Consider the following 252,827-nt stretch of genomic DNA (forward strand, 5'->3'; position numbering starts at 1 on the left):
ATTCTCGAGCTGTAATGCATTGAAGTTGAATACTCATCCAATCTTTGGGGATTCAGATCTCCTGCGGGCACAAAGAAACAGTTGCAGGCTGTTGCTGTCCAATCCGCGCTCTCTGGCTGTGTGCCAGGCTGTGCTGTGCGGCTTGCGACGGTGCGCTGCTGATGCTCACTGACCAGCTAGTTAGTGTTGGCTTTAACTAGCAAAGTTTGTGCACAGGAGAAAAGATGACTGTGGGTCCCAGCAAGTCAGGAAGAGGACCGGTTCGTTCCTGATGAAGAGCTAGTTCTGAATAGTAATTCAGCTGTCCACAGTTCCGACCTGTTCACGAGGCCTGCTGCTGGTTACTCTCTGGCAACCTCCTCTCTAGACTCTTAGAACAAAGGAAAGTTCTGGCACTCGGACACACTGGCCGTTCCGTGGTTGTCCGGGCTGAGTCTCAGGATGGTCAGGAGGTGCGCTGCGAGAATGTCCTGCCCTTGGGATTCTCCTTTGAATTCCCTTTAGAACAGTCCACAGAATCCTCTCCAGAATCTTACTGAATCTTGTTGAATCTGAATCTCAAACTCGTTGAATCTTACAGGCTCTCTGTGTTGCCTGTTTTTACCTGGAGGAACTTCAGCTCATTGATTGGCTGAAAGTTCCATGGGCATCAGAGTCCCACATAGGTTACTCGGCCCTACCAGTCCCTGATTGGTTGATCAAGGTGAGATATGAGTCATTTACTCCTGACACTTAGTAATGCAGTCCAGATGTCCAACTGGCACTCCCTAGACAGATAGGCGCCAATGGATGACCATTGATCATGATAGCCAGGCTTAGCTAAGTGCATCCCCCTTTGGGAGCTGTCCTTATCAAAAGAAAACATCTTGCATGAATGGTTTCTCTGTGGCTGCACCACAGAGATGAACAGAGAAATGGGGCCTAATTTGGGAAAGCTCAGAAACACTTAATTCTGCCTTATTATTAAGCCTCGCCGCTACAGTACAAATTCGGATCATCCTCCTGGTAAGCTACGAGCGGTGGGGTGATCAACTTCACATGCATGTCCCACCTCCAGAAGCCAACGTTCGATATAGACTTGAGTTTATAGATATCCTTGCTGCTCACGATGGGAAGGTTCAACAGGAAACCTATTTCCTTGGCTTCGGGGTTGACATGTATGGGAATGGCACTGCCTAGACTATGCAAGATGTACTTGCAATGGCTGCACCATCTCGGAAGTAGTTGTCCTCAGTACTTCTTCTACTAAGGACAGTGGAACCAAGTAGGTTGGAATCTGTCCCATGGCTAGGCTAGTTACCGTGGCACTAAGCTCCCTAAGCAGATCCTGCATCAGCATTCTGACCTGTTGCACATAAGCATAGTCCCACTGTAACACTTCGACAATCCTGCCCACGGTGTGGAGGGTGTTATTTAACACTGCTGCATGAAGGTTTACTGCTAAAATTGTGCCCTGTAAGGTTTTCCCTAGGCTTTCCAGCCGCTGCTGCTGTTTATACAGCCGGTCATAAATTTCTGGCATTTCCTTACGTAACCCAGACACCTGCCTTCTCAGGGTGGTCAGGGTGACAGTGTTAGCAGCAAACAGACCAGCTGAAAATAGCGAACCCACGGCAGAGGCCGCAGCAATCAGACCCCCCAAGAACCTTTTGGGGTGGCTGAGGCCTGTCATCTCCTCCTGGGTGACTGTTGCCTTCCTTAGCTGGCAGAGCATGTGTATAGTGTCTGGCTGGGCATGCCATATAGTATCCCCAGCCCACTGCCTATCATGATAGGACACCCTAATGTTCATGTTGATGTGCTTCCGAAACACATCATGTGGGTCCAGCGGTACATACACTCGCTGAGTATATGTTCTGCAATTTGTTAACAACAGTACGGAAGCGTCCTGCAGGACTATGCCGGTAGGAGGACCGGGCTCCACAACTACAAGGGGCTGTGTCGAGGCGATCCACAGTACTGTCAGGACCAGCCGTGGCAGTTTTAGGATTCCCATTCTGGAACACAGATGAGGCACATGGTACAGTTCCACTATAATTTTGAATATATTTTCCTAGCAGGACCTACACCACAGTACCTAACTACCTGCAGCTACAAAGGGGCACCCCCTTCTTTGATCGGGTTTGGACTTTTAACCCTATTCTGTGTCCTCCGGCGTCATTTGAGGTGGGCGATACAACCGGAGGTGGTTGCGATGCACCCACTTGTAGACCAGAGATTGCCTTCCCTTTTCAATCCGAATTCGATAAGCTACTGGTGATACCTTATCGACAATCTCGTGGGGTCCTGTCCAACTAGGTAAGAACTTCCGGGCCACCCCCGTGGGTTTGGCAAACTGGAAGTACAGATGCAGTCATTCAAAGTGCGCGGTACAGACACGTACCGCAGGTAATTGGCTGCGGTATCGCGTATCATGATGCAAGATGACACGGTACGTGATTGGTTGACCGACAGGGGCACTCATGGTCCGTTGGTCTGTCGTAGAAAGACTTACTGAAAACGTCTTTACTGTGCCCGTTGTAGATATTGAATTTTACCACTGAAGGGAAATCTTAGTGGCTGAGCATAAAAAGAATAGGAGCATACTGTAACGCGTGTGAAGGCCATAAACGATATTAATTTTGGAACATAAACATACAGTATATAGATGGTCTTGGTACTTTAAAGAAAAAAATACACACCAGTATTCCATTTCTCCCTAAACATTTTAAGCTTCGAAGTCTTTAACTAATGTGATACCGGAGTCAACAAGCATACTTTTAGAATTTGATTAAAAGGGAATATAATACGGAATCGGGTATCTAAAGAATTTAATAACGGTATGATTATATTCGTGTACTGCGACAGGGCTGTGTAAGGCTGTGTCACCTCCCTGTGAATGCGAGTTGTCTTGTAGCCTACTGGTCTAGGTGCGTGACTAACAACGCACAGGTTGTGTGTTCGAATCCAGCTGTTGCTGGACTTTTCTTTTAACAAACATTTCTTCGAAAAAATAGAATAGCGATATTATGGACAATCAATTGACTTTTATATTTCGAAATATCGCAACATGATCGATATTTGCGATATTTTGAACATATCTTCCCTTCTGACAGCGGTTCCTGCTTCTATTGTGTGTGTGTGTGCAACAGAGTAAATTTTTATAGAGAAATGGAGCCTGGACAGTATGCGTTAAAATATAAACATTTATATTGATTTAAATCGTGTTCTGATTTAAATCGCAAACGCGTGTTTAATTATGTGTTTTTTAATCATAATCAGGCTAATGCATTTCTACATTTTCTGTATGAACCAGCTCAGAGGTTCATACAGAAAGACAGCTTGTGTTTAAATTGAGTGTAAGGTAATTTATGCTTCTAAAGTCATGGTCAGCATTTCTTATTGTACTGTGCTGTAAACGTTTTCTGTGCCTAGTCACATTATTTTATAGTGTTTTTATTGTGTTATTAAATCCGGTGGCGCTGTGTGTTAGTTTCCTGACTCCAATGTCACATGGTCTGTGATTGAATCCCATGGAACTATGACTTTATTTTTTAACAAACATTTCTTTGAAAAAATGAAACGTTTCCCTTGGTCAGAGATTAAATAAAATCTCACTCACACCAAACAAATTTATATTTCTAAATATCACGACATGATCGAATTTAAGTCTTTTTAATAACAATGAATAGTCACCTATGCGTTACAAAATATACATTTATATTGATTTGAATCGCGTTTTGATTTAAATCGTAAACGCGTGTTTAAATATATGTGTTTAAAGGCGATATACTGTATAAAAGCGCTGATTTCTATGGAGTGTGTTCCGCCGGGGATTCAAAAAAAATATTTTAAATAGGCTGATAAAGCTTAGACTACTGTAACTGTATTCTAGCCTGTATTACAACAGAACATTGGACAATGCAACGTAAATTGCAAAAATGCACTTGGCAGAATACACCCTGGACATAGCGCCAGTCCATCACAGGACAGACAGACACAAACACTCACACACCAGGGCCAGTTTAAATCTAACCTCAGAACCTTTCTTTCGTACACGAATATAATCATACCGTTATTAAATTCTTTAGATACGCAATTCCATATTATATTCCCTTTTAATCAAATTCTAAAAGTATGCTTGTTGACTCCGGTATCACGTTAGTTAAAGACTTCGAAGCTTAAAATGTTTAGGGAGAAATGGAAAACTGGTGTGTATTTTTTTCTTTAAAGTACCAAGACCAGCTATATACTGTATGTTTATGTTCCAAAATTAATATCGTTTATGGCCTTCACACGCATTACAGTATGCTCCCATTCTTTTTATGCTCAGCTACGAAGATTTCCTTTCAGTGGTAAAATTAGATATGAATATTCAATACTTAAACAGGCACAGTTAAGACATTAAATATACATATACATACTGTATACAGTACAGTTTGCATACGGTAATATGTTTATGTTCCTAAATCAATCTCTTTTATGAGCATGTGAAAGGCATGGTGAATCACTGTACTTTGCATGATTGGAAACAAATGCGTGATTGTGAAATGCTGTGGTGTTACTTTTACAAAGACGGTCAATGAAAAAAAGAATGTTGACCAGGGCAATACTTTGAGTTTACACTTACAGCTTGTCCAAGGTCATTCATTATTAATACTATTAGTAATATCTTCGTTAAAGACTGATGGCCACAGCTCAAACATGAGAGGTTGAGCTTTATTAGCTCCACCTTGCGGAAATTCCAGATACTATTATTTTGCTTGTCGTATTATAGGAGAATTTACGGTAACTAGCGGTATTTACCGGTAACTCGCGGTATTTACCGGTAGCTTGCGGTAGACTGCGTACAGCATACCGGAAAATAATGCGGTATTGCCCGCCCATTTTGATTGGCTGCATCTGTACAGGACCTTGTCCCCTACTTGGAGTTCCTGGTTAACTGCCTTTCGGTCATAGTATGCTTTCCTGCCCTCTGCACTCCTTCCCAGATTGTTCTGGGCAAAAGCAAAGGTTGCCTGCAGATGTGCTTGCAGGTCTGACACATACTGATGGGCCGTAGCAGCCCCCGTTGTGCTCAAGTCCTCCACCCCATAAAGACAGTGTAGGGGAAGAGTCATCTTCCGACCTGTCATCATCTCAAAAGGTGGGACCCCCATAGAGCAATGGGGCGTGGCTCGGATGGCCATCAGAACCAGGGGCAGCTTAATGTCCCAGTCCCTACTGCTGGTGGAGACAAACTTTTTGAGCATACTAACCACCGTTCGGTTTGCCCTTTCTGCCTGGCCCGAGGATTGAGGGTGGTAGGAGATATGCAACTGGGCCTTGACCCCAAGCATATTCCACAGGGTTGCCATTACCGTAGCTGTGAAATGGGTTCCCCGATCCGAGTCCACAGTCAGGGGGAGTCCCCATCGACTGAACACATGGTTCACCAACAGCACTGCAGTTGTCTCTGCCGTGTCGTTGGGTGCTGGGAGGCACTCAATCCATTTTGTGAATGCACACGTAACAGTGAGGAAATATTTGTTCCCTCTGGATGACCTCACCAGCGGCCCCACCCAATCCATTTGTAGATTGGACCAGGGGAATGTCATGCCCTTTTTCTGGAGTGATGCACGGTGCAAGGGCAATGATGGTTGGAATTGGCTACATGTCAGACACCCCTCACATACGCGGCGATGTCTCGACCCATGTGAGGCCAGAATGCCATCTGCTGGATAGTGTCGTACGTGGCCTTGATTCCCCGGTGACCCCCACAGGGTTCGTCATGAGCATGTTGGATCATGACCCCCCGATGACAGCGGGGAACTACCCACTTTGGGACACCTTGTGCAACTGGTACACAAACCAACAACCCCTTTATAATTTTTAGGTTGTCTTTCACCTCTGCCAGCTCCTTCAGCTCAGGAGACTGGCTCAGCACCTGCTCCAAAAGAGGTTGACGCACTGGGTTAGCGATATGCTGATACATTTGCCCAATTTCTGGGTCTTGTTTCTGCATTTCTGCAAGATCAGTGTTAAAACCCTGTGACCCAAGCACTACAGATTGAGGGTCAGCTCCGACATCCTGTCTAGCCCTGTGTCGGGTGACCGCCTTGACCTCAGCCACGGTTCCTGGGGGTAGCCATTCCTGCTGGAACTGCCAGGGTTCACCCTCTAAGGCGCCAGATTTGGCTAGCCGGTCGGCCTCATCATTCGTGGTAGAATTCTGAGTACGTACGGGATCCTCGCCCTCGCGCTTAGAACAAAGTCCAAGTCCCTTAGCAGACAACAGCAATTGTCACGTGATTGTCTCTGAGGATGCGCGAAAATGGCCAAGGAGAGCCCCGATCTGAGATTCTGCTCCCTTTTTGACCAAGACACAGATGTGTGCTGATTGGTTGAGAGTTTGGCGGGCATTGGAGACCCACGTGGTATTACCATGCCCTGCCAGTCCCTGATTGGTTGGTCAAGGTGATATATAAGTCACTTACTGTTGACACTTAAGAATGCAGTCCAGATGTCCATTCGGTACTCCCTAGACTGATAGGCACCAATGGATGACCATTGATCATGAAAGCCAGGCTTAGCTAAGTGCATCCCCGTCTGGAAGCTTGTTCCTTATCAAAAGAAAACATCTTAAATCAGCCTGCATGAATACTTTCTCTGTGGCTGCACCACAGAGATGGAGGGTGAGATGGGGCCTCCTTTAGGAAAGCATACCAACGCTTAATTCTGTCTTATTAACAAGCATTGCCGCTACACATGGATGGTGTTCTACCTTTGAATTTTGATTTCTTACTATAAAGGTAGTTTCTTTAGGCAGCACCATGGGCACAGTTGTGACTTGTTTTGATTGCTTGTAGTTCTCCTTGTTTCTCTATTGATACAACAATCAGTTGGTATAAAAAAATGTTTGCCCCTCACTAATGTAATCCATCAACATTTGTGTTTGATGTACTTACCTTGGAAAAACGTTGTCTAGCCTTGAGCTCTCTATTCCCACTCATGATTACACCAGTTGTGTAGTGGTTCATTAGGAAAACCTTCTTCCCCAAGTCCATGGATTCTTTCACTACTTGAAAGTAACACTCAATGGTCTTATGGAAAAAGCAAACACAATTGAAGAAGATGTGATTTCACACACTCACACACATTTGATTGCACAAAAGCTCAGAAACCTTAACAAATGCATGCAATCAAACACTTTCATCTTACCTCACCTATGAGCCACTCATCTGGTTTCAGAGGCACAAACACCGAGTGTCTGAGAATATATGTGTCTGCACTGTGCATGGATGGCAAAACTGCAGCCACTAATTCACTCAGATTGATTATCCAAAGGGCATGAACCTAAAAAAGATTTACCAAGCCAAAAGCATACAAAAGAGATCACTGGAGCTAACATAATGAAAATTGAGATTACACACCACTGTCAACAAGTTAGAGAGAAATGACAAAGCACCTACAGTACAGTAGTAGAAAAGTTCTCCATACTTGTTATGATAGCTTTATTGAAACATTTGAAGATGGCATTCATAAGCTCTGAAAAAGAAGTAAATGTCCACACAGAGAAATAGAAAATCCTTTCTGAAATCTGTTTTCTCTCTCATAAATTTTGAAATAGGGCGTGCATCGCAGTGTGGTGTGATCACTTCAGCCATGCCCACGGCAGCTTGCTTGGGTGACACTTTCCCTTCTTCTTTATGCTGCCATTCTTTACATTCTGTGGTTCCTGCTTTCCCCTGCTGTACTTGCATGCCGTTGCTGTCATCTGGCGATTTTTCACTTGTTTCAATATTTCTATTGCTGACCTTTTTTTACTGTTCTCTCATTTTTGGGGGGATTGGAATTTTCTGTGGTGCACTGTAGAATGTATTTTTTGTTTCTTTGCCTACATCTGGTGCTCTCTATGCCCATTGTTCCTGTGCATGTTCATGACGTGTCTCAGTGGTGATCAATGGTGCCGTCAAAACCTTGTTGGGGAGAGCATTTTGGATTATATGTTCTCTGTACCAGCCTTGGAGGGATTTTCTCATTATAATAAACTCTGCTGGCCTCCTGTGCCGAAGTATTGAATGCTTGACAATACCAAACCAGGTCTCAACATCACAATTAGTGTCTCTTGTTTGTACTTTTTTGTTGTCTGAAGCATATCTTGCCAGGTCACCCAACAAAATTCCACTCCACAGAGGAAATAATGCCATGTATCTTTGCAACAGAAATCCAATTGTCATCACAGAAACAGGGGTTCACATTGTGTTTTGTTCCATAGTCATTATGTCCTTGAGCTGATATGTTGTCTTCATAAATACCTTTAAACTCCATAGCAAAAGGAGAGTGGCCCAGGCTGCCTCTCATTTTTGGGTACAGTACCTCATCTTTAACTTTGACTTTTGCTTCCTTTTCCATCTGTTCTGGTATCGTTGTTTGAGAAATGTAAACATTAACGAGGCAGACACTAGCTTGGACTTCAGTTGTGGACCTCTTGGTTGAGAGCACAATGCGCATGTTTGAAAACATTTTTGGCGACACTTAAAGTTGTGCTGTTTTGCAAGATGGCAAAGGAAAATGTTTCAAAGTCTTGCAGGCCTTTGTCTGTTGTTTTTTTTCCTAATTGCTTGAGAGACAGCCTTTTTGACATGGGCAGAGCAAAGGTGCAGAACAGTGAATATCTGAAGTTTTGTGTACTTAAGTTTGCCTTGGCAGACTTTCATTGCACGATTTAAGTATGCATGGATGGTGTTCCCATTGAAGGCAGAAAGAACACTGTGAATCAGGGTGCAGCTGTAGTCAGTTTTGACATGTTGCACTTTCTTGGTAGCACATGTTGAGATGTCAAATATGAATTTCCAGAGCCAACCTTCTATATTGACTGTGGTGTGATCATTTGTCAACATTTCAGACACTGGTTATGGAAGCTTTTTTTTCCACCTCCAGGTAACGTAAGACTGTAGTACAGATTTCGTTTGTTGTCCAATGCAATTTTTGTGACTACCCCTCCTGTCGCATCCAGGTAAAGGCTCACTTTCTCCTTCATTTTTAGTTGGACAATAAGAATTCGCATACTCTGTTCTGTGTAAAGATAAGCAGCAAATGTGTCTATCTGCAAAATCTGTACATATTCTGGAAAATGGACAGTGTCGAAGTCGCATTCTTTCATTAATTTTTGCGTCATATGTAATTCAATCACCGTATCATAGTGAAGGTGTTTACTGCTCCTGAACTCTGATGAGATTACTTTCAGGACATCCCATGTTAGTGGCTTAGATAAATTGCCTGCTGCAATTTCGGCAAACGGAGTTCTGCTCAACTGCCTGTAGTGCACATTCCTTATTCCTTTTGTGAGGGTATGGGCAATCTTTCAACGATAAGGCTGACGTGCTTGTCAAACTTTTGTTTCCCTTTCACTGTGCTGTATTTGCCCTACTCACACAACATCAATTGTGATGTCATCATTTCTCATTGGTTTGTGTCTTGTTGTCATTATGTATTTTGCATTACAGGCACTGAAGGTTTTTTCTGCTGTTGTCTTTCCTGATGTTTTGGTATTTGAAGGCTATTGGGCAGCAAAGATTTATCTTCCTGAACTTGCTATATAAGATCTGGGTCCATGGTCGTCTTAGTTCAGATGTATCTTTTTGAGGTGCTATTTTTCTCCATTGTTCAGCCTTTTAGACATACTTGGAAAGTTTTAGGCACAGACATAATCTTTCTTAATCCCCTTTTATCTTGAGGTGACATCCCAGACAAGCTTTCCACCTGTGAATATTCACTGTGCTCTTCAGGCTTTTTTTCTGATTCTACACAATTTTTTTCTCCTTCAAATATGTCACCACTGTCTGTGCTGCCCATGCATCTTCTGTATCCTCCGATTAACTTTTGAGCTCTGTGTTACCTTCCAAACTATGTTCTTCACTTTGACTTGAAATATTGACTATAAATTGTGTACTGTCATCTGGTTTGGAATCCTTACCAATACTCTTCTCCTTCTGCCCCCTAAGCGCTTGGGTTCTTACTTTTTTCCTATCTTTATGCCAAATCACTGATAACCATTTTCTGTTGCTGGGGTAATCCTCTCCAAGAACTCTGTTTGACAGTGTTGACCAAATATTGTCATGCCACCTCATTTTCTTTTCTAGCTTAGAAAACTTCAGAACTTCTTTGATCACATTCCCTACTCCACCAGCCCTTGACCACAGGTCTGGCCTCCCACTCCTCTGTCCTCCTTTAACATGTGGCATTGCCAACAATCTGAAAAATTGAGAACACATTTGAATGAAGTGGAAACATAATTGAAATTCAATGCCCAATGAATGTTGATAGTGTAAGAGTGCAACAGATGTACAAGTCCATTAAATGTTTTTATTTCTGTGTTTAATTTTTGAGGGACCTTATATTTTGATATAGCATCAATCACAAAACAGCATTCTGTCACCACATAAAAAAACTAGAAAAGAAGTATGTGTTTCTTTAAAAAAATACCCCCACATTTTTTTAAATGTCAACATATCGAGGTTGTCTTTGCAAGATTTCTAAAAATTGCACAGTTTGTGTGTGTATGATTTAAAAAAAATAAAATCATAACTGAAGAAGGCTCCATGGCCAAAACATTGTGTTTTCTTTCTACTCTTTTCAGCATGGAATAAACCTATTACTTGTTCCTTGGAGATTACCATGTGCCAATAAGATAAGATATGATCATTGTATTGACCATATACAATTTTTTGCATTAGGAATTCATGTTTTGCATACCCCAGCTTGCTCTCCATGAGACACACACACAGGGAGAGGAGCTTGGGGTCAGAACACAGGTTCAGCCATTTATACGGCACCCCTGGAGCAGCTGGGGTTAAGGGTCTTGCTCAGGAGCCCAACAGAGTAGATTCCTCTGCTGACCATGGGATTTGAGCCAGCAACCTTCCAGCCACAGAGCCACCGCTCCGCCTGATGTGCTAAGTCTTTAAAATTAGTCCAAAAAGATGCATTTTTAAAAACAATAGCTGTTGTAACAAACATCAATGGCTATTGAAAAGTATATACAAAAACAGAGACGAGTTAATGAACTTGGAATGACTACTTACAGCTCTGGAAAGAAAGGTTGCACCCAATGGGATCAAGCAACTTAAAACATATGTTCAGGGGACAGGAAAGTTGTTATAGAGATGAATGGTATTCATGAAACAAATAATTTTGCAAAAAACTTTGCCAAAAAGTCAAAACCAGTTTAACATTTGTCAGACAGGTTGAATCAGTTGGATATCTATTAGGTTTGAAATGCACTCCAACGACTGTATGATGTAAGCTCAAGAGTCAAAAGAACAGTAGTGAACTACAGTTCTTACAATAATAACAAACAGCCGTGTGCTCTTGTGAATGATCTGTCATACACCCTTGAAATGATGTTACAGATTTGGAAGTTTTCACAGCTTGTAGTCTTTCTAATCCAAAGTTGGTTAAGTGTGAAATAGATGGAATGGTTTAAATAACCAGACAAAACAAACAGTAACAAACATGCCTTACCTTGGTCTCACATGGCGCAGTTTGTTTATTTCAGGCTTTACTTTTTACTTTTAAATCCTTTCTAAACACAACATGTCCCATAACTCCCTATGTACTGTGTGAGGCCTATTTATCATTCAATTTAATTTTTAAGTTGTTAATTCCTTACAGGAGCAAGCTGCTTGGAGCGTGTGCTCTCAGCACTTTACCTACCACACAGGTACAGTTGTACATTACAGCTACATGAGTTAAGCTTTTGAAGGCTGATTTGTAGAGAGGTAAAAATAGATGGAACTGGTTCATGACACATTGAAAGTTCAAGAGAAAAAAATTGTATTAAACTGTGTCTCAGATATCATAATATGCCAGGTTGACTGCTGTTTTTACAAAAAAAATAAAAAAATAACAATACCTCTTGGTTGTATTATATTGCGAAATCCAAGTGTAACTAATATTTAACAGGTGAAGTAAAAGTAAAGATGGGGGTTAAATTAAGTCCTCTCTGCTTGAAGATTAAACTTCTAAGCAACAGGAGTTTATGGCAGGAAAAGGAGGACTGATAAGGATCCCAGATGCGAGCTAGGAGAGCTAGGGAACCCCCTGGGGACTTAATCCCTGACCATTTGGCCAAAAAGTTTTAAGCTGGCCAAACACGTGACCTCCCCCCTTTTACCATAATAACGAGTGACGTCAGAAGCAGAAAGGAAAGGATATATAAACCTAAGGTTTGTACCAGCACTTTTAACAATATTTTGGTTTGTTGTTTCTTGCGGGAAACAAAACTTTGGCTTTATTGTTCCTTGCATGCAATAAATTCATCTGTTTAACTTCATCTCGAGATCCAGAACCTTATTCTTTCTGTTACAACACAGGTAATAGGTTTATTCCATGCTGAAAAGAGAAAAAGAAAACACAACGTTTCTGACGTGGAGCCTTCTTCAGGTATGACACTTGAAGAAGGCTCCACAGCCAAAATGTTGTGTTTTCTTTCTTCTCTATTCAGCATGGAATAAACCTATTACTACGCTGGGCAAACGTTCCAAGGTCAAATTCTTCCAGCACGGGGGTACCTTAAAAGCGGAGACGACGGCACCGTTTTTGGCGCGCCTTCTCTTTAAAGCCCTGGCCAAATATGAAGACAGTGCATACAGCTATAATTCAAATGGAATTTAAAAAATCAGTCACATGACTTTGGGGCAGAGTTTCGAAAGCTTAACCTATCAGCAACAAAGCGAAATTTACACGATAGGCTACCTCAAACTGTCAGTTACATGACTGTGTATGTCGCTTAAGCCACTCCTATTTGGCATTTTAGTTATGGAGGCGAGAAGTCGCCCCCCCCCCCCCTCTGGTTGCCTGATTTGCCGCCATGTTCAACCGTCTGTGTCCGAATCACAGTAGCTACGCGTACGAAATAAAGTTCATCCCAGCTACAAAACATATATATTTTTGTGGTAAGAGGGCGCAAAATATCAGTATTTACTGCTATTAATTACTGTACGATTTATAGTTAAAATCTGAGCCTAAATATAAAGTTAAAATCTCGACAAAGCAATGTAGGAAATACAGAGAAAATAAATCCTTTCTGACATCTAAAATCAGTTTCGATCAAGGTCTCTAAAACGAACACGAAAAAGAGGATTTTCGGAGGGCAATTACGCTGTGTTTATATAGAATAAGTGATTTATGAGCAATCTAATTTCTTGTTCGTTTAAAACAGTGAAATGTCAGCTGCAAAAGATCGCACCAGAAACAGCACTCTCTCTGCCTGACATAGACGTTCAGGAAAGGCTGAATGAAGTCATGTCAAGTACAATAATTCGGTGATCAATAATAACAGTTGTAGGACAAGAAACAAAAGATAGTGAAAACTTAAGATTTGTAAGGCTAAAACTCAAATTCATTCTACAAATTAAGGCAAATGAAAATTCAGGACGTTAAAGTGCTAGAGGTGTAAAAAAAATACAAAAATGCACATGACCAAAAAGTTTTAGAAATGGAGCAAAAAGAAAAAAAGCCATGCCTATAGTGCAGAAGAGGAATGCAGGAACACTTGCGTAGATATACAAAAAAAAACACAAAAAGGTGTATGTTACAAAAGAACATGCAAACATGTTCATCATATACATGAACATGTACATCAATTTCCCTTCATGATCAATAAAGTCTTATCTATAAACATGAAACAGAGTGAGGAATCAGAAATTAGCATGCATACAAAACAGCAATTCTGTCAGTGAGCCCTAAATGAATTAATAGCAACTATGGTTTCATGGAGGGCTTCTCAGATAGTTGGGCATTCAGGTAAACTGCCAGGTGAAAGGATATGTAAACATATTTTGTTAAAGCAAGTCAGTTTTTTCCGCAACACATAAAATACATTTTTCCAAGAAAGTTTAGCCTTTGTCACTAATGAAACCACAAAGACATAAATATAGAAATCTTAAGATTTTTTTTATTTAATGTTGGTAGCAGGATGAACTGTCAGGTTGAGCTAAGTGTATATTTTGTTGCAGAGTTGCTGCAAGATGTTAACAGTGAAAAAGGTATTTAGAAATGAGTTATTTCAAGAAGAAAATTTTCAGAATAATTGCAAATCTAGCAGGATAGAGAAAGCACAGAAAACTGGCAGTTAGATTGATCAGATTAGTATGAAAAGTCATTTAGCAAAGGGAATGAGAAGAGTGACAAACTAGTATACTTTAGATCTTTTTTTCTGAACCAGTGAAAATCTGATCATGTTTCTCTATAACAATAATAAAAAACTTTATTTTATATATCACTTTTAAAAGTGGCATCTCAAAGCAATACAGTAGATGTAAAAACAGATAAAAGGACCACAGATTACAAAGTAAATACATATAAGAAAGACAAGCAGTAGAGATGCTACCAAAATTAGAAAATGAAGCTGATACAGACACTAAGTCTTCTGAAAAGAGAGGTTATGAGGTTAGATTTAAATGCACTCAGGGTACGTGACTGATATCACTGGGAATACAAATTGAGAGCTCTGGGGTGCAGCTAGAGAAGACCCTGTCACCCACAGAATGTAGATGTTCTTGAGGACAGCTAGAAGACCAGAGTCAGATGGACAGAGGTGGGGGAGTAGACAGATAATAAGCTATATACTGTAGGTACTGAATGAGGATGAGGAATTTGAAGTTGACTCAAAACCTGATAGGTAACCAGTGCAAGAACTTGAAAACAGGTGTAATGCATCCCTGATAGGATTCTCGCTGTCATATTCTGAACATATTGAAGATTGCTCAGTGTGGATTTAATTTCCCCAGTGAACAGGATGTGCATTTATTAATTCTAGAAAAAAAAGCCTTTCTTGATTTCTCTAGTTCTTAGTTTCTCTAGTTCCCTTTAAAATAAACTATTATTCCATAATGCAGAGTATTAAATGGCCAGTATTTACACATGATATTTGTGATTTAAAGAAATTAACACAAGCAGCTTTTGGGGATTTAAGTGTTGGCTGAGTTATTGCAGGATAAAAGACTAGAGATGTTGGTAGTGTAGCGGCGAGGCTTATTAATAAGGCAGAATTAAGTGTTTCTGAGCTTTCCCAAATTAGGCCCCATTTCTCTGTTCATCTCTGTGGTGCAGCCACAGAGAAACCATTCATGCAAGATGTTTTCTTTTGATAAGGACAGCTCCCAAGGGGGGATGCACTTAGCTAAGCCTGGCTATCATGATCAATGGTCATCCATTGGCGCCTATCTGTCTAGGGAGTGCCAGTTGGACATCTGGACTGCATTACTAAGTGTCAGGAGTAAGTGACTCATATCTCACCTTGATCAACCATACAGGGACTGGTAGGGCCGAGTAACCCACGTGGGACTCTGATGCCCATGGAACTTTCAGCCAATCAATGAGCTGAAGTTCCTCCAGGTAAAAACAGGCAACACAGAGAGCCTGTGAGATTCAGATTCAACAAGATTCAGTAAGATTCTAAAGGGAAATCAAAGGAGAATTCCAGGGCAGGACAGCCCAGGAGCAGAAGGTTCCCAAGGGCAGGACATTCTCGCAGCGCGCCTCCTGACCATCCTGAGACTCAGCCCGGACAACCATGGAACGGCCAGTGTGTCCGAGTGCCAGAACTTTCCTTTGTTCTAAGAGTCTAGAGTGGAGGTTGCCAGAGAGTAACCAGCAGCAGGCCTCGTGAACAGGTCGGAACTGTGGAAAGCTGAATCACTATTCAGAACTAGCTCTTCATCAGGAATGAACCGGTCCTCTTCCTGACTTGCTGGGACCCACAGTCATCTTTTCTCCTGTGCACAAACTTTGCTAGTTAAAGCCAACAGTGAATAACAGCAGCGCACCGTCGCAAGCCGCACAGCACAGCCTGGCACGGAGCCAGAGAGCGCGGATTGGACAGCAATAGCCTGCAACTGTTTCTTTGTGCCCGCAGGAGATCTGAATCCCCAAAGATTGGATGAGTATTCAACTTCAATGCATTACAGCTCGAGAATTCAATTGTTATCCCAACCAGTTGATATCAATTTAATTCCTAAGAGTTATGTACTTGTTTGAGTATCTAATGTAGAAGTTGTAACCAAGTTCACTTTACGAAACGGTCTTAATGAATGATATACTGAACGTATGTCCTCTTGATATGTGTAACACTTTGTAACTGACGGAATATATATCTTTTGTATTCTGATAACCCTCTCGATAAGATCTGTTAGTTTTATATGCATATTCTATGTATTAATAAATGTATCCTCGTGTATTAGTACCTGTGTGTGCGCGTTGTTTGAGTTATGTCGCATGGTGGATTCTAAGGCCATCAAAAGAATCAACTTTGTGATTTACTGCTACAATTAATAATTGTCTCAGTAAATGCCCATACCCTACAGAACTGGTGCCTTCAGAGAGCCACTATGATTACATATTTGGCGTCCCTGAGCCGGTTTTCCCTACAGTAGGAAGAAGATAATTTTGGGATAGCTGAGGAATACACTGATAACAAGAACACTTCCTAATGGGGTTAGGCATACTTTTGATGAAGATGATGAAGTTAACAGACTGTATGTTTACATAGATACTGAAATGAGGATTGTATTTTAGATTTTGTGCAGTTACTAGCATTGAACTGTGTGTTGGATGCACATGATTTGAAGGAATGGGCAAACATAGCTGATGCGGATCCACAGAGCCAGCATATTAAGATGTTTAGAATTAGAGGCAAGTTGTTTAATTAACTAGGTATGGATACTGATGTGCAAGAGAGGCGGAAAGGCTGTTTCCTTAAGCCAGCACTATAAAATATTTTATTCTCAGTGAGATGCTGCCATTTCATAGTGGGTTTCTAACACTGTGTATAGTTCCATCCACACAGTGCCTTTACTTCCATCCATTTCTAATCTCTTTATCCAGTACAGAGGATTTGGAGCCTATCCCAGTAAGCAACGGACACAAGGCAGAATACACCCTGGACATAGCGCCAGTCCATCACAGGACAGACAGACACAAACACACACACACCAGGGCCAGTTTTCCCATAAACCAATTAACTTACCAGTATGTTTTGGAGTGCGAGAGGGAGTCATATCACACATATGGAGAAAAACCATGTAACCCAGAGAGAACATGCAAACCCCACACACACAGGATGGCAGGAATTGAACCTAGGACCCCAGTGCTCCAAGATAGCAATGCTAACCACTTTCCCACCATTATAAATGGATGGATATCTTAGTTATCTTTCTAGTTCACAGGTTTGCATGTATAATTTAATTTGAAAGCCACTGAGACATCAGGTACTACTGTTGTATTTATGAAAAAGAAACAAAACAAAAAGCATACTAACAACTGTGCCATCCTGCTCCTTAGTTAATACATTTTATTATTCATAAACAGTTAACATTGTTAGCAAAATATTTTGAATTATATTTAACCATATTTTTTCTTTGGTTTTGTATTTAACTTATTATATGATAGTCAGATTTAATGTATATTTGAACAATGAAAATATATTTTTACAAGATGCGGGGGAAAGTGCAACAACTTATTACAGTGCTAAATTTAATATTGATTGCTAATAGTTTATGCTAACACCTAACTTTCTTAATTAGGTGTAATTAAAACAGTGAACTAAGTGTAACATACCATTCAGAAATACAATCGAGAATAGTTTTGTGGTGTTTGTATGGATGAAACGTTTCTAAAATGTATAACGTAACAAAATTAAAGACGATTAAAATCTGTAATCTTTCCACTTGTAATGTCATTAGACAGAACAAGAAGTTTCTGCTTTGTCTAAGGATGGTATCAAAAAGTAGTCTAAGTGGTGAAAAAGCTGTGCTTAATGACAATTAAGTGACTTAAAAGTAAAAAGAGATGCTTCATATTAATTTTAAAAACTAAGTTATAAATGCAGACGCGATTGCTGCCATAAGCGCTCCAGGCAGCAGAACGTTCGTTCTGTACTGCTGAGCTCCGCGCCTCCTCCCTCTCTCGGTGCCGCACCCCTCTCTGACGGAGTGCAGTGGGCGGTACACTATTTTCAGAGCCTCTGATTGGGAAAAAAGGAACTGCTGATGAGTTTCACACAACAGGAAGAGAAAAGAATGGGATTTTTTCTCTTCGAAACGTGTGTTGTCTTTATGAAATTCGCCTATTTTAAATGTTTAATTAAGAAGTAAAAACCTTAAAGCATACACAAAGATTCTGAGCTGATCACGATCACAATACAACGTAAGCAGATATTCTGCTACAGGTTATTGTCTGTATGGCGTTCTAGTTTGTGTTGTGTTTGTGTACTCCTGTGGTTTTAGTGATTTTCATTGTTTTTTTTTTGATGTGGTAGATTTAGAATTGTGTTCTTTTTGTTGTGCTGTACTTCCTCCTCTGTATCAATTGCATTCCACCTCAAGTACAGGCAGCAAAGCTATTATCAAACTTTGGTTTTGATCATAATGTCATCAGAGGGGTTACTGATTTCCTAACAGAGTTAGAGTGTTAGAGTCAACAATGTGTTATCCAACAACAAGTATTGTTCTTCTGGGTCCCCCAGGGATGCATATTGTCTCCATTACTCCTTGTCCTATACACAAACACCTTCAAGAGCTTTCACCACTCCAGACACTTAATAAAATTTGCACTGTCATTGTCTGTCTGCTGCAAGTAAATGAGTCTAGCTATGGACATGTCAGATGAGTATGATAGGAGGTGTAAAGAAAACTTTCTGAAGACAAACGTGCCCAACATCACAGAAATGATAACATATTTCTGGAAAAAACCCATACCACCACCCTAAATGGGGGGAGATTCAGCTGAGGTGGTAGAAAAAAAAATAGTAGGAAATTTCAAAACAACTTCAAAAAACAGGTCCAATGTGGACACGATCCTCACAAAAGGACAAAATTGTCTTTATTATAAAGGCAACTTAAGCATTGTAATGTTAATGATTCATTGTTGATCTTCTCCTATCGGTCCTTCCTTATTATTATTATTATTATCATCAATGTGTTTTAATTTTCACTCTGATATGCTGGTTTGGCAAGGGCAAGACAACTTGGGCAGTCTTGTGAAATTCTGTCCATCTATTTCCCCTGTTTTGTGTACAGCAAAATCCATCTGTAAGTATCCAAGTGCAACCCCCCAACTCCAAAACCAATAGATTAAAAATCTGATTCATAGCTGCAGCCATTTCCATCCTTAATACTTGATTTCTAGGCTATTTTTTATATACATGTTATTAGTATTTTATGTATGTTATCGTTATCGTAGACAGTAGTTAGTACACCACATTCAAAGACTTTAATAATTATAATTATTAATTGCTTACACCTACATAGCGCTTTTCTGGACACTCCACTCAAATCGCTTTACAGGTAATGGGGACTCCCCTCCACCACCACCAATGTGCAGCATCCACCTGGATGATGCGACGGCAGCCATAGTGCGCCAGAATGCTCACCACACATCAGCTATCAGTGGGGAGGAGAGCAGAGTAATGTAGCCAATTCATAGAGGAGGATTATTAGGAGACCATGATTGGTAAGGACACATGGGAAATTTGGCCAGGACGCCGGGGTTACACCCCTACTCTTTTCGAGAAATGCCCTGGGATTTTTAATGACCACAGAGAGTCGACCTCGGTTTTACGTCTCATCCGAAGGATGGCACCTGTTTACGGTGTAGTGTCCCCATCACTGCTCAATTAGGACCCACATGGACCACAGGGAAAGCGCCCCCTGCTGGCCCCACTAACACCTCTTCCAGCAGCAACCTTAGTTTTTCCCAGGAGGTCTCCCATCCAGGTACTAACCAGGCTCACACCCACTTAGCTTCAGTGGGTTGCCAGTTGTGCGTTGCAGGGTGATATGGCTGCTGGCTAAAAAGCAACCATTTTTTAATGTTGTTTTTAAAAAACAACCTTAGACTTTTTAGGCTTGAATATGTAGAACTCTAAAATATTCAAATTATTTCAAAGACAGTATCAGGAGTGCAAGTGGCAGGACAGAGAAGAGCACAACATGTATTCTTATATTATTTAGTATGTTGTTTAAGAATAAAATAGGGAAGACTGCAATAACAGCAATAGTACATTAAAAGAGGAGAATAAAGTAAAAATGGAAAAAATAACAGGATTGCTAAAATAAAAAAAGGAACTTAAAATGCAATCCAACATCAGAAAATACTAATACCAGAGATGAAAGTGCAAGAGACTCAACAGCTGAGGAGAAGGGCAAAATATCACATTGAGATAAATAAAGAAAAATGGGTGAAAGGAAAAAATGAAATCAAAGAGAAAAAGGGAAAAACAAAGAAAACAAAACAACTGAACAAAGGAACAAGACATGGAAGAAAAAAAAGCCCATACATTCATGAACCTACACAAAAGAAAAGAAGAAAAGAAGAGAAAAATAGCTTATCTCCACAAAGATGTTAAAACCCATCGTAACCATAAATACTGTAGGAAAAAAAAGTCCCTAGAAAGAATGTGTCCTGTTTTCTCTGGCTATCTCACCTATTATAAAGGGTGATTGTATTCAAAACATTAATGCTAGAACCTGTTCATATACTGTATCTACCTTTCTGCCTGGGCAGACTTCTGTCAGTTCTGCCCTTGTAATCCAGTACAATGAAGAACTCAAATTACCCCAGGTCTGGAAACAATGCAAAAGGAGACATACTGTATGGAGAGAGGACCCAGACTCCCCCATAAAGTAAACTTTTACTGAGTAAGGGGACAAAACAAATAGAAAACCAAACTATTCTTTTTTTCCTAAAAAACCCTAGTAATGCACACAGGTGAGCTCAATTTCTAACAACACATAAGCAAAAGAGACAGACTGTGCTGTGCGGCTTGCGACAGTGCGCTGCAGATGCTCACTGACCGGCTAGTTAGTGTTGGCATTAACTAGCAAAGTTTGTGCACAGGAGAAAAGATGACTGTGGGTCCCAGCAACCCAGTAGATTGCAAAAGATCACAAAACAATCAAGCACTGCTTAAAGAGCAAGGGGAACTTTTTTCCTTTCGGCTTTCAGCACACACTGTATGTATACATACACTTCGTGTATGAAACCTGCAGCGTTTTATATGAATTATTCCGCTTGGTTGACTCATTTCAGTCTTGCCACGCCCGTCCAGGGACGCCAAAATGTAATGTAGTGTGCTCTCTGAAGGCACCAGTTCTGTAGGGTTTGGGCATTTACTGGGACAATTATTAATTGTAGCAGTAAATCACAAAATTGATTCTTTTGATGGCTTTAGAATCCAACCATGTGACATAACTCAAACAACGCACACACACAGGTACTAATACACGAGGATACATTTATTAATACATAGAATATGCATATAAACATAACAGATCTTATCGAGAGGGTCATCAGAATACAAAAGTATATATTCAGTCAGTTACAAAGTGTTATACATATCAAGAGGACATACTTTCAGTATATCATTCATTTAGACCGTTTCGTAAATGAACTTGGTTATAACTTCTACATTAGATACTTAAAACAAGTACATAACTCTTAGGAATTAAATTGATATCAACTGGTTGGGATAACAATTGAATTCTTGAGCAGTAATGCAGTGAAGTTGAATACTCATCCAATCTCTGGGGATTCAGATCTCCTGCGGGCACAAAGAAACAGTTGCAGGCTGTTGCTGTCCAATCCGCGCTCTCTGGCTCGGTGCCAGGCTGTGCTGTGCGGCTTGCGACGGTGCGTTGCAGATGCTCACTGACCGGCTAGTTGGTGTTGGCTTTAACTAGCAAAGTTTGCGTACAGGAGAAAAGATGACTGTGGGTCCCAGCAAGTCAGTCATCGTTCCTGATGAAGCTTGTTCTGAATAGTGATTCAGCTGTCCACAGTTTTGACCTGTTCACGAGGCCTGCTGCTGGTGCTAACCTCAGGTGGATCCTCTGGTTACTCTCTGGCAACCTCCGCTCTCGACTCTTAGAACAAAGGAAAGTTCTGGCACTCGGACACACTGGTCGTTCCGTGGTTGTCCGGGCTGAGTCTCAGGATGGTCAGGAGGCGTGATGCGAGAATGTCCTGCCTTTGGGAGCCTTCTGTTCCTGGGCCGTCCTGCCCTGGAATTCTCCTTTGAATTCCCTTTAGAATAGTCTCAGAAGTCTCCACTGAATCCTCCTGAATCTCTCAGGCTCTCTGTGTTGCCTGTTTTTACCTGGAGGAACTTCAGCTCGTTCATTGGCTGAAAGTTTCCGGGGCATCAGAGTCCCACGTGGGTTACTCAGCCCTACCAGTCCCTGATTGGTTGATCAAGGTGAGATATGAGTCACTTACTCCTGACACCTAGGAATGCAGTCTAGATGTCCATCTGGCACTCCCTAAACAGATAGGCGCCAATGGATGAGCATTGATCATGATAGCCAGGCTTCAGTGCATCCCCATTTGGGAGCTGTCCCTTATCAAAGGAAAACATCTTTAAATCAGCCTGCATGAATAGTTTCTCTGTGGCTGCACCACAAAGATGAACAGAGAGATGGGGCCTTATTTGGGAAAGCACAGCAACACTTAATTCTGTCTTATTAACAAGCATTGCCGCTACACTAGTGTTCACAACACTTGACTACAGTAAAAAAATTATAATTCGTTTTTTTATAACCCAAACCCAAAGCAAGATTTTATAAGGTGAGGGAGGATGCCTGGTGTGTCAGACATTTGGTTGCAGCATTGTGAATGTTGTGCTTAAAAACCTATTGAGTCATGAAGAAGACCCCCATATCCCAGTGTATTATCTGTAGTGTTATCTTCAAAAAATCATTAAAAAATAAGGAGACAGTTTCACAACCCAAAGCAAGGTTGTATGAGGTGAGGGGGGCTGCCTGGTGTGTAAAACACTTGGTTGCAGCATAGTGAATGTTGTGCTTAAAAAGCTATAGAATCATATAGAAGACCCCCCTATCCCAGTGTATTACCTGTCTAATGATGCCATATTGAAAAATAATAAAAAAAAGGTTTCACAGCCCAAAGCAAGGTTGTATGAGGTGAGGGGGGCTGTCTGGTGTGTAAAACACTTGGTTGTAGCATTGTGAATGCTGTGCTTAAAAAGCTATTGAGTCATGAAGAAGACCCCCCAATCCCAGTAAATTACCTGTCTAATGATGCCATATTGAAAAAATCATAAAAAATAAAAGAGCTTTCACAAGCCAAAGCAAGGCTTGGAAAGGTCAGAAGACCTGCTTAGTGTTTAAAACACTTACTTGCAGCATTGTGGGTGCTGTGGTTTAAATGCTATTGGCTCTTGAACAACATACCCCTATCCCAGTGCATTATGCAACATTAAATAAAAGCACGAGAAAAAGACAGTCACAACACAAAGCTGTGTCAGTTTTCTGAGTAAAAAATCAGTTTGAACATCATGGGAGCTGTTTTTAATAAGTTGCTGAGTAAAGAATATGTATTTTCCTGCTGTCAGCAGTATTGTGTATATAGTTGACCCTTACCTGAATGAAAACAGGACATAAAGAAAGGGTTTCGGAAATCTAACAAAGCTTTATTCCCCTGCTTACAGTCTGGGTAATTGCAGACTGCTCTGTTATGCATCCTATGGTGATATATGGGTTTTTCGCACTAAGCTGTATTGAGCAGTATTTCTAGTGTTGTGAACCTGTGTACACGGCGGTGCCTCTCAGTTCCAGTTAGTGTGTAATTACGCATCAATGAAAAATTGGAGGTCTACAAAAAGAGAATTAGTTCACTGATAGTTTGATGTAGAAGCTGTGAAAATACAAAGAAGCTAATACACAGAAGCAAACTGCATACAAAATGTACAAGCAAGAATAGCGATTACAAACATAAAAAACATTCTTTCTTTATTCTGTTATACTATACAGTGTATTAAAACACTCTATGGTCACTACACTGTGAATAATCCTGCCCACTAAAACTCTTTCCCACAATTTCATGGGGGTGAGGTCACGTAGCTGATTTACAGCTGAATACAATTTTATCTTGCCTCATGAAAGCAAAAATTCAGATATTTGTCAACATATTTACTAAAACTATCCATCTCAGTTAACACACTATGTTTGTCTCACTGTATAACCCAGTGCTCACTCAATGTTCACACCCCAGTAAAATAAAAAAAATGTTTTTTTGATTATCACCTTGCACAAGGGGGGAAGGAAAAGTGCCCGTGGTCATTTTTTTCTCTTAAAAGTGGATTAAAACTCATTCAAAAGAGTGTGGTGTGTTAACACAAACTTTGCTTAACAGAGCTGCTTGTAAAAGCAACGTGACTTTCTGTTCATTGAAATAAAGCTACAGTATAGTATTTTAAATTCTTCAAGCAAAATTAGCTCTTTGTCAAAATCTGCTACTTTGCAAGCAGTACACAACTTTTCAAAAGGTACCTTTTATCTCTCGTGCAAACTCAACAAAGGTTTATTTTTTATACTTCCGAAATTTGAACGGTATGCCTCATGGACTGATAATATTGTAGCGAATACGGTTCTTGCAGGAAAATCAAAATACCACCCCCCCCCCTCCCAGCCAGGTCTCACCTCCCCCTGTTCCAAAGCTGTTTGGTTTCAAAGTATGTGTGAAATATCCTTTCTTATAATAATAATAATAATTGCTTACACTTATATAGTGCTTTCCTGGACACTCCACTCAAAGCGCTTTACAGGTAATGGGGACTCCCCTCCACCACCACCAATGTGCAGCATCCACCTGGATGATACGACGGCAGCCATAGTGCGCCAGAACGCTCACCACACATCAGATATCAGTGGGGAGGAGAGCAGAGTAATGAAGCCAATTCATAGATGGGGATTATTAGAAGGCCATGATTGGTAAAGGCTAATGGGTAATTTGGCCAGGACGCCAGGGTTACACCCCTACTCTTTTCGAGAAACACCTTGGGATTTTTAATGACCTCACAGAGTCAGGACCTCGGTTTTACGTCTCATCTGAAGGACGGTGCCTGTTTACAGTTTAGTGTCCCCATCAATATACTGGGACATTATGACCCACATGGACCACAGGGTGAGCACCCCCTGCTGGCCCCACTTCCAGCAGCAACCTTAGTTTTTCCCAGGAGGTCTCCCATCCAGGTACTGACCAGGCTCACACCTGCTTAATTTCAGTGGGCTGCCAGATGTGAGTTGCAGGGTGATATGGCTGCTGGTTATACCAGTTATACCAGTTATTAATCCAATCTATTTTTACTCATCCGGCTATGTAAAAAATATAGCCAAAAGGATCAATGTAAAGGCTAAATTCCAAGCTGAAAAGACAAAACTCAACATGTCTAACTCTTCAATTGTCCCCTTGTGATATTTTAGCTGTTTAGTTAAACGACTCAATATTAATATTATTATCAAGAGGTATTAAATCAGTACACCTTTTATGAAATTCAAGTATTTTAAACATTTAATTAAAAAGTAAATATCTTACAGCATACACGTAGATTCTAAGCTGATCATGAGGAAAATCACCTGTTTGTCGCACATTAAAAGTGTTAGTGTTAGATAGTTTTTAACTATCTAAACCATTTTTTTACGGTTTTTAAAGTCACACAATGTTTGAGTTAGGCAGGAACATGTCATTGTATCTTATTTTTTAATTTCAGTTTTAAAAATAAAAAAAATATTTTGCCCATCGTGTTGATAAGCTGTTCCCTGATTACTAGCAATTTGAAAAAACAGTCCTTCTCCCCTCCCTTGTTTAATTTAAAGATTTCTGTGAAGAAATCCTGAAACACAAAACCATCACATCGAATAATTCATCCAGTTGGTTCCCTGTTGAATGATGCTGATAGACCAGGTTCAATTCCAGGCAGTGTATTATATAGTACAGTTTAAACATTAAAAAAAAAAATCCAAGTCCAATCGTTGGCTGATTACTGGCTGCTGACATTTGGATTTAGACAAAATATAGTTTTTCTGAACTCGGGTGTAAACCTGAAAGAGAAACATGATGTTCACAATAAACTATAATAGTAGACTATCTTTATGCATTCGACTCTATGAGAAGCAAACCAAAAGTAATGCACTGATTGCGCTTTCAACCGCCTGTCTGCAGCTCACTACATTACAGTGCTCATTAACACTACAAGAACAATAAAAGTTATTTTTAGAAACATTTTATAAACAAATGTCAAAATCTTTCCAAAATGTCCAAATGTGATACTTTAGCTGCTTAGCAACATGATTCAATATTAATATAACTATCAAGCGATATTAAATCACTTCAACATATATCTTTTTACAATAATAATAATAATTAATAATTGCTAACACTTATATAGCGCTTTACAGGTAATGGGGACTCCCCTCCACCACCACCAATGTGCAGCATCCACCTGGAATAACAGCAAGTGGTGTTCTTACAACATATTCTTAGAAAATAAGAAAATGTTGTAACTTTTTAATGAAGTATATGAGCTTAATAATGTTAGAACAAGCATGTTAAAACCAGAACCCATGTAAGTTACCAAGTTAAAGACTTTGATGCATAAAATATTTATGCATAATTAAAATATTTATGATGAAGCTAGAAGGTTGTGTATTTTTGTCCAACTGAGCAATCTTGCTTTTATAAAATATACCGACTTTTTAATGTTTAATGATTAACACGCTGTAATACACAGTTTAAAATTATTAAAAGTCTAAAGAGTAAACAACTTTAATTCTTGATTGGAAAAAGATTGTCCCTCAGCAGTGACCGGGATTCAAAGACCAGGTAATTTCTGGCGGCAGCTCAAATGCTGACATGATACGTTAAGCTTTATTAGCTCCACCTGGTGGTTTAACAAGGTGCTTCCAGATACTATTATCCTATTTCAATATAAATGCATTAGGATGGTGGTCTATTGCGCCACGCCCACCGCATTTTAATGCAGCGTACCTCGTGATTTTTTTTTAATGGCTGGATCTGTAGATGTTTAGATTTCTGAAATGTTCATGTTTTGCCTATTCATTTGATGCCAAACAAGTACAGCCCACTTCTTCCTGAAATAATTATGGTGCCTTAAATTGTATTTTAAATAAATAAATTGAGTTTACCCTTTTGTAAGAGAAGGAAGTATGGCATCACAACCAGTACTTTTACTAATGCAGTCTTTTACCAAAAAAGAATAAGAGACACTACTTTATTGGATCAAAATTTGAATTTGCTATACATGCAATGGGAGGCGGTTGTACCTCATTTTGCCACTAGAGGGTTACTCAGTTTTCCAAACCTGAGCCCTTAACCAAGGATAAATAATAATCCGTTTTCTAAATCCTTTCAATATTCTTTGTTGCAATCAGAATTCTGACTGTTTCATTTGTTTTATTTTAAATTGCTCTTTAATTTAAGACAAAACAAGTGGTATCCCTTGTTTCTTGAGGTTTAACGCAGCTAGATATGTTTCTTTTGAGTACATAATCCAAATAATCCAAATATGAGTGAGGCAAAGTCCAAGAAAGGTCTACTGAAACAAAAAGCAGAAGAATTTCCTGAAGTGAAAACAGATGAAGATGACCACAGCCCCCAGAGAGAGAACATGATGTCATCAAAAACATGAGTGAAACCTTACGGTTGATTTATGCTTTTGGGAAAGAAATAAATTATCTAAAGACAGAGATGAAAAAGGAACTAAGGGAGTTCAAAGACCAATTCAAAACAGACATTAAAGCAGAGCTTAACAATCTAAAAGACTAATTAAACCAGAAGCTACAAAATGCCATTAGTGATATATGGCACCTACAGTAGGTACTAGGATATCAGAGACATAGAAACGTATTCAGGATCTCGAAGCAGTGAATGTTGACCTGAGTGATGTCCTGCTCTATGCCCTGAGCCAACAGAAAACAACACAGGCCAAACTGACAGACCAAGGGGGAAGATCTCAACGAAAATACATTTGCATCTACGGTACCAAGGAAGACTCAGAGGGAACCTCAGAAGGTACAGTTTTATAGAAAACTTTCTGAAGACTGAGCTCTCGTTGCAAGAGGGCATTGATTTACTGATTCAAAGAGCACCAAAACCTCAGGGCGGTGAAACGCTGAGGTCCATTGTGGTTAATTTTCAATGATACAGCATGAAAAAAACTCATCCTGAAGACGGCATGGGCTAAAGAAATTACCTACAAGAACAAGGTGGTTTCTTTAGCACAAAACTATCAAACAGAGGCAATTGTGAAGCTCAAGGAGTACAAGAAGATCAAAAAGATTCTTAAAGCTAACAAAATCCACTACCAAACACCATATGCGAATCCACTGGAAGATGGGATTTATGAAGAAAAGAGGATATAACATGGAAGAACTCCAGGGTGTGAGTGTCCCCTCTTGGGAGGAGAAGCTCACTCAAGCTCCACACTCGCAGACGGTCAGAGGGGATAAAAATGAATGGGTGTAGGCAAAGCTCAGAGAATTTAAATGGTAGCGAATATAAAGAGCTATTTTTAAATCGCTGAATACGTGAGTTGTTTTATAATAAAAAGCAAAATGCATTTTTCTTTTTTTAGTAATGGAAAAGGACCTACCGTTAGTGTAAAACAAATGTTATATATTTAAGATAAATAATTAGCAAATTATAAAAGGATGTTCATTTCATTTTTGTTTGAATAACAGTCATGTTTTTAAAAATAGATAATACATTTAATATGATTACAAACAATGTTTTTGCTCAGTTAAAACATGATATATAAAGACCTGCTGTAAGACAGTGACTTTGCAAACTGACTGGGAAGGTGGAATTTGATTTTTCGCAGAGCTAGATAGAATGGGGGAGATAATTCACCTGCTTGTGTTAGGGAGGGGCCCCAGCAGGATGTGGGAAGCAACTGGGTCATCGTTGGACCCCATCAATGGAGGTCATTTATTTTGAAATTGTTCTTTGTTTTCTGTTCATGTTGTTCAGATTTATATGTTCAAGTTGCCAGCATCTACATCTTTATGTGCCGGTTATGTATGGAAATTTTAAAGTAGCGACTTTAAATATTAATGGACTTAATAACCTGGTTAAGAGGAGTAAGGTAATAGCCAAAATTAAATGTAAGAAAGTACATATTATATTCTTACAAGCAACGCACCTATCAAGTGCTGAACACGAGAAGCTGGAAAAGAATGGATATAGACATACAGATGCAGCCATTCAAAGTGCGTGGTACAGACACGTACCGGGGGTAATTGGCTACGGCGTCACGCATTGTGACACAAGATGACGCTGGGTACCGCGGTACGTGATTGGTTGACCGACAGGGGCACTCGTGGTCTGTTGGTCTGTCGTAGAAAGATTTACAGTAAACGTCTTTACTGTGCCCGTTGTGGTATTTAATATTTATATGGAATTTTACCACTGAAGGGAAATCTTAGTGCCTGAGCATAAAAAGAATAGGAGCATACTGCAACGCATATGAAGGCCATAAACGATATTAATTTTGGAACTTAAACATACAGTATATGGCTGGTCTTGGTACTTTAAAGTAAAAAATACACACCAGTATTCCATTTCTCCCTAAACATTTTAAGCATCGAAGTCTTTAACTAAAGTGATACCGGAGTCAACAAGCATACTTTTAGAATTTGATTAATAGGGAATATAATATGGAATCGCGGATCTAAAGAATTTAATAACGATATGATTATATTCGTGTACAGCGACAGGGCTGTGTAGGGCTGTTTCGCCTCTCTCTTCATGCGACTGTACCAGGAAGAGGATTTCTTTCTATTCCAAACGTGTATTTAAAAGTTAAAGAGGTAAAAACCTTACAGCGTACACAGATTTCTAAACTGATCAGGATCGTTATCTTTGTCTTATGCATAATAATGTTCACCGCTCTGTCCAGCAAATTAATAATAAACTTTATTTTATATAGCGTTTTAAACGAATAAGTAATTAGATTGCTCATGAACCTAATCACTTGCTTTTTCTTTTTATTTAGGCTCAGATTTCAACTATAGATCGTATTATTAATAACCATAATAACAACCAACCAACAAACACAACCATATAAACATAAAACCAACCAGAAACATACATAACGACCACTATACAAAATCAAATATATCAAAATTCCTCCAATTATCATAATCCCGCCCCTTATGCAAAACCAAACCCTCCTCCCATCCCAGTTTATCCTCTTTATCATAAACAAAATCCACCTCAATTTTCAACACAAAGCATTACACAAAATCAATTCCTCAACACTCCATACTCAACAACGATAATTCACAAACAGCCAGAACATGTAGTGGTTTCATTAGTGACACAGGCTAGTGACCTTTGTTTCATTAGTGACAAAGGCTAAAAGGGCTTTTATGTAAACCATGTTTGCTATTAATTCATTCAGGGCTAAAGTATGTTCTTTGTCTTCAAATGAAAGAAGGGTTCCTTTCGCCGTGGTCGGGTTGAAATTAGAAGCTTGCCACGCCCGGACTGTTACACCAACGTATTGGCATGTTAAAGCGATTGCATGGAGGAGCCTCGCCTTTCTTAACTAGTACTGTACTTGCTGGGTTTTTGAGGGGGGGGGGGGGGGGTGTCTTTCGCTGGAAATCTCGCCTGCTTCTACTTTACGAGTACAACCCCCTCTCTGCCGGAGTGCTGGCTGTGACGAATTAAACCGGTTCACAGGTATTTTTGCTTTAACATGCTAATGCGTTGGTGTAACAGTCCGGGAGTGGCAAGCTTCCAATGTCAACTTGACTCAATTGGAAGACAATTAATGTATTTTAGCCCTAAATGAATTAATAGCAAACATGGTTTACATAAAAGACATTTTTCCAAGAAAGTTTATAATAATACGATCTATAGTTGAAATCTGAGCCTAAATATAAAGGAAAAGCATTTTCAGAGAGCAATCACGCTGTGTTTATGTAGAAAAAGCGATTAGGTTTATGAACAATCTAATTACCTATTCGCTTAAAACGCTATATAAAATAAAGTTGATTTAGAGATGAATGATCAGTGTCACAGTTTAAATAATTTTCGTAGGAGGGCTTGGACAGATTCCAATTGCATTTTTGCAATTTAGGTTGCATTGTCCAATGTGCTGTTGTAATACAGTTTAGAATACAGTTAGTCTAAGCTTTATCAGCTTTATTTATGGGTTGCAATTTAGAAAAAGTAAAAAAAACGCACTCAAAATGCAATTTAGAGCTCTCTGGCAAGAGAAGACACCCAAATTATAATGTAACATGCCACTGTTTGTGCATGAACAAAGTTATACTGCAATTTTCCTTAGATACTCAATTAAAAAAAATAAATTTTTGGAATCCCCGGCGGAACACACTCCATAAGAATCAGCGCCTTTATACAGTATATCGCCTTTAAACACATATATTTAAACACTCGTTTACGATTTAAATCAAAACACGATTCAAATAAATATAAATGTTTATTTTGTAACGCATAGGTGACTATGCATTGTTATTAAAAAGTCTTAAATTCGATCATGTTGTGATATTTAGAAATATAAATTTGTTTGGTGCGAGTGAGGTTTTATTTAATCTCTGACCAAGGGAAACGTTTCATTTTTTCAAAGAAATGTTTGTTAAAAAATAAAGTCATAGTTCCATGGGATTCAATCACAGACCATGTGACATGGGAGTCAGGAAACTAACACACAGCGCCACCAGATTTGACAACGTTATAAAAACGCTATAAAATAATGTGACTAGGCACAGAACAAGTTTACAGCACAGCACAATAATAAATGCTGACCATGACTTTAGAAGCATAAATTACCTTACACTCAATTTAAACACAAGCTGTCTTTAACCCTCTAAGCTGGTTCATACAGAAATGTAGAGATCCAGGCTCCGAACACACAGCTTCATTAGCGAATACATATGCATGACAACTAGAGAAGACGTTTTACAGAGGATGGATTTTTAGAAACATCCCATCAGTGACATCACTGAAATCAACTCCTAGGTACTGTAACTGTCGTGTGGAAAGTTTCACACGAATCAGACAAAGGTTTAAGCATCGCTTGTTCTAGATAAAACTGCAAAAAAAAAAAACAACAACCCATAATGTACTTCTTTGCGGCTCGGTTTGCCCAAATCATATATTCACAAATGGAAATTTAGAAAATAATATTACGTAACCAAAATCCGCAATATGGAAACAGAACCTGTGTAATTGGTGATAGATGATGTACTTGTAACATTTTTACAAGACGAACGACAACATTGAAAAAAGGACTTGTATGTACTTGATATCTCTAATCAATCCACAGCGACGTTGTTAAAGCAGAGTCCCAGCGCAAAACGAAACTAAAATGCCCTGGGCATACCGTTTCGCGCTTCTTATTAGTTGCTCAAAAGTAATTTGACCATATGAAATGCATAATATAAACCTAGAAACATATACGTGTTAAGACATACCTCTCAAATACTCTAAATCAAGTTAAAAATATCTCAAGACCGATTCTGGTCAAAATGAAACCATGTTTCGTGAATGTTTTCTTTACAGAAACCGAGACCAGCCATATACTGTATGTTTATGTTCCAAAATTAATATTGTTTATGGCCTTCACACGCGTTGCAGTATGCACCTATTCTTTTTATGCTCAGCTACTAAGATTTCCCTTCAGTGGTAAAATTCCATATGAATATTCAATACTTAAACGGGCACAGTTAAGAAATTAAATATACATATACATACTGTAGCGGCAATGCTTGTTAATAAGACAGAATTAAGTGTTGTGGGCTTTCCCAAATGAGGCCCCGTTTCTCTGTTCATCTCTGTGGTGCAGCCACAGAGAAACTATTCATGCAGGCTGATTTAAGGTTTCCTTTGAGGTTTCCTAGGACAGCTCCCAAAGGGGGATGCACTTAGCTAAGCCTGGCTATCATGATCAATGGTCATCCATTTGCGCCTATCTGTCTAGGGAGTGCCAGATGGACATCTGGACTGCATTCCTAAGTGTCAGGAGTAAGTGACTCATATCTCACCTTGATCAACCAATCAGGGACTGGTAGGGCTGAGTAACCCACGTGGGACTCTTATGCCCATGGAACTTTCAGCCAATCAACAAGCTGAAGTTCCTCCAGGTAAAAACAGGCAACACAGAGAGCCTGAGAGATTTAGGAGGATTCAGTGGAGACTTCTGAGACTATTCTAAAGGGAATTCAAAGGAAAATTCCAGGGCAGGACGGCCAAGGAGCAGAAGGCTCCCAAGGGCAGGACATTCTCGCAGCGCGCCTCCTGACCATCCTGAGACTCAGCCCGGACAACCACAGAACGGCCAGTGTGTCCGAGTGCCAGAACTTTCCTTTGTTCTAAGAGTCTAGAGCGGAGGTTGCCAGAGAGTAACCAGAGGATCCCCCCGAGGTTAGCACCAGCAGCAGGCCTCGTGAACAGGTCAGAACTGTGGACAGCTGAATCACTATTCAGAACTAGCTTCATCAGGAACGATGACTGACTTGCTGGGACCCACAGTCATATTTTCTCCTGTGCGCAAACTTTGCTAGTTAAAGCCAACACTAACTTGCCGGTCAGTGAGCATCTGCAGCGCACCATCGCAAACCGCACAGCACAGCCTGGCACCTAGCCAGAGAGCGCGGATTGAACAGCAACAAGCCTGCAACCGTTTCTTTGTGCCCGCAGGAGATCTGAATCCCCAGAGATTGCAGAGTATTCATCTTCAATGCATTACAGCTCGAGAATTCAATTGTTATCCCAACCAGTTGATATCAATTTAATTCCTAAGAGTTATGTACTTGTTTTGAGTATCTAATCTAGAGGTTATAACCAAGTTCATTTATGAAACGGTCTAAATGAATGATATACTGAACATATGTCCTCTTGATATGTGTAACACTTTGTAACTGACTGAATATATACCTTTTACATTCTGATAACCCTCTCCATAAGATCTGTTAGGTTTATATGCATTTTCTATGTATTAATAAATTTATCCTCGTGTATTAGTACCTGTGTGTGTGCGTTGTTTAGTTATGTCGCATGGTTGGATTCTAAAGCCATCAAAAGAATCAATTTTATGATTTTCTGCTACAATAAATAATTGTCCCAGTAAATGCCCAAACCCTACAGAACTGGTGCCTTCAGAGAGCACACTACATTACATTTTGGTGTCCCTGGACGGGCGTGGCAAGACTGAAATGAGTCAACCAAGCGGAACAATTCATATAAAAGGCCGCGGGTTTCATACACGATAATACAGTGTGTGCTGAAAGCCGAAAGGAAAAAAGTTCCCCTTGCTCTTTAAGCAGTGCTTGATTGTTTTGTGATCTTTTGCAATCGACTGGGTTGATTGCATACTTGATCTTGTGGTTTTCTGTGGTAAAACTGTGATTTCGTACTTAAAATTAATACTCTTTAAGTTTAATGATGGTTGCTAAAAGGTCTGAATTCGAGTGACTATTAAGCACTCTCTCTAGCAGCGACAGGTCTGACCACGATCTCCGCCATATCTCCGTCAGCGGAGAAGCTAGAAGAATAAATCTCCATTCTCTGAGAGAGCTAGCGAAGGACATAGAGAGATTTAACCCTGCAGAGTCAGAGAATAATATCGAGAGTTACATTCAAGACCTCAGGTATACCCTGCAGTACCTGCCAAACGCCACAGAACAGGAGAAAGTGTTTCTGGTCAGGAAAACTACCAGCAGAACTGTACATGAGTGGATGGCTAGGCAGATGAAAGAAGTCTGTAATGATTTTGAGGAGCGGTGTCAAGCACTTATCGAGGAATACAGTGCGTTTATTGACCAGATTGCCGCGATAGCCGCCGCCCTTTACATTAAGCACAAGAGAGCAGAGTCCCCTCGCAAATATTACGAGAGACTTAGACGAACTTATTTTGCAGGGCGAAATGATGAGGGTTGCGAAGAGAACACACATTTCAAGGGTTTATTCATTGCGAATCTCCACCCATCAGTCAGAAAGATGATCTTAATGCATACAGATACACAGACCATGAAAATGACTGATATTAAGAGATTCGTGCAGAAAGCCTAGGAGTATGATGTCCAAAGTCGCTCTGAGCAAAAAGCTGCTAAAGCCGTCAGAGCCAGCAGGGTTAATTCCCCCCTGCTCGAAGGAGCCCAGGCTCCTGAGCTGGCTAAGCCCCGTTCCAAAGCAGGTACACAGGACCACACCCAGCGTCCTAAGTGCCATGAGAACACGGGGGAGGGAAAGAGCTAGAAAAGGCTGAACAAAAGGATTCAGTAGCCGCCCGCCTGGCCAGGCTTGAACAAGCTTTATTAGGACAGGGACAACCGCTCCCCAAGGCTGCCGGAAGCGTGAATGAGCTGATACTCACCACTGGAGGAGGCGGAGACCTGCCCCCTCTCCCTCCCTCAGTCTATCTGATTGAGCGGAAGAATTCCTGCCTGGATGAGGTCAGCCACTCCCAAGTGAGTACTGACCCCCCCCTGAAGTCACAGAGCAGGCAGTAAAACACAGAGGAAAAGCAGGAAGCTTTTACCTCAAGGCTGCCATGGGAGGTGTCTTACACAGTGAGACACTGATTGACACTGAGGTTGAAAGGTGTTTGATGTCACACGGCAAGCTCAATCGGGTAGAAAAAGAAAAGGGCATGCGACTCAGAGAGGAACCTTTGGTGGATCACCAGAAAGGCAAAGTGTGGAAACAGGTCAAGGCTCCTAAGCCTTCTGTACAGAAGGAAAGGGGGGGCAAGAGGCAGACTGTGCTCACACAGTGCCCACCGAACACAGAAGCCTATGTGGAGATTCCTTCTGTTCCCTCTGGACAAGAAATAAAAATATTTTCTTGTTCCCCGGATATACAGGGAAGTCGTGTCCCGGCTGAGGTCACAACAGCCTCCATGCCACAGGAGCGGTGCTCCAAGCCGCCTGATCCACCAGGTAAAGCACACACCTTTTACATCCCTAAAGAGGAGCAGATCTCCCCACCTGGCGATGAAAAGGAGCTTTCCCTGTGCACCCTGGCACCCAAGTGGGGGCAGGAACACCACCCTGCAGTGGTGGAAGGGATCCAGATGGCAGGAGAGCAGGTTGGTGATGTAGCCCTCACCCTTAGCCCTGAGAGGTCCTCTATCAGTGAGGATCTGCTTGAGCAGCTGTCACAGGGCCACCTCCAGGTGCCCCTGGTGCAACATTCACAGGTTAGACAGGAGGTCCAGCTGGATGCTGAGACTACTGCGCTGTGGACACACCTGATCCCAGATGCCGATTCCCTCTGCTGTGACACCAGGGAACCTGCAGTCAGGTAACATTATTTCTCACAACTACCAGGTAGTGAGTGAGACTGTCCTGATTGTTCCTGCCTCAACGGCAGGGTTGCCAACACACCCAGTCCTCAGGAAGGGACAGGGAATGAAAGCCGAGCCGGTTTTCTCACCGCCACCAGCTCAGTCTGTCAGTCTGAGTCTGACCAACAGTGGTTCACCCAGACTGGAGCTGGATGGTCAAGTCACCCGCCTGCCAGTGCAGGACATCGCAAAGAGGGGTGTCAGAATCCCCGCCTGCACTGACATGGGCCTGATGAGTGATAGTAAGTTCAAAGACAATGAACTAGCTATCCCACTGCTGGGGCAGCTCCCTGAACCCCTAGCGAGGGAAGTTCTGACCTGTTCACGAGGCCTGCTGCTGGTGCTAACCTCGGGGGGATCCTCTGGTTACTCTCTGGCAACCTCCGCTCTAGACTCTTAGAACAAAGGAAAGTTCTGGCACTCGGACACACTGGCCGTTCTGTGGTTGTCCGGGCTGAGTCTCAGGATGGTCAGGAGGTGCGCTGCGAGAATGTCCTGCCCTTGGGAGCCTTCTGCTCCTTGGCCGTCCTGCCCTGGAATTTTCCTTTGAATTCCCTTTAGAATAGTCTCAGAAGTCTCCACTGAATCCTCCTAAATCTCTCAGGCTCTCTGTGTTGCCTGTTTTTACCTGGAGGAACTTCAGCTCGTTGATTGGCTGAAAGTTCCATGGGCATCAGAGTCCCACGTGGGTTACTCGGCCCTACCAGTCCCTGTTTGGTTGATCAAGGTGAGATATGAGTCACTTACTCCTGACACTTAGGAATGCAGTCCAGATGTCCATCTGGCACTCCCTAGACAGATAGGCGCCAATGGATGACCATTGATCATGATAGCCAGGCTTAGCTAAGTGCATCCCCCTTTGGGAGCTGTCCTAGGAAACCTTATCGAAGGAAACCTTAAATCAGCCTGCATGAATAGTTTCTCTGTGGCTGCACCACAGAGATGACCAGAGAGATGAGGCCTAATTTGGGAAAGCTCAGAAACACTTAATTCTGCCTTATTAATAAGTCTCGCCGCTACAATGGCGACAGCTCAAACATGAGAGGTTCAGCTTTATTAGCTCCACCTTGCGGAAATTCCGGATACTATTATTTTGCTTGTCGTATTATAGGAGAATTTACAGTAACAAGCGGTATTTACCGGTAACTCACAGTATTTAACGGTAACTTGCAGTAGACTGCGTACAGCGTACCGGAAAATAATGCGGTATCGCCCGTGCATTTTGAATGGCTGCATCTGTACATTCTATAGCTCATTTCAAAATGGTCATAAAAGAGGTGTATCTGTTTTAACACCTAACTATGAACTTTGAACCCTTAAGAAATGATGGAGTTCTGGGGAGATTGGAGCATAATGTAGTAACCTTATTTAAATCAGGTGGGTAGGTGTCTCAGCATGCATAGGCTGCAAAGGAACAAATAATAGCTTTATTCCATGTGGAAAAGAGTTACGAGTATTAGGATATTATTTTTTCATCTTGGCTAGAGATCAATGTACAAGAAAGTTACTCCACAGCTAAAATGTTGTGTTTCTTTTCTTCTCTTTTTAGCATGGAATAAACCTTTACTTGCTCTTTTAAAATGTGAAAGTTGGTCAATCACGCTATGTGTGCTGCATTGAAATTTTCAGCTTAGTAATGGTGTTCTGTCAGAAGTGTAACTTTTGTTAATATTTTCCGAATGTTAAAGTGAGTCTGTAAAATGCTTTTTGTGTACTGTATATTTCACAACATTTAATAGCAATCAGAATAAAACGTTTTTTAATTACATGCAGTATGATTATGTGCTTGGGTGTTGAGCTGAGAAAATATTATCAGTGCCAACTGACAGCACCAACATCTTATAGCGCACGCAGACATTATTTATTAATGTTTTTTTATTATTTTTATATCAGTAGAATGTGTGTGGAGTAAAAGCACTGTGACATACCTGAAGTACAGGGCTGTCACTTTGTCAACATGATACTAACAATAGTTTTATTCCACGCTGAAAAGAGAAAAAAGAAAACAACGTTTTGGCTGTGAAGCCTTCTTCATGATACTTACATGACACTATTAGCTCTTAGACTATTCTTACACTATGGTAGTCTTTCAACTTGCGTAAAAAAGGGCTAGTTATTAATAATACACCAGTATATAGTGCCTTCAGTTTTTAGTTTTCATTATTTTTCTCCCCCTGTTGGCCATTTGTATGTAATTAACGATGGACAAAAATCAAAACTCTATGGAATTTTGGTAACTTTGATACCAGGAAACAATAGATATGTTATTACTGAAACACATTGTTAGCAATCAGCTGCCAGTGTATCAATCTGCTACAATCTACTTTATTCCTGCTGGCGAAAACATTGTCTTTTACTCCTTATGCAAAGTTACATACTTGATGTTTGTTTCAATAAAATACTGAAGCTTGGATTCCTGACTCTGACATAATTTATGAATGGAATTTGGCTGGCTGTCAAATTGGGGCATTAAACATGCAATGACGTGTATATTATTTGTCCTTTCCGATGGTTATATTGTTAAGTAACTCAAGAACCTCATTTTTGCAATTACTATTTGGCAAGCCAACAATATATATATATACATACAATATATAATTAAATGGCTCCATCCTAACCAACAAGACAATCTTTGGACAGAAATAGAACAGTTAGAACAGTTAGAATGCAAGGAACTTTCACTCTCCAACTTGCCATTTCTTAATATCACTATTAAACATCACTGTTGTTTTAAGAACAATATAATTTCAACAACCCTGACAGCTTGGTGGAAAATCAACAAAATTGTCAGTCTACTGGAACATGAAAGGACTGGGTCCAGAAGTACAAAATTGGGAGAGAACAATATCTTCAATACCACCAGCTGAAATCAGTGATTAAATTAAAAAATGAATATAACACATAACAATTTACAGCTGTCTTTGTTAAAAGAGGAAATTAATAAAATATCACCTCTTTAAAAAGATCTCCTTTAATTTTTACAAACTATTATGTTGTGTTGACTCAACAATATCCCTATCAATTGTAAAGTGGGAATAAGACCTATCATTCAGTCCAATTACTGACTTCACACATATCTGTAAGAACACCTTTTCAATGACTAACAATTCTAATATACAGCTTATTCAATATAAAGTGAATCAGTAAACCTCACACAGCATAAGATGTATAAGATGTATAAGGGTTTAATCAATTCAGATACATGCTGACACTGTACACTAGGCACTCCAGATAACTACTTCCATGCTATTTGGCTCTGTCCTACACACAACGTTTTTGGAAGGCAGTCATTCCAAAAATTATAGAATGCCCCTTCTTCTGAGCAACAACATGTCTCTGTCTGCATCTCTTTGTTTACTGGAGATCTCTCAGTAATTAATCCACCCATTCAGTATCCTCAAACAATACTCATTGCCTTAACTATTGCCAAGTGTCACGATCGCTACTCCGCCTCTTAAGGGCGCTCCAGCCCTTCCTCGTTTTCCCCTATTGCTTTCACCTGTTCTTATTCCGGCCCCTCTTTGGTTCCACCTTTAAAGCCAGACGCAGACGTTTGCCCGAGGCTTCTCATTGAATCCCGTTTCGTGAGAGCCTGGGGTCCTGCCACGTCTGGCTCTGTCATGGTTTTAGTTTCCTGTTCCTGATTCCCTGCCCCGCCGGTTCCGACCCGGTTTGTGTTTTTGGTTCCTTTGGATGGTTCCCCTGGTCTTGGACTCTGCGTCCCATATTGGATTTCCCCTTTGGATATACGCTTGGATTGTTCGCCCTGGACTCACTTCCCCTGGGCACGTGCTCACCTTGGACACTTCCACTATTTCCAAAGTAACACATTTGTGACCTAACAGATTTAAATCAAAACACATTAAATGAGAATTTATTCTAATTACTTTATTTACAGATTGTAATACACAACCTCCAAGTGAAAAAAAATGCTCAAATACTCTGCAAAGTAAATGAAATGAAAACCTAAAAAATGGGCTGGGTAATTGTGCACAGACCCTGTAAAAGTATTATAAAGTGTATCAGTGTACACAATGCCCAGTGAGGCAGTTATATATTAAGGAGTAAATGACAGAGAATAAAAAGAAAAAATGAGAATTGGGTGCAACAAACAGAAAGTGAGTTTCATATGTAATACCAATTCAGTAAGTCAGTTAAGTAAAGTGAGATGGAGTAGAACCATACAAAAAGATGGAGCTTCAGAAGCCTGTGAAGAGGTGAGATTTTATTTTCAGATAGAGATCCTTGTCTGAACAAGTATCTTGTCTGAACCACATTCGTCAGAGTACAATGGGGCATGACCTGAAGTCATGCCCCGACTAACCAACTAATCAGATGGAAGAAGATGGTTAGAAGTCTTTATGATTCATGATCATTTATGACTATCATGTTGACTTAAATAATTAAACTTTTTAAAGCGCATCATGGCAGCTGTTGAGTGGTTGAGGTTGTTTTAAAGCATCTTGCACCTGCCCTGTGGGTCCCTCATTAGTGAATCTGCCTTTGATGTGTGCCTTTGAATAGTGACTACTGAAAGTTTATCTTGGGGACATACAGAGTAAAAACTCAATAGAGTCCATTAGCACTATATACTGTAAATCCATTGTGCACACTTGCATATACTCTATACAGATGAAGTGACATATACACAAACAATGCATGTAGACTTTCAAAGTATGCAACGTGTATCACCATCATATGGCACATTTTCCTCTTTTTTTCTTAAGTGGCTGTTATCATACCTATCATCCCATAATATCCCAAGGGGCTTTGAGAGTCAGCATAGGCCCCAGGGAAGACAACCTTTCTGGGTCCCCTGCATTGTTGAAAATTGATTTTAAAATTGGTTGTACCAGAGTAATAAATGTCAAAATGAAGTAAATGACCATGTCAATCGTGTTATTGTGAATACAATGACGGCACACAATCTAAACATCACAGTTAACGCCATCAAAAATTTATAAAGTAGGCCTGTGACAGTAAAAAAGCCATAATATTATAGTAAATAACACTCAGTATAGTATATGCAATTGAAAAAAGAAAAAAAAAACTATAATGTAATTTGTAAACTACATGAATATGTCATGTTTGCATTGTGCATATAAAAATAAAAATAATAATAATTGCTTACACTTACATAGCGCTTTTCTGGACACTCCACTCAAAGCGCTTTACAGTTAATGGGGACTTCCCTCCACCACCACCAATGTGCAGCATCCACCTGGATAATGCGACGGCAGCCATAGTGCGCCAGAACGCTCACCACACATCAGCTATTATTGAAGGGAGCAGAGTAATGAAGCGAATTTATAGATGGGGATTTTTAGGAGACCATGATTGGTAAGGGTCAATGGGAAATTTGGCCAAGACACTGGGGTTACACCCCTACTCTTTTCAAGAAAAATCCTGGGATTTTTAATGACCACAGAGAGCCAGTACCTCGTTAAAATTACTACGCAAACAATCATTAAACTTAAAGCACAGCACTGCAGTACAGTATCATTCATACATACAATAGTGGGGCTTTGGGTGCTTTATGATTTAGTACCTTTCCACTGTTCTGCCTGACTCTTAATGCTCTGCATCAGGAGCTGGTTCACCATGGAGTCACACAGCAGACTTTTCTCCGACTGACACCACTGAACGTAATGATTTTTATGGCTGATGCTGTTTTTGTGTTCAGGGTTTTTATAATGCAACTTCTTCCACTTCTGATGACTGCTGTAACCTTGCATTGAAGCCAAAGATGAACAACTTGCTGTAGGGAGTTTGCTAAACAGTTGGCATGGAAAGTAAAACAGTACTCACTTACTTTTGCTCCAAACAAGCCAGTCGCGTGATACAGTTTCACCGTTTTTCAATTTGGCTTGAAGTAAGGAAATAATAAAAATAACTGCAATTATTATAATTATTAAGCAATTATTATATAGTGTAAGCTTATAATATATAAGCTTACACTTATATAGTTCTTTTCTGGACACTCCACTCAAAGTGCTTTACAGCCACCACCACCAATGTGCAGTATCCACATGGATGATGCGACGGCAGCCATAGTGCACCAGAACCCTCACCACACATCAGCTATCAGTGGGGAGGAGAGCAGAGTTATGTAGCCAATTCATAGAGGAGCATTATTAGGAGGCCACAATTGGTAAGGGCCAATGGGAAATTTGGCCAGGACACCAGGGTTACACCCCTACTCTTTTTGAGAAATGCCCTGGGATTTTAAATGACCACAGAGAGTCAGGACCTAGGTTTTTTTTTTTCATCTGAAAGACGGCGCCTGTTTACAGTATAGTGTCCCCGTCACTATCCTGGGGCATTAGGACCCACATGGATCGCAGAGTGAGCGCCCCCTGCTGGGCCCACTAACACCTCTTCCAGCAGCAACCTTAGTTTTTCCCAGGAGATCTCCCATCCAGGTACTGACCAGGCTCACACCTGCTTAATTTCAGTGGGTTACCAGTTGTGAGTTGCAGGGTTATATGGCTGCTGGCATAGGAAATGAGCTCACTGAAAAGTCATCAGGAAAACATGTAGGTAAGTTTTCAGGACCTCACCGAACAATCTTTTGCACTTCAACGAATGAAGAATTTCTGTTTCTAAAAGTCATGAAGGGTACATTTCTTTTCTGTTATGACTTCCACGTCTGCCAACGGCTGTTCTTTATTGCTCCAGCAATGCAACAGGGTAACTCAATGCTTCATCATGTTCAATGGGCACAAGTTGAGAGGTGTTGTCTCATTTTATATGTTGAAATTTAGCAGCATTCGTTATTGATTTGTCTATTTCCTGGCTTTTACTGTTGGCTTGAATACGAACTGCTTGGGCTATAAAGCCTAGACTTTTCAGAGTTTTCTGTTTCCTGACTAAGTTTTGTTCCCTTGCAGCCATTTCTTTCCTTTTTTTGTGCCCCAGATTTATGATGATGCATTGCGATTTTAAAGGGTCACACTCACTCACACACCAGCTGAAATTAGCAAATAAACTGCATTTTATGGACTATCATGACTTGAGCCACATTATTAATATTACTGTAATAATTAACCCGACAAAAACTGAATCAACTAGACATATGAATGCAGATGAACCTGTCCCTCCTACAGTATGCTTACTGCCAAGATCAACTCAAGGGTGTGATTCACAATGATTGTACAGTAAACATTTTCATGGACTGAAACATGAAAACACTGCTGATATACAGTATCTAGAAGGAGACTGCAATTCATTGTCAAACTTCCAAATACAACAATTATTAACTATATAAGGACTTGACTCATTGTATATGTTTACTCCTACGGAATAATAGCACCCCCACTCTCATCTGACCTGATTATCCCTCCTTTACGTGTGATAAGTAAGTTGTACTAAATGTAACCATAAAGTCCCCATTTATAATTTGTCCTGTCCCGTCCTGTCATTTTGAATGTGTTTTATCCTATTTGTCTGTCAAGTATTTTTTCTTGTTGAATTTGCATAAGTTTTACAATAAGTTTTATTAAGATTTCTTAACCACTTCACCTTTGGGTCAATGACTGCCCACAGATGGGATAGCAAAGCTATCCTATTTTTTAAAAACTATTTCTCAAACAAAGAAACTTTGCTGAGGAGTTTGTATCTTATCTGGCAATATCCCCATCTGTAGAATTCTACATAAATTAGTTCATGGGTGAGGACGTTGAGGGTGGATATGAGGAGGAGAAAAGGAACCTGACTGGAGAGTCTGTCTAGGGCATATAAATATCTGAATCAGAGGGGAGGTATGATGTTAGTGCTGGACTGGACTTGAAGACAATGTCTGCCCAATTATTATCTTTTCCTTCTGTGACTGGCCACAAGAATGAAGGGAGAAATGTGTATGCAGTTAATCCACAGAGTGCCGGAAATGCCCTACTGAATGGCTTTGGGATCCAGGACTACAGGATTTTCAAACACAGAAGGTACCCTGTGATCCAGAGAAGCTCTCTCCTGCCCAGTGTCTGTCCAAGGACGATGGTGTAGGCCCTGATATGTCCTCCTTCTATTATTCCTTGGAGGAGTGCACTGCAGATAAGCACTCGCCTTCATTGTATACCAGACCTCATCTGTATCTCCTACAGATGCAGCCATTGAAAATGGATGGGGTATTTCGAATTATAACTGTACGTACTGTCTTCGTATTTGGCCAGGGCTTTAAAGAGAGGGCGCGCGAAAATTTTTCGGTGCCGTCGTCTGCGCTTTAAAGGTACCCCTGTCGCAGAAGAATTTGACCTCGGAACGTTCACCCAGCGTAATTATTGTTTCATTGCAATTTGACAGATTGTCTTTAAATCAATTGTTGTCAGAATATCCCCACCTCCAAACAAGAGCAAAATTGCAACGATTTTATTAATTGGCTGTTTCAGTAACCTAAAGTATATATTTAAAGTAATAATTTAACAATATATGTAAATATTTTAATATATGTTTATGTTGTGAATGTCTTTAGATTGTATCTTATTTTTAGTTTTTGTTTTGTTTCACGTTAATTTTATAAGGGAATCTTGATTAAAATACTTTTATTTTTTCACAATCTGGTAATGCCAGACAGAATTCACATTCGCTGCAGCCAAATGGCCTTGCAGATCAGATACTGTATCAAGGAACAAAACAATTATCGTGGCCGGCTGCTCAATGGAATCGCTTTAACATGCTAATGCTGTAATGGTCTAACACTCTGTGTCTACAGTACATTGTGAACAAACCAGTTTCACAGGTATTTTCAACCCCCAACCATGTTGTTTCATCGGTTGTTATCCTGTAAAGCGCTTTGAGGAACCACCTTTACAAGTCCTCCCAGGACTTGTAAAACTGTTGTTGTTATTGTTGTTATCCTGTAAAGCATACTGTCCAGCATATTGTATTTCATTGCACTCTGACAGATCGTCTTATAATCACTTGTTACAATATCCCCAAAGAGGATATTCCCCCCAAGAGGATATAGAGGATATCCCCCAAGAGGTATCCAGGTAACAGTGAAACGGCCGTACAGCCTGGGGAGATCGCCCTTTTTCCATGTAAATAGTGCCCTGGTTCTGCACCCCTTGGTGTTTGTCTCTCTCTGTCTCTCTCTCTCTCCCGGGCCCGCGCTCTTGGCGGGCTTATCTTGTGTTTCTCTCTCGTCTGAGTGCTGCTGGAGGGTGGTGACAGAGAAGAAATAAAGCGCAGTTTTTAACTCCACAGGTTTGAGTCTTTGTGTTCATCCTCAATGAACCCAAATTCATTACATTGGTGTCAGAAGCGGGAGGATGGACAGTAAACGGCCGATGATGTCAGACTCAGAGAAGCGCTGGTTCCCCCAGCAGCCGAGTGACCCCCTAAAGCGAGTGACCCCCTTTTGGGGGCGAGCAGCAGCCGCCAGGGGCCGGGACGACCCCTCAGCACCGCCAGTGGCCACAGCCCTTATCAGGGCTACCCCACGGTGACCTACTCAGTGGAAGGGATGCCCTTTCCTGGGTCGCCTCAGCCCATGTGGCAGGAAGGAGACGCCAGACCAGTGGGGTCCAGCCCGCAACCCCTGCTCCGGCCTGCGCTGGTGAGACCGAGCTGTTATAATGGGGAGATTCCATGGCAGATATTTTGGGTCCAGTTCCAGATGGCATCGTGGGCAAACGGCTGGTCTCAGGTGGAGATGGTGGTCACCTCGCCGCCGTCCTGGAGGGGAAGGCCTGCCAGGCGTTGCTGGATGTACCCGGAGACCAGCGGTACAACTACACGGCGTTGGCATAGGCCCTCCAGAGCGCCAGGACTGCTGTGGGCAAGGTTGGCCCAGCGCTGCTGCCTAGTGGGAGAGCCACTGGGTCCAATCGCCGCAGACGTGGCCTACTTAGCCCCTACTAGATAGCACTCCAGGCGTTCCACTGGGCCCTGGTGCCGACTGAGGTGCAGCACCACGTGATGCAATCTACAGACATTCACAACATAAACATATATTAAAACATTTACATATATTGTTAAATTATTACTTTAAATATATACTTTAGGTTACTGAAACAGCAAGTTAATAAAATCGTTGCAATTTTGTTCTTGTTTGGAGGTGGGGATATTCTGACAACAATTGATTTAAAGACAATCCGTCAAAGTGCAATGAAACAATAATTACGCTAGGTGAACGTTCCGAGGTCAAATTCTTCCGTGACGGGGTACCTTTAAAGCACAGACGACAGCACCGAAAAATTTTGGCGCGCCCTCTCTTTAAAGCCCTGGCCAAATACGAAGACAGTACGTACAGTTATAATTCAAACTGAATTAAAAACTACTCCTATTTGGCATTTTAGTTATGGAGGCGGAAAGACGCCCCCCCCTCTCTGGGTGCCTGAGTTGTTGCCATCTTTAACCATTCCGTGTCTGAGTCGCAGCAGGTAGAGACATGTTCGACAAAAAGTTCATCCAAGCTACGATACATTATTTTTAATATTTTTGTGGCAAGAGGGAGCAAAACATCAGTATTTACTGCTAGTAATTAGTGTACGATCTATAGTTGAAATCTGAGCCTAAATAAAAAGAAAAAGCATTTTCAGAGAGCAATTATGCTGTGTTTATGTAGAATAAGTGATGAGGTTTATGAGCAATTTAATAACTTAATTGTTTAAAACGAATTATTATTAAGTATTAAAACGCTATATAAAATAAAGTTTATTATTAATTTGCTGGACCGAGTGGTGAACATTATTATGCAGTAGACAAAGATAACGATTTACGTTAAAAGACATTTAATTAAGCACGGGTTTGTGATTTAAATGGGAATGTGGGTGACAGGAACTCTAAATAAATCTAAATAAAAATAAAAGAAATAAAACAGGTTTCGATAGTTAATAACCACTTTTTATGCACAAAACATGGGTGATTTTTCTTCCTCCTGATCAGTTTAGAAATCTGTGTACGCTGTAAGGTTTTTACTTCCTAATTAAACTTTTAAAATACACGTTTCGAACAGAAAGAAATCCCCTTCCTGATCAGCACATCTTTTTTTCCAAAATCAGAGGCCCTACTGTAATCTCTGGTATAGGGAGACCCCAGAATTCTGTCCCATAGTTTAGATAGATGATACATACTTTTATTGATCCCGTGAGGGAAATAAAGTAAATCATTTTCATTTTAGGAAATTATTAAACGCTCGGTTAAAAGCAAAGGAGATTGTCTGTTATAGTGGACATAAAAACAAGAGTTTGCTGCAGCATTATTGGAAACTATATCCTAGAAGACACAGACTGGCGCCAGACCGGGAGAATGCCTGCAGCGTAAAAGAAAATGCCTGATGAACTAGGGATTGGACAGTTTCCAAGTGCTTGTACAATCGATGGAAATGTTCAAATGTTCAAATAAATGTGCAAAAGAAATAAACAAAATAATCATTTATTTCTTCATCATATTGGCTAGCTTATGTCCTCTGTTTTCTAGTTAGTGGCTGTGTTTCTGCGTTGGGTAGCAACGGGTGACTATGTTCTCAGGCAGAAGATGTAATCAGCTTAATGTTCGTGTTAAATAATTTTTTTAAATTAAAATTCATTCTATACAGCAATCGCACATTTGGGTACCCTTTCATAAAACTTTCATGCTTAAAATGTTTAGAGAGAAATGGTGTGTATTTTTTCTTTAAACTACCAAGACCAGCCATACACAGTACAGTTACATACAGTAATGTTTATGTTCCTAAATTAATACCATTTATGACCTTCAGATGCATTATGCACCTCTTCTTTTTATGCTCAGCTACTAAAACTTCCCTTTAGTTGTAAAATTTCATATAAATATTCAATACTAACCCAGACAGCCTTAGGTTTCTGGGAACAACCTTGCACCCCAGTTATCTGTATCTCAGGTTTGGGCCACCTTCAAGTCTCCCATGACTGGAGGTGAGACCCATGTCATTGTGGTGGGGGAGAACAAGAGCAGGTATAAAACAGGCCTCGTGATCTAGAGATAATCACCACACCAACCCTTATATGACCATATCCTCTGAAAAAACGGTGATACTATGATTAACACATTATAACACAATGCTTAACAACCTGAATTCAAGATAGAGGTGAGATTGATCTGTGTGAATTCAAATCAGGACTGCTTCGGTTTATTAAATCAGATTAGTTTATGAGAAATTAACATTAATACAAGCAAAGGCTTATGGAAAGAGATGAGGAAAAAGATTAAAATAAATAGAAAAGTTAGAAAAAGAAAAAGTTGCTAAGATATAAAAGAATGTTAATGAACAAATTCTATTCAAGGTAAAAGGCATGAAGGTACATTAAGTTCTCATTAAGATAACTATTTTACACTATCAAGCACTGAACCCAAGCACAAGGTGAATGCCATCTATTCCTTTAAGAGGTTTATGAATGAGAGAGCTTGATATGTTCCTATTGCTTATATTCTGAATAGGAAGGAAGTAGGCATCACCTGATCAAGGGAGATTTGGTAGGCGAGGACTTCTGTGACCGAGCTCAGGAGACAATTCATCGTTGATGTGGAGTGCAAGTAGATTGCTGCCGGGTGGAGAGGATGGAACAACATATCAGACTTTGCTTCCCTGGTCCCTTTGAGCACTTTGCTATTTTTCTTCATGTGCTGGCTTTCTTGGGTCTTGACGACCCGTCCTCACCTAACTTCCCGGACCTCTAACTTCCAAGGTGTGGTTCTTGGCTTGCCCTATTAATTATCCTCAGACAAAGGCATTCCAATCTCTTGTCTGCCAGGGTCTCCTGACGCCTATCAAATAAATGAGCACTGGGGGGAGAAAAAACTAATTTAACTGAAAGGAAACCTCCAGGAGTCCACAGCTTAGAGTTGCCCCCTCCTCCAGGGTAGAAACCTTTATTGAGTAGAGGAAGGGGGGGGCGGGGTAGAGCTCCGGAGACTTAAAACAAAAAATCACTCGTACACAAGCACAAACAACAAAAATAAACCTGGGAGACACCAGGGTAACAAACCACACAAAACAGATAGGAACCAAGAATTCCGAAACACAGGGGTAAGGCGGACCAGAGAGAAGTGGAAACCAGGAAGTGAAAAACCAACACACCAAGCAAATAAATAACACAAAAACCCATCACTGATATCAGAGTGAACAACCCAAGGAAAGCCAGGCACTAGACCTGCTCACAGGTGCGGATGTTTGGAGTGATATTGAGCAATAAGAAAAGAAGAACGCCAAAAAGGCTCACCAAACTATCGTTGATATCAGCAGAAGACAACCCGAGGAAAGCCAGGCACTAGACCCACTCATTGGCACAGATGTCAGGAAGAGGTATCCAGCAATGAGAATGGGAGAGCAAAAAAGCTCAACACCCTATCGTGATATCGGAGTGGACAACCCCAGGAAAGCCACGCACAAAGCTCGGTCACAGGCACGGATGACCGGAGTGATATACAGCAATGAGGATAGAAGAACACCAAAAAGGCTCACCAAACTATCGCTGATATCGGCAGAAGACAACCTGAGGAAAGCCAGGCACTAGACCCACTCACAGGCACAGATGTCAGGAAGAAATATCCAGCAATAAGAATGGGAGAGCAAAAAAGCTCAACACCCTATCATGATATCGGCGTGGACAACCCCAGGAAATCCGCGCACAATGCCTGCTCACAGGCACGGATGACCAGAGTGATATCCAGCAATGAGGATAGAAGAACGCCAAAAAGGCTCACCAATCTATCGCTGATATCGGCAGAAGACAACCTGAGGAAAGCCAGGCACTAGACCCACTCATAGGCACAGATGTCAGGAAGAGGTATCCAGCAATGAGAATGGGAGAGCAAAAAAGCTCAACACCCTATCGTGATATTGGAGTGGACAACCCCAGGAAAGCCAGGAACAAAGCCTGCTCACTGGCACGGATGACCAGAGTGATATCCAGCAATGAGGATAGGAGAGCCACCTCAACATTCAGTCACGGATGCCTGAATGACAACCTGAGGAAAGCCAGGCACTAGACCCACTCACAGGCATGGATGTCGGGAGAAGCATCCCGCGATTAGAATTGGAGAACTGAAAAAGAGAAGCTCAGAGAAAAAAAAAAGCGGGTCAGTAGGTGGTTCAGCATTCCGTTATGGATGTCGGAAGGGACAAACCGTGGAATAGCAAGAGAGTGGTAAAAGACCCTATGCATAGCGGCGGGATGGGGGTTAGCCCGGGCTCAGCAGTTCAGGAGTTGTATAGAAACCTATGCCCTCAGGCAGAGGACGTTGGGCGACCTGGAACTTGGTGGGTCTCAGGACATCCGAACGTCAATGCTGAGTGAAGAGGAATGAGTGACCTGGAAATATATAGCCCTAGACAGAGAGACACCGGAAGGACAGCAAAGCACAGGAAACTAGGGAAAGGACAGAGTAGGAGCACCCTCTGGCTGCAGAGAGCGTGACAGTATCTCTCCTTGAGAGAGTGGCTCACAGTTCTTGTAGACTTGATGGAGCCACAGGGAACAACAAATCTTCCATTATTCAAAGATGCAGGCATGCTGACTTATTGGTTAGCATACCTCAGTACAAACATACCCTTACATCTAATAGGATGACTTACACCATCTACAGGGGAAAGAGGATACATCACTGATACATTACTCGTTTGTCTATGAATTTCTTTTTCTATCTTTTTTTAGACTATTAGACTCTTCTTCTTTTTCACATTATTTTAGCCAATTAGCGAAGGATTGGGTGAGATTTCTATATACAGTAAATGCAAATCCTCTCCACAAAGGTTATAATTTTTTATTTGTGCAGTTTTCAAAATCTTGCTCAACTTCCATACATTTTCTAAAACTCTGTTGTGTATACAAAACTATAAGATGCCCTAGTTCTCCACATTTCCCACACACCTTTGGCTACATAATGAGTCCTTTACTACCTCCTTTGTGAAGGAAGATGTTCGTTATATCTCAAGATCTCTATTTAATTTAACCAGAACTCGCCAGGGTCCATATCTCTTTCATCACCCATTATTTTAACGGGAACCATTTATATAGCACAATATCCCCTTAACCAATCAATAATGTCTAATGAAACAGTGGTACAAAAGGACATTTTAACTACAGCTTTTCGAATTGTACAATCCAGCATTAATCCGGCAAAGATTGCGCCACAAATGTAATTAAAATCTAATTTTGCATTTATTCCTGGATATTTTTCAAACTATACTCTGTCAGGTATTCCAATCTGAATTTTACATTTGACTCTTACCCATTATGAAATAGCACGATTAAACCGCTTACATTTGCTACTTTAATTCCAATTCCTTTTGCAATATTTTCTTTGAAAATATCCAATCTATGCAATCTCACCTCCTGGGCTTCATTACCCTTTATTGTGGAGTGTACTCACTTTTGCCTTATAACTCCCACTATGGATGAATTGCTGAATTTTAAACAACCTTAATTCACAATGAAAAAGAAACCACTACCCCACAGGGCACTACTAAGAAAAAAAGCACCCCTTCCTTTCACTCTATTTCTATATACCCAACTCAAGAAACAGAACAAAAATCTTTCCTCTTTAAAACTCCCTATGCCACACTGTTTATTTTTTCCTACAATCCTAAAGTATGAGCTCAAACAAATTATTGTTCTAAATCATTACAAGTTTCCAACCAGACTGGTGTCTAGACAGAATTTCTACAGGCTGTTCATACAGTATATACCTTCCCATTAGTCCAGGGGAGTGACCAGTTCCACTCAAAGCATATTCATTTTGCCCCTTCCCTGATGTGCCACCTCTCACTCCTTCACAGAGACATAATACATAGGAAACAAAATCAAGGACTGAAGACTTGAATAAGTAAAAAGGGAGAGAATGTAAGTGGTAGATAAATTAACATTGTTAATACTATTCAGAAACTATTTTATTTTCGGCTACCAAAATTTCTTACATTAATATTAATATGGAACCATGTAACTAAAGGGAAGTTTTGAAAAAAAGATGAAAGCTCAATTAAATAAGTTTCTGAATGTTGAACGTTAAATAAATGTATTCATTTAGCTGGTTGTGATAGAGTATTCAGTTTTCTTCATAAACAACTGCTAATCTAACTAACTTGGTCACCTGCGGTTATTTTGGAAACAATTTGATGTGCTTATTTTAACTACATTTCCTGTGGTGATTGTTGCAATGGAAAAAGAAAAGCTTGCTCAAAAATATAATTCGGCCTGAGTGACAGTTTGGTTCAGTGGTAGTATTATTGCCTATGAGCTAGAAAGTGTTGCATTTGCTTCCTGACCAACGTGCTAGTTCTACTTTTAAGAAATAAATACTTTCTTTAATATTTAAATCAAATAATATACATATCGTATTTGGATACGTTTATTATATTATATTAATGCCATGACGTTTCAGCGCAAACAACATTAAAAACACAAACAACAAACACTTAAGATTAGTGGTATTATGAAACCAATTTAAAAATGTGTTTGCATCTCCCATAACTAAAGAGGTGAGTTCCACCCCTCCTCTTTTCAGGTGTCTAGCAGCATCCTTTAAACAAACTGCTGACAAGTTACAGATCAATTACATAATCAAGCGATTTGCCAGCCAGTCAACACACATGTCCCACACAATCCTACAAAACAAAAATACCCACAACCCAAAAAAGCCTGCTTATTCTAATTAACAAACATAATGGAAAGTAACAATCTCACCCTTTGTAAAAAACGGTGTTTGTTAAAATGAAGAAGGCAGTTTTACCAGAAAAAAATCCACTATATAGATGCAGCCATTCAAAATGGGTGAGGTATTTCGCGGCATACCGCGACACGCCCACCGGGGTATCACGCGGTTCACGTGTGTCACGTGACTAACTATCTGGCGTCGCCTTGTAAAACCGCCAGGGGGAGCTTAACCTCTCATGTACAGCGTTTGAGCCTTTAATTTTGAACTGTGTATTACAGCATGTTAATCATCAGTCATTAAAATGTTGGTATATTTTATGAAACCAAGATTGCTCAGTTGGACAAAAGTACACAACCTACCTTTATCAGAAATATTTATGCATCAAAGCCTTTACTGAAGATATTACTAATAGTATTAATAATGGATGACTTTGGACAAGCTGTATACTCAAAGTATAATTTCTTTAGCACATTTGTACAAGCACTTGGAATCTGTCCAAGCCATACTTTATCAGGCATTTTGTTTTACTTCAACGGGCATAAAAACTTCCTTGTTTTTAACAGGGCGTTTCATAATTTCTAACTACCAAAATGATTTAAAATGCGACACCTATCATTCAACTAGAGCTTAAAATATCACAAGGATCCTCAAGAGCACAGCAAAGAGTGTATTAAAAGACACTTGTATTTATCAACGCTTTCTTTTCTTATGGAACCACTTCAGGGGGTGTTCCAGGAATCGGCACTTTAAAGAAAAAAATACACACCAGTATTCCATTTCTCCCTAAACATTGTAAGCTCAACAAGCATACTTTTAGAAATTGATTAAAAGGGAATATAATATGGAATCGCGTATCTCAAGAATTTAATAACGGTATGATTATATCCGTGTACTGCGGCAGGGCTGTGTAGGGCTGTTTCGCCTGCCTGTTCATGCTAGCTGTCTTGTAGCCTACTGGTCTAGGTGTGTGACTACCAACTGGCAGGTTGTGTGCTCGAATCCAGCAGGTGCTGGACTCTTCATTTTTATTTATTTATTTTTTAATCGCGAAACATAAACATATTACCGTATGCAAACTGTACTGTATACAGTATGTATATGTATATTTAATGTCTTAACTGTGCCCGTGATATTGAATATTCATATCTAATTTTACCACTGAAGGGAAATCTTAGTAGCTGAGCATAAAAAAATAGGAGCATACTGTAACGCGTGTGAAGGCCATAAACGATATTAATTTTGAAACATAAACATACAGTATATGGCTGGTCTCGGTACTTTAAAGAAAACATACACGAAACATGGTTTCATTATGACCAGAATCGGTCTTGAGATATTTTTAACTTGATTTAGAGTATTTGAGAGGTATGTCTTAACACCGATACTACAGTGCTTAAGTACTGCTCACATATATGTTTCTAGGTTTATATTATGCATTTCATACGGTCAAATTACTTTTGAGCAACTAATAAAAAGCGCAAAACGGTATGCGTTTTAGTTTCGTTTTGTGCTGGGACCCGTGGATTGATTAGAGATATCAAGTACATACAAGTCATTTTTTAAATGTTGTAGTTCGTCTTGAAAAAATGTTACGAGTACATCATCTATCAACAATTACACAGGTTCTGTTTCCATATTGCGGATTTTGGTTACGTAATATTATTTTCTAGATTTCACGTTGTGAATATGATGGGATGTCTGATGGGATGTTTCTAAAAATCCATCCTCTGTAAAACGTCTTCTCTAGTTGTCCTGCATATGTATTCGCTAATGAAGCTGTGTGTTCTGAGCCTGGATCTCTACATTTCTGTATGAACCAGCTTAGAGGGCTAAAGACAGCTTGTGTTTAAATTGAGGGTAAGGCAATTTATGCTTCTAAAGTCATGGTCAGCATTTATTTTTGTACTGTGCTGTAAACTTGTTCTGTGCCAAGTCACATTATTTTATAGCGTTTTTATAGCGTTATCAAATACGGTGTTACTGTAGTTTACTGAGTCCCATGTCACATGGTCTGTGATTGAAACCTGTAAAACCGGTTTAATTCGTCACAGCCAGCACTCTTCAGGTGTGAGGGTCTTCTGCTCAGAATGAAACGCTAAAATGTTTGTGTATATTCTAATGGTAGTGGGGGCAGGGTGTGTGGGAACAGGTTTGGTTGAAATTGCATTGGAGATCTATGTTCTTCACACCTGAAACATTTTCTCTGAAAGCATTTTCTTCGCAGTTTAACCGATCTTGTTACAGCATGTTACAGTTTACTATTATTAACCATATTAATTTTAAGTGCTTAATGTAAAATCTTGTAAAAATATATTTTCATTGTTCAAATATACATTAAGTCTGACTATCATATAATAAGTTAAATACAAAACTAAAGAAAAAATAGGGTTAAATATAATTCAAAATATTTTGCTAACAATGTTAACTGTTTATGAATAATAAAATGTATTAACTAAGGAGTAGGATGGCACAGTTGTTAGTATGTTTTTTGTTTTGTTTCTTTTTCATAAATACAACAGTAGTACCTGATGTCTCAGTGGCTTTCAAAATTAAATTATGCATGCAAACCTGTGAACTAGAAAGATAACTAAGATATCCATCTATTATATTCCATAATATCCATGAAATATATGGCGCTGAAATATGTGTGACGCAGTGGTGGCCTGACACGGTGAGGTGCCCTGGCAGCTGTATGATGCAGTGGTGGCCTGGCACGGTGAGGTGCGCTTGCAGCTATGTGACGCAGTGGTGGCCTGACACGGTGAGGTGCGCTGGCAGCTGTGTGATGCAGTGGTGGTCGGGTATGTAGAGGTGCACTGGCAGCTGTGTGTTGTGACGCAGTGGTGGCCTGGCACGGTGAGGTGCGCTGGCAGCTGTGTGATGCAGTGGTGGCCTGGCACGGTGAGGTGCGCTGGCAGCTGTGTGGTGTGACGCAGTGGTGGCCTGGTACAGTGAGGTGCGCTGGCAGCTGTGTGATGCAGTGGTGGCCGGGCACTGTGAGTTGCGCTAGCAGCTGTGTGGTTTGACGCAGCTGGTGGCATGGCACGGTGAGGTGCGCTGGCATCTGTGTGATGCAGTGGTGGCCTGGCACGGTGAGGTGCGCTGGCAGCTGTGTGATGCAGTGGTGGTCGGGTATGGTGAGGTGCGCTGGCAGCTGTGTGGTATGACGCAGTGGTGGAAATGTTCACCATGTTTCACCATGCTGAAAATGTTTGTACCAGACATTTTTGAGGCCTGTTTAATTGTCTGATGTTGTAAATTTTATTGTTAAAAAGATCCATGAAAATGTCACTACTAAAGTTAGCTGGTACTGTTGGCATTGTAAGTGGCAAGTAGAGCTCATATTTTAGATTTTGTGTAGTTGCTAGAGTTGAACTGTGTGTTGGATGCACATGAATATATTCATTATATGCCAGCGCACCTCACCGTGCCAGGCCACCACTGTGTCACAACACACAGCTGCCAGTGCACCTCTACATACCCGACCACCACTGCATCACACAGCTGCCAGCGCACCTCACCGTGCCAGGCCACGACTGCGTCACACCACACAGCTGCCAGCGCACCTCACCGTGCCAGGCCACCACTGCATCACACAGCTGCCAGCGCACCTCACCGTGCCAGGCCACCACTGCGTCACAACATACAGCTGCCAGTGCACCTCTACATACCCGACCACCACTGCATCACACAGCTGCCAGCACACCTCACCGTGCCAGGCCACCACTGCGTCACATAGCTGCAAGCGCACCTCACCGTGCCAGGCCACCACTGCATCATACAGCTGCCAGGGCACCTCACCATGCCAGGCCATCACTGAGTCAGAGATTAAATAAAACCTCACTCGCACCAAACAAATTTATATTTCTAAATATCACAACATGATCGAATTTAAGTCATTTTAATAACAATGAATAGTCACCTAGGCGTTACAATATAAACATTTATATTGATTTAAATAACGTTTTGATTTAAATCGCAAATGCGGGTTTAAATATATGTGTTTTTTGATTCACAATCAGACAAATGCAACATAAATTTATATCTTTGTCTTCTAAGTATATTAATAAACTTTCAGCATAGCTTTCTCCCCGTTTAGATTTATTTTGGGATCAAACGTGGAAAGATTAGATTGTAATCGTTTTTATTTTTTAAATACATTTTAGAAAAGTGTAATCTATACTAAAAAGCTGTACACCACCTGCTAAAAAGATACATATTGTAATACTTTCGGGTTTGGATAGGACAGACACAAGAACTCAGACTTGCGGAGTTAAAGCAAGTTAAAGCCTTGATTTTATATATCACCTTTAAAAGTGGCATCTCAAAGCAAAGTAAATACCCAACACTGATTGTACCCATCTGTCATGCTAATAAAGCAGCTTGAATTGAATTGAGATGGGGGGGGGGTATATTTGCTTTGTGTATAAAGTACATTGTGAATGTTTTCACAGCCTTCACTTTGTCGTTTTTATGCCATTTTTTGACCACGCACGAATATTCCTATGTCAGTATCTTTGCAAGGGAATCAGTGTGAATTTTAATACTAATTAAATGACCGCAGGCACTTTCCACCCCTCTACATTCTCAGAGTATAACAGACTAACCTTCTAATGAAAGACGGTCCACCCCCCACGGACAGGAAAAGTGCCCACAGGCACTTAAACTTAATATGGTCAGTAACAGTAACATGGTCAGAAGGAGCACATACAAACGTTTCCGAAATGTAAGACTCTGATGCTTAAAATGTTTAGGGAGAAAGTGGAATACTGGTGTGTATTTTTTCTTTAAACTACCAATACCAGCCATATACAGTCTGTAACGTAGGGATTTCTATATGTCTTTATTTAGTGGTTACATTAGTGACAAAGGCTAAACTTTTAGCTTCAGTAACGTGTACATATCTCCCCTTTTTATAAAACAACTTGATTGAAAACAACTTGTTCCAGAGCCACTGTTGTTTCATCAGTGAAAAGTACATCATGAAATGCCTCTCCCTGTTCAATCCACTGGAAAAAAGAAAAGGAGTATAAAGCTTCTGATGGTCATAAACGATATTCATTTAGGAGCAGCATCAGAGGTATGTTTTTAACTGCACTGCATTGGAGAGAATACCATAGTGTGTTTTTTTTTTTTTTTACTCCCTGGCGGAAACTGGCTTCCAGAAGAATCAGTATGGCTCAGAGATTAAATAAAACTTCACAGACATTAACGAAGAGCATAACACGTGTACTGTATACACTGCAAGTACAACCCCCCTCTCTGCAGGAGTACTGGCTGTGACGAATTGAACCAGTTTCACAGGTATTTTCAAAGTAGGAGGCGAGATTTCCAGCGAAAGACACTTCCCCCCCCTCAAAAACCCAGTAAATACAGTACTTACTAGTTAAAGGCTAGGCTCCCGACTACGGCGAAAGGAACCCTTCTTTCATTAGAAGACAATGAACATATTTTAGCCCTGAATGAATTAATAGCAAACAAGGTTTACATAAAAGACATTTTTCCAAGAAAGTTTAGCCTTTGTCACTAATGAAACCACCAAATAAAGACATAAATATAAAATCTTAAGATTTTTAAAATACATGACTTTGCTAAAATTTATTTGAAAATAAAAACAATTACAACCGCCAGGGGAGAGAGAGAGCAGGGGAGGGATGTTGGTTTTGCATAAGGGGCTGGGCTATGGAAATTAGGTCTGTTTGGGAATGTGTAGTTACATGTTCTGGGTGTTTGTGAATTATCATTGTTGAGTATGGAGTGTTGAGGCATTGATTTTATGTAATGCTTTATGTTGAAAATTGAGGTGGATTTTGTTTATGATAAACAGGATAAACTGGGATGGGAGGAAGGTTTGGTTTTGCATAAGGGGCGGGATTATGATAATTGGAGGACTTTGCGAGAGTAAAATGGTTTGATTATTTGATTTTGTATTGTGGTTGTTATCTATGTTTTTGGTTGGTATTATGTTTATATGGTTGTTTTTGTTGGTTGGTTGTTATTATGGTTATTAATAATAGGATCTATAGTTGAAATCTGAGCCTAAATAAAAAGAAAAAGCAAGTGATTAGGTTTATGAGCAATCTAATTACTTATTCGTTTAAAACGCTATATAAAATAAAGTTTATTATTAATTTGCTGGACAGAGCGGTGAACATTATTATGCATAAGACAAAGATAATGATCCTGATCAGTTTAGAAATCTGTGTACGCTGTAAGGTTTTTACTTCTTAAACTTTTAAAATACATGTTTTGAATAGAAAGAAATCCTCTTCCTGGTACAGTATGTATAGCAAACCAGCACGTCTTTTTTCTCCAATCAGAGTGGTGTCAGATGGTGTCAGCCAATCACCATTCTGAAGCCCTACCATAATCTCTGGTATGGGGAGACCACAGAATTCTGTCCCATAGTTTAGACAGATGATAGATACTTTTATTGATCCCGTGAGGGAAATAAAGTAAATCATTTTCATTTTAGGAAATTATTAAACGCTCGGTTAAAAGCAAAGGAGATTGTCTGTTATAGTGGACATAAAAACAAGAGTTCGCTGGCATTATATCCTGGAAGACACAGACCGGCGCCAGACCGGTAAAATGCCAGATGAACTAGGGATTGGACAGTTTCCAAGTGCTTGTACAATCGATGGAAATGTTCAAATAAATGTGCAAAAGAAATAAACAAAATAATCATTTATTTCTTTATCATATTGGGTAGCTAATGTCCTCTCTTTGCTAGTTAGTGGCTGTGTTTCTGCGTTGGGTAGCAACGGGTGACTGTTCTCAGGCGGAAGATGTAAACAGCTTAATGTTCGTGTTAAATAATTTTTTTAAATTAAAATTCATTCTATACAGCAATCGCATATTTGGGTACCGTTTCATAAAACTTTCATGCTTAAAATGTTTAGGGAGAAATGGAAGACTGGTGTGTATTTTTTCTTTAAACTACCAAGACCAGCCATACACAGTACAGTTTACATACATACAGTAATGTTTATGTTCCTAAATTAATATCGTTTATGACCTTCAGATGCGTTATGCTCCTCTTCTTTTTATGCTCAGCTACTAAAATTTTCCTTTAATGGTAAAATCCATATAAATATTCAAAACTAAGCGGATTAAAATGTGCACAGTAAAGACATTAAATGATTAAATCTTTGCACTACCAACCAATGCACCACGAGTGCCCCTGTCGGTCATTTTGGCCAGCCAATCACTTGCCCTGCAGTGCCCTCCGGTGCCCCGCGGTGGCTTGTGTGTAGGTTACTGTACCGCGGGTTTTAACCGCGCATTTTGAATGGCTGCATCTGTAACTCTACAGTTCATGGAAAAAATTCCCAAAAGCTAAACATATGATCAGCTACAACATTCTCCGTGCCCTTCTAATTTCCAGGGAGTAACTCTGTAACATACATAATCAGCAAATTAGTTCTTGATTATGATAATACATACTATAAAGAAAAGTCTATAGGAAGGTTATCAGTAAAACAACCAACGGCAGAAGACTTGAGCTTAAATGAACTTCAAAATGCTCTTTCTGCTCCTTCAGATAAGTTACAAAACAGTCTCGCAGACTGTTTTTAAATTCTTCAAACAATATAATAATTTCATAGCATTTGTAATCAACTTCTAATCACTTGGCTTCACATACTGTACAGTAAGCTTTCTCACTTAGCACCTATGTCCTTGCAGTGGGGGGAGGGAAACCTGGTGTAAGCTACACTCTTAATTAAACAACATTTGAAGAGAATGCCTCCCATGTTGAATGGGAAAGTTTTACAAATGTCCACCCACAGCTTTAAGCACAGCAACCACCAACATTAAGGAAACATTTTATGTTAAAAGAATCAGGTAAAAAATAAAGTGTTAATAAAAGTGGTTTCGTTTTCAAGTTCCTTAATCAAAGTGAAAATATTGCCAAACCTGACAATGCTACTTCAGAAGTAGAATTAGTACTGTAACTTTCCATACATTATTGATGTAAGAAAAGTCTCAAATTTCATACTCCATGTGACTTTGGAGACTGAGATGTCATTTTTTACCAAAATGCATTAACAAGACTTACTGTAAATAACTCATTTTCTATTCATACAGATTTTATGACACTTAACACCAAACATTGGAACAAATAGGCTGAAGTTTCAAATCTCAATGCAGCATCTTATTTTAGATTAGTGAGGTGTTTTCTCTTTGACTGATATATGTTACTGAGTGCATTTCACAAATCCATGACTTAAACAATCTATAGTTTCTAGTTTCGTTTTTTTTTGCTTTTTTTTACAAAATAAACTTCATGTACAGTAGGTGAAAAACCTTAAAATGCTTTGATCAATTTTGTAGAATGTGGGAGCAGCATGTCAACCCCTTTACTGCTGGCTCCTGTACATAGTAAGTTGTTATGAGCATGTGGGTGTGTGGATCACAATGCTACTGTAATTCTGTATTGAATAAACAATTAGAAAATGGATCACATGGTACACCTTCTCTGAGTTCTTTCCTGCAGTGCAATATTCAGCGAGAGCAGTAATCCCCCACCCAGGTACTGGGCAGGTTTATATTTACTTAGCTTCAGTGGGGTGTCAAAAGGGTAATACAGTAGCTGGCTTAATCCCTAGCGGTCAAATGACTATCGCATCTAGTTTTCTTTAAATCCCCTAAGGCAGTTTTAACACGGTTGAAAACATTGAACCTGATAGATTTCACACTCTCTGTTTTGAGCACAATATGCTGTAAACCACAACAATGGGAAAATTGTAATTGACCCATCTAGGGCCCTTTCCCTTAATTACCATTAAGCCAATACAGAAGCCAATGGAATAACTGAAAGATGATCTCGACCTTTTTCCAGTAATCTGTCATAAATCCACATGTGGATTGGGTTAGTTGTTGTTACTAGATAGATAGATAATTGCACAGATTTATCAGCAGGTTTTTTGTATTGAATTTACAGATGCAGCCATTCAAATGCACGGTACATACAGCGTGAAATTATCTACAGTTCACCTCATTGTATCGGAGTACGTGATTGGCTGGCCCTAATGACCAACAGTGGCACTCGTGGTGCATTGGTTGTTAGTGAAACAATGGAATCAATTAATCTCTTTACTGTGTATGTTTTAATCCGCGTAATATTGAATATTTATATGGAATTTTACAACTAAAGAGAAATTTTAGTAGCTGAGCATAAAAAGAAGAGGAGCATAATGCGTTTGAAGGTCATAAACAATATTAATTTAGGAACATAAACATATCATTTAAACTGTATATGGCTGGCATTGGTAGTTTAAATAAAAAATAAACACCAGTATTCCACCTTCTTCCTAAACAAAGCATACTTTTAGAATTTGATTAAGAGAATATAATATGGTATCACGGATCAAAAGAAATTAATAACGATATAATTATAATCATGTACTGTAGCTCAAATTATCACAGTAGTACACTTTCTTTGGATATGTCTGCTTCAGTTTCACTCCTGCCCACGTGATTATGTCTGTGGTGTAATGGGTTAGGTGTGTACTTTCCTAGCTATAGGTTGGATGTTCAAGCCCAGCTTTCACCATGCATTTTCTTTCAACAAAATATTATTTGAAAAACTAAGTAGCAAATATTATGGACACTATATTGACATTTTTTTTTAATTTGATTAATACGGAATTTAATATGGAATAGAGTATCTAAAGAAATTAATAACAATATAATTATATTCATATACTGTAGCTCAAATCCTGCTAAACTAAAAATTAGACACATGAAGAGTATTATTGGACAATGTTGTGAGGCTCTGGTGGAATTCCTCTGTAAACTGAAGTTATAGAGGAGACGCATTGTGTATCGCCTCTTTTAACACTTGTAAAAAAGAAAATTCCAATGTTAATGAGACACGGAAGATATTATTACTAATGTAGCACTTCTGGGCACACGTGGGTATGCGCCCTACCAGCTGGGGAATGGAAGCCGGGCCTCCGGCATCACTCAACAGGGAAGCAGCCACTCGAGCTACAGTGAGTACAATTACAACTACATATGAAAGGCAATGACGTCACCACCAGATTGCAAAACACTCTATGGCAGTAGAAGACTGCTCAAAAACGAATGTGTTCTCAAAAGCATGTACTCCACAATTATCATAACATTTGCAAACATTCCCGATACATAACCACGTTACGTACTCTGCACTACATACTTGTTCTATTTTATACCGTGACAGGGGAATACACACTGTTTAAATTATTGTTGCCGCTGGGCTTCGAGCTTTGAGTCGCCTACTTGCTTCTTCGACAAGCTTGCAGAGAAAGTCATTGCCCTGCTTTTTGTCTATCATTTAATAAAAAGGTCAATGTAGAACATGTTATTTATTACTGTGAATTGGGATTTATAATATAATAGAGAGTCCCCATTACCCCCAGTTTGATTAAAATCTCAAATTATTTAACGTTTATTTATTTAACGTTTTAATTAAATGCTTTTATTTATTCACAATCTGACAATGCAAGACAGAACAAAAGCATCTATGAAATTACATTCCTGAATGTCCCCCATTGTCCCCCACTCCCCCAGTGAATCTGTCTCCAAATAATGCTCAATAAGTTTACAGTATATGTAAATATTTTATGATATGTCTTTGTTGTAAAAGACTGTAATATTGTTGATTTTTTTTATTTTTTGTTTTGTGTCATGTTAATTTTATTATTTTTATTTGCTTAGGCAACACTAATTGTACCCATCGGTCATGCTAATAAAGCACCTTGAATCGATTTGAATTGAGAGAGAGAGAGAATGAGTGAGTGCCAGAGAGAGCAAGAGAGAGAGCACAAATCCTGTCACTTGGCAATCTATATGAACATAAAGCAAGTGGTCTCCTAACTCTAGGAAGTCTTGTGAAAACGCTACAGATGTGCCAAAATCGTTTTCGAACTTCAAACTAACTTTACCACAGTTGAAAAATAAAAAAAATGACTCTGAAAAAGTTACAAGAAGCTTGAAATTATTATTATTAAATTAATATTGTTAATAATGACTAGACACATTATTATTGTTTCAGTGGTATTTTTAATACCAATTTGTTATTCCCGAGTCTAATTACAATATATATAATTTAATTTTAAGACTTGAGGCATCTGTTAAATTGCCCCACTGAATAAAGTGTTTTGAATTAAACAGCTGTTGAACAGCTGTCAAGCATGCTGTCGTTTTTGTGAACACAACACAACTTTGTCAGTTAAAAAAATGACCGTTGGCACTTTTCCTCCCCCCCTACATTCTCAGAGTAGAATAGGCGAACCTTCCAGTGAAAGACAGTCCCCCTTCCCCCCACAGACAGACTGATAAATGTTTTCACAGCCTTCACTTTGTCGGTATTTTTGTGTATTTTTAGCAGCAGACTGATTAGGCCAAAACAAGCTGTTAACAGGCTGTTCCGTGTTCTTCCTAAGATTGTTGAGCGCAGTGGGGGACATTCGGGAATGTGATTTCACAGGTGCTTTTGTTCTGTCTTGCATTGTCAGATTGTAAATAAATAAAAGCATTTTTTTAAATAAATATAAGGTAACCAGCAATCAAATGTCCTGTTTTTTTTAACAATCGTTTTTTACATGCTGTAGTTTGAGTCTTTGTGTAAGATGTAAGTTATTTTACTTCTTAATTAAACATTTGAAACACTTTAATTTTATAAATGCAACACACATTCCGTACAGAAATAAAATAATGTTTTCTACAGGTGTTAAGCAGATTAGCAGGTTGCTGACTAAATAGGACACCGTCAACCACTGCCCAGTATAACTTTAAACGAACAGGAAAAAGAGCATTTTCAGAGAGCAATTACATTGTGTTTATGTAGAATAAGTAATTAGATTTATGAGCAATCTAATTTCTTAGTCTTTTAAACAGTGACACTTTAGCTGCATACCCATGAAATGAATAATATTATTTCAGATCTTAAATCTAATAAAGCACCAGAGAAAGATGGTTCCAAGTGAATTTTATATGACATTCAAAAACAGTTGGCTACCCCGCTCCTGTCCACTTGCAACTGGAAAAGAGGTGGAGGAGATTTACCACCCTCTTGGAATGAAGCTATCATTTCTGTTATCCCAAAAGAAGGAAAAGATCAAACTAAATGTGGGTCTTTTCGCCCAATCGCCATACTTAATGTAGATTACAAGAGTTATGTTTCAATAATGGCCAAAAGATTAAAGAAAATATTACGTCAGATAATAAACCGGTTTTATTCAGAACAGACAAACTCAAGACAATATTAGATGCACCCTTCATATTATGAAGCATACTGATGATCAAAGAAAGGAGGCGATGCAGAAAATGTCAGTCTAGATGCAGAAAAAGCCTTTGACCAGGTCAAAAGGGAATTTTTTATAATGGACATTAGAGAGATTTGGATTTTCTGATGATCTTATCAATATAATAAAAACAATTTACCTAAATCCTACAGCACGAATAGTAGATTTTAATAGATTTTATTTGAAAATAGGTACAAGACAGGGGTGTCTCATCACCTCTTCTGTTTTCTCTGTATATAGAACAGTTAGCAGAATGGATTAGACAAGACTAAAAATTAAAGGAATAGAAATTAAAGGACAGGAACATACAGATGCAGCCATTCAAAACGCGTGAGGTACACCGTGGTACCATGCAGTGGGCGTGTCGCATCCTAAAGCGCCATGACGGAGTATCACGTGTCATATGACGTCATATCGGAAAGTATCTGGAATCACCTTGTAAAACCGTCAGGAGGAGCCAATGAAGCTTAACTTCTCATGTACAGCATTTGAGCTTATAAATTTAAACTGTGTATTACAGCATGTTAATCATCAATCATTAAGAAGTTGGTATATTTTATGAAAGCAAGATTGCTCAGTTGGGCAAAAGTAAACAAACTACCTTTATCATAAATATTTTAATTATGCAGAAATATTTTATGCATCAAAGCCTTTACCGAAGATATTACTAATAGTATTAATAATGAATGACCTTGGACAAACATTATGCTTTTCCACATTATGTGTAACCGTCATTTTAAATGAAAAGACTATGTAACACCACGACAAAAAGTAACACCACAGCATTTCATTGATCTAACTAACAAGGACAGGACATTAGCTAGCTAATAGGACAAAGGAATAAATTACTTTTTTTGTTTATTTCTTTAGCACATTTATTTGAACATTTTCATTGATTGTACAAGCACTGAAAAACTGTCCAATCCCTAGTTCGTCGGGCATTTTCTTTTAGTATAACAGACATAAAAACTCCCTTGCTTTTAACAGAGCGTTTGATAATTTCTAACAACGAAAATTATTTAAACTGCAACACTTATCATTCAACCAGAGCTCAAAACATCACAATGATCCTCAAGAGATCAACAAGACTGTATTAAAAGATACTTGTATCAGATACATTAGAATCCAAACTTTTTTATCTACGCTTTCTTATCTACGCTAAAAAATAATCTTTAAAATTTATCACACAGTAAAAAGTCAAATTTCTGGGGCATCCGTATACCGTATCTAAAGAAATTAATAATAATATTAATTTAAGGACCTAAATATCTATATATATGTATCACATTTTAATCAGCTAAGTATTGAATATTTATATGGAATTTAACCTCTAAAGAGAAATTTTAGCAGTTAAACATAAAACGCAGAGGAGCATAACGAAGGTCATAAAGGTCATAAACTATATTAACTTAGGAACATAAACATAGTATGTAAACTGTATGTTGCTGTTATTGGTATTTTAAAGAACAAATACACACCAATACTCAATTTCTCCTACAGTATATTGACATTTTTTAGATTTCAAAATAACACGTTCGTGCAGGTTGAACTGTAGGGCGCAAATCCACCCGAACCCAAAAGCCCAACATATTAATGTGCATTCGCCTGGCGCTGTGTGGTTTTCATCACTCTCTGCGGGAGTACTGGCTGTGTTGAATTAAACCATTATTTAACCATTAAATAACCATTAATTGACGAATTTCACAGGTGTTTTCAAAGTAGAAGGAGGCGAGTCTTCCAGCGAAAGACACCCCCCCCCTCCAAAACCCCCTTTTTTTTTGCTTACAGTAGTAGTTCTTAAGTACAGTACAGTATGTGTACAAGTATGTGTGAAATATCCTTTCTTATAATAATAATAATAATAATAATTGCTTACACTTATGTAGAGCTTTTCTGGACACTCCACTCAAAGCGCTTTACAGGTAATGGGGACTCCCCTCCACCACCAATGTGCAGCATCCACCTGGATGTTGTGACGGCAGCTATAGTGCGCCAGAACCCTCACCAACGAAGGAGGAGAGCAGAGTAATGAAGCCAATTCATAGATGGGGATTATTAGGAGGCCATGATTTGTAAGGGCCAATGGGGTTACACCCCTACTCTTTTCGAGAAACGCCCTAGGATTTTTTATGACCACAGAGAGTCAGTATCTCGGTTTTATGTCTCATCCAAAGGACGGCGCTTATTTACAGTATAGCGTCCCCATCACTATATTGGGGCATTAGGACCCACATGGACCACGGGGTGAGCACCCCCTGCTGGCCCCACTAACACCACTTCCAGCACCAACCTTAGTTTTTTCCAGGTGATCTCCCATCCAGGTACTGAATAGGCTCACACCTGCTTAGCTTCAGTGGGTTGCCAGTTGTGAGTTGCAGGGTGATATGGCTGCTGGCTTACTGTACTTACTGTACAATACTTACTTATGGTAGTACTTCTCGCGTTAAGAAAGCTACGTGTTAGCATAAACTATTAGTAATCAATAATATTAAATTTAGCGCTGTAATAAATTGTGCTAATAATAAATTCTATTCTACTCTGAGAATGTAGGGTGGAGGAAGAATGCCCGTGGTCTTTTCACTGATAAACTTGTGTCAAGCTGTCAACAAAAACCAACTGTCAAAAAAATTGACTTTTTTTAAAGTAAATTGTGTGTCCCATTAAGTCAATTTTTTTAAGTCAATTGTGTGTGGCTCTATTTTGGATATTGCTAATTGCTATTGCTACTGAGTCTCTGTGTAATGTAAATACATTTTGTCTCCAAATCCACCACCACTTGTATGAATCATAGCCCTGCCAAACGATGCAAATTCTGCTGCAATGGTTGTGTGCAGGAATTATTCAGTATGGCATGTCCATGTTCAAGTAAACACTGCTCTGTGTGCAAATGCAAATGCATTTTAAAAAAGCTTTTTTTTAAAAAAACACCTTTAAAGGCATTATATAAAATAAAGTTTATCATTATTAATATTTATGTTATTCTTCCTCCCAGAACTTGTAAAATTGTTGTTGTTATTGTTATTATCCCGTAAAGCACTTTGAGAAGCATACTGTCCTGCATATTGTATTTCATTGCACTTTGACAGATCGTCTTATAATGTCCTGCCTCAGTCCCCGGCAGGACACCAGGCTGCAGCAGGGTGATGGTCGAACCAGTGTCGACGAGGGCCTGGCAGGGTCTACCCTCGATGAGGCAGGGAAGAAATAAGCCATGGCTGTGGCCAACCCTTCCCACAGCAGGCAGGGTAAAGCGCTCTTTCAGGCTTTCCTGGAGCGGGGGTAGCGTTGCTCAACGGCGGCCTTCCCCCCTTTAGGGTGCCCCCTCTCCCCACAACAGTGGCAGATGACCCGCCGTCGTCTCCCCCCCCCGTGTCGCCGCACTGGCCATCTCCTCCTCCCCATCTGATTCCCTGTGCACCCCACCGTTGGTGCCCACCAGTCTCCTCGAATACAGCATCAGCCTGCTCAGCCAGAGCCAGGGCCTGCTCCGGGAGAGTAGGGTAACCCTGTCGGGCTAAGTAGGCCAAGTCTACGGCGACTGGACCCAGTGGCTCTACCGCTAGGCAGCAGCGTTGGGCCATCCTTGCCCACAGCAGTCCCAGCACCTCCCCTCCCTGCCAAAACGCCTCCGGATGGCCAACGCCGCGTAGTTGTACCAATGGTCCCCAGGTACATCCAGCAATGCCTGGCAGGCCTTCCCCTCCAGGACGGCGGCGAGGTGGCCCACCATCTCCACCTGAGACCAGCCGTTTGGCCAGTCTGCCATCTGGAACTGGGCCTCAAACATCTGCCATGGGATCTCCCCATTATAACGACTCGGTCTCACCGGTGCAGGCTGGAGCAGGGGTGGCGGGCTAGACCCAGCTGGTATGGCTTCTCCTTCCTGCCACACGGCCTGAGGCGACCCGGGAAAAGGCCCCCCTTCCATTGAGTAGGTCACCGTGGGGTAGCCTTGATAAGGGCTGTGGCCACTGGTGGTGCTGAGGGGTCGTCCCGGCCCCTGGTGGCTGCTGCTCACCCCCAAAAGGCGCTTTAGGGGGTCACTCGGCTGCTGGGGGAACCAGCGCTTCTCTGAGTCTGACATCATCGTCCGTTCACTGTCCATCCTCCCGCTTCGGATACCAATGTAATGAATTTGGGTTCATTGAGGACGAACACAGAGACTCAAACTTTTGGAGTTAAAAACTGTGCTTTATTTCTTCTCCGTCACCACCCAGCAGCAGCACTTCCGTACCCAGACGAGAGAGAGACACAAGACAAGCCCGCCAAAAGCGCGGGCCAGAGAGAGATAGAGAGAGAGAGAGAGAGAGAGAGAGACACCAAGGGGTGCGGAACCAGGGAACTATTTACAGATGCAGCCATTCAAAATGCGCAGGCGATACCGCATTATTTTCCGGTACGCTGTACGCAGTCTACCGCAAGCTATCGGTAAATACCGCGAGTTACCGGTAAATACCGCTAGTTACCGTAAATTCTCCTATAATATGACAAGCAAAATAATAGTATCCGGAATTTCCGCAAGGTGGAGCTAATAAAGCTCAACCTCTCATGTTTGAGCTGTGGCCATCAGTCTTTAACGAAGATATTACTAATAGTATTAATAATGAATGACCTTGGACAAGCTGTAAGTGTAAACTCAAAGTATTGCCCTGGTCAACATTCTTTTTTTCATTGACCGTCTTTGTAAAAGTAACACCACAGCATTTCGCAATCACGCATTTGTTTCCAATCATGCAAAGTACAGTGATTCACCATGCCTTTCACATGCTCATAAAAGAGATTGATTCAGGAACATAAACATATTACCGTATGCAAACTGTACTGTATACAGTATGTAATTGTATATTTAATGTCTTAACTGTGCCCGTTTAAGTATTGAATATTCATATCTAATTTTACCACTGAAGGGAAATCTTAGTAGCTGAGCATAAAAAGAATAGGAGCATACTGCAACGCGTGTGAAGGCCATAAACGATATTAATTTTGGAACATAAACATACAGTATATAGATGGTCTTGGTACTTTAAAGAAAAAAATACACACCAGTATTCCATTTCTCCCTAAACATTTTAAGCTTCAAAGTCTTTAACTAACATGATATCGGAGTCAACAAGCATACTTTTAGAATTTGATTAATAGGGAATATAATATGGAATCGCGTATCTAAAGAATTTAATAACGGTATGATTATATTCGTGTACTGCGACAGGGCTGTGTAGGGCTGTTTCGCTCCCTCTTCATGCGACTTCCCTTGTAGCCTACTGGTCAACATGCCCGACTACCAACTCACGGGTTGTGTGTTCAAATCCAGCTGGTGCTGAACTTTTCTTTTAACAAACATTTCTTCGAAAAAATAGAATAGCGATATTATGGACAATCAATTGACAATTATATTTCAAAATATCGCAACATGATCGATATTTGCGATATTTTTAACAAATCTTCCCTTCTGACAGCGGTTCCTGCTTCTATTGTGTGTGTGTGTGCAACAGAGTAAATTTTTATAGAGAAATGGAGGCTGGACAGTATGCGTTACAATGTAAACATTTATATTGATTTAAATCGTGTTCTGATTTAAATCGCAAACGCGTGTTTAATTATGTGTTTTTTAATCATAATCAGGCTAATGCATTTCTACATTTTCTGTATGAACCAGCTTAGAGGTTCATACAGAAAGACAGCTTGTGTTTAAATTGAGTGTAAGGTCATTTATGCTTCTAAAGTCATGGTTAGCATTTACTATTGTACTGTGCTGTAAACTTTTTCTGTGCCTAGTCACATTATTTTATAGCGTTTTTATAGCGTTATTAAATCCGGTGGCGCTGTGTGTTAGTTTCCTGACTCCCATGTCACATGGTCTGTGATTGAATCCCATGGAACTATAACTTTATTTTTTAACAAACATTTCTTTGAAAAACTGAAACATTTCCCTTGGTCAGAGATTAAATAAAACCTCACTCGCACCAAACAAATTTATATTTCTAAATATCACGACATGATCGAATTTAAGTCTTTTTAATAACAATGAATAGTCACCTATGCGTTACAAAATATACATTTATATTGATTTGAATCGCGTTTTGATTTAAATCTGCTGTTTACAACAGAACATTGGACAATGCAACATAAATTGCAAAAATGCACTTTGAATCTGTCCAAGCCCTCCTACAAAAATTATTTAAACTGCGACACTGATCATTCATCTCTAAAATAAACTTTATTTTATATAGCGTTTTAAGCGAATAGGTAATTAGATTGCTCATAAACCTAATCACTTTTTCTACATAAACACAGCGTGATTGCTCTCTGAAAATGCTTTTCCTTTATATTTACAGTAGGCTCAGATTTCAACTATAGATCGTATTATTATAAACTTTCTTGGAAAAATGTATTTTATGTAAACCATGTTTGCTATTAATTCATTTAGGGCTAAAATACATTCATTGTCTTCCAATCGAGTCGAGTTGACATTGGAAGCTTGCCACACCCGGACTGTTAAACCAATGCATTAGCACATCAAAGCCCATTGAGGGTATTGAGCCAGTATTGGCTTTAGTATTCCCCACCTCTCGCCTCAATTCAATTCAATTCAAGGTGTTTTATTTGCATGACAGATGGGTACAAGCAGTGTTGGGTATGTATATTGTAACGCTTACGGCAGACAGGCACTGTGTAAGAGCCGGCGTACCAGAGCACCGCACCGAGGGAGCGTCTGCATTTATAACTTCGTATTTAAAATTAGTCAAGCAATATGAAGCATCTCCTTTTACTTTTAAGTCCCTTAAATACATTGAGCACAGCTTTCTCACCACTTAAGATTGCTTTTGATACCATCCTTACACAAAGCAGAAGGGAAATCTTAGTGCCTGAGCATAAAAAGAATAGGAGCATACTGCAACGCGTGTGAAGTCCATTAACCATATTAATTTTGGAACTGAAACATACAGTATATGGCTGGTCTCGGTACTTTAAAGAAAACATACACACCAGTATTCCATTTCTCCCTAAACATTTTAAGCTTCGAAGTCTTTAACTTACGTGATACCGGAGTCAACAAGCATACTTTTAGAATTTGATTAAAAGGGAATATAATATGGAATCGCGTATCTAAAGAATTTAATAACGGTATGATTATATTTGTGTAAGAAAGAAAGGTTCTGAGGTTAGATTTAAACTGGCCCTGATGTGTGTGTGTTTGTGTCTCTCTGTCCTGTGATGGACTGGCGCTATGTCCAGGGTGTATTCTGCCTCGTGTCCGTTGCGTACTGGGATAGGCTCTAAATCCTCTGTACTGGATAAAGAGATCAGAAATGGATGGAAGTAAAGGCACTGTGTGGATGGAACTATACACAGTGTTAGAAACCCACTATGAAATGGCAGCATCTCACTGAGAATAAAATATTTTATAGTGCTGTCTTAAGGAAACAGCCTTTCCACCTCTCTTGCACATCAGTATCCATACCTAGTTATTTAAACAAATTGCCTCTAATTATAAACATCTTAATATGCTGGCTCTGTGGATCCGCATCAGCTATGTTTGCCCATTCCTTCAATTCATGTGCATCCAACACACAGTTCAACGCTAGCAACTACACAAAATCTAAAATACAATCCTCATTTCAGTATCTATGTAAACATACAGTCTGTTAACTTCATCATCTTCATCAAAAGTATGCCTAACCCCATTAGGAAGTGTTCTTGTTATCAGTGTATTCCTCAGCTTTCCCAAAATTATCTTCTTCTTACCAACATCTCTAGTCTTTTATCCTGCAATAATTCAGCTAACACTTAAATCTCCAAAAGCTGCTTGTGTTAATTTCTTGAAATCACAAATATCATGTGTAAATACTGGCCATGTAATACTCTGCATTGTGGAATAATAGTTTATTTTAAAGGGAACTAGAGAAACTAAGAACTAGAGAAATCAAGAAAGGCTTTTGTTTTCTAGAATTAATAAATGCACATCCTGTTCACTGGGGAAATTAAATCCACACTGAGCAATCTTCAACATGTTCAGAATATGACAGCGAGAATCCTATCAGGGATGCATTACACCTGTTTTCAAGTCCTTGCATTGGTTACCTATCAAGTTTCGAGTCAACTTCAAAATCCTCATCCTCATTCAGTACCTACAGTATATGGCTTATTATCTGTCTACTCCCCACCTTTGTCCGTCTGACTCTGGTCTTCTAGCTGTTCTCAAGAACATCTACATTCTGTGGGTGACAGGGTCTTCTCTAGCTGCACCCTAGAGCTCTCAATTTGTATTCCCAGTGATATCAGTCACGTACCCTGAGTGCATTTAAATCTAACCTCAGAACCTTTCTTTTCAGAAGACTTAGTGTCTGTATCTGCTTCATTTTCTAATTTTGGTAGCACCTCTAACTGCTTGTCTTTCTTATATGTATTTACTTTGTAATCTGTGGTCCTTTTATCAGTTTTTTTTATCTACTGTATTGCTTTGAGATGCCACTTTTAAAGGTGATATATAAAATAACGTTTTTTATTATTGTTATAGAGAAACATGATCAGTTTTCCCTGGTCCAGATAAAAAGATCTAAAGCATACTAGTTTGTCACTCTTCTCATTCCCTTTGCTAAATAACTTTTCATACTAATCTGATCAATCTAACTGCCTGTTTTCTGTGCTTTCTCTATCATGCTAGATTTGCAATTATTCTGAAAATGTTCATCTTGAAATAACTCATTTCTAAATACCTTTTTTCACTGTAAACATCTTGCAGCATCTCTGCGACAAAATATTCACTTAGCACAGTTCATCCTGCTACCAACATTGAATAAAAAAAATCTTATGATTTCTATATTTATGTCTTTATTTAGTGGTTTCATTAGTGACAAAGGCTAAACTTTCTTGGAAAAATGTATTTTATGTGTTGCGGAAAAAACTGACTTGCTTTAACAAAGTATGTTTACAAATCCTTTCACCTGGCAGTTTACCTGAATGCCCAACTATCTGAGAAGCCCTCCATGAAACCATAATTGCTATTAATTCATTTAGGGCTCACTGACAGAATTGCTGTTTTGTATGCATGCTAATTTCTTATTCCTCACTCTGTTTCATGTTTATAGATAAGACTATTGATCGCGAAGGGAAATTGATGTACATGTTTGCATGTTCTTTTGTAACATACACCTTTTTGTGATTATTTTGTATATCTAAGCAAGTGTTCCTGCATCCCTCTTCTGTACTATAGGAATGGCTTTTTTTCTGTTTGCTCAATTTCTAAAACTTTTTGCTCATGTGCATTTTTGTATTTTTTACACCTCTAGCACTTTAACGTCCTGAATTTTCATTTGCCTTAATTTGTAGAATGAATTTGAGTTTTAGCCTTAAAAATCTTAAGTATTCACTATCTTTTATTTCTTGTCCTACAACTGTTATTATTGATCACCGAATTATTGTACTTGACATGACTTCATTCAGCCTTTCCTGAACGTCTATGACAGGCAGAGAGAGTGCTGTTTCTGGTGCGATCTTTTGCAGCTGACATTTCACTGTTTTAAACAAACAAGAAATTAGATTGCTCATAAATCACTTATTCTATATAAATACAGCATAATTGCCCTCCGAAAATCCTCTTTTTCTTGTTCGTTTTAGAGACCTTGATCGAAACTGATTATATAATTATACGAATTACACAAATATAATTATATCTTATTAATTTCTTGAGAGACGCGATTCTTTTAATACAGTCATTGCTGTGCTCTAGAGGATCCTTGTGATATTTCGAGCTCTGGTTGAATGATAGTTAAAGACTTCGAAGCTTAAAATGTTTAGGGAGAAATGGAATACTGGTGTGTATGTTTTCTTTAAAGTACCGAGACCAGCCATATACTGTATGTTTCAGTTCCAAAATTAATATAGTTTATGGACTTCACACGCGTTGCAGTATGCTCCTATTCTTTTTATGCTCAGGCACTAGGATTTCCCTTCTCCTTTCTGTAAGGATGGTATCAAAAGCAATCTTAAGTGGTGAGAAAGCTGTGCTCAATGTATTTAAGGGACTTAAAAGTAAAAGGAGATGCTTCATATTGCTTGACTAATTTTAAAAACGAAGTTATAAATGCAGACGCTCCCTCGGTGCGCTGCTCTGGTACGCCGGCTCTTACACAGTGCCTGTCTGCCGTAAAGGTTACAATATACATACCCAACACTGCTTGTACCCATCTGTCTTGCAAATAAAACACCTTGAATTGAATTGAATTGAGGGGAGAGGTGGGGAATACTAAAGCCAATACTGGCTCAATACCCTCAATGGGCTTTGACGTGCTAATGCGTTGGTTTAACAGTCCGGGTGTGGCAAGCTTCCAATGTCAACTCGACTCGATTGGAAGACAATGAATGTATTTTAGCCCTAAATGAATTAATAGCAAACATGGTTTACATAAAATACATTTTTCCAAGAAAGTTTATAATAATACGATCTATAGTTGAAATCTGAGCCTACTGTAAATATAAAGGAAACGCATTTTCAGAGAGCAATCACGCTGTGTTTATGAAGAAAAAGCGATTAGGTTTATGAGCAATCTAATTACCTATTTGCTTAAAACGCTATATAAAATAAAGTTTATTTAGAAATGAATGATCAGTGTCGCAGTTTAAATAATTTTTGTAGGAGGGCTTGGACAGAAAAAAAAAAGTGCATTTTTGCAATTTACGTTGCATTGTCCAATGTTCTGTTGTAATACAGGCTAGAATACAGTTACAGTAGTCTAAGCTTTATCAGCCTATTTAAAATAATTTTTTTGAATCCCCGGCGGAACACACTCCATAGGAATCAGAGCTTTTATACAGTATATCGCCTTTAAACACATATATTTAAACACGCATTTACGATTTAAATCAAAACGCGATTCAAATCAATATAAATGTATATTTTGTAACGCATAGGTGACTATTCATTGTTATTAAAAAGACTTGAATTCGATCATGTCGTGATATTTAGAAATATAAATTTGTTTGGTGCGAGTGAGGTTTTATTTAATCTCTGACCAAGGGAAATGTTTCATTTTTTCAAAGAACTGTTTGTTAAAAAATAAAGTCATAGTTCCATGGGATTTAATCACAGACCATGTGACATGGGAGTCAGGAAACTAACACACAGTGCCACCGGATTTAATAACGCAATAAAAACACTATAAAATAATGTGACTAGGCACAGAAAAAGTTTACAGCACAGTACAATAATAAATGCTGACCATGACTTTAGAAACATAAATTACCTTACACTCAATTTAAACACAAGCTGTCTTTCTGTATGAACCTCTAAGCTGGTTCATACTGAAAATGTAGAAATGCATTAGCCTGATTATGATTAAAAAACACATAATTAAACACACGTTTGTGATTTAAATCAGAACACGATTTAAATCAATATAAATGTTTATATTGTAACGCATACTGTCCAGCCTCCATTTCTCTATAAAAATTTACTCTGTTGCACACACACACACAATAGAAGCAAGAACCACTGTCAGAAGGGAAGATATGTTCAAAATATCACAAATATCGATCATGTTGCGATATTTTGAAATATAAAAGTCAATTGATTGTCCATAATATCGCTATTCTATTTTTCGAAGAAATGTTTGTTAAAAGAAAAGTTCAGCACCAGCTGGATTTGAACACACAACCCGTGAGTTGGTAGTCTGGCACATTGACCAGTAGGCTACAAGGGAAGTCGCATGAAGAGGGAGGCGAAACAGCCCTACAAAGCCCTGTCACAGTACACGAATATAATCATATCGTTATTAAATTCTTTAGATCCGCGATTCCATACTACATTCCCTATTAATCAAATTCTAAAAGTATGCTTGTTGACTCCGGTATCTCTTTAGTTAAAGACTTTGAAGCTTAAAATGTTTAGGGAGAAATGGAATACTGGTGTGTATTTTTTACTTTAAAGTACCAAGACCAGCCAAATACTGTATGTTTAAGTTCCAAAATTAATATCGTTTATGGCCTTCATATGCGTTGCAGTATGCTCCTATTCTTTTTATGCTCAGGCACTAAGTTTTCCCTTCAGTGGTAAAATTCCATTTAAATATTAAATACCACAACGGGCACAGTTAAGACGTTTACTGTAAATCTTTCTATGACAGACCAACGGACCACAAGTACCCCTGTCGGTCAACCAATCACGTACCGCGTCATCTTGCGTCATGATACGCGATACCGCAGCCCATTACCTGTGAATTTGTCTGAAAAAATAAAAGTATTTTAATCAAGATTCCCTTATAAAATTAACGTGAAACAAAATAAAAACTAAAATTAAGATACAATCTACAGACATTCACAACATAAACATATCTTAAAACATTTACATATATTGTCAAATTATTACTTTAAATATATACTTTAAGCTACTGAAACAGCCAGTTAATAAAATTGTTGCAATTTTGTTCCTGTTTGGAGGTGGGAATATTCTGACAACAATTGATTTAAAGACAATCTGTCAAAGTGCAATGAAGTACAATATTACAGGGGTACCTTTAAACTGGAGACGACGAAAATAAAGTTTATTATTAATTTGCTGGACAGAGAGGTGAACATTATTATGCAGAGACAAAGATAACGATTTACATTGCATTGCCAGATAGTGAATCAATAAAAATATTAAATTAAACACGGGTTTGCGATTTAAATGGAAATGGGGGTGACGGGAACTCTTAATCTAAATAAAAATAAAATAAATAAAACAGGTTTCGATAGTTAATTACCCCTTTTTATGTGCGAAACATGGGTGATTTTTCTTCCTCCTGATCAGTTTAGAAATCTGTGTACGCTGTAATGTTTTTACTTCCTAATTAAACTTTTAAAATACACGTTTCGAATAGAAAGAAATCCTCTTCCCATCTTTTTTCCCCAATCAGATGGTGTCAGATGGTGTCAGCCAATCACCATTCTGAAGCCCTACCGTAATCTCTGGTATAGGGAGAACCCAGAATTCTGTCCCATAGTTTAGATAGATGATAGATACTTTTATTGACCCCATGAAGGAAATAAAGTAAATCATTTTCATTTTAGGAAATTATTAAACGCTTGGTTAAAAGCAAAGGAGATTGTCTGTTATAGTGGACATAGAAACAAGAGTTTTCTGCGGCGTTATTGCAAACCCGAATTTAACAAGAAATCGTTGGCATTATATTCTAGAAGACACAGACTGGCGCCAGACCGGGAGAATGCCCGCAGCGTAAAAGAAAATGCCTGATGAACTGGGGATTGGACAGTTTCCAAGTGCTTGTACAATCGATGGAAATGTTCGAATAAATGTGCAAAAGAAATAAAAAAATAATGTATTCCTTTATCATATTCGCTAGCTAATGTCCTCCCTTTGCTAGTTACCTGTGGCTGTGTTTCTGCGTTGCGTAGCAACGAATGACTATATTCTCAGGCGGAGGAACGTAAACATCTTAATTTTCGTGTTATATAAGTTTTGTAATTTGAAATTCAATCTATACAGCAATCAAATATTTGGGGACTGTTTCATAAAACTTTGATGCTCAATATGTTAAGGGAGAAATGGAAGACTGGTGTGTATTTTTTCTTTAAACTACCAAGACCAGCCATATACAATACAGTTTACATACAGTAATATGTTTATGTTCCTAAATTAATATCGTTTATGACCTTCAGATGCGTTATGCTCCTCCTCTTTTTATGCTCGGCTACTAAAATTTCCCTTTTGTGGTAAAATTCCATATAAATATTCAATACTAAGCGGATTAAAACGTGCACAGTAAAGAGATTAAATGATTTAATCTTTTCACTACCGACCAATGCACCATGGGTGCCCCTGTCGGTCATTTTGGCCAGCCAATCACGTACTGTGGTACAACGCGGTGGCTTTTGGGTAGTTGTGTCCGGTATTGGTTTGTACCGTGAATTTTGAATGGCTGCATCTTTAAGATTATTGTATGCAGTAATGGATCTTTTGGAACAATTTGGTCAGGTATCAGAGTACAAATTCTATATAGAAAAAAACAATTGTTTTATGCTATTATTATAGTTCCACAAATGAAGTAAAAAAAAAATAGTTAAATTGGATATCATCATCTATTAGATATTTGTGAGTATGTTTAGCAAAAGATTTATCAAAATTATTTAAATTTCAGGCTTTTAATATGTAAAATAAAATATGACCTGCCTGGCAGGAGTTTACTGCCACTTTCACATAATTTAGGATTTGGGCTATGAACGGTATTACAGCAATGTGTACTATGATGAAACAGAATCATTTGAAAAACTTTGAAGATCTATCACAACAATACAATCTGGGAAAAAATATTTTTACAGAGATGTTCAAATTAAACAGTATATAAACATCTGGAGAAAGCAACTATATACTTTTATAAGGATTTTGACACAATTGAACATTTATTCAATTATTTTTGAAACTCAATTTTTTTGGCTTTGGTGAGTATTTTCAAAAGGTAGTTAGAACCTTGTACAATCAATGTAATAGCTCTGTTAAATTGGCTCATGGAACCTCATAGATTTAGAATTGGTAGGGGAATTCGACAAGGATGTCCCATAAGCCCATTCTTATTCCTGCTGGTCACACAAGTTATGGCTATTCATATAAAAAAGATGTGTTTCAGGGTATTCAAATACAGGATAGAGAGATTAAGTGTTCCCAATTAGCTGATGACACAACACTATTTTTAAGAAACCATGCAGAGATTGATAAGGCAATTAAGTGTATAAATGTTTTTTCCTCTGTTTTTGGTCTTTCTCTTAATTTAAAAAAATGTGAACTGATGGCTCTTGGGAACTGTGATGTTTCATCCATATGTAATATTCCTGTAAAAGATGTAGTTAAATATCTAAGTATTAAGATTTCCAAAAATCCAAAAATTAAAAATGATCTAAACTTTTCTCCAATTATGCATTCATTTGAAAAAAAAACTTGACAACTTGGTTGTTAAGAGACCTTTCTTTAAATGGTTGAATACTTTTGTCTAAATCTGAGGGTTTATTAGTTTATGCTTCACTGGTTCTGGATGTACCACCTGCAACTATTAGGAAAATTGACTGCAAACTTTTCAAATTTATCTGGAGGAATAAACCCCATTATCTTAAAAGATAAATTATTTGTTGTCCACAGGCAGAAGGGCGCTTAAATGCTTTAGACTTTAGGACATCTAATACTATTTTTAAGATTAAATGGATACAAAACTATTTAAAAAAATAAGCAAAGTATGTGGCATATAATCCCCAATTTGATATTTCAAGAAGTAGGGGATCTAGAGTTTTTACTAAAGTGTAACTTTGACATTGGAAAAATCCCCTTGAAACTTGCCAGTTTTCATAAACAAGTACTTCTGATGTGGTCACTTATGTATAAACATAACTTTTCCCAACATAGATTTACTATCTGGAACAACAAATATATAAAAATTAGAAATAAAACCTTATTTTTTAAAAACTGGGTCAAGAATGGTATAATTTGGATTAAACAATCAATCAAGACAGATGGTGAAATATACTGTATAGTTACATCGAGTTTGTTAATAGATACAATATTTCTATAACTTTGTATCAGTAATTTACTGTTGTTACGTCCCAGTGTGTGTTCTGTATGTGTTTTTTCTGTCCACACTGCTGACACTTGATTGTTCTGCCTTCCCCATTGGCCAACCATCACACCACTGTTTCAATATGATGTCATCATCAATCAGCCTCAGCCAATCAGAACTCATTTTATTCACTGTATAACATGGAGGCTTTCAGGAAGAAGAGTCCTTTCGTTTGACTTCGGTCCCGTTCGGTTTTGGTTTTCGCTTCGCTTCTGGTTATTGCTTCGGCTTTGTAGCGGCAAGGCTTAATAATAATGCAGAATTAAGTGTTTCTGAGCTTCCCAAATGAGGCCCCATTTCTCTGTTCATCTCTGTGGTGCAGCCACAGAGAAACCATTCATGCAAGATGTTTTCTTTTGATAAGGACAGCTCCCAAAGGGGGATGCACTTAGCTAAGCCTGGCTATCATGATCAATGGTCATCCATTGGCGCCTATCTGTCTAGGGAGTGCGAGTTGGACATCTGGATTGCATTCCTAAGTGTCAGGACTAAGTGACTCATATCTCACCTTGATCAACCAATCAGGGACTGGTAGGGCCGAGTAACCCACGTGGGACTCTGATGCCCATGGAACTTTCAGCCAATCAATGAGCTGAAGTTCCTCCAGGTAAAAACAGGCAACACAGAGAGCCTGAGAGATTCAGATTCAGATTCAGATTCAGATTCAGATTCAACAATTCTAAAGGGAATTCAAAGGAGAATTCCAGGGCAGGACGGCCCAGGAGCAGAAGGCTCCCAAGGGCAGGACATTCTCGCAGCGCGCCTCCTGACCATCCTGAGACTCAGCCCGGACAACCACGGAATGGCCAGTGTGTCCGAATGCCAGAACTTTCCTTTGTTCTTAGAGTCTAGAGTGGAGGTTGCCAGAGAGTAACCAGCAGCAGGCCTCGTGGACAGGTCGGAACTGTGGACAGCTGAATTACTATTCAGAACTAGCTCTTCATCAGGAACGAACCGGTCCTCTTCCTGACTTGCTGGGACCCACAGTCATCTTTTCTCCTGTGCACAAACTTTGCTAGTTAATGCCAACAATGAGCATCAGCAGCGCACCGTCGCAAGCCGCACAGCACAGCCTGGCACGGAGCCAGAGAGCGCGGATTGGACAGCAACAGCCTGCAACTGTTTCTTTGTGCCCGCAGGAGATCTGAATCCCCAAAGATTGGATGAGTATTCAACTTCAATGCATTACAGCTCGAGAATTCAATTGTTATCCCAACCAGTTGATATCAATTTAATTCCTAAGAGTTATGTACTTGTTTGAGTATCTAATGTAGAAGTTGTAACCAAGTTCACTTTACGAAACGGTCTTAATGAATGATATACTGAACGTATGTCCTCTTGATATGTGTAACTCTTTGTAACTGATTGAATATATATCTTTTGTATTCTGATAACCCTCTCGATAAGATCTGTTAGGTTTATATGCATATTCTATGTATTAATAAATGTATCCTCGTGTATTAGTACCTGTGTGTGCGCGTTGTTTGAGTTATGTCGCATGGTTGGATTCTAAAGCCATCAAAAGAATCAACTTTGTGATTTACTGCTACAATTAATAATTGTCTCAGTAAATGCCCAAACCCTACAGAACTGGTGCCTTCAGAGAGCCACTATGATTACATATTTGGCGTCCCTGAACCGGTTTTCTCTACATTATTTGGCGTCCCTGGGCCGGCTTAATCTACATTATTTGGCGTCCCTGGGTCAGTTTAATCTACAGCTTCGTTTGTTGGTTTGTTTTGCTTTTTGTGTGTGTTTTCGTATAGCTTCGGCTTTGTTGTTTTGTTGGTTTTACGTTAGTTTCTTTGTACTTTCATTTGTTTGTGTGTTCTTCCTTGTTTTGTCATTAACTTGCCCCAGTGTTACATGTTCAACTTATGCATTCTTTTGTACCCTGCTCCTGTTGATTACTCTTGTTTTCCCTTATTTGTATTCCTGGTTCACTTGTGTTTTTGTGTGAACTTTTGTATATAAGGTTAGTTTAGGTTGTTGGGTACACTTACACACTTAGTTGATTTTGTATTAGTACACTAGTTTAGTACGGGTGAGCGCCGTTTGTCTTGTATGGTTTTGGGTAGTCAGTGCAGGTTAGCTAGGGTGTTGAAGACGCCGAAGACCGTGTGTTTCGGGTTTTCTTTTGTAGTCAGATTAGCTTTCCCTCACTGTCCTAGCCAGCTCCATTTTGTTTGTTATTTTCTTTTCTTTGGCACCACTCTAGTTCCTTACCCTTATCACGCTTCCTAGTCCCTCACCAAAACCCCCCCTGCTTCCAAAAGAATTATCCTAAATGTTACACCCCTTTTCCCCCTAGACGCTTGGGGTCGTAACACTGTAATTAATGCAATTTCTGGGGAAATATTAACTCTTTTAAGGTGTTGTAATAGTAGTCCTTTAGAAACATTGGAAGAATTTACAGCTCATATTAGACTACAAGGAAAGGATATTGTGAGTTCTGGATGTAATAACCTATTTTTGAGATCCCTGTTAAAAAATGATAACTTACTTGCGACTACAATACCCAACAATTTAAAATTAATATAGATGACAAATGTGTTTTTTTGTGACAATAGCCCTGAAAGTATTCAGCATTTGTTTTGGTTATGTCCCAGGGTAAAAACGTTCTGGACTAAGTTGCAGAATTATATTAAAAAAGAGACCAATATTAATATTTGTTTTGTTGAAAAAGATATGTTACGTTTCAGCCCCAGTGAAAACAATAAAAAAAAATTGTAATAAATTTAATTATTATACTGGCACGTTATCACATACATAAAATGAAGTGGTTTGGGAGGTACCCTGTGTTTGAGTATTTTAAAATGGAAGAAAAGGGGTATTTGCAGACTAATTTGAAGTGCAAAAATATGAAAGCGGTGTGGACATTATTTTTATTTAATTTGTATAATCTTTTTTCATAACTTGAATTTTATGTAGTAGTATGTACCCCTGACAATATTTTTGTTTTGAATTGTTATATGTACTCTTGTTTGTATTGTAATTTTTGTTCTTTTGTTAAGCATAAATAAAAAAGAAAAAAAAAGAAAGCAACTACATATAAACGAAGGCAATAAACTGCTTGATAATTTTATAGTTGCTTATCAACAGGGTAACTTAAGAAAAATAATATCAAAGCTGTATAATAGTATCAAATATATGAAAAAAGACTCAACAGAATACAGTGCCTTGCGAAAGTATTCGGCCCCCTTGAACTTTTCAACCTTTTGCCACATTTCAGGCTTCAAACATAAAGATATAAATTTTTTATTTTATGTGAAGAATCACCAACAAGTGGGACACAATTGTGAAGTGGAACGAAATCTATTGGATTTTTTAAACTTTTTTAACTAATAAAAAAATGAAAAGTGGGGCGTGCAAAATTATTCGGCCCCTTTACTTTCAGTGCAGCAAACTCACTCCAGAAGTTCAGCGAGGATCTCTGAATGATCCAATGTTGTCCTAAATGACTGATGGTGATAAATAGAATCCACCTGTGTGTAATCAAGTCTCTGTATAAATGCACCTGCTCCGTGATAGTCTCAAGGTTCTGTTGAAAGCGCAGAGAGCATCATGAAGACCAAGGAACACACCAGGCAGGTCCGTAATACTGTTGTGGAGAAGTTTAAAGCCGGATTTGGATACAAAAAGATTTCCCAAGCTTCAAACATCCCAAGGAGCACTGTGCAAGCGATCATCTTGAAATGGAAGGAGTATCAGACCACTGCAAATCTACCAAGACCTGGCCGTCCCTCTAAACTTTCAGCTCAGACAAGGAGAAGACTGATCAGAGATGCAGCCAAGAGGCCCATGATCACTCTGGATGAACTGCAGAGAACTACAGCTGAGGTGGGAGAGTCTGTCCATAGGACAACAATCAGTCTTACACTGCACAAATCTGGCCTTTATGGAAGAGTGGCAAGAAGAAAGCCATTTCTCAAAGATATCCATTAAAAGTCTCGTCTAAAGTTTGCCACAAGCCACTTGGGAGACACCCCAAACATGTGGAAGAAGGTGCTCTGGTCAGATGAAACCAAAATCGAACTTTTTGGCCACAATGCAAAACGATATGTTTGGCGTAAAAGCAACACAGCTCATCACCCTCAACACACCATCCCCACTGTCAAACATGGTGGTGGCAGCATCATGGTTTGGGCCTGCTTTTCTTCAGCAGGGACAGGGAAGATGGTTAAAATTGAGGGGAAGATGGATGCAGCCAAATACAGGACCATTCTGGATGAAAACCTGTTGGAGTCTGCAAAAGACCTGAAACTGGGACGGAGATTTATCTTCCAACAAGACAATGATCCCAAACATACAGCAAAATCTACAAAGGAATGGTTCACAAATAAACGTATCCAGGTGTTTGAATGGCCAAGTCAAAGTCCAGACCTGAATCCAATCGAGAATCTGTGGAAAGAGCTGAAAACTGCTGTTCACAAACGCTCTCCATCCAACCTCACTGAGCTCGAGCTGTTTTGCAAGGAAGAATGGGCAAGAATTTCAGTCTCTTGATGTGCAAAACTGATAGAGACATACCCCAAGCGACTTGCAGCTGTAATCGCAGCAAAAGGTGGCTCTACAAAGTATTAACGCAAGGGGGCCGAATAATTTTGCACGCCCCACTTTTCATTTTTTTATTAGTTAAAAAAGTTTCAAAAATCCAATAGATTTTGTTTCACTTCACAATTGTGTCCCACTTGTTGGTGATTCTTCACATAAAATAAAAAAATTATATCTTTATGTTTGAAGCCTGAAATGTGGCAAAAGGTTGAAAAGTTCAAGGGGGCCGAATACTTTCGCAAGGCACTGTATATTAAAATAATAAATAAATAAAATACAATACTTTTCTGTAGATCAGTGGAATTACATATGTAGATTTCAACAAGGCTCTACAAGTTCACAGACTTGGAGAGACTTCTGTTGGAAAAATCTGACCTGTTTTTTTATCAGCCCCAAAATTCAAGCCAAACAAAAAGGCAGCAGTTCACAGTGTTGGAGGTTTTGTGGAGAGCAAGTTGTGGCTCACACACACATATTATGCTCATGCCCAAAAATACAACGATAATGGACATCTATACATACAACCCTTAACAATATAGTAAATGTGAACATACCATTTGAATTTTCTGTTATGTATTTGGGTAATTTTGATAATATTGAAGTAAAGGGTAGATGCATATTGGGGATTCTTCTAGCAGCTAGTAAAAAAGCAATCACAAGAAAATGACTTATAAAAGAATCCCCAACACATGAACAATGGTTTCATATTGTGACTGAAATCTTCATAATGGAAAAAATAACTTTTTCTCTCAGGTGACAGGCAGAGAGGTTTAAGAAATACTGGGAAACATGGATTCATTCCCCACTGAGAACTGATTTCAGTTTATGAGAGAATATACAGTTCTCTGTAAAATCAATACTCAGAATAAGATCAGTGACTTGTTCCAGATTTCACTGCAATGGTCCAAATAATATCAACCAGGCATCAAGAAGCAAAAAGCAGCAGCGGTAAATATGTTACTATGCTGTTTTAATTATTATTCATTATTAATCGCAATAGTAATCAATCACCTGTCTAAGAGACAACATAAATAAAAAATAACTAGGTGTTCCTGAGACTGTTACCGGCTTGAGTTTGAGAGCAAGGTGGTAGGCTACTGTATGTAGAGTTCGGGTTAAAAGCAGAGTGAGTCTGCCTAGATCTGAACTTGAACCCTGAAGTTGCATCTAGGCGAAGCCCAAGCTTCCATTGTTCTCTGGCTAGGCGTGGCACTGTGTCAGCCTATGTGTATGGCTGCTTGGCGCTCTTGAAGAGAGAGATTACTCCTGTCCTGCTCTGACAGGTAGGCTGGGTAGATATGCACAGGTGGATGTGGTGATAGTAAATAATTCCTAAATGCTCTCATTTACCTACACTTTTAAAATGAAACTTATTATGAAAAAATACAAATAATGAAAATATGTTAATATTTAAATATATTCTCAACAACATTGTCACTCCACAATGTAATCTCTTCTTTTAGAAACAGTAAATTGCTAAAGAATAGGAGCTTTTTATTTTAAGACTTGACAAAATAATCTGTTCATTCACATTGCAGGCACTGTTTTATTTGTTCACAGTGTATTCAGTTACATAGCACATAACCACACAGATATACTGTAAACATTTTTGAGGAGAAAGACAGTTAAACACAGAAATATTCACAGACAGTACTATGACATGAATATTCAGGACTGCCAAATAGGTTACCTTCTTAATATAAAGGTAACTACAGTATGTCAATCATCAAAGTCCTTCCTTTCAGGTCAAAGATTATATATTCATTGAATATCAGTTATTGCAAATTCATTTTAAAAAGTAAATCATTTTCATCTAATATACTGTAATTAACATTAAAAGACATGCATTAGAACAAATGTTTTTTAATTATTCAGGTAATAGACATCATTGTGTCAAACAACAAATCACCAAAAAGCATGGTTTCCAGCACAAATGGTCATTTACATTCATTTACAAATGAATCAAATGAATGCACACAATTCAGACTTTACATACTATTTCTCATAAACATTAGTATTCAAAATGTTTGTAAATTGCACAGAAAATGTGACATACTGGTATTTTATTCTGAATTTAACTAATCTGGTATAGTTTACCCACAAAAAACACAGCTGGTACATACAGGAATTAAAGATGTCTTTAGTATTTGGTGTTTAGACATGATAAAATAAGCAACTCTTCTGTTTGCCAAATTTCACATTCTGACAGGTTTGCTAAATATGTGAAAGTAGAATTAAATAAATCATCAAGCCTGTGGATTGAGTTTAATTGTAATTTTAAAATTCACAGTATGCTTTAGTAAGAATTTATTAAAAGTGAATGTGGATACAGAATTAATACATTTATATAACTTAATCATAGCTCTGTCTGAAACTGGCTTTATGCATAAATGTGCACCTAAAATTGTATTTACATCAAAGCATTTTAAATATTTCATTAGTAGATTCTCTGAAACCACTAACAAAGTGTTTTTCTTTTCAATTTAGTGGTACATAATTTCAAACTATATATACTGAAGCAGCCTTCGGCTAGTCTTATAAATGGTACATTTCAAGGCAATCATAGGTTTTATGTTCACATTACTTTGGATAAAAGGCATAAAAGGCAGCTGGTATGGCTACATTGATGACCACAGTTGCAAAACTGTACTTAATCAGATGTTATCTATTGCACAGCCATGGCCAATATAATGGAAGAAGGTGCATCGAACTTTGATCAAACACTCCCTTCTCTCAATCCTTTTTAGCAGCAGTAATACAATGTATTTAAAACAGAGATTTATATAGCTGTATGGCAAGCTAGGTTTTTACATAAAAGAGAAAAATAGGCAGAATTATGTTTTTTTGGGGAAAAAATTAAATACGTTGGAATTTCAAACAAATGAATTGAGATTAATTTACAAACATTCTAATTAGGCTACTCCTAATTAGGAGTAATTCTAAATGAAATTCAATTATTTAATTAAACATTTTAATTGTTGTACTGTTAAAGTTTTTTGTACATAAATGATTGAAGAAGTTAGTCCTCCCCTATACACTGTGTATAAATACCTATAAATAGAAATATAAATTCACTACTTACACTTTTAACAAAGTCTGGACTTCCTATCAGAGATTCAATAGAATAATCAAAGCCTGAGGTTTCCAAGTAAAACCAATTACTTTAAATATGCTTAATAATTTAATCTGATCTAAAATATGGACAAGCGTTTTAATGTTCCAGTGATAATGAAAACATATTTTGGCTTTTTGGCACATTTTCTTATACTGATTCAAGAATAAAGAACCAAATAAATATTTCAAATCAATAACAGTATATGAAAAGAGTGATATAGCAAAATTGAATGAAAGAGTGGTACAGTTGTTTAAGGCAGTAAATGTATTACATTTCTCAAATAAACCTTGTGTTTATGCAAATGCCAGATAATGGTATGATATTTTTCAGAGTTGTATACCTTCTCTTTGGTTTAAGGTGATTTACAGTATCTTAACTTGATGAAAAATGTGATGTAAAAGTATTTAAAAACAGTCCTTTTGTTTGGTTATGGATTACTGTAACTGTCAATAACAAAAGACTAAGACTACGTTCTGAAATCAAAAAGAGACACATTAAAAAAAGTCCAAAGGGACATCAGTTAATTGCCAATATGTGGTGGCATGCAAAATATAAACATTTTTTTAAAGTACACCCCCACACCATTACCCAAATGTAATCTCTATCAGAACGCCAGAGTTTGTTTAGTTGGTTAGTTGCAATCTGTGTTTTTCATAAAATAAACACTTGTGCTTGAAAAGTGAAAAGCAGAGTGAGTAAAAATATTGTGTGTATTCACTACATATAATTAAGATGTGATTTAAAATTATAGTTAAGATGTGAAACAAATATAAAAAAAGAAAAAACTAATTTGTATTTTTTAACTTTAATATCTACAAATGTACTTAATAATTTTTAGAGATTTAGAGTATTCTATGTAGGGGAGGGGTATAACACATCAACCAATCATAAAACTAGTAAATAATAATTATTAAGGCATCATATAATATATAATAATTAATTAGATATTATTAAATAAATTAACGTGACATGCACACACAGTACCACTCCCTAGAAAATGGCAATATCTGCTATGCAAAAAGACTGAGTTGTGGGAAAATTCTACACTGTCAAGTATTGAAGGTGTTGAAATCATGTACTGTACATGTTTTATTATGGTTTTAACATGCCCTGTACTTTACTATAACAAGGCTAAGAATAAACCATTGATTAGTTTAGTTGCATTCTCTTAAGAAACATGTTTTCTGCTTTGTAGTACAGCAGAGAACATTACTACTACTATTACTATTAGAAAAGGTAATAACATGATGAAAGTGTTAAAATACATGATAAATAAATTCATGAGTTTGTATAATAAATTAAGGACAAGTTCACACAATATCATTCCTTTAGGATCATAATGACTTAACTGTTAAAATAACACTTTGTAAAGGTACATAAAAAACTGTAGGACTGCAACTCTCCAGAACCAGACCAGTTTTAGTTATATAAATTCATTCAATCTGAAGTACCTCATTTTAATTATAGCTTTACTGTTATTGTTCTTTTAATTATGTTAACCCTGGTATCAATGTGAAACTTCAAATGTCCTGCAAGTAATGTTATTCACCTAATATGTAATATTCACCTAATAATGTTGTAGCCATCAATCGTAGTCTACAGCTGATGATAAGACCAACTGTGTTATTGCTGTAGCTGTATAGGTCCTCAGAAAACAATAGATTTCTATTTTAACAGATTCTAACTTTTTATTAGGCGTATATATTTATTGGATTTTTGTGCACTAACCATTGCACATTGATTTTCCACTTTCCTAAATGTTTTAATTTTTACTCATTCTCTAAATGATTTAAATGTGTTTTAAATGAATAAAACAATTTAAGATAAATAATTATATTTTAAAAATGTAAGAATATTTATAATCCTCTAGAATGTGCTTCTCCCATCCCTTCCTGAACTTCTAACAAATTACACAGGAGTGGCCCGAGGGCATAGGATTCATCACGGTGACCTACTGAGTCTGGGGCTCGGAGTGCCTTGTCCCGTCAAGGTTTTAACTATCCATATTCCTAGTTCCCTGTTCCCTGTGTTCGTCATGGATGGATCTCCCGGCACCTTGACCTTGGACTGCGCCCTGATTTCCCCTATTGGAGTTCCTTTTGGACTCGTTCACCAAGCTCCCACCATGCACCAGATCACTGCCGTCACTGCCCCCTGTGTTTCTACCTGACCTGATCCTGCTGAGTCTTCCCTGATGTCCTACTCCAGTCACTTCCGGATTATACCATCTCGCATAGGGTCTTTAACTATGCATTTCATGGGAGTCAGAACCGGCCACTATAACACATACCTTGCAGAGACTGAACAAAGGTTTCATAATAGTAAATGTGAGCTTCTATGTGATTTAAACACCTTAAAATTTAATTTGTGCTAAATCATCAGGTCTTGACCTTAAGATAAACTGTGAGATATAAAGACTTATTTTCAAAGTCTTTGCCTTCCTTTATACCTTATATGTTTATTCCCAATGTATTTTAATGGATTATGCATAAAAGGATTATACTGTCCTTGTCAAAAGTTCCCTAACATAGTTTTCTCTCTCTAAACAAAATGCAGGAATCAATCTAGTTTCAACATTACTAACCATATGTATCTTAATAGCTTTTTAATGAACCAGCTGACAATTTAATTAGACTCTTAGAACATATCAGTGAATTCATGACAATAAAATCCCTCCTCCTATCTCATAAGTGAATGACATGCATCGTCACATGCATAGCTGCTTTTCCATTATTTTTACAATATGCCTCAATCAGCTACCTGGGTTTTGATATATAGAGTTTAATATACATCTTTTGCTTGTAATTCTTAATTTTTTTACTTTATGTATATAGTATTTTACTATCTATATCTTGCTTACAAAAGGATTTGGATTATGTGTTTCATACTTACAAAGTATCAAATGAACGTTCTTTCTGTTCAATGTGAACGCAGTGCCTAGAGATCCATACTTTATATTGCTCCAGTTTTAAAATATAATCAAAATACATAGCAGAGTTTATGGTTGTCATGCAAATAACACATAAGTAATACTAAGTAATAGGTAGCTCTTGTACTCTTCTTTATCATGACATATTATGTCAATCGAGATATGTATAAAATGAAAATTCAGAATAGATTCTATAATGCCTAATGATATATTTTAATTCTACTAAGAGCTGATCAACCAGATACACAGAGAAGCACAATGCTGTTAGAAAATTGAATGAGTTATTTTTAATACACTGTAAAATGATCTTGCCTTCATGATATTCCTAGTACTGATCTTGCATGTTTCTCACTATACATTGCATTATTCTTATTATTATATGAAAGGTGCCAAGAAGTCAAAATCATAAAATATTAAATAACTCAGACTTTAGATATGCTAAGGGTTGTAACTAGGCTCACTGTGAATTAGCTTCATTCATCATGTAGCTTCATTTAAGGCAAATTCTTTTCACATTTACACCTAAAAGTTCTATATATGTCAGCAGGTTACTGATCTATTTTTGCATTACTAGCAAAGCACATCAATATCTATTAAAATGGCTTTGTGCATTCTTGCTTTAGAATTGCACAGCGGACCTTTGCTCTTTTCCAAAGTTTCTGTAGTAAAAATGTTCCTTTGGCAGCAATGTTGCCTAAGCTGCATTTAATGGGAATACGAGGAGTAATTTAGTACGGTTAAAAAACTCCAGAGACAAATTCCCAACAAATTCCAAAGATTTGGCTGAATCTCCATACTTAATTTTGGGTGGCCATATTTATTTTAGGAAATGTAAAAAAAAAAACAGATAGAATAATTAATATGGGAAGAAATGGTTTTACAAATGAATGAATTGTAGTTTTTGTTCTCTGTAATACTAGATATAATAATCTGTGTGATATGCTAGATAAAATGCCTACAATTTTATGAATATGTGAAGGTGTATCTTTATGGTTTTGATTTTCTAATGATATTGTAATCTTTTGTATCATACCTCCTAAATTTATAAGTACAAATACCCAACCCAATAAACAAGATTAAACAAACCAAATGCTGTAGGAAAGAATATTCGGGAATAGGAGTCAATTTTTGAAACCCGAACATGCATTCGTCCCTCTCTCCAAGCTCCTGTACGACAGTCTTCAAAACAACAGAAGAAACTTGCACAGTCTTTCCCATCGAGACACTCGTATGCATAATCATCCTCTTCTTGGTAGGAGGCAATGTTGTTCATTTGAATTAGGGAAGTTCCTGGTCGAATGTTTACTACAGTAGATTTCTATTGGAAAAAGATTTTTTTTAAATTTCTTCATAAAGGTCCTGAAAACATGCTATTGGATTGCTAGTAGTACAAAGTGAACGCTTTTATTGATCTTTAATTAGTTTTGGCGCATTGTGATTGAACATTACACACATCTGCCTTCAAATAAGCCACATTTACATTAATGATATGATCATTTTTATAATCCTAGTTAAAGCAATTTTGTAGTGATATGATTGAGTCTTAGAACTACATTTAGACAAAAAATGTATATTTCTAGGTGATTATTCTGAAGCTTTCTGCTCACCATTTTCCATGTGGTGGTTTCTCATCCCCAAATAAACTTCATTTATAACTTACACCTTCAAAATGAAATATGTTCTATCAACAATAATGTTCATTAAGCTGTGTTTCATTTACGTTGCTTTTACATGCCCACTTAACTCCTACCTTACGAAGATTTTCTAGTAGCTTGTTTTCTTGAGTTATAACTTCGGATTTCTATCTATATCTGACTCCAGATGCACTCATAATTCAGACAATAACAGGTGCACTTCATAATACAGCTGTGATCACTGATTAACACACACAGGTGAAGAACTTTAAAGTATGTTTTATACTCAGTTTATAGATTTGTAATGCCATTCAATGCCCTCTTTAATTGAACTAATTAGGTTACAGGTAAGTATTAAGCAACAGACATATAACAATGTTCAAGTGGGTAGCTCTATCACCATGTATAGGCTTCAAAGGAACAAGTAAAGGTTTATTCCTTGCTGAAAAGAGAAGAAAAGAAACAGTGTTTCGGTTATGTTTCTTTTCTTCTCTTTTCAGCATGGAATAAACCAGTCATATTATATATCTTAGGTGGGTAGCTGCAAAGGAACAAGTAACAGGTTTATTTGTTATGATTTCTTTTTCTCTTTTCAGCATGTAATAAACTTATATTTCTGTTTTCCTATATACATGTTTAACAATATGTTTGCTGACAGTTGTGTGTTTTTCTGTTAAAATGTCTGCAGCAAAATGACAATAAAACATATTGTCTGTAATGACTTTATTTTGTGAATGTAAACATTTTTTTCATGCAAGTGAATAACTTAGTTGTATCCGTATTAGATTTGACCACATTTGGACAGGTTCTGTGTGCAATTGTCTGACTGGATTAGTGAGCTGGTGTATATAAGCCATAGGGAAACGTGCAGTCTGTTTTTTTGCCTACAGCCTTTGTGGAGAGTTGTAATGTCTTGAATAATAATTTATTTGAGTTGGTTGGTAGGAGAAAAGAAGTGGTCTGTTATAGTGAGAATCTATTTTTTTTTAATTTTGTATTTAGTTTTGTTCTGTTTCTGTATATAGAATAGGTTGGTCTTCAATCTGAAGAAGATGAACGCTGGTTTGCTGGCCAGTAAGTAGGACACCTGTTGCCAGTAAGGTTCATGATGGTTTTTTTTGACAGTAGGTGGATGGTCTATATATTTAAGTTTTATTTTTTTTTATTAGTGATTTAAACTGTTTTAAAACTGATGTTTAAACTTTTAATTGTATTAATTGTTATGGCATTTAAGAAATATTTTATAATTTGTAACTGTTTATGATGTTTGTTAGGATTTGTAAAATAAAAAAATGCATGAGTTAGAGTCTAGACAAAATGGATGGATTATTTGGTAATTAAATGTATGGTCTCCTTTGTAGAACTATTATGATGATCAAAATTTGATTTGTGAAAGACTCATAATTTTGCTGCTCTGAGTTATTTGGGTAAAATATTCTGGTATTTGTTTAGAAATTTCCAGTGTCTAATTATGGAAAGTGATTAGTGCTGATTAAATGAAAGTTGGAAAACTAGGTGTAACCCCAGTTTCTTTGTATAACAGTGATAAGTTAGTACTTTTTGTAACTGAGAAAACATGTTCCCATTCTGGTCTAAGATTGACTGATGAAGAAAAAGTTAATCTGAAGAGTGGGAGAAAAATTATAGTGACTTTACTACTGAAAATCTCTATGAGAAGAACAACTGAACAGTGGACAGTGCAGACTTCTCTGAAAGGGGACCACTGGAACATCTAGGAGCCCAGAGGGGATCTGTCCATAAGTCTCAGTAACAGGTCAATAAATCATGAACCTTTTTAGGGTGACATGTTGACATGCTGTTAAGTTGTAATCTGTGAATATAAAATTCAGGTTTTGAATAAACTATTAAGTTTAAAACTTACACCATTTTGTAATTTCACAAAATGGGAGACTATAGGTAGGGTCTGAGTACTTTTGCAAGTCACTGCATAGATATCTAAAGTGTACATTTAGTTATGACCTGATACATCTATATTGCTTAATTGGTTAACCACCTATAACAGCCATTTCTCCAGTCAAAAGAGAACAATTTTCTTCTTCGGGAAGCTCTGCCTGTGAACCTACAGTATCAGCTCTCTGTACGTTATAAAAAGTAGGAGCCTTATTTAAATTAAATTCCATCTTTTTTTACATCTGTCTGTATCATCTGCATTTTGACATGATATGTATTGTATCATGTACAACTGTACTGTTGTATTTCATCAGTGTATACTGATTCTTCCTTTCTTAAATGATTTTCTCAATGCATATGGTTTTCTACATTTAAAAATGAGTTTGTCCACCTTATCATTTTCAAGACAGTTTTAAATTACAAACATAAATAATTGTAATAAGCTGCAGGCTTACATAATACAATTTAGGCAATACACTATTTGCAATGGTATCTGAATGGCCTTTTGTTAATCTAAACTTGTAACCATTTTATAATTACTAATTATTCGAATAGATTAAGTAAAAAACTTACTGGTGCATTATTTGCTTTTGTTTTCTTTGCTTTCCTGTTGCTAGTGAAATAATGCAAGGTTCCATACTCCATCAGTGCAGCAAAGGTAAAGATGAAGCACACAGATACAAAGAGATCCATGGCTGTCACATATGATACTTTTGGCAAAGACTTCCTCGAAATTGTGCTAAGAGTAGTCATGGTCAACACTGTAGTAATACCTGCAAATGAGGAATGAGGATGAGGGAGTTACTGTATTTTCAGTGTTATCTGGTAATAGAAATCAAAGCTTGGAGTATTAATTAATTTAAGTGAAAAAAAGTCAGCATAACTAAAATAATGCCCCTTCCATAAACCTATTAAATACCACAATTAAATACAAAGTCTGAAGCCTTAAAGTATAATTTATCAATGCAACAATATCACTGATGAAGCAGCGCAGTAGTGACATAATGAGTATGGTTTAAGTTTATTTCAAAGTATTTTAATGTATTATCCCTACTTCACTGCAAATATGTATCTAAAAATAGACCATACCTAATGATGTCCTGGCTGGCACTGCATCTTTATTAATCCAGAATGACACCCATGAAAGCACAACAATCAGTATGCAAGGAATGTATGTTTGAATGGTAAAGTAGCCCATCCGACGACTCAGATCAAAAAATATTGTCATGATCACATATTCTCCTGAAAAACAAAATAAACATAGTTTTGAATCAGTATAAATAGCAACATCTTCTCTAATTTGTTTACAGAGATATGTGATAAATCCACTAACAAGATGGCTCCCTAAATTGTTCAACATTGCATCACAATCGTAAACATTTAATTTTCTGAATGACCTTTATATTTTTGCATTTTCAGAACCATACTTTTGACCAGATTTTTCTCAAAATCACATTGTCTTAACAAATCTTCAATTCATATTTATAGATTAGCCATGATATCTCCAATAATGGTAAAGCTCTACCTTCCTGAAAAGGAAAAAATCAACAACAATTGGGAATGACAAATAAGTTCATTTAGATAATCAGAAAATAAATGTATGATAAAAAAACAATTATGATGTTATATACATATGACTAGCATGCTTGTAATAAACCTTGTCTAAAGTAATTTCAAGAAGATTCTAATGGTCAAAGAAAGTATTTCAGAAAAATTGACTTTCTTGGCAAATGTGCACTGTTTGGAGGCTACTAGTTTAAATGAAATGTTATGACAAATATCCTTTGTCATTCATGCCTCTGGCCAATCCCTTAGGCTGCTTTAGCTCTTTTTAAATAAGTGTTTAATTCAAAGAGTGAAATGGCTGGAACAGACTGCATACTTATTTCCACAAGCCTCAAAATGAAACAGTAAAACATAAGCATAGCATTTTTAAAGGCTTCTTATACATCTATATGAAAAGAAAATCTCAACATCACATTTAAAATAGAAATCATTACAAAATCAAAACTGGTTACAAATGAGAAGAAACCATTTTTTCCCATCTAGCCTGTTTGGCTTTTAATACTTAATTAATCCACATTCTCATTCAGCCATTTCCTGAATAAAGACAAAGTCCCATACTGCAGGAAAACCTTGAGTAAAGAAGAGGCCCCAAATGCACTTTCATGTAGTTTCCACTTTTTGTTCCACTTTTCATTTTTAAATGGTCCACTGAATTTACTTCTGTTAACACCTTTGAGAATACTGAATACTTGCATCTGTCTTCTCTGCTCACTTAAAATGTTCACTTCTTTCAGCTTGTCAATGAAGTATTTATTGAATCCCAGAATACAAATGGTGTCTCTTCACTAAATTAAATATGGAGCAGAAATTGTAATGTGGCCATACTGGTGGATTATACAATCCTAGCATGACATACTGTACCTTGATTTGAATTCTACACTTCTGAATATATCTTGTGAGAGAGCAGCCCTGTCAGGACCACATTACCCAGAAACCTCTGGGGAAATGGACTGTAGCTTTCAGTAACCTGACCAGAACACCAGGAAATTCTTGTTCACAATCTGCCATCTGTGGACACAGGGTAGATCCTCTACTATTCAAGCTGCACCAGTCAGACAGTGGACAAAAGTACACAACCTTCCACCTTCATTATAAAAAAAATAATCATTCATAAATATTTTATGCATCAAAGTTTTTTAAGTTACTTTAACTTGGTAACTTACATTGAGTTCTGGTTTTAACGTGCTTGTTCTAACATTATTATCTAAGCTTATATTCTGTACTTCATAAAAAGTTATAATGTTTTATCCTTTTCTAAGAATACGTAGTAATAATACCACTTGCTGTTATTGTAAAAGATAAATGGTGTAGTGATTTAACATCACTTGACAGTTATATGAATATGGAATCGTGTAACTAAGCAGCTAAAATATCACAGGTGGACATTTCGGAAACATTTTGACATCCATTTCTTTAAAAAAAAAAATTATTGTCCTTGTAGTGGTAATGGACAAAGCACTGCACACAATGATTCAAAGCACAATCAGAGTATTACTTTCGGTTTGTTTCTTATATAGTGAATAGATAAAAATAGCTATATTACAGCTTGTTGTTGGCTCTGGCCTGAATTTATCTAGATAAATTAAGTGATGTTTTCTGGATTAAGGATTTCTTCGCAAAAGTCTTTAAGGTAAACAAAGGAGGGAAGAAGGGTTATTTTTACAATTGGCAGTCTGAGATTGTGAGTTATTTAATTCCCCTCATTAGCTGAAATGGATAAAGAAATCATCCAGTTGTTATACAGTGGTGTGAAAAAGTGTTTGCCCCCATCCCGATTTCTTATTTTTTTGCATGTTTGTCACACTGACATGTTCGTTCTCCTAAAGAGTGACCGGACCCGCGGTCACCCTCTGTGCATAGAGACTTTCTACTAGTCAGCCGGACAACTACTACGTTCCTGAGAGAGACACTGTGGGCGTGTCGCGACAGAAGAAATCTCTCCACCTAATTCGTCCAACTCCAAGCTGCACCTTGACTGGTTGGCAAGGAGCCAGAGGACACCGGGATGATGCCTATCAAACCCTGCAGCGATTGGACACAGCTGCTAGCTGGTCTTTTGGTGCCTATGCCAGGAAATACGAATCCAATGTTCTACATTGCATCTCGAGAATTCAGTTGTTACCCCAACACAAGTTGATATCAATTCAATTCACATGAGTAATGTATTTGCTATTGAGTAGCTAATGTAGACTGATTAACGATAGTATAGCCAAACGGTATACTGAAGCATATTCTTTGTATCTCTTTGTGTTTTGCATCTCTTCGTGATTATATACCTTGCAATTTGATAACCCTTACTGATCTATTGATTTTCTAAAAGCCATAACGTATCACCTAGTGATTGCTGCTACAATTAATAGTCACAGTAAATTCACAAAACCCCTATATGCCCTTTTGTGAGGATGGTTCAGATTGAAATGAGAATCAATCAAGCGGAATAATTGTGATTTCAGTGAAATCGTGCAGCTCGCACCCAATTTCTATACACAAGAATAGTGTGCTGGAAAAAAATCCCCCTCCTCTTTAATGTGTAGTGTAGAGTGTGCTGATGTGTGATCCATCTGTGGTATTTTGTGGTGATAAAACTGTTTTGTGGTTAAACGTAATACTCAATTTTTTTTCCTGAATAATAACAATGGTGTCGATTATAAGTATTCTCTCTAGCGACCACAATCCTGGCTACTGGGACAGTATTGAGAAATTGACCTTTGATGAAGTTGAAAAGCTCCAGATGGACCTGGTAGCTAAGGTAGCGAACTAGCTTAATACAGGAGTTTCTGTGAATGCAGTTCAAGTCCTATCTAGTTTAGCCTTAAACCTTGCTAGGCAACTGGAATTGTCTTCTTCCAAGTTGACAAAGTTTCAAAAGCTTCAAGGCAAGTTAGAGAAGTATAAAACCAAGCGAGTTGATATATTAGAGATAATCAAGGACAAGAAAGCGGAAAACGAAAAAAGTGAAGACAGACTCAAAGAGGTTTTAGTGAAATTGGAGGACCTGTCTGCAAAAGAAACTGCTGCTGAGGAAACTAACAGAGAACTAGAGGCTAGCCTGCATGAAAAGGAAAATGAACTTGAGAGTTTACACGAGCGTAGCCAGAACATACGCAAAGATTTGTGTTGCTTGAGTGGTGAAAAAGAACTGCTTGAGCATGAATTAGCTGCTGCACTGCGGGGAGTAAACAATCTCAAGCAGAGAAGGCGTGCCTCGCCGCAAGGTGGCCCAGAGCGCTCAATCATCCCATAGCCAAAGGTTCTCCCGGTCAGGGTCTACAGCTGTGTCGCCGTGGGGTAAATCGCCGAGCTCTGCGCAAGACACCAGGGCGATTCAATCCAGGCATAGACCCCCCGGGCCCAATCTTGGCCGTCTCCCTGCCAACGGAGGAGCCGTGAAAATTAAGTTCCACTCCCTGAGACAGCTAGCGAAAGATATAGAGAGATGTGACCCGACAGCATCAGGAAATAATGTTGAGACCTATATCGATGAGCTGAAATATACACTGCAGTGTATGCCAGAAGCGACAGAACAAGAGAAAGATATGTTGGTGAGAAAAACTACCAGCCTAACAGTACACGAGTGGATGAGAAGGCAGAAGGCAGAAGAGCAGGTTGGTGATGTAGCCCTAACCCTTAGCTCGGAGAAGTCCTCTATTAGTGAGGATCTGTTTGAGCAGCTGTCACAAGGCAACCGCCAGGTGCCCCCGGTGCAACATTCACAGGTTAGACAGGGGGCCCAGCTGGACACTGGGACTTCTGTGCTGTGAACATACCTGATTCCAGATGCCAATCCCCTCTGCTGTGACCCAGAGAACGTGCAGTTAGGTAACATTATTTCTCAGACCTGCCAGGTAGTGAGTGAGACTGACCTGAATGTTCCTGCCTCGATGGCAGGGTTTCCAACAGTGGTTCACCCAGACTTGAGCTCGATGGTAAAGCCACCCGCCTGTTAGTGCAGAACATGGCAAAGGGGGGTGTCAGAATCCCCGCCCGCACTGATATTGGCCTGGTGAGTGATAATGAGTTCAAAGACTGTGAACTAGCTATCCCAGTGCTGGGGCAGCTCCCCCCACCCCAAGCGAATGATTGTAAACATGCGGATAGAGGGATTCCTCAATCAGAAGGTGTGCAGGGTGGACCTGAACAGTGAGAACGGGGTAACAATCCCAGTTCTCTCAGGTGCTCCAGATGACCACTCAGCCGAGGGTCAGGCAGGCTCCACCACCACACCACCGCCAGTGGGTTTCCTAGAGCACAGGCATGAACAGATCAGAAAAGCAGATGCCCTGAAAATGGAGGAGCAGCATCAGCAGCTGCGTCAGATCTCCCCAGATTTCCAGGACATTGTTGCACAGGATACCACATGGCATACTGAGAAAGAAATCATGTACATGCTTCGCCAGCTCAGGAGATGACTGGGATCAGCCACCCTAAAAGACTTTTGGGGGGACTGATTGCTGACGCCACCGTTGTGCATTTGCTATTTTTGGTAGGTTTGTTTGCTACTGGCACTCTCACCCTAACTGCCCCAAGAAGGCAGGTGTCAGAGATGCCAGAGGGTTAGGCCATTTTCCACCAGTTGATTATTTCATTAACCAATGCAACAATCAAGCTCCCAAGACACTCTCTATACCAGTAAACACAGGTCCAACCTCACCCAAGGATAAATTCCGCAACAGAGATGATATCATCATCAAACTAGCGGACAAAGGAGGCGCTGTTGTGGTGTGGCATAAGGACCTATATATCTTTGAAGCCTCTAGACAACTAACTGACACTTCTGCCAACCTCCCTCTCTTCTTGACAGCCTCATGAGACCGCTGGTTGAATGTCTTCCCTCATACATCAAGCATGCCAACCACACACTCCAACTTTTTAATGAATTCCAATTTCAGGTCCCTGAATCACATCTCTTTACACCGTCATTCCCCATAAAGACGGACTTACAGTCCTCAAGCACATGCACAGTGCTTAATCCACCCACCCACACCCTGGTACTCCTTGCAGAATTGGTTCTCACACTGAATGCATTCTCATTTAATAACCTTTTTTACTAACAGGTTAGTGGAGTTGCCATGGGCACAAGAATGGGACCCAGCTATGCCAATATTTTTGTCGGCTGGATAGAAGAACACTTCTTTGCTTCCTACACTGGCTATGTCCCTGACCTCTACAAGCGATACATTGATGACTGCGTCAGTGCCGCCACATGCTCTAATGACCAGCTTGAGCACTTTATGCATCATTTCACCAACTTCCACCCATCCCTCAAATATACAGTTAACATATCTTCAGCTACTTTTCCGTTTCTAGACATCAACTTCTCCATTAACTACCCCTGGCTCTCTACTTCGGTCTATTACAAACCCACGGATTCACACAGCTATCTCCTGTATAGCTCATTTCACCCCAAACACACTAAAAACTCTCCCCCTTTTTCACAGTTCCTTTGACCACGATGATTATGTAGCGACAACATCGATTTCCAGAACCAAGCCCTCAAAATGTAATCATTTTTCATCAACAGAGGATACCCTAGCAGTGTTAAAAACAACCCTCGGACCATTATCTCAATCAGGAACTCCCGCCGTAACAACCACATTCCTTTGGTGCTTCCCTAACACCCGAATACACTTCCTATCCCCAGGACTATCCCATCCTACAGGAGGATCCCTCCATTGGGGCCCTCTTTTCTAACCGCCCCACCATCTCTTATCGCCGACCACTTAATCTGCATAACCTTCTTGTTCACAGCTCCCTTGACCTCGCTCAGCAACCATCCACACCAGGCACTTTCCTTTGCAACAGAGCTTGCTGTATCACCTACAAGTACACACCTAACACCACACTCATTCAAAGCCTCTCATGACAATTCCGGATCACCCAGATTGTACCTCTAGCAATCTTATTTACTGTATCTCTTGCAGCAACATTGGAGAAACAGAAAGGAGACTCTGAGACTGCTTCAGAGAGCATGTTAGGGCTGTGAAGATCAAAGATCTCTCCAAGCCCATTGTTTCTCATTTCACCTCTGATGGCCATTACCACTCTAATCTCTCCATCTGTGTCCTCAAAGATGGTTTTCCGAACTCATACATCAGAAAGACTACAGAAACCAAAATTATCCTACAGCTAGGATCAAACCTTCCCCCTTCTCTTAACTACACTTTTCTTTTAAATTCTCCTTATTCATTGTAGGTTTCATTTCACACCTATTTTCACCTATTCTGACTTCACTTCTCCTGATTGGTCTCTCTTTCTGTCCCCTGCTTCTGCCCCTCGCTCCTCTCTCCCAGCTTTTGTTCTCCAGCTACAATACCTTTGCTTTCTGCCCTGTCTTTCTCACACCATTTTTTATTTAAACTACCAATACCAGCCATAGTAGTTAACATAATTTAAAATATATAAAATATATTTAAGTTTCTACATTATTATAATTTATGAGCAATCTCCGGGACACCATTATAGGCATGGTGAATCAGTGATTTTCAAAACTTACTTTGTATGATTGGAAACGGATACGTGATCGGATCAATGAAATGCTTTGAAGAAAGAGGCACTCTTTTCCAATGGTTAAACAGTCTGTGCAGCAACAAAACAATCTGTTTAAACAAGAAAGTGTGGTGTTACTTTTTGTCAATTAAAAAATAAAGTATTTTTGTGTTGCAACAGTTAAACTGATGCAGACAGTTACAAAGAAAGTGGACTACAGTAACACTTTGAGCTTACAGCCTGTCCAAGGTCATTCATTGTTGATATTATTAATACCTTTAGTATAGAGTTTGATGCATAAAATATTTCTGCATAATTAAAATATTTGTGATGAAGGTGGTAGGTTGTGTACTTTTGTCCAACTGAGCCATCTTGCTTTTATAAAATATACTGACTTTTTAACATTTAATGATTAAAATGCTGTAATACACAGTTTTAAATTATTAAAAGTCTAAAGACTATACAACTTAAATTCTTAATCGGAAAAAGATTGTCCTTCAGTAGTGACCGGAATTTGAAACCATGCACTTTCTGGCGACAGCTCAAATGCTATTCATGAGAGGTTAAGCTTTATTAGCTCTACCTGGCAGTTTCATAAGGTGTTTCCAGATACTATTATCATAACCTGCGGTATGATGCACCATGCCTACTGGGTTTTGACGTAGCATGCTTCACACATTTTGAAGGGCTGGATCTGTAAATGGGATGCAGGAAGGGTTTTTGTTTCCTTATATGTTAATGCAAACTACCAAGGTTCATGCTAGCAAACAGTTTGTGAGGCAGTTTTTCACCCTATCACCATACACATGCTTTAACTTAAACAATTTTTAACCAAGATTGTTAACACTGTACTTGTGCTGCCTGACCACACTCAAGATCCAGCATTTTTCTCACATCTCTGTTCAGGTTTTGTAGCGCTAAGTACACAATTAGGGGACTTTAGGGGGACTGTGTTCCCCTATCCCCAGTCTTCCCATTTTTCCCAAATATTTGAAGAGTGGTTTATTCTTTGAATGGGACATTCACATTCAAACATTTTCCAGGAACTGGCACAGAGATGAGTGAATTTGTAAGTAAATGCACATTTTAAAATTCAGGGTGCAAAATCCCATGTCAGAGATAATGCTGGGCACCTATTTTTTTAGTTTTTCAAAGAAAAACTAAGTGTCCCCCCACCTAATTTAAACATGCAAAAGGATAGAATTAGAATGAATAAAAAAACACAGCTAAGATGTATTATGACATGCTAGTTACATCTTTTTATAGAAAATGCAGGTGAATCCAATTCTAAGAATAAAAAGTTAAAAAATTATCAAGTATGTATTAAAATATTTTAGATTATAATTATAATAAATGTATTACATAGTGGCTTTAAAATACAAATATATACTTAATAATCTCAGTTACAGATGCAGCCATTCAAAACAAGCGGGGTATGCAACGGTAAAACGTGATGGGCGTGTCGCGGTATAACAAGTCATAACTCGTCATACTGTATAATACAGCAAGTAAGATAATAGTATCTGGAATTACCGCCAGGTGGAGCTAATAAAGCTCATCCTCTGATGTACAGCGTTTGAGCTGTCACCAGAAAAAACCCGGTGTCGACTCCCGATCACTGCTAAGGGACAATCTTTATTCAATTAAGAATTTAAGTTGTATACTCTTTAGACTTTTAAATTTAATGTTATTCATTATATATTAAAATTGGTATATTTTATGAAAGCAAGATTGCTCAGTTGGACAAAAGTACACAACCTACCACCTTTATCATAAATATTTTAATTATACAAATATCTTACACCAGGATTCCATTTCTCCCTAAACATTTTAAGCACCAAAGTCTTACATAGGTTATTTTGGAAATGTTTTTACGTGCTCCTTGCTACTTCTGACCATGTTACTGTAGGTTTATACAGTATACATAACTATATAAGAGGCGGAGTGTTGGCTCTGTGGCTAAAGATCTGCACCTGTGGCTAGAAGGTTGCCGGTTCAAATCCCACAGCCAGCAGAGGAGTCCTACTCTGTTGGGCTCCTGAGCAAGGCCCTTAACCCCAACTGCTCCAGGGGCACTGTAAAATGGCAGACCCTGTGCTCTGACCCCAGGCTCTCTCCCTATCTGTGTGTCTCATTGAGAGTTAGCTGGGGTATGCAAAAAGATAATTCCTAATGCAAGAAATTGTAAAGGGTTAATAAAGTAATGTTGTTGTTATTATTATTATTATTATTATTATACAGTACTTTGTGAGAAAAGTGATAGTTTTAGGCTTTTCTGCGAATAAGCTCGATACCGGAGTAAACTGAAACATACTTTTAGAATTTGATAAATATAATATGGAATCGTGTATCTAAAGAAATTAATAACGATATAATTATATTAATGTACTGTAGCACAAACAGTAGTATAAGACTTTCTATTGATATGTGAATGGCTGTTTCACTGCTTGTCATGTGACTGTGTCAGTGGCATGATGACTTATGTAACTGACTTATAACATAAACATATTACCATATGCAAACTGTACTGTATACAATATGTATATGTATACAGTGCCTTGCGAAAGTATTCGGCCCCCTTGAACTTTTCAACCTTTTGCCACATTTCAGGCTTCAAACATAAAGATATAAATTTTTTATTTTATGTGAAGAATCACCAACAAGTGGGACACAATTGTGAAGTGGAACGAAATCTATTGGATTTTTGAAACTTTTTTAACTAATAAAAAAATGAAAAGTGGGGCGTGCAAAATTATTCGGCCCCCTTGCGTTAATACTTTGTAGAGCCACCTTTTGCTGCGATTACAGCTGCAAGTCGCTTGGGGTATGTCTCTATCAGTTTTGCACATCGAGAGACTGAAATTCTTGCCCATTCTTCCTTGCAAAACAGCTCGAGCTCAGTGAGGTTGGATGGAGAGCGTTTGTGAACAGCAGTTTTCAGCTCTTTCCACAGATTCTCGATTGGATTCAGGTCTGGGCTTTGACTTGGCTATTCAAACACCTGGATACGTTTATTTGTGAACCATTCCTTTGTAGATTTTGCTGTATGTTTGGGATCGTTGTCTTGTTGGAAGATAAATCTCCGTCCCAGTTTCAGGTCTTTTGCAGACTCCAACAGGTTTTCATCCAGAATGGTCCTGTATTTGGCTGCATCCATCTTCCCCTCAATTTTAACCATCTTCCCTGTCCCTGCTGAAGAAAAGCAGGCCCAAACCATGATGCTCCCACCACCATGTTTGACAGTGGGGATGGTGTGTTGAGGGTGATGAGCTGTGTTGCTTTTACGCCAAACATATCGTTTTGCATTGTGGCCAAAAAGTTCGATTTTGGTTTCATCTGACCATAGCACCTTCTTCCACATGTTTGGGGTGTCTCCCAGGTGGCTTGTGGCAAACGTTAGACGAGACTTTTTATGGATATCTTTGAGAAATGGCTTTCTTCTTGCCACTCTTCCATAAAGGCCAGATTTGTGCAGTGTAAGACTGATTGTTGTCCTATGGACAGACTCTCCCACCTCAGCTGTAGTTCTCTGCAGTTCATCCAGAGTGATCATGGGCCTCTTGGCTGCATCTCTGATCAGTCTTCTCCTTGTCTGAGCTGAAAGTTTAGAGGGACGGCCAGGTCTTGGTAGATTTGCAGTGGTCTGATACTCCTTCCATTTCAAGATGATCGCTTGCACAGTGCTCCTTGGGATGTTTGAAGCTTGGGAAATCTTTTTGTATCCAAATCCGGCTTTAAACTTCTCCACAACAGTATTACGGACCTGCCTGGTGTGTTCCTTGGTCTTCATGATGCTCTCTGCGCTTTCAACAGAACCTTGAGACTATCACAGAGCAGGTGCATTTATACAGAGACTTGATTACACACAGGTGGATTCTATTTATCACCATCAGTCATTTAGGACAACATTGGATCATTCAGAGATCCTCGCTGAACTTCTGGAGTGAGTTTGCTGCACTGAAAGTAAAGGGGCCGAATAATTTTGCACGCCCCACTTTTCATTTTTTTATTAGTTAAAAAAGTTTCAAAAATCCAATAGATTTCGTTCCACTTCACAATTGTGTCCCACTTGTTGGTGATTCTTCACATAAAATAAAAAATTTATATCTTTATGTTTGAAGCCTGAAATGTGGCAAAAGGTTGAAAAGTTCAAGGGGGCCGAATACTTTCGCAAGGCACTGTATTTAATGTCTTAACTGTGCCCGTTTAAGTATTGAATATTCATATCTAATTTTAGCACTGAAGGGAAATCTTAACATAAACATACAATATATGGCTGGTCTCGGTACTTTAAAGAAAAAAATACACACCAGTATTCCATTTCTCCCTAAACATTGTAAGCTTCGAATGAAACCACTAAATAAAGACATAAATATAGAAATCTAAAGATTTGTTTTATTTAATGTTGGTAGCAGGATGAACTGTCAGAGTGTATATTTTGTCGCAAAGTTGCTACAAGATGTTAACAGTGAAAAAGGTATTTAGAAATGAGTTATTTCAAGATGAAAAAGAAAACATACAGATGCAGCCATTCAAAATGCGCGGTAAAAACCCGCAGTACGGGAACCTACCCACAAGCCACCGCGGGGCACCGGAGGGTACCGCAGGGCAAGTGATTGGCTGGCCAAAATGACCGACAGGGGCACTCGTGGTGCATTGGTTGGTAGTGCAAAGATTTAATCATTTAATGTCTTTACTGTGCACATTTTAATCCGCTTAGTTTTGAATATTTATATGGATTTTACCACTAAAGGGAAATTTTAGTAGCTGAGCATAAAAAGAAGAGGAGCATAACGCATCTGAAGGTCATAAACGATATTAATTTAAAACATTACTGTATGTATGTAAACTGTACTGTGTATGGCTGGTCTTGGTAGTTTAAAGAACAAATACACACCAGTCTTCCATTTCTCCCTAAACATTTTAAGCATGAAAGCTTTATGAAACGGTACCCAAATATGCGATTGCTGTATAGAATGAATTTTAATTAAAAAAAAATATTTAACACGAACATTAAGCTGTTTACATGTTCCGCCTGAGAACAGTCACCCGTTGCTACCCAACGCAGAATGGTGATTGGCTGACAGCATCTGACACCCCTCTGATTGGAGAAAAAAGACGTGCTGGTTTGCTATACATACTGTACCAGGAAGAGGATTTCTTTCAATTCTAAACGTGTATTTTAAAAGTTTAAGAAGTAAAAACCTTACAGCGTACACAGATTTCTAAACTGATCAGGATCGTTATCTTTGTCTTATGCATAATAATGTTCACCGCTCTGTCCAGCAAATGAATAATAAACTTTATTTTATATAGCTTTTTAAACGAATAAGTAATTAGATTGCTCATAAACCTAATCACTTGCTTTTTCTTTTTATTTAGGCTCAGATTTCAACTATAGATCGTATTATTAATAACCATAATAGCAACCAACCAACAAAAACAACCATATAAACATAATACCAACCAAAAACATAGATAACAACCACAATACAAAATCAAATAATCAAACCATTTTACACTCGCAAAGTCCTCCAATTATCATAATCCCACCCCTTATGCACAACCAAACCTTCCTCCCATCCCAGTTTATCCTGTTTATCATAAACAAAATCCACCTCAATTTTCAACATAAAGCATTACACAAAATCAATACCTCAACACTCCATACTCAACAACGATAATTCACAAACAGCCAGAACAAGTAACTACACATTACCAAATAGACCTAATTTCCATAGCCCAGCCCCTTATGCAATACCAACATCCCTCCCCTGTTCTCTCTCTCCCCTGGCGGTTGTAATTGTTTTTATTTTCAAATAAATTTTAGCAAAGTCATGTATTTTAAAAATCTTAAGATTTTTCTATTTATGTCTTTATTTAGTGGTTTCATTAGTGACAAAGGCTAAACTTTCTTGGAAAAATGTCTTTTATGTAAACCATGTTTGCTATTAATTCATTCAGGGCTAAAATATGTTCATTGTCTTCTAATGAAAGAAGGGTTCCTTTCGCCGTAGTCGGGAGCCTAGCCTTTAACTAGTAAGTACTGTATTTATTGGGTTTTTGAGGGGGGGGGGGGTGTCTTTCGCTGGAAATCTCGCCTCCTACTTTGAAAATACCCGTGAAACCGGTTCAATTCGTCACAGCCAGCACTCCTGCAGAGAGTTGGGTTGTACTTGCAGTGCATACAGTACACGCGTTATGCTCTTCGTTAATGTCTGTGAAGTTTTATTTAATCTCTGAGCCATACTGATTCTTCTGGAAGCCAGTTTCCGCCAGGGAGTAAAAAAAAAAACACACTATGGTATTCTCTCCAATGCAGTGCAGTTAAAAACATACCTCTGATGCTGCTCCTAAATGAATATCGTTTATGACCATCAGAAGCTTTATGCTCCTTTTCTTTTTTCCAGTGGATTGAACAGGGAGAGGCATTTCATGATGTACTTTTCACTGAGGAAACAACAGTGGCTCTGGAACAGTTTTCAACCAAGTCGTTTTATAAAAAGGGGAGATATGTACACGTTACTGAAGCTAAAAGTTTAGCCTTTGTCACTAATGTAAACACTAAATAAAGACATATAGAAATCCCATTTTTAGGATCAGAGTCTTACATGTGGTTATTTCGAAAACGTTTGTACGTGCTCCTTCTTACCATGTTACTGTTTACCGTTACTGACCATATTAAGTTTAAGTGCCTGTGGGCACTTTTCCTGTCCGTGGGGGGTGGACCGTCTTTCATTAGAAGGTTAGTCTGTTCTACTCTGAGAATGTAGAGGCGGTGGGAAGTGCCCGCGGTCATTTAATTAGTATTAAAATCTTAGTTATCTTTCTAGTTCACAGGTTTGCATGCATAATTTAATTTTGAAAGCCACTGAGACATCAGGTACTACTGTTGTATTTATGAAAAAGAAACAAAACAAAAAACATACTAACAACTGTGCCATCCTACTCCTTAGTTAATACATTTTATTCATAAACAGTTAACATTGTTAGCAAAATATTTTGAATTATATTTAACCCTATTTTTTCTTTAGTTTTGTATTTAACTTATTATATGATAGTCAGACTTAATGTATATTAATGTATATTTGAACAATGAAAATATATTTTTACAAGATTTTACATTAAGCACTTAAAATTAATATGGTTAATAATAGTAAACTGTAACATGCTGTTACAAGATCGGTTAACTGCGAAGAAAATCCTTTCAGAGAAAATGTTTCAGGTGTGAAGAACAAACCTGTTCCCACACACCCTGCCCCCACCACCATTAGAATATACACAAACATTTTAGCGTTTCATTCTGAGCAGAAGACCCTCACACCTGAAGAGTGCTGGCTGTGACGAATTAAACCGGTTTTACAGGTTTCAATCACAGATTGGGACTCAGTAAAGTAACACACAGCGCCACTGGATTTGATAATACTGTACCTAACCAAAATCCGCAATATGGAAACAGAACCTAATTGTTGATAGATGATGTACTCATAACATTTTTTCAAGACGAACTACAACATTTAAAAAATGATTTGTATGTACTTGATATCTCTAATCAATCCACGGGTTCCAGCACAAAACGAAACTAAAACGCATACCGTTTAGCGCTTCTTATTAGTTGCTCAAAAGTAATTTGACCGTATGAAATGCATAACATAAACCTAGAAACATATACGTGAGCAGTACTTAAGCACTGTGGTATCGGTGTTAAGACATACCTCTCAAATACTGTAAATCAAGTTAAAAATATCTCAAGACCGATTCTGGTCGTAATGAAACCATGTTTCGTGTATGTTTTCTTTTTCATCTTGAAATAACTCATTTCTAAATACCTTTTTCACTGTTAACATCTTGTAGCAACTTTGCGACAAAATATACACTCTGACAGTTCATCCTGCTACCAACATTAAATAAAACAAATCTTAAGATTTCTATATTTATGTCTTTATTTAGTGGTTTCATTCGAAACTTACAATGTTTAGGGAGAAATGGAATACTGGTGTGTATTTTTTTCTTTAAAGTACCGAGACCAGCCATATACTGTATATTTATGTTAAGATTTCCCTTCAGTGGTAAAATTAGATATGAATATTCAATACTTAAACGGGCACAGTTAAGACATTAAATATACATATACATATTGTATACAGTACAGTTTGCATACGGTAATATGTTTATGTTACGCGATTAAAAAATAAATAAATAAAACTGAAAGGTCCAGCACCAGCTGGATTCGAACACACAACCTGCCAGTTGGTAGTTACGCACATAGACCAGTAGGCTACAAGACAGCTCGCATAAGCAGACAGGCGAAACAGCCCTACACAGCCCTGTCGCAGTACACGGATATAATCATACCGTTATTAAATTCTTGAGATACGCGATTCCATATTATATTCCCTTTTAATCAAATTCTAAAAGTATGCTTGTTGACTCTGGTATCACGTTAGTTAAAGACTTCAAAGCTTACAATGTTTAGGGAGAAATGGAATACTGGTGTGTATTTTTTTCTTTTCATGATAGGTGTCGCATTTTAAATCATTTTCGTAGTTAGAAATTATGAAACGCCCCGTTAAAAGCAAGGAAGTTTTTATGCCCGTTGAAGTAAAACAAAATGCCTGACAAAGTATGGCTTGGACAGATTCCAAGTGCTTGTACAAATGTGCTAAAGAAATTATACTTTGAGTATACAGCTTGTCCAAAGTCATCCATTATTAATACTATTAGTAATATCTTCAGTAAAGGCTTTGATGCATAAATATTTCTGATAAAGGTAGGTTGTGTACTTTTGTCCAACTGAGCAATCTTGCTTTCATAAAATATACCAACATTTGAATGACTGATGATTAACATGCTGTAATACACAGTTCAAAATTAAAGGCTCGAATGCTGTACATGAGAGGTTAAGCTCCCCCTGGCGGTTTTACAAGGCGACGCCGGATAGCTAGTCACGTGACACACGTGATACCGCGTGATACCCCGGTGGGCGTGTCGCGGTATGCCGTGAAATACCTCACCCATTTTGAATGGCTGCATCTGTACACGAAACATGGTTTCATTACAACCAGAATCGGTCTTGAGATATTTTTAACTTGATTTACAGTATTTGAGAGGTATGTCTTAACACCGATACTACAGTGCTTAAGTACTGCTCACGTATATGTTTCTAGGTTTATATTATGCATTTCCTACGGTCAAGTTACTTTTGAGCAACTAATAAGAAGCGCGAAACGGTATGCGTTTTAGTTTCGTTTTGTGGTGGGACCCGTGGATTGATTAGAGATATCAAGTACATACAAGTCATTTTTTAAATGTTGTAGTTCGTCTTGAAAAAATGTTACGAGTACATCATCTATCAACAATTACACAGGTTCTGTTTCCATATTGCGGATTTTGGTTAGGTGTTATCAAATCCAGTGGCGCTGTGTGTTACTTTACTGAGTCCCATGTCACATGGTCTGTGATTGAAACCTGTAAAACCGGTTTAATTCGTCACAGCCAGCACTCTTCAGGTGTGAGGGTCTTCTGCTCAGAATGAAACGCTAAAATGTTTGTGTATATTCTAATGGTAGTGGGGGCAGGGTGTGTGGGAACAGGTTTGGTTGAAATTGCATTGGAGATCTATGTTCTTCACACCTGAAACATTTTCTCTGAAAGGATTTTCTTCGCAGTTTAACCGATCTTGTTACAGCATGTTACAGTTTACTATTATTAACCATATTAATTTTAAGTGCTTAATGTAAAATCTTGTAAAAATATATTTTCATTGTTCAAATACACATTAATATGCATTAAGTCTGACTATCATATAATAAGTTAAATACAAAACTAAAGAAAAAATAGGGTTAAATATAATTCAAAATATTTTGCTAACAATGTTAACTATTTATGAATAATAAAATGTATTAACTAAGGAGTAGGATGGCACAGTTGTTAGTATGTTTTTTGTTTTGTTTCTTTTTAATAAATACAACAGTAGTACCTGATGTCTCAGTGGCTTTCAAAATTAAAGTATGCATGCAAACCTGTGAACTAGAAAGATAACTAAGATTTTAATACTAATTAAATGACCGCGGGCACTTTCCACCCCCTCTACATTCTCAGAGTAGAACAGACTAACCTTCTAATGAAAGACGGTCCACCCCCCACGGACAGGAAAAGTGCCCACAGGCACTTAAACTTAATATGGTCAGTAACAGTAAACAGTAACATGGTAAGAAGGAGCACATACAAACGTTTTTGAAATAACCACATGTAAGACTCTGATGCTTAAAATGTTTAGGGAGAAAGTGGAATACTGGTGTGTATTTTTTCTTTAAACTACCAATACCAGCCATATACAGTCTGTAACGTAGGAATTTCTATATGTCTTTATTTAGTGGTTACATTAGTGACAAAGGCTAAACATTTAGCTTCAGTAACGTGTACATATCTCCCCTTTTTTTAAAACGACTTGGTTGAAAACTGTTCCAGAGCCACTGTTGTTTCATCAGTGAAAAGTACATAATGAAATGCCTCTCCCTGTTCAACCCAGTGGAAAAAAGAAAAGGAGCATAAAGCTTCTGATGGTCATAAACGATATTCATTTAGGAGCAGCATCAGAGGTATGTTTTAAACTGCACTGCATTGGAGAGAATACCATAGTGTGTTTTTTTTTTACTCCCTGGCGGAAACTGGCTTCCAGAAGAATCAGTATGGCTCAGAGATTAAATAAAACTTCACAGACATTAACGAAGAGCATAACGCGTGTACTGTATACACTGCAAGTACAACCCAACTCTCTGCAGGAGTGCTGGCTGTGACGAATTGAACCGGTTTCACGGGTATTTTCAAAGTAGGAGGCGAGATTTCCAGCGAAAGACACCCCCCTCAAAAACCCAGTAAATACAGTACTTACTAGTTAAAGGCTAGGCTCCCGACTACGGCGAAAGGAACCCTTCTTTCATTAGAAGACAATGAACATATTTTAGCCCTGAATGAATTAATAGCAAACATGGTTTACATAAAAGACATTTTTCCAAGAAAGTTTAGCCTTTGTCACTAATGAAACCACTAAATAAAGACATAGATATAAAAATCTTAAGATTTTTAAAATACATGACTTTGCTAAAATTTATTTGAAAATAAAAACAATTACAACCACCAGGGGAGAGAGAGAACAGGGGAGGGATGTTGGTTTTGCATAAGGGGCTGGGCTATGGAAATTAGGTCTGTTTGGGAATGTGTAGTTACATGTTCTGGCTGTTTGTGAATTATCGTTGTTGAGTATGGAGTGTTGAGGTATTGATTTTGTGTAATGCTTTATGTTGAAAATTGAGGTGGATTTTGTTTATGATAAACAGGATAAACTGGGATGGGAGGAAGGTTTGGTTTTGCATAAGGGGCGGGATTATGATAATTGGAGGACTTTGCGAGTGTAAAATGGTTTGATTATTTGATTTTGTATTGTGGTTGTTATCTATGTTTTTGGTTGGTATTATGTTTATATGGTTGTTTTTGTTGGTTGGTTGTTATTATGGTTATTAATAATACGATCTATAGTTGAAATCTGAGCCTAAATAAAAAGAAAAAGCAAGTGATTAGGTTTATGAGCAATCTAATTACTTATTCGTTTAAAAAGCTATATAAAATAAAGTTTATTATTAATTTGCTGGACAGAGCGGTGAACATTATGATGCATAAGACAAAGATAACGATCCTGATCAGTTTAGAAATCTGTGTACACTGTAAGGTTTTTACTTCTTAAACTTTTAAAATACATGTTTTGAATAGAAAGAAATCCTCTTCCTGGTACAGTATGTATAGCAAACCAGCACGTCTTTTTTCTCCAATCAGAGGGGTGTCAGATGGTGTCAGCCAATCACCATTCTGCGTTGGGTAGCAACGGGTGACTGTTCTCAGGCGGAAGATGTAAACAGCTTAATGTTCGTGTTAAATAATTTTTTAAAATTAAAATTCATTCTATACAGCAATCGCATATTTGGGTACCGTTTCATAAAACTTTCATGCTTAAAATGTTTAGGGAGAAATGGAAGACTGCTGTGTATGTTTTCTTTAAACTACCAAGACCAGCCATACACAGTACAGTTTACATACATACAGTAATGTTTATGTTCCTAAATTAATATCGTTTATGACCTTCAGATGCGTTATGCTCCTCTTCTTTTTATGCTCAGCTACTAAAATTTCCCTTTAGTGGTAAAATCCATATAAATATTCAAAACTAAGCGGATTAAAATGTGCACAGTAAAGACATTAAATGATTAAATCTTTGCACTACCAACCAATGCACCACGAGTGCCCCTGTCGGTCATTTTGGCCAGCCAATCACTTGCCCTGCGGTACCCTCCGGTGCCCCGCGGTGGTTTGTGGGTAGGTTACTGTACCGCGGGTTTTTACTGCGCATTTTGAATGGCTGCATCTGTACTGTAGGTACAGGAGGTCAGTGCAAGATATTATTCCCACATTAAAAAAGAAAGTATTGTGAAACAATTGCCGAGTTGTTTTGTATAGAAAATATAGAATAGAGAAGGCTTAACATGCGGTCAAAATAACACTGTAAGACACCTGGGCTGTGCCATAGTAAGAAATCTTTTCTTGAGAAAACACACAATAGATACAGATGCAGCCATTCAAAGTGCGCGGTACAGACACGTACCGGAGGTAATTGGCTACGGCGTCGTGCATTGTGACGCGCGATGACGCAAAATACCGCGGTGCGTGATTGGTTGACCGACAGGGGCACTCGTGGTCCGTTGGTCTGTCGTCGAAAGACTTACTGTAAACGTCTTTACTGTGCCCGTTGTAGATATTGAATTTTACCACTGAAGGGAAATCTTAGTAGCTGAGCATAAAAAGAATAGGAGCATACTGTAACGCGTGTGAAGGCCATAAACGATATTAATTTTGGAACATAAACATACAGTATATAGCTGGTCTTGGTACCTTAAAAAAAAAATACACACCAGTATTCCATTTCTCCCTAAATATTGTAAGCTTCGAAGTCTTAACTAACGTGATACCGGAGTCAACAAGCATACTTTTAGAATTTGATTAAAAGGGAATATAATATGTAATCGCGTATCTCAAGAATTTAATAACGGTATGATTATATCCGTGTACTGCGACAGGGCTGTGTAGGGCTTTTTCGCCTGCTTGTTCATGCGAGCTGTCTTGTAGCCTACTGGTCTAGGTGCGTGACTACCAACTGGCATGTTGTGTGCTCGAATCCAGCTGGTGCTGGACTATTAATTTTTATTTATTTATTTTTTAATCGCATAACATAAACATATTACCGTATGCAAACTGTACTGTATAAAGAAAAAAATACACACCAGTATTCCATTTCTCCCTAAACATTGTAAGCTTTGAAGTCTTTAACTAACGTGATACCGGAGTCAACAAGCATTCTTTTAGAATTTGATTAAAAGGGAATATAATATGGAATCACGTATCTCAAGATATTATTAACGATATAATTATATTCATGTTGCAAAAGAACTGCAACGGACATAAAAACTCCCTTGCTTTTAACAGAGCGTTCCATAATTTCTAACTAAGAAAATGCCAGGTGAAAGGATTTGTAAACATATTTTGTTAAAGCAAGTCAGTTTTTTCCGCAACACATAAAATACATTTTTCCAAGAAAGTTTAGCCTTTGTCACTAATGAAACCACTAAATAAAGACATAAATATAGAAATCTTAAGATTTGTTTTATTTAATGTTGGTAGCAGGATGAACTGTCAGAGTGTATATTTTGTCACAGAGTTGCTGCAAGATGTTAACAGTGAAAAAGGTATTTTGAAATGAGTTATTTTGAAATTGCATTGGAGATCTATGTTCTTCACACCTGAAACATTTTCTCTAAAAGCATTTTCTTCGCAGTTTAACCGATCTTGTTACAGCATGTTACAGTTTACTATTATTAACCATATTAATTTTAAGTGCTTAATGTAAAATCTTGTAAAAATATATTTTCAGTACAAAAATAAATGCTGACCATGACTTTAGAAGCATAAATTCCCTTACACTCAATTTAAACACAAGCTGTCTTTAGCCCTCTAAGCTGGTTCATACAGAAATGTAGAGATCCAGGCTCAGAACACACAGCTTCATTAGCAAATATCGATCATGTTGCGATATTTTGAAATATAAAAGTCAATTGATTGTCCATTATATCGCTTACCTATTTTTTCGAAGAAATGTTTGTTAAAAGAAAAGTCCAGCACCAGCTGGATTCAAACACACAACCTGCCAGTTGGTAGTCACGCACCTAGACCAGTAGGCTACAAGACAGCTCGCATGAACAGGCAGGCGAAACAGCCCTACACAGCCCTGTCGCAGTACACGGATATAATCATACCGTTATTAAATTCTTGAGATACGCGATTCCATATTATATTCCCTTTTAATCAAATTCTAAAAGTAGGCTTGTTGACTCCGGTATCACGTTAGTTAAAGACTTTGAAGCTTACAATGTTTAGGGAGAAATGGAATAATGGTGTGTATTTTTTTCTTTAAAGTACCAAGACCAGCTATATACTGTATGTTTATGTTCCAAAATTAATATCGTTTATGGCCTTCACACGCGTTACAGTATGCTCCTATTCTTTTTATGCTCAGCTACTAAGATTTCACTTCAGATTCAGATTCCCTTGTAGATAATTCAATATCTACAACGGGCACAGTAAAGACGTTTACAGTAAGTCTTTCGACGACAGACCAACGGACCACGAGTGCCCCTGTCGGTCAACCAATCACGCACCACGGTATTTTGCGTCATCGCGCGTCACGATGCATGGCGCCGTAGCCAATTACGTCCGGTACGTGTCTGTACCGCGCACTTTGAATGGCTGCATCTGTATATCACATGTTGGGTGTTAGAATCCAGCCAGAGCCATGACTTTCTTTTAACAAACATTTCTTTGAAAAAATAAAATAGGGTTAGTGTTAGGGTTACTGTCAAATTTTAAATCAACAATTGATTTAAGGACGATCTGTCAAAGTGCAATGAAATACAATATTGTTGTTGTTGTTATTGTTGTTTTTATCCTGTAAAGCACTTTGAGAAGCCACCTTTAAGGGCGCTATATAAAAGGGCTGATTTTATGGAATGTCTTTCTTCTTTTTTTCAGCGTGGAATAAACCTATTACTTGATTCTTATGGATGCCCGGTTCCGCCGGGGTTTAAAAAAAAACCCTGGAATCGCGTATCTAAGGAAATAGCAGTATAACTATATTCATACACAAACAGTAGCATGTTACATTATTAATTTCGGTGTCTCCTCTTGCCAGAAAGCTCTAAATTGCATTTTGAATGCGGATTTATGACTTTTTTTAAATTACAATTTAATTTTTTAAATTTTAAATTAAATAAAGCTGATACTGCTTAGACTTTTAATTATTTTAAACTGTATTACAGCAGCACAATGCACAATGCAACGTAAGTTGCTATCTTTGTCTTCTGCGTAATAATTTTCACCTCTGTCCAGCAAATTAACAATAGTAATAATAATGAACTTTATTGTATATAGCGCCTTTAAAGGTGGCTCCTCAAAGCGCTTTACAGGATAAAAACAATAACAACAATAATGTTAGGCTGTGCAAATGATTTTTATTTTTTTAAAAGAAATAAAAAATTAGATATAATGATGTGTTCCGGCTTAGACATTAACGAAGAGCATAACGAAGGTCATAAAGGTCATAAACGATATTAATTTTGGAACATCAACATATTATGTAAATTGTATGTTGCTGTTATTGGTATTTTAAAGACAAAATACTGTAAAATCCCGGGTTCGGTAAAATGTTTCAGGCATTCATATGAAGGACAACAGAGCTTTCACTGGCCTATTATCAAACTTTGTTGATAAAACAGAAACCAAACCAGAAAAAGAAAAAAAAATCAAGAATAACAGACACAGCGCGAGCCTGCATTCTCTCCTCAACTGTCCACACCACACTTTTCCCTGCGTCAGAGATTAAATAAAACTTCACTCGCAAAAAACAAATTACCACACACTGAACACTGAACATGTTAACCCAAATATGTCAAACATTAGAACCACCATGGAAAAAGAAACGTCCACATTTCTATGTAACATTTCTATAAGTAAATAAAACCATAACTAAACTTTATAACAAGTATTAGATGTAAGATCATTAACCAACATGAAACCACTGAAACACTTTGTGTCCACGTTTCTAAGTAACATTCCTATAAGTAAATAAAACCATAACTAAACTTTATAACAAGTAACAGATACTTGTTAAAAAAAAAGAATCAAGAATAACGGACACAGCACGTGTCTCACGTGCATTCTCTCCTCAGCCGTCTACACCACACTTTTCTCTGGGTCAGAGATTAAATAAAACTTCACTCGCACCAAACAAATTACCACACACTGAACACTGAACATGTTAACCCAAATATGTCTCACAATACTTTTATGGTACATTACTTTGCTAAAATGTATTTAAAAATAAAAACGATTACAAACGCCAGCAGAGAGAAGGAGACACACAGTTCTTCATTGTCAAAAAGTAATTGTTTTTTACTTTGTCACCACCCAGACAAACGCAAATGCATTATTAATGAAATGCTTTTATTCATTCTTAATCGAACTCACAAGTTGTCATCTGTTGTTGAAGCTCTGTGAGACTAGACTCACACATGGCTAGACTTGACTATTTAACCATGAGATTATGTTTATGTTTATTAATCTTCCGTGTTATGTACTGATAATGATAAGCACCCCACCGCGCCCGCGTGCCAGCAGAGAGAGAGACACACACAGTTTTTCATTGTCAAAAATTGTTTTTTACTTTTGTACATTTTTTTTTACATTCCTCTTGTTTAACGGGAATGTTTTATTTCTGGACAGACTGTTAAACTAGAGGAAAAGAGCGCCTCCTTCTTCGAACAATTTCGTTGATCCGATCACTAATTCTTTTCCAGTCGCACAAAGTGTTGAGAATCTCCGATTCACCATGCAACTAATGGTTTCCGGGAGATTGCAAGGCAAGGCACTTTTGCCTCTGGACCCATCGAAATTTACCAATGTCGTCCACCCCCAGTAAATTTCAAAAGTCACAAGATTTTGAAACACGAGGGTGGCGTAGTGGTCAGCTCTGGCTTTCCCATCTATACTTGCACTGCAAGTACAACCCCCCCTCCTTCTCTTGAGTGATGGGCAACAGTTGGATATCTGGGAGAACTGTTCGTTCCACTGGCATCTGTGAATTCCGCTGTGTAAACGGTGCTTCCTGAGGGGAGATAGACGGAGGGGACAGCGTCAGCCAGGTCCTGGGTGGTGGTGAGCAGAGAAGCTGGGATGGATTATCCTGAGGCGGTGTGTGCTCTGTGGGGGGCAGAGCATCCGCCAGTCATTGCAACCTGTGCGGTGGGGGGAGGCACTCATCGGGAGACAGCTGCTCAAGCGTTTGACTGCCGGTACACACTGTCTCTGGCTTCTGCATCTTCAGGAGTGTCTCTAACTTCCCAATCCTCCCATGTAATGCGTCGTACTGCTCCCGCTGTTGCCGAAAAGTCTCCATATTGGTGCTGCTTATACAGGTTGGCACCCTTGCCAGCGGCCGAGAGCAGAGTGCATTGCACTTTGACAGATTGTCTTTAAATCAATTGTTGTCAGAATATCCCTACCTCCAAACGAGAACAGAATTGGAACGATTTTATTAACTGGCTGTTTCAGTAACTTAAAGTATATATTTAAAGTAATTCACGAGGAATGACAGCAGCCGAAAGCTTGGGAGAAATTAGAATCGTTTATTGGGATGTGGAGTTTTGGTGTAACACGCTTGGCTGGGGGCCAACCTCCCGGCCGTTGGACGGGGAGGATAGGACCCCCATGAGGCCAATTGGGTAGCTGCAAAGGTGGAGAGGGGGTGGGGAGGGATGCAGAAAACGAACGAAGAAGAGGAGAGGGTGACGTTTGATATATATGGAGACCAGTTGCTTACGTCAGGATAAATGAGAATTGCAGCAGCTGTGTCAAATGAACCTGGCTGCCTTCATTCCTCCCGAACTTTCATTAAAAACTCAATTTCACTGGGAATGACAGCAGCCGAAAGCTTGGGAGAAATTAGAATAGTTTATTGGGATGTGGAGATTCGGCGTAACCCGCTTGGCTGAGGGCCAACCTCCCGGCCGTTGGACGGGGAGGATAGGACCCCCAAAAGAACCAAGCGGGACCCCCAGTCACCAGTGCAGAAAAACAAAAACAAAAGATTATTGGACCAATTCAGCCGAGGAGAGAAAGTGCCTGCTTGAGGATACAGGGTTTAGTTTTAATGTATGCATGGTAAGCCTCGGAGGATCAACGGCCGAGTTGCTTGATGAGATACTCGGGTATGCCTTGGCGAGCGGCGGAGGATGCGGCCCCTGATCTAAAGGAGTGCCTGGAGAATTGTTCAGGAGGGTATCATGATACGGCCCTTCTCGTTTACGAGCAGAGGGGCAGTAGCAAAACTCCGGCAGAGGTGCGAAGATGTGCGTAATGGGATAGAGGCTCGTAAGGGCTTATGTAGGAACAGAGTTTAAAATAATAGATGAGAGTCGCGGATCTGAGTTGGTCGGTTTTGCTTTTCTTGAGATGGAAGGTCAGTGTCTCGGAAGATAAGATGGAGATGTCAGATAAGCAGGGTTGAGAAGAAGGATCGAAGGATGTGGAAGCAGCGGTAATTTCAGAGCACCTTAGGAAGATGAAGAAGGCTAACAAGAAGTAAGGCAGTGCAGTAAGAATTGAGAGTTCGAGGGGCAATCCCTAAGAGGATAGTTTGCTGGATTCAGAGGAACGTGAGTTCTGAATAGGGAGGTACTGTGCACGGGTTCGGTTTGCATCTGGTGCCAAGTTCCTGAATTTCTGAAAGCGCGAGAGAGAGTCAGCTATCTCATTAAGGTGGCCTGGAATGTACGAGGATGCTACGAGCAGCTACAAGGATGAATTGATGTGTGAGAGAAATCATTTTAAGGCGGCAGTGGAATTTCATGATAGATTGGGATGAGGACCTTCCTTTGTTGATTATGTGAACTACTGCATAGATGGCCGAAAGGATGAGGACGGATTTTTGTTTCCAATTGTGGCCCCAAAGAGAAGTGGCAACGACAACTGGAAATATTTCTAACATGGGCGATGACTGGTTGGCGAGAGGGATTGGAGAGAATTCAGGAGGCCAAGGGGTCGCAAACCATTGGCTTTTGTAATAGCCTCCGTAACTGATTGAGGGGGCCGCATCTGTGAAAAGCTGGATATCCTTGGTGTCAGAGAGGAGGTCATCATAGAACAGAGATATGCCATTCCAATTGGCCAAGAGAAGCTGCCAAAGTTTCCTAAAAACGGAAATAAGTGTGGAGGAGGCTCTTGCAGGTGGGGTGTGAGGAAAGTCTATGGTAAGGAAATCGTCGAGAAGGTGGACGAGAAAAGGAAGCTTATAGTTATTCAAGGGGATCCAGCAGAGAGCTTCGGCTAAGGTACTGAAATTTTTTGTGCTACTCCTACGTCAGAAGGTAAGGCGGACGGCGAAGAACTTGTTCCGCCAATGAACTCTGAAGAGGTGCCAGAAGTCTGGGTCAGGAGGCATAATTTAACGGCACTGGAGATGTCGTCCCTAGCGAGCCAGACACCCGGACGGACCGCTATACCAATGGGATTGATGTGGTATGCAGGGAATGGGGGAGAGTCAAGTGGGCCGATCATGAAACCATTCTCGACTTCGGATGCCAGCAAGGAATCAACGGACTGGGGATCAGCGGTGGCAGATTGCAAATTTTTGCAAAAGACGGAGGAAGAAGGAAGTGTGCACGGGCCTGGTGAGAATCCGAAGGAAAGGCTGTCGAGTAAGATGTGGGTGGAAGAGGGGTCAGGGTGACGGAGCAGGGGGGAAGCAAGAGCAGGGATGTCGATTGGGGTAGACAGAAAAGCCAGTAGTCTTTTTGGGAATGCTGAAGGCGGAGAGAGCATGGAAGGGCCGGCGGGGGCAGGCAGAGCGAGCATGAGTTTTGCTGCAGAGGCTGCAAATGTGAAGGAAGTGACGAAGGGGAGAGGTACATGTAGAAGAATTGAAGATGTTGGAAATTTGTTGGCCTCATCACGATGGGGCGACTGCGAACGTCTTTGGACCGGGAAGGTTTGAAGAAGACCTGGCGGGAGAATAGATGCTGTGGAGGAGAAGGGATGGAGTCAGGGTTGAGCTTGCGGACGGTATCTGGGCAAAGAATTGCTGAATGTGTCCAAGAGGAACAGAAGTCGCAGGAAAGAGCTCGGACGCCGGTGAAAGTGCGGCAGTAAAGCTCAATGTCGAGGGCTCCCCAGTAGGTGCACTGGTTCCATTGGAGTAGGCGGGCAGCGGCCCTCGAAAAGGACAGATAGATTAGGGATGCTGTGCATGTAATCGTCAAGTTCCTGACGACGTTTGGGAAAGGCGGGGCCGTGATGTCGCGGAAAATGCTGAAAGCCAAGCAGAAGTCGGAAATTCAAAGGACTGAAGCAGAGTGAGGGTCAGAAGATTTGAGAGTAACGGAAATTGAGCCGCAGTCGACTGTTCTAGAATCTGAGTTGTAAGTGGAGGAAGAGAGAAGGTGAGCTAGACTGACATCCGCACCTCATAGAATTTGCTGCCGGAGTGAAAAGGGAATGGGAGGAGGTCTAAACTTTAGTGTAATAGGAGGAGCTGGGAGAGGAACGGCTGTTTGGAGAGGAAAGTCCTTAGTAAATGGGAGATTGGAATCCAGGGCCGAAGGCATGGGATGATGGATGCCGTGTTGGACACCGGGGAAGGGAGAAAATGAGGAGGGAAGGAGAGTGGAAAGCAGATTGTGGTAGGAGGGGTTAGACAGATCTGGGGCCTGAAGCTCAATGGCTTGGGATATGGAAGCCGAAGACTGTTGAGGAGGAATTGAAGCAGGCTGCGTGAAGTACTGAGGAGGCTGCCGAGTCGTCTTGGACACCTGGGGTGGGGGAGGGTAAGGGCCGCCTGCTGGCTGAGCTGGGGGTCATTTACTAGCTGGCCTTTGGGCCGTGGAGACAGCTGCAGGGGCCGAAAGAAAAGAAACTGGGGCCAAAGGCACCAAGCTGGCGGAGCTTGAGCTGTGTTGGACGCCGGAGGTAGAGACAGAATAGAGTGCAGAAATTAGATTAAGCAGAGAAGGGAGGTGAGCCTGGGGACTTAGACTCGGCAGCAAGGAGTTTAGGGAAGGAGGCTGGGTGGAAGAGGCTAGGTGGAGTTGTTCAGCAGAGGTATGGATTGCTTGGGGAAGAGACACAGACACGGATATATCGGTACAAGACAAGACAGAAGACGCGACAGGCAGAGGCGCGGGCGGCCTCGGGATCCTCATGTTGGGATGAGTGGTGGCGGCGCGGATGATGTCATTAGAGGACGCAGGGAGAAGCTGTGGAGCTGATGTTTCCTTGTGTAGACTGCGGTTTAGTACAGGGAAAACAGAGCTTTTTTGGAAGCGTTTCTTTTAAAATGGACGCCAAGTTTTCAAAGTATCCTCTGGAGGCTTGCTACGGTCCGATTGGAAATTGCGAGAGATGATCCAGGAGAAGGGGGGGACGATGTGCATGAAGCGGGGCAGCAGGGACATCCTCGAGAGAAGCGGGGGATATTTGGAGACTTTGCCATGGAGGAACGGGAAGGCTGGGTTTGTAATGAGAGAGGGACTACGACGGCAGAACGCAGTCTTCGGCGAGGAGTTGGATCTTGTGAGGACTGGCTGGGAGATGAGTGGTGCTGATGTGGCACGGTGGCTGAAGGAGGCGATGAGACGGAGGTGGGGGGAGCAGTGGGGGGAGGACTGGACGAGAGGGGAAGGAGAGTCTCCTGCGCTGCAGAAAAGGTCTTCATCGGAGCGGCGGATTTGTAGATCCATGAGAAGGGAGCACGGATTCGAGCTAGGCGAAAATGAACCATGCAGAAAACGAATGAGGAAGAGGAGAGGGTGACGTTTGATATATATGGACACCGGTTGCTTACATCAGGATTAGTAAGAATTGCAGCAGCTGTGTCAAATGAGTGCGGCTGCCTTCATTCCTCCAGAACTTTCATTAAAAACTCCATTAATTTAACAATATATGTAAATGTTTTAAGATATGTCTATGTTGTGAATGTCTGTAGATTGTATCTTATTTTTAGTTTTTGTTTTGGGAGAGTGTCATAGAGACAACTGCCTTACCCCCATCCTGATTTAAATACTTTTATTTTTTCACAATCTGGCAATGCCAGACAGAATTTACATTAGCTGCAGCCAAAGACTTTTATCAATTATCGCGCCCAGCTCCTCAATGGAATCGCTTTAACATGCTAATGCGTTGGTGTAACAGTCCGGGCGTGGCAAGCTTCTAATGTCTCCCAACTACGGCGAAAGGAACCCATCTTTCATTGGAAGAAAATGAACATATTCTACCCGTACATGAGAATATAATGCTGGCGCGTGGGCACGGTGGGGTGCTGTACCAGGTGTCAATTTTTTTTTTTTAAAGTCAATTGAGTGTCCATAATATTGCAGTAAGTGAAAAGACCACGGGCATTCTTCCTCCCCCTACATTTTCAGAGTAGAATAGAATTTTTTGTTAGCACAATTTATTACAGTGCTAAATTTAATATTATTGATTACTAATTATTTACGCTAACACCTAGCTTTCTTAATGCGAGAAGTACTACCATAAGTAAGTACTGTACTTACTGGGTTTTGGAGGGGGGGGGTGTCTTTCACTGGAAATCTCGCCCCCTTCTACTTTGAAAAAACCTGTGAAAATGGTTTAATTCGTCACAGCCAACACTACCTCAGAGAGTGATGAAAACCGCGCTACGCCAGGAGAATGCACATCAATATGTTTGGCTTTTGCACTCAGGTGGATTTGCGCCCCCCAGTTCAACCTGCGGTACCGCTGTGTACTGTACATACAATATGAACATGTGTTTTTGAAATATAAAAAATGTCAATATACCGTAGTGTCCATAATATTTCCTGTTTTAGTTTTTCAAATAAGTGTTTCTGTTAAAAGAAACCTCATAGCGATTGCTGGATTTGAACACCCGACTTGGTTATGGTTATGGTTTTATTTACTTATAGGAATGTTACTTAGAAACGTGGACGTTTCTTTTTCCACAGTGGGTCTAATGTGAGACATATTTTGGTTAACTTGTTCAGTGTTCAGTGTGTGGTAATTTGTTTGGTGCGAGTGAAGTTTTATTTAATCTCTGACCCCGGGAAAAGTGTGGTGTGGACGGCTGAGGAGATAATGCAGGCTCGCGCTGAGTCAGTTATTCTTTTTGTCTTCTTCTGGCTTGGTCGGATAGTTTTTGTTTTTGTTTTATCAATAAAGTTTGATAATTGGCCTATGAAAGCTCTGTTGTCCTTCACATGAATGCCTGAAACATTTTACCGAACCCGGGATTTTACAGTATTTTTTCTTTAAAATACCAATAACAACAACATACAGTTAACATAATATGTTGATATTCCAAAATTAATATCATTTATGACCTTTATGACCTTCGTTATGCTCTTCGTTAATGTCTAAGCCAGAACACATCATTATATCTCATTTTTTATTTCTATTTTTAAAAAATTAAAAATCATTTGCCCAGCCTAACAGTATTGTTGTTATTGTTTTAATTTGCTGGACAGAGAGGTGAACATTATTACGTGGAAGACAAAGATAGCAATTTACGTTGCATTGTGCATTGTGCTGCTGTAATACAGTTTAAAATAATTAAAAGTCTAAACAGTATCAGCTTTATTTATGGGTTGTAATTTAAAAAAAGTCAAAAACCGCACTCAAAATGCAATTTAGAACTTTCTGGCAAGAGGAGACACCCAAATTAATAATGTAACATGCTACTGTTTGTGCATGAATATAGTTATACTGCTATTTCCTTAGATACGTGATTCCATGTTTTTTTTTTTGGAATCCCCAGTGGAACCAGGCATCCATAAGAATCAAATAATAGGTTTATTCCATGCTGAAAAAAATAAGAAAGCAAACACATTCCATAAGAATCAGCGCTTTTATATAGCGCCTTTAAAGGTAGCTTCTCAAAATGCTTTACAGGATAAAAACAACAATAACAACAACAATATTGTATTTCATTGCACTTTGACAGATCGTCCTTAAATCAATTGTTGATTTAAAGTTTGACAGTAACCCTAACACTAACCTTATTTTATTTTTTCAAAGAAATGTTTGTTAAAAAAAAATCATTCGAACACCCAACGTGGGATGTATAAGTCGGGAACCTATACCACAGCACCACTGACAAGGTCGCATGATGAGTGTTGAAAAAGCCCTACAGAAACAGTATCAACAGACATTGTACAGTGTGTACTATTCTTGTGTTGCGGTACATGAATATAATTATATAGTTATTAATTTTTTTAGATACGCGATTCCATATTATATTCCCTTTTAATCAAATTCTAAAAGTAAACAGTACAGTTTGCACACAGTAATATGTTTATGTTCCTAAATCAATCTCTTTTATGAGCATGTGAAAGGCATGGTGAATCGGAGATTCTCAAAAATTACTGTACTTTGCATGATTGGAAACAAATGCGTGATTGCGAAATGCTGTGGTGTTACTTTTACATAGACGGTCAATGAAAAAAAGAAATTGGACTAGGGCAATACTTTGAGTTTACAGCTTGTCCAAGGTCATTCATTATTAATACTATTAGTAATATCTTTGTTAAAGACTTTGATGGCGATAGCTCAAACATGTGAGGTTGAGGTTTATTAGCTCCATGTTGCGGAAAGTCTGGATACTATTATTTTACTTGCGGTACCACGTGGTATTATGAGGTACTATGCGAGAATATACGGTAACTCACGGTAGGCTGTGTTAAGCGCACCGCAAAATAATGCGGTATCGCCTCCTTGTTTTGAATGGCGGCATCTGTACATTAATATTGTGTATTCACCTGGCACTGCGTATTTTTCGCATCTCTCTCTCTCCCTAACCCCCCCCACCCGGTGTGTTGGCTATGCCGAATTTCACACCACTGTCTGAGTCTGTGTCTACAATTCACACTCAACCACATCACAGATCACAGATCTGTCCCAGTATGTGAGATATTGCTGTTTGATCTTTGATCTGAGCTTTCTACTTGACACTATATTGAATTTGTTGTTTTTTCTAATGTCACAAAACGTTCAAAGTGAGTTAAAAGTGAGTGAGTTCCATGAATATTTGCGCTCGTTATCGCAGTAAAAGAAACTCATACTTTTCAGAATCTAATTATTTAAGCAATAAGGCACGAGAGGCCGTGCTACTGAATATCGTGGATATAGTCAAAGTTAAAAGGTGTTGTTAGGCCCGATGCGGGACAGAGGGCCGGCAACCCTTTTAACTGTGACTATATCCATGATAAAGCACAGGCCTCGAGTGCCTTATTGTTTTTATAAAACGGTCCCCAAATATACGATTGCTGTATAGAATGAATTTTAATTAAAAAATGTATTTAACATGAAAATTAAGCTGTTTACATTCCTCCGCCGGAGAATATAGTCCCTCATTGCTACGCAACGCAGAAACACAGCCACAAGTAACTAACAAGGACAGGACATTAGCTAGCCAATAGGATAAAGGAATAAATGACTTGTTTTTTATTTCTTTAGCACATTTATTTGAACATTTCCATTGATCCTACAAGCACTGAAAAACTGTCCAATCCCTGGTTCGTCAGGCATTTTCTTTTTCGCTGCGGGAGCGTTTCATAATTTCTTAGAATTAAAATGATTTAAACTATGCGACACTTATCATTCAACAAAACCTCAAAATATCACAAGGATCCTCAAGAGCACAACCAAAACAGCAGAAAAAGATACGTGTATCAGATACATGAGAATCCAAGCTTTTTTATTTACCCTAGGAAATAAAAAAATAAACAAAATGTAAAATCTTTAAAATCTTTTAAAAAAATTAAAGTCTTTAAAATGTCTTTATCACACAGTAAAAAGTCAAAATTCCGGGGTGTCTGTATATCAGAGAATCAGATTTCAGGACTGGAATTATCAATTTTATAATAGGGAATATGGCATGGAATCACGTATCTAAAGAAATTAATAATGATATTAATTTAAGGATTTAAATATCTACATATATGTTTCTATATAGCAGGCAGTATTACTGTATTCCACTTTCTTTGTAAACACGGAAAAACAGATTCACAACGCAAAGCTGTGTCAGTCTTCTGTGTAAAAAAAATCGATGTGAACACCATGAACACCATGGGTGCTGTTTTTAATAAGGTGCTGAGTAAAGAATAGGAATATTCCTGCTGTCAACAGTATTGTGTATATAGTTTTATGTGCAGAGAGGAAGGAAGTGCTAAACTCAGTATTGCACAATGGCCGTAAAGCACCAAATGCGTCTGCATTCATAACAGTGTTTAAAATTAAACAACGTAGATCATTTTCTTTGACTCCTAAGTCCCTTGATTATCATTAAGCACAGGTTTCTCAGCACTCAGACTAATTTTTGATACCAATGTTAGACAAACCAAGAACTTATTGTACTTTCTAATGACGTTACAGGTGGAAAGATTACAGATTTTAATCGTCTTTAATTTTGTTATACATTTTAGAAAAGTTTCATCTAAACATACACCACAAAACTATTCTCGATTATATTTCTGAATGCTATGTTACACTTAGTTCATTGTTTAAATACATCTTATTAAGAGAGTTAGGTGTTAGCATAAACTATAAGTATTCAATAATATTACATTTAGTACTGTAATAAATTGTGCTATTAATAAATTCTATTCTACTCTGAGAATGTAGGGGAGAGGAAATATGCATGTGGTCTTTTAACTGATAAACTTGTGTTAACAAAAACTACAGTATGCTTAAGAGTTGTTAAACCGTTTTTTTTTTCAACCCAGCCAGCCCTGCTAGAGCACCACAATTCACACTCAACCACATCACAGATCAGTCCCAGTGTGTGAGATCTTGCTGTTTGATCTGTGCTTGATCTTTGAACTGAGCTTTAATAGGGAGCTTATCTCTATTAATATATTAATATTAAGGGGTATTTGCAACTTTTTTGTATAGATGACACTTTTCTAAAATGTATTTAAAAATAAAAACGTTTACAATTGGCACAACTGTAGCTTTTTCATGAAACCTCCTAGAGTTATGAAAACACTTGCTGTGTGTACAAAATACATGTGGCTGTTTTCACAGCCTTTACTATGTCATTTTTAAGCCATTTTTTTACCACGCTCAAATATTCTTCTGTCCATATCTTTGGAAGGGAAACACAGAAAGCCTTCAAACCAAATGCATTTTAAAGACCACGACATGTGAAAATCTTCACAGCCTCCACATAAAACTATCGTTGAACTATTTCTATTTTTTTTAACCTCTTGGGTTTTCATCGATGTGTAATTATGCACTAACTGGAACCCAGAGGGACCGCTGTGTACACATGTTCACAATGCGAGAAATACTGCTCATTACGGGTTTGTGTGAAAAACCCGTAAGAACCATAGGAATCAGAACAGCGCAGCCTGAAACGGCCAAAACGTTGTGTTGTCTTTCTTCTCTTTTCAGCATGGAATAAACCTATTACTTGTTCCTTTGCAGCCTACGCATGCGGCTACCAACCTGTATTAAACCTACTTCACTCAATAGTTTAAACTAAGTGCTAAGTGCTATGAGGAAAAAAAGTCTCAGCGGGAGAACATCCGCAATAGAAAGCAACCGGTTTGACATGTACAGTAAAATGTGACATCTCTGGAACGTCGAGTATATATCCAACAGTGCGAGCTCATTTGCAAGGCTATTAAGGTTAACTGAGTTACTGTAAAAGTCCGGATGTGGCGAGTTTCTACTGTCCCCTGACTGTCTTGGCTGAAAGGAACCTGTCTTTCATTGGAAGACAAAGAAAACCTATTCTACTCGTACATGAGAATCTAATATAAATACACCAAGGGATTGGGCTGAGTTCACATTACAAAAAAAATCCACGAGTATATAGTATGGAGACAATGACTTTTTATGGGAAGAGACGTGGTGCTTCAGCTGCTTGCGCGTGTTAAACAAGAGAGTGTGGTGTTACGTTTTGTCAATGAAAAAGTGTGTGTGTGTCTCTCTGTACTCAGCTGTACTGAAAAATAAAGCACTGTTTTTCAACAAGTGCCTGAGTCACTGTGTCCATCCTATATAATAATGCCTCAATATTATAAACACCCCTTAGGCTGGGAAATCAATTTTTTTAATTTAAAAAAATAAAAAATGAGATGTAATGATGTCTTCCTGCTTAGCTTAGAAATTGCATGACTTTAAAAGCGATAAAAACAGGTTTCGATAGCTAATGACCACTTTTTGTGCACGAAAAACAATTCAGGCACAGAAGGGTCAAAAAGTCAGACAGGCTGGGGGAGGGGGACTTGTGAAACTATTACTTGGATGAACCGGTTAGAAAATAGGTGGATTTACACCTGTAAAAAGCGTTCCAATTTTAATGTGATATGGAAGACATTATTCATAAAAAAATTTCTTCTGCAGTCTGTAAACTGAAAATGCATGAAGGAGACACATTGCGTATCGCCTCTTTTTAATCTTGGAAGAACATTCCAATGTTAAGCTATTAACTTTCAGCATAGCTTTCTCACCATCTAGATTTATTTTTCATACCATTGTGAAACAAAGCAGGAGCGTATTGTACTTCCTCTTGGGATCAAACGTGGAAAGATTCGATTGTAATCGTTTTTTTAATACATTTTAGAAAAGTGTAATCTAGACTAAAAAGCTGTATTTATTTAATACCACTTGATAGTTATATTAATACAGATAAGAATTCAAGTTGATACTGTTTTGACTTTTAATTATTTTAATTATTATTATTGCTGTAGCATTGTACACATTAAACAAGGCTGTATATTTTATAAAAGCAAGATTGTTCAGTTGGACAGTATAAAGCAAGTATGATTTTAATGTTTGTAATCACTATTCTCTAACATTCCAATGTTAATGCGACACTGAAGATATTATTAATAACCTTCTAAATCTGAAGGGAGATCTAAAGGGATCCACACGGTACAGGTCCCTGCTAGAAATTCAGAGGGAAAGACGGTGACGTCACCGTGAGCAGGCGAGCAGACACACCCTCTAATGTCAGGCGTATGCGCCAAATAAATTTAGATCTTTGAATTAATATTGTTATTGATTTCTTTAGCCTCACAGCATTGTCCAATAATACTCTTCTTGTGTCTAATTTTTAGTTAAGCAGGATTTGAGCTACAGACCATAAAAAAACAGTATTGACTTTTTTCACATATTGATAATATCAGTAGCAGTTTGAAACTATTCGTTGTTATTAATAAATGCCTTAGATTCGAACATGTTGTGATATTTAGAAATATAAAAAAGTCAATAGAGTGTCCATAATATTGCTATTTTAGTTTTTCAAGAAATGTTTGCTAAAAGAAAACTTGTGGCGATAGCTGGATTTGAACACTCGACCTCTCATTTATAAGGTGGGCTTAAACCATCACGCCACATAACAAGTGGTGAAACAACCATACACATATCAATAGATATGTGTATATACTACTGTTTGTGCTACAGTACATGAATATAATTATCGTTACTCATTTCTTTAGATACGTGATTCCATATTATATTCCCTATTAATCAAATTCTAAAAGTATGCTTCTGTTTACTCTGGTATCGAGCATATTCACAGAAAAGCTTAAAACTATCACTTTTCTCACAGAGTACTGTATACTGTATATACTGTAGCGTTTGCAGGTTCTTTTCAGAACGAAGGATGAGTGGAGATGCGAATAACAAACAAGCATTAGCTTTATTCGTTAACAACCACACAAAACCAAACACAGGATATACACGCACATGACGAGACTGACAGAACACATACACATCGTTAGGGTGGTAATTACCTAACAACACACTATACTTTTACAAGAATACACATGGTGCACGACAGTGAGGTTGTACTCCTGCAGGATCTCTATCCATCGCGCCATCTGCCCCTCCGGATCCTTAAAGTGGAGCAGCCAGGTGAGGGACGCGCAGTCCGGTCCTTAGCCGCAGGCTGGAGGCCTCCCATCCTGGTGGGTTGGTGCCCTCAGTGTCGGGGAGGACGCCCGGCCGGAATAGGGTTACCCATGAACCGGTGTCGAGTAGGGCCAGACAGGGTTGGTCCTCGATTTTGCAGTGGAGGTACAGGCCCCGGCTACAGCCGACTCGCCCCACGGTGGCGTGAGGGGCGCCGGTCTTAACAGCGCTCTCCGGAGCGGGGGTTGAGGTGTTCGAGGGGCGGCCTTCCCCACGCTGAGTCGCCTCGTTCCCGTTTCCCGACGCCGATAGAGGAGTGCGAGGTTCGGGTGCCTGGCAGAACCGGGCTCGGTGTCCCCTCTTCCCGCAGCGGTTGCAAATCAGCGTGCGGGGCTGTTCCGTGGGGGTCGCTGCATGGGCTGGCTCCTCTTCCCCCTCGCTGGATTCCTCCGTTGCCGCCTCGGTCAGCCGGCAGGGCGTACTGCGTCTGCAGGCGCTTCCAGCCACCCCGAACATGGCCTCAGCCCGTGTAGCAAGGGCCAAGGCCTGCTCCAGCGATGTTGGTATGGCCAGCTGCACGTGGCGCCGCAGCTCCTCGGGTGAGAGCGCCTTGAGAAAGGCCTGGAGAGCCATCTCCCGCTGCGCCTCCTGGGGGAAAGATGAGTATCCTCGGCGGGCGAGGAATGTGACATCCGCGGCAACCAGGCCCAGTCGCTCTCCTGGTTGGCGCCGCCGCAGGGCCAGCCTCTCCCGCATCAAGTCTGGCGCCTCCTCCACACCGAAGCGCAGCTGGAGAGCTGCTGCCAGCGCCGTGTATTCGCCTCTGTCTTCCTCCAGAATGTCCAGGAGCAGCTGGCAGGCCGCTCCTTCCAGCGCCGCCACCAGGTGGCCGGCAACCCCGCCTAGCTCCAGCCATTCGTCCGGGCCGCGAGCTGGAACTGCGCCTTGCAGATTTCCCAAGTGCTTCCCCATTGTAGCGACCTGGTCGCACCCGCGCCGATGGGTGTGGGAATCGCTGATCGGCTCCGACAGGGAGAGTATCCTCTATCTGGGGTGCCCGCTGACCAGGAGTAGCGGCCAGTCGCCCCAATTCTACTGGCAGGACCTGGTAAGGGCTGTGACCACCTGTCGCACCCAGGAGTTGCTCAGGCTCCTTATATGTGCTGCCGATGAGTTCTGTTTCTTTCAGCATCAGCGGGCGCTTAATAGAATCGGGTAGTGTCTGCCACGAGTTGTCCATTCTGCCCGCTTCTGACACCATTGTAGCGTTTGCAGGTTCTTTTCAGAACGAAGGATGAGTGGAGACGCGATTAACAAACAAGCATTAGCTTTATTCGTTAACAACCACACAATATACACGCACATGAGGAGACTGATGGAACACGTACACATCGTTAGGGTGGTAATTACCTAACAACACACTATACTTTTACAAGACTACACAGGGCACTCGAATTATTAGGACATTATTTACACAGGTAGGGTCAGCTGCTGGTCATCGTGCTGACCCTCAGACTCTCCCCGGCTACCACTCCCAGCATGCCCAACGGTACTACGAGCGCCTAGGGGCGCTTCCTCCTCACCACCAGGCGAGGGCGTTAAAATACGTACAGTAACATGGTCAGAAGCAGCAAGGAGCACGTAAAAACATTTCCGAAATAACCACATGTAAGACTTTGCTTAAAATGTTTAGGGAGAAATGGAATACTGGTGTGTATTTTTTCTTTAAAATACCAAGACCAGCAATATACAGTTTACATAATATGTTTATGTTCCTAAATTAATATCGTTTATGACCTTCAGATGCTTTATACTCTTGTTCTTTTTATGCTCAGCTACTAAAATTTCCCTTTAGTGGTAAAATTCCATTTAAATATTCAATACTAAGCGGATTAAAATGTGCACAGTAAAAAAATGATTAAACCTTTTCACTACCGACCAATGCACCACGAGTGCCCCTGTCAGTCATTTTGGCCAGCCAATCACATTTTGTACGTGTTCGTGCATTTTGAATGGCTGCATCTGTATGTCTGTTTAAGGGCAACTTTAAATTCCTTTACTCTCTCTGAACATCCAGGAGATTGTTGGTCTGGTAGTCAAGTTCAAGTTCAATACTTTATTGTCATAATAATTAGTTGCAGGGAATTTGGTTTGGTGAGCTCACCCAATTAAAAGACAAATATACCACATAGATATAAGTTATATAGGATGAAGTTAGTGAGAGGACCTCTGTTTCTCTTGTCTTTCTGTTTTGATTTCCTGGTATGCTAGGACAGGACAGAGAAGGAGCAAGAGCATTTCTTCCAAACAGTATGATGTGTAGTCATGTTCTTAGTAGTTCACCTGGCTCATGTGAGGTGGGCAGTAGATCTGGTTAGCCAAGTGCTATTTAGGTGCCACCGTGTGTTGGTGATATGCTTGCCTGACAAATATTGAGATATTACAGTAAACAAGCCAGGCTCCAGCTAATGAGTGTTTATCTCTGTGCAGCAGTGGCACTGGAAATGCTGTGGGTTTGTGTTATGAGCGAGCAGGTTCTGGTTTGTTATGATGTGTGTGCAAGACAGAAGGCTGCAGTTTTCACCGCAGAAGGGATGCAATGCTAAGATCTAGGTATCTGTCTGTGAGCACTAAATAACAGCCTGAGGTTCTGGAGGCATTCCGAAGGAACAAGGCTGTCTGACTGCAAGGGCTCTCGGTTGTCCAGGTAAATAAGAGTATGTTGACCTGAATGCACTGAGTAAAATGACTCTATGTGAGTACGTGAATAAAGATCAGAGAGCAAGTGTGAGGCCAGAGGGACTTTACTCTATACATGAAATCCAGAGTGGTGGAAGTTTTATCTAGCTGGTGGCCTATTGATTTTAACGCAGAGTAGTTATGCGGTGGCAACGACACAAGGGCCACCACTGGTGCATGTGTGAAGCCAAGCCAGTGTTGGCCAGGCATGAGGGACGTGTGTTGATAGATCTTAGATGACATAGCCTGGTGATACAAGGTTGAGGTTTCAGCAGATGTTAGCTGTTTGTGAGAGACAGAGTGGTGGAATACGTGCTGAGCCAGTTGCTGCGAGATGTTAGCATTTGATGACTGTATGAGAGGCAGAGTGGCAAAACCTGGAAAAAGATGGTACTGTTCGTGTGATTGGTGGAGCATTACAAGCGTGAGAGATGCAGCCTGGTGGAGCAGGATTTAAGGCAGAGTGATAGATGATGAGGTGAACCAGTAACTGCTAGTGTGAGTGTGATAAAGCTACAGAAAGGAGCTGAAGGCTTTAAGATAGAGTTACAGAAAGGGTTGAAGGAAGCTCTGCAATAGTACAATATTCAGTCTTTGCCGCATTGAGCCTTTTCTAAGGTAAAGCAGGCAGAAGAACAGTCCCTGCCAAACAGGAATGACTGAGAGAGGGTTTACACTGCTACTACAGTACCTGTGACAATTTAATTTAATGTGACAGGTTCTGCTGCTCTGAGTCCGTGAGTGAAGTACTAGGCACATGGGTGGTGATAAGCGTCAGTGAAATGTGCTAGGCCCTCAAGCATGACCTTAGAGGAGGTAGGTTAATGTTTTCTTTTACGGGTCTTTTGCAGTTTCCATTAATTAAGGTGCTAAATAATTTCTAACATTCTTGTGATATCCAGTTCAGGAACAGATTTTGTCTATATTTGTATGTGCTGTTTTATCTGATCTAAGTTTGGATCTCTGTCTCTTTTATCCTTTGGAGCCTGTAGGTCCTTTCCTTGATATGAGAGGGAAAAAATCCTGTTTATCAGAGTGCCCTGTCAGCAGCATTCCTAAGAAGCTGAGTGAAATGAGTACTGTATCTCTCACAACAGTCTCACCAATATTCTTCATCAGCCTCTACTACTGTACTTGCTGAAATGGAAGCTCCTAGGTTTGAATGATCAAAATAAGCCTGTCAAAATGCATGGCAATTAATGTCAATTGCCTCATTAACGAAATCCATTATCTACATTATGAGACAGACATCTAGATCTGAAAAAATGTTTTGTTTTAACCAAAACTAAACTCCAATCTCTTTCTTGGATTTTAGATTTTTACTTTTGAATGAGCATCCTCACCAAAAAAGGCAAACTAGAATAAGGTTGCCAGTAACCACTTCAGACATTTCCTCCTGCAAAAATGTGTTTTTAAAGAAGCCTTTTAGTGCCATAAGAAATAAAAATCCTGAAAAAAATAAATTTCCAACTTAGTTTAAAAATAATTGTTTAGCAACCTGAATACCATGAAAGTACAATCTTAATTAAGAAGAGTAAAATAGTAACATTACATTCCCTTTTATCATATGATTTGAGAATAAATCTAAGTTTAATCAAGATATGTTTTTAATGTTATGTATTCTATAAATTGTGCAGGTATTTTATTGTGTAGTTAAAATTTAATTATAACGCATACTTTTAGAATTTGATTAACAGGGAATATAATATGGAATCGCGTATCTAAACAAATTAATAACGATATAATTATATTCATGTATTGTATGGCGGAATAAACTGAAGAGTTAGTTAATGTGACACGGAATTATTAATAAGTATCACCTCTTTTTACACTTGTGAACAAATGAGAACATTCCACTCAGTGGGCGATGCATTATTATCTCAATCACCTGCTAATTCGTTTTACACCACAGGAAGACAGGAGAATGTGATTGTACTGTATATGTACAGAATGTGTGTTGCGTTTACAAAAAAGTGTTTAAAGTGTATAATTAAAAAGTAAAAACAAAACATAAAGCTTACACAAGATTCTAAGATGATCACGAGGAAGTGTATTGCAAGTCTAAAAGTCTAACCCAATTTTGATTAAAATCGCAAACACAGTTTCACACAGTATCACGCGGTGTAACGTGTCATTTGACGTCATACCGAAAAGTATACCGAATTGCCTTGTAAAACCGCCAGGAGGAGCCAATAAAGCTTAACCTCTCATGTACAGCATTTGAGCTTTTAAATTTAAACTGTGTATTACAGCATGTAAAAAGTCACTCATTAAAAAGTTGGTTGGTTCAGTTTACTGAAGATATTACTAATAGTATTAATAATGACTTTGGACAAGCTGTAAACTCAAAGTATTATGCTGGTCCACATTCTTTCTAACCGTCATTTTAAACGAAAATACTTTTTTTTTTCATTAAACAACACAGCATTTTGTTGATCTAACTAACGAGGACATGACATTAGCTAGCCAATATGATAAAGGAATAAATGACTTTTTTTGTTCATTTCTTTAGCACATTTGTACGAGCACTTGGAAACTGTCCAAGCCCTACTTTGTCAGGCATTTTTTTTGCTATAACAGACATAAAAACTCCCTTGCTTTTAACAGAGCATTTCATAATTTCTAACAACGAGAATTATTTAAACTGCGACACTTATCATTCATCCACAGCTCAAAATATCACAAGGATCCTCAAGAGCACAACAAAGACTGTATTAAAAGATACTTGTAACAGATCCATGAGAATCCAAGCTTTTTTATCTACGCTTTCTTATCTACCCTAAGAAGTAGTCTTTAAAATTTATCACACAGTAAAAAGTCAAATTTCTGGGGTGTCCGTATACCAGAGATTATGGTAACGTATCAGATGGGTGTCAGCCAGTCAGATTCCAGGACCGGAATTATCTGTTTTATGATCGAGAATATAATATGTAATCACGTATCTAAAGAAATTAATCATAATATTAATTTAAGGATCTAAATATCTAAATCTATGTATCTATATAGCTGGTAGTATTACTGTATTTCACATTCTTTGTAAACACGTTTTGTTAACACCCGAATTGCAGGTGGTTTCTGTTTTTTGGTCTGTTATGGTCTGTAGCTCAAATCCTGCTTTACTAAAAATTAGACACAAGAAGAGTATTATTGGACAATGTTTTGAGGCTCAGGCGGAATTTCTCTGTAAACTGAAGAGTTATAGAGGAGACAGGTTGTGTATCGCTTCTTTTGACAAAAAAACAATCCAATGTTAATGCGACACGGAAGATAATGTGGTGTATCGGTCGTTAGTGAAAAGATTTAATCACTTATTCTCTTTTCTGTGCACATTTTAATCCGCTTAGTATTGAATATTTATATGGAATTTTACTACTAAAGGGAAATTTTAGTAGCTAAGCATAAAACGCAGAGGAGCATAACGAAGGTCATAAAGGTCATAAACGATATTAATTTAGGAACATAAACATATTACTGTATGCAAACTGTACTGTATACATTATGTATATGTATATTTAATGTTTTTACTGCGCCTGTTTAAGTATTGAATATTTATATGGAATTTTACCACTGAAGGGAAATCTTAGTAGCTGAGCATAAAAAGAATAGGAGCATACTATAACGCGTGTGAATGCCATAAATGATATTAATTTTGGAACATAAACATACAGTATATGGCTGGTCTCGGTACTTTAAAGAAAAAATACACACCAGTACACACATTTCTCCCTAAACATTTTAAGAATCGAAGTCTTTAACTAACATGTGAAATAACGCGTATAAAAAGCGGTAGTTTTAAGCTTTTCTGCGAATAAGCTCGATGCCGGAGTCAACAAGCATACTTTTAGAATTTGATTAATAGGGAAAATAATTAGTGCATATCTAAATAAATTAATAACGATATAATTATGTTCATGTACTGCAACACAGTAGTAAAGGCTGTACAATGTCTGTTGATTCTGTATGTGTAGGGCTGTTTCACCTCTCCTCACGCAACCTTGCGGGTGGTACTGTGGTCTACGTTCACGACTTATAAACCAGAGGTTGTGTGTTCAAGTCGAACCGGCGCCACAACTTTTCTTTTAACAAACTTTTCTTTGAAAAAATAGAATAGCAATATTATGAACAATTAATTGACAATAAATTTAGAAAAGCACATATTAAATTTGGGAAATAGTTTTAATATGTAAATAGCTCCCTGGTTCTGCTCCCCTGGGTGTTTCTCTCTCTCTCTCGCCCTCCCCCCCCTCTCTCTCAATTCAATTCAAGGTGCTTTATTAGCAGGGCTCGTCGTGTGTCTCTCTCTGGTCGGGGCGCGGGAGAGCTCACTGGCAGGTGGTGACGGAGAAGAAAATAAAGGCAGCTTTTAACTCTGCAAGTCAAACAACAATACTCCATTTCTCCCTTAACATTTTAAGCACCAAAGTCTTACATGTGGTTTTCATCACTCTCTGCGGGAGTGCTGGCTGTGACGAATTAAACCGGTTTCACAGGTATTTTCAAAGTAGAAGGGGTCGAGTCTTCAGCGGGAGGGGGGAACAAGCTGCCCAGCCGTGTGGAATGCTACAGAACCCTAAACAGACAATACACATTAGCCGAATATTTGACCAAGATATCCAGACACAGCTGTATGAGCTCCACCAGTAAAACTCAAAGTATTACGCTGGTCCACACTATTTGCAACCATCATTTTAAATGAAAATACTTTATTTTTTATTGACAAAAAGTAACACCCACCACAGCATTTTGTTGATCTAACTAACAAGGATGGGACATTAGCTAGCCAATATGATAAAGGAATGAGTTACTTTTTAGTTTATTTCTTTAGCACACTTATTTGAACATTTCCCTCGATTGTACAAGCACTGAAAAACTGTTCAATCCCTAGTTCGTTGGGGGTTTTCTTTTACTATAACAGATATAAAAACTCCCTTGCTTTTAACAGAGCGTTTCATAATTTCAAACAACGAAAATTATTTAAACTGCGACACTTTTATCATTCAACGAGAGCTCAAAATATCACAAGGATCCTCAAGAGATCAACAAAGACAACAGAAAAAGATATGTGTATAAGATACTGTCCATGAGAATCCAAGCTTTTTTTATCTACGCTAAGAAGTAGTCTTTAAAATTTCTTCATTACACAGTGAAGTCAAAATTCCGGGATGTGCCTATATTGGTACGCTGGGCAAACGTTCCAAGGTCAAATCCTTCCAGCACAGGGGTACCTTTAAAGCGGAGACGACGGCCCCAAACTTTTTTGGCATGGATAAAAAACAGCAATTCTGTCAGTGAGCCCTAAGTGAAATAATAGCAAACATGGTTTCATGGAGGGCTTCTCAGATAGTTGGGCATTCAGGTAGATTGCCAGGTGAAAGGATAAAGCAAGTCAGTTTTTCCTCAATGTAAAGAAAGTTTAGCCTTTGTCACTAATGAAACCACTAAATAAAGACATAAATATAGAAATCTTAAGATTTTTTTTATTCAATGTTGGTAGCAGGATGAACTGTCAGGTTGCGCTAAGTGTATATTTTGTCACAAAGTTGCTGCAAGATGTTAACAGTGAAAAAAGGTATTTAGAAATTAGTTATTTCAAGAAGAAAATTTTCAGAATAATTGCAAATCTAGCAGGATAGAGAAAGCACAGAAAATAGGCAGTTAGATTGATCAGATTAGTATGAAAAGCCATTATTTTAATTTAGATGTCACCTTTAAAAGTGGCATCTCAAAGCAATACAGTAGATGTAAAAACAGTTAAAGGGACCACAGATTACAAAGTAAATACCCAGACAAACACAAACACATTTTTAAATAAAATGCTTTTATTCATTCTTTATCAGACTCACATTCCCGAATGTCCCCCACCCTGGTCAACAATCCTAAGAAAAACACGAAACAGCCTGTTAATAAAATTGTTGCAATTTTGTTTGGTCAGTTCTTCCTCCCAGAATTTGTAGATCACACCGATCAGTTCTTGCTTTGTGCTGGGTTTACCTCGGTGACATTGGAACACAGCGACTCAGACACCTGTTGAATGGAAAGGGACACTTTAATGTTCTGTACGGCTGGCACAGCATCCCACCGTGCCCACGTGCCAGCAGAGAGAGAGACAGACACCGGTTTTCATTGTCAAAAAGTAATTGTTTTTTACCTATTTTTCTACATTCCTCTTGTTTAACAGGAATGTTTTGTTTCTGGACAGACTGTTAGTCTAGAGGAAAAGAGCGCCTCCTTCTTCGAAGCATTTCATTGATCTGATCACAAATTCTTTTTAGCAGTTTTCCGAACATAGTCTTTCAGCGAATGTCAAACCATCTCTATCGGATTTAAATCTGGGAATTTGGCTGGAGTTTTCACCCAGTTCACTCCTTCTGCTACAAGCCTCGCCTTTGCTGCTGTGTGTTTCAGATCGTTGTCTTGAAAGAGATGGTGCCTTCATCCAAAGTGCTCCCTGATATATGGGGCAGCATGATGTGTGACCACGACTTCCTCGAAGAATTCACAATCCATAATTCCTTCAAAAATAAGAAGTGGTCCCGGGCCTCTTCTAGATATGCCCCCCTAGACGTGAACCTTCAGTGTGAAGAAAGATGTGAATACGGGGGTTTGAATTTAATCCTTTCTGTAGGGGGTTTAGACTTCTAAGTCACAAGCTGGGGTTTATGGCAGGAAAGGGGGTTAACTGATAAGGATTGCAGATGCAAGCTAGGAACCCCCCTGGGTGTAATGTTAAACTGACCATTTGTCCAGAACATCGCAAACTGGCCAAATACCATGAACCCCCCTCTTTACCATCAGACCGAGTGACGTCAGAAACGGAGAAGAAAACACTATATAACCCAAAGTTTGTAACAGTACGTTGAACAATACTTCGGTTTTGTTGTTTCTTGCGGGAAACAAGACTTCGGCTTTATTGTTCCTTGCATGCAATAAACTCATCTGTTTTACTTCATCTCGGGATCAAGAACCTTATTTCTTCTGTTACAACAAGTGGATATTTGGGCTTTGGCTTGACCACATATCTCCCCTTTTTACAAAATGACATGTTGAAAACTGTTCCAGAGCCACTGTTGTTTCGTCGGTGAAAACTACATCATGAAATGCCTCCCCCTGTTCAATCCATTGGAGCACTTGCTTGAGTCTTTCCTCTTTGTTTTTTACCCTTATCATGGGGCATGTGTTGGTTTTTTTGTATCTCCATCCAAGCCTTCTGCGCACTTTTCTAATTGACGTTGGACTCACACTCGCACCAAGGTCAGCCCATAGCCGTCTTTGAACTTGCATCGCCGGTAGCTCATCATTTTCATCCGTCAGTCTGTTGATGGCTCGCACAATCGGACATGAAAAAAAAAAGAGGTCAACAGTTAGTTAAAAAAATACGTAGTTGTATTTACATGCAAGAAAAGTATTTTTAGAAAGTTATTTACCTTTGAATCGTCCTCAGTTTAGATTCTCTTTGCCTCCTCTCCACTTTATAATGTCGTCTCACTGTGCTTTCACAAACGAAGATGTCCATCGAAGCCAAATGCTGTACAATGTCTCGTGTTGACTTCCCGTTTCTTTTCATCTTCATTATTTGGTGTGAGAGAGTCTTCGTGATTTTGGCCATAGTCTGTCTCCTTACCAAAGCGATACAGTGGTGGAGCTTGAAGTCTGTACCTGTATAACTGTATACAGTATGTATATGTATATTTAATGTCTTTACTGTGCCCGTTTAAGTATTGAATATTTATATGGAATTTTAACACTGAAGGGAAATCTTAGTAGCTGAGCATAAAAAGAATAGGAGCATACTGTAACGCGTGTGAAGGCCATAAACGATATTAATTGTGGAACATAAAAAAAGTATATGGCTGGTCTCGGTACTTTAAAGTAAAAATACACACAAGTATTCCAATTTTCCCTAAACATTTCAAGCATCGAAATCGTTAACTAATGTGATACCGGAGTCAACAATCATACTTTTAAATATTTTATTAAAAGGGAATATAATATGGAATCGCGTATCTAAAGAAATTAATAAAGATATAATTAGATTCATGTACCGCAACACAAGAATAGTACACGCTGTACATTGTCTGTTGATAATGTTTCTGTAGGGCTTTTTCAACACTCATTATGCGACCTTGCCAGTGGCGCTGTGGGTTAGCTTCCTGATTCACACATCACACGTTGGGTGTTCAAACTCTGCTGGAGCCATTACTTTTTTTTTAACAAACATTTCTTTGAAAAAATAAAATAGGGTTAGTGTTAGGGTTACTGTCAAACTAAATCAACAATTGATTTAAGGATGATCTGTCAAAGTGCAATGAAATACAATATTGTTGTTGTTGTTATTGTTGTTTTATCAGCGTTGTGAGAAGCCACCTTTAAAGGCGCTATATAAAAGCGCTGATTCTTATGGAACGTATCTAAGGAAATAGCAGTATAACTTTATTTATGCACAAACAGTGGCATGTTACATTATTAATTTGGGTGTCTCCTCTTGCCAGAAAGCTCTAAATTGCATTTTGAGTGTGGTTTTTGACTTTTTTTAAATTACAACCCATAAATAAAGCTGATACTGTTTAGACTTTTAATTATTTAAAACTGTATTACAGCAGCACAATGCACAATGCAACGTAAATCGCTATCTTTGTCTTCTGCGTAATAATGTTCACCTCTCTGTCCAGCAAATTAACAATAGTAATAATAATGAACTTTATTGTATATGGCGCCTTTAAAGGTGGCTCCTCAAGGCGCTTTACAGGATAAAAACAATAACAACTATACTGTTAGGCTAGGCAAACGATTAAAAAAAAAAGAAATACAAAATGAGATATAATGATGTGTTCCGGCTTAGACATTAACGAAGAGCACAACGAAAGTCATAAAGGTCATAAATGATATTAATTTTGGAACATCAACATATTATGTAAACTGTATGTTTTTGTTATTGGTATTTTAAAGAAAAAATACTGTAAAATCCTGGGTTCGGTACAATGTTTCAGGCATTCATGTGAAGGACAACAGAGCTTTCAATGGCCGATTATCAAACTTTATTAATAAAACAAAAACAAAAACTATCCGACCAAGCCAGAAGAAGACAAAAAGAATAACTGACACAGCGCAAGCCTGCATTCTCTTCTCAGCTGTCCACACCACACTTTTCCCTGGGTCAGAGATTAAATAAAACTTCACTTGCACCAAACAAATTACTACACACTGAACACTGAACATGTTAACCCAAATATGTCTCACAATACTTTTATGGTACATTACTTTGCTAAAATGTATTTAAAAATAAAAACGATTACAAACGCCAGCAGAGAGAGACACACACACACAGTTCCCGCCCCTCCCCTGTCCAGCCAGTACAGGGGGCTCTACTGTACACAGAGAGGGGCGGGAGGGGGGAACAAGCTGCCCAGCCGTGTGGTTGAAGCTGACACCCTGGATTCTCACCAGACACAGCTGTATGGGCTCCACCATCCAGGACAGGAGGCTCTACTGTCCACAGAGAGGGGCGGGAGGGGGGGACAAGCTGATACATACTCTTAGAGTTTAGGGAATATAATAGGGAATATAATATAAAAATATAGGACTAAAAATAAGATACACTCTACAGACATTCACAACAGCGACTGTCAGAAGATAGGAAACAGCGACTCAGACACCCGTTGAATAGAAAGGGGCACTTTAATGTTCTGTACGGCTAATATTAAAGCCAATATTCTTTTCTGTATGTTTAACAATAGTGGGTACTGGCCGAATTCGGCCCTGCACCCGTTGTTAAGTGTTAATGTGTTGTTGTTAAGTGTGAATTTGTATTTGTTTCCCTGAGGTCTGGCTTTTTTCTGGAAAACCATAACTGTGGTCTTGTCCAGATTGACTGTCAGCATCCAGGTCTGACAGTGCTGCTCCAGCAGTGCTAGGTTCTGCTGCAGCCCCTGTTCTGTGGGCGACAGCAGGACCAGGTCATCTGCATAGAACAGGAACTTGATTTCTGTGTCGTGTAGTGTGAGACCAGGAGCTGCAGACTGTTCCAACATTCCCGCTAATTCGTTGATATAGATATTAAACTGTGTTGGGCTCAGGCTGCAGGCCTGTCCCACACCATGGCCCCACGGCCAGTGGTGGTGATGTAATTAATACATCTTAAAAAAACAGCAAAATCCAGGAAACACTCAATGTCCTCTTTGGAACTTTGGAAGGGAAACACAGAAAGCCTTAAAACCTGTTAAGTTCCCTAAATCTTTCTCAGTCAGGTATGTTGTGAATGTTGTGAATGTTTGTAGATTGTATCTTATTTTTAGTTTTTGTTTTGTTTCACATTAATTTTATAAGGGAGAGTGTCATAGAGAAGACTCCCTTAACCCCCATCTTGATTTAAATACTTTTATTTTTTCGCAATCTGGCAATGCCAGACAGAATTCACATTCCCTGCAGCCAAATGGCCTTGCAGATCAGAAAATCAAGGAACAAAACAATTATTGCGCCCGGCTCCTCAATGGTATAGTTTAACGTGCTAATCCGTTGGTTTAACAGTCCGGGTGTGGCAAGCTTCTAACGTCTCCCGACTTCGGCAAAAGGAACCTGTCTTTCATTGGAAGACAATGAACACATTCTAGCCGTACATGAGAATATAGCATAAATACACCAAGGGATTGGGTGAGTTCCCATCAGAAAAAAAAACTGTGAGCCTGCACCATCGTTTCCACTTTAAAGGTACCCCCGTGCTGGAAGAATTTGACCTCGGAATGTTTGCCCAGCGTACTAATATAGGCACATCCCGGAATTTTGACTTCACTGTGTAATGAAGAAATTTTAAAGACTATTTCTTAGCATAGATAAAAAAGCCTGGATTCCCATGGACAGTATCTTATACACATATCTTTTTCTGTTGTCTTTGTTGATCTCTTGAGGATCCTTGTGATATTTTGAGCTCTCGTTGAATGCTAAAAGTGTCACAGTTTAAATAATTTTCTTTTAGAAATTACGAAACGCTCTGTTAAAAGCAAGGGAGTTTTTATATCTGTTATAGTAAAAGAAAATGCCCAACGAACTAGGGATTGAACAGTTTTTCAGTGCTTGTACAATCGATGGAAATGTTCAAATAAATGTGCTAAAGAAATAAACAAAAAAGTAACTTATTCCTTTATCATATTGGCTAGCTAAAGTCCCATCCTTGTTAGTTAGATCAACGAAATGCTGTGGTGGGTGTTACTTTTTGTCAATGAAAAAATAAAGTATTTTCATTTAAAATGCCGGTTGCAAATAGTGTGGACCAGCGTAATACTTTGAGTTTTACTGGTGGAACTCATACAGCTGTGTCTGGATATCTTGGTCAAATATTCGGCTAATGTGTATTGTCTGTTTAGGGTTCTGTAGCATTCCACACCGCTGGGCAGCTTGTTCCCCCCTCTCGCTGAAGACTCGACCCCTTCTACTTTGAAATACCTGTGAAACTGGTTTAATTTGTCACAGCCAACACTCCCGGAGAGAGTGATGAAAACCACATGTAAGACTTTGGTGTTTAAAATGTTAAGGGAGAAATGGAGTATTGGTGTGTGACTTGTGGAGTTAAAAGCTGCCTTTATTTTCTTCTCCATCACCACCTGCCAGTGAGCTCTCCCGCGCCCCGACCAGAGAGAGACACATGACGAGCCCTGCTAATAAAGCACCTTGAATTGAATTGAATTGAGAGGGGGGGGGGAGCGAGTGAACGAGCGAGAGAGAGAGAAACACCAAGGGGTGCAGAACCAGGGGACTATTTACATATTAAAACTATTTCCCAAAATGTGCTTTTCTATATTTATTGTCAATTAATTGTCCATGATATTGCTATTCTATTTTTTCGAAGAAAAGTTTGTTAAAAGAAAAGTTGTAGCACCAGCTGGACTTGAACACACAACTTTTGGTTGATAAATCATGAACGTAGACCACAGTACCACCCGCAAGGTCACATGAGTAGAGGTGAAACAGCCCTACACATACAGAATCAACAGACATTGCACAGCAAGTACTACTGTACAGTATATGAATATAATTATATCATTATTAATTTCTTTAGATACGCAATTCCATATTATATTAGCAGAAAAGCTTAAAACTACCACTTTTTATACACGCTATTTCACGTTAGTTAAAGACTTCGATGCTTAAAATGTTTAGGGAGAAATGTGTGTACTGGTGTGTATTTTTTCTGTAAAGTACCGAGACCAGCCATATTCTGTAATACTGTATGTTTATCTTCCAAAATTAATATAATTTATGGCCTTCACAGGCGTCATGCTCCTGTTCTTTTTATGCTCAGCTACTAATATTTCCCTTCAGTAGTAAAATTCCATATATTCAATACTAAAACGGGCACAGTAAAGACATTTAAATCTTTCTACGACCGACCAACACACCACGAGAGCCCCTGTCGGTCAACCAATCACGTACCGCGGTGATGCGTGAGGACGTAGCCAATTACCCGCGGTACAGATGCAGCCATTCAAAGTGCGCGGTACAGACACGTACCGGAGGTAATTGGCTACGGCGTCGTGCATCGTGATGCGCGATGACGCAAAATACCGCGGTGCGTGATTGGTTGACCGACAGAGGCACTCGTGGTCCGTTGGTCTGTCGTAGAAAGACTTACTGTAAACGTCTTTACTGTGCCCATTGTAGATATTGAATTTTACCACTGAAGGGTAATCTTAGTAGCTGAGCATAAAAAGAATAGGAGCATACTGTAACGCGTGTGAAGGCCATAAACGATATTAATTTTGGAACGTAAACATACAGTATATAGCTGGTATTGGTACTTTAAAGAAAAAAATACACACCAGTATTCCATTTCTCCCTAAACATTGTAAGCTTCGAAGTCTTTAACTAACGTGATACCGGAGTCAACAAGCATACTTTTAGAATTTGATTAAAAGGGAATATAATATGGAATCGCGTATCTAAAGAATTTAATAACGGTATAATTATATCCGTGTACTGCGACAGGGCTGTGTAGGGCTGTTTCGCCTGCCTGTTCATGCGAGCTGTCTTGTAGCCTACTGGTCTAGGTGCGTGACTACCAACTGGCAGGTTGTGTGTTTGAATCCAGCTGGTGCTGGACTCTTCTTTTAACAAACATTTCTTCGAAAAAATAGGTAAGCGATATTATGGACAATCAATTGACTTTTATATTTCAAAATATCGCAACATGATCGATATTTGCGATATTTTGAACATATCTTCCCTTCTGACAGCGGTTCCTGCTTCTATTGTGTGTGTGTGTGTGCAACAGAGTAAAGTTTTATAGAGAAATGGAGGCTGGACAGTATGCGTTACAATATAAACATTTATATTGATTTAAATCGTGTTCTGATTTAAATCGCAAATGCGTGTTTAATTATGTGTTTTTTAATCATAATCAGGCTAATGCATTTCTACATTTTCTGTATGAACCAGCTTAGAGGTTCATACAGAAAGACAGCTTGTGTTTAAATTGAGTGTAAGGTAATTTATGCTTCTAAAGTCATGGTCAGTATTTATTATTGTACTGTGCTGTAAACGTTTTCTGTGCCTAGTCACATTATTTTATAGCGTATTTTATTAAATTTGGTGGCACTCTGTGTTAGTTTCCTGACTCCCATTATTTAAACTGCGACACTGATCATTCATCTCTAAATAAACTTTATTTTATATAGCGTTTTAAGCGAATAGGTAATTAGATTGCTCATAAACCTAATCGCTTTTTCTACATAAACACAGCGTGATTGCTCTCTGAAAATGCTTTTCCTTTATTTTTAAAGTAGGCTCAGATTTCAACTATAGATCGTATTATTATAAACTTTCTTGGAAAAATGTATTTTATGTAAACCATGTTTGCTATTAATTCATTTAGGGCTAAAATACATTCATTGTCTTCCAATCGAGTCGAGATCGGAAGCCCGCCACACCCGGACTGTTAAACCAATGCATTAGCACGTCAAAGCCCATTGAGCCAGTATTGGCTTTAGAATTCCCCCCTTCTCCCCTCAATTCAATTCAATTCAAGGTGTTTTATTTGCATGACAGATGGGTACAAGCAGTGTTGGGTATGTATATCGTAACGCTTACGGCAGACAGGCACTGTGTAAGAGCCGACGCACCAGAGCAGCGCACCGAGGGAGCGTCTGCATTTATAACTTAGTTTTTAAAATTAGTCAAGCAATATGAAGCATCTCCTTTAACTTTTAAGTCCCTTACTGTATTTTTGTATTATATTCCCTATTAATCAAACTCTAAGAGTATGTATCGGCTTGTCAGTCAGGTCTTTTTTTCTCTATATCAATTGTCGTTTACACATGCACGACTTTAAAAGCTAGCAAGACAGGTTTCGATTCACATTAGCTGGCGAGCCTTGTTAAAAAAAACAATGATAATATAACATGTCACTGTTCATGAACAAAGTTATACTGAGATTTCCTTAGATACGCGAATAAAAAATAAATAAAAATTTGAATCTCCTGTGGAACACATTCCATAAGAATCAGCGGTTCTACAATATATATCGCCTTTAAAGGTGGCTTCTCAAAACGCTTTACGGGATAAAAACAACCAGAACAGCAGCAACAACAATATTGTATTTCATTGCACTTTGAAAATTGCATTTGAGCACGGTTTTTGACTTTTTTTTAATTGCATTTTGGGCGCGGACAGCACATACAAGGGTTAATGAACTGCGCACCTCACTGTACCAGGCCACCACTGCGTCACACCACACAGCTGCCAGCGCACCTCACCATGGCAGGCAACCACTGCATCACAACACACAGCTGCCAGTGCACCTCTACATACCCGACCACCACTGCATCACACAGCTGCCAGTGCACCTCACCATACCAGGCCACCACTGCGTCACATAGCTGCAAGCGCACCTCACCGTGCCAGGCCACCACTGCATCATACAGCTGCCAGGGCACCTCACCGTACCAGGCCACCACTGTGTCACACCACACAGCTGCCAGCGCACCTCACGGTGCCAGGCCACCACTGCATCACCCACCTGCCAGCACACCTCACCGTGCCAGGCCACCACTGCATCACACAGCTGCCAGCACACCTCACCGTGCCAGGCCACCACTGCGTCACACATATTTCAGCGCCATATATTTCATGGATATTATGGAATATAATGGATGGATATCTTAGTTATCTTTCTAGTTCACAGGTTTGCATGCATAATTTAATTTTGAAAGCCACTGAGACATCAGGTACTACTGTTGTATTTATGAAAAAGAAACAAAACAAAAAACATACTAAAAACTGTGCCACCCTACTCCTTAGTTATTACATTTTATTATTCATAAACAGTTAACATTGTTAGCAAAATATTTTGAATTATATTTAACCCTATTTTTTCTTTAGTTTTGTATTTAACTTATTATATGATAGTCAGACTTAATGTATATTTGAACAATGAAAATATATTTTTACAAGATTTTACATTAAGCACTTAAAATTAATATGGTTAATAATAGTAAACTGTAACATGCTGTAACAAGATCGGTTAAACTGCGAAGAAAATGCTTTCAGAGAAAATGTTTCAGGTGTGAAGAACATAGATCTCCAATGCAATTTCAACCAAACCTGTTCCCACACACCCTGCCCCCACTACCATTAGAATATACACAAACATTTTAGCGTTTCATTCTGAGCAGAAGACCCTCACACCTGAAGAGTGCTGGCTGTGACGAATTAAACCGATTTTACAGGTTTCAATCACAGACCATGTGACATGGGAGTCAGTAAACTAACATACAGCGCCACCGGATTTGATAACGCTATAAAAACGCTATAAAATAATGTGACTTGGCACAGAACAAGTTTACAGCACAGTACAAAAATAAATGCTGACCATGACTTTAGAAGCATAAATTTACACTCAATTTAAACACAAGCTGTCTTTAGCCCTCTAAGCTGGTTCATACAGAAATGTAGAGATCCAGGCTCAGAACACACAGCTTCATTAGCGAATACATATGCAGGACAACTAGAGAAGACGTTTTACAGAGGATGGATTTTTAGAAACATCCCATCAGTGACATCACTGAAGTCAACTCCTAGGTACTGTAACTGTCGTGTGGATAGTTTCACAAGAATCAGACAAAGGTTTAAGCATCGCTTTTTCCAGATAAAACTGCAAAAAAAAAACAACAACCAATAATGCACTTCTTTGTGGCTCTGTTTGCCCAAATCATATATTCACAACGTGAAATCTAGAAAATAATATTACGTAACCAAAATCCGCAATATGGAAACAGAACCTGTGTAATTGTTGATAGATGATGTACTCGTAACATTTTTTCAAGACGAACTACAACATTTAAAAAATGACTTGTATGTACTTGATATCTCTTATCAATCCACGGGTCCCAGCACAAAACTAAACAAAATCGCATACTGTTTCGCGCTTCTTATTAGTTGCTCAAAAGTAATTTGACCGTATGAAATGCATAATATAAACCTAGAAACATATACGTGAGCAGTACTTAAGCACTGTAGTATCGGTTATTAATTTCTTGAGATACGCGATTCCATATTATATTCCCTTTTAATCAAATTCTAAAAGTATGTTTGTTGACTCCAGTATCACATTAGTTAAAGACTTCGAAGCTTACAATGTTTAGGGAGAAATGGAATACTGGTGTGTATTTTTTTCTTTAAAGTACCGAGACCAGCCATATACTGTATGTTTATGTTCCAAAATTAATATCGTTTATGGCCTTCACACGCGTTACAGTATGCTCCTATTTTTTTATGCTCAGCTACTAAGATTTCCCTTCAGTGGTAAAATTAGATATGAATATTCAATACTTAAACGAGCACAGTTAAGACATTAAAAATACATATACAAACTGTATACAGAACAGTTTGCATACGGTAATATGTTTATGTTACGCGATTAAAAAATAAATAAATTAAAAATGAAAAGTCCAGCACCAGCTGGATTCGAACACACAACCTGCCAGTTGATAGTCACGCACCTAGACCAGTAGGCTACAAGACAACTCGCATGAACAGGCAGGCGAAACAGCCCTACACAGCCCTGTCGCAGTACACGAATTCTTTAGATACGCGATTCCATATTATATTAGCAGAAAAGCTTAAAAGTACCACTTTTTCACACGCTATTTCACATGCTAGTTAAATACTTCGATTCTTAAAATCGTTAGGTAGAAATGGAATACCGGTGTGTATTTTTCCTTTAAAGTGCCGATTCCTGGAATCTGACAGGCTGACACCCCTCTGAAGTGGTTCCATAAAATCTGGTATACGGAAAAGAAAGCGTTGATAAATACAAGTGTCTTTTAATACACTCTTTGCTGTGCTCTTGAGGATCCTTGTGATATTTTAAGCTCTAGTTGAATGATAAGTGTCGCATTTTTAATCATTTTCGTAGTTAGAAATTATGAAACGCCCTGTTAAAAGCAAGGAAGTTTTTATGCCCGTTGAAGTAAAACAAAATGCCTGACAAAGTATGGCTTGGACAGATTCCAAGTGCTTGTACAAATGTGCTAAAGAAATTATACTTTGAGTATACAGCTTGTCCAAAGTCATCCATTATTAATACTATTAGTAATATCTTCAGTAAAGGCTTTGATGCATAAATATTTCTGATAAAGGTAGGTTGTGTACTTTTGTCCAACTGAGCAATCTTGCTTTCATAAAATATACCAACATTTTAATGACTGATGATTAACATGCTGTAATACACAGTTCAAAATTAAAGGCTCAAATGCTGTACATGAGAGGTTAAGCTTCCCCTGGCTGTTTTACAAGGCAACGCCGGATAGTTAGTCACGTGACACACTTGAACTGCGTGATACCCCAGTGGGCGTGTCGCGGTATGCCGCGAAATACCTCACCCATTTTGAATGGCTGCATCTGTACGTGTCTGTGCCGCGCACTTTGAATGGCTGCATCTGTATGTCCATATCTTTGCAAGGGTGTGAATTTTAATATTAAATGACTCGGGCACTTTCCACACCATCTACATTCTCAGAGTAGAATAAGCTAACCTTCTAATGAAAGACACCCTAACCCCCACGGACAGGAAAAGTGTCCGCAGGCACTTAAACTTAATATGGTCAGAAGGAGCACGTAAAAACATTTCAGAAATAACCACATGTAAGACTTTGATGCTTAAAATGTTTAAGGAGAAAGTGGCGTGTATTTTTTCTTTAAAATACCAATACCAGACATATACAGTTTGTAACATAGGGATTCCTATATTTATGTCTTTATTTAGTGGTTACATTAGTGAAAAAGGCTAAACTTTTAGCTTCAGTAACGCGTACGCCGTATGGCATACATGTTTGTAATGGCAATGTAGTGTTGCTAATATTTATTGTCAGTAATAATATCAACGAACATGGTTTCATGGAGGGCTTCTCAGAAAGTTGGGCACTCAGGTAGATTGCCAGGCAAAAGGAGTTGTAAATATATTTTGTTATAGCAAGTCAGTTTTTTGCAACACATAAAATACATTTTTCCAAGAAAGATCTGATGACAAGGAAGAAAAATCACCAGTTTTTAGTGCATAAAAGTGAGTATTGACTATCAAAAGCTGCTTTTATAGCTTTTAAAATCATGCAATGTCTAAGTTAAGCTGATTGTACCCATCGGTCATGCTAATAAATTACCTTGAATTGAATTGAGAGAGTGAGAGTGAGAGCAACACACTATTCGGGTTTCTGAATATAGTCTTTGAGGAAATGTCATACCATCTCTATTGGATTTAAATCTGGGGATTCAGCTGGAGTTTTCACCCAGTTCACTCCCTCTGCTTTAAGCATTGCCTTTGCTTCTGTGTGTTTTGGATCGTTGTCCTGAAAGTAACAGTGCCTTGATCCAAAATACTTCCTAAAAGAATTCACGATTATTATTCCTTCGAAAATAAGAAGTAGTCCCGGACCTCTTCTAGATATACCCCACAGATGTGAACCTTCAGTGGATGTTCTGGGTTTTGCTTGTTCACATACCTCCCCTTTTTATAAAACGACATGGTTGAAAACTGTTCCAGAGTCACTGTTGTTTCATCAGTGAAAAGAACATCATGAAATACCTCTCCCTGTTCAATCCATTGGAAAAAAGAAAAGGAGCATAAAGCATCTGATGGTCATAAACGATATTAATTTAGGAACAGCATCAGAGATATTTTTTTAACTGCACTGCATCGGAGAGAATACCATAGCATGTTTTTTTTTACTCTCTGGCGGAAACGGGCTTCTGTAAAAATCAGTACAGCTTTTGGGAAATACATTTTTCCTGCATTAAAGTTTAACTCGTTCAGAGCGCCCTACATTACATACTCCAAGCGTTTCATTTTGAGCTGAAAACCCTCACACCTGAAGAAGGATTCACAGCCGAAACGTTGCAGGCTGACACGGCTACCCATCAAAGTAAATGTATTGCAGTAAATGTTTACATCATTATATCTATTTTTTATTTCTTTTTTAAAAATTAAAAAGACCGTTTGCCCAGCCTAAGAGGGGTGGTCTGCTCTCATTGACAGCTGACACTCCTCCATACACTCAAGAGAAAAATTAATAATGCCAATGTAAACCTCGTATTTACAATTTGTTGATAATAAAAATGTTAAGTTTTCTAAAGCTTTCTCAGTCAAGTATGATAATTTACATAGGCAGCAAAAGATCAGCTAAACTGGGAAGAAAACGCTTTCAGAGAAAATGTTTTCAGGTGTGATGAACACAGATCCCCAATGCAATTTCAACCAAACCTGTCCCCACACACCCTGCCCCCACTGCGATTAGAATATACACAAAGCACTGAAATCTTTAGAGGAGATGATCAGGTGTTTCGCAGCCGTAGGCATAGTAAGTAATTAGGTCTTTATGAACTCTGGGAACACCTGGGATTCGATTAATTAGGGTTATTAATTATTAGAGTTCATAAAGCCTGAATTACGTACTATGCCTACATCTGCGAAACACCTTTGCTAGTTAATGCTACTTCACTTTCTCGGGTGTGATTTTTTTAGGCAAAAACCAGGTTAACAGGCTTGTTTTGTGATCTTCCTAAGATTGTTAATCGCAGTGTCAAAATGTTTCCATATGAAAGGATTCATATGAAAGGCAGTGACGTCACTGTCCTGAGGCGTGTGATGTAGATCTGTGATGTGGCTGAGTGTGAATTGTGGTGAGCCTCTGATTAGGGAAAAAAAGACCTGCTGATCTGTTCTACATACCAGGAAGACAACAGAATATGATTTTTTCTATTCAAAACGTGTATTTTAAATGTTTAATTAAGAAGTAAAAACCCATGATGAAGTAGTATACGCTCCTGCTTTGTTTAACGATGGTATGAAAAATAATAATAATAATAATAATTGCTTACACTTATATAGCGCTTTTCTGGACACTCCACTCAAAGCGCTTTACAGGTAATGGGGTCTCCCCTCCACCACCACCAATGTGCAGCATCCACCTGGATGATGCGACGGCAGCCATAGTGCGCCAGAACGCTCACCACACATCAGCTATTAGTGGGGAGGAGAGCAGAGAGTAATGAAGCCAATTCATAGATGGGGATTATTAGGAGGCCATGATTGGTTAAGGCCAATGGGAAATTTGGCCAGGACGCCGGGGTTACACCCCTACTCTTTTCGAGAAACGCCCTGGGATTTTTAACGACCACAGAGAGTCAGGACCTCGGTTTTACGTCTCATCCGAAGGACGGCACCTTTTTACAGTATAGTGTCCCCATCACTATACTGGGGCATTAGGACCCACATGGACCACAGGGTGAGCGCCCCCTGCTGGCCCCACTAACACCTCTTCCAGCAGCAACCTTAGTTTTTCCCAGGAGGTCTCCCATCCAGGTACTGACCAGGCTCACACCTGCTTAGCTTCAGTGGGTTGCCAGTTGTGAGTTGCAGGGTGATATGGCTGCTGGAAGCCATATCACCATATTAAAATACATTTTAATAGTGAGAAAGCTATGCTTAAAGTGAATTAAGGGACTTAGAATGCAAAGATAACGATTTACTTATATGATTGTGAATCAATAAAGGCATTTAATTAAACACGCGTTTGCGTTTTTAATCAAAACGGGGAAAATGGGGTTAGACCATTAGACATGCAATACACTTCCTCGTGATCATCATAGAATCGTTGAGTAAACTGCAAGTTTTGTTTTATACATAGCATTCAGAAATACAATCAAGAATAGTTTTGTGGTGTATGCATAGATGAAACTTTTCTAAAATGTATAACAAAATTAAAGACGATTAAAATCTGTAATCTGTCATCTTTCCACGTGTCATGTCATTAGAAAGTACAATAATTTCCTGCTTTGTCTAACGATGGTATCAAAAAACAAACCTGTGCTTAATGATAATTAAGGGACTTAGAAGTCAAAGAAAATGATTTACGTTGTTTAATTTTAAACACTTAAGTTATGAACGCAGACGCAATTGGTGCTTTAAAGCCATTGTGCAATATTGAGCTTTGCGATTCCTCCTTCCCGGTGCTACCTCCCCCTCTGACGCATCACAGTGGGCGGCACGCTGTTTTCAGAGCCTCTGATTGGGGAAAAAAGACCTGCTGATCTGTTTTACATATCAGGAAGACAACAGAATATTTTTTCTATTTGAAACGTGTTGTTTTTATTAAATTTGTGTATTTAAAACGTGTAATTTAGTAAAAACCTTACAATATAAAGAGATTCTAAGAGTATTCTAAGTATGCTTTTGTTTACTCCGGTATCGAGCGTATTTGCAGAAAAGCTTAATACTATTACTTAATACTATTACTTTTCCCACAAAGTACTGTATATAAACGTACAGTAACATGGTCAGAAGGAGCATGTAAAAACGTTTCCAAAATAACCACATGTAAGACTTTGATGCTTAAAATGTTTAGGGAATGTTTAGGGAGAAATGGAATACTGGTGTGTATTTTTTCTTTAAAATACCAATACCAGCAATATACAGTTTACATAATATGTTAATGTTCCTAAATTAATATTGTTTGTGACCTTCAGATGCATTATGCTCCTTTTCTTTTTATGCACAGCTACTTAACATTCCCTTAAGTGGTAAATTTCCATATAAATATTCAATACTAAGCAGATTAAAATGTGCACAGTAAAGAGATAAAATGATGAAATCTTTTCATTACCGACCAATGCACCACGAGTGCCCCTGTCAGTCATTTTGGCCAGCCAATCACATACCGCGGTACGGCGTGGTGGCTCACGCGTAGTTGCGTGTGGTTTGTACCGTGCATTTGGAATGGCTGCATCTGTAGCACAACCATAATGTAATGCTTCCACCATATGTGACGGTAGGAATGCAGTTGTCTGAGTGACTCACAGTGTTTGATTTTTGTCAGATGTAATGGTTTAAGACCAAAAAATTCCAATTTTGTCTTGGCTAGCCACAAAAAACATTTGAAACGTTTTCAGTATCACTTATCTTATTTGGAGTTTAAATGCTTTATTTCAATTCTATACACCCCCATTGTGTTGAATGTAGCACATTGCTGATGCGTGGACATTTTTTCCCATATCTGCTGTTAAGTACTGTAAGTATTTCAGAATTCCTGTTAGCTTCACTATGGCATGTGTAACTTGCTCGGACCCGCAGTCACTTTTGATGTGCACAAATTCTGCTAGTTCAGCCTAGACTAACTAGCCAGGTCCTCAGAGAGGCACTGCCAGTGCGCTGCAGCGGGAATCTCTCCCTCCTTCTCCAACCTCCAGCTGCACCAGAACTGACTGGCACTGAGCCAAAGGATGCCTGTCACTGGTCCTTTGTGTCTGCGGGAGATCTGAATCCACATAAATTTGATGAGTATTCAACATTCTACATTGCAGCACCAGAATTCAATTGTTACCTCAATCCCAGTTGATGTCAATTTAATTCATATGAGTGTATACTTGCTTTTGAGTATCTACTGTAGAAGTTGTAATCAAAAAGCTCATTAACAAAACAGTATAAATGAATGGTATACTGAATGCATGTATCTCTTGGTATTTGTAACTTTTCGTGATTGAATATATACCTTTTGTATTCTGCTAATCATGGAGTAGACGTTCTTACGAGCTGATGGAGTAATACTTAAACTTACTTACTTATTCAGTTAGTTACACTAAATGTACCTTGGAGGAAAGGTGTAAGGATTGAAAACCTTTCAAGGCAGTCCAGTAGCAACTGAGGGTGTGAGGTGCAACTCCAGATAGAAAAGTATTTAAAATCAGTTGGAGGTATTGACAGAAAGGCAGATTCAGGGAAACACAAGATCTAAATGACAAGTGTCCTGGCTGAGATCAAACTCAGCCGTCCTTTGGATGAGATGTAAAACCGAGGTCCCGACTCTCTGTGGTCATTAAAAATCCCAGGGTGTCTCTCGAAAAAGAGTAGGAGTGTAACCCTGGCATCCTGGCCAAATTTCCCATTGGCCCTTACCAATCATGGCATCCTAATAATCTCCATCTATAAGTTGGCTACATCGCTCTGTTCTCCTCCCCACTAATTGTTGACGTTTGGTGAGCGTTCTGGTGCACTATGGCTGCTGTCGCATAATTCAGGTGGATGTTGCACATTGGTGGTGGTGGAGGGGAGTCCCCATTACCTGTAAAGCACTTTGAGTGGAGTGTCCAGAAAAGTGCTATATAAGTGTAAGCAATTATTATTATTATTATTATTATTAAACTATGCATCGGAGCAGCACACAAGAATATCGATTGCAAAGTGGAGAGCGAGACTACAAGACAGTATCGTACTAAGGCCCATGCAAAAGAAGCTTGCAAGGGGGTCATCCATTGCAAAGTTTAGGCAGCAAGGCAGCGAAGCAGGGAGGTTCATGCAAAAGACGTGCACTAGGGGTATTGTACTGTAGGTATTTATAGTGTTTTAGGAGAGTAAATGACATGGGGAGTGATTGCTAATTACTGATAGATGAGTTTTGAGGAATTAAGAAATGTTAAACCACTCTTCTTTAATCTTTCTTGCTTCTCCGCAAAGAATTCAACTTTTCACCTTTGGGCCCACGACTAAGAATCACATGAGCACAACGCCTTATGAAACTTTGGCCACATATCCTTTTTCCTGAAGCTGTGTTTGTCCATTAACACAGCTCAAGAACATTATGTGTTAACATTTGTTAAGGATATTGTGTTGTGTGTTGTCTACGCCAAACTTTGTCTGTTACACTATAAAAAAAGAACTAACTTTATAACCATTCAGAGAGACTGGCCGATGCAGGCTGCTCTCCCGGATGCATATGGAATAAACAACTCTTCTTTCACAGACAGCAGGACTCTGTCATTTATATGACACATCAATTTTGGCACTGCGAACAGGGTACTCCTGGCTGAGGAGACTCTGACGGTTGAGGAAAAAGTTAGGTGTTGCACTTGTGATGAGGTAAGGACTCCTATTTGTAAAAAGTCCCTTCTCCACTCCATGGCGCTGAATGGTACTCTCCCAACACTGTAGCGATTACAGTAAAGAACAAAGAGCCTGTGTGTCTGTGCGAGAAGAGCTGTTTCGTAGGGTCCGTTCAGGATGTGCGGTAAACCCAGGGTCGTAACTTGGTGCGCGGTACCTCTGTTAGCCTGCGATTGCGGGACAGTGGGGGGCGGAGAAGATTTTCTCAAGTGTACTGGTGTGTCTGCCAGAGCACTGTTAGCCTGCGATTGCATGACAGAGGACCTCCGCCTGTTAGCCTGCGATTGCGGGACAGGGGAGGGGTGGTTGTCAGATTAAGTAAAATCTGATGGTTGTTGAGAAGGAAAAAAGAGAGAAAATGAGTTGGTGCAAGAACAAGTTAATGGAGGTTTTTGACTGGGTGTCAGAGAAAAGGAAACTAGGAGAATGTGAAGAAAAATTGAAAAAGAAATATGGCTTGTCCAACGGTGTGTGGACAGAGAATGTGTAGAAAAGTGTTTGAAAACTGGAATAAGAATAAGCAAACTAAGTCAGGGCTCATATTAGGAAACATCTGAGATGTAGACTGAATATTATGTAAAAGACTGAATGGGATAAAACACAGAAGTCCCTGAGAGAAAAGTTAAAAACAATGGCGAAACGAAATGAGATTCTGTTTGCATAAAAGGAAAAAGCTTAGGGAGAAGTTGATGAGCTGAATAAGGAAGTAGATAAAAGCCGCAATATAAATATAACACCTAATTTATATGCCGACTGGCCCTATCCTTAAGGGGGGTTCAGATTGGGATGATACCTCGTACACCAGGGACCAGGATGGGTCGTGGTCACCCTGTGTAAAATTGTTCCCGACAACAAGAAGGGGGGCTCGAAATCAGACGGAGAGGCAGAAATGCCTAAGGCGGGAGATCCCCGGTGTGGATCTTACATTAAAGAATATCAACCTAAGCATGAAGATAGAGTGTTGGGCTAAAGAGGTTCCACACCCTAAATCTGCTATGCAGCAGACATGGAGTTCTCTTCAAGAATTGAAAGACACATATGGTATCAAAGCAATAGAAGCTGCAATGATATTGAGACAAGTAGGAGAGAGACAAGACAGCTAAGAATGTCATGCAAGGATCATAGTGATAAAAGGGGGTGGGAAATCGTGTGGGCGTTCTTGAAGGAACATTACTCACCCCAGACAGATTGGAAAAAAGGTTTTAGGGTGTCAACAGAAGGATTTTACTGAAAGGTTCGTTACATTATAGATAGAATATTCAGGAATAGCAGATGAAGGAGAGGTGAATAACGATATCTTGTCAGTGATAAAACTGATTTATCTGAGCGGTGTGAAGCCAGATATAGCTAAAACCATTATTTTGCGCTACCCGATATAAAAGAAGGAGATGAACAATTCGAAATTGTTACCAAGGAAGCCTGCAGAGTAGAGCGGAGCATGTTTGCCAAAGTGAGGGCTATACAAATGGGAGATAGTAGTGCAGCTTCTGAAAGTAATGGCAAAGGAGGCCCTGAGGGCACAGGAATGGTGTGCTTTTATTGCAATAAACCGGGTTACATTGCAAGATATTGCCTCAAAATGAGGGCAGAAGCCAATAAAAACGGCAGGAGAGAAGATAGAGGCCTAGCTTTTAATCCAACAGATAGGGAAGGAAAGAAGGGGCTAGTGTCTCAGTTGAAAAATATGACAGAAGCAGAAAAAGGGCTTTAAGAGAGACGTGCTTAATTTAAACTAGACAGCCCCCTTGTGGCCTCCCTAAGTTTGACACAGAGCCTAGGGAAAAGGGAACTAATGTTAGAATGTACTGTTAATGATGTCCCAGTATTGGTGTTATGGAACACCAGAGCTCAAATATCCTGCTTATCTACTAAAATTGCAAAACAATGTCAAATACAATATTCTGTGAAAAGTTTGGAGGCTACTGGGGTAGGGAAGCAGAAGGTGTGTCTGAAAGAAACACAACCTGTTACCATTCGTATGGGGGACAATGTACAGTTTCAATTGCCCATGTGGGTGGGTGACACACCAGATTTACTGGGATGGGACGCCCTTCAATATTAACAGTGAGTTTTTTTTTGTACAAGGAAGTACTGTACAGGTAAACATTTGGTCTCTGCAAAAAGATGAAATAAAGGGCATGCTATATGGTCAAAAGACAAGGATGAGTGTGGGCGTTTGGTTATGCCACCTATTATGTTTACAGGGAGTTAGCCTCCTTATAAGAAACCACATAGGATTAGTTCTGAGGCGGAGGAGGGCATATGACCTGTGGTACAGAAATTGCTGGAATAAGGAATCACCAAGAAAACTCAGTAAAAGTGAAAGTAAAATAACTTTTTATAAAAGTAAAAAGTAATAGCCCAATTTGGCCAGTTCGAAAGGCAAGCGGGGCTTGGAGATTCACTGTCAACTTCCAGGTGGCAAACCAACATATTGACAAATTGACACCCTTGGTGGCAGATCCCGCTACCATTTTCCAGTTACTGCAGCCTGACCACAATGTGTTCTCAGTTATAGATATGGCCAATGGCTTTTGGTCGGTGCCATTGCACCCAGATGTACAGGAGTGGTTTACATTTGTGGTTGACAGGGATCAATATACCTGGACACAGCTGCCGCAGGGGTTTCATAACAGAGCAACAGTACCATATGGCCTTGGGGTAGCATCTGAGGGAACTACCCCCACTCTCATCGGTAGTCATACAATATTTTTGTGATGTTTTGGTAGCCGCTCTTGACAAGGAAAACCCACAAGCGAGAGTTATTACTCATACTAGATCATCTGGCCAGCAGGGGACACAAGCTCCCTTCCTAGGACTATGCAATTTACCAGGCTCTAACAGACCTGTTGAAAAGTGGGAGATGGTCTGATGACCCCATCTTTTTAACTACCAAAGCAAGGCCTTTAATGATTTGAAACAAGCTCTCTTACAGACTCAGTCTTTGGGTTTCCCTTGACAGGAAAGGCCATTCTACTTATATGTAAGTGAACGCAACGGGTTTTGGACTGCTGTGCTGACCCAGGACCATAGAGGTAGGTTCCGGCTGGTAGGATATTACTCCAGACAGTTGGATGCAGTAGCCAAAGGTTGGGGATCTTAAGAGCCTTACAAGTCAACAGTAGCCAGGCAAACAGTTCTAAAAAGATCTACAACAGTAAACTATTTTTTATACATCTAGGTTGTGTAATCTTGCTTTGTGAAACAGTCATAAAGTATACAAATTATAAACATTTACATTCAATGTTTAAATACAATGTTTTATAATACACTATATATAGTATATTTTACAATCAAAAGCTAAAATAAAATTTTCTAATTATTATGCAAACACTAATAATTATGTATACTGTATTTAATTTTAAAAAATGTTAGTTTTACTGTACTGTATGACTAGATCAGTAAAACTGGTTAATAAACCTACAATATTTACAGTATGCTTGACACATGGCACATTTAGCATTCACTGTGCCATCTCATGGTTTTACAAAGTAGTGCAGCACTGCATCAGATTATTTGAAGAAATAAAAAGATGTTGGGCATTACCACACAGTGTAAGGTGTCATGCTCTCTGCAGCATGCTGCAAAAAAATCCAAGCTTTCCGAGTTGCTTCATCTGTAGTTGTAGAAATAAAGTACTATCTTTTGGATTATCCATTAATATCCATACTGTCACTGGTCAGTAAAATACAGTGCCATGGAGTTAAAATATACTTTATTTTCCTGTTTATCCAATTATTTTTTTCTTAATAATTTTTGTTTGTGAGAAAAAAAAACTTTTCTTTATAAAGTGAAATCCCAAACCCAAGGATGCTGTACATCATGAATAAAGAAAAAAGAAAAAGACAAAAAAAATCTATAAAAATAAATGAAGAAAAAAAAACAAGATCTTACAGGTTTTTACAGATTGGCTGTAGGCTATCAGAAGTAGACCTTGGTAAAAAGGTCAGTTTTAAGTTTAGATTTGAAGGGAGTTAAAGATGATGTCTCTGGTAAACTCTGAAGAAGGTCATTCCACAACACTGGAGCAGTGACAGAGTTGACACCAAAACCCTAATTTCATTCTTGGAACTGAGGTAATTGAAAGATTTTACTAAAGGTTTGTATTATATCTTGTTGACTACGTATCTTTTTACTTTTATTTTACTAAATCCGTCTCTGGTTGTCTGGTCTCAAAAGATAACATAGCCACATTGTGTCTTTATGTATTGCAGGCATAGTTCTCAGGGAAATGACCGAGTGACCCTCCTGGAACAAATAGTCTATTTACGCAAGCTGGCAGTAAAGAAAATATATGTACTGGTCAGCTTTCTAGAATGACCATATATAGCCACAATGCAAGCAGAAAGTCATGTGGGAGTGTATTTTGTATTGTTTGTTTCACTATATAATAGAGCACTGTTAGCGTTGTCTTTTAAGTCTAGTGTCCAAAAGCAAGAGTCCATATGCATATGAAATAAAGACGACTTTCAACACAAAAACTCTCGGCTGAAGCCCTTTGTTCTGTTGTGCGAAACAAAGGGCTTCAGCCGAGAGTTTGTGTGTTGAAAGTCGTCTTTATTTCATATGCATACGGACTCTTGCTTTTGGACACTAGACTTAAAAGACAACGCTAACAGTGCTCTGTTAGCCAGACCTATCACTATAACAGTGGAAGTTTGTATTTTCCCAATAGGTAATTCCCAGCCAAAGGAATTCTAGAAGGATTCCTAGGTTCAGAAGGGACCTACATAAGACTGCCCATATTTCCAAGCCCTATGGAAATACATGGTGGAGTCTAAGACAGACACGATAGCATGTTTAGGCGAAGCTGAGGCAGCCTAGAAAAAGAATTCCAGAGCATGAAGCTATGGAGACATTACTCCAACCAGAGGTGCCTGACTTCAGAGAAAAGAACATCGAGAGGAGTAGGGAACAGCCCAGTTGGAGGACCCTAACCAAAAGCATGCATGGGAGCACTTATTAGGTGATCAAAGTTAAATCATGTGATACTGAAAGCAATCTCTCATATCTCCACTTTGCAGTTATCAGTAAAAATAGCCTGTTACATAGAATCGGACGTAATGGAACAGTTAAATAGTTCCAAACCGTATCAAGAGACTGTTCTCAATCTTGCCCTCACTCTTTTAGGGCTTCAAAATGAGATTTTGAAATTGTTCTATTGTTTTGGAATTATTAAGAGAGTTGAGGAATACTGCATGAGGTATGCAGAACATTAGAAGACTGCTCCTCAACCCTATTATCGTAGGTGTGGGGTTCCACTACCCATAATAAGTACCCCATTTAAATGGATCAGAATGGATCAGGAGAGTTGAATTGTGGATTCTGCTAAGGGATATCAGTATTAGTACATTCTGGTGATCATGGATTACACTAAGTGATATCCAAAAGCTATAACTTTAATAACTGCCATTTGTAAAGTGATTGCATGGGAGTTTGTCTTACTTTTTACAAGGACTGGCATCCTATCCTGAAAGAGATTCTCACCAACCAAAGGACAGTGTTGATATCATAGGCTGAGAGGGAGTTATGTAAATTATTCAGGGTCCACCAAATTAGGACCTCAATCGTTTATCCAGCTGTTTCACTTTTCCACTGTTTTTTTTCCATTTGAGTTATTTTACTGTAGAAAACCATGTGGCCTACTGAACATCACCAAATACTCATTAGAACATAAGAATAATTGTGTCCTTATTGAATGGTGACTGAACACGCGGAACAGGAGAGTGACTGAATGGAAGATGTAAAGCCCACTGTGAGAGAATATAAGGGAAAGGCAAACGAACAACAAAGTAAGTTATATATCGACAAGCTGTTTTACAGAATCTTCAGCCAGGTGAGACGGTCTTGGTTTTAGTTCCTACCACAAGTTCAATGACAGAACCATGTGGAAAGAGTTGAATAAAGTAGCGTAACAAGCCCAGTAAATTCTAGAATGAGGCAGTGGGGTAGGCGCAATCCAGAACAAATATACCATGTAAATTTAGTAAAGAAATGGCAAGTGCCGATGGCCCACCTTACTCAGGATCACATTGTGAAAGATATTAGCAAAGAAGTACACTTAGGAGACTTAAGTCCCTCTTGGTTATAACATAATTTAAAAGAAAATGTGTTCTCCATAGTCAGGGCAAAGAACCTACCTTATACAACACAACCCTGTCACAACCCCAAAAAATATTACTTTAGGTCGTATTGAATGCCTAAAGCTCATCAAGAGGCCATCTGAGAGGAAATCCGGGCTATGTTAAACATGGGCATTATAGAAGATTCTCCAATGGTCCAGTTCCATGATATTAGTGCCCAAGCACAATGGATCAACAACAAGATCTCGGATATTGATGCTTACCCCCTGAAACAGGCCCCGACACAGGTAGACAAACTGATCACACAGATCAGGTCATTAGCAAAATTGATTTGATGAAGGGATACTGGCAAGTACCATTGGCAACCAACTCTTAAGAGAAGACTGCTTTCACTGCACTTGACAGGCTGTATCAATATTGTATTTTACCATTTAGACCACATGGAGATGGTACTTAGATCTCATCAAAATTTGGTGGCTGCCTATTTGGACAATGTGGTTATTCATAGCCATTACTGGCAAGGACATCTTCAGGATCTTAAAGCAATTACAAAAAGTCTAAGAGAAGCTGGTCTTATGGTGAATAAAAAAAAATGGCTAAGTGAAGCTAATGACTTGGATTATATTGTTGGAAGGGGAGTGATCATGCCTCAAGAGAAAAAAAAATAGAAACCATAAAAAGCTAAATTTTTAAAGGCCAGCTAATAAGAAACACATTGAGAGTTTTTCCAGGTCTTACAGGTTATTACAGATGCAGCCATTCAAAATGCGTGGGGTATTTCCCGGTATACCGCGGTTGGCGTGTCGCATGGAAACGCAATATCACGCAGAATTTGACATCATGCCGGAAAGTATCCGGAATCATCTTGTAAAACCGCCAGGAGGAGCCAATAAAGCTTAACCTCTTATGTAAAGCATTTGAGCTTTTAAATTTAAACTGTATATTACAGCATGTTAATCATCAGTCATTAAAAAGTTGGTATATTTTATGAAAGCAACATTGCTCAGTTGGACAAAAGTACACAACCTATCTTTATCAGAAATATTTTAATTTTAAATAATTTTAAAATTATTTAAACTGCGACACTTATCATTCAACCAGAGCTCAAAATATCACAAGTATCCTCAAGAGCACAGCCAAGACTGTATTGAAAGAATCACGTATCTAAAGAAATGAATAAGATATAATTATATTTGTGTACTGCAACAGGGCTGTGTAGGGCTGTTTCACCTCTCTCTTCACGTGACTCTCTTCAAAAGCCATTTAGCAAAGAGGGAATGAGAAGAGTGACAAACTAGTATACTTTAGATCTTTTTTTCTGAACCAGGGAAAATCTGATCATGTTTCTCTATAACAATAATAAAAAAAACATTATTTTACATATCACCTTTAAAAGTGGCATCTCAAAGCAATACAGTAGATGTAAAAACAGTTAAAAGGACCACAGATTACAAAGTAAATACCCAGACAAACGCAAACGCGTTTTTAATAAAATGCTTTTATTACCCGGGCGTAACAATTGTTTCCTTTTTCTGATCACCTGCTGCGATCCACTTCTGCCCTCACACCTAAAGAAGACTATTTTAAATTTCTTTGTGCGGTCCATAGGGCAATTAACCATTGCTAATACATTTGCGGTCTTTTCAAAGTATGTGCTGTCCTTTGACAAAACAAGGCTCGCCAGATAATGTGAATCGAAACCTGTTTTTCTAGCTTTTAAAGTCGTGCGATGTGTAAGCAGGAACACATCATTATATCTTACATATGAAAAATACATAATATAGCTCCCAAAACAAACGCAAACATGTTTTTAATAAAATGCTTTTATTCACTCATAATCTGACAATTTCAAGAAGACTAAGAAAGGACTAAGGAAATTGTCATCTGTTGTTGAAGCTCTGTGAGCTCGCTGACTTTGAGACCACTTGTTATCCCAAGTTGTTTGAATCGCCACAATTCAAATAGAGAAAAAAGAGCTGACTGACAAGATTTAAGATGTGGCTGTCAATGTTGGATTAAAAAAAACACGTTGCCCAGCGTTAGTTGCATTGCTTGAAAAATAATTTTATTGCTAGAGACTGGATACGTAATTCAAGGTTTTTTTTTACTTCCTGAAAAACAAGTAATAATTTAACAATATGTGCAAAAGTTTTATGATATGTCGCTGTTGTGAATGTCTTTGGAGTGTATCTTATTTGCCTGTCCTGGCTGTGCTCTCTCGTTCGCCCCCCCCTCTCTCTCTATTCAATTAAATTCAAGGTGCTTTATTAGCATGAGAGATGGGTACAATCAGTGTTGGGTATTTACTTTGTAATCTGTGGTCCTTTTAACTGTTTTTACATCTACTGTATTGCTTTGAGATGCCACTTTTAAAGGTGACATATAAAATCAAGGCTTTAACTTGCTTTAACTCCGCAAGTCTGAGTTCTTGTGTCTGTCCTATCCGAACCCGAAAGTATTACAATATGTATCTTTATAGCAGATGGTGTACAGCTTTTTAGTATAAATTACACTTTTCTAAAATAGTTTTAAAAAATATATTTTTTTTTGTGATATTTAGAAATATAAATTTGTTTGGTGCGAGTGAAGTTTTATTTAATCTCTGACCCAGGGAAAAGTTTTATTTTTTCAAAGAAATGTCTGTTAAAAAAAAGTCATGGGTCCAGCTGGATTCAAACACCCAACATGTGATGTGTGAGTTGGGAACCTAACCCACAGCGCCACTGGCAAGGTCACGTGAGGAGTGTTGAAAAAGCCCTACAGAAACATTATCAACAGACAATGTACAGTGTGTACTATTCTTGTGTTGCGGTACATGAATATAATTATATCATTATTAATTTCTTTAGATATGCGATTCCATATTATATTCCCTTTTAATCAAATTCTAAAAGTATGCTTGTTGACTCCGGTATCACGTTAGTTAAAGACTTCGATGCTTAAAAAGGTTTAGGGAGAAATGGAATACTGGTGTGTATTTTTTCTTTAAAGTACCGAGACCAGCCATATACTGTATGTTTATTTTCCAAAATTAATATCGTTTATGGCCTTCACACGCGTTACAGTGTGCTCCTATTCTTTTTATGCTCAGCTACTAAGATTTCCCTTCAGTGGTAAAATTCCATATAAATATTCAATACTAAAACGGGCACAGTAAAGACATTTAAATCTTTCTATGACCAACCAACTCACCACGAGTGCCCCTGTCGGTCAACCAATCACGTACCGCAGTATTTTGCGTCACGATGCGTGAGGCCGTAGCCAATTACCCGTGGTACGTGTCTGTGCCGCGTACTTTGAATGGCTGCATCTGTATAAAAGATCCATTCCAAAATATCCCTTGACTGCAGAGCCACTACATGACCTGACTAGGGTTTCTCTTCTTGTTTGCATCAAGTGGATACTGGAAGCAGAAGAGGTTTTTTTTATTTTCAAAGACACCCTATGCTCAAAACCATTGTTGAAATATTTGAACTCCAAAGCCCGTGATTATACAGACGGATGCTAAAGTAACTGAATTCGGGGCCATCGTATCTTAGGAAGCAGATGAAGAGGAGCATCCCGTTCTGTACATTAGCTGTAAGGTCAAACCTGCAAAGAAAAAGGTTACCCCACTTTTGAAAAGGAATCTCTGGCAATCAAGTAGGCACTATAGTGATCAAGTGTTATTTTTTGGGGAAGCAATTCAGTCTATTGACAGACCATGCTCCCCTGATGTGCATGAAGAAGAATTAAGACTGAAGTTACACAGTCATAACACAGGAACCTAAGTCAGCAGCCCTATAAGTTCACAGTGGCCAATCACACAAGAAAACACAAGGGTAATGCCAATGGTTTGTCTCAAATGTTCTTCCTACTTGCTGATGTTGCTTTGACTGATAGGTTTAATCAGAGGGAAGGAGAATGTAATGTTGTAAGAGGCGTAAACTTTGGAAAACATTTCTTTCCTTGAAGCATTAACCAGTTTACTCACTGATTTGCCCATACTAATATGGCCACGAGAGTATGCCAGCAAGCAAAATGGCATCAACCAGTGATTTCTGGAACAGGGCATAGGTTCACGTCCTGTTCCAGCTTACATTAATTGACTACTGAGCTGGAAGCGAGTGTCTATCTTGGGAAGAGGTGCGGGATGAGAGAAGGCTGCTTAACCAAGAATGATTTAGGATTGCTTCAGGGTCTATAAAGACCTAGGACTAGAGGACGAAACTCAATTCCTTTCACAGGACTGGATACTTAATACTAGTGGAATATGTTCATCATGCCTAACTATCACAGAGGAATTTATGACAAGATGTTGCCCTAGAAGATGACCATAACTCTTGCACTGTATGCCTTGATCCTAACCATGACACTTGTGAACAGGAAAACAACACTACTTGTGGCATCTCTGTCACCATCCGGCACTGAATTCACATGCAACTGGTAAGTCAGTTCCTGAAGGTTAGGCTCTGTGGCCCGCTTATGTAACACTAGACTCTCAGGGAGTACTAGGCCAAATACTTATGTCAACCCATGTCATTGGGTTGAGGGGTCAACACCACCATTACAACGCCATCCTTTAATTGCGAATGCATCTACACATCTACTGCTACATCTGTTCTCTTTTTCTGTTCTTTTCCCGTTTACAACCATTTTTTGTGCAATATATGCCAGGGACCTGTGCATTACATTAATATTTATATTTATATCTATATCTATATTTACATCTATATTTATATTCATATGTGTGATATGATTTTTCTGCGTACTGTTCTGTTCTAGTTTGTTCTTTGTGTGACCGGACTGTGAGTCACTCTTTTAGTGCACCCCTCACTGTACTGATTGTATTGTATGTATTGTACTATTATTATTATTGTTGTATCATTCGTTACACTGTGGCTGTGTTGTCTGAGTTAAGCTGCTGTTGCACTGCAATTTCCCTCATGGGATCAATAAAGTATCTATCTTTCCTAAAATAATGCTCCTATTGCTGCTCACTAATTGGCTATGCAAAGCACTGTGGAAAGTATTTAGCCCAACTCATGGGCATGGTATCCATATTCATATTGCTACACAGCTACAGCTGGCAGACATATTTTTTAGCTCAATCCACCAGGGCATCAATTTAGATATTCTGTTTTATTCCCACCACTATTAACCTGCTCAGTTTGCACAAAAATGTATTGTTATATTTTATTTTCATCAGGTATCTTAGGCATCTATTTCACTCGCTAACAACACTTTTTTATTTATTAATTGTGGTCTATTGTTTAAAGCTTCTAATTTTTTTAATATCATGCATGTACATTTTATTTTTATAATGCACTCATGCTTCTTGCATATCTGCCAAGGTGCATATAGAGCATCTTTTATCTGCCTGCAAAGCAAATTGCCAATCTGGAAAGTAAACATTCTACATGACTTGGTTTAATTTTGTGAGGGAGTACTAGGCCATATCCAGCTGTTCTTGGGGCGCTGACACGTGTTCCCCCATTATATGAACTGTACTAGAGGTGTATTTGCCACTTACATTGGAGGAAACTCTTGATTTTACTCATGCCCTCTCTTTGGATGTTTTTGGAGTGATTTTTTTTTGTATGTGGGATAAACATCTGCAGCACTTGACAACTCAGTTTCATCTATGATATATTCTGCCCATAAATGGTTGATGGAACACGTACAACCCAAAGATATCTGGTCACTGATGGAAAAGCTCACATCTAAATTGGGAGTTGATCAACTGTCAAACCTAGATCCCCATTCATCACTTGTAGATCATGTTCCTTTGGCATTTGACTCCATTAAATTTGTTGTTGTCTTCCTTGTCCTTTTGGAATGACTATATTTAACTGGTGAGAGATTTTGAGTATTGTTATTCCACAATCTGGTATTCCTTCCTAAGGTTATTTCAATATTAATAATGTCATTCTATTACAATCATCCCACTTTCCAGAAGGAAACAAACTTAAACAACTTGGCAAGAAACTGAAGAACAGGGCCAAATCAGTGGTCTCAGGAATCCTCCAAGAATCGGGCAACCATTAAAAATCACAAATGTAAATAATTTAAAATAATACATGGATGTGGACATAATGTGCAGAAAAAGGCTATGGATTTCTGGGCTATGGATACCTTTCCATGGCACAGGGCATCTGAACAGATGCTACAGATTACATCTAGTACTATCTAAATGAGAAGGGAACCTGTTGCCTTTGAACAAGAATCCACAAAGGAAACACAGAAACATTTAAATTAGAATGAAAGATGGTGGGGAAGGAGGCATAAAAAATTCAAAAGGTAGTGGACTTGGATAAGACTAAGGGAGGACCAAAGTGGACATAAAAACACATTTTGACTTAAATGCTTAAGACAAATAGCATAATACTGTAATTTACAATAACAGATCAAAATAAATAGTCCAGAGAAAAATTGAAAGGGATATTGCAATGGAGGCTAAAACAAATAATGAAAAGCTCTTCCCTTAGTACAACAGTAAAATGTCTGTCAAGCGTGAGGTAAAATATACCAAGGACAAAAATGGGAAACATTAAGACAATGAAAGGGAGAAGTCTGATGTACTAAACTAGTACATCCTCAGGACATGAAAGGACAGTTATGTACTAAATATAATTTGCATGGAATAGGCAGAAGTGTTTTGGGTACTCGATACACTCAAGAATAATAAATCCCCAAGGGCTGATGGTACCTCATGAATTGTACTATAGGAACCAAAAGATGTATTCAGAATCCACCTGTAAAAGATGGTCTTACCTTACCAACACGTCAGGGTTTTTTAAACAAGCAGACAAAATAATGGATACACACTTGGCATGTAATATAAAGTATATGGATTTTCAAAAGACTTTTGATTAAGTTCCTCATAAATGATCAATTCTCAAATTGCAAGCAGTACCTTAATGTACACATGACCCTTCCAACTATTTGGATTGAGAACTGGTTATTAAATATAACAGAGTGTATCAGTAAGGGGTGAATACTCAAACTAGGGTGATATACTGTAATCAGAGGAATTCCAAAGGGATCTTTACTAGTGCCTAACCATCCATTTCTAACCTCTTTTATCCAGTGTAGGGTTTTGGGGGAGCTGGAGCCTATTCCAGCTAGGAACAGGCGAAAAGCTGGATACACCATGGATGGGACACCAGTTCACCACAGGGCACATACTGGTAGAAACACACGCACACTCAGACCACGGCCAATTTTTCTATAAGCCAATTAACCTACAAGTATGTTTTTGGACTGTGGGAGAAAACAGCACATAGAGGAAACCCACACAAACACAGGAAAACATACAAAGTACACCTAGATTAGTGCCGCAGGTCTGGAATTGGACCCAGGGCCCCAGCACTGCGAAGCAGCAATACTAACTGCTGTGCCACAATGTCATCCCTTTACTAGCTCCACTGTTCATAATTTATATCAGAGATCTAGATTCAGGTATAATTCGTATATTAGTTAAGATGGCAAGATCTTTCAAGATTGCAACTCATACCAAATTAGTAGAATTAGCTAACACTCATGAAGCAGCAAATTATATTCAAAAAGATCAAATTCAAGACTGTTATAACACCCGGAGCATGATATTAAATGGAAACAGTTACAGGGTTTTGCATGCAGATAGTGAAAACCAACTTTAAATGCAAAATATGAAACACTGAGCTAAAAGAGACTATTATAGGAGGTTAGCCCCGCAGATCTCTTCAGATTAAATGGTGAACCAAGAACCAGAGGGTACAAGTAAAAAACCTGTGGGAAACAGCACTCATTTATATAACCAAATGATTGTGGGAGTATGGAACAAGTTACGCAACCATGTTGTTGAGGCCGATACCCTTCTTCTAGCTTCTTTGAAGAAACAGCTGAAACATCAACTTCCAAACTAGCTAGATAGCCCAAATAGACTCCTCTCATTCGTAACCATTTTTATGTTCTTATACTAATTAGAATTTCATATTAAACAGTGTTTTTGAGTTTATGTTTTTCCTTCGTCTCAGAAATGGACTGGTGCCAGAAGATGCTATTCCCTATATGAGTTTCATATGGGCAATATAATACTGACCAGCTTTTTGTCGCTATGGAACTAGAACAGAATCTGTCAAAACAGGACTTTTCCCACTGGATTGTTGAGGTTTTCCACTGCTTTTGTTTGTTGTTACACCCCACAGTGGTTGGTACTGCACTCTACTAGAGAGATAGCCACATATTCGGCCATATATCAAAATAAGTCTGCTATGACGCGATGGGTAGATGAAAGATCTGCTTCTGCTGGACTGGCTGATAAATCCAAGTGCTTGATCCCAGTGAAGACATGAGGAGTTATAAGAGCTGGTGGAGATAACCGAACAGAATAGGAACTGCGAAGGCTGGCATAGATTTCCAGGCAGGATTGTGCTACAAGGACTGATGGAGACTGCCTAGGATAGGATAGGTGCTAGGATAGGCGCTAGTAGTAGGCTGGGCAAACGATTTTTAAATTTTTAAAAAAATAAATAAATAATGAGATATAATGATGTGTTCCTGCTTAACTTAGACATTGCACGACTTTAAAACATATAAAAACAGGTTTCGAGAGTTAAAAACCACTTTTTATGCGCGAAAAATGGGTGATTTTTCTTCCTCGTGATCAGCTCAGAATCTTTGTGTACGCTGTAAGGTTTTTACTTCTTAATTAAACGTTTAAAATACATGAATTTCATATAGACAACACACGTTTCGAAGAGAAAAAATCCCATTCTTTTCTCTTCCTGGTGTGTGAATCTGATCAGCAGGTCTTTTTTTCCCAATCAGAGGCTCTGAAAATAGCGTACCGCCCACTGCGCTCCGTCAGAGAGGGGCGCGGCACCGAGAGAGGGAGGAGGCGCAGAGCGCAGCAGCACAGAACGAACGTTCTACTGCCTGGAGCGCTTATGGCAGCGATCGCGTCTGCATTTATAACTTATAGTCAATAATAGACTTATATAGACTATTTCCATGGCACAGGGCATCTGAACAGATGCTACAGATTACATCTAGTACTATCTAAATGAGAAGGGAACCTGTTGCCTTTGAACAAGAATCCACAAAGGAAACACAGAAACATTTAAATTAGAATGAAAGATGGTGGGGAAGGAGGCATAAAAAATTCAAAAGGTAGTGGACTTGGATAAGACTAAGGGAGGACCAAAGTGGACATAAAAACACATTTTGACTTAAATGCTTAAGACAAATAGCATAATACTGTAATTTACAATAACAGATCAAAATAAATAGTCCAGAGAAAAATTGAAAGGGATATTGCAATGGAGGCTAAAACAAATAATGAAAAGCTCTTCCCTTAGTACAACAGTAAAATGTCTGTCAAGCGTGAGGTAAAATATACCAAGGACAAAAATGGGAAACATTAAGACAATGAAAGGGAGAAGTCTGATGTACTAAACTAGTACATCCTCAGGACATGAAAGGACAGTTATGTACTAAATATAATTTGCATGGAATAGGCAGAAGTGTTTTGGGTACTCGATACACTCAAGAATAATAAATCCCCAAGGGCTGATGGTACCTCATGAATTGTACTATAGGAACCAAAAGATGTATTCAGAATCCACCTGTAAAAGATGGTCTTACCTTACCAACACGTCAGGGTTTTTTAAACAAGCAGACAAAATAATGGATACACACTTGGCATGTAATATAAAGTATATGGATTTTCAAAAGACTTTTGATTAAGTTCCTCATAAATGATCAATTCTCAAATTGCAAGCAGTACCTTAATGTACACATGACCCTTCCAACTATTTGGATTGAGAACTGGTTATTAAATATAACAGAGTGTATCAGTAAGGGGTGAATACTCAAACTAGGGTGATATACTGTAATCAGAGGAATTCCAAAGGGATCTTTACTAGTGCCTAACCATCCATTTCTAACCTCTTTTATCCAGTGTAGGGTTTTGGGGGAGCTGGAGCCTATTCCAGCTAGGAACAGGCGAAAAGCTGGATACACCATGGATGGGACACCAGTTCACCACAGGGCACATACTGGTAGAAACACACGCACACTCAGACCACGGCCAATTTTTCTATAAGCCAATTAACCTACAAGTATGTTTTTGGACTGTGGGAGAAAACAGCACATAGAGGAAACCCACACAAACACAGGAAAACATACAAAGTACACCTAGATTAGTGCCGCAGGTCTGGAATTGGACCCAGGGCCCCAGCACTGCGAAGCAGCAATACTAACTGCTGTGCCACAATGTCATCCCTTTACTAGCTCCACTGTTCATAATTTATATCAGAGATCTAGATTCAGGTATAATTCGTATATTAGTTAAGATGGCAAGATCTTTCAAGATTGCAACTCATACCAAATTAGTAGAATTAGCTAACACTCATGAAGCAGCAAATTATATTCAAAAAGATCAAATTCAAGACTGTTATAACACCCGGAGCATGATATTAAATGGAAACAGTTACAGGGTTTTGCATGCAGATAGTGAAAACCAACTTTAAATGCAAAATATGAAACACTGAGCTAAAAGAGACTATTATAGGAGGTTAGCCCCGCAGATCTCTTCAGATTAAATGGTGAACCAAGAACCAGAGGGTACAAGTAAAAAACCTGTGGGAAACAGCACTCATTTATATAACCAAATGATTGTGGGAGTATGGAACAAGTTACGCAACCATGTTGTTGAGGCCGATACCCTTCTTCTAGCTTCTTTGAAGAAACAGCTGAAACATCAACTTCCAAACTAGCTAGATAGCCCAAATAGACTCCTCTCATTCATAACCATTTTTATGTTCTTATACTAATTAGAATTTCATATTAAACAGTGTTTTTGAGTTTATGTTTTTCCTTCGTCTCAGAAATGGACTGGTGCCAGAAGATGCTATTCCCTATATGAGTTTCATATGGGCAATATAATACTGACCAGCTTTTTGTCGCTATGGAACTAGAACAGAATCTGTCAAAACAGGACTTTTCCCACTGGATTGTTGAGGTTTTCCACTGCTTTTGTTTGTTGTTACACCCCACAGTGGTTGGTACTGCACTCTACTAGAGAGATAGCCACATATTCGGCCATATATCAAAATAAGTCTGCTATGACGCGATGGGTAGATGAAAGATCTGCTTCTGCTGGACTGGCTGATAAATCCAAGTGCTTGATCCCAGTGAAGACATGAGGAGTTATAAGAGCTGGTGGAGATAACCGAACAGAATAGGAACTGCGAAGGCTGGCATAGATTTCCAGGCAGGATTGTGCTACAAGGACTGATGGAGACTGCCTAGGATAGGATAGGTGCTAGGATAGGCGCTAGTAGTAGGCTGGGCAAACGATTTTTAAATTTTTAAAAAAATAAATAAATAATGAGATATAATGATGTGTTCCTGCTTAACTTAGACATTGCACGACTTTAAAACATATAAAAACAGGTTTCGAGAGTTAAAAACCACTTTTTATGCGCGAAAAATGGGTGATTTTTCTTCCTCGTGATCAGCTCAGAATCTTTGTGTACGCTGTAAGGTTTTTACTTCTTAATTAAACGTTTAAAATACATGAATTTCATATAGACAACACACGTTTCGAAGAGAAAAAATCCCATTCTTTTCTCTTCCTGGTGTGTGAATCTGATCAGCAGGTCTTTTTTTCCCAATCAGAGGCTCTGAAAATAGCGTACCGCCCACTGCGCTCCGTCAGAGAGGGGCGCGGCACCGAGAGAGGGAGGAGGCGCAGAGCGCAGCAGCACAGAACGAACGTTCTACTGCCTGGAGCGCTTATGGCAGCGATCGCGTCTGCATTTATAACTTAGTTTTTAAAATTAATCAAGCAATATGAACCATCTCTTTTTACTTTTAAGTCACTTAATTATCATTAAGCACAGCTTTCTCACCACCTAGACTACGTTTTGATACCATCCTTAGACAAAGCAGAAACTTCTTGTTCTGTCTAATGACATTACAAGTGGAAAGATTACAGATTTTAATCGTCTTTAATTTTGTTACGTTATACATTTTAGAAACGTTTCATCCATACAAACACCACAAAACTATTCTCGATTGTATTTCTGAATGGTATGTTACACTTAGTTCACTGTTTTAAATACATCTAATTAAGAAAGTTAGGTGTTAGCATAAACTATTAGCAATCAATATTAAATTTAGCACTGCAATAATTTGTTGCACTTTCCCCCGCATCTTGTAAAAATATATTTTCATTGTTCAAATATACATTAAATCTGACTATCATATAATAAGTTAAATACAAACTAAAGAAAAAATAGGGTTAAATATAATTCAAAATATTTTGCTAACAATGTTAACTGTTTATAAATAATAAATTGTATTAACTAAAGAGTAGGATGGCACAGTTGTTAGTATGCTTTTTGTTTTGTTTCTTTTTCATAAATACAACAGTAGTACCTGATGTCTCAGTGGCTTTCAAAATTAAATTTTGCATGCAAACCTGTGAACTAGAAAGATAACTAAGATATCCATCCATTTATAATGGTGGCAAAGTGGTTAGCATTGCTATCTTGGAGCACTGGGGTCCCAGGTCCCATCCTGTGTGTGTGGGGTTTGCATGTTCTCTCTGGGTTACATGGTTTTTCTCCATATGTGTGATATGACTCCCTCTCGCACTCCAAAACATACTGGTAAGTTAATTGGTTTATGGGAAAACTGGCCCTGGTGTGTGTGTTTGTGTCTGTCTGTCCTGTGATGGACTGTCGCTATGTCCAGGGTGTATTCTGCCTTGTGTCCGTTGCTTACTGGGATAGGCTCCAAATCCTCTGTACTGGATAAAGAGATTAGAAATGGATGGAAGTAAAGGCATTGTGTGGATTGAACTATACACAGTGTTAGAAACCCACTATGAAATGGCAGCATCTCACTGAGAATAAAATATTTTATAGTGCTGGCTTAAGTAAACAGCCTTTCCACCTCTCTTGCACATCAGTATCCATACCTAGTTATTTAAACAAATTGCCTCTAATTATAAACATCTTAATATGCTGGCTCTGTGGATCCGCATCAGCGATGTTTGCCCATTCCTTCAATTCATGTGCATCCAACACAGAGTTCAATGCTAGCAACTACACAAAATCTAAAATACAATCCTCATTTCAGTATCTATGTAAACATACAGTCTGTTAACTTCATCATCTTCATCAAAAGTATGCCTAACCCCATTAGGAAGTGTTCTTGTTATCAGTGTATTCCTCAGCTATCCCAAAATTATCTTCTTACCAACATCTCTAGTTTTTTATCCTGCAATAACTCAGCCAACACTTAAATCTCGAAAAGCTGCTTGTGTTCATTTCTTTAAATCACAAATATCATGTGTAAATACTGTCCATATAATTCTCTGCATTGTGGAATAATAGTTTATTTTAAAGGGAACTAGAGAAACTAAGAACTAGAGAAATCAAGAAAGGCTTTTTTTTCTAGAATTAATAAATGCACATCCTGTTCACTTGGGAAGTTAAATCCACACTGAGCAATCTTTAATATGTTCAGAATATGACAGCGAGAATCCTATCAGGGATGCATTACACCTGTTTTCAAGTCCTTGCATTGGTTACCTATCAGGTTTCGAGTCAACTTCAAAATCCTCATCCTCATTCAGTACCTACAGTATATGGCTTATTATCTGTCTACTCCCCCCCTTTGTCCGTCTGACTCTGGTCTTCTAGCTGTCCTCAAGAACATCTACATTCTGTGGGTGACAGGGTCTTCTCTAGCTGCACCCCAGAGCTCTCAATTTGTATTCCCAGTGATATCAGTCACGTACCCTGAGTGCATTTAAATCTAACCTCAGAACCTTTCTTTTCAGAAGACTTAGTGTCTGTATCTGCTTCATTTTCTAATTTTGGTAGCACCTCTAACTGCTTGTCTTTCTTATATGTATTTTCTTTGTAATCTGTGGTCCTTTTATCTGTTTTTATATCTACTGTATTGCTTTGAGATGCCACTTTTAAAGGTGATATATAAAATAACGTTTTTTATTATTGTTATAGAGAAACATGATCAGTTTTCCCTGGTCCAGATAAAAAGATCTAAAGCATACTAGTTTGTCACTCTTCTCATTCCCTTTGCTAAATAACTTTTCATACTAATCTGATCAATCTAACTGCCTGTTTTCTGTGCTTTCTCTATCCTGCTAGATTTGCAATTATTTTGAACATTTTCTTCTTGAAATAACTCATTTCTAAATACCTTTTTTCACTGTTAACATCTTGCAGCAAAGCTGCGACAAAATATACACTTAGCACAGTTCATCCTGCTACCAACATTGAATAACAAAATCTTAAGATTTCTATATTTATGTCTTTATTTAGTGGTTTCATTAGTGACAAAGGCTAAACTTTCTTGGAAAAATGTATTTTATGTGTTGCAGAAAAAACTGACTTGCTTTAACAAAGTATGTTTACAAATCCTTTCACCTGGCAATCTACCTGAATGCCCAACTATCTGAGAAGCCCTCCATGAAACCATGGTTGCTATTAATTCATTTAGGGCTTATTGACAGAATTGCTGTTTTTTATGCATGCTAATTTTCTGATTCCTCACTCTGTTTCATGTTTATAGATAAGACTTTATTGATCGTGAAGGGAAATTGATGTACATGATGAACATGTTTGCATGTTCTTTTGTAACATACACCTTTTTGTGATTTTTTTTGTATATCTAAGCAAGTGTTCCTGCATCCCTCTTCTGCACTTTAGTCATGGCTTTTTTTCTGTTTGCTTATTTCAAAGCAACACCTGCTCCATTTCTAAAACTTTTTACTCATGTGCATTTTTGTATTTTTTACACCTCTAGCACTTTAACATCCTGATATTTCATTTGCCTTAATTTGTAGAATGAACTTGAGTTTTAGCCTAAAGAAGTTTTCATTATCTTTTGTTTCTTGTCCTACAACTGTTATTATTGATCACCGAATTATTGTTCTTGACATGACTTCATTCAACCTTTCCTGAACGTCTATGACAGGCAGAGAGAGTGCTGTTTCTGGTGTGATCTTTTCCAGCTGACATTTCACTGTTTTAAACGAACAAGAAATTAGATTGCTCATAGATCACTTATCCTATATAAATACAGCGTAATTGCCCTCCGAAAATCCTCTTTTTCTTGTTCGTTTTAGAGACCTTGATCGAAACTGATTTTAGATGTCAGAAAGGATTTCTTTTCTCTGTATTTCCTACATTGCTTTGTCGAGATTTTAACTTTATATCTAACTTTATATCTAGGCTCAGATTTCAACTATAAATCGTACAGTAGTTAATAGCAGTAAATACTGATGTTTTGCGCCCTCTTACCACAAAAATATATATGTTTTGTAGCTGGGATGAACTTTATTTCGTACGCGTAGCTACTGCGATTCGGACACGGACGGTTAAACATGGCGGCAAATCAGACACCCAGAGGGGGGGGGGGGGGGCGTCTTCTCGCCTCCATAACTAAAATGCCAAATAGGAGTGGCTTAAGCGACATACACAGTCGTGTAACTGACAGTTTGAGGTAGCCTATCGTGTAAATTTCGCTTTGTTGCTGATAGGTTAAGCTTTCGAAACTCTGCCCCAAAGTCATGTGACTGATTTTTCACCCTGTTTCGTTGGTTAAACGCAATGATCACAAGCACCACCATGGTAACTGGGATGTGTAGTTTTTAATTCCGTTTGAATTATAACTGTACGTACTGTCTTCGTATTTGGCCAGGGCTTTAAAGAGAGGGCGCGCCAAAAATTTTCGGTGCCGTCGTCTCCGCTTTAAAGGTACCCCCGTCGCGGAAGAATTCGATCTCGGGACGTTTGCCCAGCGTACTAGTAGACTGACTGATCTGATGGGTGGAGCTTACAGGGCAGAACAAAGCAGGGAAGCTGTGTTGCCAAGCAAGTTTGGTAGACAAGAGGTACATCACAATGCTATTAGTCTGTGTTAAGCAGGGCATAATGGCAATGGATGATACACAGGGTGCTGGCTGGTAACATGGTTCGAGAACCGAACAGATACCGAGGCTGAGTTCGAACAGGTTATCCTTCTCTGAATCAGGTTTGTTGTGCTGTGAGCTCTTCCTTTATCTGAAGGAGGCTCAATGGAAGAGCACTGGACCATAGGCAGATCAGGGTTTAAATACCCTGGACTCAATGGAATTAAATAATTATGTTACGTGGGGGAAGGTGATTGGGACAAGCAGCTCGAGCAAGTCATCACGGCCCCAGAAGGTGTTTGATTCCTCATGCAAATGTGGCCATTTTCTGTGGAGACCAAGGGTTACAAGCTCTGGCTCATTTGGGCATAACAACCTCCTGATGTATTCCAAGGTTACCAGAAAATATTATATATAATGAAAGAAAAAACACTATACTGGGTCTTTAAACAAAACACAACCATGAACTTTACAATACATACACATAAATGTCCTGTCATTCCAGTCCCTACCTCATTCTGTGAACTTAACAGTATGTCAATGTATCCGGAACACCCAACACATCTCAAATTAAACTGTATTTGTCCTGAAATCCAAAAAAGCAGCAAAATGTTGCATTAATGTTTTAATTGTCTTACCTGATTGAGTGTGAGCCACATCAGATGTATTCCGTAGCCCAACGAATGCAAACTGATATAATCTCCAATATCTTTGATCTGCAACTTCCACAGACCTTCTTTGCCATCTGTATAGTATTTCATTTTTAGGATAGCCATCTACGAGAAACAAAAATTCTCGAATTTGCAGTATTATACTAAGTGCAATTTATCCAAATTTCTACACAAGAATGTATGACTTTGAGTCACTTACACACAAAAGAAAAAAAAAGAAAGATGATATTACACTAAAATGAGTAGTTTAACGATGACATTCCCCAGGCATCTTTGTCTTAACACTTAGAAAAATACCACAAATATAAAATATATGCACATTATTCAAATGTGGAACAAATAGAGCATTAACTATTAAAATACATACTTAATTATTTTTTATTTTCTAGATTTCTAGATACAGTTTTCAAGCTTAAATTAACAACTATTTAAGATAGTCATTTCAAATTAAGACTGGATTCCAGAACTGTACGTATACTTTTTGTGCTTGAAAATCATTTTGATTTTTCTGAACAAGCGTAATAGTGTGTCAATGGATTACATAAGAATTAGCACCTACAGCTTGAAAACTCCAGTGGACAGGAATGCTCATCCATTGGAAAGTTATGTAGTTTAAGGTAGCATTCCGCATTAATTGTCAACCTAATAAAAACAGAAATGTTAAAAGTTTAGTCTTAAACATGTAATAGTATACCTATTAATCAAGAGATTAAAATATCAGAGTGACTTCATGCTGATTTGATTAGAGCTCTAAAACTGGCCTTTATTGGCCATTGCTTGTTTCTGGTGCAGAACAACTGCATTATGAGACTAATGAATACAAGGTTTAGCTGTTAATAACATACATTTTTTATTTTAGAAGAGGTACCCACCCAGGAAGTTAAAAATAGAAATTGCACATACCTAGCAGGTAATCAAGGTGTACATGATAAATCTAAGGATTAGATTATAAAGTATAAGTTTCAAAACTTTGTAAGTCATAATTGTAAGTAGATATGCATACATGTTATACATGCAAATTGTGAAATAATTTTATCAATTTCAAATATAGTAAAAAAGTTATTTTTATGTTGTGTATTCAGCTATAAATGTAAGAAACAGACAAAAAATACAAGTAGGCTTTAGTAGTTAAAACAACCAGAATGAATACAATGTTAATACAAGTAACGTATCTGTGCTAACAGGTAGAAACCATCTTAATATAAAGAATTCAGTAATACCATAAGATTAAGATTGAACTTCATGAAAAGGGCTGATCTCAATAACAGTGTTGTCACTTTTGTCTCCATCAGAAGTACTGGCTGGCTCACATGCTGGAGGAAAGCAAAAAGTTCAAGGATCCTCAACTGGCTAAACAATTAAAATTCATGGTCTTCATCTTAAACTTCAGTAAATAGGAAAAGACAGATCTCCTGGACAGCACTACTTATCATTTTCTGTGATCAAACCCTTCTTCCTAATGTTTGCAGAGAGCATTCCCTATTGCTTTAGGAGATTTTACAGAACAGATTCAAAAATCAGCTTATAAATACAGATTCAAATTTACAACTTTGGAATCAAAAATAGAAGTTCAGTTCTTATCTACCTAGAGATGACTATCTATGCATTCCTTTTTTTTCCAAGAACTTTGCTTACTATTTGTAAAATGAGCAGTCAACGCCATCAGTTAAACAAAGTATCAAACAGCAAATGCTCTAAGCAAAATTATATGTTCCATCACACCTTATCATGATGACACACATGATATCAGTAAAATGGTCAGCATTGATACACTATATTCAAGTATGCATTTCAACAAGAAGTAGTGCTAATGCAAGTAGTTAACATAGCATAGTTTTTGTGTTTCTCATTAAATATTCACAATGTGCAGAATCCTTACACAATATTGTATCCAAAACCTATACTTACAAATTTGCAGGTTTGATTATTGTGTTATAGAACATATACATTATATAGAAACAACCATCAACAATCATGTTAAAGAAAATATAAGGCAACACTTGTGCTGGATGTTCCTGCAAAAATTATTTAGGTAAATTAGCAAGAGGAGAAAGGTAAACATTATATTCTGATAGCATGTTTTATATGCTTCATACACTTTTTATAAATACAAACATTTTTACACTATTGAAAAAAGCAAATATTTTCTTACAGACAACATTGCCTATATTCATGAAGCTTGTTCCACAAATTCTGTGACACCATCACTTTTTTTCTTATAGGCTATAAACATCTATAAAATCACAGATGTTAACATTATACATTTTTTAATTTATAAATTAAACCATATGCATAGAAACTTAAGTGAATAGCAAAGTTATGTTAAACATACAAATAAAGGACAGTGTTTAAAGTTAAAAATGTACAAAACTAATTAGTTAACATATATAGTTGTCTACATTACAGTGGACTTTTTGTAAAAAGGATCACAACACCCAGAACACAAATGTACACATTAACGATGAAAGGCAAATTAACACCAACACCAAAACACAAGATAAACCTACCTTAATGTATACATGACCCTTCCATTATTCCACAGCCTCAGAAGGCGGTTTGGTGTTGTGATCCAATGGGCATCAGATTTCCTTGAGTTTCTGAAAAAGGTGTCTGGAATCCAGATCTTGCCCACCATATTGCTATTAAGCATGAGTAGCTTCATAGAGCTATTGAACTTCAGTCTGCTATCATACCAGGTCTGAGCAAAGAATATATCAATGGTATACTCCTAAAATAAGATCAAAACATGTACATTAACTTTTGAATCGGGTGTTTGAATCACAGTTTATTTTTCAAAACAAGGTTTGTACTGTATATATTCTAGACGTGTAAAATAATCAGTTGTGACCAAGAGGTACATTTATTATTATAATGAAAACCTGCTTTTCTGAAATCAGCAAGAGGTTTAGTGACAGCAATGTTAACCTATATATGAAATACAAGAACATCTAATATCCTGATGGCTTAGTTTAATTTTACTACTTGTCTGTCTACACTCTCAATCCTGCACAGGTCTTGCACATCAAGTTCCATGCAGCACATTATAAAAGATGTTAACAGTCAAAGACTATTTCATTTTTTTATGTCTGCTCCAGCTCAGTGTGACGCGCTAACATTACCATGGTAACTGGTCACTCTTCCATTGTGCTGTCAACGCCTGTTTCAACGAACACATAATCAGACAGACAGCCTGATCACCTGTGCACCTATTTCCACAATTTTCACAGCATCTTCTTCAAAGATGCTTAAACAATGAACTACCAGTTACCACAATCTTGTTACTGATATTAACAAAAGACAATTAAAATGCACTTACCATATTGATGGGGTCTACTGGTCCTATGCTGTTTACATACACGGCAGTCTCAATTACTGTTGGCCTCACTGTAAAATATTTCCAGTTTGCTAAGAATAGTTTTGACAAGGTATTTTAATACTACTTTCCCCAACTGTAATTAGGGAAAAGTTATTTAAAATAACAAAAATGTAATCTCTAATGATAAAAATAATCTAGAAATTAAATAGCACATTAAATGTGTTACATTGTACACATAAAAGTTTTCATTCATATGATTATCTGATTCAAAATTCTATGAGCTCTGCTATCAAAAAGACTATACTTACAAAAAATGCTCTTGTCAAAGATTGGAGAAAAAAACATAAACTTTCCTATGTTTTACTGTATATGTGTACTGCAGTTTAAATCTAAAAACACTATACATGTAAATAAATAGACTTGCCTCCAATATCTGGTCTAAGTTTGTTGTCATATCCCTGTAGCAACTTATTCAGGATCAAGGTGACATCACTTTCGTAGACCTTTGGTGATAAAACCCATGTCTTATTTATAGGTACATCTTCATAATCTTCTTCTTCCATTTTGTTTGGTCCAAATGCAGCACTTCAGATATTAAAAAAAAAAGATTTATTTTGTGAAAAACATTGACTTTCTAATTTGCAAAAAATTTTCTTAATTGTTAAGATCTTGGTAGTAAATTTCCACCATGTCACTGACCAGTATTTGTACAATTTGCATTACTTAATAATGTATTGTATAAACCATAATGTAGTTTCTTTAATCTTCAATTTAATTTAATATTTTATTCATTGGCTACTGAAGACCTGAAATAAAGTTTTCACAGGTTAAGCCCAATATTTAGAAATTCGAGTTTTATGACAAAAAATGTACATATGTTTAACTCAAATTGGCCACTTCCTGTATATAATCTTACCAACCAAAGGAACAAATGACAATGAAAAGTACTACTTCACACCTGAAGAAAGCACCACAACCAAAATTTTGTCTTTTTCTTTTCCTTTCAGCATGGAATAAACCTTTACCTGTTCCAATAAAAAGTCCTTCCAATAATCTGAGAAATATTCTGCCTAAGGTTTAACTAGATACATAATATATATTTATTACTCTGGCTTTTTTATGTTGTTGTGATTTAAGTCTCTCTACCAATTTAATTAAAGACTGAAAGTTTCTCAAACATCTTACTGAATTTTCAAGATAAGCCAAATAAAATATTAACTGATAACCGAAACATTATCTTTTTAATATATTTTGCACACTACCATGTGAAGATGAACAATGAGTTTATCGCGAAATATGAAGCTTATCTGAAAGGATATCAAAGAGACAGCAAATCATCAAATAAAGTAACTGTTTCCAAAATGTCTTTTTGAAACAGAAATCTTGCGCTGACTGAGGTGCAGTGCCACGTGATGCTGGCCGCGCCGGTCCCCTTGGAGCAGGCTCTGGCTCTGGCTCTGGCTGAGCAGGCTGATTCGAGGAAACCGGTGGGCACCAATGGAGGGGCGCACAGGGAATCAGATGGGGAGGAGGACACGGCCAGCTCGGCGACGCCCGGGGAGCGACAATGGCGGGTCATCTACTACCGCTGTTGGGAGAGGGGGCACATCGCCCGGGAGTCCTGGGCACTGGAGCCCCGGGGACTCCGGAGGCCGTCGGGAAACGGGAGCGGGACGGCCTAAAGGGGGGAAGGCCGCCCTTGAGTGACGCTACCCCTGCTCCGGAAAGCCAGAAGGAGCGCTTCACCCCATCTGCTGCCGTGGGAAGGGTTGGCCACAGCCGGGGCTTATTTTTTCCCTGCCTCATCGAGGGCAGACCCTGCCAGGCCCTCGTCGACACCGGCTCGACCATCACCCTGCTGCGGCATGGTGTCCTGCCGGACCCCCAGGATGGGAAACCACCAGCCTGCACCTGAGGATGGTGACGGGGCAGTACCCAGAGGTCCTCGGCAAGCAGGTGGGTGGTTGCCTTGACTTGGGCTGGTGAGAGTTGGTGGGGCATGGGAAACGAATCGGTCTCGCGGCGGGCGGGGCGGAAGGTGTCCGGGGCGTTCAGGCATACCGGAGCGGGAAGCGGAGGCGGAAGCCGCAGGCATCCCCTGGGCCTGTCGGAGGCGTGGGTGTCGGGGCGAGCGTGCCAGAGCTGACTCCCAGGACGCCGGGCTGGGCGGTTGACGGGGTGGCCGCTGGGGGGAATGCGGGGACCAAGCGCAACGGTGAGATAAGCTCACCCCTCACACCAAGTTCGTGAAAGCACTCTGCACACCGTGGGAGGCTTTGGAGGTGAGGGACGGGGTGCTGTGCTGGGGGTGGCAGGTGCCCTCCAAGGGCGAGGTCAGGTCGCAGTTTGTGGTGTCGCGGTCGCTCCGCGGGGCAGTTATCCAAGCAGTGCACGGCCAGCCGGAGGCCGCCAAGCAGTGACCTTGCCGCTGGAGGGCAGAATAGAATAGAGTAGAATAGAATTTATTATTAGCACAATTTATTAAAGTGCTAAATTTAATATTATTGATTACTAATAGTTTATGCTAACACCTAACTTTCTTAACGTGAGAAGTAATACTGTAAGTAAGTACTCTAAGTACTTACTGTACTGTACTTAAGTACTACTATAAGTAAAAAAAAAGGGGCTTTGGAGGGGGGGGGTGTATTTAGCTGGAAGACTCGCCCCCTTTTACTTTGAAAATACCTGTGAAACTGGTTTAATTCGTCACAGCCAGCACTCCCTCAGAGAGTGATGAAAACCGCGCAGTGCCAGGCGAATGCACATTAATGTTGGGCTTTTGGGCTCAGGTGGATTTGGGCCCTACAGTTCAACCTGCGGTACCGCAGTGTTCTGTACATACAGTATGAACGTGTTATTTTGAAATATAAAAAATGTCAATATACTGTAGTTTCCATAATATTTGCAATTTTAGTTTTTCAAAGACATGTTTTTGTTAAAAGAAAACTCATAACAATTGCTGGATTTGAACACCCGACGTCAATTATACTGTATATCGGTCGCTTAAGCGGTCACGCCACTGAGGCAAGTCATGTGACACACACTGAAACAGCAAAACAGATACAGAGTAATATGGTCAGAAGATCAACCACATGTAAGACTTTGATGCTTAAAATGTTTAGGGAGAAATGGAATATTGGTGTGTATTTTTTCTTTAAAATACCAATACCAGCAACATACAGTTTTCATAATATGTTTATGTTCCTAAATTAATATCGTTTATGACCTTTATGACCTTTATTATGCTCCTCTGCCTTTTATGCTTAGCTACTAAAATTTCCCTTTAGTGGTAAAGTTCCATATAAATATTCAATACTAAGCGGATTACAATGTGCACGGTAAAGAGATTAAATGATTAAATCTTTTCACTAATGACCAATACACCACAATATCTTCCGTGTTGCATTAACATTGGAATGTTTGTTTTTACAAGTGTAAAAAGAAGCGATACACAACGTGTCTCCTCTATAACTCTTCAGTTCACAGAGGAATTCTGCCAGAGCCTCACAACATTGTCCAATAATACTCTTCTTGTGTCTAATTTTTAGTTAAGCAGGATTTGAGCTACAGACTATAACAAAAAACAGAATCCACCTGCGATTCGGGTGTTAAAAAAACGTGTTTACAAAGAAACACTATATAGATACATAGATTTAGATATTTAGATCCTTAAATTAATATCATTATTAATTTCTTTAGATACGTGATCTAATTATTATATTCTCGATTATAAAACAGATAATTTCGGTCCTGGAATCTGACTGGCTGACACCCTTCTGAAGCGGTGCCATAATCTCTGATATAAATTTGACTTTTTACTGTGCGATAAATTTTAAAGACTACTTCTTAGCATAGATAAGAAAGCGTATATAAAAAAGCTTGAATTCTCTTGTATCTGATACACATATCTTTTTCTGTTGTCTTTGTTGTGCTCTTGAGGATCCTTGTGATTTTTTTAGTTCTGGTTGAATGATAAGTGTCGCAGTTGAAATCATTTTCGTTGTTAATAATTATGAAACGCTCTGTTAAAAGAAAGGGAGTTTTTATGTCTGTTATAGTAAAAGAAAATGCCTGATGAACTAGGGATTGGACAGTTTCCAAGTGTTAAAGAAATAAACAAAAAAAGTCATTTATTCCTTTATCATATTGGCTAGCTAATGTCCTGTCCTTGTTAACGAAATGCTGTGGTGTTACTTTTTGTCAATGAAAAAATAAAGTCTTTTAGTTTAAAATGACGGTTACAAAGAATGTGGACCAGCGTAATACTTTGAGTTTACGTGTATTGTATGCGCTTGTCCAAGGTCATTCATTATTAATACTATTAGTAATATCTTTGGTAAAGGCTTTGATGCATAAAATATTTCTGTATAATTAAAATGTTTATGATAAAGATAGGTTGTGTTAAGAGTTCGGTAATAGGGACCGAACGAGTGAGTGAACCCACTTGCAGGAGCGAACAAAGCCAAGTCGTTATCCGAAAATAAACTGTAATCGTAGGAACGAGCCGAGAGTCCAGGGGAAGCAAGCAATCCTAAGGGAACATGTACCGAAGCCGAAGAGTAATCCGAAGTCGTAGTCCGTAGAGCAATCCGAGAATCCAGAGGTAGCCAGTAATCCAAAACAGAGCGAAAGTACCAATCCAAGTCAAGATCCCAAAAGCCGAAGTCCAAAGGGAAAAACCGTAAGCCGAAATCCAAGACACAAACAGAGTAGAAGTAGCGCAACCAGGAAGCTCGATAGGGAAAACCAATACTGAGCATTGAGCAGTGTTTAAGTAGGATGAGACGGGGGTGTGGTGGTGAATGGGAAAACTGATAGGTGAACTGATAGATAGGGGCTACGCCTACTTCTGCCTCCTCCGTTGCCGGGAGGCAGGGTTCGTAACATTACCCCCCCCTCTACGGGCGGCTCCTGACGCCCTAAAGGGACGATCCGGGAAGTTAAGGTGGAAGTCTTGGATGAGATTGGGGTCCAGAATATCCTTCTCCGAGACCCACGAGCGCTCCTCCGGACCGTAGCCTTCCCAATCGACGAGATATTGTAGGGATCCACGAGACCATCGGGAATCTAGGATTTTATTGACTGTAAGCAGGGAGTCCATCAATTACTCGAGGCGGTGGGGTTTTTTTTTTGCGGTTTAGACAGGGTGGATCTGTGAAAGGGTTTAAGGAGAGAAACATGGAAAGTAGGGTGGATCCGAAGGGTAGGAGGCAAGGCCAGTCGGTAAGTCACAGGGGTGATCTGGGCGAGGACACGAAAAGGACCAATGTACCTGGGAGCAAGTTTGCCAGAAGGTTGCTTAAGAGGAAGGTTACGAGTAGATAACCAAACAAACTGACCGCGTCGAAGTCTGGGTGGGATACGACGGCGCCGATCAGTCACCTTCTTCTGCTGAGCTGAGGTGCGAAGAAGGGTGGCTTTGGCCTTCCCCCAGAAGGTCCTCAGTTTAGAGATGTAGTCCTGAACCAAAGGTACCTCTGTGTTGGGGTGGGAGTCAGGGATAAGAGGAGGCTGATAACCTAAAGCACACTTAAAGGGAGACATGCCGGTAGCTGTGGTATACAGAGAATTGTGCGCATACTCTGCCCATGGGAGCAAAGACACCCAATTGTCATGGGTAGAGGAGATATAAGTCCGTAAATAGGTCAGCAGTTCCTGATTCATTCGTTCAGTCTGACCGTTGGCCTGAGGGTGATAAGCTGAGGTAAGTGAGACTGAGGCGCCCAGCGACTTACAGAAGGCCCTCCAAAATCGGGAGACAAACTGGGGGCCCCTATCAGAAACAATATCCTTAGGGATGCCATGCAGTCGGAAGATATGTTGTACAAACAATTCTGCTAGTTCTCGAGCTGTCAGTAAGGATGGTAGGGGAATAAAATGGGCAGACTTGGAAAAACGGTCTACCACCACCATAATAGTTGTGTGTCCATGGCTGGGTGGAAGGTCAGTAATAAAATCTACTGAGAGGTGGGTCCAAAGACGGTCCGGGATGGGTAGGGGTTGAAGAAGGCCCGCTGCCCTCATCCGGGAAGACTTCATTTGGGAGCAGATAGAGCAGGCCTGGACATATTCCTTGACATCCTTGGCCATAGATGGCCACCAGAAGTCTCTGGAGATGAAATCCAAGGTACGGTGGAATCCAGGGTGTCCGGCGAAGCGGGAGTCGTGTCCCCATTGTAAAACTGCCGATCTGACGGAATTAGAGACAAATAACTTGTCCTGAGGGCACTGAGGAGGTACCGTCTGTCCTACCAAGGCTCGTCGAACAATTACCTCAATGTCCCACCTTACAGCTGCCAGGAACTTACCAGACGGGATGATGGGTTCTGGAATCAATTCGGCCTCAGGGGGGTCGTGGATCCGTGAAAGGGCGTCTGCCTTGACGTTCTTGGAACCTGGAGTGAAGGTGATCAAGAAATTAAATCTGGAAAAAAAAAGGGACCACCTAGCCTGGCGAGGACAAAGACGTTTGGCCGACTGCTGATACTCCAGGTTTTTAAGATCAGTGTAAATTAAAAAAGGGTGATGAGCACCCTCTAACCAGTGCCTCCATTCCTCCAATGCCAGCTTAATGGCCAAGAGCTCACGGTTACCGACATCGTAGTTCATTTGGGCAGGTGATAGCTTCTTAGAGAAGAAGGCACAGGGATGAAGAATCTGTTTTTCTCCATGACGTTGGGAGAGAACAGCACCCACACCATGGCCAGAAGCATCCACTTCGACCACAAAGGGCAAGGTTGGATCAGGGTGTTTTAGGATGGGGGCTGTAGTGAACAGGTGTTTCAGACGCTGAAATGCTTCTTCGGCTTGAGGGGTCCATTTGCCTTGTTTAGGTCCTTTACGGGTCAAAGAGGTTATGGGAGTGACCACCGAGCTGAAATTTCGAATAAACTTCCTGTAAAAGTTAGCAAAGCTGAGAAATCATTGAATGTGTTTTAGATTCTTGGGAGTGGGCCAATCAGTAATCGCCGAGACTTTACTCGAATCCATTTCCACCCCCTCCGGCGAGATGACGTACCCTAAAAAGTGAATCCTCGAAGCATGGAAGGTACACTTCTCTAGTTTGACATATAGCTTATTCTTAATGAGCCGGGAGAGTACTTCTCTGACATGGAGAACATGATCCTGGAAGGAATCAGAAAAAATTAATATGTCATCTAGATAAACCAAAACAAATCTTTGTAGGAGAGCCCGAAAGATGTCATTAATAAAAGATTGAAACACTGCTGGAGCATTAACCAAACCAAAGGGCATGACCAAATATTCATAATGTCCATGGGTTGTCATAAATGCCGTCTTCCATTCATCCCCCTCCCGAATGCGGATTAGGTTATAGGCCCCTCGTAAATCCAGTTTAGTAAAGATCTTGGCTCCATGCACCGACTCAAGTGCTGCTGGAATTAAAGGCAAAGGGTACCGATTCTTGATGGTGATCTCATTGAGGCCACGATAGTCGATGCAGGGACGGAGCCCACCATCCTTCTTTTCCACAAAAAAAAAACTGGCACATGCTGGTGAAGTGGATGGACGTATAAGCCCCGCCTTCAGAGAATCTTGTATATAGACTTTCAGGGCCTCAGACTCAGAATTGGAGAGTGGAAAAATACGACCTTTGGGAGGGATAGTACCAGGCAAAAGGTCAATGGCGCAATCGTATGGTCGATGAGGGGGGAGGGTCAAAGCCTCCTGCTCATTAAAGGCTTCCTGAAGATCAGAGTATTGAGGGGGTATGGTGGGAACCCCTGAAGGGGACGTCGCCATGAGTGCCATCTTCACTGGTAGGTGACAGCATTTTCTAACACATCTGGGTCCCCAAGCTACAATCTCTTTACGGGACCAAGAAATGTGTGGGTCATGCTGCTGTAGCCAAGGAAATCCTAGTACCAGAGGATGAGTTGGAGTCTCCAGGAGATAAAACCAGATGTCTTCGACATGGGTGGCGCCTATCTGCAGGCTTATAATTTCCGTTTGCCACCTAATAAGTCCAGGAGATACGGGGGAGCCGTCAATAGACTGGACACGAAGAGGTGTGGACAGCAGGGTCAAGGGTAATTTCCAAGCTCGAGCGACGGAGGCGTCTATAAAGTTTCCTGCCGCCCCCGAGTCTATAAAAGCAAGAAGAGGTCTCCTTTCATTATCCCAGAATAGGGTAGAACAAATAAAAAATCCTGAGGAACACTGAGGGAATTGAGTAGTCTCACTCACCTTAGGATTCCGAGAAGGTGGGCGGCGCCTCAAGGACGAGTATGCAGCAGGGCAGGCCGCTTTAAAGTGTCCAAGTTTCCCACAGTACAGGCAGCGACCCTCTCGTTGGCGCCTCTCACGTTCTTCAGGGGTTAACCGGGTGCGGGCTATTTCCATAGGTTGTTCCGAGTCAGCAGATCTGAAAGGTGATAGCCGAGGAGCCTCTAGTATAGAGGACCGGGATCTCTCAGCACTCCTATGACGAATTCTGAGTTCTAATTGCAAAACCTGTGAAATAACTTCCTCCAAGGTATTGCCCAATTGTGGCATATTTACCAGATGGTCCTTAATTTCTTCACTGAGTCCTTGACGGAAAAGAAAAATAAGGACCTCATCGTCCCAGTGAGTCTCTGCTGCCGCTACTCGAAAATCAATAACATAATCATGTACAGACCGGCGGCCTTGGTGGATGGAGGAGAGGCGGAATGCAGAGTCTTGGCCAACTACGGGGCGACAAAAAACCCCCTTAAATTTTTCTAAAAAAAGATCATAATCCTGAATTTCAGGAGCCCCGCGATCAAGCAGAGCAGTAGCCCATTCCAGAGCGTGGCCGGTTAGCAGTGAAACTATGAAGGCGATCTTGTCCTGAGGAGAAAAAAAAGTTTCCGGATGGAGCCTGAAAACCAGCGCACACTGTGCTAAGAAGCCCCGACATTTGGTAGGGTTGCCGTCAAACCTGTCAGGTGGAGTTAGTGGAAGAGGTCGAGGGGCAGGTGTAGCAGCTGGCGGGGGCGGAGCCGAAGCGGCAGCTCCAGCATTGCTTCCTAGATTGCTGATGGGCGGCATTGCAGACAGGTGCGCAGAGATCTGTTGGACAGAAGCCTGGAGCTGGAGTAAGGCTTGTCCGTGCTGATCCAAAGCCGCGCGAATCTCCTGTTGCTCCGATGGGTCCATGTTAAATGGCTCAGTATTCTGTTAAGAGTTCGGTAATAGGGACCGAACGAGTGAGCGAACCCACTTGCAGGAGCAAACAAAGCCAAGTCGTTATCCGAAAGTAAACCGTAATCGTAGGAACGAGCCGAGAGTCCAGGGGAAGCAAGCAATCCTAAGGGAACGTGTACCGAAGCCGAAGAGTAATCCGAAGTCGTAGTCCGTAGAGCAATCCGAGAATCCAGAGGTAGCCAGTAATCCAAAACAGAGCGAAAGTACCAATCCAAGTCAAGATCCCAAAAGCCGAAGTCCAAAGGGAAAAACCGTAAGCCGAAATCCAAGACACAAACAGAGTAGAAGTAGCGCAACCAGGAAGCTCGATAGGGAAAACCAAGACTGAGCAACGAGGTAGGGAAGGACAGGTGTTTAAGTAGGATGAGACAGGGGTGTGGTGGTGAATGGGAAAACTGATAGGTGAACTGATAGATAAGGGCTACGCCTACTTCTGCCTCCTCCGTTGCCGGGAGGCAGGGTTCGTAACAGTTGTGTACTTCTGCCCAACTGAGCAATCTTGCTTTCATAAAATATACCAACTTTTTAATGACTGATGATTAACATGCTGTGGCATACCTCACACGTTTTGAATGGCTGCATCTGTATCTATTCTGAACACCGCTATCCTCCCATGAGGTTTTTCTGTCCGCTGTTAGAACAGGACAATGGACTCGGGGAAGATCAGGGGCGGAAGGATGTGCATCATGGTTAATAACTCCTGGTGTATAGCTGTGGAGAGTATTTCATCATCATGTTCTCCACACCTTGAACACCTGACGATAAAATGTCGCCCGTTCTATTTACAGAGGGTGTATATTCCACCCAACTACACGAACACCTTAACAGACACGAAAATTCATATCCTGAGGGCGCATTCAGTGGGGGACTTCAATGGCACGAACCTGAAGAAAATCCTGCCAAACCTATATCAGAATATAAATTGCCTATATCAGCAAATGCATAGAAGATGTCCCCACGATTACTGTCCGCACATACCCAAATCAAAAACCGTGGGTAAATGGCGAAGTACAAGCTGACTCAGCGGGTCTGCAGTGCAGAGAGTCAACAGTTTCAACAGATCTAACCTGGACCCACCACACCAACCTCGTAGCCAAGACAGCAGGCAGCGCCTATGCTTTCTCCGCAGATTAAAGAAGTTCGGCATGCCATCAAACATCCTAACAATTTTTCACAGGTGCACTACTGAAAGGATCCTAACTTCCTGGTATGGTAACTGTTCCGCCCAATGGCGCAAGGTATTCCAGAGGGTGGTGAAACTAGCAAAAAACACTGTCGCCTCCGTGCTACCGAACATCGAGTATATCTTCTCTGTTAGATGCCTCAAGAAGGCCAGGTCTATCCTGAGGGACCCCAGTCACCCTAATCACACCTTGCTCTCTCTACTACCATCCGGAAAACGATACCAAAGGATACAGACCAAGACCAATAGGTTTTGTAACAGCTTCTTCACCCAGGCAGTAACCACAGCAGATGCCTGCAATTACCTCCTTGAACTGGCACCGGCACCCTCCTGTCACTTGCACTCTCAGGACACATACGAAGAGTGCTAAATACCTCCTATCCTACTGTTATTTTTGCACAATCTGTAAATTGTATTGTAAATTGCAATTGTGTACTTTATTGTATCCAATTTTTTTTTGTTAATGAAAATCCCTATTATTTCCTGTCCTTCTATCACTCTAAACGAGCTTGCGGACAACGCATTTCATTGCCGACAACAGCTGTATATGCTGTACTGTTCGTGCATTGATAAATAAACCTTGATTGATTGATAATACCACATTTTTTTATTCTGTTTCATAATTCTCAATATGCATTTTTTTTGTTTTACAATTATTTTAGATTGTGCATAATATGAACTTTACATTTAATTCCTGACTCCTCTTTAACTTGCACAGATTCAGATTAATAAATCTGGGTATTGGATCACATTTGTGTTTTTCATTAGCAGAATTTCTTGATCTACACTATTCACCCATGTCTACATATGTCTCTCCCTAATCTCTCTCACCCACTGTGATTTGGACACAGAATGGTTAAAAATGGGAACAGGTGAGGCAGGAAGAGGGAAGGAGAACAGGGGAGGCTTTTTCCCACCTCTGTGACTAAAGAAAGTGTCAAAGAGAAATGGCTTGAGCAACATACAGAGCTGAAATCGTTTGGTGCGGTCATTTCTGCTTTAAAGGTACACTCCTTGTGGAATAATTTTCACATCGAACGTTTGCCTAACAGGTAAAACACGGAAGCAAACTGAATACAAAATGTACTTGCAAAATGTACTAGCGAATACAATCATTAAAAAAACATACTTGCTTTATACTGTTATATTGTACAGTGTATTAAAACACTCTCTGGTCACTACACTGTGAGTAATGCTGCCCACTAAACCTCTTTTCCACAACTTCACGGATATAAGGTCTCATAGCTGATTCACAGCTGGATACCTTGCAGAAATGCAGATATTTGTCAACATATTTACTAAAACTATCCACCTCAGTAATCTCACAGTTATTCTCACTGAACTCTCCAGTGCTCACTCAATGTTCACACTCCCAGTAAACTAAAACAAAAACAGTTTTCTCCATTGTCACCTTGCACCAGGGGGGAAGGAAAGGAGCCCATGGTCATTTTTTCACCGACAGTTGATTAAAACTCATTCAAAGGGTGTGGTGTGTTAACTCTGCTTAACAGAGCCGCTTGTAAGAGCAAGGTGACTTTCTGAACAAATGTATTTTCCATAAGCTATACTTTAGCGGCAGTACAGTAGCAGTTTGAAATTATTCATTGTTATTAATAAATCATTTAGCTCCGAACATGTTGTGATATTTAGAAATATAAAAAATATCAATATAGTGTCCATAATATTATAATATTATATAATATAAACTGACAGCATGCAAGGCACACACCTAACCCATTACGCAACAAACGTAATCAAGTGGGAATGAGTTAAACTGATGCAGACATTTCCAAAGAAAGTGCACTAGTGTGATAATTTGAGCTACAGTATATGCATATAATTATATCGTTATCAATTTCTTTAGATACGCAATTCCATATTATATTGCCTATTAATCAAATTCTAAAAAGTATGCATTTTTACTGCGATAATGAGGGTAAGTATTCGCAAAAAAGGTTTAAACATTATAACTTTTTACAAAGTATATAAACTTAATATAGTCAGAAGGATCATGTAAAAACGTTTCCAAATTAATCACAGTATGTAACCGAATGAATGACTTTGATGCTTAAAATGTTTAAGTAGAAATGTTTAAATGTTTAAAAGAAAGTAGAATACTGGTGTGTATTTTTTTATTTAAACTACCAATACCAGCCATATACAGTTTACATAATATGTTTATATTCCTATATTAATATCATTTATGAGCAATCTCTGGGACACCATTATAGGCATGGTGAATCGGAGATTCTCAAAACTTAATTTGTATGATAGGAAACGAATACATGATTGGATCAACGAAATGCTGTGGTGTTACTTTTTGTCAATGAAAGGAGAAAGTATTTTCCTGTCGCAACAGTTAAACTGATGCAGATGGTTACAAAGAAAGTGGACCATGGTAATACTTTGAGCTTACAGCCTGTCCAAGGTCGTTTATTATTAATATTATCAGTAATATCTTTGATGCATAAAATGTTTCTGCATAATTAAAATATTTATAATGAAGGTGGAAGGTTTTGTACTGTTGTCCAACTGAGCAGTCTTCCTTTTATAAAATATACCGACTTTTTAATGTTTAATGATTAACATGCTGTAATACACAGTTTAAAATTATTAAAAGTCTAAAAAGTATACAACTTAAATTCTTAATTGGAAAAAGATTGTCCCTCTGCAGTGACAAGGATTCGAAACCGGGCGTTTTCTGGCGACGGCTCAAATGCTGTACATGAGAGGTTAAGCTTTATTATCTCCACCTGGTGGTTTTACAAGGCCTTACAAGAGTTTCCGGATACTATTATCATAATCTAATTTGCATGCAGTATAATGCAGTATGATGCGCCATGCCTACCGCATTTTAACGCAGCGTACTCCAAGCATTTTGAATGGCCAGATCTGGACCTACAGATGCAGCCATTCAAAGTGAGCGGTACAGACACGTACCGCAGGTAAGATGACACGGGGTACCGTGGTGCGTGATTGGTTGACCGACAGGGGCATTCGTGGTCCATTGGTCTGTCGTAGAAAGACTTACTGTAAACGTCTTTACTGTGCCCGTTGTAGATACTGAATTTTACCACTGAAGGGAAATCTTAGTAGCTGAGCATAAAAAGAATGGGAGCATACTGTAACGCGTGTGAAGGCCATAAACGATATTAATTTTGGAACGTAAACATACAGTATATAGCTGGTCTTGGTACTTTAAAGAAAAAAATACACACCAGTATTCCATTTCTCCCTAAACATTGTAAGCTTCGAAGTCTTTAACTAACGTGATACCGGAGTCAACAAGCATACTTTTAGAATTTGATTAAAAGGGAATATAATATGGAATCGCGTATCTCAAAAATTTAATAACGGTATGATTATATCCGTGTACTGCGGCAGGGCTGCGTAGGGCTGTTTCGCCTGCCTGTTCATGCGAGCTGTCTTGTAGCCTACTGGTCTAGGTGCGTGACTACCAACTGGCAGGTTGTGTGTTCGAATCCAGCTGGTGCTGGACCTTTCAGTTTTATGTATTTTTTAATCGCGTAACATAAACATATTACCGTATGCAAACTGTACTGTATACAATATGTATATGTATATTTAATGTCTTAACTGTGCCCGTTTAAGTATTGAATATTCATATCTAATTTAACCACTGAAGGGAAATCTTAACATAAACATACAGTATATGGCTGGTCTCGGTACTTTAAAGAAAAAAATACACACCAGTATTCCATTTCTCCCTAAACATTGTAAGCTTCGAAGTCTTTAACTAACGTGATACCGGAGTCAACAAGCATACTTTTAGAATTTGATTAAAAGGGAATATAATATGGAATCGCGTATCTCATGAAATTAATAACGATATAATTATATTCATGTTGCAAAAGAACTGCAACGGACATAAAAACTCCCTTGCTTTTAACAGAGCGTTCCATAATTTCTACCGGTTTTACAGGTTTCAATCACAGACCATGTGACATGGGATTCACTAAACTAACACACAGTGCCACTGGATTTGATAATACCTAACCAAAATCCGCAATATGGAAACAGAACCTGTGTAATTGTTGATAGATGATGTACTCGTAACATTTTTTCAAGACGAACTACAACATTTAAAAAATGACTTGTATGTATATGATATCTCTAATCAATCCACGGGTTCCAGCACAAAACGAAACTAAAACGCATACCGTTTCGCGCTTCTTATTAGTTGCTCAAAAGTAATTTGACCGTATGAAATGCATAATATAAACCTAGAAACATATACGTGAGCAGTACTTTAAACTGTAGTATCGGTGTTAAGACATACCTCTCAAATACTGTAAATCAAGTTAAAAATATCTCAAGACCGATTCTGGTCGTAATGAAACCATGTTTCGTGTATGTTTTCTTTTTCATCTTGAAATAACTCATTTCTAAATACCTTTTTCACTGTTAACATCTTGCAGCAACTTTGCGACAAAATATACACTCTGACAGTTCATCCTGCTACCAACATTAAATAAAACAAATCTTAAGATTTCTATATTTATGTCTTTATTTAGTGGTTTCATTAGTGACAAAGGCTAAACTTTCTTGGAAAAATGTATTTTATGTGTTGCTGAAAAAACTGATTTGCTTTAACAAAATATGTTTACAAATCCTTTCACCTGGCATTTTCGTAGTTAGAAATTATGGAACGCTCTGTTAAAAGCAAGGGAGTTTTTATGTCCGTTGCAGTTCTTTTGCAACATGAATATAATTATATCGTTATTAATTTCATGAGATACGCGATTCCATATTATATTCCCTTTTAATCAAATTCTAAAAGTATGCTTGTTGACTCCGGTATCACGTTAGTTAAAGACTTCGAAGCTTACAATGTTTAGGGAGAAATGGAATACTGGTGTGTATTTTTTTCTTTAAAGTACCGAGACCAGCCATATACTGTATGTTTATGTTAAGATTTCCCTTCAGTGGTTAAATTAGATATAAATATTCAATACTTAAACGGGCACAGTTAAGACATTAAATATACATATACATATTGTATACAGTACAGTTTGCATACGGTAATATGTTTATGTTACGCGATTAAAAAATAAATAAATAAAACTGAAAGGTCCAGCACTATCTGGATTCGAACACACAACCTGCCAGTTGGTAGTCACGCACCTAGACCAGTAGGCTACAAGACAGCTCGCATGAACAGGTAGGCGAAACAGCCCTACACAGCCCTGCCGCAGTACACGGATATAATCATACCGTTATTAAATTCTTGAGATACGCGATTCCATATTATATTCCCTTTTAATCAAATTCTAAAAGTATGCTTGTTGACTCCGGTATCACGTTAGTTAAAGACTTCGAAGCTTACAATGTTTAGGGAGAAATGGAATACTGGTGTGTATTTTTTTCTTTTCATGATAGGTGTCGCATTTTAAATCATTTTCGTAGTTAGAAATTATGAAACGCCCTGTTAAAAGCAAGGAAGTTTTTATGCCCGTTGAAGTAAAACAAAATACCTGACAAAGTATGGCTTGGACAGATTCCAAGTGCTTGTACAAATGTGCTAAAGAAATTATACTTTGAGTATAAAGCTTGTCCAAAGTCATCCATTATTAATACTATTAGTAATATCTTCAGTAAAGGCTTTGATGCATAAATATTTCTGATAAAGGTAGGTTGTGTACTTTTGTCCAACTGAGCAATCTTGCTTTCATAAAATATACCAACATTTTAATGACTGATGATTAACATGCTGTAATACACAGTTCAAAATTAAAGGCTCAAATGCTGTACATGAGAGGTTAAGCTCCCCCTGGTGGTTTTACAAGGCGACGCCGGATAGTTATTCACGTGACACACGTGAACTACATGATACCCCAGTGAGCGAAATACCTCACCCATTTTGAATGGCTGCATCTGTATAGAGTCTGTCTCCCAAACAGTTGAGGGGAGCAGACTTCAACAAAACATTCCAGATATAATTTTATATCATTGCCATTATCTTTTTTAATTTGTATTTTAATTTCATAGTGTGATAAATCTCTCTCTCTCTCTCTGCAAATTAAATCTCTCCACCAGCCCATCTGTTTGTGGATGCTGTACTGATGTTAGCGATGCTGGTGCTGATAGCCTTATGTAGAGGTATCGCTTCCAGATACCTGGGAGCGTAATCCACCCACAATCACGAGAATATATTCATGTCCCCGGGCGGATTTAGGAAGGGGACCTACTATATCCATGGTGATGCAAACGAAGGGCTCATCAATGACAGGCAGGGGCTGAAATGGTGCTCGGAACTGCAGTTTTGGGGCGCTTGGCTGACAGTTAGGGAAAGGTTTACAAAAAGCACCTGACGTCAGCGTATACTCCTGGCCAGAAGAACCTTTTCAGGACTCGCTCCCGGATTTGGTCTACTCCCAGGTGTGCTCCCAGCAGATGTGTGTGCGCCAGGTGGAAGACAAACCGCCGGTGTTTAGAAAGATCCAGAAGACGCTCCTGATTGGGACCATTACATTGGTATACCAGGTCATTTTTTATAATAAAAGAATTTGGGCGTCCCTGACGAGCCTCCACCGGTTATCCTTTCCTTTCAAACGCATGGGCTCGGGCATGGGCCAGGTATGGGTCCTCCGCTTGGTCTAAGGGGAAGTCTGCGGTTAGAATGCCCATCTCCCAGTTGTCAAGGGGGTCCGTAGACGGCCCGGCTTGCTTAGATCTGGGGGGCGAAGACGGTGAGTCAGATGCATTAGTATTAATTTGGGTAACGCCCCCTTTCCTTTTGCACTTCCCCAGGGCACAAATGTCTACCTCTGGCTTGGAGTTTTGTTGGCGTTTCGGTTTCTTTGCCAAGTCACAGTTCGATTTAGAGCTGTTTCCAGAGTACAGGTCACTGAACAGGGGAAAATTCTTTCTCAGAATCAGGGGGTATGGCAGCCCCTGTACCACGGCAGCTGTGACCACTACCGTGCACCCTCTAAAACGAAGCCAAAGACGGGCTACCAGGGGTTCTCGTTGCTCCCCATGAATGCAGCCGACAGAGATCTCATGATGTTTTTTGACCTGGTGTGGTCGGACTACATCAGCGGTGACCAAACAGAGAGTGCTCCCGGAATCGACAAGGGCAAGGAGGGGCTATCCATTTAATAGGATGGGTTCTACCAAAGGATTTGCATGCACCGTCCCCTTATCCCAGTTATGGGAGGAGTGGACGATGTTGAAGTCCATTTTTGTATCTTCAGCAAGACACTGATTGGACTCGTGTCCCTCTGTGGCACATCGGGTACAGCGAGATGATCCCTGCGAGGTTCCTGGTGGCCAAGTCAGCGGGGGTTGAGTGCACCTTGAATTTGGGGCGGACCCCTCAGTAGGTTTCTGATGTCTTCCCCTCCTGCTGTGTACCTACGCTGGTGGCATCATCGTTCTGCCCTGCAAGGTCGGCTGCAGCCAGTTGTTTCTCCAGGGTGGCCATGAAATCATCCACTGTCAGTGGGTCATGCCGGGCCACTGAACGTCGCAGCCCAGGGGGCAACGGCTGCAGGTACACGTCAAGGACAACCCGCTCGACTATTTGACCCAGAGACAGGGTGTCTGGCTCAAGCCATTTTTTGGCCAGATATATCAAGTTGTACATCTGAGAGAGGGCGGAGACCCACATAGTCAGTATAGTCCGAGGCAGACACGCTGTCCAGATCGTAATATGCCTTCTGGGCCCCGCCACAAAGAAAGGGAGCCACGATGCTGGCCCATAGGTTGCGGTCCCATTCCAGGTGCTCCGCCGTCTGCTCGAAGGCTCTCAAGTAAGCCTCCACATCGTCTTCAGGCATCATCTTCTGCAGGACATGACTGGGCTGGACCTGAGCCGGTGCTGATGATGCGGGTTTGGGTGAGGTGGGTGAAATCTGAATTCTCTCTCCCATCTGACGGCACAGGTCCTGTAAAGCAGTTACTTGGTCCTGTAAATATCTGGTCTGAGCAGAAGCTGACTCCTGGATGGTGGAGATCTGAGTCTGGAGGGTGCCCTGGGCTTGTCGCTGTAACTCATTGGTTTCCCGTTGTACCGTTACAGAGGCAGTGAGGGCTCGGATTGCCTCTTCCATCAGGGTCAGGTGATCAGCCATGACGACTACAAAAGCAGGCAGTCCCACGTTGGGAGTCAAGTGTGATAGTGTCAGTAGAGTTAGGAGGCTGCATGAGCACCGGCAGACCGCTTGTTGTCTTCCGTGCAGTGTGCTGGTGTGTAGTCGTCTGCAGAGGTATCGCTTCTCTGGTACAGGACAGAAATCTTTCTCTAATCGGAGAAATTAGTTTGTGTCGCCGGTGAGGGGAACACATTCGGTTCTACTGTGAGCGCCATCTGCGGGCGCGTGGGGATCTTAAATCGCAGCGCTGATTAGCGTCAGGTGTAGAAGCTGCACATTCCCACACGCCACTGGGTAGGAAGTGCAGTGGGAGGTGTGTTCCACTGTCACAATAGTGTTCCCTGTGTGTAGCAGGCCAGCTGTAGTTAGGATAGCAGTTGAATCTTCTATAGTCTCTATTGCCTGTGTATATTCTCATATGATGTGCACTGTTTCTTACAGATGTAGCCACTCGGCTACACGGTATTTCCTATAAATACGGTAAAAGTCATGCTGTGTGCAGCGGTATGTAATTCACTGGCCAAAGACGATCAATAGGTGGCACTTGTGGTGATGTTACTTGTGACAATTGCTTTGAATTGTCTAACTAAAGGAATTAATAAGATTAATTTAGGGATCTAAAAATAATATATTTATATAGCTCATAGTACTATTAGTACTATTAATATTATTACTAAAATGGGTCCAATGTTAAATGTACATATATTATCATTATTAACAATATTAATTTATTAATAATAACAATTTCAAACAGCTTGTGTTTATTTCATGGACATTTGTCACTTTTTTCACAACCTCACTTTCTTAATAAAATGCCTATTTTTTAGATGCTTCAGATCTCAATAACTTCGCAAACAAATAACACAGAACCTTCAAACCTAAGGCATTTAAAGACTCACACTATTTATATAAACAACATCTTCCTGGTTCCATTTTTAGAAACTTTATTTTGAATAAAGCAGATCCTAGGTGTAAGCGAATTCATAATGCAAGAATTACTATTTGTATGTATGCTACCACATAAAGCATAAAGCTGATCATATAAAGCAGAATAACACAAACTCATTTTTCACCACAGCAAACATTGTTACATTTTTTACTCATCAGTCGAAGATATGAAGTCTCTCAAAAACGTAAAACATTTAACATAATACTGTAGGTCTCAGCCCTACCTGTCCTGGATAAAACAGTTAAAAAACAGATGGATTGGTGGATTTTTACAGATCCAGCCATTCAGAATGAGCGAGGGATACAGCAGTACTTTTCAGTTCATGTTCTGCAGGAGACCTCAGCTTTTTTAAAATACACAGTTGTGGAGTTGCACTGTTTTGTAAAACCATCAGGTGAAGCAGTGAAAGTTTAACATCATGTGTGGAGCATTTGGGCTGTCGCCAGAAAACACCTGCTTTCAAATCCTGAGCAGAGGGAAAATCTTTTTCCAGATATAGAATTTAAGTTGTATACAAGTTGTAGACATTTATTAATTTTAAACCATCTATTACAGCAGGTTAAATATTTAACTAATTAAAAAATAGGTATATTTTATAAAGCAAGATTGCTCAGTTGAATATATAAAAAAGAGTTTATCATTATTATGTAGCTTGTGAATGTGATGTGCCTCTTTCAGGTTTACATCCACATAGAGAAAGTTTAAAGGTAAATTGTGGTAGCCAAAACTAAAAAAGGAGTATAATGTTATACATACCTAATCTACACATGCACCAAAGTCTTTAACTTGGTGACTTACAGTGGGTAATGGTTCTAATGTGCTTGTTCTAACATTATAAAGTTTTTATACTGTACTGCATAGTTATAATGTTTTATCCTTTTCTAAGAATACGTAGTAAGAACACCACTTGCTGTTATTGTAAAAAAAATCGTACTGATTTAATACCACTTGAAAGTAATATTAATATGGAATCATGTAACTAAGCAGTTAAAATATCACATTCAATTATATAAAAAAAAAACTTTATTGTCCTTATAGTGGGAAGGGGCAATTGACTGTAATGTAATGTGCTGCACCCAGGAGGTTCAAAGCCTGATCAGAGTACTATTTTTGGTTTGTGTCTTCCATAGCCGAACATATAAAAATAGTTCACATACGTTTTGTGAACGCGATGTGCCTCTTTCAGGTTTACATATGAAATGAGAAAATCAATATTTTGCCTTAATCGGAATTTCAGCAGCCAGTAATCAGCCAACAATTTAACTTTAACTTTAAATCGTTAAACCATATATTGTACTGTACAGTACTGCACAGTTCAAGGACTTAATGGGAGGTTGTTTCTGGGAAAACTGACTCCAGTGTGAGTGTGTGTATCAGTGCATGATTATAATTATATGGTTATTCATTTCTTTAGATACGCGACTCCACATTAAATTCCCTATTAATCAAATTCTAAAAGTATGCTTTTGTTTACTCTGATAACAAGCGTATTCACGGAAATGGTTTAAACATTATGACTGTGCAAAGCAGGTGAATTTGACAAATGGATAGTGTTGCTTAAAGAGCTTAAAATCTATCCAACTGTACTGTAGCTCTCATGTAATTGAGCAGAAAGTCACCTTGCTCTCAAAGCGGCTCTGTTAGAGTTTTACTTAACTGCATTTTTAACTGCATTACAGTTACTGTGGCACACAAAATTACTGTTCTCAGGTACCGTATTTAAGCAAAATTCCTGCACAAGACCATATACAGTAAAAATCAGAATTCACAATACTGTAGGTTGTAATTATGAATACTGGATTCAGTCTTTGATTAAAGAAAAACCCTTTATTAATAATAAATATTATTTATAGCAAACTGTTATTCATGTTCATCTTAGACAGCAATTGGCTGGGTGTTGGAAACTAGCTCAGCCAATCAAACTAATATCTGTGTAAATATAACATTTCATAAGGAATGAGAGTTAAATTGAAATGTATATTTAATTTCATTATATTAGCAACAAGGCCTATTATTTCACTTAGAATTAAGTGTTGTTGAAGATTTCTAATAATCTTTATGTTTTTGACAAAGCAGCTGGTGCCTCTCTCTAAATGCAGAAGAATGTGGCTAAAGAGCCCCCCCTGATAAGAGACAACATAAAGTTGTATCGATGCTGTATAATTAATTATGTATACTGTAGGACAGAAGGGCTCCAGTGAGTCTCCAGGCTGGTTTCTTCCCAAAACCACAGGTCAAAGGTCACTATCCTTTATCCAAAAGAAGATCCACATATTGGAGATCTGTTGGGTGGATATCAGAACCAAAAGTTACAGTATCAGCAACTTGTGATGTCGCCTCATAAAAACCGGGAACCTAGTTCTTTCTCACCAGTTAATCACTGGATTTCTTAATCTCTCCGTCTAAACTTGCAAACTGACTTTTACAACTACGTGACTGCAGGCAGTCCAAATAAGGGCTTAAACATTTCTCCAATACACCAGGCTAAAAAAGGGAAGAAATCTTGTGAACTTGCTGTTATTTTCTGCTGATCAATAAAAGTAGACAGTTGGACTTTTTTTCTGTCATCATGGAAACCCAAAGCCAGCAAAAACATTGCTTTGGCAGAGCTGCCTGAGGCCAATGCAAGCTGCTAAGCAAAGCAAGACAAAATCTCTTTCTCTCTCTCCTCTGCACTGGGACCCTCCCTGTACCAAGAAGCTGCTACGGAGACCCAGCCAGCTGTTTACAACCGTAAAGTTTAAACTAATCAAGGCCAATGGTTTGATAAGTATAACTTCATTAATAACATAATTTTCATGAACTGTTATTGCAAAGACATTTTAATATTTAGTTCAGAATAGTAAAAGCATGAACCTACAGTATGAGCTATACTGCAACACATTATAGTTGATGCATAGTTTAACTCTGAAGTTATTAACTCTGACCTTCGTAATCCCTGAGAGAAAGAGCATTCCATGTTCACAGCACATCATTTTAATCATATATTCTATTTTGTTTGTTTAAGTTATGCATGTTTTGGTTACAGTATGTCAATAAACTGCATATTGTATATTTAGAGTCCATGTGAGACCGTACATTATTATGGTTGATTGGTTCCTAAAAGTCGTCACGTACTGTCAAGATTTACTGTTACAATTTCTGATTGTTACAGCAAATTAAAAACCCCCAATCTCAAACCATATTTGATATTTAAAATATTAATTAAACCTTTGACACATAAGATCACACATATGGGATCATAACTGACAGGTCCTGGCAGCACACAATCATAAATATGTGATTAGAATGTTAGAGGAAACATTCTCATGTGGTGCAACAATTCTAGTGTTTTGTAGTTCTTATACCTATATATACCTATATATAGTAGAACTAAAATCAAAGGTACTCAGAGTCAAACAGGCCACCTAATCAAGTGCTATTTTAAACTAAGCATTTAAACAATAGAAGATCACAGATTAGATGATTACACTCTGAAGATGTGGACCTGAGTTATTTCTATTGGACAAAAGTAGCTGGCTAATTTGAGCAATGTTGTTTTGCGTAAATATATTTAGCCAATCTCTAAAAATACAAGGGGATTAGGAAACCAGGTACAAACAACAGTAATAATCAAAAATGGAATGACTGATGATAACCTCCTGTATGTCAGGTCTTTAATTTAGTCAAAATACAGTTAATGAAAATCGTCTTAGCTGAAAATCTTCAACTCTCTAAGGAATTTGCATATATGTAGATCTATTGTAGAAGATACATATTTGTGTATGTGGAGGAGTGGGCAGCTGCCAGTTGTGGACTCCAGGTTTCCTCGCAGTTAAATGAGGATTTTCCTCCACACTGTGTCATGCAGCACATTTTTAATATATACAAAGAATAATAATCCAGATACTTAAAGCACCTGTAGAATGTTTAATTTCAATAGAGGTAATAATAAAAAAATAAAAGCCAGTTTCTGTTGCTGGCTTCATGCTACTTCCAAACTAGGCAACAGATAGGCGGCCAAGACTGTTGATTGATCAATCTTTTAATAGCCTAATAGAAGATTTATATATTTAATAGCCTTTAATAGAAGATGAAAGCAAACAGGAAGTCAACAAGAGACATTGTAGAGCATTTGGATTCCGTGGACATCTTTGTTTCTGAAAGCACAATGAGAAGGCATTATAAAGAGAGGATGCAAAGAGAATAGGTAAATAACATAATTTAATTTTTTTTTCACATGAGAACACAACTACACAAATTATTTTTATAATAAATGAACTGTAATTTTTTTTTTCTTAAGTCCTGCTGTGCCAGCCATTGACAAACTCACAAAGGAAAATTTCTATTTTTGGACCAGCTTCTCAGGTCCAAAGATGACTGTGGGCTGACCTTGGTGTGAATATGAGTCCAACATTGGGAAGAAAAGTGTGCAGAAGTCTTGGATAGAGATATAAAAAACAAACACATGCCCCATGATAAGGGTAAGAAATAAAGAAAAACAATGTTCCAGCAAGCACTTACTGTAAATGGTTTATAAGAGGGGGAGGGCATTCAATAACATGCTTTTTACAAATGAAATAGCAGTGGCTTTGGAACAGTTTGCAGCCATACTGTTTCATAAAAAGGATAGATATGTCAACAAACCAAAGCCCAAATATCCCAGTGGCCCAGGGACACTTTTTTTTTTTCAAAGAAATTGTGGATCATGAAGTCTTTGAAACGTCATAGTCATCAGTGAGCATTTTGGATCTAGGACCCTTTTTTATTCAGGAAAGTGATCCAAAAAACAGCAGCAATGTCTAGTTTTAAAGCAGAGGGAATAAACTGAGTGAAAACACCAGCAGAAGCCCTCAATCCAATTCAGTACAGATGGTTTGGCACCTCAAAGACTATAGTTTAGTTTGACCAAACAAATTTGTACTAATTTTATTAACAGACTTTTTTGTGTTCTTCCAAAGATTATTTGTTGTGTTTCAAATTGTCAGATTGTAAAACAATAAAACAATTTAATTACATTGGGGAGTGTGATATTAATAATATAAAATATAATAAATAATATGAATACTACATTGCATAATAAATACAGCATCTTCTCACCTCCCTGTCCCTTTGGGATAATAAAGACTCTCCAATACTAAAACCGTCTTGTGCTTTAGCAACACTGCAATTCATCCATCATGTCATTAAAGCTTGTTGAATTTAACTGATTAGAGAGCAAGAAAGATACCTGAAAAGATCACACTGTGTTCACAATACAAAAATAAAAAAGCTATTTTGAATACATCTGACTGACTAAGCTTCCCTTAGGGTGTCACTTTGTTCTACAATACGTAGGCTCATTCATATTATTGCTATTTTTATTTTAAATATTTATTTTAATGTAATATAATAAAAATGTGATATATAATAAAGTTAATGCCAATATAGTATTCATATTATGTATTGTATCTTATTATTGGAGAAAGAGTCTTTATTATCGTCAAAGGGCAATTCTGTAAAAAGAACAACTTTTTTCAGGAACTGAACCAAGGTCACAGCCATAGCAGGCAAGAACTTTACCCTGACCAAAGCATCACTTTGGTTGAAGGAGCTAATTAAAAACTACAAGTGTTACATTTCCCATTACACTGCAAAGAAGCATTTGTACTAAATAATATAGCAATAAACACACAACAAGTAATTTAATGATGTTATAGTTGCTTGCAGAGGAAGTAAATCCAAATGGACCAAAAGTCTGTTTTATTTTTAAGTGTTTAGAAATAAAATGATATTAATAAAAAACTCTGAACTAAAACTTGCACAGTTACTGAAAAACCATACTTTAAAACAGCATATTATCAATCAGTATTTTATAAGCACTTATATAACCCATGATTGTTGTATTTAATTTGAACCTTGAAAGTGTTTATCTTAATTGTTGTTAATTAAACACATCTTTCCCAAAATAACCACAGCAAGTGACCAACTCAAGGTAATTGATGCAGAAAATGTTTATGGAGAAAGGGGAATACTGTTAGTTATCTTGTTTTTTATTTACTACCAGCTATATACATAATTTATATTTTTATGTATAAATTAATATAGTTCAAGACGTTCAGACACTTTTTATTTTAATCTATGAAAAGTCCCCCATTGTTACATCATTCTTTATTAAGTGGATTTAAAGAAGTACAATAGTAAAACAGATTAAATCAAGCAATCATTTCAGTAACATCTAATGCACCAAATGTGCCACCTATCAGTCTTCTTTGGCCAGTGAAAAGTTAAATTTGGTGTACTGAACAATGCTGCATATACTGTGGCGAGCCTGCTGTGGACAAGACTTTTGAGTGGCTGCACCTGTAAATCATTATTTTAGTATTTATATGTTTTCGATATGTATCACTGTTGTGTTTGTTACAGGCTTTTTGATCAAGTGTTTTTTCTTTCTTTTTAGGAGTGGGCTGCTGCTGTGTTTTCATTTTGTTTTTTTTTAAATTATATATAAAAATAATACAAATATTTTAAAAAGAAAGAGATAATAAATGTTAGGAAAGAGGTGAAGAGGTGTCAAAGATTCAGGTACAGTCTTCAAGATGAGCCGGAAACCCTATGTCAGGAGTGCAAAAAAACATCACCTCATGGAAAAGAGTCTGAGATGCAGATCAGCCAACTGTTGACCGATTGAGTTGAGAGAAAATACTCGCTTAGAAGTCAATCAAAGGAGATGGATGATAAGCTGGAACAGTTTTGCAGTAGAGATCATAGCCTACATAGCAGAGTATGGCTACCATACATCAGCACTAATCAAGGATGGTCAGCACAGAAGCAGTAATGATTAAGGACCAGGGAGTCAAGATAAACATTCTGCAATGTCAGCTGGATATGCACTTTCAGGGCTTGAAATTCAGTTTTGAAATGAGGGGAAATCCCCCTTTTACAAGAAGCTAATGGGAGAATTTCAGCATCTTGGGGGGAATAATAGTAGACAAATTGAGTGTATCGAAATAATACAACACATGAACTTCAAACATTCATTGTAAATACTGTCCTATCTTGTTGTCAATCTGTCTTTTATTGCCAGCCTCCTCTCCATTGAAGGTACAAGAACATAACTTAGGAGAAGGAATTATAGTTTCTATCTCTTCCTCATCAAGCAACCACATACAGATCTAGCCATTCAAAATTAGCAAAGTATGCTGCGATAAAACACGGTAGGCATAGAGCATCATACCGCATGCAAATTAGATTATGATAATAGTATCCAGAAGCACCTTGTAAGACCTTGTAAAACTGCCAGGTGGAGCTTATAAAGCTTAATGTTTTCCAATTAAGAATTAAAGTTGTTTACTATTTAGAATTTTAATAATTTTAAACTGTCTATTAGAGCAGGTTAATCATTAAACATTAAAAACTCAGTATATTTTATAAAAGCAAGATTGCTCAGTTGGACAGAAGTACACAACCTTCCACATTCATCATAAATATTTCAATTATGACTGTAAAAGTCTTTACGGACGATATTACTAATAGTATTAATAATGAATGACCTTGGAGAGGCTGTAAGCTCAAAGTATTACTGTGGTCCACTTTCTTTGTAACCGTCTACATCAGTTTAACTGTTGCGACACGAAAATACTTTATTTTCCTTTAATTGACAAAAAGTAACACCACAGCATTTTGTTGATCCAATCAGGTATTAGTTTCCAATCATACAAAGAAAGTTTAGAGAATCTCTGATTCACCATGACTATAATGGTTTCCCAGAGATTGCTCATAAAGATATTAATTTAGGGACATACTGTAAACATATTATGTAAACTGCATCTGGCTGGTATTGGTAATTTAAATAAAAAATATGCACCAGTATTCCCCTTTTTTCCTAAATATTTTAAGCATCAAAGTCTTTCATTCGATTACATACTGTGGTTATTTTGGAAATGTTTTTACGTGCTCCTTCTGACTTTATTAAGTTTATATATTTTGTAAAAAGTTATGTTTTAACCATGTTTTAACTATTTTTGTGAATACTTAATGGTCATTATCGCAGTAAAAAAACACATACTTTTTAGAATTTGATTAATACGGGATATAATATGGAATCACGTATCTAAAGAAATTAATAATGATATAATTATATTTAAATACTGTAGCTCAAATTATCACAGTAGTACACTTTCTTTGGAAATGTCTGCATCAGTTTAACTCATTCCCCGTGTTTAAGTTTGTGGTGTAATGGGTTAGGCATGTGCCTTGCATGCTGGAGGTCGGGGGTTCAAACCCAGCTGTTGCCATGAGTTTTATTTTAACAAATAAAAATGTCTTTGAAAAATTAAATGCAAATATTATGAACACTGTATTGACATTTTTTATATTTCTAAATATCACAACATGTTTGAAGCTAAGTGATTTATTAACAACAATGAATAATTTCAAACTGCTACTGTACTGCTGCTGGAAGAGGTGTTAGTGGGGCCAGCAGGGGGCGCTGTATAACACCCCAGTATAGTGACGGGGACACTATACTGTAAACAGGCGCCGTCCTTCGGATGAGACGTAAAGCCGAGGTCCTGACTCTCTGTGGTCATTAAAAATCCCAGGGCGTTTCTCGAAAAGAGTAGTGGTGTAACCCCGGTGTCCTGGCCAATTTTCCCATTGGCTCTTACCAATCATGGCCTCCTTATAATCCCCATCTATGAATTGGCTTAATTACGCTGTTTTCCTCCCTATTGATGTGTGGTGTGCGTTCTGGCACTATATTTGTCTTCGCATCATCCAGGTGGATGCTGCACAGTGGTGGAGAGGAGTCTGTAAACTGCTTTGAGTGGAGTGTCCCTAAAAGCGCTACAGATGCAGCCATTCAAAATAGGTGAGGTATTTCGCGGCATACCACGACACGCCCACCAAATATATCAAAATTTTATATATTTTGATATAAAATTATATCTGGAATGTTTTGTTGAAGTCTGCTCCCCTCAACTGTTTGGGAGACAGACTCTATACAGATGCAGCCATTCAAAATGGGTGAGGTATTTCGCTCACTGGGGTATCATGTAGTTCACGTGTGTCATGTGAATAACTATCCGGCGTCGCCTTGTAAAACCGCCAGGGGGAGCTTAACCTCTCATGTACAGCATTTGAGCCTTTAATTTTGAACTGTGTATTACAGCATGTTAATCATCAGTCATTAAAATGTTGGTATATTTTATGAAAGCAAGATTGCTCAGTTGGACAAAAGTACACAACCTACCTTTATCAGAAATATTTATGCATCAAAGCCTTTACTGAAGATATTACTAATAGTATTAATAATGGATGACTTTGGACAAGCTGTATACTCAAAGTATAATTTCTTTAGCACATTTGTACAAGCACTTGGAATCTGTCCAAGCCATACTTTGTCAGGTATTTTGTTTTACTTCAACGGGCATAAAAACTTCCTTGCTTTTAACAGGGCGTTTCATAATTTCTAACTACGAAAATGATTTAAAATGAGACACCTATCATGAAAAGAAAAAAATACACACCAGTATTCCATTTCTCCCTAAACATTGTAAGCTTCGAAGTCTTTAACTAACGTGATACCGGAGTCAACAAGCATACTTTTAGAATTTGATTAAAAGGGAATATAATATGGAATCGCGTATCTCAAGAATTTAATAACGGTATGATTATATCCGTGTACTGCGGCAGGGCTGTGTAGGGCTGTTTCGCCTGCCTGTTCATGCGAGCTGTCTTGTAGCCTACTGGTCTAGGTGCGTGACTACCAACTGGCAGGTTGTGTGTTCGAATCCAGCTAGTGCTGGACCTTTCAGTTTTATTTATTTATTTTTTAATCGCGTAACATAAACATATTACCGTATGCAAACTGTACTGTATACAATATGTATATGTATATTTAATGTCTTAACTGTGCCCGTTTAAGTATTGAATATTTATATCTAATTTAACCACTGAAGGGAAATCTTAACATAAACATACAGTATATGGCTGGTCTCGGTACTTTAAAGAAAAAAATACACACCAGTATTCCATTTCTCCCTAAACATTGTAAGCTTCGAAGTCTTTAACTAACGTGATACCGGAGTCAACAAGCATACTTTTAGAATTTGATTAAAAGGGAATATAATATGGAATCGCGTATCTCATGAAATTAATAACGATATAATTATATTCATGTTGCAAAAGAACTGCAACGGACATAGAAACTCCCTTGCTTTTAACAGAGCGTTCCATAATTTCTAACTACGAAAATGCCAGGTGAAAGGATTTGTAAACATATTTTGTTAAAGCAAGTCAGTTTTTTCAGCAACACATAAAATACATTTTTCCAAGAAAGTTTAGCCTTTGTCACTAATGAAACCACTAAATAAAGACATAAATATAGAAATCTTAAGATTTGTTTTATTTAATGTTGGTAGCAGGATGAACTGTCAGAATGTATATTTTGTCGCAAAGTTGCTGCAAGATGTTAACAGTGAAAAAGGTATTTAGAAATGAGTTATTTCAAGATGAAAAAGAAAACATACACGAAACATGGTTTCATTACGACCAGAATCGGTCTTGAGATATTTTTAACTTGATTTACAGTATTTGAGAGGTATGTCTTAACACCGATACTACAGTGCTTAATTACTGCTCACGTATATGTTTCTAGGTTTATATTATGCATTTCATACGGTCAAATTACTTTTGAGCAACTAATAAGAAGCGCGAAATGGTATGCGTTTTAGTTTCGTTTTGTGCTGGAACCCGTGGATTGATTAGAGATATCATGTACATACAAGTCATTTTTTAAATGTTGTAGTTCGTCTTGAAAAAATGTTACGAGTACATCATCTATCAACAATTACACAGGTTCTGTTTCCATATTGCGGATTTTGGTTAGGTATTATCAAATCCAGTGGCGCTGTGTGTTAGTTTAGTGAATCCCATGTCACATGGTCTGTGATTGAAATCTGTAAAACCGGTTTAATTCGTCACAGCCAGCCAGCACTCTTCAGGTGTGAGGGTCTTCTGCTCAGAATGAAACGCTAAAATGTTTGTGTATATTCTAATGGTAGTGGGGGCAGGGTGTGTGGGAACAGGTTTGGTTGAAATTGCATAGGAGATCTATTCTTTTTATGCTCAGCTACTAAGATTTCCCTTCAGTGGTAAAATTCAATATCTACAACGGGCACAGTAAAGACGTTTACAGTAAGTCTTTCTACGACAGACCAACGGACCACGAGTGCCCCTGTCGGTCAACCAATCACGCACCGCGGTACCCCGTGTCATCTTACCTGCGGTACGTGTCTGTACCGCTCACTTTGAATGGCTGCATCTGTATATACGTATAAGCAATTATTATTAACTATAATTATTATTATTACTGCCACAATTGTCGTTATTACCGATAATAAATATTATCAACACTAAATTGAATTTGTGAGTTCACCTCCTTGCAAAATAATCATGACGTTGTCATCCAATCTAAGGTTTGATGTTTTTTTTATTTTGAAACTGTGATCTTGACTAACTCGTTCACAGTGCCCTACATTACAAACTTTCTTCTTGAAATTCTTTAAGTTAAACAAATGAAGGAAGAAGGGTTATTTTTACAATTGGCACTCAGAGATTCTGACTGATTTAATTCCCTTCATTTAGCTTAAATGGATAAAGAAATCATGCAGTAGTTACAGTAAGGGAACAAGTAATAGGTTTATTCCATGCTGAAAAGAACAGATAAAACACAAAGTTTCGGCTGTGAAGCCCTCTTCAGATATTAGCTCTTCAGTATAGTACAAATTTATCTGTACCATTTGTCGGGATAGACAACTTACTGCACTATAGCTTTGGTAAGGAGACGGACTATGGCCAAAATCAAGTAGACTCTATCACACTAAATAATGAAGATGAAAAGAAATGGGAAGTCAACAAGAGACAGCTTTTTACTTTACAAGTTTTTTACTGTGATATAGACATGGGTAATGTCATCCCCATTAAACAATGAGCTTATCGCTCAAATCCTGCTAAACTAAAAATTAGACACAAGAAGAGTATTATTGGACAATGCTGTGAGGCTCTGGTGGAATTTACAGTGCCTTGCGAAAGTATTCGGCCCCCTTGAACTTTTCAACCTTTTGCCACATTTCAGGCTTCAAACATAAAGATATAAGATATAATAAAGAATCACCAACAAGTGGGACACAATTGTGAAGTGGAACGAAATCTATTGGATTTTTGAAACTTTTTTAACTAATAAAAAAATCAAAAGTGGGGCGTGCAAAATTATTCGGCCCCTTTACTTTCAGTGCAGCAAACTCACTCCAGAAGTTCAGCGGGGATCTCTGAATGATCCAATGTTGTCCTAAATGACTGATGGTGATAAATAGAATCCACCTGTGTGTAATCAAGTCTCTGTATAAATGCACCTGCTCTGTGATAGTCTCAAGGTTCTGTTGAAAGCGCAGAGAGCATCATGAAGACCAAGGAACACACCAGGCAGGTCCGTAATACTGTTGTGGAGAAGTTTAAAGCCGGATTTGGATACAAAAAGATTTCCCAAGCTTCAAACATCCCAAGGAGCACTGTGCAAGCGATCATCTTGAAATGGAAGGAGTATCAGACCACTGCAAATCTACCAAGACCTGGCCGTCCCTCTAAACTTTCAGCTCAGACAAGGAGAAGACTGATCAGAGATGCAGCCAAGAGGCCCATGATCACTCTGGATGAACTGCAGAGAACTACAGCTGAGGTGGGAGAGTCTGTCCATAGGACAACAATCAGTCTTACACTGCACAAATCTGGCCTTTATGGAAGAGTGGCAAAAAGAAAGCCATTTCTCAAAGATATCCATAAAAAGTCTCGTCTAAAGTTTGCCACAAGCCACCTGGGAGACACCCCAAACATGTGGAAGAAGGTGCTCTGGTCAGATGAAACCAAAATCGAACTTTTTGGCCACAATGCAAAACGATATGTTTGGCGTAAAAGCAACACAGCTCATCACCCTCAACACACCATCCCCACTGTCAAACATGGTGGTGGCAGCATCATGGTTTGGGCCTGCTTTTCTTCAGCAGGGACAGGGAAGATGGTTAAAATTGAGGGGAAGATGGATGCAGCCAAATACAGGACCATTCTGGATGAAAACCTGTTGGAGTCTGCAAAAGACCTGAAACTGGGACGGAGATTTATCTTCCAACAAGACAATGATCCCAAACATACAGCAAAATCTACAAAGGAATGGTTCACAAATAAACGTATCCAGGTGTTTGAATGGCCAAGTCAAAGTCCAGACCTGAATCCAATCGAGAATCTGTGGAAAGAGCTGAAAACTGCTGTTCACAAACGCTCTCCATCCAACCTCACTGAGCTCGAGCTGTTTTGCAAGGAAGAATGGGCAAGAATTTCAGTCTCTCGATGTGCAAAACTGATAGAGACATACCCCAAGCGACTTGCAGGTGTAATCGCAGCAAAAGGTGGCTCTACAAAGTATTAACGCAAGGGGGCCGAATAATTTTGCACGCCCCACTTTTCATTTTTTTATTAGTTAAAAAAGTTTCAAAAATCCAATAGATTTCGTTCCACTTCACAATTGTGTCCCACTTGTTGGTGATTCTTCACATAAAATAAAAAATTTATATCTTTATGTTTGAAGCCTGAAATGTGGCAAAAGGTTGAAAAGTTCAAGGGGGCCGAATACTTTCGCAAGGCACTGTATCTGTAAACTGAAGAGTAATAGAGGTGACACATTGTGAAACTGGGTGGAAAATCCAGCTGATTCCCCAGATTTAAATCCAATAGAGTGTTACAGTGATATAGAAGTAGGTAATGTCATCCCCATTAACAATGTGCTTATAGCGCAAATCCCGCTAAACTAAAAAATAGACACAAGAAGAGTATTATTACTATTAATGGTGGAATCTCTGTAAACTGAAGAGTTATAGAGGAGACGCGTGTATCGCCTCTTTTTACACTTGTAAAAAAGTACATTCCAATGTTAATGCGACACAGAAGTTATGATGTAGCGCTTTCGGGCTCACGTGGGTATGGGCCTTACACTGCTGCGATCACTCAACAGGGAATCAGCCAGTTGAGCTAAATAGAGATCTCCTCTCAACCCGCCGGCTCAGGTCCCTGCTATTCACAGGGAATGGCAGTGACTTCACCATGCCGGCAAGCCGGCTCGCACAACCTGAAATTACAATAAACTTTTAAATCTCAAGCTGTTAACTCTAGTTCACACCTGCATGTCAAGATCATGGTTTCAAAATAAAAAAAAAACAATCAAATCTTTGATTGGATGAGAACATCATGTTCATCAATGTTCGCAAGGGTGTGAAACGTGACAATTTGTTACAGTTACCATTAGGAGAAAGAAAAGTTTATTTTTTTATTCATTTGTGGCTGGATAGTTAACATTTCTCAAGTGCTTTGTCAGTCTGTCCATGGGGGGAAGGGGAACTGTCTGTTTTTTTCACTGACAGACAAAGTCGTGTTGTGTTAAGAAAAACTACAGTATGTTTAACAGCTGTTCAAAACACTTTATTTAGTGGGGCAATTTAACAGACGCCTCAAGCCTTAAAATAAAATCATATATATTGTAATTAGAATCAAGAATAACAAAGCAGTATTAAAAATACCACTGAAACAATAATAATGTGTCTGGTCATTATTAACAGTATTGATTTAATAATAATAATTTCAAGCTTCTTGTAACTTTTTCAGAGTTACTTTTTTCTTCGGTTTTCAACCACAGTAAATTTAGCTTGAAGTTTGAAAACAATTTTGGCACCATCTTGAACACTGGGAGACCGGTGTATACATACGTTCACAACGCGAGAAATACTGCTCAATAGTTTCATGCGAAAAACCCGTATTTGGCCATAGGAAGCAGAACAGCACAGTCTCCAATTACGCAGACGTAAGAGCATTTGATTTCTGAAACCCTTTCTTTATGTCCAGTTTTCATTCAGGTAAGGGTTAACTATATACATAATACTGCTGACAGCAGGAAAATTACTATTCTTTACTCAACAGCGTCTTAAAAACAGCACCCATGATGTTCGAACCGTTTTTTTACACAGAAGACTGACACAGCTTTGCATTGTACATCTCTTTTTCTCGTGGTTTTATTTATTGTGGCACCATGCACTGGAATAGTAAGATGCTGTTCACAAACCAATAGCATTTAAACACCCACAATGCTGCAACTAAGAGCTTTACAAACTATGCAGGTCCTCTGATCTTTCCAAGCCTTGCTTTGGGTTGTGAAACCTTTTTACATTTTTTGAATTATTTTTTTAATACGGCACCGTTTGAAAGGTAGTACATGGGGATAGGGGGGTGCTCTTCACAAGTCAATAGCTTTTGTGCAACCATACTCATTATGCTGTAACCAAGTGTTTTACACACTAGATACGCCGTTTGACCTACCAACAACCTTGCTTTGATATGTGAAGCCTTTCTTTCAGATACCTGGCTATTTTTTCAGATAACTAGATATGTACATTTTGCAAACCCTGGTCTAATGATAATATGGTATGCACAATGTCACAGTGGTAGGTTTTGCAAGCAGGAAATGTAGTGATAGATTTGAAAGAAAAAAAGGATGATATACAGCAAAATTCAGTGGAAGGACTATAAGTTTATCTGCAGACAGTATTGGTTCCATAAACTAAGGAAAAGGAATCCAACAGAAATACATAAAGGAAACACAGAAGTGTTTATCAATCAATCAAATCTCTTTTTAATTGTTGTATTCCTTATTACATACATTACAAAAACATACTTGCTTTATACTGTGCAGTGTATTAAAAAACTCTATGGTCACTACACTGTATGTAATGGTGCCCACTAAACCTCTTTCCCACCATTTCACGGGGGCAATGTCACGTACTGTAGCTGATTCACAGCTGGATACAATTTTATCTTGCAAAAATTTAGATATTTGTCAACATATTTACTAAAACAATCCATCCAATTAATCTCACCGTATTAGTCTCACTGAACACCCCAGTGCTCACTCGATGTTCACACCCCCAGTAAAATAAAAATACATTTTTTTTGCATTGTCACCTCGCACCAGAGGGGGATGAAAAGAACCCATGGTCATTTCCCATTGACAAAGTTTATTAAAACTCATTCAAAGGATGTGGTGTGTTAACTCTGCCTAACAGAGCTGCTTGTAAGAGCAAGGTGGCTTTCTGCTCAATTAAATAAAGCTACAGTACAGACAGATTTTAAATTCTTCAAGCAAAATTAGCTGTTTGTCAAAATCTTCTACTTTGCAAGCAGTACATGACTTCTCAAAAGGTACCCTTTGTCTGTCATGCAAACTCAACAAAGGTTTATTTTTTATAATTTGGAAATTTGAACGGTATGCCTCAGGGACTCATTATGGTATTGTAGTGAATGCAATTCGTGCAGGAAAATCAAAATATCACCCTCCCTCAGCTGTGTATCGCCACCCACTGTTCCAGAGGTGTATTGTTTCAAAGTATGTGTGAAATATCTTTTCCTACTCCAGTTATTAATCCAAACTATTTTTAATCATCTGGCTATGAAAAAAATATAGCCAAAAGGATCACTGTAAAGGTTAAATTCAAAGCTGAAAAGACAAGACTCACTGTGCCTTCTCTAGCTCTGAATTCGTTTCAATGTTATTAATAATATATTCCGTATTGCATTTAAACTGCAATGTTTTTACAAATATAGGAAAAGGTTCACAATAAGCTAGAATAGTGATCCTGATGGTAACTGTAACAAACTGTCACGTTTCACATCCTTGTGAAAAAATCATGACGTTTTAATCCAATCAAAGGTTTGATGGCTTTTTTTTATTTTGAAACCGTGATCTTGAAATGCAAGTGTGAAGTAGAGTTAACATCTTGAGATTTAAAAGATTATTGTAATTACAGGTTTGTTCGGGCCGACTTGCCTGCCTGCCAGTGTGTTGACGTCACTGCCATTCCCTGTGAATAGCAGGGACCTGAGCCGCCAGGATGAGAGGAGATCTCAATTTAGCTCAACTGGATGATTCCTTGTTGAGTGATCCCAAAGGCCTGGGTTTGATCCCCCAGTTTTAAAGGGCCCATTAACATTGGAATGTTCTTTTTTACAAGTGTAAAAAGAGGCGATACACGTGTCTCCTCTATAACTCTTCAGTTTACAGAGATTCCACCATTAATGATAATAATACTCTTCTTCTGTCTATTTTTTGGTTTAGCAGGATTTGCGCGATAAGCACATTGTTAATGGGGATGACATTACCTACGTCTATATCACTGTAACACTCTATTGGATTTAAATCTGGGGATTCAGCTGGATTTTTCACCCAGTTTTCACAATGTGTCTCCTCTATTACTCTTCAGTTTACAGAGAAATTCCACCAGAGCCTCACAACATTGTCTAATTTTTAGTTTAGCAGGATTTGCGCGATAAGTTCATTGTTTAATGGGGATGACATTACCCATGTCTATATCACAGTAAAAAACTTGTAAAGTAAAAAGCTGTCTCTTGTTGACTTCCCATTTCTTTTCATCTTCATTATGTAGTGTGAGTGAGTCTTCTTGATTTTGGCCATAGTCCATCTCTTAGTGCAGTAAGCTGTCTGTCCCAAAAAATGGTACAGATAAACATGTACTACAGATGCAGCCATTCAAAACTGTGGTACAACGCGGTGGGAGTGTCGCAATATACCACAATATACCATATGCAAAATAGATTATGATAATAGTATCCGGAATCACTTTGTTAAACCACCAGGTGGAGCTAATAAAGCTTAACCTCTCCTGTACAGCATTTGAACTGTCACCGGAAAACACCTGGTTTTGAATCCCGATACTGCTGAGGGGCAAACTTTATTCATTAAGAATTTAAGTTGTATGCTCTTTAGACTTTTAAATTTAAATTGTGTATTTCAGCATGTTATCATTATACATTAAAAAGTTGGTATGTTTTATGAAAGCAAAATTGCTCAGTTGGACAAAAGTACACAACCTACCACCTTTATCATAAATATTTTAATAATGCAGAAATATCTTACACATCAAAGTCTTTACCGAAGATATTACTAATAGTATTAATAATGAATGACCTTGGAAAAGCTTTAAATTCAAAGTATTACCCTGGTCCACATTCTTTGTAACCTTCTTTGTAAACGAAAATACTTTATTTTTTCATTCACAAAAAGTAACAACACTTCGTTGATCTGATCACGCATTCGTTTTCAATCATAAAAAGTATGCCTTTCACATGCTCATAAAATATATTAAATTAGGAACATAAACATATCACTGTATGTAAGCTGTACTGTATATGGGTGAAATAATACACACCAGTATTCCATTTCTCCATAAATATTTTAAGCATCAAAGTCTTACATGTGGTTATTTCGGAAATGTTTTTACGTGCTCCTTCTGACCATATTACTGTACGTTTATGTCCTTTGTGAAAATTGATCATTTTAACCTTTTCTGCTAATATGTTAGTTATCGGAGTAATACTTTTAGAATTTGATTAATAGGAAATATAATATGGAATTGCGTATCTAAAGAATTTAATAATCATATAATTCTATTCATGTACTGTAGCACAAACAGTAGTATTAGACTTTCTATTGGTTTCTTTATGGCTGTTTCAGTAGTGGTTACATGACTGCATCAGTGGTGTGATGGCTTAAATGACTGACTTGGATAGTCTTTGGGCTTCCTTTTCCAGTTTCTTACACTGTTGTTCCAAAGCCCTTTTTTACAGTGATAATGAGTGTAAGTATTCACAGAAATGCTTAAAACATTATAACTTTTATATAAACTTAATATAGTCAGAAGGAGCACGTAAGACATTTCCAAAATAACCAAAGAATGTAACCGAATGAAAGACTTTGATGCTTAAAATGTTTAGGAAGTGGGTAGAATACTGGTGTGTATTTTTTATTTAAACTACCAATACCAGCTATTTACAGTTTGTTCCTAAAATAATATTGTTTATGACCTTCAGATGCTTTATGCTCCCCTTCTTTTTATTCTCAACTACTAAAATGTCCCTTTAGTTGTAAAATTCCATATAAATATTCAATACTAAGCAGATTAAATCATGCACAGTAAAGAGATTAAATGATTAAATAATTCCACTAACAACCAATGCACTACGTCGGTCATTTTGGCCAGCCAAATCACGTACCGCGGTACACCGCAGTGAACTGTTGGTAATTTCGCACGGTATGGAGTTGTACTGTGCATTTCGAATGGCTAAATCTGTATCTGTTTTTCATGTTGTCAAAGGCAGGCTTTTGTGTATGACAATCAAACAGTATGTCTTCTTTAAAGTTGTCACCTACAAAGGAGCTGAAAATGTCTTGCTCTGAAGGACCAGAATGGACTAATACCTCTCTCAGTGCCTCTTTAGTATACTGAACCATAGGCTGGACTGTGGAGAAGTCTGTCTTCCCTTCGAAAATGCTTTGAGAGAAGGACTACATGCACTAGTACATCTTGCATCAAGTGACAGAGGGCCACGAAGTTGAATTGTCTAACAGATCTTTGTGATCTGCATAAAACTGACACTGCACTTTTTAAGATTTGACAACCACCCACTGTATGCAGTAAACTTCAATGTTGGCTTCTTCAGTTGTTTCTGCAAACCAAAATTGGAGGATTAGCAAACTGTTCAATAATATTGAAAAATGATTTAAATTGAATTTAGGACTAGGCAAATACCTGGAATATGGATAGATAAGTGTAGAATTTTACTTTTGGAATCAAAACAAAACTGTTTTTATAAAACGAGAAACAATGACCTTCAAAAAAACTTATAGAAAATAGATTTGTTGGTGTTTTTGTTGATACATCATTTTCATCTACTGCAAAATACAGAGAAGCAATAAAATGATAAATGTGAAAACATATAGTTAATATAATAAATAAATCTAGGGATGTTAAGATAATTTTGCACATGTAAGACATCATTTAGTATATTGTATATAATTGTGATGACCGTGTTACAAAAACTATATTGCTGTTCTGGTATCCCAGAAACGAGCAAACAGATTCTTGGGTTTAAAGGCTACTGAAACTGACAGGCTAAAAACCTAAACAGATGTAGGGAGTTGATTTAAGTCTTCAAAGTCCTTAAAGGCATTATGACAGTATAAAAAAATGACTTTTCATTAAACTTGCCATGCCATTTTATTGAGGCTAACAGACTGGTTGCTATCAAGGAGCATTTTATTCAGAACTAGCTGTTACCAAAAATATAGTTAGATGGGCCACACACTCTTCTGATTTGTGATGCTGTGATTGTAAGTTTCCAATATATGTTTTGTATTATTACGTCTGTGTTATTTTAAAATTTAATTGCAGTTTTATCTCCATGTTCTGTTAATTGCCTGGCTATTATAAGAAAAGAGAGTTGTGATGGATTCTGTGAGAGGCAGGTAAACAGATGGCTGTTTGTGTTTTGACTCTGACAGAAACTGCAATGTTTAGTTCAAAATTAGCCAATTATGTTTTTCTACCTGGAAATGTAAGTATGTATTAAGTCTTAATTTAAATGAAAATATACAAATAATTAACAATATTTTCTCAGAAGACAGATTTTGTGATGGAACATTCCCCATCATCTCAGCTTTTCAACAAGAACTAATGGCTGTTTCCTTTGAAATGGGAAGATTGTCACGGACGTCCAAAGGGACTAACCGTGGGGAGCAGGATAGCGGAAAAAGACCCATATGCGTAGCGGCGAGACGGGAAAAAGGCCTGGGCTCATTAGTGTAAAGAGTTCATGAATGCCGTATATAAATCTATGCCCTCAGGGAGCGGACGTGGGGCGCCCTGGTGATAGGCGGGTCTCAGGATATCTGAACGTCAATGCTGAGCGGGGACAGAGTGCAAGACCCGGAAATATATAGCCCAAGGGAAAGAGAGGGACCGGAAGGACACAGACCGGAAACCAGGGACAGGACAGAGAAGGAGCGCCCTCTGGCTGCAGAGGGCGTGACAGTACCCCCCCCTTCATGGGCGGCTCCCAACACCCATGCAAATACATGAGCTGCCCAGCACTGGGGGGAGGAAAAACCTCATTTAACTGAAAGGAAACCTCCGGGAGTCCACGGCTGAGAGCTACCCCCTCCTCCGGGGTATAAACCTTTATTGGGTGGAGGAAGGGGGGGTCGAGTAGAGCTCCGGAGACTTAAAACAAAAAAGTACACAAGCACAAACACAACAGACAAAAACCTGGGAAAGACCAGGGAGAAAAACCACACAAAACATAGGAACCAACAACAGTTCCGAGACACAGAGCAGGGGGGACCAAAAAGGAGGGGAAACCAGGAAGAAAAAAAAATCAAAACAAAAGGCAAAAAAACACAAAAACCCCGGGGAAAAATACCGCAGACTGGGCAATTGGCACGTTCACATTCTAACGCTGATATCGGAGTGGACAACCTGAGGAAAGCCAGACCGAAGTCTGCTTACAGACATAGATGGCCGGAGTGATATCCAACGAAAAGAATGGTGGAACGGCAAATGGGCACGTTCACATTCTAATGCTGATATCGGAGTGGACAACCTGAGGAAAGCCAGACCGAAGTCCGCTCACAGACACAGATGCCCGGAGTGATATCCAGCGAAACGAATGGACGAACGGCAAAGGGGCACGTTCACATTCTAACGCTGATATCGGAGTGGACAACCTGAGGAAAGCCAGACCGAAGTCCGCTCACAGACACAGATGCCCGGAGTGATATCCAGCGAAAAGAATGGAGGAACTGCAGAAAGCTTACCATTCTATCACTGATATCGGAGAGAGCAAGACCAGGAAGAGCCAGGCACGAAAACCCGCTCCAGACACAGAAGCTCGGAGTGATATCCAGTAATAAGAATAGGAAAGCCAGCTCAACATTCAATCGCTGATATCAGTGATATCTACCCGAGGAAAGCCAGGTGCAGGACCCGCTCACAGGCACGGAAGATCGGAGTGATATCCAGTGATTATAATAGAGGAACTGAAAAAAAAACAGCCCAGAGAACAAGAAAAAACTGCGGCAAGACAAAAAGCGCCGCTCGCGGGGTCAGAATGTGGCTCACCATTCTATCACATTCTGGACGTCCAAAGTGACTAACCGTGGGGAGCAGGAGAGCCGAAAAAGACCCATATGCGTAGCGGTGAGACGGGAAAAAGGCCCGGGCTCATTAGTGCAAAGAGTTCAGGAATGCTGTATAGAAACCTATGCCCTCATGGAGCGGACGTAGGGTGCCCTGGTGCTAGGCGGGTCTCAAGACATCCGAACGTCAATGCTGAGCGAGGACAGAGTGCAAGACCCGGAAATATATAGCCCAAGGGAAAGAGAGGGACCGGAAGGACACAGACCGGAAACCAGGGATAGGACAGGGAAGGAGCGCCCTCTGGCTGCAGAGGGCATGACAAAGATTTGTGAAATTGATATCAGCAGTGAGCTGCATGCTGGTAAAGAAGCAATCTTAGATTATTAAACAGCCTGTTTGCCCTGTTACATAAGGTGTTCTTTCCATTTAACAAGCTTGTTTGCACAGCAACCACAGTCCTGTATCATTTAATTGTGGTTAAGGCTTCAACCATCCCTTAACAGAAAGTGGCCGATTCCAGGTAAGGGTCATGGCATCAGGAACTAATCCCAGAAACACAGAGTGCAGAGCAGTATACACCCCAGATGGAATACACCCACCCCTAAGCATTAATGGACAATTTAGAGACAGGAATTAACTTAGCTACTGTATGTATTAAAAAGGGGGAATGAAACCAGAGAATCCAGATCCCGTGCAAACACAGAATATACAAAACTACAAAGAAGGTGCCACAGTTATAAATTAAAACCAAAACAAAGACCTATGATGCATTAGTACTAAATGCCACACCATCATACTGCCCCTGTTCAGTATGCCATGATGCAAAATATTATATATTTGTAATACACATTACAAAATTTTTCCTTCTGAACTGTAGTTATGGATGCACAATCTTTTTATCTATATCCATGCAGTAAAAGTAATTCTATTGATCTCTGCCCTGTTTCAAGCTCACAGGGTAACGTAACAGGTCTGTCACTAAATTTCACATTGCTAGCCTGTCTCATTCCATTCACAGGTTTTCAAAGATTTACACTCTTTTTAAAAAGGCAAAAAAAAATCACAGGAATCAATTATGAAAATAACAGTAAACATATACAATTTTATATTGTCTTTAAAAGTAAACTAGAAGTTTAAAAATGAACCAAAGTCAAGTTTTTATTTCTTGCTTGGATGTCTCTAATGTTTATATAGGTTTCTCATAATACAGAGTGTACATACAGTGCCTCGAAAACATTTTCAGCCCTCTCTGGTGCTCAATTTCTTTTCAATTTTACTGATGCATAGATTGTCTTTTAAATTTATTTAGACTTTGCAAATGTATTTAGACCCTTGCACAATTTTCCCATTTTGTTGTTTGTCATGACACTATGAAGTAAAAATCAATGTATAATCAATATACATTATCTATATTATCTTAGCAGAAACAGAAATAAATAGATAATATGAAAAAAATGGAAAGTCATAACTGTATAAATATTCAATCCATTGGCTTTAAAAACATTTTTTTTATATAAATCACAGAACTAATATTGACTAATATTGTAAGGTCCTTCAAGGAAAGATTCAATCAAAGAGATTTTAAAACAGCTCAAGGATAAAGTTGTATAAAGAAACAGATCAAGATCATTAAAAAAAATGTAAAATCTCTTTGATTTTCAGTTCAGCGTTAAGAAGTGGGAAGCACCTCCTCCAAACCGAGCAGCTGAGCAAGGAGAAAACCAATTCAAGATTCAAATATAATGCCCTTGAATTAATTACATAGTTCAATGGTTTGAGAGTGTTTGTATAAGTCAAAAAGATTTGTCACTCCACAAAGTTAGCCTGTACAGCAGAGTCAAAGCCCCATTTAAAACCCTGAATGGAGTTGGCAGCAAAACATTTAAGTGATAATGCAAACATAAGGCAAATGCTTTTGTGGTCAGACAAGACAAAATTGATTTTTATTTTGTTCTTAACGCAAAGCATTACATTATTACACCACCCACCATAGTGCATCACTCAGACAACACCATCCCTACTGTTGCTAGCAATAAGTTATGGAGATACTTCTACTCAGCAGGGACTGGAAAGCTTGTTGGGTTTGGTTCCATTTGGAAAACCTGTTCAATTACTAAAGACTAAAAACTAGGTCCAAACCACATCTTTCAGCGGGGCAATGACCCCCAAAGCACAAGGTCAAAACTACACTGGATTGGGATAACAAGAAGAAAGTAAATACCCTTGAGTAGCCAGATTAATGTCCTTATTTGAATCTGGAAAAAAAAATCTCTATCAAGAATTGAAAATTGTCTATGAAACATCTACTAGTTATAATCAACATCCTGACAGAGCTTTTGCAAAAAGTGCACCATCTCAGTGTAGCAAAACCTATGAAAAGACTTGTAAGTATTGACACAGGGGGTGAACACCAGTATTTACAGTTTGAATTAATACATTCTCTCTAAAGTATGTGTATAAATAATTTATAATTCAGCAAAATGGGACATAAGAAGACATCTGAAGGAAGTTAATAATTCTGCAAGACACTGTATATATTGTCGTAAGGTATTATATTGTATTATTGTGGTGTTCATGGTTTAATACTGCATCCAAACTGTAAACTTTCTCGTTTGAAGTATACCAATGTATCGGTGTATATTGTCTGTTCTGACTTGTTTCCATTGCGGCCTGAATTATAGTAATTTCGGATACTGCATAGTTGTTAATAAGTTTAAATCATGTAACCTTACATATTAAAAATATAAATGTCCTGTCTATGCACAAACCAGAGGAAAGGAAAAGCACAATACTTTTCCTTAAATTATTTAACAGCTTATCTATAATTACTATTTTTCATTATCTACGTCTTTCCCATTCTTTTTTAGCACGTCGTTACCAAGGAGACGGATTCAACCGAAGAGCCCTTTTGCCGCATTTCCAAAGAAACTACCCAGAATGACTCAAATTACCGCAAGGCATGTTAAGATGCTTGAAGTATTCTGCATTCGTCCATTTTTAGCAGCAATGTCACGTTATTTTTTTATCCGTGTCTATCCATGTTTTATCTTTTAAATTATCTATGATCTTTTGAGGGAACAAGCAAAAAACACAAACTCGTATTACATAAAATTGATTAAACTAAATACATTATAAAATATAAAACGGGATTTTACTCGAGTGGACGATTTGTAATGTTTTATTTAGATTGACAGATAATAATTTATTTGAAACAGTTTTTTTTTCCCGGCAGTATTTTAAGTATATAAGTAAAATAAAATTAAACTGACCCACTGCCATTGGGTTTCAGTTCCGGCAGTGAAAGTAACCATTTTAAAAATCAATATGTTATAATCCCGTTCACATTGTCCAACTGCCTGAAACTGGACTGTAAATAGACAGCTAGTGTATTGCGATATTAAGTAAAACGGATTGAGAAATGTTTTGGAACTGTAAATGTAATATTATTTATTTTCATAAAAAATGCATGCCATTGTTGAGAGTGTAAATAATAAAACAGCTTCTATCTACACACCGTTTAGGTTATCTGCAATCTGCTTTAAGGATCGAGTACTTGACATTTACTTTATATTTTAAAACTCAACTATTCTCAACCTCAGTGATACAGCGAACATATCCAACACCACGTACAGCGCAGAGTCGAAAACCATCCCGTTTGTCTTTTTTTTCTAAGCAAACTTACCAGACTCCAAGCCAAGCTAATAGCCAAAGGACAGGCACTTTCCTTCTATGACGAAGCAACCAAGGTGCAGTTTCCAGACCGAATCTCCAAAAGCTCATTTTAAGTTTATTTTTAAACTAATATATATATATCCCTTTATCCACTTCGCCAACTGTTACAGTGCAATTCTGCTGGGAGCAGGAAAGGTCCGGACAGATGCTTAGATTGATGGCTCAGTCTACCAATCAGTTTATTAGATTATTGCATTAATTATTATTATAGTATTATGCTCCAATAAGGTAAGACGAGTGTCAAAATTTCCTTTACCACTTCAGAAGAGGCAGCTTGCAGCATCTGTTTGAGCTGCTTCAGCAGGTAAAGATCAGGACAATGCTGTGCCATAGGTTCTCGTGGCAATATTCCGCAGCCGCAGCTGAATTGCATGTTTCAGGTGCAACTGAATTACTTGGCATTTCGCGTCTGTTTTAATGACCAAAATACAGAATTAAATTATATTCGATAGCAATTGGAACACCATGGTTATTTTACAACATTTATTTAAACGACATAACATCTTGAATTTTTAATCATATCACGCTTTATAAAATACACGTTTAAAGTCATATTGGCTTCCTTACGAATGTAAATATGAAAAAAAACTCCTCTATTGGACGAAAATATGGTTCCCTTTATTATTGCAATTGTAAATCTCGATCTGCTTCTGCATTATTTTCTTCCCCGGGGAAAATGTAAGACAGTGGAATGATAATAAAAGCTCATAGTAATGAGTTACAGAAGACATTATGCAAATACGTGCGTTGAGATGTTGTCATGGTGATTCGGTCAATTTGCATTACAGTCCATAACAGGCTGTTTGCAGTTCACCGCTGCAGTATCCTCTCCCATCCAATATAAAGGCATCTACTGTTTGTTGTATATACAGTAGACGTACATTCCAGTATGTAGAATATCATACTATTGTTAACCATAAAAGAATTATGTTCTTTTTTTTCATTTTTATTATTATATTCTTTTAAATCGACAACCTATAATGCTGAAATAAATATGTTAGTCCATTAATTTCTCTGTTATTTTAGATTATGAGAACATTGTAAGGTAAACACAGTTTGATTTCTTGAGAAAACATTTTTTATTCTAGAAGTATGAACAGCACTTAAGCATTATTTGAGACATATTCTTTTCCAAGACAATTCATTTCTCTATAAGACATTCCGTGGAAGTGGGTTATCTGAGACATGTTTGCAGAGATTGAATTGCAGAATATCTCATACAGAGCCAACTACACTACTTTCAAGTCCAGACATGCCAAACCGGGAGTATTGTGATTTTCCTCTTTTTGTGTTTGGGTTATTATTTGTTGTACAATTGTCCTGTACACCGAACACATGATTAAGGCCAATGTTGCACCAGGTCAGTCACCCACACAACACTCCACACCACTAAGACTGAAGATAGCCTCTTGAGATGAATATATACCTCAGGCATACCAAATGTGTTCTGTACAGATAATATTGTACACACACACGGATGCTAAATATTGAATATCCAATTTATTGATATACTGTAACATCAATATATGCATAACAAACATACGATAATATATTTGTGAAGTGATCTGTGGTGATACAAATGTCTGATTGTTCACTCATGGATCACAAGGAGATGAATTAAAATATATTAACTACAGTATAAAATATTAAAGAATATTAGAAATCATACATTTTAAATTTTATTCTCAAAGATCCGCTGCCCAGACATCTTTAATGAGTTAAAGTTTCATTGAAAATACAGAACTTGGCTCTGTTAGTCTGTGGTCTGAATTAGCAGCTACCCTGTATGTGTTCTGTGTAGTAAGTGTTCTGGTGTTGAAGATGAGGGTTTGTACAGTATATGTAAGAGAGTGGACTATTGTGTGAAATCAAGTTCAATGTTAGTTTATATTTCTTTTGTTGAGCAGTAATTGAACATGTAAGAAGTGAATGGGAGTGAATGAGTTAGCACTTTTAAATGCATTTTCTTTTGTACTTCACCAGTGGATTGATGGAGGGCTTCTTCAAAAATGTATTTATATAGATTATATATATTTCCAACTGGGTTTTTCATTCATTTGCAGAAAATTTAAAAAGAAGTGGGTATCGCACCAGAGTGTTGTGGCTAGCTCTGGTCCTGGAGCTTATAGTGATTCAACAGAAGCTCCCCTGAGTTTCCTGACTATGATCTAGAGTCAAAATCAGAAAATGTACCACCGGTGCAGGGAGAAGAGAGGGAGCTTTACCCACCTCTAAGACTAAAGTGCCAAAGAGAAATGGCTTGAGCGACATACAGAATCGAAAACATATGGTGTTGTCTTCTCAGCTTCAAAGGTACACTCCTTGTGGATTAATTTTTACCTCGAACATATGCCCATATGCCAACATATGCAAAAGCAAACTGAATACAAAATGTACTTGCAAGAATTACAAACATTGCCCAGGTCTACAGATGCAGCCATTCAAAATGGGTGGGGTATTTCGCGGTATACCCCGGTGGGCGTGTCGCGTTATCACGCAGTATCACGGGGTTATTTGACGTCACGACGGAAAGTATCCGGCATCACCTTGTAAAACCGCCAGGGGGAGCCAATAAAGCTTAACCTCTCATGTACAGCATTTGAGCTTTTAAATTTAAACTGTGTATTACAGCATGTTAATCATCAGTCATTAAAATGTTGGTATATTTTATGAAAGCAAGATTGCTCAGTTGGACAAAATTACACAACCTACCTTTATCAGAAATATTTATGCATCAAAGCCCTTACTGAAGATATCACTAATAGTATTAATAATGAATGACTTTGGACAAGCTGTGTACTCAAAGTATAATTTCTTTAGCACATTTGTACAAGCACTTGGAATCTGTCCAAGCCCTACTTTGTCAGGCATTTTCTTTTACTTCAACAGACATAAAAACTCCCTTGCTTTTACCAGGGCGTTTCATAATTTCTAACTATGAAAATTATTTAAAATGCGACACTTATAATTCAACTAGAGCTCAAAATATCACAAGGAACCTCAAGAGCACAGCAAAGACTGTATTAAAAGATACTTGTATCAGATACATGAGTATCCAGGCTTTTTTATCAACACTTTCTTTTCTGTATACTAGATATTATGGAACCACTTCAGAAGGGTGTCAGCCAGTCAGATTCCAGGAATCGGTACTTTAAATAAAAAATACACACCGGTATTCCATTTCTCCCTAAACATTTTAAGCATCAACGTATTTAACTAACGTGAAATAGCGTGTGAAAAAGTGGTAGTTTTAAGCTTTTCTGCTAATATAATATGGAATCGCGTATCTAAAGAAATTAATAACGATATGATTATATTCGTGTACTTCGACAGGGCTGTGTAGGGCTGTTTTGCCTCTCTCTTCATGTGACTTCCCTTGTAGCCCACTGGCCTATGTGCCTAATTACCAACTCACAGGTTGTGTGTTCAAATCCAGCTGGCGTTGTGACTTTTCTTTTAACAAACATTTTTTCGAAAAAATAGAATAGCAATATTATGGACAATCAATTGACTTCTATATTTCAAAATATCACAACATGATCGAATCTAAGTCATTTTTGATAACAATGAATAGTCACCTTCTTCCCTTCTGACAACGGTCCCTGCTTCTGCTTCCTGCTTCTATTGTGTGTGTGTGTGTGTTGGGGGGGATCCCTTCAGATCTCCCTTCAGATTTAAAAGGTTATTAATCATATCTTTGGTGTTGCATCTTACCAGTGCAGCTGATCTTTTGTTGCCTGGGTGGGTCAACTATCACAAAGCTTTAGAGAACCTAACATTTCTATTACCAACAAATTGTAAATTTGTAATAGAGTAAATTTTTATAGAGAAATGGAGGCTGGACAGTATGCGTTACAGTATAAACATTTATATTGATTTAAATCGTGTTTTGATTTAAATCGCAAACGTGTGTTTAATTATATGTGTTTTTTTAATTATAATCAGACAAATGCAACATAAATTGATACAGTATCTTTGTCTTATAAGTATCTTAATAAACTTTCAGCATAGCTTTCTCCCCGTTTAGATTTATTTTTCTTGGGATTTTGGGATCAAATGTGGAAGGATTAGATTGTAATCGTTTTTATTTTTCAAATACGTTTTAGAAAAGTGTAATCTATACCTGCCCAGACTGTACGCCTTCCTAAACCCCGCCCTGACCACTTTCACTTCTGTCCTGCTCTTCCCCGCACACCCCAGCCGGGCGCTTTTCGGCCTCTACCTGGGACGAATGTATATTTAGATATTTACACCCGGCACGGCACCGAGGGAGCGTCTGCATTTATAACTTAGTTTTTAAAATTAATCAAGCAATATGAAGCATCTCCTTTTACTTTTAAGTCCCTTAAATACATTGAGCACAGCTTTCTCACCACTTAGATTACTTTTTGATACCATCCTTACACAAAGCAGAAACTTCTTGTATTTTCCGATGACATACAGTACAAGTGGAAAGATTACAGATTTTAATCGTCTTTAATTCTGTTACGTTATACGTTTTAGGAACGTTTCATCTATACAAACACCACAAAACTATTCTCGATTGTATTTCTGAATGTTATGTTACACCTACAGTAGTTCACTGCTTTAAATACATCGAATTAAGAAAGTTAGGTGTAGCACTTTAGATCTTTTTTTCTGAACCAGGGAAAATCTGATCATGTTTCGCTATAACAATAATAAAAAAACTTTATTTTACATATCACCTTTAAAAGTGGCATCTCAAAGCAATACAGTAGATGGAAAAACAGTTAAAAGGGACCAAAGGAAGGAATTTTTACATTCCTCTTGTCTAACAGGAATGTTTTTTTTTGTGGACAGACTGTTAGACTAGAGAAAAAGAGCGCCTCCTTCTACGAAGCATTTCGTTGAGCGAATCACGAAAAGTGTATTTTTGCAATCAGCCTTATTTATGGGTTGCAATTTAAAAAAAGTCAAAAACCGCGCTCAAAATGCAATTTAGAGCTTTCTCGCAAGAGGAGACACCCAAATTATTTATGTAACATGCCACTGTTTGTGCATGAACAGGGTTATACTGCTATTCCCTTAGATACCCGATTAAAAAAATAATAACAAATTTTTTGAATCCCCGGCGGAACCGGGCATCCATATGAATCAAGTAACAGGTTTATTCAATGCTGAAAAAAAGAAGAAAGAAAACACATTCCATAAGAATTGACTGAGCTCTGCTCTGTACCACACAATGATCCCCCCATAGTCTCTGCCCCGGGTTATTTGGGTATTTTGACAGAGGGTAAAAAACTCTCTCTCTCGCTTGCCCCCCCCCTCCCTGTGTATTGTCTGTTTCCTTGTGCTATCCTTTGACAAAACAAGGTTCGCCAGCTAATGTGAATCAAAACCTTCAGGCTAGGTTTTTCTAGCTTTTAAAGTCGTGCGATGTGTAAGCGGGAACACATCATTATATCTTACATATTAAAAATACATAATATAGCTCCCGAACAAACGCAAACGTGTTTTTAATTAGATGCTTTTATTCACTCATGATCCGACAATGTCAGGAAGGACTAAGGGAATTGTCATCTGTTGTTGAAGCTCTGTGAGCTCGGTGACTTTGAGACCACTTGTTATCCCGGGTTGTTTCGCCACAATTCAAATAGAGAAAAAAGAGCTGACTGACAAGATTTAAGATGTGGCTGTCAATGTTGGATTAAAAAAAAACACATTGCCCGTTGCATTGCTTGAAAAATAACTTTATTTCGAGAGACTGGATAAGTAATTCAAGTGTTTTTTTAACTTCCTGAAAAACAAGTAATAATTTAACAATATGTGCAAAAGTTTTATGATATGTCGCTGTTGTGAATGTCTGTGGACATGTGCTGGCTGGACAGGAGGCTCTACTGTACACAGAGAGGGGCGGGAGGAGGGGACAGGCCGATACATACTCTTAGAGTTTGATTAATAGGGAATATAATACAAAAATATAGTACTAAAAATAAGATACACTCTACAGACATTCACAACGGCGACTGTCAGAAGATAGGACACAGCGGCTCAGGCACCCGCTGAATGGAAAAGGTTCCATTAAAAGGTTTAATTAAAAAGGTTTAATGTTCTGTATGGCTAATACTCTTAATATTATTTTCTGTATGTCTAACAATAGTGGGTACTGGCCTAATTCGTCCCTGCTCCCGTTGTTAGGTGTTAAAGTGTTGTTAAGTGTGAATTTGTACCTGTTTCCCTGAGGTCTTGTCCAGATTGACTGTCAGCGCCCAGGTCTGACAGTGGTCCTCCAGCAGTGCCAGGTTCTGGCGCAGCCTCTGTTCTGTGGGCGACAGCAGGACCAGGTCGTCTGCAAAGAGCAGGAACTCAATTTCCATAATTAATGCAGATCAGTAAATCAAGGGACAAAACAATTTTTGCGCCCGGCTCCTCAATGGGCTTTGACGTGCTAATGCATTGGTTTAACAGTCCGGGTGTGGCAAGCCTCTAATGTCTCCCGACCTCGGCAAAAGGAACCTGCCTTTCATTGGAAGACAATGAACACATTCTAGCCGTACATGTGAATATAGCAGAAATACACCGAGGGATTGGGTGAGCTCCCATCACAAAATAAAAACTGCGAACCTGCACTACAGCCACCACAGTACAGTATGGAGACCAAGACCTTTTACGGGAAGAGATGGGGTGCTTCTGTCGCCCCAGCTTCCAAAGAGCGAAGGGTAAGCAAATACAGCAGACTTCATCTGAAATACGCGACTATAGTGCATATTACAAGGTATTATTGCCGTTTTGAATTTTAAATTCAATTATAATTATTTCTTCATAGCCTGTTCTTCAAGAAAACACCGCACAAGTGAAACGATCTTCGAAATCTACCACCAGGACAGAAAAAAAGAAAGCAGTAAGAGAAAAAAAGTAAAGTTTATTTTGACGTCTGTTCCGCGACTGATGAATAGTACTGTGTGACTTTATTTCTTACATGAATTATGTTATTTTGCCACAGGCCGTGGGTCTCTGCTCTCGGCCACTGGCCAGGGTGCCAACCTGTAGAAGCACCACCTGTATGGAGACTTTTCGGCAGCAGCGGGAACAGTATGACGCATTACTGGGGAGGATTGGGAGGCTAGAGACACTCTCTGAAAATGCAGAGGAAGGAGACAGTATGTTCCAGCAGTCAAACAGTTGAGCAGCTGTCTCCCGATAAGTGCCTCTCCCAACCGCGCAGGTTGCAATGCCTGGCGGAAGCTCTGCCCCCCACAGAGCACACACCGCCTCAGTACACTCCATCCCGGCCTCTCCGCTCACCACTGCGCAGGAATTGGTTGATGCTGTCCCCGCCGTCTATCTCCCCTCAGGAAGCACCGTTTACAGAGCGGAATTTACAGACGCCAGTGGGACAAATAATTCTCCCAGATATCCAACTGTTACCCATCACTCAAGAGATGGAGGGGGGGTTGTACTTGCAGTGCATCGGCATAGACAGGAAAGCAAGAGCCGACCGCTACGCCGCCCTCGTGTTTCGAAATCTTGTGACTTTTGAAATTTACTGGGGGTGGACAACATTGGTAAATTTCGATGGGTCCAGAGGCAAAAGTGCCTTGCCTTACAATCTCCCGGAAATCATTAGTTGCATGGTGAATCGGAGATTCTCAACCCTTACTTCGTGTGACTGGAAAATAATTCGTGATCGGATCAACGAAATGCTTCGTAGAAGGAGGCGCTCTTTTAATAATAATAATAATAATTGCTTACACTTATATAGCGCTTTTCTGGACACTCCACTCAAAGCGCTTTACAGGTAATGGGGACTCCCCTCCACCACCACCAATGTGCAGCATCCACCTGGATGATGCGACGGCAGCCATAGTGCGCCAGAACGCTCACCACACATCAGCTATCAGTGGGGAGGAGAGCAGAGTAATGTAGCCAATTCATAGAGGGGGATTATTAGGAGGCCATGATGGGGTAAAGGCCAGGGGGGAAATTTGGCCAGGACACCGGGGTTACACCCCTACTCTTTTCGAGAAGCGCCCTGGGATTTTTAATGACCACAGAGAGTCAGGACCTCGGTTTTACATCTCATCCGAAGGACAGCGCCTGTTTACAGTATAGTGTCCCCGTCACTATACTGGGGCATTAGGACCCACATGGACCGCAGGGTGAGCGCCCCCTGCTGGCCCCACTAACACCTCTTCCAGCAGCAACCTTAGTTTTTCCCAGGAGGTCTCCCATCCAGGTACTGACCAGGCTCACACCTGCTTAGCTTCAGTGGGTTGCCAGTTGTGAGTTGCAGGGTGATATGGCTGCTTTCCTCTAGTCTAACAGTCTGTCCACGAACAAAACATTCCTGTTAGACAAGAGGAATGTAAAAATGTGTGTGTCTCTCTCTTCTGGATGTTTCTCTCACTCTCTGCTGAATGAATAAAAGCATTTTATTAAAAACGCGTTTGCGTTTGTCTGGTATTTACTTTGGTCCCTTTTAACTGTTTTTCCATCTACTTTATTGCTTTGAGATGCCACTTTTAAAGGTGATATGTAAAATAATGTTTTTTTATTATTGTTATAGAAAAACATGATCAGATTTTCCCCGGTTCAGAAAAAAAGATCTAAAGTATACTAGTTTGTCACTCTTCTCATCCCCTCTGTGCTTAATGGCTTTTGAATAGAGTCACATGAAGAGAGAGGTGAAACAGCCCTACACAGCCCTGTCGCAGTACACGAATATAATTATATCTTATTAATTTCTTTAGATATGCAATTCTTTTAATACAGTCTTTGCTGTGCTCTTGAGGGTCCTTGTGATATTTCAAGCTCTGGTTGAATGATAAGTGTTGCAGTTTATTTATGGGTTGCAATTTAGAAAAAGTCAAAAACCGCACTCAAAATGCAATTTAGAGCTTTCTGGCAAGAGGAGACACCCAAATTAATAATGTAACATGCCACTGTTTGTGCATGAACAAAGTTATACTGAGATTTCCTTAGATACGCGATTAAAAAAAAAACATTTTTTGAATCCCTGGCGGAACACATTCCATAGGAATCACCGCTTTTATATATTGCCTTTAAAGGTGGCTTCTCAAAACGCTTTACAGGATAAAAACAACAAGAACAGCAACAACAACAATATTGTATTTCATTGCACTTTGAAAACCAAGTAATAACTTAACTATACGTGCAAATGTTTTATGATATGTCGCTGTTGTGAATGTCTATGGAGTGTATCTTATTTGCCTGTCTGTCCTGGCTCTCTCGCTCGCTCTCCCCCCACCTTATGAAGCATCAGACACAGAAACGGTAACAACATCTTGTGGAGTGTATCTTATTTGCCTGTCTGTCCTGGCTCTCTCGCTCGCTCTCCCTCCACCTTATGAAACATCAGACACAGAAACGGTAACAGCATCTTTCTTTCTGTTCACTCAGTCTCTGGTGCCGTGGCTCGGTGAAAGTGCAATGCGTGGGTCCAGCAATCTCATCCTGTCACTCAGATGGCACAGTCAGTAGTTAGTGGCACTTGATATGGTCCCTCCCAGCAGGATTGCAACATCTGGCAGGCTATCTCTTCTTCACCTACACCCACTCGCCAGGTATCCAGTCGTGTCTCCACTCTACTGGAGGTCCCCAAGCGTCCAGCACCTGTTCACGAGCCCTGTGCACCGCTTCAGTTAACAAACCTACAATATTGTAATAGAGAGTTAGTAAATTCAACAGTCCGTTAGCTAAACTTGGCCTCCATGGAGTTTCTTTGGCTGCCCGTGATGATCTCAAATGGGCTCAGTCTCACATTTCCATTTGCTCCAGCCCGCAAACTGCACAGGACCGCAGGTAGAGCATCTACCCACGGTGTTCCTTCGGTTGATATTTCCTTATTTGGTCTTTCAGACTGTGGGTGATGGGGGCAATGTGGCTTCCACCTCACCCCCAGGGAGGCGATTACAGCCTGTCACACCTTCCCAGTGTAGTATGCTCCTAGATCAGTATCCAAGGGGCAGGGCAGTCCGCACCATGGGATCATCCTTGTCATACACCTGGGTATCCACCAGAATTCTGGCTACAAAACACGGCATTAGGCTGTGAGAGCATGCAGGGTATCTGGTGTGCTGATGGCCCCACACCCCATCATCATACAACCCCACATTCTTTACACATTTTCTAACCACTATTAAAAATCTATTAAAGGCCTCAACCTGAATTCTCCCTTTTCCCCAAAAGAGTTTTCACAGGGGTCTCAGACTCCTGTTCTCCCAGTGCCGCTCGCCTGGCATCTGCATCTGCACGATGGTTCCCTTGAGTTACTGGAATTCTTTATTTATTGTGTTATTTACACCTTACTTCGGCTGCTTCCATCGGCAGCTGTAAAACTACAAATCAGTTCAGAGACAAGCCCAGTATTCTTAACTGGAGTCCCTGCCATTGTGAGAGAATCCTATTACTCCATAGCCGTCCAGAATTGTGGCCTACATGAAACAAATACATACATTCTATACATATACAGTAACCCTTTATCATCTTTCTTTTTACAATCTTCCATCAGGGCTCTAAACTGACTTGCTGCGCTGAGGCAGTGGAGGGGCATCATTAGCACCTCGCATTCTGTTGTAACAGCTCAGCCTGTTCTCTGTTCTCCCTCATGCATCAGAGAGGGCCCATCAGTAAACAGTATTACATTTTCTTAAAATTTTCACAGTCCCCCACCTTTTGGCTACAGCATCTAATGGTATAATAGTGCCTACCTCCATGCTCCTGCTTCAGCACAGCTGCCCAGAACCCTTTTTCCACACTTACATACAAAGGAATGGTTGATCCATCTGAGGAAACCCCAGTCTCAGCACCTATAAGAGAGCTTGTTTCAAATTATTACAGGCAGCTTTTGCTATTGGACCCAAGGCGATCTTGTCCTTGGACTGCTCCCCCCTTAAGCAGATCTGTTAAGAGTTGTGCTCACCCCGTAAAAACATTGCACCCACGCCCTGTTAAAATTACACACTGCTAGACACAAAAGGGCTTTATCATAACAGTTTAATATTAGACAGTCTAAACCTGAAGCAACTCAGACTTGTGGGTTTCCTCATCAGGGGAAGCACTCAGAATACCATCAGCATACTGAGTGATCACAGTCAGTTGAAGCCATATGATACCCTGTTCTGGATAGTCATTGCTTGTAATGCATAATATTCCAACCCAATAGATCTGGGATAAAACCACCCACATTCGCATGATAAATGCATGTGAATATTAAAATCTGGTACTCAGCAAGTAAAACTTGCTGCCTCAATACTCCTGTGGCCTCCTGCCGTCTCCCCATCTATAGCACTCTATAGCACACTGTTGAACCGAGGAGTGAAACAAGCATGACAGTAGTGCTCCAGTATCCCATAACAGAGAAACCAACACCCATTTAAAGTACACTTTAGGTTTAACTCCTTTTATGCACTGGACTGGGACAGACAGGGAGGCTACAAGGGATTTACAGGATCTAATCGTTAGGTAAACAGATCTCTCACAAGACTGTTTATTCTGCCCAGACAGAGCTCTTAGTAGGGTGATAAATTTTTCACTCTTCTTCTCTGTCAGCCTGTCTGTTTTGTTTCTAAGATTTATCCACTTTCTGTGGAATATACCCTATATAAACTGCTCACACCTTCATGTACATATTTCTCCCTATCTGTCGGTGGAGATTATTCAGTTCTGCAAATCTCACAGTAGTGTTATTATAATAATAATAATAATAATAATAATAATAATAATTGCTTACACTTATATAGCACTTTTCTGGACACTCCACTCAAAGCACTTTACAGGTTAAGGATGACTCCCCTCCGCCACCAATGTGCAGCATCCACCTGGATGATGTGACAGAAGCCATAGTGCGCCAGAACGCTCACCACACATCAGCTATCAGTGGAGAGGAGTAATGTAGCCAATTCATAGAGGGGGATTATAAGGAGGCCATGCTTGGTAAGGTCCAATGGGACATTTGGCCAGGATGCCGGGGTTACAAGCCTACTCTTTTCAAGAAATGTTCTGGGATTTTTAATGACCACAGAGAGTCAGGACCTCGGTTTTACATCTCATCCGAAGGATGGCGCCTGTTTACAGTATAGTGTCCCCATCACTATACTGGGGCATTAGTACCCACATGGGCCACAGGGTGAGCGCCCCCTGCTGGCCCCACTAACACCTCTTCCAGCAGCAACCTTAGTTTTTCCCAGGAGGTCTCCAATCCAAGTACTGACCAGGCTCACACCTGCTTAGCTTTAGTGGGTTGTCAGTTGTGAGTTGCAGGGTGATATGGCTGCTGGATCATGACTTAGAATCATGAATTTATGAATCATGAATCATGAATTTAGAATCATGACTTATCCCCAGTCATAATTCTAAACCTACAGAGTTTCAGCATGTCTGGTTTCGAGACATTAGAATAAATCCAACTTTTGTTTCCACTATTACAACTAATTGTATATAAATACAAAAACTTTATCATTTAGTATACCAAAACTCACAGTTACACACATACATGCCGGCACACAAATTCATAAAACACACACACACATCGAGAATCTATTTTTCTCTTCGTACTACAATGCGCTGTATTCTTGTTTCACTTCTACATGAATCCTTTTTTCCTTTTAACAGCGTAACTTCTCTTAAACTCGACATCACTTATTATCCGTCTGTTTGTTTTTTACCACTGCTCAGACACTTTCCGACAGTCAAGCTCAGACCAAACACCCGTCTGACAGTCTGTACCCCTTTTTCAGCTTTCGATTCTCCTGCACAACCTCTTTTTGCTTTTGTTCATACTCTTTGTAGCGAGTAAAGTATCTTTTCTTTTGTTTGTTTTTTCTCCCGTAAACACACTTTTTAGTAATCGCATTCCAATTTCTCTTTCTTTTATTTCCCTCTTGTATCTGCCACCACTGGTACCGACCGTGCACCAGGGTGGCAGCTACATGCTTGTGCTTTTGCCAATCAATTCTCAAATGCTTTCTTTATAGGCGTCTTCGCCCCAAACTCCCTCTGACAATTTCAGCTTTTCCCATATTTTTCTCCTTTTTTTTCCGTCAACTTACACTTTTCCGATATATAAACAGACCCTTGCACTACTTTCTCAGACCATCAGTTAGCACACATGTTCGGTCTCTTTAAGAGTTACTTTGTCGTGTGTGAGGTGACTGCTCATATACAGTAGGGGGATGCTTTCACTTTGGAAATCCTGTGCATTCCTGCACTCATTCAGCTATGGGCGTCTGTTACCTCCAGATCTAAATGCCTCTCAGAGTCTTTAGAGAGGACTTACACTGTACTGTTCACAGGCAAGGAAGGAGACCTCGAGAACTCCCTTCCTTGATCTGTAATTCACCATCCTCAGAATGCCAGCATCGCTGCTTTTGCCCCGGGGTTGACTTACACACTGAGCTCAATCAGGGTGATTCTTGGGTCTCAACGTCCTTTATATCCTGCTAGATAGATAGATAATACTTTATTAATCCCATAGGGAAATTGATGTGTTGCAGCAGTCCAGCCCAAGACAAGCAAAAACAGACATCAGAATAGTTATAAAACAAAAGACAACAAAATAAATAAAAATAAATAAATACAAAATAAATACATAGGTGTGTGCAAAATGTGATGATCATAATCACTGTAAAAACAGTAAAATATGTGCAAAATTTGCATAGGTTTATACAGACTAATTGTCGAAAAAGTACAATGGAGCAAACATGCTGTCCATAGACGAGCAAATGAAGGGCTAACAGTCCTAGCCTAGGGCAGCGTTATACACCCTGACAGCCGCCGGGAGGAAAGACCTGCGGAAACGTTCCCTTGAACACCGTAGCTTTAGCAGTCTGTTGCTAAAAGTGCTCCGCTGCCCAGTAACAGTCCCATGAAGTGGATGAGAGGTGTTGTTCATAATGGCTGTGAGCTTGGTCAGCATTCTCCTCTCAGCCACCACCTCCATGGGGTCAAGGCTCATCCCCAACACAGAGCCAGCCTTCGTGATAAGTTTATTGAGCCAATTTGCATCTTTTTTCATGATGCTGCTGCCCCAGCACACAACAGCATAGAAGATGGCCGCCGCCACCACTGATTCATAAAAAATGTGTAGCAGTGTTCCACACACACCTAAGGACCTGAGTCTTCTAAGAAACTAGAGTTGGCTCTGACCTTTCTTGTACAGGGTGTCAGTGTTACCAGACCACTCCATCTTATCATCCAGCTGTGCCCCTAAGTACTTGTAGGAATGTACGCCCTCTATGTCCTCACCCTGGATGGAAACAGGGTTCAGCGGAGACTTATTCCTTCGAAAGTTGAAGATAATTTCTTTGGTCTTGCTGGTGTTAAGCTGGAGATGGTTAAGATGACACCACTCCACAGAGTTTGTAATCAAGCTCCTATATTCCTCCTCCCTCCCCTCTCTAATATACCCCACAATTGCAGAGTCATCCGAAAACTTCTGCAGATGACATGTCTCAGAGTTCTACCTGAAGTCAGAGGTGTAAAAGGTGAACAGGAATGGAGCAAGGACAGTCCCCTGTGGAGCCCCAGTATTGCTAACAATCTGTTCGGACACACAGCTCTGTAGCCGTACATACTGTGGCCTGCAGGTCAGATAGTCTATAATCCAGGACAGCAGGGGAGTGTCCACCTGCGCAGCCCTTAGCTTATCTCTCAGTAAAGGTGGATGTATGATGTTAAAGGCACTGGAGAAGTCAAAGAACATAACTCTCACAATGGTCCCCGTCTTCTCCAGGTGAGAGTTAGCCCTGTGTAGCAGATAGATGACTGCATCCTCCATTCCCAAGTGTGACCGGTAGGCGAACTGCAGGGGGTCCAGTGCTGTACTCACCAGGGTCCTGAGGTGGTCCAGTACAAGCCTTTCCAGAGTTTTCATTAGGTGTGACGTAAGTGCCACTGGTCTGTAGTCATTCAAGACTTTAGGGTGCCCCTTTTTGGGTACTGGCACCAGGCAAGATGTCTTCCAGAGCATCGGAACCTTTTCTAATCTCAGGCTGAGGTTGAAGATGTACTGTAGCACTCAACCCAGTTGGTCTGCACAGATCTTTAGCACCCTGGAGCTGACACCATCAGGACCCACTGCCTTCCCTGTGTAGTGTGCTCTCACGAGGCACCAGTTTTGTAGGGTTTGGGCATTTACTGGGACAATTATTAATTGTATCAGTAAATCACAAAATGATTATTTTAATGGCTTTAGAATCCAACCATGCGATATAACTTAAACAACGCACACACACAGTTACTAATACACGAGGATACGTTTATTAATACTGTACATAGAATATGCATGTAAACCTAACAGATCTTATCAAAAGGGTTATCAGAATACAAAAGATATATATTCAGTCAGTTACGAAGAGTTACATATATCAAGAGGACATACGTTCAGTATATCATTCATTTAGACCGTTTCATAAATGCACTTGGTTATAACTTCTACATTAGATACTCAAAACAAGTACATAACTCTTAGGAATTAAATTGATATCAACTGGTTGGGATAACAATTGAATTCTCGAACAGTAATGCATTGAAGTTGAATAGTCATCCAATCTCTGGGGATTCAGATCTCCTGTGGGCACAAAGAAGCAGTTGCAGGCTTCTAAGCTGTCCAATCCGTGCTCTCTGGCTGCGTGCCAGGCTTTGTTGTACGGCTTGCGACATGCGCTGCTGATGCTCTATGAAGACTCGCTAGTTAGTGTTGGCTGAAACTAGCAAGAGTTTGAGAAAAGATGGAGGAGGAGAAAAGCAAGAGGAGAAAAGATGACTGTGGGTCCCAGCAGGTCAGGAAGAGGACCGGTTCGTTCCTGATGAAGCACTAGTTCTGAATAGTGATTCAGCTGTCCACAGTTCTGGCCTGTTCACGAGGCTTGCTGCTGGTGCTAACTTCGGGTGGATCCTCTGGTTACCCTCTGGCAACCTCCGCTCTAGACTCTTAGAACAAAGGAAAGTTCTGGCACTCGGACACACTGGTCGAGTCTCAGGATGGTCAGGAGGCACGCTGCGAGAATGTCCTGCCCTTGGGAGCCTTCTGCTCCTGGGCCGTCCTGCCCTGGAATTCTCCTTTAGAATTCTCCTTAGAGATTCTCCTTTTGGAAAAGTCCACTACAGGCTCTCTGTGTTGCCTGTTTTTACCTGGAGGAACTTCAGCTCATTCATTGGCTGAAAGTTCCATGGGCAACAGAGTCCCACGTGGGTTACTCAGCCCTACCAGTCCTTGATTGGTTGATCAAGGTGAGATATGAGTCACTTACTCCTGACACTTAGGAATGCAGTCCAGATGTCCATCTGGCACTCCCTAGACAGATAGGCGCCAATAGATGACCATTGATCATGATAGGCAGGCTTAGCTAAGTGAATCCCCATTTGGGAGCTGTCCCTTACCAAAAGAAAACATCTTTAAATCAGCCTGCATGAATAGTTTCTGCATGGAGTCTCCTCAACACCCTTCTGACCTGGTCAGCTGTGATGGATAGGCCGAGGAGGGCAGGGGAAGATGGAGTAGGAGTAGGAGGGATCTCATGATGGGGTGACTGAGGACATGAAGAGGGTGTCTGGGGTGAAGGCCTGTAGGGTGAATGGACAGTGGACCGTGTATCAAATTTAGCTCATTGGCCTTCTACAGGCCTCCCTCACTCTGTTGGCCACAAGACAGCTTGTATCCAAGGATCTTCCTCATGCCATTCCACACTTCACTCACATTGCTCTCCCTCAGCCTGTCCTCCATTTTCCTCCCATAAGCCACCTTGCTCTCCCTAACTCTCACCTTCAGCTCTTTCTGTGCTCGCTTCAGCTCCTCCTTGTCACCTGCCTGAAAAGCCCTCTTTTTCCTATTTAAGATGGCCTTCACATCACTGGTGACCAAGAGTTTATTATTGGAGAAGCAGCGCACTCTCCTGGTGGGCACTGCACTGTCAACACAGAAGTTTATGTAGTCAGTGATGCATTGGTTAAGATCAATGTAATCTCCATAAGGCTCCCAGAGTATCTCCCAGTCTGTTGTTTCAAAACAGTCCATCAGTGCATCATTAGCCTCAGCTGACCATCTCCTCACTGTCCTGGTAGTTACTGGTTGCTGTAGTACAAGAGGCTTGTACAGAGATAGGAGGTGAACACGGTTGTGGTCAGATCTGCCAAGGGGGGGAATGATGTGGAGCTGTAGGCATTCTTGACATTAGCATACAGCAAGTCCAAAGTCTTGTTATCTCTAGTAGGGCATTTAACAAACTGACTAAAAGTAGGCAGGGTAGAGGAGAGCGAAACATGATTAAAATCACCAGTTATCAAGAACCTGGCTTGTGGGTGACGATTCTGTAGTCCGGTTGTAACGGTGTGTATGACGTCACATGCTGAGGCTGCGTCGGCAGAGCGTGGGACATATACTAGCACAACAATAACCTGCGAGAACTCCCTAGGTAGGTAATATGGCCGCAGGCTAACTGCTAGTAGCTCAATGTCCGGGGTGCAAAGCTGTTCTTTACAGTTATATGATTAAAGTTACACCATCTGTTTCTCACAAACACTGCTAGCCGTCCTCCTCTCTTTTTACCGCTCTCCTTGATTTTCCGATCCGCACGCGCCATCTGAAAACCCTCTACTGTAGCGTCAGCATCGGGAACCGGTTCATTCAACGAAGTCTCTGTGAACATAATAGAGGACTCACAATATTCCCACTGGCTCCTCGTCAGCGCCGCTAGCTCCTCCATCTTGTTGGCAAGAGATCATAGATTACCCATTATGATGGAGGGTAAAGAAGGTTTGTACCTCCTTTTTTTAGCCCGATACGTTGCTCCGGATCTACAGCCTCTACTCCGTTGAATTAGTTCTCTGGGGATCTCCAATCGCTCACCCGAGAACACTGCCGGCTTCCGTAAAACGAAGAGCTGGTCTCTGGTGTAAACAAAAGAGCCCGGTTTGCTCGTAGTACACGCCAATTTAAAAAGTTGCTCAGAGACCGTCATGATTCAGAGAAAAAAACACAGAAACAAAAACGAAAGTAAACGATATCCCAAACTAAAACTAATGTAACTACCGGTATTAACAACAAAAAGGACACACAAATCACAAACTAACTGGAGCTGTTGCAACAGGCTACCGCACTCATGGCGCCATATTGAATATCTTATTACTTAGTGCTTTGCTCTTTTATTACGAGGTGTGTTTATGTTAGTGCCGTGCATGTGTATATGTATTCACAAACAAGAAAAACACCAAAAACATACATATATATCTTCTACTTCTCTCCTGTTCCCTTTAAAACAAAAAACCACACCATGCCAATCCATGCACGATTTAGACGTAACTAATCTCAGGACCCCTGAGCACAATTAAGGCCAAACCGGTCCTGGATTATACGTGCATTTAAAGCTTCATTCCGGCTTCAGAACTCCTGGGCACACAAGGCCCAACCCAGTCCTAAGCCCCAGAACTCCTGCGCGCAATTAAGGCCAAACCAGTTCTGGATTACATGCCTACCTTAAAACACAACTCAGCTTCAGAACTCCTGTGCACATTTAAGGCCCAACCCAGTTCTGAGCTCCGCGGTAATGGTCCAAACCCGTTCAAAAACTCCACGCACAATAAAGGCATAAACCAGTTTCGAATGCCTGTGCACAATACCGTGGATCACTGCCTGCCAGACTAACTTCTGGGTTTACAGCAAACCAACCATTACATACACCGGTGTCTTCCCCAGGCCAAAGGAATCCAGGAACTCACGTTTACTCCGTCGTCACGGGTGATTCTCGTAGGGAGCAGAGACTTCCCAATCGGTCAGAGAGAGTCTGGACTTTTTTAAAAAAAAGAGGAGTCCTTACCTCTTAGTTATGTGAGCGCTGACCATCTCTCCTGCCGATGGGAAGTTCTGCGCCTTCTGGAGCATCCGCCGACTATGCCAAAATTGTTGAAACAGAAAGAATACGGTTCAGGATCCCGAGATGAAGTTAAACAGATTAGTTTATTGCATGCAAGGAACAATAAATCCGAAGTCTTGTTTCCCGCAAGAAACAACAAAACTGAAGTATTGTTCAATGTGCCGGTACAAACTTTAGATTTATATAGTCCTTCCTTGCTGCTTCGGACGTCATTTGGTGTTATGGTAAAGAGGGGGGGGGGGTCATGGTATTTGGCCAGTTAAGAGACCCTGGCCAAATGGTCAGTTTAAGATTACGCCCCCAGGGGGTTCCTAGCTCACATCTGGAATCCTTATCAGTTAACCCCCTTTCCTGCCATAAACTCCAGCTTGTTGTTTAGAAGTCTAATCTTCATGCAGAAATTACTTAAAATTAACCCCATCTTCACATCTTATTTCACCAGTAAATAGAAAACATAGAAACCCATAGAAAACCCATTTTCCACATTATCACCTCGCACTAGGGGGGAAGGAAAAGTGCCCACAGTCATTTTTTTCATTGAAACAACAGACAACTTACTGCAATATAACTTTGGTAAAGAGACAGACTATGGCAGACTACTGTATGTTGTCCCACTGTGCTTTCACAAACAAAGATGTCCATGGAAGCCAAGTTCAAAATCTACTTTGAACAAACTGCAGTATGTCCAAAATTCAGCAGCCAGGATCCTGACCAGGTCTAGTGCAAGTGATCCCATTACTCCTATCCTGGAGTCCTTGCACTGGCTTCCTGTCAAATTCTGTGTGGACTTAAAAATCCTCATGCTCACATATAAGGCCCTGCGTGGCTTGGCACCTCAGTACCTAACTGAACTATTATCGCCTTACTCCCCACGTCGCAACCTTTGATCTTCTAATTCTGGTCTCCTAACTGTCCCCCAAGCCCATCTACATTTTATTACGCTGGGCAAACATTCCGAGGTCAAATTCTTCCAGCACGGGGGTAACTTTAAAGCGGAGATGACGGCACCGAAATTTTTTGGCGCGCCTTCTCTTTAAAGCCCTGGCCAAATATGAAGACAGTACGTACAGTTATAATTCAAATGGAATTAAAAACTACACATCCCAGTTACCATGGTGGTGCTTGTGATCATTGCGTTTAACCAACAAAACAGGGCAAAAAATCAGTCACATGACTTTGGGGCACAGTTTCGAAAGCTTAACCTATCAGCAACAAAGCGAAATTTACACGATAGGGTACCTCAAACTGTCAGTTACACGACTGTATATGTCGCTTAAGCCACTCCTATTTGCCATTTTAGTTATGGAGGCGAGAAGACGCCCCCCCCCCCTCTCTGGGTGTCTGATTTGCCGCCATCTTTAACTGTTCCGTGTTCGAATCGCAGTAGCTACACGTACGAAATAAAGTTAATCCCAGCTACAAAACATATATATTTTTGTGGTAAGAGGGTGCAAAACATCAGTATTTACTGCTATTAATAACTGTACGATTTATAGTTGAAATCTGAGCCTAGATATAAAGTTAGATATAAAGTTAAAATCTTGACAAAGCAATGTAGGGAATACAGAGAAAATAAATCCTTTCTGACATCTAAAATCAGTTTCGATCAAGGTCTCTAAAACAAACAAGAAAAAGAGGATTTTTGGAGGGCAATTACGCTGTGTTTATATAGAATAAGTGATTTATGAGCAATCTAATTTCTTGTTTGTTTAAAACAGTGAAATGTCAGCTGGAAAAGATCACACCAGAAACAGCACTATCTCTGCCTGTCATAGACGTTCAGGAAAGGGTGAATGAAGTCATGTCAAGTACAATCATTCGGAGATCAATAATAACAGTTGTAGGACAAGAAACAAAAGATAGAGAGAACTTAAGATTTTTAAGGCTAAAACTCAAATTAATTCTACAAATTAAGGCAAATGAAAATTCAGGACGTTAAAGTGCTAGAGGTGTAAAAAAATACAAAAATGCACATGAGCAAAACGTTTTAGAAATGGAGCAAAAATAAAAAAGCCATGCCTATAGTGCAGAAGAGGGATGCAGGAACACTTGCTTAGATATACAAAAAAACTCACAAAAAGGTGTATGTTACAAAAGAACATGCAAACATGTTCATCATGTACATGAACATGTACATCAATTTCCCTTCGCGATCAATAAAGTCATATCTATAAACATGAAACAGAGTGAGGAATCAGAAATTAGCATGCATAAAAAAAAGCAATTCTGTCAGTGAGCCCTAAATTAATTAATAGCAACTATGGTTTCATGGAGGGCTTCTCAGATAGTAGGGCATTCAGATAAACTGCCAGGTGAAAGGATTTGTAAACATATTTTGTTAAAGCAAGTCAGTTTTTTCCGCAACACATAAAATACATTTTTCCAAGAAAGTTTACCCTTTGTCACTAATGAAACCACTAAATAAAGACATAAATATAGAAATCTTAAGATTTTTTTTTTTAATGTTGATAGCAGGATGAACTGTCAGGTTGAGTTAAGTGTATATTTTGAGTTGCTGCAAGATGTTAACAGTGAAAAAGGTATTTAGAAATGAGTTATTTCAAGATGAAAATTTTCAGAATAATTGCAAATCTAGCAGGATAGAGAAAGCACAGAAAACTGGCAGTTAGATTGATCAGATTAGTATGAAAAGTCATTTAGCAAAGGGAATGAGAAGAGTGACAAACTAGTATACTTTAGACCTTTTTTTCTGAACCAGGGAAAATCTGATCATG

At 39.1% G+C, this 252,827-nt stretch overlaps 1 protein-coding gene across 2 annotated transcripts; it reads right to left on the bottom strand.

The window, feature by feature from the left end:
• Positions 1-86,704: 86,704 nt before the first annotated feature.
• gabrg1 (gamma-aminobutyric acid type A receptor subunit gamma1) lies at positions 86,705-231,575 on the bottom strand. Of its 2 annotated transcripts, none has more exons than XM_015345342.2 (9): positions 231,498-231,575; positions 186,453-186,613; positions 186,029-186,096; positions 185,220-185,440; positions 183,272-183,354; positions 182,680-182,817; positions 95,884-96,036; positions 95,368-95,567; positions 86,705-92,567 (listed from the first exon to the last, which is right to left on the bottom strand). In XM_015345342.2, the coding sequence occupies exons 2-9, from the start codon at positions 186,589-186,591 to the stop codon at positions 92,292-92,294; spliced, it is 1,278 nt and encodes a 425-aa protein (XP_015200828.1). In that variant the 5' UTR covers positions 186,592-186,613; positions 231,498-231,575; the 3' UTR covers positions 86,705-92,291. The 2 variants fall into 2 exon arrangements, with proteins under 2 accessions (XP_015200828.1, XP_015200827.1); XM_015345341.2 differs by having other exon boundaries at positions 231,192-231,575.
• Positions 231,576-252,827: the final 21,252 nt, after the last annotated feature.

This window comes from Lepisosteus oculatus, chromosome 1, assembly GCF_040954835.1.
Source record: "Lepisosteus oculatus isolate fLepOcu1 chromosome 1, fLepOcu1.hap2, whole genome shotgun sequence".
Classification (NCBI taxonomy): Eukaryota; Metazoa; Chordata; class Actinopteri; order Semionotiformes; family Lepisosteidae; genus Lepisosteus; species Lepisosteus oculatus.

Excerpts from the sequence above, each read along its gene's own strand:
- gabrg1 (XM_015345341.2), bottom strand. The coding sequence starts at position 231,289 with ATGAGCTTTTGGAGATTCGGTCTGGAAACTGCACCTTGGTTGCTTCGT. Across the intron at positions 185,441-186,028 it reads CAGTAGACCCCATCAATATG|GAGTATACCATTGATATATT; the intron begins GTAAGTGCATTT and ends ATCTTATTTTAG. Across the intron at positions 96,037-182,679 it reads TGTGGCTCACACTCAATCAG|GAGAATATGTGATCATGACA; the intron begins GTAAGACAATTA and ends TTTGTTTTTCAG.